Source organism: Pelodiscus sinensis, chromosome 5 (assembly GCF_052426305.1).
Source record: "Pelodiscus sinensis isolate ZL-2025 chromosome 5, ASM5242630v1, whole genome shotgun sequence".
Lineage (NCBI taxonomy): Eukaryota > Metazoa > Chordata > Testudines > Trionychidae > Pelodiscus > Pelodiscus sinensis.
Genome location: NC_143056.1, coordinates 65,472,976 through 65,709,597, shown reverse-complemented (window position 1 = coordinate 65,709,597; position 236,622 = coordinate 65,472,976). Strand labels below are relative to the sequence as shown.

Here is a 236,622-nt window from a genome sequence, read left to right as displayed (position 1 = left end):
AAGTGGGGACATCACGTATTCCCCCATCACGACCCCCTGAAGCCAATCATCTGACAGGCTTAGCTTGATTTGCTCTATCAAGCTACAGTGACTTGTGTCAACTAAGTTTTTACAGTAAAATAGCAAACTTGATATAAAAACATACTTTTTTTTTTAAACAGTGAATGCACAGCCATTGGCTTCAATAGGATTATTTACAGTATGTAGAGTTAAGCATGTATTGCTCATTCCTAGCTGTTTGCTATAGCTCCCGGTGTTTAAATAGTAAACACGTACCTCTGTGGGTGGATATGCCCTATACCATTAAGATTTTCTTTAACCAAGAAGTCTTAAATTATATTACAGCATATTCAGGGCCAGTGACATTAGGGGTTGGGCTGTAGCCCATTTATAGGTCTTCAATTCATGTGTATAAAACTTGTTTGCCAAAACTGTGTTTTTTCAGGTCTGGTTCTTAGTTCACTTGAACTAATGGCATCAAGTCATGTGGATGCAAATAATCTTTGAAGCTCAAGGAACAACTCTTGTAAGTGCATTCAGGATTCACATCATATAAGTAAGGAATAACTTCTTAAGTATAATCCCCAAGGTACTAATGTTGTACAGACACAATTCCTCCCCCATCTTGCCTCAAAGAAGTATGTAAATAAGATACTTACACAAAATAGAAAGGGGAATCTGAAAACATCAGCTGCAAAAGCAGCTGTCACAAGATAGGCTGTCCATCTGTAGCATTGATAATTTCCTCCTTACATTTGGCCATGAGTCTTGTAGGTTTTACAGGAGATCCTGGCAAGAGATGTCTCTCTCGATAGGATATTATTAGGAATGATTCAAAATAGCCAGATTGCAGCTTTTATTGCTTTGAAACCCTGACTTTTGCAAGGGCATGTCTGTCTTCAGCTTTTGTTTTCCTCCAATAGAAACATTCACTTAACTATCATAAGAACAGAACAGTATCATTGCACATAGGCTATGTCTAGACTACATCCCTCTGTCAGTAGAGGGATGTAAATGAAGCACTTCGAAAGTGCAAATGAAGCCGGGATTTAAATATCCCATGCTTTATTTGCATAATCACGTAATGACTCTCTTTCGAAAAAGTGCTATTTCGAAATTGAAACCACAGTCTAGACACGGTTCTTTTGAAAACAGGGTGCTTTTTTGAAAGATCCTGTAAACCACAAATGATCTTTCTGGAACCAATTAAAGTTTTGGATACCGACTTCTATGTTTGCTAATGGAATTACTCAGAAAGGATTCTGGTATTTGAAATGATGGACAGGGAGAAGTTCACACACAAGTATGAATTAGCATCAAACTAAAAGTTCATTGTTTGGCAGGGGAGGCACAAATGCTACCTCCTTTTAAAAAAGGAATCTAGAAAGTTGGTATGAAATTTGAATTAATCCCAAATCAGTCTTCAGTTGCTAACAGCATGAGTCAGTGTAAACATGTTCATTATTGCTATTTGTAAATTTAGCAAATTAATTATTTGCTAGGTGCTCAGATATTAGTGAGAGGCACAGCCTACCTATCAGTAGATAGCCATAGCCTCCACCTTATACTAAAATGGTAGGCTGTGTCTAGACTACATGCCTCTGTCGTCAGAGGCATGTAGATTAGACACATAGACAAAGTCAAATGAAGCTGCGATTTAAATGATCGCGGCTTCATTTAAATTTACATGGCTGCCGCGCTGAGCCGACAAACAGCTGATCAGCTGTTTGTCCGCTCAGCACGCTAGTGTGGACGCTACCCTGCCGACATCAAAGCCCTTTGTTGGTAGCCCCGTTATTCCTCGTGGGATGAGGTTTACCGGGGCTGGGGACAAAGGGCTTTGATGTCGGCAGGGGAGCGTCCACACTAGCGCGCTGAGCGGACAAACAGCTGATCAGCTGTTTGTCGGCTCAGCGCGGCAGCCATGTAAATTTAAATGAAGCCGCGATCATTTAAATCGCGGCTTCATTTGACTTTGCCAAAACAACAAATCTACATGGCTCCGTCGACGGAGCCATGTAGTTTAGACGTACCCGTACTTATTTGTGGATATCCGTGGTGGGAAGAAGGATGGAGGAAATAAAGCATATGACTCATTTCACAATGAAAACAATCTTTGTTAATTTATTATGTCTTCACACTTCATAAGACTGAGATAAAATGTCTGTACCATTCTAATGGAATGTTAAATAGACACCAGCAATAGCAGTCAAGTCACATTCAGAAGCAGAAAGTAATAATGAACTCTGTGAAGAAATAGGTTTTGTATGTAAAATTCACAGACTGATAATAAGCAAGGGCCTGATTATCCTCTCCCTTATGCTGAGTAAATCAGGAGTGACACCACTGAACTCAGTGGAGTTATACCACATAAAATCAATGAGTGGTCCTGTGGCACCTTAAAGACTAATCAAAATATATAGAATAATGAGCTTTTGTGGGCAAAACCCACTTCATCAGATGAATTGGAGTGGAAATAATAGAAGCTAAGATATACATATATAACAGCAGAAGTACCTGTCAACTGTAGGACCCGTGTTAATGAGGCTAATTAAGTGGGCTGGATGTGTCCCATACATAGCTTTTGGTGTGGAAATACAGATGGTAATGGCAGAAGAAATTGGCTTTGTAATGTGCCAATCAGTTTGTGTCAAATCTGTAGATGAACTGCAGTTCTGTAGACTCCCTCTGTAATTGGCTAGTGAAATTCCAGAGTTAGAGCAGAATCAGGCCCCTTGCCTCCTCAAAGAGGCGGACCAGTTCTTTGTAACCTAAGTTTTGAGGTAGGAAGATAATTGACCAAATTTTGCCCTCTCTGGCATAATGAAGGCCAGAATTGGGCTCTGTGTTTGTCATTTATGTCCCTTGGAAAGTACAGATCAGTGAAATCCTCATGTTTTCAAAATAGTACTATTTCAGGCTCAAGACTTCAGAGGATTCATCTCAAGTCACCCACCATGGATTTGCCCAACTGTGATTTAAATAGAAATCTTCAAGTCCCCAACGTTTAGCGTTGGGATAAAAGTTTTGCTGATCATATCTGCTTAAAGTGGGCATATAATTTTAAAGGGCAGGAGATTCTCAGGATTCCATGTGGAATGGGCTTGCTTGAATCGGTTGCAGTCAGTTGTTTAGAACATAACGGTAACAGTTTGCTGCTGCTGTATTGAAACTTGGCACTTCCAGAAATCCCTACAGAGAATAAATTGCAGCAGGTGGAACTGCCCAACTAAGCACAGAGTAGGCTTAGTGGGAAATGCTGGCACAAGTATAAGCTTGTTGGTATTTGCTGGTCAATGTGCAGTTAGAGATCTTCTCTCTATTCCCCACCACCCACACTCCTAAGCATACTACAAGAGAATAGCTGAAAAGACAAGCAAACTATTTACTATTATCTTCATTTTGCTAAAAGAAGGGAGTGAATTCTGCTCTCATATCCATATAACACACTGACTTAATTCACAGATTTGCATCAGAGCTGACTCTGGCTTGTTTTATATATAACATAGGACAAAGCAAAATGGATATCAAGTAGGGGTAGGCAGACATTTTAAACTAACTCCTAAGCAGTGACAGTAGGCTGAGAGTAGCACAGACTGGCTGTACTGGGGGCACGGTGGCATGGAGCTATGTAACCTGGTCTTGGAAGAGAGAACTCTGAAAGGAGGAGCAATGGGTACAGAGCAATGGGTGCAGAGGAGGTGGGAGTACAAGATTATAAGCTCAAGGTAAAAGCAGAGTCTTTTAAACATGTTAAAACTTTAAAATGGTGTAAAATTTGATGAGATAAAAATGAAAACTCTAAGCATTTTAAAGTTTTCAGTGTGGAACAGTATCCTCCATTCCCATCCTCCAGCCTCATCTCACTAAGGGTATGTCTACACTGCAAGGCTATTTTGGGATACCACAAATAGCTACCCTGCATCCAAGGAATGCGCTTGTTATTTTGAAATATTTTTGGAATAATGAATGCGCTATTTCACCATCCCTGTAAACCTCGTTGCAGGAGGAATAATGGATAGCTCGAAATAGTGCTTTATTTCAAAATTTGGTGCCAATTTTCAAAATAGCCCATTTTGAAATAAAATCAAAATAAGATACGCAATTTACGTAGCGCAAATTGCATATCTTATTTTGATTTTAGAATGCAGTGTAGACTTACCCTAAGGGCATGCTCTTGCATTCATGAATGCATGCATGTATTCCCTGCGTGCATTCATGAATATGGGAGCATACCCTCACTCCCCAAGGACTCATTAAAGTCTGAAGGAAGAAAGCCCTGCTTTCACAGGTCCTATAAGATCAATTATAACAGAGCTTCTCTTGTGCAGGCTTTCTATACCCACCCACCTGACTTAAACAATTGGTACTTATTCAAATAGAAACCTGGGCAACTCCCCCCCCAAACAAAACACACTGGGGGAGGAGGATGGGGTGGGAAAAAAAAACAGTTAATTCACTTTTTCATGCCCGTTGCTCTTTGACATGTGTTGCTCATATCCATTCCAGTTAGGTGTGTCTGTGTCTGCTGCATGCACTATCATTGGAAAGCTTTCGCTTTAGCAGCACCATCGGGTCAGCTGTGGAACCCCCTGGCATGACATGCTCAATATATGACCCTACCGATCCGGCACCTCCTTGGTTCCTTCTTGCCACTTACTCTGACAGAGGGAAGGTGGGTGGGTTTGGAATGGATAGGAGCAACACATCTCGAAGAACAACAGATGTGAAATGGTGAGTAACCATTTTTCTTCTTAGAGTGATTGCTCATATTGATTCCAATGAGGTGACTCAAGACATAGCTAGGTGGTGGGTTGTAGTTATGCCAAGTAGGACCTCCCTCACTGATTCGGAGCATAGAAGTGCCATGGGGTTTAACCATGAAACTCCCAAACTGTGAGAAGGAGGGACTGGCACTTTGGCTCTAAAGTGAAACTAAAGAAACATGGAGAACTTGCTAGACAAGTCACCACAGTTCCAATGACTGTCACTGGTGGCAAGAAGGAACTGAGGAGGCTCCCGGTTGGCAGAGTCATATACTTAGTGCCATGGAGGTGCCATTCCATGAGGCTCAACAGACGACCCAATGTTGGTGCTAAAGGAAAACTTTCCAATGATCCTGCATGTGGCACGTGCACACCTAACTGGAATCAATGTGACCAATCACTGGAAGAAGAAAAAGTGTTATGACAGAAAGTGTTTATGGGAACCCAGCGAATATCCAAACCCAATATTATCCTATATAAAAATTGGGCACCTTTAAAAAAATCTAAATGTTATAAAGTCTAGAAATAAATATTTAATATGATATTCCCACCCACTTATTATCATTCATTCACTCACATCACCTGGCCCATGCTGCCTTCCCCAGACCTTGACTTCGAGCTGAGTTCAGATTCAACTGCTGAACTGTTCATCCAGCTCTGCTATTTACTTCCCTGTAAACAGACTGTGTAGTAGTTCCTCGTCTTGTGGACTAGGTGCTATAGGGGCAGAAGGGGAATGCTTGGAACAGAAGTAAACACATTAATTCCTGGTTCTGTCCAAGGTAGTTTGCCACAGAGTCCTAGACATAAATTTTAGTCCTTTGCATCTTGCATAGATTCACCAATGTTATTTGATTGAGCTGATGCAGGGCTCTTCCTTTCCTCTTTCTGCAAAATGCCCTACTCAAACAGCCAGATAGCAGTAATTTGCAGATGCTTAGAAAATTGTCTTAAAATTAAAAACTAAAAGTCCTTGGGCTTACGATCTTGAAAGCCAGTCCCAATCATGGATACAAGTGAGGGCAGAATTCAGTCCACTGCCTGCAGAATCCTGTCCACCAAAATGAAGCCAACCTTCGCAGGATAGCAATGAGCCTTTTCTAGTGATATGACCTCATTTGCGCTACTTTTGCTAGCTAGTGATCTGGGAAGAGTGTGTAAAATCTAAATCAAATAAATCTTTTATAAAAGATAACGTTAAGAAAGATCAGCCTGTGGCTGCAATAGCTCTGCTTACATTTTACAAACTAGTCATATTCAAGAGAACAAGTTAAGTCCTTCAAAACCATTTCCTTTCAACTTTTCATCAACTTCTCTGAAGATGCAGTTTATCTTCTCACATGATGTGAATTTCCCAGTCATCACCAATATTCAATAATAGCTTTTCCAGGGTCAACATGGAGGTCGTGATATCATACGTGAAAACCACTTCTTTGTCTTTCCCATCTGTATTGCAATGGGATGAGAGAGTTTATGATTCACTTTAAGAAAACCCCTTCTGAACGAAGTTATACTGTACATGGTTGCCTTATTTCTCTTACTCTCTGTTAGGCATGGAGATGGTCAAAGAAGAGTTCTTGCTGGCCAAATCTGGCCTCTATGCTTTAAGAGTGTATCAGAGTCTAAGGTATCATATCTTCCTTTACTTCAACTCTGCAGACAGGTCCTTAGGGCTCCGTGGATTTTTTTGGGGGAAGCTGCCTTCTGAATCTTTATCCCCAGGCACATCCAGCAACATGCCAGCAAAAGCAAATGCTTGTTTCTGCATTAACTGTTGCTTTTTGTGCCTTAGCAGGGGTAGACCAATGACAGTATGATTTTTGTGCCTTAGCAGGCAGGACCAATGACAGTATGATTCCCAAACGGGAAAGGGAGGACCCTGGAGGGACAGGTCATCTGTGCAAATTCCACTTGCTTTCTCTTATATAGTGCAGTGGGTTCTGTGACACCTCCTTCCCCCCTCCCCCACTCCCATGTGAGCGACAAAATAGAAACACTTTTGTTTTGGCCTGCACATTTTCTTTTTTGGACCAGTTTGACCCACTCTATTTGAGAGTCTCAGAGTTATTATTAAACCCTTTCTCCAGCTATGAGGTTATCTACATTTGTTAACTCTCAAGCAGGGCTCTACTAACACAACTGTCTCTGTAGCCAAAGTGTTTCTTGGCTTGGGAGTTATTATACTGGTGGGCCCTTCAGTGGAAGCAGCCAACAACTTTGTCCCTGGTCTCGAAAAGCAGACAGCAAACATCTTCCTATGGAGTCACTGACACCTCAGTTTCAGTGCAGTTCCCTAGTGGTCAAATGTAATGAAAAATAATCACTAGCATGTCCTCAGAGCACAAGTTAACCCCAGCCTCTGTTTCACTTGTCTTTGCACAGGTGCTCAGTGGAAGGACTGCTGGAGAGGCAGAAGGGGGAGAACTTTTGGGGCAAGGCAGGGCTCCCTCTCTCAGCTTCTGAGAGTTAGGTTGATTCCCAGACCGGGGCTGTTTTTACTTTTACCTGGTTTTACTTTTGTGTTTATTGAGACTTTCTCCTAATAACTGAACCTTACAGACATTTGCTGTGGTTTCTGCCCAAACATGCCACCAGTTTACACACTAGTGGCATAAAGTGGTACTTCAGTCAACACCATCAGTGAGGGGCCAAGGATTAATTCATCCTACAAACTGAACTACCCTACCACTACAGTGATGGTTCCTAAAGAACAGGGGTGGGATGTACTGGCAATTAACAGCTTATATACTATTGCTTCCCATGCTCATAGTTGTCTTTATAGTGTTGTCACCTGCCACCTTTAATTAGTGCTACCATTATTTAAAAAAAACTGTCGTGATTTATAAAATATTCCTTCTCTTACCCTGGAGATTGGCATTCACAGATGTGGGCTGCTTCTGAACTCCTAGAATTAGTATCCGTTCAACTACACATTTTGTGTGGTATTGCCCAATTTCATCAGCACAGCTGAAAAAGAAAACAAAACAGTTTCAGACCCAGTAGTTTCTGCCTGTAGTTGGAAAGTCAGCCAAGGTATAAAACTTGGAAGGACAAACCACAACCACAGTCTCTTATTTCAGGATCCCAATACAGTTTATTTTTCCTAACCTACTTTTTCTTGAAACAGGTATGATTCCCCTCCTCCCCCCCATCACCAAATCCCTAACCAGTATATAAGAAGGTTTCACAAGCCCCTGGTTACCTGGATGGCATCTGAAAATGATTTAAATAGATACAAATAGTGAAGGACCCATCTACGTGAGTCAGTCTTCCCTGTATTCAAGGGACTAGTCTGTGTTTAGTCATGTTACCCAAGCCATTCTATGATCTTGCTGAATGATAAGTTTCATAAAATAGATGATCTCTAATTCATTCTTGAGGTTTGAAGAAGTGAGAAAAAAACCTGTAGCTTAATGATGGTGCTACAAATCCATTTGGACAACAAATTTTGGTATTGGTTGTACCTCCTTAATCTGGCTCCCCTGGGACCTGATGGGTCTCGGAATTGTTTTCCACACCAGGGAAGGTCGGGGGGGCACTAGCCTCACCGCTGGATTCCTCTCCTCAGCTACCTGCCACTGCTACCCTGACCCCCTTTGGCAGCGGCCCTGCGGGTGCTTGCAGCCCTGCTAGCTGTGAGCTCTGGAGCCCCGCCCTGCTTCTTGGCCCAGTTAGCTGCAGGCTCGGCGCCCTCCTCTCTCCCCGGCCCTGCAGACTCCAGCAACCACACCAGCTCTGCACTCTGCCCCGCCTCATGTACTCTGGCACCCCCACTGGCTTCCTAGTCTGGCCAACTGCAGGCTCTGGAGTCCCATGGGCCTCACTGGTCCCACCAGACGGCTCTGCTCCCAGCCACCGGCAACCTCTGTGCTGGGGCACTCTAACACCACAGATGTTGCCAAACCAGAAAGTCTCAGACCACAGAGGTTCAACCTCTGTAGCCTACAGTACAGTTAGTGGAAGTCTGGGAGTGACATATTTGAGACATTTGCCTCCTTACAAGCAGCTGTGGATATTTTTGGTATTTAGCATGCTTGACTACCCTTTTTATTTTTCTAGGCTACTCTTCTATTGACATACACTTTCTGACTATGTTTCAGCATTTCCTTCCTTGGCTTCATTGCTAGTAAGTATTGCTCTTTTGTCTTACCTTTACGTGTAATCTCAGAACATAGCCTTTATTGATGTGATTACCCTGAAACTATTCATACAATGAGTGTATCCGTCTAAATCTGTCCTCTCTTTGAAAAGCTCTCAGTTTAGTAATCCTTGTTGCTGCCCTTAATTAGATCTAATTTAGTAAATCTGTATCATTCCTAAACAGAGTGAACCAGACCTGCACTCAGCATTCCGGATACAGGCACAATGGGACCATGAAGAGCAACACTCACTTCTCCAGCTTGGCAAACGAACCTCTCTATCACTGGAGGGTTCTTGAGCAATGGAAGAGAGTAACTCTTGCACATTTGTTGCTAAGTAAAACGAATTATAAAACAGATTTCCTTTTATGGGGGTTTTACCTGCAAGAACTGCTATTACCTGGAAGAGAAAACTTTCTTGTGGAATGTGAATTTCCTGTGCAGGAATTGCTTCTTCTGGAGATAGTGAAATGAATGCCCATCATCTAGATAGAGCTCACCTACTGCAAAGTCCTATGGAACACATCAGATATTGAACAAAGTTAACAGAAGCCTAAGCACTGGACAGTGAAACTGAAAATAAGCATCATTATATGCTGAGGTCAACAGTTAGAAATCTTATCTTCTCTGGGAGGCTAAAACATCTCCTTGAAGAACAATCTAGCATTATTTAAAGTGCATTCTGGATGTTATAGTTTCATTTTGGGGGGGGCCTGTGCAGTATTTTCCACTGTTGACTTGTGTTTAATAGGACTGTTGCTGATTTCATTTTCTCTGAAACTGAGAGGAAGTTTGTGGCCTGAAGCAATCCACCACTCTTCTCCTTTCTCCATACTGCTGGGGAGTGGCTGAGAAGGAGAGGAAGGGCAAAGGGAAGGTGAGGAAATGCTCTATTTGGGCAGAAATCCTACAGTCTCGCAGAATGAACAGTTTGGGTGCTCTGGCATGAACCCCAGCATAAGGAGTGGAACCTAGGCAAGTGAGAAGAGGGCCAAGTCACTCCATAGCAATCTGATGGAGACTGGCTCTTCTTCTAGCTGATGTATAGACAAGGACCACACTGTGTTGGTTGAACAAGCAGAAGGATACCTTTTGTGCCTTATAAAGCAGGCCCTGATGCTAGAGGAAGAGGCTGCAGAAAGCAAAGAGGAGTGGGACAGGAGTCCAAAAGTGAAAAGAAGAAGAGATAAAAAGATAGGTGTAAACTAAATGTAATCCTGGAATACCTTGGAGTCCAGAGCAACACGGAGTTCGTAAGAAATATCTGTCATCCATTCAGTGGATCTTCCCACTTTGGTCTTAAGAGGCACCACACTCCCCCCTCGCTGGAACACTGGAATCTGTCAATAGCAAAAACAGGTAGAACAGTTCAAGTGTGGAGATCTTACTGCTAATCTCTAGTAATTTTATTTTAGTTTATTTAAAAAAAATGCAGTTGTTTCTTATCACCCACAGGGAATTCCAGCACACAGCATGTTGATAAATTAACTCTATTCTGCTTACAAGTCATCTTACCCTATGCTTTTCCTGTCTCAAAATCATCTCAGCAGCAGTTGTTGAAAGTGCCTACCCATGTGGTGGCTGTCTTCTAAAAGAACAGCATATATTGGGGCCATAGTGTAACAGAGCTCATCTGAATGAAGGACATGTACTGACAAAGACAGCCCCTTCTCTCCTGTAGTACAAGAATTGCTATACCTTATGTTGATAATGGGCACTTGCAGTCCAGTGCTGCCATTCATGTACAGGCAGTCCCCGGGTTACTGGATCCAACTTACATCGGATCCCTACTTACAAACAGGGTGAGGCAACCCCGCACAAGCTGCTTCCCCCCAGCAGACCAGGGAGATGCGAAGCTAGCGCCCCCCCCCCCGCACAGCAGACCAGGGAGACGTGGAGCGGCTTTTCTCAGCAGACACCTCAGCTTTAGAATAAAGGACTGAGGAAAGTGAGGTGTGGGAGAATAAAACTGAGCTCTGGAGAAATGTTTGGCTAGAGTTTCCCCTACAATATGTACCAGTTCCGACTTACGTACAAATTCAACTTAAGAACAAACCTACAGTCCCTATCTTGTACGTAACCCGGGGACTGCCTGTAGTAGTAAACAGTCAGAAGTCCCACCTAGACATGTGAGGCTGTTCCAATGAACCCCTCCTTCACTACAAACACTGTTGAGATACTCTCTGCACTTTCAGCATTTCTACTAACTGCTCCTTCTAAATAGTAGGTAACTTGGAGCTGGAAGGGGGTTCACTGTGGAGTTCTCTTCTGCCATAGTTAGACCCTTCAATGCCTACATGAGCCTGCGGGGCTCATATGACACTTTGCTGTTTCTTAGTTTGAACCTCAAGTTGAGACAGTATTCTTTTCTCTCTTCATAGAAACTACTTTAATTCTCCTTGCTGGGCTATAGCATAATACCACTATACTGATTTATGAGTGTTTGAGAGAAAATCTATTTTAATCTGTCAACCTAATGAAAGCTGTATTACAAGACAGAAGCGTACACTCTCTAGTGTTACTGGTATCTTCAGAGTGCCTGGACAGTCCTGTCGTCTAAATCTTCTGAAGTCATACCAAACCTACATCAAGGAAAAGGCAGAAGAAACAAACATAAGATATATATCATGGAAGGATATAATACCTCTGCGGGAACATTTGCTTTGTGATTTTATTTCTGGATATCACTGTCTTTTACTTTATTCTTGTGATGCAAGCAATCACATTTAGCGTGCTGAATCAAATAACCTTTGTGAGAGACTTAACAAATGTGCACCGCACAGATACACAAAATAGAGAATGATCATTTCTAGAACTTGCATTTGCTCTAATAGATTTCAAAGCTGTTGGAGGTGCTAAGCAACGGTGTCGTTTACAAAATGAAACTTTTAAAAAAATACTTTCTGAGAAACAAATTCAGTGCAAGCACATTTTTACCTGAACATAATCTAAATTTTCTGCAGGCCTCCAGCTTGTGTTCTAAGGTCTGTGCTATGGGTCAAATATCTTTGGCTTTAGGGCCTTTAGAATGAGTATAAGAGACAACAGGAACATACAGTCTATTTCTTATGAATTTGTTCACAACCAAAATTCTTTTTATGATAAATGACAGGGCTTTTCAGACCAGCGTTTAGTACATGTGAAGAGTTACAGTTAGGCGGGTCTGACAACTGAAACCTTCTAGTGTACCAAAAGCCAAATGCATTTTCAGGCCCCCACAACAGCATGTGATTCTCACATTCTCCTTGAGTGATCATGCTCCCAGGGTAAGGGCATTCAGTTTCTGATGTTATCTGTCGAGTAAATACTGTAAACAGGTCAGTGTGGACTTTTCTCTATTATCTGGGAATTAAAACAAGGCAAACAAAAAACCTGCAACTTAGATGTCTACACCTGACTGAATTTATAGGGATGTTCCAAACTATGCTGCTAAAAGTTAGTCATTGAAAATTACCATACAAAGTCCCATGTACCTCTGCACCATAGTCTCCGACAGGATTAGCAGTTACAGCCATGGTAGGCAGTGAATTCCTATACAAATCTTAACTAAAAAATAGTGTTCATTAAAACTTCCTGAATGAGACCCTAAGCAATCTTGTCCATATTTCTATACTCTGCCTTATCTTAAGCCCAGTGATTCCAGAAGTCCACAGGCTTTTATTTCACCTTTCATACTCAAGGCTATTCTTGCCTCTCCTTTTCTCCTTGTATTTTTTTTTCATCTGCTTCCAAAATTAGATCTCAAGCTTCTACTCAGTGCAATGAGTTGCATTCATCAGAGCTGATTCAAAGAGCATCTGGCAAATCTAATGACTTGAGATGCCGAGAAAAATGTGGTCAGTACTCAGCCATGGAATCTGAAGAAATCTCTTCCCAAAGTACCACCTCAGCAACTTCTAATTCTGAAATCAAGTCTTCTATGTAGAAGCACATTGCAATGCCTTAATGTGGAAGAACAACTTTTTTTTCCAGAGAGGTACTGACCTTTTATAAGTGTATCAGAAAGTTTGCTGTGCTTATCGATGACATCTAGTCATGGAACAGCCTGCACTGCAGTACTTGAACTATTATTTTAGCTGAGGTAGTGGCCAAAATGTGTTAGTTGCTGAAATGACAATACCTGCTGTGAAGAGCATGCAGTCGGGAAAATTGGTGGGTGAAAAGAATAAAACTCACAAGCAAAGTGATCGCAGTGTGAGGCACACAGCAAAGTTATAAGAAAAAAAATATTTCAGTACCTCTCCTTGTATCATTCCTCTACCATCCATCCCCCATGTCTTCCCCCCCCCCCGGATTTAACTCAAATGTTCTATCCTCTGTTCCAACATTTGACCTCTTCCTGTCACATAAATGAGAAATTAACCCTAAGAAAAGGAAATTAAATTACTAAGCAGACAACTTAAGTCAGCTAGTGAGTTGCAGAGGTGTAGGAGAAGTATAAAATTAAAGAATTACATTTAGCTTATATTTGGCTAAGGAAATATATATGTTGTAAAGCAGTGGTTCTCAAACTTTTTGGCCCATGGCCCACTTGGCTCAATGTAAACCTTTCTGTGGACCACCAATTGCTAATGGAAACTCGTCGTTAATTATAGAATTATGCCCGAGCCATTTTGCTAATGCTGCTGCTAGGGAAAATAGTTTAATTTAAGCAGCAAGGAAGGAAATATTAAATTCTTATATAGATTAAGCATTCTGACGTTTCCATGTAAGATTACCAAACTTCATTTTAAATCAAGTACATTATTAAGTCCAACACAAATGGTTTCAACATTGCCTTTATTTATGATAGGAGTGGGGAACCTTTTTTTTGATCGGGGGGACCACTGACTCACAGAAAAATCAGTTGGGGACTACACAAGTGAGAATAAAAAAAACCCTCCAACAACCCCCAAACCTCACTGATGTGGCCCCTGACTGACACCTCACTCCTCTGGCACTCCAGCTCCACGGGGTGAGGGGAAGGGAGAAGGAGGACTGAGGTTCAGGGCTTCCCATAGGCTGTTAAGTGATAAGCAACCACTTATTGGTTAAACGGCTAGCCAACTAGCTGCTAACGTCCCTAGTTCCTGCTAATAGCACTGTCACTTACTGGTTATGCTGGGATAGAAGACGACTTCTGAGAATGGAACTAATTCACTTTCTTTGATTCAAACATCAGAGTTAGTTCTTAATTACTCTTACCTCATCAGACCCTGGCAGTAAAATGTTCATGGTAGTGATCTCTTGTTCAGCGACTGGATGCACCAGTAAAGCATTTCCTGGAATAAGAAATACAAAAAGAAATGAGAACATGGTGCATTGCCTGTGGATAGTGCATTGACTCTGTTCCTGGCTCGGCTATTGTCCTGCTAGGTGACCTTAGACAAGTCTCTTCACCTTTCTGGGGCTCATCTGTAAAAAGGGGGTAATGATACTAACTGCCATTGTAAAGAAAGAATTTTGAGATCTACTAATTAAAAATGCAGTAGATGATACTAATACATAGCTCTTGTGTAACTGTTTTGCCATTATCTAAAGATTCCATTGTGGGGCTATAATATTTAAGGTTGAAGATTGCAGACTCCCTGGATGAGATTTTCAAAAGCATCTAATGGAATGAGATGCTCAAATCTCTTTTAAAGGCAGTGGGAGTTAGGGTACATCTACACTAGCCCCCTACATCAATCTAGGCAGGCTAATGAGGGCGACCGGAATTGCAAATCAAGCCTGGGATTTAAATATCTCGTGCTTGATTTGCATGTTCCCAGCCGGTCGCCATTTTAGAAATTGACTAGCCCGAAGTAACTGCCCACATCTACACACGGCAGTGAAACGGGATTCCGATTTAAAGCCCTAACTCGAATTAGCTGGTATTCCTCCTGTAATGAGGTTTACCAGCTAATTTGAATTAGGGGCTTTAAATCGGAATCCCGTTTCACTGCCATGTGTAGACGCGGGCAGTTACTTCGGGCTAGTCACTTTCTAAATGGCGACCGGCTGGGAACATGCAAATCAAGCGCAGGATATTTAAATCCCGGGCTTGATTTGCAATTCCGGTCGCCCTCATTAGCCTCCCTAGATCGATCTAGAGGGCTAGTGTAGACATACCCTTAGGTAGTTAGGTAAGGGGGGGTGTCTTATTTGTTTTAGGTGCTTTTGAAAATAGCACTCATTTTAAGAGTTGTGACTAAGCAATGCTAAATACCAGAACAATTCAAAACTGCGTTACCAATATTTTAATACTGTAATCTCACAAAAATGTTCCTCCCTTCACAAGGGATAAAATCTAGGGTCGTACAGGTTAAGGTGCTTGCACACATAAGTGGGAGAGGCAGAGAAATCTATTAATATTTTTTTGATATTTAAACAAAAAAAACAGAATTAAGGAAAAAGGCAATTCCATTTGGCAAAGAAATTCCTTTTAAATGCACGTCTTGGGAAATGTTTACACTTTGCTCTGAAAAGTATATTGAATAGGTTGATTGGAGAGTGCAGTGTTCAACATGTATAACTGACAAAGTCATGTGAGAGAAAAGTTTCTAAACTTTTAACACTTGGAATATTCAAAAGGCTAAAAATTTGCTGTTTAAGATGTACTTTCTATCCCCAGAAGTAACTCAGCTCTGTCAGAGATGATTTATTAATATTCACAGAGAAGGTGAATTCCATCAGAAATCACTGCCACCCCTCCATCAATTCTGGATAATTAGTTATTTGAAATAGAAGTCCTGATGAAGGTTGGGGTTTTATATGCTGGAACTAAGCATGTTCAAGAGCAATTAATAGTGATGAGTGCCTCAATTTTTTCACCTCAATATGACACACCTTTCAAGTAGGGGTGTCAAGCGATTAAAAAAATATGTATCACTATTAAGTCACATTATTAAAAATTAATCATGATTAATCATGTGATTAACCATACTGTTAAACAATAATGGAATACTATTTATTTAAATCTTTCTGGAAGCATGTCCTCTGGAATGTTGGTCAAAACATGAAGGGGCATATGAATATGTTTAGCACATCTAACATGTAAATACCTTGCAATACAAGCTGCAAAAGTGCCACACAAATACTTATTCTCATTTTCTAGTAACATTGTAAATAAGAAGCGGACACCATTATCTCCCATAAATATAAACAAATTTGTTTGTCTTAGTGACTGGTTGAACAATAAGTAGGACTGATTGGACTCGTAGGCTCTACCAGCAGGGGTGGGCAATAATTTTTGATGGAGAGCCACTCCAAGATTTTGGAAAGTGGTCAAGGGCTGCACTTTTCTGTGGAGGAGGTGTGGGGTCTCAGATGGACGTCAGGTGCAGAAGGGCGCATAGGATAAGGGACCGGGGTGCTGGAGATGATGTGAGGTCTGAGAGGGAGTTTGGGTGAAGGAGAGGATTGTGACCTGGGTCAGGAGATTGGGGTGTAGGGAAGGGAAGGGAGTATGGGTGCAGGAGAGGATTCTGGCCTGGGGGAGGGACTCTAGGAGGAGGTGCAAAGTCTGGGAGGGAATTATGACCTAGGAGAAGGGTCAGACTGCAGAGGGTTTGGGTAGTGACCTGGAGCAGAGGAATGGGGTGCAGGGTCTGGAGGGTGTTTGGGTGCAGGAGAGGATTCTGGCTTGGGGGAGGAGTATAGGAGGGTGTACAAAGTCTGGGAGGGAGTTGTGACCTGGGGGAGGGAGCTGGGGTGGGGAAAGGGCAGGGGTGCCAGAGGAAGGCTTTGGCTGGGAGGCAATTACCTAAGTGTTTCCCAGCCAGCAGCTGTGTAGCACCCCCAAGGCAGGCTAGGCTCCCTGCCTGCTGCAGTCCCAGATCACTTAATACTGCAGGCTGCTCCCTCCATGTGACGCAGCTCTGGGATGGGGAAGAGGCTTGCACTGCCCCCGTCCCCAAGGCCAATCTCTCAGCTCCTAATCGACTGTTTGTTTTAGTCCAATAGGAGCTAAGAGATTGGCTGGGGGTAGGGAGATCACATGAACCCTCCCTCCCCTTCTAGAGCAAAGAGGCACACGGAGCAGCCTTGTGCTTAAAACAGTGGCTGCTGTTTGACTCAGGGTCCCAGCAGGGTGGTCCATGGGCCAGATCTGGTGGCTTAGTGGTCCAGATTCCACCTGCGAGAGGAATCTTGCCCACCCCTGCTCTAGAGTTTTACATTGTTTTGTTTTGTGCAGTTATATCACACACAAAATATCTACATTTGTAAAGCTGCATTTTCATGATAAAGAGATTGCACCACAATACTTGGATGAGGTGACTTGAAAAATATTAATTTTGTTTATCATTGTTACAATGCAAATATTTGCAATCAATTGGTATTCTATTGTTTAACAGTGCAATTGAAACTGCAATTAATTTTTGAGTTAACTGCATGTGCTAACAGCTAGTAATCAACAGCTCTACTTTTTAAAAAGTCTGATTTTCAAAAATGTTGATCATTCACCCTCTGGAAATCAGGATTCTTAAAATGTCTCAAGCTGGGCAGGGGACCCAAAATCATTCACTTTTAAACATCTTGTCAGGGGTTTTCATACTTTTTGCTACTATAATAGCAGACACCAGCTGATGTTTGGATTTGGGAAATTGTCTACTTACCTAGCATGTATTCGTCTTCCACACCAAAAGTTTCTTGTTCCTTGGGGAACTCAACCCAGAGAGGCCTGTGGAAAACAGGGGAGTCTTGTCAGTGTCATCTTTCTCATTGGCCTGCTCTCTGTCTTAGCTGGAGTCTCTGGGCCCTCTGCCAGCTTCAACATTCCCACTCTTCTACAAGGCCTATTTTGTAACTACTGCCATTCCACCAAGGAAGATTGGACAGATTTCTTATCTGTGTCTTTAAATGCCTCTTCTTATACAATCATTACAATTCCACGATGAACAAGAGTTAAAGCCCTTCCCAGTGCTACTTGCGAGCAGAAAGCTGACCTAATCCAGTCTCCTCCACAAGATCTTGCAAGGCAGATCACAGTCCTTAGGCTACCAAATGTGTATGCTCTGTCTAAGGCTACGTTTATATTGTAGCCTTCTTGCGGAAAAGCTTATGCAAATTAAGCTTGGCGTGGAATATCGCTGCGCTTCATTTGCATAATTAACGAGCAGCCATTTTTGCGCAAAAAAGAACAGTGTAGACAGCTCCTTTTTGCACATGAACCCCCTCTTGCGCCAGAGCTGTTCTTCCTCATTTTTGAGCTGGGGGACATCATTTTGCCTCATTTTTTGAGGAAGAACGGTTCTTGCACTAGAGGGTTTTTTGTGCAAAAAAATAGCCATCTACATGGCTCTTTTTTGTGCAAAAACGTCTGATCATTAATTATGCAAATGAAGTGCAGCAATAGTCCACGCCAAGCTTCATTTTCATAAGCTTTTCTGCAAGCAGGCTAGCGTAGATGTAGCCTAACTGTGGTATAGTGATTTTTTTTCTCTGTTTTAGGCATGTGCATCTGTTTTGACCTTTGCAACCCGGGGAATCCCCCCTTTCCTCATGAACTCACATAGTATCAATCTTTCTTCTAGCAGAGAGATGGACAGGACTTTCCTTCAGAGTCCATCAATATTGCTTCTTTACTGGCTAGTTTCTGGGAGATAATCTCTCTTCTTTTCAGTAGCTGACTATACTGGTTCTACAGCAACCCTGGGTCCTGTTTATCAGGGACTGAGAAACCTGATTAAGTTGTATTGAATAGTAATGTGGTACGCTAATCACTGGTCACGCCCAGACCCTCCCTTGCTTATTTATAATACCAAGTGTTATGATAACAATAGCTCTTTCTTGTTAGAGACAAGAATGGGAGCAATTCTGTGGGTCCCCACACAAACAATCTCTGCTTGACCTGTTGAATTCTGCAACTCCACTGTTTATTGGCTTGCTAACGAGGCAGATTTTTTACTGTGTTTGTCCCTGTAAAACACGGAAGAAAATTCCATGGCTCTTTTTAGTTTCTGAACATGCCCCAATGACTTGCTATCACCATGGCAGTATTTATTATTATATATAGTCAAAATAGGGGCCTGATTTTTAGAAAGGTAGAAGCCCAGGAATGGACAGGTGCTGCAAGTGTGTACACAAATGGACCATTTGTATACTGCAAAGGGGTAGACAGATGTCCTCACTGGCTCTTGTGGTGCCTGCATGCACAAGTCAGGTTCACAATTGGGTGTATCCAAAAGTTTCTGCCCTATTACAAGTCAAGTTATTATCTTGACATGGGGTTTTCCATTACAACTAGTGAAGATGAATTTGAAAAAAAGGACAGCAATTATAGTGCCATCTGTAAGAGACAAAAATACAAGTGAGATTAGCAATATTTATCTTCCACTGACATGACTGTTACAAACAGCTCCGCTGAGACCTCTCATTATATATTGGAAAGGAGCACAATGGAAGTTACTTTACTAATTTAATGTCTATATTACATTACGAAAGGAAAAATGACTATAGGAAATGTATAATGGCAAACACCTCACTCTTGAATTATCTATATGAAATGAACTCTGGGCAAGGTAGGTAACCAATTGGCCTAATTTCTGAATAAAAAGCATTGACCAGTTAGAAAGAGAAAAGGCAGGCTTTGAAGCTTTCAGGTCTGCTTAGGGATCCACTGGCAGTATTTAGATATAGATGAGAATAATTGGTAACATTCTTCTTGGGGTCTACTGTATTTTTCTATGGCTACATTTAAACTACAAAGATTTTTCAAAAGAGGATATGCAAATCCCACGAAAAATCTTTGTAGTTTAGACATGGCTTAAGACTGTAGTTTAGACATGGCTTAAGACTGTATGTGGGAATGGTTTATTTAAGTGATGTGCTCAATTGTTCTCTTTTTAAAAACAATTCCTATATACATTCATTTTCTAAAATTCAAATTGAAAGTCACAAAAGTAAGGGAAAGGAATTTAACTTTGCCCTCTCATGCATCCTTTGACACAATTACTACCTTTCCTGGCTCATAAGAAGGGCCTTTATATAAAATGCAATACAAGTGGTTTTAATTAATTCCCTTATATTACCTACCTCATGACTGGTTCAGCAGTAGTGTGTGCCCGGTAGAACAGTGAATACAAGTAGGGCAGAAGGGTGTATCGCTCTTTAATGGCCTCCCTGATGAGCCGTGTGTTCTCATCCCCAAATAGCCATGGTTCACGCCGTTTGCTGTCGATATTGGCGTGGCCTCTGAAGAAAGGCTGGTATGCACCAGCCTGATACCAGCGAACAAGTAGCTCTGGGTCTGGATCCCCAATAAACCCGCCCACATCAGCTAAAATGTAAAGAGACATGCTAATTTGTTTTGGAAAGTGTTCTGAAAAACATGAATTTCTCATATAAACATTCCAAATCTATAAATACATTAATGTAACATGGCTCATCCTATCCTGCTGAAAGGCAGCTGTTTGGCCATACAAAGTGAAAAGAAATATCAGACTCATCTATTGATGAAATGGGTTGAGAACTTTTAAAGACACAGAGAGTGGTTTTCCTTGTCACAGTGGGAAATTATATGGATGCTAGTGGAAGATGATTCCAAGCTGTCAGTGCAAAGGACTCTCATGCTACCAAAGATGACTATGCCAAAGGAAGGAGAGAATGCTACTGGGATCTTTAACTGGACTACAGAGAGGAAACTGTTTTGAAACACACTAGAATGTGGGAAAGAAGTGGGTTGTTCTGGTGGCTGTTTGTTTAAATCTATTTTAAGAAATAAACTCAGCAAGTCTGATGGCCTACATTTAGGGAACAATTCCAGTTGAACTCCTTACCTCCACAGAATGAAATTCCTGCAATGCTGATTGTAAGCAACATTGGAATGGAGATTTTTAAGTAACTCCACTTTGCTACATTGTCTCCTGTCCATACAGCACCTAGAAACACCAACAGCATGTTTTCAAGTTTATACACTGAATTCAGGCTCCCAGGTCAATTTATATTTGCAATTAAAGATAAAGGGAAAAGAAAGAGCCAAGCTAATAGATTCACTTAAAGTAATCTGCCTGATTTGTGTATGGCCTTGGACAGTTTTTAAACTCACTCACATTACTGAACAAATATACATCTAGTCTGCCATCATAGTGTAGACAGAGTATTTCTGTGTTTATTAGTGCTGAGGTACCAAGGAGGTTAGTCAATAAATCACAATTAACATGAGTAATTAATGCACAACAAATTAACAAGATTAAAAAAACAGTTGTGATTAATCACAGTTTTAACCACACTATTAAACAATAACAGAATACCAATTTAAATGTATTATGACTATTTTGGATTTTCTTCTACATTTTCAAATATATTGATTTCAATTACAACACAGAATACAAAATGTACAGTGCTCAATTAAGTCTTTTTATTACAAATATGAAGAAATAATATGTTTCAATTAATTTCCTACAAATGCCATAATGCAGTATCATTATAGTGTAAGTGCTACTAACATGTAGAATATTTTACATACCTGCATGCAAAACAATACAGGCAGTCCCCGACTTACGCGGATCCGACTTACGTCGGATCCGCACTTACGAACGGAGCTTTCTCGCCCCGGAAGTCGGGGCGAGAAAGCCCCGTTCGTAAGCTGCTCCGGTGCCCCTGGTCTGCTGGAGACCGTCTCCAGCAGACCAGGGGCACCGGGCGGGTTCCCGCGCTTCTGAGGCTTTGCCAGAGCAAAGCCTCAGAAGCGCGGGAACCGCTGCTGCTGCCCCTTGAGACCCGGTGCCTGTGGTCTGCTGGGGACGGTCCCCAGCAGACCACAGGCCCCCGGACTGAAGCCGCAGCCGCGGGGGGGTCCCGCGCCTCTGAGGCTTTGCCAGAGCAAAGCTTCAGAGGCGCGGGGACCCCCGCTGCTGCCGCTTTGACTGAAGCGGCAGCAGCGGCGGTTCCCCGCACCTCTGAGGCTTTGCTCTGGCAAAGCCTCAGAGGCGCGGGACCCCCCCGCGGCTGCCGCTTCAGTCCGGGTGCCTGTGGTCTGCTGGGGACCCCCCGCGGCTGCGGCTTCAGTCCGGGTGCCTGTGGTCTGCTGGGGACCGTCCCCAGCAGACCACAGGCACCCAGACTGAAGCCGCAGCCATGGCGGGGTCCCTCGCCTCTGAGGCTTTGCCAGAGCAAAGCCTCAGAGGCGCGGCACCCTGTTGCCGCTGCGGCTCTGCTCCCCGTGTCCCTGGTCTGCTGGGGGGGGGGGGCGCAGCTAGTGTGCTCCCCCCCCCAGCAGACCAGGCTTTTGTTTTGGACTCTGGGGCAGAGCAGCTGGGGCGCTGCCGATTGGTCCTGCAGCGCCCGTGGGCACTACTGGACCAACCCGGCAGCACCCCAGCTGCTCTGCCCCAGGTCCTGATTCAGCCGCTGCTGGTCAGTTTCAGCAGCGGCTGAATCAGGACGTCTGGGGCAGAGCTGATGGGGTGCTGCTGGGTTGGTCCAGTAGCACCCCAGCTGCTCTGCCCCAGGCGTCCCCAAGTCAGCTTCTGCTGAAACTGACCAGCGCTGACAACAGGAAGCCCCAGGCAGAGTTGCTCTGCCCCGGGCTTCCTGGAATCAGCTGCTGATCAGTTTCAGCAGCAGCTGACTTGGGGACGCCTGGGGTTCTTAAGTTGATTCTGTATGTAAGTCAGAATTGGCGGTCAGTTTCAGCAGTGTCTGAATCTGGACGCCAGTTCCGACTTACATACAGATTCAACTTAAGAACAAACCTACAGTCCCTATCTTGTACGTAACCCGGGGACTGCCTGTATAGGACTTTTTTATAACCTACAAGTCCACTCAGTCCTATATCTTGTTCAACTACTCACTAAGACAAACAAGTTTGTTTAGCTTTACAGGAGATAATGCTACCTTTGTCTTATTTACAGTATCACGTGAAAGTGAGACTAGGTGTTCATATGGCACTGTTGCAGACACAGTTGCAAGGTATTTATGCATCAAGTATGCCAAGTATTCATATATCCCCTTCATTCTTCAGCCACTCTATAGAAGACATGCTTCTATGTTGAATTTAAATTGGTATTCTTTTATTGTTTAACTGTGGGATTGAAATTAGATTAATTGCAATTATTTTTTAATCTTATGATTGTAATTATGTTTAATCATTTGACAGCCCTAGTACCAGGTCTAGTGTAAATAATTAAATTCAAAAGCATTACAGAAAATCATCACTGTTTTATGATTTCATGAAGCTTGTTCATGCTTACCATATTTCTGTGATCCAGCAAAGAAAGAGCGCGTGAGGACAAATGGCCTCTTCTGTCCCTCAGAGCGTTTGATGAGTCCTTCTGCAGTTGCCATTTGCTAAAAGCAAGAGGATAACAAGGAGATAACCTAACTAGTGACTATATATTACACTCCCTTTTTGGCCAATTAAAGGCAGGAACCATGAGAAGTATGTCTAGAAAGAATAGTAATTATTAGTAGTAAAGTATCCACAGTTTGTTGGAAGACACTAGAACAAAGGGTAAAAAAAGAAATACTAACATTACATATGTAATGGATTGATGTCATTACACTGTTGCAGTAGAAAGACAGGCATGAGTGGTATCCCTGTCCTAGGTCTGATTTATCAGAAAGAAGCTGATTCCAACATACTGGCACCTAGAATAACTGGGCCTCAACGGGGTAACCACAATACAAATAACCATAATCATGAAGGACAGAATATTTATGGCAGTTGATTTTTCTCTTCAGGTATCCTACCTGGTAAAAACCATAGAGATTGTGAACCTCCCGGTGCTCCCAGTTGCCATGGTGAACAGCATCTCTCTGCATGGTTAGTTCTGCCCCTTTGAAGACTGAAGGCTCATTCATATCATTCCATACAAACAAGATGTCAGTAGAACCCTATGAAACAAAATAGCATTTAGGATACATTTAGGTCACTATGTTAATGCTGTAGTACCCAAACTGTAGTGAAGGGGGGTGCTAGTGTAGGAAATGCACAGGAAGAGAAGCAACAGAACAGTGGCACTGCAAATATGCTCCCAGGGCTACATGTAAAGCTAAGGGTGACTTCTTGAATGCTGCCTGACTTCCCACTCTTCTCTCCTGACAGCCCCTAACTCATCCGGTCACGGGAGCGGCTTAGGTGTGTACAGGGTTGCAGTCCACAAGCTTATTTAACCTTTTCAGCTCTCACAGCATTCCGCTGAAATCGCTCTGTGAGCCAAGTCTACATGTGCAACCAATAGATGCCCAAGTCTCACAGCAAGCAGAATAGTGCCTTCTCATGAGCGGCGGTGAGGAGGCGGCAAGGAAGCATAAAAATTCATATGAGAATTTAAAAATATTATAAAGCTCAGAGGAAAACTGCATACAAGGACAGGAAAAAGAGAATGGGGAGAAAAAGTTGTCTTAGGGCATGAAGTGAGGGGCCATAAGAGCGTGAATTACCAGCAAATCTGGGTTCCAAGACAAAAAAAAAAATCATCAGAAGCTGGGGGCAGTGGTTCTGTGATACACACCTTCAATACTGAATACAGCCTAGAAGGGGCTGGGAGTGATGTGACTATAGGTTATGAACAGCTGGTAGTTTCATACTATTCTCCTTCACTTAAAAGGACTCATTGTGATGGAAGATGATGTGAGAGCAACTGTGAGTTCCTCTAAGGCAGTACTCTCACATTGTTTCTTCTGTGGACTCCTAATGAGGCAGCTGCAATAAATAACAGGGTGGTAAAATACCTTCTCTCTGTCCACACCAATGTCTCCACTATTACTATCACTGGGGGAATTACATCAATGGTGAAATAGGCTCCCATTTTTCTTAGTGTCAAAAAGACCCCAGTGAGGCTCGTTCTGAAGTCTATATGGTTGTCACTATATTCAGGAGATTTGCCTCTATGGCTAATGACCATCTACAAATACAAAGTCCCACCAGATTACTTATCTAGTAGTTTATCTCCTCTGACTATCTCTTCCCCAATTCCAGGTTTTTGATGTACTTGGTAGGATCCAAAGAGAAGAAACACAAACCTTATATGACCTGAAGGCAAACTGATCTGCGTACCATTCTCGGACTTCAGGACTGGTAAAATCCAGGTAAGAAGAAGAACCTGCAGGTTTGGACCATCACATTCATTATGATAACTTTTACAGCATTGATTGCCTGGGCATCCAAGCATTGGGACATGTCGATACAATGATCTCCACAATGGGTAGCACTGAGACTTCTGCCATTGTAGTAACCTTAATATATAACCCAAAATGCCCCAAACAACAACCTAAGCAAAGTGCAACCAAGTGCTAAACTCAGCAAGTACATCTTACACTGTGTTTTGAAGACCACTCTGCTTGGGTTTTGTGGGCTAAGATCCACACCATTTAAACATGGTGACCAGCATTTTGAATGGCATCCAGAAGCCAACTGGAAGCCAGTGAAAGAACTGAAGCCTTGTGATGCTACAGGCTAGTGTCACTCAGGAGGTGGGTAGCTGTGTTCTGAAGTACACAGGTGGTCTGCAATGGTCATACTGAGTTCATTATATAAAACAAGTATAGAACCACCATGATTAAACATTGCACACGGACAGCTGATTTGCTGTCAGTTTATTCCCTGCTGGAAACCCAAAGATCCTTTCATATTTCCTTGCTTACAGAGTGTGTTAGTAGTGTAGTATTTACCAATGGCATTGTAGTAGCTTTGGAAGTGCAGCACTCCCAAGTATAGTCAGGAATGAAACAAAATGCATTTATATACAGGTTGGACCTTTCTAACCCTGACCAGTCCCAAACAAGGGAATTTGCCAGACTAGGGGAGATCCCCTGCCATTGGCCCTCGTCGCCTGCTGCTGGCTCCGCTTCCAGCTGGCCCCACTGTCTTCCAGCAAGCCACATCACCACCCCACTCGCTGACATGGGGTTCCTGGCTGCACTGTAGGACCCCCTGCAGCGGGGCCCTCTGATTCAGGATCATCCATGGGCTGGCAGAGCCCCAGTTTAGGGAGGTTCAACCTGCACCTATTTCAAAGCTTCACCCATGTCATGATCCCTGGTTTATTTTTTGCTAGGTTCTCCAGCTTGAAACTAGAATTTTAAGACTGGTAACTCTTTTGAAAGGCATGTTTTCTGGAATTAGATAGATATTTTAAAATATAAAATTGGGGCCTGCTGATCTTAATGATATCCAAATCCTATTAACTCTTACCTTCCCTTTTCCCTCCCAAATTTGCCCTTCTCCATTAGATCTAATCCTTTTCCAATTTGCTGTTCCCACCTTCCCTTAAAAGGATCTACCTGGTGCTGTTTCATTTTGACAGCACCATGGTCACTGGCTTTCTCTTCCTGAATGGCCCTATACATTTCAAGCGGAAAGGATTCCTCTATCTACACAGTACACTAGGGCTGGGCAAAATATGGCCCGGGGACCGGATCCAGCCTGCCAAGCCACCAGATCTGGCTCACAGACCTCCCCACCCTCAGGCACACAGACGCTGCTATTAAAGCACAGTCCGTGTGGCTATCTGCTCCGCAGGGAGCGGGGAGGCTTCATGTGATTTCCCCACCCCCAACCCAATCCTTAGCTCCTATTGGCTGGAAACAACTGGCCACTAGGAACTGACCACAGCCAATTTCTCAGCTCCTATTGGTTGGAAACAACCAGCCAATAGGAGCTGAGAAATTGGCCTGGAGGATGGGGGCAACGCAAGCCTCTTCCCCATTCTGGAGCTCAGAGCCATGTGGAGGGAGCAGCCTGCAGTTTCAAGCAGCCTGGGGCTACAGCAAGCATGGAGCCCAGCCTGCCTTGGGGGTGCTGCAGGACTGCTGGCCTCCCAGCCAGAGCCTGCCTCTGGCACTCCAGCCCCTCCTGCACCCCAACTCCCTCCCCCAGGTGACTATCCAAACCCTCCCAGACCTTATACCCCATTCCCCTGCCCCAGGTCACCATCCAAACCCTCTGCAGTCTGCACCCTTTTTCCCCAGTTCCCTCCCAGACTTTGCACCTCCTCCTAGAGCCCCTCCCCCAGGCCAGGATCCTCTCCTGCACCCATACTCCCTTCCCTTCCCTACACCCCAGTCTCCTGACCGAGGTCACAATCCTCTCCTTCACCCAAACTCCCTCACAGACCTCACAGTGTCTCCTGCACCCCAGTCCCTTACCCCGTGCACCCTTCTGTACCCTATCTCCTCCACAGAAAAATGTAGCCCTTGACCACTTTCCAAAATCTTGGAGTGCTCCCCCCCACCAAAAATTATAACCCTGGCCTACACAAATAAGAATTCAAGCGCTGGTCCATGAAGTCTGAAGTGTTTTCAAAAGGGTGTTACATGTCCCAGTAGGGGGAAAGTGTTAGTGAAACCCTTGTTCAATGTTAAATTCAACAGTATAGTGAGGCTTTAGGTCTAGTTAGTACTTGTTTACTCCCACTGCAATAATGACCATTACAAATGTAAGAAAGAACGGCAATTTTATCTGATTAAAATTAACACATTTCAGTGACTTCAACTATGAATGATTCCTGCTATTCTACTATCTTTCAGCTTGTTGTTATACCAACCAGTGACTTTAGCAGGAACACTGAAGACCTCTTGTTACAGTTCTCTTTTTAGAATCCAGTTGTACCAGTTTGACTCAACTTTGCTTATGTTTATAAACAATCTTATGTAACAGCCCGAATAGAATTTATGTTATATTGGACAATTAGAGTACTGCTCTTTGCACATGTTCAGTAACTTTATGGTGCGATGCACCTAGATTGGGGTGGGCAATAAACCAGAGGTAGTTCGCCAGGTTAGCTCCTGGCAGGCCACTGGCACTTTGTTTACTGTTTCTGGCCAATGAGAGTGGTGGGAAGGAGCACGGACCAGGACACCACTTCCCCCAGCTGCCGTTGGCCAGGAACAGCGCTCTCGGCCCATGGGAGTTGCAAGCAGCTGTGCTTGTGAACGTGCAGGTAAATAAAGTGCAGGTGGCCTGCCAGGGGCTAACCCTGGTGAACCATGCCTGACCCGAGGGCTGCTTATTGTTCACCACTCATCTAGATTATATATATTTCTAAGATGGTGGGGTGATGTTTGACCCCCCCACTCTGCCCCAGACCCTGCCCCCACTCCATCCATTTCCCCCCTGGTCTCCAGTCAGCCTTTTATGCACTTACCCTGGTTCATTCCACATCTTCTCCTAACCATTTTCCACCCTAGCTAATCCTGCTACCCCCAGAACCTGCACCACTTTTTGCTGAACAGCTGATCCACAGTGGGCAGGAGGTGATGGGAGGGAGAGGAAGGAGCTGATTGGAGGATAGCCAGTGACAGTTGAGCACCTAATATTTTTGGCACAGCCACAGAATCGGTATCTACTTATGCAGAACGAATGGTGGTTTAATTAGAGCAAGGAAGTTTAGAAGATTAAGGACCTGGACTCATGAATATCCAATAATTTCACAAAAATGTTTTTCCTTTTGAGATGTTAGTTCTGTCTACAGGACTATCCACTTTTGACTCACTTATGTTAGTTTACTGTACATTACAAAAAAAAAACCCAAATACAACAAATTGAAATGTAAAGACTATAAATAGTGTGTTTTCTTACCTGGCCAACAGATGCCCTCAAAGTCATGGCCTTTTCGGTCCTTCACAAAATACCCCTTTTTTTTGGCCTCAGAATATATGGCATACGTGGGATCAACCTTAATATGAGGATCTATAATGACGACAAGCTGCCAGCATAAGAGATGAAAAGACACCATTAGCATCAACTATTCAGTGTGCTATGGAAAGAGCTCAGTCCTAGTTCAGGTTGAGGTACCTGCAGTCATATTTTCTAAGAAGCAGTTACTGGCCCTTGTGCTTGTAACATATACATATGTAAATGAGCTGATTTCACAAGACAATTAGCACTGCATGCTTGCCTACTTGAAATAATGGTTAGCTAAGGGCCAGTTCTATCCCATATGCATCAGAAGAAAGTAACCACCGACGCCCTAAAACCATATAATACCCCATTACACAATTGACAAGATGCATCTGGGAGAATACATTTCTCCCTGACCATTGTGGTGACTAGTTTCTTCTCTAAACCATAAACTGTAATTACTGTGACAAAGTCAGGCTGGATGCTATAATTGGAGTGATCATATTGGGCTCTGAAAAGTGGCAGGCGCAAGTGATGGATGGCAGAGATGTTAGCCCTAGAATGATAAAGGCCCTTTTTGCTACATGCTGAAAAGAGGTTCTCTAAGGTCAGAGGAGGAGGAGAGTTAAGCTGCTGCGGGATTAGTGGAAGCAGGGCAGAAAGGCTTCTCTAGGGTGAGAGGTTGCTCTTTTTCCTCTGGGGGAAACCACCCAACTGACTGCCTGTTTAGAAGGATGGACGCTCTGTGGGCCAATAACAAGGAAACACTACCTCCTTCAGAGGGGTAGGAAAAGGTATTCTCCCTATATATTCTATGTTGTGAATCTCTCTCTTGTTTGGTGGAGGGGCACTTCTTGGTCCTGGGTAAGCAGTAAGTCCCCTCCCTGCATCTCCTCTCTGCATGTTCAGCAACTCTCCTTAGCAGCTAGGGTGTGTCTAAACTACATGGCTCCATCGATGGAGCCATGTAGATTAGGCTGATCGGCAAAGGGAAATGAAGCCCCGATTTAAATAATCGCAGCTTCATTTAAATTTACATGGCTGCCGCGCTGAGCCAACAGCTGATCAGCTGTTTGTCAGTTCAGCGCGCTAGTCTGGACTCTCCCGCGCCGACCTGAAAGCCCTTTATTGACCTCCCCTTTATGCCTCGCAGGATGAGGTTTACCGGGGAGGTCGATAAAAGGCTTTCATTGTTTTTGGGGGGGGGGGGGGGAGAGATAGCTCAGTGGTTTGAGCATTGGCCTGCTAAACTAAGGGTTGTGAGTTCAATCCTTGCAGAGGCCATTTAGGGATCTGGGGTAAAAGTTTGTCAGGGGTGGTACTTGGTCCTGCTGTGAAGGCAGGGGATTGGACTCAATGACCTTTCAAGGTCCCTTCCAGTTCTAGGAAATAGGCAATCTCCATTATAATGTCAACAGGGGAGCATTCAGACTAGCATGCTGAGCCAACAAACAGCTAATCAGCTGTTTGTCAGCTCAGCACGGCAGCCATGTAAATTTAAATAAAGCCGCAATTATTTAAATCGCAGCTTCATTTCCCTTTGCCGAACAAACAAATCTACATGGCTCCGTCAACAGAGCCATGTAGTTTAGACGTACCCATGGTGAGGGAGCGAGATGGAGCTGCTTCTGCCTGAGACGCAACAGTGGCCCACTCTCTGTCTGGGCTCAGCTCCTGGGGATAAATGCAGAGCATGCTGGGAAATGAGGGGGGGTCACCTCGGTCCCTGTCCCTGGCAGCAAGGCCCAAGCAGGGGTCAGCCTGCTGCAACCCAGCTGCCAGGAACAGGGGCCGAGCTACCTGGAACCCCCTTACTCCATACCCTGGCATGTTTCCTTGGTAGCTGAGCCCAGCAAGATGACTTCCGGCCAGGCTTTCTAAGGCTTCTTAGTAATCTGTGTGATATTGAAGATGTTTTATTATTAGCTTGGTGAGTCTAATTCTAGAATAAACTACCAATCTGAGAAATTGCTTGCTCTATTCCTTGCAATCTGCCCTGACATTCTCAGGCTATGTCTAGACTGCAGGCTTCTTTCAGAAGAAGCTTTTCTGGAAGAGGTCTGGCCAAGCAGATAGAAAAAGCGATGTGCTTTTTTGAAAGATAGCGTTCAGACTCACTGGATGCTGTCTCACATAAAATGCCACCTGGACCCACTTCAGGCAGGACTTTAGGTCACCAGTTGCTTCCAAGTGCTGGTGCTGGAGCCTAGCAGAGACACACGCTTAAAGGGACCCCCCCGGACAGCCATTTCTCTGCTGCTGCTGCACGCTTCCCTACCTCTTCGAGGGACAGCTAAGCTCTTGCAGTGCCTGTTGTGGTTGCTCAGCTTTTTCCTTTGTGCCGTGGAGCTGGAGCTGCGATGGCCCCACACGGCCACCTTTTTGGAGCTGTGTACCTGTCTTGCCCCTGCCCTCCGATGACACAACACCCACCTGCAACCCGCCAGTCCCCTGAAGAAGCGGGTTGCCATTGCCATCTGGAAGCTCACCACCTCTGACAACTACCGGTCAGTGGGCAACCAGTTCGGCATGGGGAAGTCTACCGTCAGGGCCCTCCTTATGGAGGTAAGGCACTCTTGGGCTGCAGTCCCTGCATGGGCGGGAGGGGAGAGTCCTGGAAAAGGGTGACCCTTGGGAAAGGGGATATGGGGGGTGAAGTGGGGGGAAATCCCCATCCCTGGGGGGGTTGTGCCATCCCAGCCTCACACAGCCCTGCTGCTGGGGGGGGTGGCCTCATAGAGGATGGCTCTTGGGGTGTTTAAGGTGGGGGGAGAAGAGGGGAGCGGGCATCTCCCAAGGGCTCAGGCACTCCCTCTCTCATTCTCTGTTTTGTGTGTTTGTTTGTCTCCTTCTGCAGCTTGTGAGGGCCATCAATTCCATCCTGCTGCGCAGGCTCATCTGCCTGGGAGACCTGGACCTGATCGTGGCTGGATTTCCTGCCCTGGGGTTCCCAAACTGCAGTGGAGCGATTGATGAGACCCACATCCCACCCTCAACATAGAACGGCCCAGTAGATAAACTGCAGTGGCTACTTTTTTATGGTGCTGCAGGCCCTGATCGATCACTGTGGACAGTTCACGGACATTTTCGCTGGGTAGTTGGGCAGGACACACAATGCCTGGATTTTTTGGAACTCCAGCCTCTACGGGAAGTTGGAGGCGGGCATATTCTTCTCCTGCTGAGACTTTGAGGTTGGGGTTAGTGCCGATGCCGCTGTGTGGGGGATGCGGCCTACCTCTTGATGTCGTGGCTTATGAAGCCTTATACCAGCCACCTGGACCCCAGCAGGGACCAATTTAGTGCCCACCTCAACTGGGCCAGGATCCAAGCACAGTGTACCTTCGGCTGCCTCAAGGCACGTTTCAGGTGCCTCCTGACCCACCTGGACATGGGGAAGCACAACATCCCTGAGCTGGTGTCGGCACATTGTGTCCTCCACAACATTGTGGAATGGAAGGGGGAGGCCTTCCTCCCTGGGTGGGGGTAGATGCTGGCCGCAAGGGGAGACCCTTTGAGCAGCTGCAGACAGCTGCCATCTACCAGGCCCATCAGGCCAGGGTGCACATCTGGGAGGCCCTGAGGGAGAGTTTCTCTCCAGCACCCCAGTAACTCTCCCCAGGGCCTCTCCCCTAGAGGCCTGTGGCTTGCTGCACAATCCCTTTCCCACCACAACCCCTCCCTTCGCCCCTTCCCTGACTTCTCAATAAAGACACCTGTTTTAGTTTTGAACAAAATGCCTTTGGCAGGGAGAGCTGTGCGGTCAAGCTGCTGCTCTCAGGCTGGCTTCCTGCCACAAGGCTAGTCCATGGTGCCTGCAGTTTTAAGAGGGGGCAGGAGACAGGAATTATAGAGTTGTGATTACTTCGGATGTAGGACACCTGTGTTATTTCCTAGAGGCCTCTTTTTTCAAAAGAAAATCCTCTTCCCTGTCCACACACGAGTTTTTCTGAAAGAGGCTTCTTCCTCGTAGAAAGAGGATTACTAATGCTGGAAAACCCCGTTTTTTCTATTTTCTTTCGAAAGAATGCGATTGCAGTGTGGATGTAATTGAAGTTTTTTCAGAAAAACTAATGTTTTTCTTAAAAAAAAACTCTGTAGTGTAGACATTCCCTCAGTGAAGGTTACAGCCCTTGTAGGCACTCAGTCAAATATAAAAAGCAAAGACAAAGGCCTTGGCCCACCTTTCTTTTCTCCCATCTTCACTGTAACAAGACTGCTTGAAGCACATGAAACAGGAAGATCTTTCCCAGTCTGGGACCAAACACCAGCTTGTGTACTAAGAACTCAAGTGCCAGCAACATCCAAAGGGGCGAGAAAAACTGTATGTTTCAAATTAAGCTTTGGTAAAATTTAGGAAACTGCTTGTATTTTTAACCTTTATTTCTTTTTGTATCTAATTCTGACCACCTATGCCTACATCACTAGTAATCACTTGAAGTCTATCTTTCTATAGTTAAATAATTTTATTTTAATGTTTTATCTAAACCAATGTGTTTGTAACTGCTGCTGGGGACATGGAATTAAATATGTTTGCTAAAATATTTAGGGCCTAGATCATGCTGTACTATTACATTTGCCTTCCTCCCTCTGTATAATGTACCTTGCGTTTTTTCCTCTTGAGCAGTTCCTGCATCCTTTTGGGGTTGTGGAATTTTTTCTTGTCCCAGGTGAAGTATCTCTTGCCCTCTGTGTGCTCTATGTCCAGCCATATAACATCATACGGGATGTCATGTTCATCAAAGCCAGCGTCTACTGCTTCTACATCCTGCTCATCCTCATAGTTCCAGCGGCACTGGTGGTAGCCCAAGGAGAAGAATGGAGGCAAGGCTTGAGTGCCTAGGAACAGATATGAAATTAGAAGCTAAAACACTAAGCATAATATTGGTATTGCCTCTCCAGGTTACCTGGAGTCTCTGGTAAAGTCAGTGGGAGTGACATAGCTGAAATCATATGCAAATGTTTGAAACTGAAGAATGTTAACCCAAGGTTCAGTCTGAAGCACAATTTGAGTTACTAATACCAGAAACTAAGATCATCATAAATTTTATGACAGGCTTAACTGTTGCAGAAGCTGCTGTAAGGATTGTATCATAGGGCTGAGAAAACATGTTATTATGGACTGATATAATAATGCATTATATCATTATTCTAGTGACCATTATTCACCATGCTAAAATTTTTGGTTGAAGTTTTAAAAATATTGTGGGTGAATGTAAGGCTCATTGACATGCATGACTAACTACATGAGGCTTAGAGCAGAAGATCATCATCTTCTTCCTGCTGGTACACTTCATAAATGATTTTAATTGCCCTTACTCTAGCACTTCCAACTTGAGCAGAAACTACTATGTGTTAGTAGTAGAAAATAAAACCAGTTCCTTAAGTGCAATAATAGTAAGAGACCAAAGGGTCAGAAGTGGATGGATTTTTTTTTAATTTTCCAAAAATCTTCTGTGTGGGTGTATCATACACCAATAGGACCAGCAGTCTGAAATGTTTCATACTGTGGGCCTCAGCTTTGGGAGACAGTCATGTGAACTATTTACTCTCCCATTTATGACCAAATAGTCACTTCTCCTCCTATTCATGATCAAATAATATCCTTGCGGCGATTGCTTAAATGGAAAAGTAACATTTGGAAAGCGTGTGTGTACTCTTAACTCTCTTAAATATAGTAAGACCAGGTGGATGAGGTGATACCCTTTATTGGACCAACTTCTGTTGTCTTTCACCAAGCTTTAGACCTTACCTCACAGAGCTCTTCTTCCACCAATAAAAGTTGGTCGAATAAAACATATTACCTCATTCTCCTTGTCTCCCTACTGTCCAGAGACCAACATGGCTACAACAACACTGCCTATTGTAATTTTTCCTTTATAAAAAAAATGTAGTCACACTACACTTTTACTCTTCTGTCTTCCCTTGCCCATGACCCTTTGGCATCTGGCCTCTTTCTTCTCCTATCACTCTGCATTTGCTTTCCTGACACTTCAGTATCCCTTCTCTCATGGAAACACTGGACAGCTTCTGTCTGACCCCCTTGCTCCTTAGACATACTCTCCTGTTGCTTCATTCTTTTCTCTCACTGCTGCCTGGTAGCTCCAGTCCCTAGGATTTTCTCCTGTTTCCTCTTTTCCCTTCATGGAAAAGCAGCCTTCAGTAGCAACAATTAGAGTGGCTTTATATTTTCAGCTACTTTTAGAGGCCAAGCCTGGACACCAGTAGATGCTGCTGAAAACAAGAATGGAAGCCATCACTCCACAGAACACCAATAAGTGCTCTGTGACCCACATATTGGGAATGTCTATCCTACTTCATTCAACGAGATAAGTAAACATTAGTCCATTTTTTGATACATGTCCTGCAGTTCCCACATTATTTAGGTAATGACAGGGACCCTTATTGATGAACGTACGCTGCTGTTTCTTCACTGATACAAGACAATACCTGTTAATTGTGCATATTGCTTGAAGAGATCAAAAGGGGAGGGCCCCATTAGCAAGAAAACATCAATTATTCCACTTTCTGACATCCAACGCACATCTGTTTGAGGCACAACTCTCTGCTTAGTCACGTCTGGAGGGGATCTGCATGGTACATGCTTTGAAAGGAACAAAAAGTAGAATCTGAAGCCCTCTCTGTACCAAAGATTAATTTTTACAATCTCTCCATTGATTATCCAGACCTCAATATTTCTCACTGATTTTTATATAATTAAATATAAATAGTGCATTTTTGACCATGATAATGCAATATCTTTTTTACGGTTCCATTTTAATAAAACTAATATTGAATGTCAATAGATGTGAAATCATAGCTATACTCTTATTCCATGAATACTAGCAATATAGTAACATGAAGAATCGGGAGGGCAGAAAATACAAAGAATTTCTAAATTCCATGTTTTCATAAAATGTTAGTTTAAAATGCACAATATGTTTTCTGCTCTTGATTGTGTTGACTATTTATTTTTGTAGATTTCTCTTCCAGGATTTGAAGTACTTCAAAATGTTCTTTTCTTATATGAAATGTATTATGCAATTCCTGCATCTTGTATTCTGAAAAATGCATCCTTATGATCACATCTAAAGTTCACTCAAATAAATGGGGAGGTAGAGAAAAGAGAGTTACCATTCCTGATTCACTGAGGCAAAAGGTGAACATGAAGTTAAGCTGTCACACTGTCCTGCGTGGGAGTATTTTAGTTTCTTATTGAATTCTTAGGGACGATACAATGCATCTCTCACCTCCATTACAGCTTTTGTATTAATTTCCACTAGAGTTTCTGAAGAATTCAGCCAGAAGATCCCAGAAGTTCTGTTAAGTTTATGTGCTAACAGAAAAGGTACTGAACCATAAATGCCCATTTTGTCATGGATCTTGTGCCCGTAGACATCCAAGTTAAAAAGTCGGTAGGCATCATTGTCACTGGAATGAACAAACAGACATGTAACTTGTAATCATTATTCACTGGGCCAACTTAAACTCTGCTGTACCTCTATTGAACTCAAAGGTGTAACCGCAGGGATTAATATGGTGTATTCTCTAGTAGAGATGTAAAATTCCTTGTAATTGGTTAACCAGTTAAACGTGATGCTTACTTCATGTTTAACCGGTTAACCAATTAAGAGGAGCTACTCCAGCCCAGGATGCCTAGAGTAGTCCTTGTCTGTTAACCATGGATAGAGGCTGCTCCGGGCCTGCCATAGACCAAACCATGTCTGCAGCGGGCTAGGAGCTGCTCCAGCCCCCCGTGATTAACTGGAATTGGTAAATATCACCCAACACAATTGGTGGCATGGATTACCATTTATTTCACTTTGGTCAAAGCTAGCTGTATCAGTTTATGTCTCTTGTGGTCAATGACACTGCTATTGATGGGGTCTTATCCTTACACTATTAACATTCAGCTGCCCCATTTTCCTACTTAAATCCCTTGGGCTGTGTCTAGACTGCAAGCCTCTTTCGAAAGAGAGCGTCTAGACTGCACGGTGAACTTTCGAAAAAGCGGCTTGCTTTTTCGAAAGAAAGCATCCAGTGAGTCTGGATGCTCTCTTTTGAAGAAGCCCTATTTACATTGAAGAACGCCTTCTTTCGAAAGAGGAACTTTCGAAAGAAGGCGTTCTTCCTCGTGAAATGAGGTTTACCACCATCGAAAGAAAAGCCGCGTTCTTTCGATTTAATTTCGAAAGAACGCGGCTTGAGTCTGGACGCAGGGGAAGTTTTTTTGGAAAAAGGCTACTTTTCCCGAAAAAACCCGAGTCTGGACACAGCCATGGAGAGCTGTTCATTTAAACATTTCAGTAAAGTATATGCTGGTTAAACCTGAGAATTCTCATGCAGAATTGGTTGCACAGAAACTTAATAAAGAACTGGAGGCATTGGTGGTAGCACTGTGGAGCTGGAAGCAGAGCAGCCTACTCCTTGAGCACAGGTACCATGATTTTATGTGTTGCTACCATTAAAACAAAATGTCTCATATACTGTACTTGTATACGGCATAGGCATCTTAAGCCTTGTTTGAATTAAATCACCTGGAAAACGTTGTGGCTTCTCCATTACAGGATTTATAAAGTTTTCTTTAGTTATTCACCAATCCACCTACCAACTAAGCTGCCATAACCATTCTAATTTGGTAAAAAAGGATCCCACTCCTTGGGCTCATTCAGTCTTGGATTTTCTCACATCGCTTGATGATGTCTGTCATGACGTGCAAGGGCCATCTGAACAACAATCCAGTGTGCTCAGTTACATTCTTATGCAAATCTAAATGTTCAAAGGGGACATTAGTACAAAGATCACCTGAAGTTGTTCCCATTGGATTGTCAAGTTTTAGATGTGCTACTCCTCTTAATTATCCCCAAAGTCAGAATTACAGCTCTCTTGAAGAAGCAGATCCACTACTCTTACCTGGTGTTTTTGAGGAGAAGTGTCTCTGCATGCTCTGGTATTCCATAGACATGTTCAAATCCATGCAAAGAAAAATCCAAGCCTATGGAACTGGGACCTACAAAAACAGTATTAAAATACAACAGCCCAGAGGTCTGCTCTCATCTGGGCCTCACTTAAAGAAATATGAGAACAATATAAGAAATCAGAATAAACTAATTATAAAAATGGCCTGTTTACTAATTGCTTTAAACTTGATTTGAGATTCACTTCTATTAGTATATGCTTACTATATGGGAAAGTTTTCTAGGGGTACCTATTTGTCAGGGTTTTTTATAAATTTTAAACTATCATGAAAGGGGAAAATAATGAATTTATAATAATATGCCCAAAGTTTCGGGTTATTTTATAGTTCTCAAACTATTTATTATTCTGCAATAAAAACCGTTTAAAATTCTGTCCCAATTCCTGCAAGCTCTGCCCTGCTGCAGAAGCAATGTAACAAGGGGACATAAGAAAGCCAGTGCTGCATCTTTTCCAGCACTCATTTTCCATCTCAGCCTCTGCAAGGCTAAAGCACTGCACAGATAAGTCTTAAAACAAGTCATATCAATTCTGTCAGCCAAATCATTCTCTTTCATGGGGGTAAATGCAGAGCAATCTCAATGATAAATTAATGGAGATTGTCTATCTTCTAGAACTGGAAGGGACCTTGAAAGGTCATCAAGTCCAGTCCCCTGCCTTCACAGCAGGACCAAGTACCCTCCCTGACAAATTTTTGCCCCAAATGGCCTCCACAAAGATTGAACTCACAACCGTGGGTTTAGCAGGCCAATGCTCAAACCACTGAGCTATCCCTCCCCACAGAGGTGGCTGATCCCTATTCTGGCTCCCCCCACAGGAGCAGGGAGCTTGAAGCAGAAGTTAGCCAGAGCGGGGTAAGTACCCTATCCGCTATACAGGAGCCACTCTTCCTCCTCCTTTTTTTTACCCTCCCTGCCAGCTGAACTCAGCTGAGAAAGCCAATGTTGCAGCCTCTGAACATGACTACTGGATCTAAGCTCCCATACGGGACGTAGGCAGCTGAATGTCTCTACTTCCCAATGCTTTGGGGCTTACACGGGAAGCAGATCTCTGGACATAATCTCATGGCAGCAGTGTGCATGCTCAGGTAGGAGTTGGGCACCTGGAGTAAGGCTACAGTATGCATGCTCAGAGGCAAAAACTTAGGTGTCTCTAAGATTAAGGGGCAGCTGAGTGGGAGTTTTGTGGGCCATAGTGATGCCTAAAAATACTAACTACCTTTTGGTTTGCACTTACGCCCAATTGATCCTTGGCCTCTCTATTGGATCTGCTCGCGTAGTGCGTGATAAAGGCCTATGGGGAATAGGAAATGGATTGAGTTAGCCAGTTGGTTTCATGTAAAACATAAGTTTTTATGAATTTGTTATTAATTAAGGCTGGAATTGAACTAGGGACCTAGAGAGATTTATAGTTCATTAATATTATTAATTTATCCCTTGAGCCTTCTAGTAGGAGAAAAGGAATTAACTGGATAGCCATTAAGTAGCTAAACACAAAGGCAGATAGATATCTAGATGAGCATGTATTTATGCAAACTGGTAAAGGTGTTTTCAATTCTACACTAGATGCAATCTTACCATTAGCTTTGATGTCTAAAAAGCTGCCAAATTTCTCTTCCCAGAGACCCAGATCCTCTTGATTTTCCTGTATGTACAAAAAAATAAGCAAATCTGACTTCGCTAACTGCATTTATTTATAGAACATGTTATTTATAAGTGAGATGCATGTGTTCTCGAGGTGCATTGTTTACTTGGTACGTTGTTGAATACAGGTGGAATGTGGGCCAAAAACACTCTTCAGGTGCTAGCCAGGCATGTGACCCATGAAGAACTGATGCTCTGATGGAATACAACTGTGCTCTGCAGCAGCACAAAAGAAGAACACAGATAACAAGGGCAGAAGGGACAGTTTCAATAGTGTTGTCTGATTCCTGATATAACACAGGCCACACAACTTCCCTGAAATAATGCCTAAAAATACACCTTTAATTTAAAAATTGTCAGTGATGGAGCATCCACTACAACATTTGTGGTGTAAATTATTCCAATTATTAATTTATCTCACTGTTAATAATTTCCACCTTATTTCTTGTCTGAATTTGTCTGGCTTCAGTTTCCAGCCATTGGATCAGATTACATCTTTCTCTGCTAGATTGAAAAGCCTATTAAATATCTGTTCCCCATCTAGATTCCTGAAGGCTAGTCAAGTTTTAACTCCTTAAGCTTTTCTCTGTTAAGACAGAGAGACTTAAAGAGGCTAATCTATCATTAAGGCATGCCTTTTAATCCTTCAATCATTCTTGTGGCTTTGAATCCTATTTGTCAATACCCTTCTTGAATTATTGGCACCAGAACTGAACCCAGTATTCCAGTACTAGTCACACCAGTGCCAAATAACTTCGTATCCTACTTAAGATCCCTTTTTATGCATCACCTGGATTGTATTAGCATCTGGAGCAACATCATCCTTCTGGGAACTCATGTTCAGCTGATTATCCACCAATCCTGCTCCCCTAGTCCTTTTCAGTGTCACTGCTTTCCCCCCCATCCTCCAAATATGCTTGCACCCAGTTTGCCAAGTGATCCAGATTGCTCTGATTCAGTTACCTGTCCTCTATTATCTACCACTTTCCCAAGTTGTGTGTCATCTGCAAACTTTATTGGTGATGACACATGGTTTTCTTCCAGGTCATTGAAAGCCAGTTCATTAAATAGTGTAGAGCCAAGAACCTCACCTTGCAGGATCCCACTGGAAACACAGCCACTTGATCACAATTCCCCATTTGCAATTACATTCTGAGACCTATCACTTACCCAGCATTTAATTTATTATAATTTTATGTTCTATTTTTTGTAATAAAAATGTGCAGTATCAAATCAAATGCCTTACAGAAGGCCAATTTTTGGCTTGCTACTGCACAAAAGATCTCAAAAAGTCACGCAGCAATATAGATACTATTTCAACCTATTTGACCCTGAGTTCCCAGGACATGCCAGGCACTGGACAAGCCTCCTAGAGTCTCCAACCCTTTCAGGAATTATGGCCTCCCTCGAGTCTTGAACCCTGTGTCCTACTATCCAATCTCTTTGGATTTAAACTTTTTGCAATATTCTTTCTGGTCATCTTTTCACATTGACTTCTGCACAAAATGAGCTGTGACAGTCTGTATCCCTCTGTTCACCACTTTTACAAAACTCTGATAAATTGTGCAAAGCATACTTTGAAAGTATTTGAATACTCATCCTTTACAGATTATTGTCTTAGTAAATATGCATGGCAACACTGTATATATAATTGTAAGAATTTAAGGTGTGATATTAAGACAGGTTCCAACATGTTCTGGAGAGCAGTCACAAACCAGTTCCCTAGAAACAAAAGGCTAGCCAATGCCTCAGTGAGATGTCAATTAGATGAAGTGGACCAACAACTGATTAAGTGGCAGGAAAGAGGATGTGGACAAAGAAACCCCCGCTCCTGCACCTCCCTCTCCGCTCTTCTTTCTTGCTCTTGCTCTGCCCCATCTATTTCCCCAGTCTCTCCCAACTGATGCCACTCAGGGGCTAGTAAGGGTGAGGCACTAGCAGCAGGGATCATCCCCACCACTCACCAGCAGTGTTGGGGGACGGGGAAAGGGAGCAACATTAATCCCTGAGCAACGTGACCAGCAGCTGAGGGAGCTGAGGTTGCTCCATTTCGTCCCACTGCTGCCAGTGAGTGTGGGGGGGCCAACCTCTCTGCCCATGGTGTTGGGAGGGTCACGTGCCTCCTGCCCCCCCTCATATGTCGCCCCAGCTAGTGTAAACAATGTTTTGTCAGCACACAGTTGTTCATCAGTCTAGCTTGTATTCTGGGTAATGTCACATCCTCCTACACCAATTCTGACATCCTAGGACATACTCAAAACACTCTTAGGGTATGTCTACACTCCCACCCTAGTTCGAACTAGGGTGGTTAATGTAGGCAACCAAAGTTGCAAATGAAGCCCGGGATTTAAATATCCCGGGCTTCATTTGCATCTTGCCGGGCGCCGCCATTTTTAAAGCCCCGGTAGTTCGGACTCCGTGCACGCGGCTACACGCGGCACGGAGTAGGTAGTTCGAATTAGGCTAATTAGAACTACCGTTACACCTCTTTCCACGAGGAATAATGGTAGTTCGAATTAGAAAGCCTAAAGCCTCAGGTTGGCTCTTTGGAAGCCCATGCCATAACACTAGCCCATGTCATACAAATACATAGTTTGTCATAATGACAACTGATCCATCTTTCTCACAGGATACAGATGCCAGAATCACAAACCAAGCTGAGGTTACCTGAGAGGAGTCAGTTGGTGTGTCCTCTTTGTTCTGTGCTGTGCTTTTGCTAATGAAAACAAATGAGCAGAAATAACCAGTTAATTGAGAGGATTTCAGATGGAAAACTTTAAAACTGCAACATCTCCTACAATATCTGGTACTTTTAGCATTCAACTTTTTTGAATAGTCATGTGTTGAGATCTGTGGTTGCCAAGTGATTTTAGTATTTCTTTCAATGCCTTCCATTTCAAACCAGAGCTAGTTTGGGTTATTCTGTTCAACTAGTCCCTGGGACTTCTACAGTTACTTCTAATAATGTCAACATTTTCCTCTCTTTATCACCACAGAAAAGATTTTCAGACTAGATATTTTGTGTGTTCTGTTATGCAGAGCGTTTGTGTCAATTACAAGCATACATTATTATATTATATTATTATTATTTTTAAATTAGTTATTTCCTCTAAGATAGCACTGTGGTAGATAACTCTCTCAGCTCTGTAGAATGCCACACCATTTCCATTTCCCTTGAATTGTGGCCCCTCATTCGTTCAGTGTTTTGCAACACAGCTGGATTGCTAACTATTGCAGCTAAATCATGAACAGACTTTTCACAAGGAGCAGGTTAGGCTATAATGAGGTTGGGTGGAGAAAAAAAAAAAATGTATGGACCTGATCAAAAGGAGATACTGGGCACGCTGAACTCCCCAATAAAATCAAGGGTAATTAAGGGTGCTCAGTATCTTACATAATTGGCCCATAAATAGGATAAAGAGGCAGAATGAGTGGGTTCAAGCAGCCTTAAGTTAAATTGGTTCAAAATCCTTTCAAAGGTTTAAGACGAGAGCCCCTTTTACAAATTCTCTAGTTCAGTGGCTCTCAACCTTTCCAAACTACTGTTCCCCTTTTAGGAGTCTGATTTGTCTTGTCTTGCTTACTAATAAAAAGACAAGAGTGTCACAGAACACTATTACTGAAAAATCACTTACTTTCTCATTTTTACCATGTAAGTATAAACTACATCAATTGGAACATAAATATTGTACTTATATTTCAATGTATGATATATACAGTAGTATAAACTAGTCATTGTCCGTATGAAATTTTAGTTTGTACTGCCTTTGCTAGTACTTTTCAAATGAGGGCAGCTGATGTACCCTCAGAAGACCTCAGTGGTACATGTACCCCTGTTGAGAACCACTGCTCTACAGAAATCAGCAAAGGGAGACCTCCAAACTTCAATGTTTGGGGTGCCCTCAATCAGAGATAGGATGGACGTGCTGTCTGTCACAAGATCAAATTCTGTCCTGACTTCAGTGGGGTCATGCGGGGAGTAAGTCAAAACAAAGCCTGTCCTTATTTGTTGTGCTAGAACTTTTCTGTGAATATCAGCACCAAGAGCACTACCTGTAGACAAAATAGCATTACAAATTTTGGCAGTGCAGTATTTTTGCTGATCTGAATTCTTGCTGGCTTATTTTCAGCAGTATGACAAACACGGCATACTGTGGGACATGGAGATATCACACCTGTTTTGGGTTGGTGGTTGTAGATGCTCAAAGTACAACAGGCCATTGCCGTTCACACTCAGTACAGTCTCACCCTTGGACTCTAATACTATCTGGAATGGATTTGCTGTGATGTGAAGCTTGTGGTCCTCATGATCACATGTCAGTACCAGAATGCCTGCCTCCTTCTGGGCTATAGAGAGCCTGGCAAATTAAAAAAAAAAAAAGGATAGGTAATAGATTTCTATGGATTTTAGATAACTATAGAGAAACAACAACAAATTAGACAAAAGATAATGTAAGAATTATTGTACAACATAAGGCCAAATCCCGAAACGATTATTAAAGCACAACTCCGTTCTCTTAAATAACTGTGGATTCCGAACAAACTACCAGGAGTCTGGTGGCACCTTAAAGACTATCACATTTAATAGGGCAGTGATCTCCAACCTTTTTAAGCATGAGATCACTTTTTGAATTTAAGTGCAATCCAGGATCTACCTCAAACCCAAACACCCTTGCCCCATCTCCTTCCCACCCCTTCAAGGCCCTGCCCCTGCTCATCCCATCCTCCTTCACTGTTATCAGGCAAGGGGTAGGGGCTTGGGGTGCAGGAGGAATTCAGGACTGGGGTAGGGTTTGGATGCAGGATCCAGTTGGGCACCATTTACCACAAATGGTTTCTGGATGGTGGTGCAGTGAGGCTAATACAGGCTCTCCCCTGCTCTGGCCTTGCACCACTCCCAAAAGCAGCCAGCAAACTCTCTCCATTCCTTCCCCCTCTGCTCTGTGGAGATGTGGCACAGGGTGGAAAAAGGGGCGTTCCTCTTCCTCTTCTTCCCATGCCTTGCACAGCAAGCAGGAGACTCCCAGGAGTGAGTGGCACCTCCAAGGCAGAAGGCAGGAGCAGCACGGCAATGCTCAGTGTAGCAGATGAAGTGCTGGCACTTGACAGCCTCCTGGCCAAACCTGTCAGGATCACCTGTCAAAGACTCCAAGATCTACCAGTAGATTCCGATCTACTGGTTGGTGACCACTGTATTAAGGCATAATAAGCTTTCATGGGATACAGCCCACTTCCTCGGATGCTTGAAGTGAAAGAAAGGGATCAAGAGATAGGAGTGTGTAACATCAGGGTGGATGTGGCTCACCTCCAACAGTGATGAGAAGGTGAAAGTACTTAAAGGGGAAATTACCTAGTGTAATGAAAGAGCCACTAAGGACTTCTGGATCTGACCCATGACTGAACAATTCAATAGCTGGCTACAAAATGTCCTTCAATATTCTCAATGCATGTTATTTTTTCAATACAAGCAGACACACAATGATGCATACTAACACCTAATACAGTGACTCATATACTTACAGGTTTAACATAGGAGGCTATTTCATCTTCCTCAATGTGCAACATTTATCCTCAGAAACAAATTCACATTCATAAGCCAATTGCTTTTTTCCCCCTCCCGCTAAGATCCTGGTATTCATGAGGGTAAGTACAATTGTACCCAAAAGAGAGGGATGGAGGGATGAGACCACACTGTTGAGGGAGAAGAGGAATAAGAAATTAAGATATTATATCACCTTTCAGAACTTACCTCTGAGTGGTAGGTTCTTTTATGAGAACATCATGGACTTCATATCTTGATTTGAGAGGCGATACCTCATTAATTTTAAGCCTGAAAACGTTGCCTTCTATTGCATAAATTTCCACTAGGAGAGAAACCTGGGAACAAATGGATATAGCTAGTGCTACACGGTGATAAAGGTGTTGATTATATTTTAATTCAGAAATTCTAGATCTCATATCCCCGGACATTTATTTTCTGAAAAAACAAAACAAAACTCTGTCTTCCTTCTGATCCAGCATAGTTTGCACACTATGCATTTGAATTTGCACCAAAAAGATCAATTTCACTGTTTTTAAGAAACAAATATTCTTAGTTTGTAAGTGCAACTGGACAGATTTATTTACGAAAAGCCAAGTCAGAGTCTTTGTTTAGCATTTTTCAAGAAATTGCCACCACCGTATTGGTGCAATTCCACCAATATTAACAGCAGGAGCACTAGTGTAGACAATGCTTGAGGCTCAGGCAGTTTTATTGCTGTGTCATTGAGAACTGCTGTGTGAGCAGGATTAGGTGGCATTGTATTAAATATGTGAATGCCCTAATTACTGTACTACTCCCAATGGTGCTTACACTGGTGGAGCTGCACAGTGGGAAATTAAAACAACAAAAAAACTAGTATTTACCTACCTGGTAGGTCTCTCTACTTGGTCTTTGTAATTCACAAGCATGTAAAGTGGAGTATAAGTCACATAACTATCTCACCCCAAATAACTCCTTTTCCCTCCACTGTGTAGTGTCTGCTGCATGCAGAAATCTTTACAATGTCGTGTCCCCCCCTTGCTTGACACCTGGAATGTTGGCCATCAGTCTCTTGTAGGTGAGGAAAAAAGTCATTGTCATTCCTTCTATCAGGTTGTAGGGACCCTTATAAGGGTCTTCCTTGCCCTAAGAGCTTAATATGCTAACTTCATAGACTAAACCAGTGGTTTTCAAACTTTTTTTCTCATGACCCAGTTACAGAAAATTGTTGATGCCCGTGACCCAACATAATTTGACTATAGTGTGGGCTCTGGAGTGGGTTGAGAGCTTTGGGGTGTGGGAGGAGGATCTGGCTGCAGAGGGTGGTCAGCGCTGGGGCAGGAGAGGCTTACCTTGAGCAGCTCCTGGACAGTGGTGCTAAGGGGATGCTAAGGCAGGGATCCTGCCTCTCCTGGCACCACAAACCATGCTGCCCCTAGAAGCAGCCAGCAGCAGGTTCCCAGCCAATGGGAGTGCTGAGCTAGTGATCAGGGCAGGGGAAGTGTACAGAGCCCTGTGTGCGCCCCATCTCCACCACCTAGGAGCCAGGCCTACTGCCGGCCGCTTCTAGGGCATAGCACAGTCTGCAGTGCCAGGACAGGCAGGCAGTCTGCCTTAGCACCCCACTGCTCACCTGATTCCCCTGCAGCAACGAGGCCCTGTGCCTGACATTTGCGACCCATAGTTTGAAAACCACTAGACTAGACTTATGCCCCTATTGGTATGAGAGGCTGGATTTGGCTGATCCTGGATCTTCTGTATAGAAAGTAACTAGGAACAGGATATATTAAACATCTTTGCTCATTTAACTTCCTTATCTGTGACATTTTAAAAAGAAAAACTATCCAGACAAAAATTTATAGGATGCAAAACCTTTATCTGAAAACTACAGTAGCTGATTTTTTTCAGTTGACATGCACTACAACGCACACAAAGAAAACAATGTTGTCCTCACTCCGTTAGGGCAGACTTGAATTTATTATTTTGGAAAGCGGGAGAAAGCTTTAAACCTAAATACCTTTTTCAGTTAAAAAGACATTGATTTAGGTTTTTTGTATTGCTATAGAAATAAACATATTTCTTAATATTAAAAAATATGTTATTTCTTTAAAGGAGACTCTCTTTATATTAATATACATCATCTGTAAAATCAAGGACATCTTTGGGATGAAAATATTTTATGTTATCACAGAACTACCTGCATCCAAGACTCTCAAGTGACTTTACAAATGTTACAATATTATCAGTCTTGTTTTAAAGAGAGTCAGTAGAGAAAGGTCCTACTTTCCCAATTCACTTTACCACTGCCTCCCTTAATGTGCAAGATCTCACCTTCTCATTAATTATTTGGAGTGTGACACTGTCGTTGCATAATGTAACTGAATCCAACAATGCTTTATACAAGGACTTCCCAGGATGCAGAAGTTTCTGACGTCTGCAAAGACAGAATATTGTTGTTGGCCTCTCTATATGCCATGATTTGCATGATATTAGGGAATACTATATTAAATAGGAATTGTTTGCTAAGTAGGATAACTCTCTTGCATTTTTCATGTGTTGTGAAGCAGCTCTCTGAGATGAAGAAACTCAAAGAATACCATTCTTTTTAATTGTATCTTTCTTTAACGGACTCTTAGGGAGCATCCTTCAGAAACCCAATCATGTTCACTACCTTCTATTTTTTTCATTATATTACAGGTATTATTAACTATTTATAACACCTAGAGGCAGGGGCAGATGACCGTTTTGCGGGGCCCCGGGCAGCATAATTCTGCGGGGCTCCCCCCTTTGCCGTGGCGCATGCCACTGAAGCGCGGGGCCCGGGGCAGCTGCCCCATTCGCCCTGCCCTATATCCGCCCCTGCCTAGAGGCCTTGACCAGGACAAGGTTCCTGCTGTGTTAGTCAGTGACAGAGAAAGATAAAGACATGATTCCTATACATTTATAAGTTTATAAATAGATCATGTGTATGAGTTACACAAGAGCTTTTTGAGTTCATAATCACTAAAAATATCAGTACAGTTTTTTTGCAATAATAGGGTTAACGCAAGTGCCCTGGCTAGATTTCAAATTGGGCAATAATATTCCACCTCCTTAGCTTCCCCCTGCAGTTTCAGAGGGATGAAATTTACTTCACTTCCTGTCATATTTCTGGCTTGATCTGCCCTGCATTTCACTGATGGGTAAAGCAAATCTCTTCTGTATGTATGATTTATATGTATTTTGTATAGATTAGAATATTGCAGACAAATATAGGCTCATTTAAAAATGCTATCTTTAAAAGCATGACCAAGATGAGAACTGTGGCACCTTATAGACTAACTGAAGTGTAGGAGCATAAGCTTTCGTGGGCAAAGACCCACTTCGTCACATGCATCTGACGAAGTGGGTCTTTGCCCACAGAAGCTTATGCTCCTACACTTCAGTTAGTCTATAAGGTGCCACAGGACTCCTCGTCGCTTTTTCAGATTCAGACTAACACGGCTACCCCTCTGATACAAGATGAGAACTAACATATAAAAACATCTTGCTGTGCATAACTGAGCCTTTAGGATGGAATTCGCTACACAGGAGAAATAAACATGTAAGATGTTAGATGTGTAATTTGCTAATTAGTACAACTAGGGAGCAGTTACTTATTTTTTCCACATAAGCTCAGATAATAGTTGGAAAATGGATTCCAGGTAAATGCGGGAGAAGGGAATATTTACATTTGGAGTAATTTCATGAGAATAATAGGGCATAGGGTTCAGGTTTGATAATGTAGGTTTAGCACCACTGAAATCCCCCGAGTCTTATAAAATTTTGGCCCTACAGGGCAGGAATCTCAGGAGAACAAGTGATCTTCTGAGATTTTGGGCCATATAAGAATAAAATCCAGAAAACAAGACCCCCTCCAATCTTATCCAAATGTAAATAGTACATGGGCGTCGGGTATGTAAGGCGGAGGAAGGTTCTGCCTTTCCAAACTGTCAGGTATAGCCCTGCCCACACTCCTGCCATAGGCGTTCTGGGGGAGGAGTGTTGCTACCTCCAGTGCCCGCCCTCCCGCTATTGGAGAGGCTGTGCAGTGCAGCACGCCCTCTTCCCTCCTCCAGTGCTCTGGGGCTGGAGATGCAGGGGCTACACGGCATGGTGCAGCACGTCCTGCCTCCTTCCTCCCCTGAGGCTATGCTGAGCTCAGCCGGGCAGCGCAACGCACCTTCCTCTCAGGCTGAGGAGGCTGCAGTGGGCGCATGCCAGCTCCCGTCCTGGTAGTTGGAATGGGGGTGCATGTGCGCACCGCTCCCACCTTTCTGGGGGAGGGACAGGGGCGTGGCCTAGCAGAAAGGGCAGGGCTGGAGGTGGGGCTGGCGGCTTGCCTCCCCCAGCCCTGCCTTCATCCACTATCCATGAAATAGTATAGGCGTTTGTTAAGATAAAGAGATTCAAATTCAGACTTTTCTGGAATTTTGGGGGTGAACGAGGTGATCCTGCATTTGAGATTCTAATTTGACCCCGTCTCTGTTTAGAAGTTACGAATTATTTCCAAACATCGTATTGCTATTGAATGGAAAGCTCTCCTTGCAAGTGGTATTCATTCTCAAACTCTGGCCAACTTTGTGCATTCTTTGGTTGCTTTAAACAGGGGGAGGAGGAAGGACCTTTTTTGGAATGGAGGCCACTGACCCACAGGAAAAAAAAAAAAAAAATCAATCAGGGGCTGCACATGAGAAGCAAAAAACCAAAAACAACCCCTCCTCCCCAAAACCCTCACGGATGTGGCCCCCAACTGAGAAGAAGAAAGACACTCTTCACATTCCTCTTGCGCACCAGAGCCTAAGGAGACCCAACCTAGTAGATTTTCTATGCTCCAGCCCCATAGTGGGGCGGCCGGAGAGGAGGAGAAGGACTGGAGCACCAGTGCTGGCTTTCCAATGCTGGGGGGAGGGGCTGAGCCTTGGAGGTCGCATCCGGCCCCTAGGCCTTAGGTTCTCAACTCCGGCTTTAAACTAAGATATGATTAGGAAGTGTATTTTTTTTTGTTTTAATGTATGTATTATTGGCTCTTAAAAATTACTCTCATTTAAAATCTGTGTTATAGATATCCATATAATATAATGAAATAAATCAATCATGCCATGTTCTTGAGAAATATACTTGGGTTGGAGCCCACATCCTTACCTGTAGAAAGCAATGTGGTTGCAGTTCTTAAAGTTGCTTTTGTCCACAGCCTCATCTTGGACACTAAAGAAACAGAATGTTTAAGAAGTCTGTTTTCTAAACACCTCAGAGGTTTCAACACTCTAAGGAAAGCTGTCTGCAACTGAGCTGCCAGACTCCACTCTTGTGCCTCCTGTGTTGCCTCTGCACTTCCTGCAATGAAGGTGGGTTGGGATTAGCTGGGCCCACAAGGGAGAGTATAAGGGTTCCTCTTTCTCAAGACTAGTGGGAGGCCTGTCTCCCTTACTACACAGCTGCATATAACAAAATTAGTTTGTACCTTTTTCCTTATAAAACAACCAAGAAATTAAATAAAAAATAACAATGTTAAAAGAATGTTATTTTGGTTGTAAAGTGAAGCATGCAAAAGTTTGGATTAGAGATGTGATCGTGTACCTGTGTACACAGTTAACGAATGAGCCTGGCTCATTGGTTAATGTGTACGGTTACATGCAGCCCCTCCCCCTGCTACCTCTGATAACAGCAGCTGGGGGGCAAAGGGCAGGAGGTGGGAGCAGCTGTGCGTGGGAAGCTGGATAAAAGTTAGTTCCCTGTGAGCACCGGCTCCCACTTGCCTCCTCCCCGCATGTAAACATATACTTAAATAAATGCATTTTAACATCTCTAGTTTGGATAATAACCCAACTTTTAAAATGAATCACCTAGCAATGCACATGCCTAAACTGGGTAATTGCACAATCTTGTCTTGTCACCCTCGACCTTCTTCACTCCATCCATCTCCCATTCTTTGAGACCCCATTTTCACACATTATATATAAAATTGGATTGTAAGCTGTATCATTCCATGAAACTGGACCAATTTGGTTACCAAACATACATGTTCAATATATTTAGACATCAACATGGAAAAAGGTAGGCGTTTACAAATCTGAGTGTCAAGATCTTTCTCTTTTTTGCTAATATCAATGTTTGCCTATCATTTTCAGTGCCTTTTACTGCAAATATGACTCATAACTTTTGTCACTGTATGTTAAAGAAACAAAGTTCAAATGATGACAACTGTTAAGTTTGTAAAGTAAAATTAAAAATGAAGAAACTGTGCTAAACGTGCCTTTCTCTCCCCTCTCTCCCAGCCAAGCAATATCCTGTCAGCTCAGATCTGTAGGTAGCCATTGCACAATTCTTATTTTTTTACCTGATTCCTTCTTCCTTAGCTGGTTCCATTAAACTCAAAAGAGTTTTTTGAAGTACAGTTCTCTGACCTGATCTGTGTCTGTCCGTAAATGTCTCTTCACTTTCCCTACTGATAGTGCAGTACCAATCACAGAAGGAAGTCTTCAGCAGATGACAGCCTGTGACTCCACTTTCTCTGAAAGGATGCTGGGAAATGGAGTTCTTCTTTAGTCTGCAGTTGTCCGAATGATAATTTATTTATAAAGGTTAACAGCAAATGACAATGTGATTTGACATGTTAATTGCCCAGAGAATTACTGCCAGAGCAGGGATGGAGAAGATATTTTGAAAACAAGCAGCTGGCAAACATCTACAAGCCTGCATTTTTTATTTAAGCATTGGCAGCAGCATCAGAATAACAGCTGACTACTCTACAAACCCACTATGTATTTATAGAGCAATTACACTACAGACAAGCTTTTCCTGAATGCCCTAGAGGTCCCTCCCTTACAGTTAGATGGGAATTCAGTTCACATGATCAGCCGGCTGTTAATATCTCTATGATTTCCAATGAATTCCATATTTGGTCGTTCTTATGAGGTGGTCACTTGTCCACCAGACAATGGATTATGTCCCCACCAACTCATTTCATGTACACCCTCTTTCAGAACGTATTGCTGACCTGGGTTGTACTCAGTTCTCTGTATCAGGTTTATACTTTAAAAAAACAAAACTGTGGTGATTGGCAAATTTCTCCCACCAGACAATGGCTACAACTAGTGGGTTGTGCCCTCAAAAGCTCATGATACCATCTACATGTTTTGTTAGTCTTTAAGGTGCTACTAGATTATTTGTTGTTTTTTACGTTTTTCCTGTTACAGACTAACTAGGCTACCCTTCTGTACCTTTTGATAGTTTGACTGACTTCTGTGACAGTTTCTGATGTAGTCAAAAGCCTCATCATGCAATCTAAAGTTAGACTTCACCTCTTTACTTGAAAGACAAGCAAAACTGCAATCCTTACTCTTCTGGGGACCATTTTCTGTAAATAGAGCTGAAAATAGTGATTTCATATTTTAACTTCTTGTTTAAAAGATTTGTGGTTTTTTTTGTAAAATAGGGAACCACTTTTTAATAAAATGTAATAAAAGTAAATACATATATATGCCTCAAAATGGTATGTCAATGCCCTGCTCCAATGCAATCTGAAAAAAGGCTTCAAACACCTGAAAGCATGATGAGAAAAATCTGCTTATCTCAGAGCATTGCACTCACCTACTCAGGGCAGAGAGTGTGGGGAGAACTCTGGGCTGGCTGGGGCAGCGAGGAGTGTGCTGTCTGGCCACTGGATCCTTGGGGTTGGAGCCCCGGTGCACTATGGCCTCACTCCCCAGGGACTATGGCTGCTGGCCTAAGCCCACTGGTGCATCCAGACTCCTGCCCACACCTGGCCACTTTCCTTCCAGTGCGCTGTCACCTCTGATGAGATTCTAACTCCTGGAGGAATTCTATATGTTTCTTTGTCACCAAATTCTGTATGTTTCTTTGTCACCATAATGCTACAGAATGACGCCTGTTTCAATTATTTTGGTAATTGATTTCACAGTCCCTGCCAGCAACTGTAACACTAGAGATGCACAAGGTGACGCAATAACGATCCCGGAGGGACGGGATCAATGCAAACCGATGACGTTTTGGTGCAAAGCTGGGCCGGCCTCATGTCCCAATACCGCGAGGGGAGGCTATATGGGGCCGGGAGCAGGACGAGGGGAGGTGGCTCGAGCCGCACAGCCCCTCGAGGGGACGCCACCAGACGAGAGCGCCTCCCTCCGCAGCACATAAACGCCCCCTGCAGAGGTAAGGTCCCCAGGGCGGGAGCCGGGTTGACGCACAAACTCCATCTGCTGCAGAAGCGCCTCCCCTAGTTCTCAGCCCGGCGCTGGCAGCCGCCACGCAGCCCAGCAGCCCCGCCCAGGCCCGGAAGGGGCGAGGCCAGCTAGGCGCTCGCTGCTGCTGCACCATGGCTGCTCCGCGGCGCTGGTGGCGGCGACTCCGCTTGCTGCCGGTGGCTGCCCTGCTGCTGCTGCTGCTGCTCCCGGGCCCCGCCGGCGCTGGCGCGCTCTCCAAGTGGCGGCTGCCGGTGCCCATGGTGAGCGCTGGCCGGGGGGCCTGCTCCCCGCTTCCTCCCGGATCCTGGGGGTGGGGCGCGGGCGGCGGCAGATCCGGGACGCGGGCGGTGTCGGTGCCGGTGCCAGTCCCAGCGCTGCGGTGCGTAGGGGCCGCCGACCGGCCGGGGGCAGCGCCTGTGCGGGGCTGTCTGCAGGAGACGCCTCGCTCGCCGGGCGGTGCGCGGCGCCCTCCCCTCTCCCGGTAGCACTGCTGAGGCCTGGTGCCCTCGCCTTCCCCTGCTGCGGCTTCCCTGCCCGGCGGGGCAGGGGCAGTGATAGGCTGGTAGAGGACGGCTGGAGCGGCCGCGGCTGGGGGGCAGTAGGGCTTGCAGCCTGAATGCAGCGTGTCTCGCCAGCGCTGCAGTGCGGGGTTTTTATCCTGGGGCTGTCTTCGCTGATTACCATGGCCTTTGAGTTTCGGGTGACGTGCAAAAGGGAACCAAGTTGGGCGTGGGCCCCGTTTTCTTTTGATTTGCGTAGAAGAGCCGAAGAAAACTTTTTTTTTTTTGCTCAAATTTTGCATTTGTATAGGCCAGAAGATGCTCTGGGTGGCTTTGGTCTAACTGCACTTGAGAGCAGGAAGGCTTTCTCATCCGACTGCTAAACTGTGCTTTTATATTTGTTTAACCTTGGTGATTAAAACCTCTTGGTAAAATGATATTGCTATTAAAGAATCAGCCTTCTTCCATGTGTCAGCCAGGTTGTGAACATCAGCAGTTTACTTCCCCTGGAACAGCCTTGCAAAATTAGAGCATCTCACACCTCTTGTTAATTTTATGGGTAAAAATCTTTTACAAAAAAATAAAATCTAGACCCTTTTTATGCATCACAAAAGAAGGACATTCTGATTTAAATAAAACACCTTTGCAAAATTTCCTTTGTAGGTTTGGCTGGATATGTTGGAATTGGGGCCTGAAGAGTTATAAATAGTAAATGTCAGGCTAGTTCCAGCCTAGGAATTTGGGATCATTCTCTTGACTTTCATATTTGAAATTCTGGGTGACAGAACAGAGCAGTGCGTGTTCATGTAAATGATCAATTGCTGGCCAATGTCTTCCTCATCTCTTTCCTTTATGTCTTTGCAGGGAAAGACGTTTTTTCATTTTGGAAAGGTTCTGTTCAGCAACACCACAATTTTCCTGAAGTGTAAGTGCTTTTGAAGTATGGGTCCCTACTTAACTTGGTAGTTGTTACAATGTTGTAATACTTAGATGACAGTGCTCATAAAACTGTGACATATCCAAAGATATTAAACTGGTTACATTGGTAGATGACCTGCTGTCTGTTGATCTAGCCATGCTATTGAAAGTCTAGACCAGTATTAGAAGGAGAATGAGGCAGTCGTGGAAGCTAGCTAGCTGGCTGACATTCAGTTTAGATACAACTGGTGAGTTGGAGAAGCAATTGGACAAACATGGTGAAGATGATCTCTCTCTCTCTCTCCTTTTGACTGAGGGTGTGTTTCCCACCATTTGTTTACCCTACTTCATTGGTGATTGTATGGGGTTTTGAGCTGCTGTTAGACAATTGTATAACAGCGGTGTCCCGGAAGGCTGTGCATGGCCAGGAGCGTCTGTTTGGTTTTTTTTCCTCCCCCAAATGCAGACTGTCTTGCAGTGATCTTTGTCACTTCAAAACTGGATTTTGCAATTGAGTTGACTCTGTATGGGGATGTAGTTCAGGTCAATCGGGAAGAGTAAGACTGTTCAGAGTACAGCATCTTGTTTGTTAAATTGTGGTATTAGGTGACAGTACTTGTTGTTAGTGCTCCATGATGTGCATTGTCGACCTACTGGTTTCCAGATGGAAGATGCTGGTTTTGATATATTGGGACTTGATATTCCACTACTTGAGGAGATCACCTCTCCTTGTGTCATATTGCTGCATTTTCAGTCAATGGAGGCATTTGATTTCAAGTCCAAAAGGATTTGATTATCTAGTCAACATGCGGCCTGTGGCCCCTTTGCATGCAGCCTGTGGCACCTTGATCCAGTTCCCGGGCCATCTGCCTGCCTCATCGCTGGGGCTCCAGTGGTAGCATCGAGCTGCGATCCAAGCGGCTTTCAGACAAGCCACCTTTGCAGGAGCTGCTGTGTGCGTGCATGTGCAGCAAGAGGTGGCAGTAGAGCACACCTGCAGCGTCTGCCACAGCTGGAGCCCAGCGATGAGGCAGGCACATGTGCGGTGGCAAAAGGTGGTGGCAGGGCACACCTGCTGCATCTGCCACAACAGCAGCTCCTTCCCAAGCCAGGCCACATCGGCACTTGCGCAGGAGCTGCTGGGGGAGGCAAGAGGCGGTGGGGGATATGGGCAGCAAGGCAGTGGCAGAGCTGGGCAGCGAGAGATATGGCCAGGCGGTGGCAGAGTGAGGCCGAGGTGTGAGAGGTCTGCGCTGGGGCTTGGATAGGGTTACCATTTGTCCAGTTTTTCCTGGACATGTTAAATTGCCATCCGGACAGGTTTTTTAAAAGGCAAAAAATGTCTGAAAAGGGCATTGGGGAGCAGGGGCACGTGCCTTAAATGGAATCTTTGGAGCCACGTACCCGGACCATTCATGGTTGCTGTGCGCATGGGCCCCAGCACCTGGGAGGAACAGTGCGTGGCTCCAGTGAGACCCAGGGCGTTACCCTCCGTCCCACTAAATTTATGTCCCCAGCTCTTTGGGAGGGAAAGGGCATTGGGTTAGAGCAGGGAAGGCTGGGGGTGCCTGACTCTGCAGGAGAGGAGGGGTATTAGGTTGGAATAAGAGGGCTGGAGGGTGTCCTGGTTCTGGGAGAGGGCAGGGGCACTGGAGGAAACTGGGCGTTAAAACTTCTGGCTTCTTTCCTGTAGGTGGGCAGTGGGTCTGTTGGTTAGATTTGGGGGTTCCAGTCTCTGCTCTGTTTGGACTGTGGGTGCTGGTGCCTGGTGGGGTGGGCAGGGGAAAGGAAGGGATTCTGGGAAGTAGGATTCCTGTGATTCTTTTCTAGCCACGCACTTCTCCGCTCGGTGCCTTTACCTTCACATTGATTGTACTTATAGTTCAGTAAATATTTTATTGGCGGTTTTTGTTTGATTTGTTAAAGCTGGGAAGTCAAAACAAAAAAGTAGTCAATATAATGGTCTTCTGTTGATACGCGTTTTAGTAGTTAAATTGCTGAACTGTCATTGCTCATTAAAAATGCTGTCATGTGGGTGGAAATCGGGTAAATATTGCATTTTATTAATATCAGCAGAATGGACTTAAATGGGGCCTGTGTGTTGTGTAGTCTTGCCTTAATCTTTGTATTTGTGCCTGTCAGTATGAAAGAAGCTATTCGCATATATTTGCATAAATATTTGCGCATATATATATAAAATAAATAAATAATGCACACACAACTACACTTAAATTGAGGCCCTGGGTATGTGCTGTGTGTATCATTGTGGCCCTGGGGCTTCCAAAGTTGAGTAGCCCTGGTCTAGTTTGACCTCTTGATTATATAATACGGGTCATAGAACTTCCCCAAAATAATTACTAGAGCACATCTTTTATAAAAACAGCCAATCTTGATTTTAAAAATGATCCTTGATGGGGAATCTACTATGACCTTTGGTACATTTTCTAGTAGTTAATTATTCTCACTATTAAAAATGTATGCCTTGATTTGACTGCATCTTGATTTACATAAGGTGGCTGATGACTGTGTTCTATGTGAGGGGCAATCAGCTCAGGAATGGGCTTTCCCCACTAGTCCAAAATAGCTGAAACGTATTGAACTTTATAGCACCCTGCAAGATGGCCATTTATGCAGGCTGCTTTGAAGGCAAGCGTTGAAAAGTCACAAAATGTAGGTGAGAGGGATTGTTTGTTTTAAAAATGTATGCCATGCACATCTAGAGCCTGAGTACTTGTCCTTCATTTTTATATAAATCTTATTACTGTTGTTACTGTCTTCATTACAGTAGGGTGTAGAGATCTGGGCTGTAAGTAAAGGGTTGTAAGACAGACTGAAAAATTTGGAATTGAAATGAATGAGCAGACAAAGGGCTTGAGGGAAACCAGAGGAAATGATGGTCCATGGTCATGCAGCGGGTCAGTAGCCATTGTCAATAGAATCCAAGACAAATCTCCTGACTTCAAGTCCAGCACCCTGTTCAGTGGATCATGCTGTATCTTTTCAAACTCTTAATTCCCCAGTGAGGACTCTTATCTTACAGGTGGGCAAACTGAGGGAGAGAGCGTAAATGATTTGCATAAGCTTAGGTAGTGAATAACAGACAGAACACAATGCAAGAGACTTAAATTCCTCTAATACAGGAGTCATTTCCCTCAAGGTTGTGGATACTCCTGCCATCCCCCCTTTCCCTCCCACTCGGAGTGACATTAGTTACATCAACATAAGTACCAGTGTGGACATTGGTATGTCAGAAGGAGAGCTTCTCTCACCAGTTTTTCTTCTGCCTCTTATAAAGGTAGTTTTATGATGCTTGCATGAGAATTCTTTTCCCTCGGCATAAGAACGTGTTCAACAGATCTGCTGCAGTGTTGTATGTGGAGACTATTTCTAACCACTAGAGATTTTTTAAAAATGTTTAAATAGTTAAGCTGTTAAATGTTATGCTTAACTGGGATCCTGCAGGGACGTCCGGCTGGGCCACCTAACTGCTTAAATACATAGTTTAACCGGTTAACATTTTAAATAGGAATGTAAAAATCCCAACTCCAACTGAGGCCCAATTAACTTCAAGTAGAGTGCAAGTATTACTACTTCTGTCTTGCTTACAGTGCTCCTGCTAATCATCACAGAAAAATGTGGTGGTTTTTTTTTTTTGGGAGGGGGGGGCAAGTGTTACGCTATTGACTTATATTTAGCCTGTGATCCACTATGATCCCCAGATCCCTTTCTACAGACCTGCTTTGGCAGTCATTTCCTATTTTGTATGTATGCAGCTAATTATTCCTTCCTAAGTGGAGTATTCTACATTTGTGCTTACTGAATTTCACCCTGTTTACTTCAGACCATTTCTTCAGTTTGTCCAGATAATTTTGAATTATAATCCTATTCTACAAAGTGCTTCCAATCTTTCTGGTTTAGTATCTTCTGCAGATTTTGAGTATATTCTTGATGACATTATCTAAAATCATTGATGAAGATATTGAACAGAACTGTGAACAGTGATGATTATTCTCTTGGAATGATTTTCCAACCACTTATGCATCCACTTTATAGTAGCTCCATCTGAGTTGTATTTCTTTGGTTTGTTTATGAGGTCATGTGAGACAGTATCACACATCTTACTAACATCAAAATATGCTACCTCTACTGCTTCATCCCTATCCACAAAACTTGTTACTCTACCAAAGAAAGCTATTGGTTTGATTTGACCTGACTTTGTTATTAACAAATCCATGCTATTACTTATCACCTTATGTTCTAGGTGTTTTCAATTTGATTGCTAAATTATTTGCTCCACTGTCTCTCTGGATACAGAAGTTAATATAACTGATCTGTAATTCCCTGAATATGAAACAGAACTGCTTGTGATAGGTTTATTACATGGAAGAATGTTAGTTTTCACTTTTCAGTCCTACCGTGCAGTAATAAATTAATGCTAAAAGCTGTATTGAACTGTTGACTTGGCCCAACAAAATGAGCTGAGAAAACAAAAGTGATTTTGGTTCAGAAACTTGGCTCAAAAAGTGTTTATGGGTTCACTGATCCTGCAAACTGTTAGTGCATTGTCTTTTTCAGGAAAAAAACCTGACACATGTCAGCCTAGTTGGATGGAATTGGCACTATATTACATTGTTTCAGGAATTAACTTTTTTTTTTCCCTCTGTCTGTTTACTCTGAGATACCCTGTCCATATGTATGGGTTGCATTTTTATGTATATTTTGAGTTGATAATCTTTGGAAGTGGTTAGTGGTGCTTGCTACTTCATAAGAATTGTTCATTTGTTTAACACCCTCCTGTGCTTTGTTAACAAATAATTTTCAACAATCTTCAGGCATCCAAATGGAATCCTGTAACATTAGAATGAATTGAATTCTTGTCTCCATATGGATTTCTTGTGTTCTTTTGAACAATAGTGACTGTTGCAGAAAGTGTTTTTTCAACTCTTCTGCTGCTGGTCTGTTGTTTTGAATAAGCATATTATCCTTCATTGTTTATTGTGGTTGAGCAGGGGAGTAGTAACATTACCACCGGATTTATAGTTTGGGAAAAACATGGCATATGAGGACTTGTTACATTTTCTTTTCTGTCTTGTTTTCCTTGTAGTTGAAGGAGATGAGAAGGCTTGTGAATCCTCTCAGGGTTACAATATTACCTGGTACTTCAGACGTTCTGATTGCTACAATGAAGTCTCCAACTTTGGGGTAAGAATCATGTGGTGCTTCATGAGATGTTAATTTTTTTAATCATGGTGGCATAGTGTATTTGAGCTTGGATACTTCATTTATATATCATTTTTGTCAGTCTTTTGTTCTGAAGAATGGGTCTCTATTCTGGTGGTAACAGACTTCCTGGGTAAATGGGAATTGCAGAGGGCATGATCCAAAGCTTATTGAAGACAATAGGAGTCTTTCTATGGACTTCAGAGCTTTTGGCCTGATCCAAAATCCACTGGAGTGTTTAATATTCTTCACCTAGTTGAAGAGCATAAAAAGCAACTAGAAAAGCCCAAGCAACCAAACCCATCAACTCTGATTAAAATCTCTTAATATTCAGTACAAAAAAAATTAGAGAATTTAACACTCAGAGGTCAGAAAATACATAAACGGTGGTTGGATTAAAACTCTATCCCCTATTGCGTATACTAGTTAAATATCTACATTACATAAACATACACTGTTTCTCAAATACATTAGATTGTACCTTTTTTTCCCCCCCTACTACTTTACATACTTCTGTGTAGCACTTTGTGATAGTTCTCTTTATTTCATTCTCAGGTTCATAAAAATGCACTGAATATAATTTGTTAAGCTCGCTCTTCTGTGTAAGGTATTTTTATTATTTAGGCTTCATGGTTACAGATTTATGCTTCTCCCTCTAAATTTAAGCATATGAGTAATTCTGTCCATTTCTTCTTGATTACTCATGTACTTAAAATAAACTGCAGGTGTAAATGTTTGCAGGATTGAGTCCCTAACAGCCATGTTGACTTTTACCAGTAATACAACCTTATCTCAGGTGCAGTTAACTACTAAGCAAGATACCATAAAAATGAACTTAAGTTCAAGGCTAACAAAATGTTTGCTATTACTATTGTATAATATATACTGTATTTATAGTTTACACTGCAACTTTCATATAAAGAGCTTTATGGACAGACTAGCATTCAATTCTGCACATACATCATTGTTTAAAAAAATGGAACAATTAGGGATGTTAATGGTTACCAATTATGGCTAATCAGTAGGTGTTGGAGCAGCTCCCCTGCCTGCTGCTGGCATGGGGAGGTTCTAGCTCTGCATTACTGTTGTGGACAGGGGTGCTCCAGCTGATGAAGTAGTCATCCTCCATGGCAGGCTCATCCCAGGGTGTGTCAGATGGGTGCTTCTGCCTAGCCATGACATGGGAGCGGGTTGTGTGTGCTCCAGCTGGTCTGTGATGGGTGAGGAGGCTGCCCCCCTCTATTATGTTTAACCAGTTAACCGATTAAACGTCTAACCGGTTAACCAGTTAAACAGGATTTTACATCACTAGGAAGAACTGGCTGCCACTCTCTAGTTAGAGCATGGAGAGTTCAATTATAAGATGTGTTTTGATTCCCATTCTAAATTTACACGGAAGGAGTTTTTACTGTGATTATCTCTGTGATTAATCTGAGTAGATGGATTTTATATGACAGGATGGGATGGGAAATACTTTTTGTTTTTAAATGTCCTGTTGTCTTCATGGATGTTTGTGTGCAAAGAGTCGTGGTGTTGCTTTCCAGTTTTTCTAGCTGCTGAGAAAAATCATTTGATAGACCAAATGCCAAAAATAAATCCTATTGTGTGTCTACCAGGATGAGCAAGCAGCGTCTTATTTTGGAGCCACTATTGAAGCACATACGGGTTGGTCAGGGTCCTACGCCATGGCTTCACTCTTCTTCCCCAACTGTTCGGAGCTCTTCAAACCACAGGTATGAGATTGATGTTGGTAAAGAGGAGGGCATTGGGATGATTCCTATTGGAATAGTTGGACTTGATGCAACAACAGGTGCTGCCTTAACTGATAAGTACAAATCTCCCACCTTAAAGAAGAAAAGATGTATCTTTATGTACACGTAACCGATAAGTCACTCAAATTATAACCGTGTTTTCTTTGTTTTGGTGTATTTAATGCTTACTGTTCGAAGTCTGGTCCCAAAAAGCAGACTTAAACAGTGGCGTTTTCCATATTACAACACTGCCTGCCTTGTCATTAGCTCATTTCATGTTAGGGCAGGGATAGGTAAATGCCAGCCTGTAGGCCAGATCCGGTCTGTCAGGGTTAGCGCCTGGTGGGCCCCCACACCTCCATGTTTACCTGCACCTCCGTAGGGACAGGGATCACGGCTCCTGTGGTCCACAGACCACCATTCCTGACTAATGGGAGCTGTGATTCCCCCATACCTGCAGAGGTGTAGGTAAATATAGTGGCAGTGGCCCACCAGGGGCTAACACTGGTGAACCGCCACAGATTTGTTGCCCACCCCTGTATTAGAGAATGGATATAGCTCACAGCTGGAAAGGTTGTAGGTGTGTGCCATGCGCAGTCAGAGTTGGTGGATAAGTGCACACACAGCAAATTGGCCCTTACATTCCTTGCTGAATAATGCCCTTAGCTTTTTTGCCAGGCGAGTTTTCTAGATTAACATTTAAATGCACCTAAATTAAAGACCAATTGGATAGGTAGATTTTATAACACTATCTCAATACAGTAAAACTCCAATAGTCTGGCATCCAATAGTCTGGCATTCCTGATAGTCCAGCATAAAAATGGCAAGAGCCTAGTGAGTGAGCTTCAGCAAAAAATGAGTCACAAGGTAACCGCGGCAGCAGCTGAACTGAGCAAAAAGGGTAAAAAAGGCTTAAAAAAACTAAAACCTTACAGTATACTGTATACAGTATGTACAATAAAAAGGGTTAAGAACACTTTATATACAGTATATAATGTATACAGTGTGTATAAAACCATCTTATAGTACCTCCTGATAGTCCGACATATCTGATAATCCGGCACCACCTAGGTCCCATAGGTTCCAGATTATCAGAAGTCTACTGTAAATTAAAAACTGCAAGTAACTTAAGTCCACATAGTCAAAGGGCAAAAGAGCACCTGAAGCATAAGACCGAACAAGAGGAGTAGGAGGAAGGGATGCCAGGGGATGAGTGAAATGTGGAGGTATGAGCTTGGTGGGGAAAAAATCAAGGGGAGTGTACAAATAAACACCTGTTGCATCTTGCTGTGAGAATCTGCACAACCGTATTAATCCCAAATGTCAGTAAACATACTGTTTGCTTAACAGTTTGTACATAGAGAATTCAAGGAGAAATGTGCAGCATGTGTATTAGACTGTTCCCAGTAGAAACAAAGGACATTGGGCAATGAGCACCAGGAAAATTAACTATTGAATCCTCAGTAACAAATAATGAATGAGGCATAGATAAAGGAGATTTGGAAAGGATTTTAAAAAAATGGTTTGTGCTCCTTTTTAACTATTTTGATGTATAAAGATGGCTCGAAACACATTTTAAAACTTATGCTGCCTATTTTTACGTTTAGAAATTACAGAATTATCCACTTTTCTCTCCTTTTATTGGAGCTCTCCTGTGTCTCAGCTGTTTATTACCAGCTATATATTAATAGAAGGACCAAGGTAGTAAAGTTGAGACTTCCAGAAGACCTTAAGGGTGTTTCTGCACTGCAATAAAACCCTTTATCACTGGCCCACGTTAGCTGACTCAAGCTACAGGGGCTGTCAACTTGCAGGTTAGGGATGTTAGATGGCCTGTAGCTGTGTAACCACATCAAATGTTTGCAGTTACATGACTATTTGATAGTTCCCCAGAAGTCGGGCCAGCAGCCAGCATGCTCCCGGCCCCACTCCCAAGGAGTCTCCTACTACCCTGTGCTGCTGCGCCCCCTTTCCGTCCCCCCCCCCTGCAGACCAGCTCCCACATGCCGCCCCCCTGCTGCTGCCTCTGTCCGTGTGTGTGGGGAGGCAGGCAGGAGCTGTTATGTGAGGAGCTGGTTTTTAAACCAGTCCAAGCTTGATGTGGACAAAGGCTGCTCCATGGGATGCTGGATACTGAAGCAGCAAGGGGAGGGAAGGGAAATGCATGTAGTTGACAAGATTAACTGATAAGCCCAGGTTTATCGGTTAATTGTGTAGTTGTCTACACATTGCCATCCCTACTTCAGACTTAGCCTAGAAACTGAGCTTGAACGTCTCCATTGAAATTTTATAGTCCTGTAGCCTGCGCATCCCAAACACTAGTCAACTGACACGACCAGCCATAGGTGTATTGCTGCAGTCTACACACACATCCTGTGTGACTTTTCCTTGGTTGCCTTTGAAATCCCAACCAAAGTCTTTAACAAAGACTTCCTTTCTCCCAATGTGTTTCAGCTAATAAGTGATTGTAAACAGTCTAGCAAAGACTCCTTTCCTCTTGGTTACTTAATTTTCAGGGTCTTATGAAGTAATAGTTTCATTAGTTCTCCAGTTACTGTATTGTCTTTCCAGGTGGTCAACATCTGAATTTCTCATGTTAAAAACAAGCAGGAAAAAAAATCTGCAAAAAACTGAACTAAACCCACCCTTTCAGGATTTTCTTATGCATAAAGAAATAAAAAGTGCTCAGGTTCAAGTTTTTTCTTTATGGGTTACCTTTAACAGAGGTAGAATTCTCTAAGTGGTGCAGACTTTATTATGGAAATTAGCTTCTTTACTCCCAAATTAAATCTGTAGAACTAAAAATAAAACCTTTTGTATTAATATTTCTGTCTTTGAAAAGAGCTAACATAAGCAAGTACTCTAGCTCAGCTGTGGAGAGAGTTTAGGTTAGGGAAATGAGGGGTTTTCCTTGCACCTTAACCCTGTTACTAAGTTTCAGAATGTGCTTCCTTGTATCCTAATTTAAGAGCAGATGTACTGCTGATATAATTTGCCTGTAAACACTGTCTTAGCGGCTTTTTTTTTTTTTTAAATTCCAAAGATTTTCTATAAAGAATATATTCCCCTTGAACGTCTTTCGGATGAAAAACAAGAGGTAATTACTTTCCTTTGGTATACGTGATTTTTAAATGGGGGTGATGGGGACATGGGGGGGAGGCTTTTGACATCTTGATTAATTTGCTGCTTTTTATGTCTTTAAGAGCTTAAAAGAAAAAGAGAATACAACAAACAACACAGTGGCAGCAGAGAAAACTGTAAGTACCTGAAGATTTTAGGCATAAGGGTGGTCTGCAGTATAACACCTTTAAATACAAATGATTTTATATGTGTACTAATTCTTTTTAGTATGTGTTAATGGTAGTACTGATGATTTTTGAAACACTGAATTATATGGAAGCTAGATATGTTAATGATGCAGGAAATAAGTAATTTGGGAATAAATGTCGAACCTCTGTAGTCCGGCACCCTTGGGACCTGGCCGGTACCGAACCATAGAATTTGCTGAAACACAGAAGGTCAATATTGTCTTACAGTAATATTAACACTTCCACTGCTTCTGGGCTCTTAGAAGACATTTAGGGGTAAATTAGAGCTAAACTGCATAGAAAAACTGAGAATTAGGATTGGTGGCTGTAAATAAACTTTATGGGCTGGTTGGAAACTTGGCCACACTCATGGTAAGTGGACGTCAGGCTAACTAAAATCAGGCCTGGCCATGGATGTTTCCGGACTAGGGCAGTTCGGCCTGTAGTTCTAGGTGTTCTGCTTCTTCGTATGAAATATTTAGTTCTTTAAAATCCATGTTTTCTCTGGATTCCATTTAAGGTCAGACTGGTGTTATAAGAAATCAAATTAAATACAAATAGGTTTAAACTTTTAACACGCTAATGTTGGTATTTAATCTCTATCAGCATTTACTGATTTTTTTTTTTTTTTTTTTAAGTGATGATTTTGTCTTATTTGGTGTCGGACTTATTGGCCGATCTGAGTTGTTAGTAAGAGGGATTTCCAACCCAAGAAACTGTCTCTTTCCTGACATCGCTGTGTCTTTTGTGGTTGTCTGCCTAATCACTTCTAGGGCATTCCAGTTAAACCACAATAATTTTTAGGAGCCTGGTCCTACTGTATTATAACTGAAATCCGGTCACAGATTAAGTGACAAGTATTAATATATATCCACCAGGTGGACATCCTCCATATTGTCCATATATTCCTCCGCATAGGGGAGAGAACGTTGTAGGGGTAACATCACCTGTAAACGTTGCGCCTGCTTAAAATCTTTTCAAGAGTCTTATCAGAAGATGTTACTTTTGGGGCACTGATGTGATTGGCTTTGTGGTGGTTTGTACATACATCTGGAAGCTTGTTTTTCAGGCAAGGAATGCTGTGATCCGAACCCAAGAAGATGGACCATATATCTTTATTGTGCACATTGGGCTTTCACCCTTGAAGGAGTCTAGTGTCAGTATGAAAAGGAGGGAGATAATAGCACCCTCTTCTGATCCAGAAAAGAGTCGCTTTACAAGTAAGTCATGTACAGCAATCTTTCATTCTTTCATTTATTTTTTGACTTACTGAAATACCTTATCAGACATTCTTTAGGTGCTTTTATTTAATATGTTCTATGCAGTCTTGTGTCAGTTTAAATGCTCACAATTACATTCCCCACAACACTTACCCTCAGCCAGAGGCAATACATGCGCCATGTGTGGTGGTATGCTGACGACAACTTTGGGCTTTGTCAAACCAATGGTGGAAACTATCTAGTCATCAGTAATTCAGTTCTGAGTATTGCCACTACACATTAGGGATGTTAGCAGATAGTCGCTCAAATGATTAACCTATAAGCCTGATCTTATTGGTTAATCCAAATAACTACACGCACATATACCCCCTTTTTGCTTCTGTATCAGAGGCAGCAAGTGCGGAGGGAGGGGGGCGGAGGCCCAAAGTGAACCGACGTTTAAGGCAGCTCCCTGTGTGCGCTGATTCACGCTGCGCCGCCTCCCCACCCTCTGCTGCCTCCCACAGAGGCAGCAGTGCTGAGGGCAGGTGGGAGCTGCCTGTCCCCAATCCCCCACGCTGCTGCTTTTGATAGAGAGGCATCAGCGTGGAGGGTAAGGAAGGGCAGATGGGAGCTGATACATGCGGGAAGCTGGCTTTCAAGCCTGCTCCCTGCATGTCGGCTCCCTAGAGCTGGGAGTGCACTGGCTGCTGGCCCCACTCCCAGGTGGGGAGAGCATTTTAGTAGTCGTCTTAACTGCTAAAAATTGTTCCAGCTACGCAATTACTAAGTAACTAAGATCTAACATCCCTACTACATACAAGGATGGTGGAGGATCATCCAACTAATATAGATATTTATAGTCAGATTCTTAAGTAGCCAGGCTTCTCCTGATGTAGAGCTGTGGTGTCCAACCAGTTCTGCTGTAGCAAAGTAGCCACATTCAACTTACCAAACAGCTACATTGTTCAAGCCAACTAACCACACTCAACTGGCCAATAATCACACGTGGCTAGTGTGTTGGATACCACGGCACTGCAAGATCAAAAATAACTCCTTGCAGTTGCCGCTAGCAGTGACTTGGAACCTTGCATAAATTCAATAGCATATCTTTAAAATGTTTTTGGCATGGCAGTAGTTTAAAAATGGCTACAGTGGATAGGCAATTAGGAGAAATAAGGAAGTTCAAAATTAAGACTTAAATGTAGTCTTGATCTTGCCTTAGTCTGCACAGGCTCTTAATACAATTAAATTGTATTTACTTTTCACTAATGAAGACTACTACATATAATGGGACATGATATTTCAAATACAACCATGTAATTGATTGTTTTATATAAAACTTGGATCTTTTTCTGTGCTTGAAGTACAAATTAGATTTAAGAGATGCTGTACTAAGTAAAGATTTGGAATATCTCTGTTGTGCTGGATGTTAGAATTAGATGGTTATTCTAGTTCCATACTTTGGTTCTTGCTCCAACAAGTTGGATTGTGTTTTGACAGTGACTGTGGAACTGAAAGGTCCATATGAGTACCTCTCTCTTGCAGACTATCCTCTCATGATTGTAAGTAAAACTGGTTTTCTTTAGTTTGCCTGCAGAGCAGTATAGTTAGCCACAGTGATTCAGTGGCTCAGCATGAATAAAACCCCTCCACTATTTTTCATGTATTTTCCCTACTGTACAAAATTAAAGAAGTAGCATGTTACAGTATTAATAATTGTTTTCTTGTCTGAGTCATATAAGACAGCTGCTGTAGACTAGAAATGCCAGAGGGCAATGGTATCATTAGTATAGTTATTTAGTCATGAATTGCAACTCACTGTTTTACCTAATATTATCTTTGTGTGTCATTGCTTTTTCTGTTCTTCGTTAGCCAATCCCTACAGTTCTTCACTGTCACCGGACAGGGACAATAACTGAGCTTCCAGCTGACTCATTTCTCAGTCGTTTTTTTCCAGGAGGCGAAGCACTTTCCTGCTGTTGTAGACAGAAAGGGGCTTATACAAAATGTTAATTTCATTTACAGAGATCTTAGGAAAAAAGCCATGTCTTTCAACTGATTGCAGTGATCTCGGTTACCGGGGGATAAGCGGTAGTCTTTTACTTGGGGTTGAGATGCTGCATGCTTCACTTCCTGCAGAAGTAGAAAGCATCTAGCAGAATTTGCTAAAACTCAGTTAACTCGTCTGAGGCTATGTCTACCCTGCACAGTTATTTTGGAATAATCTATTCTGGAATAGTTATTCTGAATTTAATTTATTTCAAAATAGCACATTTACACTGCAGGGAAGCCGCAAAATTAGTCCAAGGCAGGCTTCCCTAATGTAGACTTGCTATCTCGATTTAGAGCTCCAGGAGGAGTAACTTAGAATGGCCCTGATGAGTAACTTCAAAATAGCAAAAGTGGAGCATCTACACACACCTTACTTCAAAATAGCTGGGCAGGAATGACTAAACAGATCTGTAACGAAAAACAAGTCTTTCCTAACTGGGCAGGAGGAAGTTCTAGTAATCACAGAAAGGTATGAGAAGTATGTCTGCCTCTTGCACGACATCTTTCCAGATAGATTCAAGAAAGTTTCTGAAGTGTCTCTTAAGGGTGACAGAAAAGTTTGGAACTACAAGAACAAAGATGCAAAGAGGGTAACATGTCTTGGTGTTTAGCGGATGACAAGTGTGATTCTAATTGGAGTTTTTTGAGGATAGTTATTTACTTTACTCCTTTGGATGAATCGGCTGAGAATCTGTTGGGAAGCTCCTTGTTTATATAAGAGTGAATTCACTCAAAACTCAATTATATTGATTCCATCTGCTGGCAGTAGAGGCATGGTACAAATTCTTCACTGTTCTTTCCTGGGGTCTGTAAATGTGAAATTACTTTTTTTTTTTTTTTTTACGCTTTCCACAGTAGTTGGATATAGATATTTCTTTACCAAGAAAATATATTTGTATTAAATCCATGTATGGTTCTTCCTTGGAAATGGTGTTGAGTCTAACCATTATATTAATCCCTTCCTTGCTTCCCTCCTGATGTAATAGTTTTTCATGGTGATGTGTATCGTCTATGTATTCTTCGGAGTTCTGTGGCTTGCATGGTCAGCCTGTTATTGGCGGGACCTCCTGAGGATCCAGTTCTGGATTGGTGCGGTTATCTTCCTGGGAATGCTGGAGAAAGCAGTCTTCTATGCAGAATTCCAGAACATCCGCTACACAGGGGAATCTGGTATGTAGTAAGGACAACTTAGAATAATGGGAGTATCTGCAGCACATGTCAACATCCTGAAGTAGCTTTGATTTTTAGCCAGTTGAATAATCCTAGCAGAAAAGCTTTGGCTTAGGGTCTGTACAAGCCCTTCTGGGATACTATGTGTATATTTGATCAACTAGTGCGTGTTGCTGTGGCCTCGCTGTCGCTGTTTGAGCTCTCTAGATGAGAGCTAGCTTACACATTCTGTAGCCACCCCTCTGACTGCAGGGTAGTCATGCCCATTGTCATTGGCAAGGTAAGGTGGCTATGTCTTATTTTAATAGATAACTAATTAGGTAACATGAATGCAGTAGCTGTTTGATTATTTGGGCACTGCAGAACAAGGAATAAGCAGTCAACATTCTCGAGTTCTTTTCTAGTTGTGTCACAGGTTCTCTGGATGATCTCTGCAAAGTTAATAAACTGAAGTCTTGCATCTTCATTTCCCCATCTGTGTAAAGAGTATAACACAGTACTTATTTCATGAGGAGAACTGAATCCTTTTTCTAAAGTGCTTTGATGCTCTCTGAGATTGAAATTCGATGTAGTATATGTGTTATGTCTGTATAGGAAAAACCTTTCTAGCAGGTTGCTTAGGGGGTATGTAAGATCCTTGTCATTGGAGGTTTTTAAGAACACGTTAAACATACACCTGTCTTGGATGGTTGAGGTATACTTCTTCCAGCTCCAGCATGGCAGGAAGGCCTAGACTACTTGTTAGGGATTTGAGTGGGTAACTGGTTAACTGTTAGTCAGGAGCATTTCCTCATCCGTGGCCAGCCATGAGCAGAGAGCTGCTCCAGCCTTGCCTGGTGCCTGCACGGGGCTGGAATCCGGCAGCCCCAACCACCAGACCTCACTCCCGCACAACAAGAAGGGGCTGGAGCCGCTCTCACCTCTCCCTTCTGCCCTTTAATTGGTTAATCTGTTAAACCAGGGTGGGCAGTAAAATGGCAGCGGTTCACCAGGGTTAGCCTCTGGCAGGCCACTGCCATTAAATTTATCTGCACCTCAGCAGGTATTGGCAATCGAAGCTCCCGTTGGCAGTGAACGGCAATCCATAACCAAAGGGAGCTGTGATCCACCCTACCTGTGAAGGCACAGATAAATACAGCAGTGTGCAGGCCCGCCAGGGTCTTACACTGGCAGACCATATCCAGGGTGTGTGCTGGTATTTGCTTACCCCTGAGTTAAACACTGTTTTTAACTGGTTAACCAATTAAATGGGAGTTTACATCCCTGGCACTTGAGCTGTTTTGCTCACCCTCCTATCCTTATGTAGTAGAGAAGGCTGGGCATAGTACATCAGGAAGCCTTAAAATGCAGGGGTCATAAATGACCAATGCCAGATCTACATGCAACAAATTGAGTTACTGACAGAAGCTGATAAGCATGTAGTGGGCTCTAGGTCAGATGCACTAGCACAGAGCTTCCCACCAAGATTTTAAAGAAGGCTCTGGGTGAGTGAAACTGCGACATGGTCTTACATTATTTTTACACGCAGATGTGCTGATCCACAACATAGAGGATCTTGTTGTTTGGCTGCTATTAATGACCCCAAGGTGTTTAAGGGCTATATTCAACATTTTTGCAAGAAGGAATGGGGAAGGGCATTACCATGTTTTCCTAATGAGTGAAGACCATTAGCTATTCAGTCAGATTTAATGACTTGTGTACTTTGTGGTAAAATATGGGACTGAAATAACATCCTTCAGTTAATCTCTGCTAATCTGTTTTATGCAGACAGACATTTTCGGGGGAGGAGGGGAAAGAGGAGAGTTTTTCATTAACTTCTTTGGTGCCAAATGATGTAGTCAGCCTTTCCTGGAAACTTGCTCTAACAATAGATAACGAAAAGATTAAAATCACTGATGCATTTTAATATGCCTGCATTTCTTGGAATAGTCTTGACCACCCTACTGTGGCTATTACTTGCAGCATTTACTCACAACCCAAATTACATGTTAAGTAACCAGATTTCTTGTACTTTATTCTTGGCAGTCCAAGGTGCTCTGATCCTGGCAGAGCTGCTTTCTGCAGTGAAACGTTCACTGGCTCGAACTCTGGTCATCATCGTCAGCCTGGGATATGGGATAGTCAAGTGAGTAGCAGCCTCCTCTTGTGTTACAGGCCAAGCACATTTCTTTAAAGTGGCTAAATGACATTTGAGTGTTATTAGCAAACTTGGAAAATGCATGCTGCAGTGAGACAAAATGAATAGAGCCCTGCAAATCTGTGGATCTCCACTTTATATCTGCAGGTGTCCACATCTGTGGTTGCTGATATCTGCAGCTCATTTTTGCCGATGGGGGACACAAATTTTGTGTCTAGAACCCCGAAAATGTGTGGCTTTCCATTCTATATTCGTAGTTATCCACATTCGTGGCTTTGGATACCGTATCTATGGACCATTTTTGCAGATGCAGACACCAATTTTGTATCTCTGCAGGGTTCTAAAAATGAAAGTAAAATGTTAAATAAAAAAACTTTAAACTTTTTAAGTTTAAAAAAAAAAAAAAAATTGGAAGGAACCAAGAATGGAAAAAGAACTCTCTGTAAAGAGAAAACAAATACAAGTTGAATCACCCAGATCCAGCACCCTCAGGACCTGACCAGTTCCGGATGAGGGATTTTGTTGGACTAGGGAAGTCATATCTGGCCCCCCTGCTGCTGGGCTACCAAGTCTTGCACCGGTCCCACGGCGGTCTGGCCTTCCCTTCACCCTTGCCTGCTATGCTGGGTAGCCCAACTCCCAGCATGCTAGACTCCAGCCCTGCTGAGCAGCCCCGCTGCTAGTAGCCCACTTCCCTGCTGGCCTACAGGACTCCCAGCTGCTAGCCCTTCACTGGGGCTCTCTGGTCCTGGAACATCCATTTAAAATAGGCAAATTAGAGATCCTGTCAGTGAGAGAGCTGACCTAGCTACCTAAAGATGACATTTTGAAAGGCATATGAGCTTAATTACACTAAAAGTTCTTTTATCCGGCATGTTGGGAGAATAGGGGCATGCCAGTAAATTAAAAATTCCGGTTAACTAAGAGGAAGGGGTTTGAGGTAAGAGTGTAGAGGACTGCGGGACACAGAGTCTGGGAGAGGGCTTGGATCCGGCCGGGGGGTTGCAGTGTGGGAGGGGCTCAGGGTGCCAGATGGCAGGGGGACACTCTACCTCTGGTGGCTACCTGTCCCTGCTGCGCTTGGTGGAGGTGCAGCCAGATGGTTTTGCTGCAAGCAGACACGCTTCCTCAGTCTGCATGTGCCATGCTACTTAGTTCCCATTGGTCATGGGCTGGGAGCCATGGTGTCAGTGCTCTGGTAGAGAAGTTAGAGACAGTGTACCTGCAGAGCCACCTGGCCATGACTCCACCAGTAATGGCAAGGATGGAGTGGTTTCTTTTGCTTCTCACTTGTGTGGTCCCCAGCTGATTTTTCTGTGGGTCAGTGGCTCCGCACCCAAAAAAGGTTCCCCACCCCTGCCATAAATAGAGAAAACATTGAAACCTTTTGTGTAGGACATAAATTAATATTTTACTTTACTTTAAAATGAAGTTTGATAAACTGTGAGTTAAAATGCTTATTCTGTTTAATAATTTAAATTAAACCATTCTCCCTAGCTGCAGCACTAGCAAAATGGCTTGGGCATAATTATGTAATTAATGGTGAAACCTTCATTGTACTGTACTCTGAAAATCACACCGGTAAATCCAAGCCTGGACAAGCCCTAATGTGAAACCCTATGAGCTTAGATCACCATGACAAAATAACATCCTAGATCTATACATTGTGATGAGAGATCTTGAATCATGTCTTTTGCCTGAGCCAAGCCTGGAGAGGTATATTTTTACCTTGAACTTTTTATATTTCCCTGCAGGCCTCGTCTTGGAGTCACTCTTCACAAAGTAGTTACAGCCGGAGTGCTCTATTTATTATTTTCTGGCATGGAAGGTGTCCTTAGAGTCACAGGGGTCAGTAGACACTTACCCGTATTTTCATGTGTGCCTCAGATATAGGAGTGGTTAGTCTTATGTGTGATTACATATTCTGTTATGAAATGAAAAATCATTCGGCTATGCTATAAGGAAACGTGGAGAATGAAATTCCCAGTGACTTGTGGGGTTGGGGGCCAAAGAGGACAGTTGTGGAGTGTTGTTGAGAAGGCTTTATTTTTCCAGCTATTTTACCAATTTCTTGCCGTCTCTCCTTCTTAATTTTATTCTCTGCAATGGAAAATAATTTTGGTGCTTTGAAATAGGAATACTTCAAAGTAGGATTTTTTTGCTCCTGATTTGACAAAGTTTTCAATGTGTGCCTAGTAGTCAGGGGGTTCACTGGATCTTGTGTAGAGAAAAAACATGCTAGCAAATAGAAATGGGTGCTCCATGCACGTTTTTGAAGGTATGTATTTTTATAGCCTGATGAAGACTATTTAGTTCTTAAAGTTTTTTCCGGAATGCATTTTTGAAGTTAATGGAGTTTAACTTCACAAGGACAATATCAGTGCTGCAGTGACACTACTGCTTGTATTACTCGGAAACTGACCTATCAGAAGAGTTTTTTGGTTTTGTTCTTCACGTAAATTCTTGGGCAGCTTATTTTGACTGTCAATGTCTCATTTGGTACTCTTTCAGTTTTTCTATGGCAATATGGCTCTGATAACAAATGTGGGTCTATCTGTGATTGATGCCTGTATTATTTTGTCGATATCCTTTCAGAAGTTACATAGTACAACTAGTTTCTCTAGGAAATGTTTAGCTCCTGGTGCATATACCAATACAGATACCAAGATGTTACTTTGTTCTGTGCATGAGGACTGTTAATCACTTTGTGCATGTTGTCTCCTAGGGGGTCCCATCAGTTTGTAGTAGTCTGTTTTTAAATTAGCACTCAGCAGTGGAACATTGTAGTCTTTGGCACCAACACAAAAGGCCACTTCTGTAAGAAGTGTTGTTGCAGAGTAATACCATCAAGGCTGGCTGCTTATTAGAGGTCCCTTTGCAATGAGTTACTTACCTGACTCTCAAAACTTGCTTCTTGTCATATCAGTCACTTGTGGGGATCAGAACTATGCGTGGTGGTGTCTGCTTTTAACTTGACTGCCAAATAATCTGTCCTTTGTGGTGAATTCTAATTCAAACCCTTAGCTTTAATATCAAAAAGTGGGGGCTTCATACTTTTCAGTTCTGTATTTATGTTCTCTGATGGTAAAATGATAACTTGGGACTGAATGCTTGATGATTTTGGTGTGTTCTTTGCTTTCTCATTCATCTTGTTCTCACTGGGTCTTTCTCTTTATCTCTAGGCACAGAATGATCTTGCCTCCTTGGCTTTTATTCCCCTGGCTTTCCTAGATACTGCCCTCTGCTGGTGGATATCCTTCAGTGTTTTTCTTTGGAGTTTGGTCTTCTGGGAGTCATTCCACTGCAAACATTTTTTTCACACATTGAATGACTTGCTATCTTTTTGTTGAACAACTACCATAGGCCCTTGTGGCCTAAAGGTTCAGGTAAGCTCTGTTTCTATAACTCATTTAACAAAATTTAAATTGCCAACAGAATTTTATGAATTGGTTTTAGAATAGGTCTTACCCCTTTACCATAGTGAACATGCAGTTTGTATGTCGTGTTCTCTGATTATTGATGTGAATTTACTCTAACTTATATTGAAGCAGCAGTCCGAACAGCAGCTTTTGGACTATGGTCTGTCCTGACCGTGCAGTGGGTTTTTTGTGTTTGTTTTTTTAGGATGGTAGTTTTAGCTTGTTTCTGTTTTAAACTGTTAGAAAACTTATTTTGGCAAAACTAGTGCTGAAACTTTTGCTCCGAAGTTACAGGTCTCATAAAGTAGCTTGGGGACGAGAGAGCAAAGTTAACTTTAAAAGCAGATTTCTGAATAATATGTCTAAATCTCTTCCCAGCCTCTTAGTCCAAATTTGCTATTTATGTCTTTAGCTGTGCTGAGACCTCTTTGAGTTTAGGACTTGGATAGGTTTTAGTATAACATCTCAAAACTACCAAACCTGAAAAATTGGGATATGCTAAAAAGTTCCTGTTTCTTCCTAGGCCAGAGCAACCTGGTTATTCCTCTTATAGCTTTATCAGTCTTTTGTGTAAACACACATACGATTCAAATTGCAGGTAAAGGCAAACATGGATGTGCTATCCACTTATATTATAACCTGGCTATTAGTTTATTCCTATTTTCCTTTTAACAAAAGCCTTGTCAAGTTTTCCTGCAAGTATGAGCTAGAGTGCAGTTTTGAAATTTTGCATCCGGACTGCTTACTGATGTGGGGAAATAGAGGTCTAGATGGAGCTGGGTAATGCAAAAGAATGGGTAAGGGGAATCTGTTGTTGTAAACCATGGTTCAAGAGCACTGTGAATGACTTTCTATTAGGAATGTAAAAATGCATAAAAATAAATGTGTAACTGATCAAAAGTTGATTACATGGTTAAATGTGTTATCTGGGGATGTAGGAGTAGTGAGAAAAAGGTGCTAGAGGGCTCCCATGCCTCATGGGTGGGCTCCTGGGTGCTTGCCTTATGGGCTGCCAGCCTTGCTGGCTGCAGCCAAGTGCTCCTTAACAGAGTTGCAGAGTTTAACCATTAACAGGAACTGATAAGCTGTTAACTCATTAAATTCCTACATCCCTACTTTCTACTGATGTGCAGGAGGGCTGGGTCACCAGTCTGCGCTGCTGTTAGCACCCCTATAATCCTTCCTATGTCTGCATGGAATGAGATAGTGTTGCTTGAGATGTGTATGGAAGGCGTGTCATATTTGTTATCAAGAACTTGATGTTTAAGCTTGATTTCCTTGACTTGCCATACATATTCATCAGCCTGACTCAAACGATGAAGCTGCTAAAACTTCGGAGGAACGTTGTGAAACTCTCTCTTTACCGGCACTTCACCAACACTCTTATCTTGGCAGTGGCAGGTGAGCTGTGGATTCCATTCTTTATTAAATAGTAAACTTTTCAGCTATTATAGGGCTGGTTTAGTTCACTAAGGCTCTTCTTTGAGTCATTTTATTGACTTTCTGTAAATGCAACTAGGAGAGGTTGGCATTTCAGTGTTTGCTCTTGAACACTCAGCCAGGGAGAGTGGTGGGTCTCTGCCAAATTTTTCTGACTACTCCAAAACAGTAGCTTCAAACTAGCTTTTATCTGAATAAAATTAATAGTTTTATGTAGTTTCTTTCATTATGGTCCCCTTTCCTCCCACCTCCACTCCTCAAACAGTCTCATGCTTTGTTAGCAGCTGCATCCCATACTAAAATCTGCTGCTGAGATGGGTAGTAACTTCCTCCCTTCCTCCAAAACTACAGTAGCACTTTGTACTGGTTAATAGGGGATTATGGCTCCCCCATACTGACAGCTTAATCTTTGACACTTCTAATACTGTTCTTCTCCTCATCTGGACTAAGATGTGAGAGCAGAGTGGTTTCCTGACAACAAATGTTATCTGCTTATTTTAGAAAGGAGAGGGCAGGCTATTTTGGGATGGAAAATTAATATTTAACGTTTATATCCATATGCATCAAATAAAAATGAACTAACATAAAGGACATACCTAATAATGCTACCAGACTGCCAGTTTTTCCTCGCCCACCCAGAAATCCTACCCAAGCAGATTGCTTTTAACTCAACTCCCTTAAGGGACTGAGGTGTTGGAATCCTGTTTTACAAAATGTGCCCATTATATAGATGAATTTACTTGACATTCTTGGCAGCATCTGAAACTAAGCCACTCCAAGATACAGCAAGTAAAAAAGAAAAATTACTCATCTCTTCAAACCCACTACAGATAGGGCTTAGTGTCTGCATTAAAATGTTGCTTTCGGGGAGGGCAGTTAATTCCAGGAATGGTGGTAGGACAGTTGGTTACTTGTAATCTGATCATAAAGAGGCCTGATGTCTTTGAATGCCAGTATCCTACTCTGTCTAGATAAAGGAGAGTAACATGAGAATGGGAAGTGGAGGGTTCAGGTTTAGCTTAGGCCTTTTTACTTGAGATAGTATTTTAAGTCTCTGATCTGATGTCCTCTTGATTTCTTGTCATAAGGTCAGTTTCTAAGTGGGTTAACTTTTAATTTTTTTTCAAAGGCTGAAAAATTGAGTTACATGCAGTTCACTCTGAAGGTCTTTGGCATTAAACTTTTTAAAAATAAGGTTCTGCCGATACTGTACAATCATAAGCATATAGGCATTTTTCATAAGATTGAGAGGTTCAAGTCGCCAATCTGTCATACAATGTATTGTGTGCCAGTTGATTGGAAATATGGCTGCTTGCTGTGGACGTAGCTTGTAAAGAGCTTTAGAGTTCATAAATGATAAACTGGTACATTGTCTAGAACATTGCTAGAAGGAAGTTTACATAATTCTTCAAAATATAGTCCTCTGGGGGAGAAGGAAGTAGGGGATCATTACCTGCTATGGTTTTTTTGGGGACAAGTGGTGAAAGCATGCCTTGGGGGAAATAAAAACTCTTTGAATTCAGCTCTTAATTTCAGTGGCTGAATTAATTGATGTGAAATGACAGCTACAGAATCACATGGTCCCTTTGTGAATAGAAGAAAAGGATGGAACAGGAAAAGTTACAGTAAATTGGTGGTGGTTTAAAAAGGCTCTTGCCTTTGAAGTTCCATGAGACTGATTTCTTAGATCGAGGTGGGCTAAAGGGCCTCTGTGGGCAGGATGCGGCTACCAGGCTGATGGATCTGGCCTGCAGAGGCCCTGCCGTACCCCCACCCTCAGGCCAATTATGGCCTGGGAGTGGGGGAGTGTGCAAAGCCCCCTCCTGTCCTGCCAGGAGAATGTGGCACTTTTAAGCGCTGCACGCTGCTTACAGGGTTGGGTGCAGAGTGGAGGAGGCTTCGCGTGCTCCCCTGGCCACAGTTGGTCTAGGGGCAGGGGAGCATGGGAAGTCTCCTCCCACGCCAGGGGCATAGGAGAGAGGGGGCAAAGGGAACTCCCTCACCCCCAGACCAATCATTGCCACTTCAGAGATTTCCAGAATGGCCCCCTGTAAAAAATTATTACTGTTGTGATAGGAAAAACTAAAAGGTAACAGGCTTTGTGCGTTCACCTATGACCTACTGTTTTTATCAAGTGTTCTTTTTTTGCTTTCAGCATCTATTGTATTTATCATCTGGACAACCATGAAATTCAGGCTGGTGGATTGTCAATTGGTGAGTTTGCATTTTGTACCCAAGTGATTTCCAGGATTACTACTTTGTTCCCTAAAATCTGGATTTGGAGGTAGAAGCAGTGAGGTTAAGGAAGCTGGAAAATGTTTTTCCTGTGGAGTCCCCTTCATGCGGAACAGCATACAGTGAAGACTTAATAGATTAAAATGTATACCATAGGGGAAGCCATTTAGTACAAAACCACAACTTATCTCCTAGTCGCAGGTGTTTTTAGTTTACCAGTTTTAAAAAAAAGAGGGGGCATGTATTCTCTCTGCTTCTGGCATGTTTTCTTTATCATATCTTTCTTGACAGGACTGGCAGGAGCTGTGGGTGGACGATGCTATTTGGCGGCTGTTGTTCTCAATGATCCTTTTTGTCATCATGGTGTTGTGGAGGCCATCTGCTAACAACCAAAGGTTCAGTGCATCTTACCTTTCTTAAAGTAATCTGGACTACTTAGTTGAGTTTATCCAAAGGGAGCATTTCTAGCAGTCCTTGTGTATAACCTTTCTGTGGCTGTGTGTGTGTGGATTGAGAAGGAAGTATAGTTCATGTTGCAGCTCTCCTGATCTCAGAAAGTGGAAGTCACATTTGTAGATGTATAGGCTTTCCTTTGTAACATTTATTTAAAAATAGGATGAGGTATTTAAATCTCCGTTTGTGGTTGATCAAGAATTTTAACTTACAGTTGGTGTGAGCTATCCAGAATAGTCAAATGATAAAAATTGCAAGATAATAAATCTCTTCAAAGACATTTATGTACAATATTTTTCACTTTGCGCATCTGTCTCATGGTGCTTTCATTCTTTTTGTCTTCTCCATAGGTTTGCTTTCTCACCATTGTCTGAGGAAGATGAAGATGAACAGAAAGAGCCCATGTTAAAGGAAAGCTTTGGTAATGTTGTAGTAATTAATGTGGGAGACCGCCAGACACTAATTTAACTTAAATTCCTCTAAGTCCAAAGGCCAAATGGTGTTCTATAAAATTGCTCTATCGCACCTGATACAATAACGAAGTATTCAGAGGCATGTGATCAGTATATTTACAAATAGGCCAGACAAAGGAAACTGTCTTATCCTGATGTGCTCTAGCATGATCAGGTAGGGATCTGACAAAGAAGCTTCAAATGTATGGCTTTCTTTATACCTGTCTTCCAAGTTGCTAGCTTTAGCAAAAGTCCAATTTGAAGCAGCTTCTGCTTGCTGCTTTCCTTTCTCTGAGGCCTCCCTTTATGCCCTTACCTTTCTTCTTCCCCTCCCCCCACAGCAGAACAGTGGGAAGGTTTGTGTTTGTTTCTCTTGAGAGAGTTTTTCCTTTTTCATGTTACTGCAGCTCTGTGTTTTATTAATTATGCTTTGAACCATACATGACTTCCACACTACAAGTAATGCCATTTGTTATTCTCAGAACCTTTTACTTGCTGACCGGGGCTCCTACCTCACTGGCCACAAACCAGAAAGCAAATACAGGCAGTCCCCGGGTTACGTACAAGATAGGGACTGTAGGTTTGTTCTTAAGTTGAATCTGTATGTAAGTCGGAACTGGCATCCAGATTCAGCCGCTGCTGAAACTGACCAGCAGCGGCTGAATCAGGACCTGGGGCAGAGCAGCTGGGGTGCTGCCGGGTTGGTCCAGTAGTGCCCAGAGCGGGCGCTGCAGGACCAATCCGCAGCGCCCTAGCTGCTCTGCTCCAGGGTCCAAAACAAAAGCCTGGTCTGCTGGGGGGGGGGCACACTAGTCCGCCCCCCCCCCCCAGCAGACCAGGGACACGGGGAGCAGAGCCGCAGCGGCAAAGTCTCAGAGGCGCGGGACCCCCCCGCGGCTGAGGCTTGAGTCCCGGTGCCTGTGGTCTGCTGGGGCAAAGCCTCAGAAGCGCGGGAACCCGCCCGGTGCCTCTGGTCTGCTGGAGACGGTCTCCAGCAGACCAGGGGCACCGGAGCAGCTTACGAACGGGGCTTTCTCGCCCCGGAGCTTGCAGGTAGCAATCCGCTACCTCGACCTCCGGGGTGAGAGAGCCCCGTTCGTAAATGCGGATCCGACATAAGTCGGATCCGCGTAAGTCGGGGACTGCCTGTATACTATTTTCTCAATCAAACTTAGGGGTTAACTTTAATTTAATTTCACAACTATCTGTACAAGGAGGAATAGAATCATTCTGATTTTCATTACTTGGTTGTGGGGAGGAGGAATCTTAGTGCTGACTTAACAGAATTAACAGCTCTGGAAATTGAAGTTTTCTGTTCACTGTAAAATTGAGAACCGGTACAGCAGCACTGTCCCCAGCAGTGTAAATGTCTCCATGATGCCACTAGACTTAACCCAAGTTTTTAGAGGAAGTCCTCCACTAGGTTCAGTCTCTACATGGCCTGTTTTATCTTTGACTTCTCAGATGAAACAGCCAATAGGGGCACTCATGTAATCTTAGACCATCAACTTTATTTCATGTAGGTAACTAGTCTTCAGCTGGTGGAGACTTCTCACGTACTACTGTTGGACTGCAAATTAAGATGGATTTGAAATGATGATTCAAGCTCTGAACCCTCTAGTCCTAATAATTCTGCATTTCAGAAGCTCAGAGAAAAGCTGGGGGAGCTGGTTCTACAGGAACAGTGAAATGAACTATGCATAGACTGAAGAAAGATCAGTTTCCTCTTAGAGTTAATAGTGTGCATTACTATTACCGGGTTGGTAACAGTAATGCACACTTATGGGGGAATGATTTCTGAAGTGTGTTAATGTGGTTTGCACTAAACATTTCCTGGAGCACTTTAACATAGTGCTGTTTCCACACCCATATGAGGTGCATTGTTTCAGCATGCAGACCAACCCTTAGTATTTGTTAAAAGCATATGTGATTTTTTTTTTTTTTTTTCTGGGAAGTGACCAGTAATTTTTGGTACCAGGAAAGGAGACTCCTTTTAAAAGGGTAGCATGCCATTTCTCCTAAATAATGATCTTTGGCTTCAGTGGAGTGTTGATAGATATGCCGTTTACAGTTTACATACTGAGGAAGATTAATCATTCTGCCTTTATCTTTTATATCTCCTTTGCAGAGGGAATGAAAATGAGAAGTACAAAACAAGAACCAAATGGAAATGTGAAAGCAAACAAAGCAGTGAGTATGCCCTTCCCATCATAACCCTATCACTAAGTAAAGGTAATGGCCAATGAATCAGTTGGCTGTCACTCAAATAGGAGCTCTGTCACAAACAAATCAAGTATCTGTTAGTATACTCCATACAAATTTCTTATACTTCTTGGAAAGTTCAAGTGATTTAGGTCTAAACATCTTGATTGTGATGCTTGTAAGACAAAATCTGTTCACAGAATTCTGATTTACCAGAAAACTATGTGGTTTGAGAACTCGCACATAATCTGTTAGTGACAAAGTGTTTAATACTATGCCCAGATCTCTGGAACTGGCTATATAGCCTTTGTGTAACTAGTCTCTCAGGTTTTGAGATTTCAGCTTTCATGTATTTTCCTGTTTTGAAGCACTGGACAAAAAGGGAATTTGTACTACTTACCCTGTGTGTCTAAATCCTGTATGCTTTTCAGTCAGATGCATGACCACCAGGTGCATGCATATCTTTTGTGAGTGCATTTAAGTCATTGACATTTTACAGTTATGACCCTGTGGCTCTGTAAAACTCAGGATTTATTTGCAGTGGGTAGGTAGAAAATGCATTCCAAAGTTATTTCTCAAAGGCCTTTATGTAGTGGAGTTCATTTTTGTTTAAAATATGCATAAACTGTTGAATCTCTGCCCTCAGAAATCTCTGTTCTGCTTTGTCAAGAGGAAAGAGTTCCTTAAACTCTTGAGTCAGCAGGGAGGACATTGTTTCATCAAATAAAGATGACTTCTAATTCACAGATCCTTAATATAAAGATTAAGCTGCCTATTTTCTGTTCCATAGAAAAGCAAAATTAGAATATGTTCAGTGCCCATACATCCTAAGTAGTAAGATGTATCATAAATCAAAATGTCAGTTCATGCAAATCAACTGCAAATGCTATTAAAATGCAGAGTCACAACAAAAATTAGGAAGATAACATTAATATGGGGTATACTCTTTTAATCTTTTAAATACATCATTAGGAATCTTAGTTTATAAAACACTGTATTAAAACGAAAATATTGTAACATTTTAAGTTAATTCTTGGCTGAGTAGGCACTGGCTTATAATTGCTGAAAAAACTTTTAAAAATCTACTGTGATTTCCCTTCTCTTCTGAACTTGGTTCCTTAATCCAAAAATAACGATTTGGATTTCTTGTGTGAGCATCTACTGTAGTTAATATGAGCTTTTCCAATAGTCTAGAAAAAATATATTAATGTGAAAATCCCTTCATAGAATCTTGTCATTTTGTCTGTTTCTGTGCTGCTTGCAGGAAGATGATCTGAAGTGGGTAGAAGAGAATGTTCCTTCTTCTGTTACTGATGTGTAAGTATCTGTCCTGTGACACACGATACTAGCAGCATTGGAGTCAGAGGCATTGGAAGTATAGTTATACTGCCAGCAGTTATGATGTTGGCTCAGTCTAGGAAGGTATTAAATCCAGTCTGGAGCTCGCCTCTGACATTAGAGATACAGAATACTCAGCATAATTTTTAGTCGTGTGTAGTACTGTCCCTTTTAATAGATTTTATAATATTAAAAACAAAATCCAAAACTGCACCTCCTTTGAATCTTTGTGTTTGTCATTTTTGCTGCTGAGGTGAAATTACCCTTAAATGTAATACATCTGTTGAAATGAAGACTGGGAATGTCTTGAACGGTTCTCTGTAGTTGGTAGTGGTATGTTCTAATCCTTATGAGGAAGGATTTGAGACCTCAGGTTGAAAATCAACAGTACTACAAGTGAGGCTACATCGAATAGGTAAGTCCTCTGGTTCAATATTTGGTGATGTGTTTTGGTTTTTAAGCATTCAGTGTTTGTGGGGTTAGATTTTTATCTCTCAGGTAAATTTTTAGTCCTTTTTCTTAAAGGACCAATATAGTAAAAGATACAGGATAGAGCTAACACGTTCTCATGCTCTGCAGATGGAAAAATCAGTGATACACGTTTCACTGCTGATTGTCAGTATGATACAAACTTGTTCCTGTTGTAGCTTCTGTACACCACCTCATGACTATTATTAATGAGCTAAAGTCAGTGTGTGTTGTCTGTGATTTGAACCCCATATCTAATGACTGACCTGCTTTTCTGTGAAGTTAAAATTAAGTGGATCAGCTTCCTTCAGTAGTGTACTTTGGAAGTACATAAAGCGTTTTTCCTGAAATAACACATGTAGTACATAATTTTTATTAAATTTGAGAGTTAATACCGAATTGTCTGAGCCCTGTTTATTGGCTGTTTCAGTGACATTGTGACAGTTTCTGCCTTAATGCTGGTTTTTATAGTTTAAAAACTTTTTATATTCTATACCTAAATTTCTCATTGTTAAAGCTTATGTAACCCATGAGGGAATACTGGCTTACAATTCTCATACTGGCATTCCAGCTAGAGGCCCAGATCCTGGATTTAAATATACAACTCTTTTTAATAAAAATATAATTCTGTTTATACATGATAGAATATGAAGCAGGCCCACCAACCGGGGAAGGGTGTGATTGCAAAGGGGGCCCTGGGACCCCCTTTGAAAGAGGCCCAAGGCTCCTGGCCATCACTTCTGCTACTGTTGTGACAGGACTATTGTAGCAGCAGCCAAAGCCTTGGGCCCTTTAAATCACTGGTGGGGCAGCACCAGGGTTCTGGCAGCACTGAAGGCTGACTGCCCTGGCCCTGCTCGTTCTGTCAAGGTCTCGCCACTTTCAGGTTTGTGGAGCTGGCCCACCCCCACCTTGCCTGGGGGCCCACGGAAGCTGTCAGCTCCCCTGATACTACGTACGGTTTTTCAGAATATTATACTGTGGAAAAGAGATGTCTCTTGTGAAAATTTGTCATTTGACTTTTGTCTTTATAGAATGAGTAAGGATTTTCTGTCAAAAAACACACAAACTAAAGGGTACTGAAAACTAATACAAGGCAAGATGCTGCTCCCTACAAAGTAAATAAGGCAAGATGCTGCTCCCCACAAAGTAAATAAGGAGCTGCAAAAGACACTTGCATTTTACTTGAGCATTTTTATATCTCCTGGCTGATTTCAAGTGATGGTAGGAATTTGAGAGCTGGACAATGACAGAAGAACTTAGAAACTGATTTTGGTATTTGTTAGTGCTACTTAGGTCTCATCTCACTCTTTTAATTTCTTTGTCTTTTGCTGAAATCAGAGAACCAGAGAAAGGTTGGTGGTCTTCTCCATCATAACCCAAACCCTGTCAAAAAGCAGGAAGTGTTAAAACTGGCATTGATGTTTTAAGCCATTTTTATTGCACAGGGGTTTTGTAACAATCTTTGTTTTATTGCAGTGCTCTCCCAGCCCTTCTGGATTCAGATGAGGTCAGTAAACAAGCCTTTAGCACAAATGGAAGTCTTGTGACATGCCAAGGGAGTCATGAGTTTTTTTTTCATTAAAGGGGTTGACTTGGCCTGTTATAACTGAGCTCTGTGTTGCTATAAAGGCAGCAGGAAAGCGGAGCTGAGGCAGTACTGATGTTATAATTTAATCTTGTTAGTCTTTAAAGTGCTACATAGTCCTGTATTTTGTTTCAGCTACACCAGACTAACACGGCTACATCTCTATCACTATTCTTAATGAAATATAGTAATTTCCCTTAAACAGAACTAGTGTAAACTAGTGTTCAGACAAAAGACTTTCAAGAACTGTAGAGTTTGTGCAGCAGATTGCAATTGATCATGAAACAATTGTTTTAAATAGCAGATGATTTAGTGTACAGGACGCTTCTTCCACGTTTGTGTGTGAATTCCAGTAATGTATGTTGTAGCAAAACGACTCAGTTTCTGGCTCTGCAGATGCCATTACATAAATTAGCCACTGTTTGTAGAACATTAGTCCTCAGATTGAGAGGAATGTTTTGGGGTGTGTGCACTGGGGCCTCAGCCATTCCCACAGGGAGGGAGCATGATGCTTCCAGCACCAGTCCACCCCAATTTTGCTTTTTTGCCAAGCCCGTTCAGCCTCCAATCCTGCTCTGCCTCCAGGCCCAGGCCAGCCCCTATAGGGGACAGAGAGGGAGTGCCTGTCCACTCTGCTGTGATTCCCTCTTTGCTCTCAGTCCATCTCTGCCCTAGTTCCTCCACTATCCACAGTTCAGCTGTGAGCTCCACCTTTACCCCAGGCTCTTGTGCTGAGAGGGCCTTAGCTCGGCAGTAATGGATGGTGGGGTCAGACAGATTCCATTAAAGTCATAATCTGATTTAAACAGAGATTGAGGAGTAGTAGTATACTCTGAAAGGTAACACTTTTCCATAGATATGCAGTTAGATCTATGACTAGACAAATTTATATCTTGTCAAAATTTGAGCAGACTTTATGCATCTCTTATTCTGTGTATAATCGTTCTGTAAGGTATGTGTGTACCTATAAATATGTGAAGAGAGTGATGTAAGCACACACAACAAGAAAAATTCAAATGTCAATGACCTCGTTTGAATCTTGCAGGAAAGAATGATTACACACTTCGAAAGATCCAAAATGGAGTGAAGAAGCAACGTCTTGAAACTTCTGTTTCCCGTAGGCTGCCTGGTGGATCAGGTGCATTCTGCTGATCTCTTTCTTGGTCTTCACCTTTGGAACTGGATACTGTATTTGAATGGTGGCCTCTTCCACAGTTTATTGTGAAAGAGGCTCACAAGGACATTGATAAATCTTTGGAAAATGTTTGAATTTACAATGTTGCTGCAAGTTTGGATTTTTAAGTGATTTAAATGTGTGTTCCAGCACCTTCTGTAACTTTTTTCAGATATTTAACCTGTCAAACTAAAGGTCCTAACTCCTGACTGAGGGACTGTGAATTTAATGTTACAATTAACTTCTACAGGACAGCTGCCTGTTTTTTTGTTTTGTTTTTTTGTTTTTTTTTAAGTGGAAAGTAGAAGATGGCAGTGAAGAAGTATTTTAGAAACAACCTTGCCATTTTCTTGGAAATAATGACTCGTAGATGGAGACTGCACAGCTAGCTTAGAAGGAGAGGAGGATTTTGAGTAAGAAGCCCCAGTAATTGAAGGAAATCAAGATACCAAAAAGGAAATATTTGAAAAAGTTACAATGATATTGATGGTTTTTAACAAAACCAAGTGCAATTTTATCAACACTGTGTAGAAAAGATTTTCTATTTTACATGTCATTGACCTAGGAGCACCAGTTGCATAACTTTAGCATTTTTTGTTGTGGCACATCTCATTGCCGGCAATGTGGTGGATGCCTGAAAAATTACTTGCCCATACCTTCAAAGTGTTGTGTGGTCTAATAAAAATTTCCTGCAACACTTTGCTAGTGTGTGTCTGACTATGAAGTTAAGCAAATATTAACTAGATATTTCAGCAGGGCTCTACTCTGTGCGAGATACCTCTCTGCCAAGAGGCCTATACTCTTCCAGGAGAAAATGGCACAATGTCCCAGAGGAAGCAAGTTCTGGTTTTGCCTGCAGGCAAAAATGTTGCTGGTTTTGATGTTAATATGTTGTGCTGGGATAGTTCCATTCCTGGGGTCTGGATGGGATGTGTATGTAAAAGTTACCTGTTAACGTATATGATTTGGTGATTGGCTTTCTTGTCGTCAATCCCTCTGACCAACATGTGCTCTTTGTTCATTTGTTCAGTGTCTGAGTTGCAGATTTCTGTTCTGTACAGAGTGTTTCTGACTTCTTAGAGGGGAAAATAGTCTTTGCTTTTGGGTTTTTCATAATGTCTTATACTTTCTAGCCCTGAACGTTTCACTTGGCAATAACTTACATGTGCATGCCCATTGTAGGCCATGGGTTTGCATGTGTAAAATTGCACATGTGAGTGAAGTGATAATTGGTCTGCAGAGTTCTTTACTACTGATAATGGCACAGGAGGCAACAAGAGCCTGACTTTTAAATCCAATGTGGAGTTTGCTGTACTGCTAATTAAACAGCTTCTTACTTTGTAAATTGAGTCCATTTGATTCAGAAATTGACGAGAGAACTTGTAATCCTCAAATTGCCCTTTACAGAGCAGCTTTTGTGGAGGAGAAATGCATTAAAAGCTCATTCATAGATTTTATGGTCAGAAGGGACCATTGTACTCTAGTCTGACCTGCACACTGTAGGCCACAGCACTTCACCAACTCTCTTGTAAAAGACCCATAACCTGTGGCTGAGTTACTAAAGTCCTCCAATAATGATTTAAAGACTTCAAGCTGCAGGGAATCCACCATTTACTCTTTTATTTAATTTTTAATCATCAAGTAAACTGTGCCTAATGCTGCAGAGGAAGTCAAAACCACACGAGGATCTCTGTCAATTGGATCCAGGGGAAAATTCCTTCCCAGTCCCAAATATGACCATTATACCCAAGCATATAAACAAGACTAACTAGCCAGACACCTGGGAAAGAATTCTCTGTAGTAACTCAGAGCCCTCCCAATTAATGTTCCATCTCTGGACCATGGGGATTTTTGCTACAAGTAGTTGCAAATGGGCCACATGTATTGTTGCCAGTCACATCCTACTAATCCCTACATACATCTATCAAGCTCAGTTTTGAAGCCAGTTAGGTTTTTTTGTCTACATTGCTTTCCTTGGAAGGCTATTTTAGAATTTCACTTCTCTGAGACTTAAACCATGAAGCCTAAACTTATGATGGTCAGTTTATACCTATTTGTTTTTGTGTCCACATTGGCATTTAATAACTCCTCTGGTATTTATCCCTCTAGTATATTTATGGAGAGCAATCCTATCTACCTTCAGCCTTTGTTTGATTTGGCTAAACAAGCCAAGCTCTTCGATTCTTTTCTGATGAGAGATTTTCCCTTCCTCTGATCATCTTGGTAGTGCCCTGTATCTGTTTTGAATCCATCTTAAACATGGGAGACAAGAATTGCATACAGTAGTGTTCCAGATGAGATTTCACAAGTTCCTTGTATAATGGCAGTAAAACGTCCTGTCTCTATTGGAAATGTCTCATCCTAGGATTGCATTAGCTTTTTTCCTGGTTACATTGCAGGTGGTGACTCATTATCTTGGGATCAACTCATATAACTAGATCTTTCTTGTCTTTCACATCCGACTGATAAGTCCTCAGCATATGGCAAAAGTTCTTGTTAGTCCCTAAGTACATGCCCATCCCATTTCTGTAACCTCAGTTTTCAGAGCTGCTTCTATGTTACTCTGGTCCTTCTCCCAACTTTGCAGATGACAAACTTTATTAAAGCACTTCCACTTTCTGTGCCAAGATCATGAATGAAAATGTTAACTTAAATGGATCCTCAAGATCTCCACAAGTAACCTCCTCCCAGCCTGACAACTTCCCTTTTAGCATGACCTATTGTAGTCTCCCCTTTAACCATTTCATCACTGTCTACCTTTTAATGCTCATTAATCCCTGTGTTCTCCAATTTAACTTATAATTTTTCATGTGGAACTATATCAGATGCCTTACTGAAGTCCAGGCATATTTTATTTACTGCATTTCCTTTGCCTAGAAAATAGATTATCTTAAATGAAGTTTTTGGGCTCTTTGGGTGCCAGCTCTGAAATAATATAACCCCCCCGTAACTTCCATGTGTAGTCATCTTCACTGTTTATTCCATTTCTTGTATCACAACCACTACTGCCTCTATCATAGCTTTCCCACCTAAGCTTCTGTCAAGGGAAAGCTCAGAACACCACATATTCCCTCTCCCAAATTCCTGTTTTCTGCTCTCGTTATCTGATGCTGCAACTACTGGCTGGTTACTTGCCTGCCTTTTTAGGCTCCCTCATCAAGGCTCCACTGTGATTAAAAGTTCTGCTTGTCTCACAGCACAAGGCCTCCTACTAGCCTCTGAAAACTGGAAAACAAACCAGCAAGCAAACTGCTGCTTCAGAACTTGCTGTCTGCCCTAGCTAGTATGGCTAGGTTGCCATACGTATCCAACAGGCCTTCACTCAAACACTTGTGTTTTCTGGCTCTTCTGCTGCTGTTTACTGGCTTTTGTGCTAGTCTTCATATTTTCCTTTAACTCTTGTTTAATATTAGAAGTGAATGGAACAAAGAATCATCACTTGTCATGGAAGTGCAATATGGAGAGGGTTGTGTTTGTGTGTGCATGAGTTTTTAACAAAAATCTAGTCCAGGACACAAAGATGTAACTCCTTTTGTTCAGCAGCTTTGCATTGTGATGGGAAATGGACAATTTTCTTCAAAAGAGTTACAGGGAACTTGGCTTCTTTAAAAAAAGTAAACCAGAGCTTGATTTTTTTTTTTTAATTTCCCTTTTTAACCCTCTGATGCCTGTTACCTTATTAGCCTCTTTTCTGATCCCTTTCTAATAGCCCTATTCAATGTCATAAATGAAGCACGGCAATAATACCGATGTCACTTGCTAACTGAAAAGCACTTGAAGTTTTTGGCAAGGACATAGCTTTGATTCAAAATTCAATAGCTAAGAGCAATTTCAAACAGATTTCTAAATTGGCAAAACTGGCTAGGTGTGCAAGAGATTTAAGAGTAGAATAAATATGAAGAGATTACTGCCAGTCAAAAGCTATGCTGGTCTCTTGACCTGGGCTGTTACTTGACTCTTAAGCAGTAGATGAGTTCAATATTTAGAGTTCTCTCTCCATCCTGTGGATGGATGCTTCATCTAAGCAACAACGTGCACAATGTGCTTCGGTATGTGTTCTGCACAATTTCTTGCTCTCAGCTACTTTCCCTTGTTTTTGTTTTTACAAGTATTTCTTAGATCTTTCAAGGGTAAAAATCCATTTCCTATTATGAAATAAGGTGATGTTGCTGACTCAGCTGTACCATCACTGTGGATAACTCTTATGTGAGAATAGTCTGAGTAGTAGAGCACTTTATACTGCAATCTAAACTGACTTCACAAAAGGGGAAGCTAAAATCCTGTAAAATTGTTAATTAACTTACATTTTCTGACTGTAAAAAGCAGAAGTGATTAAAAACCAAATGTATATGCACTCTTACAAAAAAAATGGTTAATGTGTGGCCTTGTGCTTCAAAACGGTTTAATTTTAAAAACTTAAAGGCAGCAATGGGGCCGAGGGACGATTGATTTTTTTTTTTCTTTCAATTCTGGCTGAGGACAGAGTAGTCCAGAGGCTAGAACAAAGTATAGAAAACCCAAATAGTCCTGGAGCACCTTAGAGACCATCAAAAAATGTAGCTATCATGAGCTTTTGTGGGCACAATCAGCTTTTTCAGATAAATCACAAAAGTTCATGATACCCTCTTCATTTTCCATTGGTCTCTAAGGTGCTCCAGGACCATCTGGGGTTTTCTTTATTTTTTTTTCAGTTACAAACTAACATGTTTATCCCTCTGAAACTTTTGACTTAACAAGAATGCTTTCACTTTACCAGAAATTGATAGATAGAATCATGTGTTAATAAATTGAAGCAGCAGTTTCCAAACTGTGGTGCATGCATAGTAAGTGTTGGGGCCACCAAACCTCCCCCCACCAACTCTACTCCCCAGGGCAAATCTATTTTGCTCTCATACCAGCTCCAGTCCCAGCTCCTCCCCTATCCTGAGGGCAGACCCCAGCTCCATCTCTGTCCCAAATTCTACTGAGCCAACTGGGGGGGAGGGAGGTGAAAGGAAAGGTTTGGGCTCCACTGAGTTAGGGTAACAAAACTAACACCTTATAATTGACAATGCGGAAGGTAGGCACTGATGCGGGTAGTAGAAGCAGGGTAGACTTAGACAATCTGTGGAGGGTCATGTGATGAAGAGGGGAACGGAGACAGAGCTGAGTTTTACTTTCATCAAGAAGTAAAGTTTACAGTTGTAACATACTGTAGATGCACAGAGAGATGGTAATACATCATTACGGATTGTGTAGAAGTTGAAGGGGGGGTAGTATGTTTTTCAGTACAGTAACCCCACTACAGTTCTTACTTTAACGGCTGCAGGTAGTAAAAAGTCTGGTGCCAAATAGCTGCAAAGGCATGCCATGATTATATTATCAAAATATAAGCTTTCTTATTATATTAAACCTGATAGTCTAAGGATTTTCATTTTCTACTGTAAACTGTCAGAGGGAAAGAAGAGCCTAGGCTAGACAACCAACTGGTTTTAGCAAGTGTAACTAGTACTTTCATAAGCTGTGCTTCTGGCATAGATGCAAGTTGCCCCTTGATGTTTTACCCCAAGGTAACTGAGGAAGCTGGGGTCATGAGTTCGTGACGGCACCCAATTAGTATGGGAAAGGAAGTGAGCTTTTTATTGCAATTTAGTCCTAATCACTGTGAGATGGGTTTTGGTTACCAAGGTGACATTCTCATAGTTACTGTGCCAAACTGATCGGCACTTGTCCTGTCCCTCTTCCGCGGGGGAGGCTCATGGTACCTTAAATAGAAGGGATGCAGTCAGACACGAACTGGCAGATAGCACCTGTTTTCTCAGCTGCAAGCATAGTAGCTGGGTGTCTGTGCCAAGTGGCGCAGTAGGGGGCAGCCTGCCCCGTTGCTGTTTGCGGAGCCCTGGATGTTTCTGCATCACCTACCCCTGACGCGGGGATGACTCGGTGTGTGGGGTTCAGGCCGCTCGGCTCCAGCTGCAGCAAGCACCGCGCGGCCTGGCCGCACCCCTAGACAGGACGGGGCCCCAGCGGCGGGTCTGCGCCGCGGCAGCGGGCCCGCGTGCATGGGAAGGAGCCGAGCCAGGCCGGGAGGCGGCTCTAAGGGACGCAGGCGGGCGCGGGCGGGGCTTATGGGCGGGGCTCCCGCGGGGAAGCGGAACGGGCCGGGCGCCGGGGCTGCTGGGAAGGGCCGGGATCAGCTGGGCCTGCTGTTCCCAGGGGCCCGGGCGCGGCGGGCTGCTGAGGGGGCGCCGCCGCCGCCGCCATGCACGACGCCTTCGAGCCGGTGCCGATCCTGGAGAAGCTGCCGCTGCAGATCGACTGCCTGGCGGCGTGGGGTGAGCAGCCGCCCGGGCACTGGCCCTGCCGCCGCCTCTGGGCTCCCCGCGGCGGGTGGGGAGTTGCGGCCGCTGCCAGCCCAGCCCCGCCTGCTGCGGGGGAACGGCCCTGCCTCCGGGACCTGCTCCGAGCCGCGGCCCCCTTGTGACTCCCGCAGCTGAGCCTGCCCGAGCGTCCGCGGCCAGCAGCGCTCCCCTGTCCCCGCTCCGGGGCAGGCCCCACCGTGTTCCCCCTCGGTGCCCCGGCGTCTCCCAACACCCCAGTGGCGCATCGCCCCAGGTAGCCCCTCGCCGGGCTCGTTGGGGCTGGTCCCGACCGTGCGGCTCCCCACGCCAAGGGCTCGACGCTCTTTTTGAGAAACCGACGCTCCAGACTTGTGGTGAATTCTCCATAAACCGTTTGTGACCTACCTTGAGCTTGGCCCAAGCTACGGCTTGAGGGGATCGACCCCCGTCACAGGGAGCCGAGAGAGAGAGGGGACTGGAATTGCCCCGAAGTGGGATTTAAAGCATCCACTCATGGCAAAAGATACAGTTGAAGCATAGTAGAAGTGACACACTTAGGTCTAGGTGTGTGTGTGATTTTAAACGTTTGGGAGACCTGACTGACCTGGTTGCACTCAGTATGTATTGGTACATCTGGTCATGGATAATTTGCTTCTTGTGGGATGGAATTTTTTTGTTTGTTTCTCCTCCTCCATGCGTGGTGGGTGGTTTTTTTTGGCTGTGTGTGAGAGAGGGAGAAAATGTGTTGTGCTGTAACACAAGGAGTATCACTTTGTCTTGCTCTACCAGATCTGTTTTATTTGTGAATGAAAACATATATTTTCATTTCACCCACCACCAGTTAAGATTGTTTTGTAGTTAAGAACTGTTATTTAAGGCCATGTATATACTGTGGCACTACAAGCATAACAGCCCTTAACACCATAGTGTAGATGCAGCCTGTGCTGGCAGCAGGAGTTTTCCATCAGCGTAGGTAAGCAGCCCTCCACCCACCCCAGTGAGGTTAGGTAGGTCAATTGAAACATTTTTCAATTAACTGGCTGCGTTTATGCTAGGAGTTAGCTATGTCACTCAGCTATGCTAGCCTATATATAGAACCCTGTGCGGATACAAAATTTGTATATGTATCCATTTTCGCAAAAATGAGCCACAGATATAAAGCGGATATCTGTACGTTTTCAGGATTCTAAATGCAAAACGTTTTATCTGCGTCTGTATCTGCAAAACTGAACCATGGTTATCTGCATCCAAATATAAAGTTGATCTCCGTGGATTTGCAGGGCTATACCAATGTAGATTCAAATTTTAAGCATTCATCAGGTCTAAATGGCAGTTCAGGTAACTATTACTGCAGATAGTGCAGTGTTTACTTAAAGTAGTATATAAAGCTGTAATATTAAAAATCAAGGTTAGCAAGTACACAATTCATAGCAACCTTGTACTTGTGATATCTGTGATGTTTTATTTATCATGCACCTGCAGCTACCTCATTTACACACTGTGTCCACTAATCAGTTTTCCATGGGACTTCCTCTAATAATGAACTATTGAAGTAGTTTCAAAGAAATGTTATGGAAAAAAACTTTAACGTAAAAATAACTTTGTCAACTTGTTAAATAAAACCCTAATGAGGCTATGTCTATATAGCTTCTCTCTTGAGGAAGAGGAAATGCAAATGGAGCACTCATTAGCATATGTTGTGCTCTCATTTGCATATCTTCTTCTGATCCTGTTTGCGGAAGAAGTTTTTGCGCAGAAAATTACAGTGTAGATGGAGCCATTTTGCGCAAAAAAACCCATTTTGCGCAAGAACCTTTATCCCTCAAAAAATGAGGTTGACAGGGTTCTTGCACAAAAGGCTTTTTTGCATAAAATGGTCCTGTCTACATTGTGGTTTTTTGTGCAAAAACCTCTTCCACAGAAAGGATTGGAAGAGGCTGTGCAAATGAGTACGACATATGCTAATGAGCGCGCCATTTGCATTTCTTCTTCTGCAAGAGGGAAGCAGTGTAGACATAGCCTAACTTAAATTCTGTAGCCAAATCGACTGTGTTCCTTATAATGGCACTATACGGTGGGAAAAACTGGAAAATTGAGAAACTTCACTGAAAAACAAATTTTTGATCTATTGATGACACAATCGTGTGAGGTTTTTTGAGCAGCGCAGTCTCCTGGATTATAAATGTACCTCATCTCCTGATTAAAAAGGAGAGGAAACTTTGTTGGGAACAAGATCTTTTTAAATACAAGAAGCTTTGAGAAAATATGGTGTAAAAAGGGGAAAGGTAGATTTTTATATGTTTACTAAAAGTTTCCCTTATAGGACAACATTAATTGAAAAATTTAATGAACAAAGACTCTTGTGGACAAGTTGCATAGCAATACTTAAATTCAGAGCCTTCTGATACGCAGTGTGCCAAAGTGTGAATGTGGAAAAATGGTGAATTTCTCAAGTGTTCTACTTTGTCCAGTTTTTCAACATGTAGAGCAATAAGTTGAGAGGAACACCAGGCGTCTGTATGTAGCTATGCCAATGCTTGAAAAGTGGTTTATCTTTCTGTGAATGTATGTTTATGAAGAATGCAGAGCTCTCACCTTTTACTTGAAGAGCAAGTAGGCTCTTGTATTGGGGCTATGTTTTCATTACTTTGGGATTCCTGGAAAGGTTTATTTCCAAAAACAAAGGCCACTCCATATGTAAGCACTTCCCGTAGGGAAAACTGAAAGAACCACACACAGTTCCCCAGCTGTGAAATTTGCTATAGTATGTTTTGGACCAGTCAACAATGAGCTTCAGTTTAAGAAGATAATGAATTTTCAAATTAATTTTAGCTGAGAGGATATTCTTGGTACTGATGATCATTCTCTTACCTTACAGAGGAATGGCTGCTTGTTGGCACCAAACAAGGGCATCTCCTCCTTTACAGGATCAGGAAGGATATAGGTGAGCTTGTACAAACAATATTAAGCTTTTGTGACATGTTATGCCTGTATTTCATTCTCAATTCTTTAGTGAACCTGACAATACGGGTACATGTTGTAGTATGTAAACCACAGACTGTCACCTCCAGCTTACGAAAACATTTATACAGGGCCATTGCAGTACGTGCAGATCTTAACTTCCCTTTACTTCTTCACTGTTAACTGTCTTATAGATTTTGCTATCTGCTTTAAAATAACCCTTTCCTTCAAGATTCTACCAAAACTAATAGTAATATCTGAACTACAGTGATTTCCAAATTTGAATTTATAGTACAAAATTAATGTAATGTACATGAATACTATACTCACCATGCCTAAACTCTTAACAGTATCTAGTAAATAGATTGGCAATATAATAAAAGGGGCAACTTAATTAAAAGAAGAGACCCACCATCTTCATCAATGTACATAATCAAATTAAACTTGGTTCAGAATCTTGACATTTAATCTGGACCAAAAGGTATTCCCTTTTCTTGTCTTTTGAGAAAGTGGCCACAAGTGCCTTTTATCTGTTTTGGTGATGCCACAAAAAGTGTTCATTTTATTTAGTAGCGGATATGCTATAATGTGCTGAAAGCCATACTATTAAATATATTTTAATAGCTCATTTGATTGCGAAGGAAAAAGTAAAAGGGTGTGGCCTTTCTGCTCCCGATTATACATGCTCACAGATGGGTGATATTTCTAGGGAGCCACTTGCATTTCTAAACCTGAATTTCAGCTCATTTACCCCAGCCTCCATAGGCAGGCAGTCTCAAGATCATCAAACTTGAGTTGCTAGTGTCTTTTTGTCTCACTTGGTAAATTTCTCCTCCTTTCTGCATCAATACCAGGAGAGGTTACGTCATCAGAAAGTGGCTGTAAGTTTGTATCCATAAAACTCCTTTTAAATTGTTGTAGTGAAGTGTTTTATCCTTTGCTCATCTTACCGTGATGTGCTTCCTAGAGATTTGAGTTGCTAAAATTTGGCTGGGATAAAAGCTGCTTTAGGGCTGTCTTCGTAGTTTGGGGTTTTAAAACATTAGTTATGTTCTGTTTTGATCTGAGATTCCAAGTCAAAGATTTAGATAATGATGGGACCCTCAGATTTTCTGACTTCATGAGGTTAAACCACACTTTTGCTTAGTTCCCCTAAACTGGCTTAAGTAAAAGGAAGCACGCACTTCTTACAAGACATGCAATTTTCTGCCTTTAATTTGATTTCTGCTAGAATTTTATGGGATTCAGAGTAAGAGTTTATGCAATAATAAGTCTAAAGGCAACTGTCATTTTATGCCAATCCTTAATGTCTGCTTGGTAGGTTGCAACAGATTTGAAGTGACACTAGAGAAATCCAACAAGAACTTCTCAAAAAAGATTCAGCAGGTAAGAAATGGCAGTTGTTGATGTTGGGTACAATTGCCAGTGTTTCTAAGAGAGTGCAATGTGAAATACATTCTAGGGAAGTTAAGGACTAGTCAACTATCCGATGAGCAAATGTCTTGCTGGGGACTCTTGTACTTTTCAAAGCTGGCATGCCTGCCTGTAGTCGGGAGTCAGCATGGCTTTCTGCTGGCCCTGAGCTGCACAGGGAATTCCACATTCCTAGTTTGAAATGTACAAGAGCCCTGGCCGCCTTGTACATTTCAAACAAGGAATGCAGAAGTGCCTTTAGACTAGTTGAGTAGTCAATAGACATTCCATCGACTATTTGACTAGTAAATTAACCGGTATTTAATTACAGAGATATATTCAATCCCTCCGCAGTAGGAGGGAACTTGTTTTGGTGGTTAGAGCAGATGACTTGGAGTTAGGACTCTTGGGTTTTCTTACTGGATCACTGAATCATTATGACTTCCAGCAATCTTATATATTTGTGCGGTGAAGATCATACATTGCTATCTGACATGGCAAGAGCGAATTAATGAACTAATGCATTTGATATTCCTAGATCAGTATTTCCCAAATAGTGCTCCACAGAATCCCAGGGTTCCGCGAGAACCCAATAATCTTTTCCTCTCCTACTCTCCCCGCCCCCCCCCGAACCAGTCCTAGGGGTGGGCGCACCGGGTGGTTACCTGGGGTGGGCGTGCCGGGTGGTTGCAGGGGACCGCCGGCTGCCGCGATGTTAGGGGCGGGCCAGCGTGTTTTGTGTTGTTTTTCCTTGACAGTTTTTCCACCTTTGTTAGTTTGTTTATGGTCGACCAGTTTCTTCCAATAAAATTGGGAGACAATATTTTAGATGATACGTGCTGTTAAATGCAAATATTGTTTTGGCTAGTAGAGGCTGGTATCTAGAGTAGCTGCATATTGACTTGTAGTCAGTTTTATTGCCATTTTAATTTGGATAGATGTTAGCACATTGAATATATCTCTGCGGTTGTGCACCTTGTCTTTTCATTGGATTCATTGGAGAAGAGTAGATTTTTAACTACTGACTTAGATGATGAGAATCCTTTTATTGAAAGGCACCAGTTGATGATGGAATCTTGTTAAATTAGGGTTGTTGACATGTTGCAGTTAAGTCATGTGAGTAACAACAAAAAATAATCGTGATTAATTAACAAACATATTATCTGGAGTGGTGGCTGAAGTATGAAGGAACATATGAATTTTTAATGCGTCTGGCATGTAAATATCTTGTGATGTCGACTAAAACAGTGCCATATGAAAACCTGTTCTCACTTTGAGGACACTGAACAGGAAGTGGTCAGCATTTACTCCTGCAAATGTAAACAAATTTGAGTAATTGACTGAACAAGAAATAGAACTAAGTGGACTTGTAGGCACTAAAGCAGTGGTGAGCAACCTCTGGCAACGTATGGTTTATTGGGGTTGTATGTGTGGCCCACAAGACATTTTGTTTTTGTTTGTTTGCCCACAGAGTTGCCAGAGTCTGCTGGTTTCATCATGTAGTTTTTTCTTGTTGCTGGTATTATAGAAGCAACATGCATGTAAAGCAAGAGTGCCCAAGTGTGCCGCTTATACACAACATTGACTGTGAGAGCTGGGCACTCAACAAAATTGCCCTTTCCCAGGAGGCCATGTTGGTTATGACAATCTTGCAGACCACTGAGCTGGAGGACCACTTAGGCAGCCCACTCACTAGCTTAGGTTGCCAGTGGCTGCTCTAAAGTTTTACATTTTTATTTTTGAATGCAACTTTTTGTACATACGTCTACATTTGTAACTTCAACTTTCATGATAAAGAGGTTGCACTACAGTACCTTTATTAGATGAATTTTAAAATGCTTTTCTTTAACAGTATGAATATTTATAATAAAAAATATAAATCGATCACTGTATGCTTTTTATGTTTTGTACTTTAAATCAGCATATTTGAAAATGTAGAAAACATCCAAAATATTAAATGGCATTCTATTTAATAGCACAATTAAAACTGCAATTAATCATGATAAATTTTTAATTGCTTGATAGTTCTAATATAAACAATATAAGCTAGCTTAATCACTCACTCATAAGTATAGGTACAGGATTGTACAGTATCTAGAGAAATACTGTGAAGAAAGTAAGGGTACGTCTAGACTACCGCGTTTTGTCGACGGAAGTTTTGTCGACAGATACTGTCGACAAAACTTGCGTCGACAAAGAGTGTCCAGACACATTGAGTTCTGTCGACAAAGCAAGCTGCTTTGTCGACAGAACTCCGTAGTCTGGACGCAGTGTTACAGGCAATAACACCTTCTATGCCTCGTAAAATGAGGTTTACCAGCGTCGACAAAACTGCTGTGTTCTGTCGACATAACGTCGACAGAACTCAGCGGTAGTGTAGATGCTGGTATAGTTTTGTCGACAAAAGTCCACTTTTGTCGACAAAACTAGGTAGTCTAGACACACCCTAACAGTAGTCCCATCTTCATTGCCTTCTGTGGGTAAATAAAACTGTATATAGACTGACTAAATCAGTCCATAGGGGTGGGAAGTGTAAGAGGAGTTTTTTACTTAATACAGTTCTCTTTTCAGATTCATGTTGTTTCCCAATTCAAAATTCTGGTCAGTTTATTAGGTAAGTAAAAAATGTTTTAATATTCAGTTAATTCTTTATTTTTGGGTGGATTTATGTGGCTGAGCATGACTGTCTCTCCCTTCCACATGCTGACTATAAGTTCATATCAAGAAAATGAATAATTCACACTTGTACCTACTCTAAAGCTTATTCTTAAAACTGTTTGCTACCTTCTTGGTTTGGGCAGTCCCTCTGCATACTTGCATGATGGTCTAGTGTTGAAAAATCACATCTGGACTTCAGACCTCTAACTTGCAGCAAAGCCTTATACAGTATAGACATTTGGGGAACAGACCACTAACATTCAAATAACTTATGCAAGAATTTTGAATATTTTGAGTGCTGTATGTTGGGTGGACTTACTGCTGAATTATGATCTTGCTTGTCTCTTTTTACTTTTGGTACAACTCCCTCCTTTTTGACCTCCAAGTCCCAGCTCTCCCGACTTCAGCATGTGTAGAATGCTGCCGCCTGCGTTCTCGTGCGTACAAAACCTTGATCACACCAGCTTCAACTTTATTCACCACCTACTAATTTCAGGAGCTAGTTCAAAATGGTCTCTCTTCTAAAGAGCTTCCATCATGAACTTGCTGTAGTCTGCTCTCTCTTCTGTCTTGCTTCCACTTCCTTTTTTAGCACCTATTCTTGGTTCTTCATGCAGTTTTGCCACAGTTGGTGCAAATGTCTTTAGCAACCTAGAAACCACTTTGTCTCTGCCTCACTGATGGTTTTCAAATTGCCTGGAGGGAAAAGGTCCCCTTCCTGTCCTACAATTCTTAATATCTCTTTGAAGTTTGGATCTGCCTTGTAAACATATTTAAATTTGGAAAATGTCTATCTACTTGGTTAATTAAAAATGTGTCATGTTTTAAATTATTGAACAGTAATTAGGAATTTTGTCAAACAGAAAATAACATTTATGTCCACGACCTGCTGACATTTCAACAAATCACCACAGTCTCTAAGGCAAAAGGTGCATCTCTTTTCACCTGTGACTTACAGGTAAGTGGAGGCAGGTTAATGTTGAAAATGTTTGTTGTCAGTCAGGAGGGGTCCTCCTGATGAGGTCTCTCGCTCTGTTGATGATGATAACCAGAAAGGTGCTTGTGTGTGTGTGTGCAGTGGTGTGTGCTGTGTTGATTTATTCAGCAGACCCTGAGAGCGCCCCCCAAAGACCACAATTGGATAAGGATTGTAAGTGCATGGCCAGGTTTATTGTTAAGCGAAGTACAGTAATAATCAGGGCTCATCGAGCCGCGGCGAGCCCTGCTCGCTAGCCGCGCTGTCTGGCAATCTGTGCATGCGCAGATCGCCCGAACCTGGCTCTTCTGGGTTGTAATCTACTCGCCACAGGCGAGTAGATTACATAGATTGTCGAGCCCTGGTAATAATTATCGGTAGACTCGACTGAATCACTATGCGCATGTACTCACAACAATGGCCTCAGCACAACCAGTGGAAAACTCTCACTGACCTCCTGCTAGACGAAGACTGTTCCCCCAAGACACCACTTTATATACAGGTGCAAACAAGTTACACATCACTCCTGATGTTGTCAGATTACCACCCTCTGACTCTTCTTAGATCCACCCATCATCTTGTACCTCGTGGTTTGATTAGATCATCTCTATCCATCATGCTGTCATTGTAGACCCTACCCTGAACCTGGGTCTGTATCTGTGCGGACTGTGTACCAAGGTCTTTTTTTAATGAGCTGGTGATACCATGTGCTTTCAACTTATGACCAGTACCAATTTCTGTTCTACACCTGGGCATATTACCAATTAGTGTTTTGCACACTCAGCCCTGTTGGTGCCACGTTCTGTGAGCAGGGTCCTATCTCTTGCTCACAGCTTTGCTTTATGTTTTGTCCATTGTTAGCTAGGCCTCAGACCAGGCCTGTGCTACATGGGCTTATGTTTTAGGCCTTCATCTTACTACAGTATTCTGAGAGAGCCGAATAACAAGGACTGTCTTTCAAAATGCTTAGAAGGTTTGGAATGGGAATGCAAAATTATTTTCATTTTATATTTGTGAGAAATTACTTAATTGGGAGACATTGGGGGTTCAGCACTTCTGAAATAATCAGCCTGATTTTCACTGTTTAACAATGGACTTCACTTTGAGCACCATTTTGTAAGAGTATGCTTGGTTTTAATTTTGGGCTTTCATCCATGGATTCAAAACTCAACGGAATTTTCATTCTAAGTGATGAGTCCTTTTTCCATTTAGAAACCAGCCCCATCCTGGGACTTGGAAATGGGGTTTACAAAGGAAATGGAGCCACCATTTGGGTGATTCTTTGATTTTTTTTTTTTTTTTTTTTTAACTTCACCATCTTTCTCTGAAAATTGTTTCTGGTAATAGTTACTTTAGCCTGGAGCATCTGGAAGAGTTAGACACTAATGACTGATTTAATTTATATAATGCTCCATAAGGATAAGGTGATCTTTCATCCCAGTCCTAAGATCTTACAAAATGGTCTCTTATTTATATGTATATCAGTTCATTAATTTACTGGCACTTTGGTCCCCATGCCTTGTTCATAGCTAGAGCAGACTTAAGTTGATATACCTCTAGTGCTTTGATTTACTCTTCAAAGGGAGATCGGTCTTTGTAATTGGGCAAGCCCAAACTTATGCCCAGTGATAAACTGTTAGTTCTTTAGATCGTATTCATTCATTAACATAGTTATGTCCCCTTTACTTTGAATCCCTTGTTTGCCATCCCTTCATCACATAAGTTCTAAACTTCTTATCTTTACGTGCAAGGTCCTGCCTAATGCCAGTTCCCTCTGCTTATTTACCCTTATATTTTTTCATGTTGCCACAATCCTTTCTATTTCACCAATAATATGTGGAACCCCTTTAGCAGCTGATATATAAGGCAAGGCCCTCTCCATCTTTATATTCCTATCGTGATCCTGTCAATCAACTAGTTAACTAATGATGAGGTGGAAGGGCAGCTGGTTACAGCAGTCGTACCACTAGCCACTTAGAAGAATCAGAGAGAAAGGTACAAACAACTTCTGTCTTGTTGACTAAAGGATCTTTGGGGAAGATGGTGCTTTTTTTTAACAGCACCTAGCTCATTATGGAGACAACAAGAAAAATATGGGGGAGAGGTGGCTGAATAGTGAGCAATGAGAACTGGTAGCTTTTTCTTCTTCAGAACTAGCTCAGGGTAGTAGTAGACTGAGCCATTACCATCTTGAAGGTTGGCTGATGAACAACATGAAAGGGGTTGGTGAATCTTGTCTACTAGGAAATAGAGCAGATGTCCTCATTGTGTGAATCACCATCACAATGGGTGATCCCTGCAGAAAGGTCAGTATACACCTGTTCATCTTCGGCCTATTGTTTTCTGTTTAGTGGCAGTCTCACCAAAATGAGACTGAGGTACAATGCAAGTATGGGGAAGCTTATACTCCTGCTACCCAATTCCTGTAGACCTAGAACATCAGTCTCCAGTGGTAACTTTTGTTTACACCAGTGTTCTTAAACCTTGGCCACAATAGAACTTTTATGATCTTGCATTAATTATTTCAGATACACCTTAAAGAATTGTCCTTCTGCTCACGTGCATATCTGAGCTCAACTTCAGTTGACATTCATTTTAGTTTTGGCCCAAGTTGAAAATAGTCCATGGTGATCCCATGTGAACACACAAGTTTACTCAGCTTGCAACTTAGCTCTTCCATTAATCTGTTTTGCTATAGGTTTAGGATTATTTACTGCCTTATGTTATCTTCCTTATATACCTTTTGCTGCTGATGCCTGAGACACTATGTTTTTGCAGCACTCAGATACAGGAGAGGAGGTGCTGAGGATGTGTGTGGCAGTGCGGAAGAAACTACAACTTTATTTCTGGAAGGACAGGGAATTCTATGAGCTACAGGTGAGACTTGTGTGAGAATAGCTGGATTGTACAAAAGCCCTTGCCAGATATAAAATTATTTTAATTCCCCAATTTAATCTGCAGTATAATTCAGAGTTAGCGATAGGTTCAGCTTTCAGGGTGCATTTGACAGTGCTGATGCTGTGTAGTTTAGCAAGGAAGCAGCAATTGAAATAATGGATTGGGAGCATGAAAGCATGAAAAACACCAGGAACCAAAAAGCTGACTCCTTTCTTGAAGACACTGGGTAGTGACAGAAAGGTGCAACTTGTATGCAATCCTAACTGTCCTTCGTATTCTAAGCTCTGGTCCGCTTTGAGGGCCAATTAAATAACAGTTCAGAAAGGTCTCGCTGTCGAGTTACAGAATGTCCTGCTGCATTGCAGAAAACTGAAGTTCGGACATTCTTGTTGAATGGCACCATTCCCTGGCCAGGAAGGGTTGAGAGTGATGCTAAGTAGACTCCACTTCTTAAACAGATATAGCCCTGCCCTTTCCTTCAGAAAATATTATGTTAGTGAGAATTATGTAATGAGCATGTCAATGTTTTGCAGTAAAATCTAATGCTGGAGGACCTTACTAACTACAGAACTGTGGTCTTAAAAGAAACTTTTCATAAGAACAGCCATACAGGGTCAGGCCAAAGTTCCATTTAGCCCAGTATCCTGTCTGCCAATAGTAGCCAATGGCAGATGCCCCAGAGGGAGTGAACAGAGCAGGTAATCATCAAGTGATCACTCCCCTGTCATCCATTTGCAGCCTCTGACTGAGGCTAGGGACACCATTGCAGCCTATTCTGGCTAATAGCCACTGATCTACTATGTAAGGGTATGTCTACACTACCACCCTAGTTCGAACTAGGGTGGCTAATGTAGGCAACCGAAGTTGCAAATGAAGCCCGGGATTTAAATATCCCGGGCTTCATTTGCATCTTGCCGGGTGCCGCCATTTTTAAAGCCCCGGTAGTTCGGACTCCGTGCCCGCGGCTACACGTGGAACGAGGTGTAATGGTAGTTCTAATTAGCCTAATTCGAACTACCTACTCAGTGCCGCGTGTAGCCGCGGGCACGGAGTCCGAACTACCGGGGCTTTAAAAATGGCGGCGCCCGGCAAGATGCAAATGAAGCACGGTATATTTAAATCCCGGGCTTCATTTGCAACTTCGGTTGCCTACATTAACCACCCTAGTTCGAACTAGGGTGGTAGTGTAAACATACCCTCAGAGTGGAGAAAAGATTATGTGCTCAGTATTAATTGTGGGGGAGACAGTGCAGGAAATATTAAACTTTCTAGACCAAAGGTTAACAGAAGTCCAAGGAAAGGCATAGTTGGCTCCTGAAGCAGCCATTATGACTTATTTTCCTTTTATCCTTCAGGGCGACTTCAGTGTACCGGATGTGCCCAAGTCTATGGCATGGTGTGAAAATTCTATATGTGTAGGTTTCAAGAGAGACTATTATCTGATAAGGGTAAGAGCAGGACTTTAAACTGAGAATGTAAGGGGATGTTAATAATTTTAGGGAGATTACATAGATGGCTCCCAGGGAGGGAGGATTCAGGGTGTGACACACACATGGTTTATCATAAAAATTTGCTGCTGTTTGATATGTTCCTTTAGATATTTTTTTCCAGAAAGACAGGCAATTAACTTGCAAAAACACAATAAAGCCTAAGATCAGTATAACTGAATTAAATTCAGGAAACACATTTTAAATTGGACAAATTAAAAGAAAAACGCTAATTTATTTTTAAATTGGCATGCTAACAAGTAATATTTTGGTACATACGAAAGATGGCCTACAAATAGCCTTCAAAACTGTCTTCATGTGTTAGTGGCTATTTTGAAATTGGCCACGCTTTACAAAAATTGTGCCATAAAGTCTGTCTTCATCAAATCATCTTTTATAGTTTTGAGAGAACTCCACAGTGAATGCTGAATGACTTCTCTTCTCCTCTCCCCTCCCCTTTCTCACACAGGTGGATGGAAAAGGGTCCATCAAAGAACTGTTCCCCACAGGGAAGCAGCTTGAACCATTGGTGGCTCCCTTAGCCGATGGGAAAGTTGCAGTTGGTCAAGATGATCTAACAGTAGTACTTAACGAAGAAGGGATCTGTACTCAGAAAGGTGCCTTGAATTGGACAGACATTCCTATAGTTATGGGTGAGAACTAGAACTTGTTTTTTCCTTGCTGTAACCCAACCAGATTCATCAGTTTTCCTTACGAATGGAACAGATTAAGTTCACTAGCTTAATGTATAAGGCTTTGATTGTGTGCCACTGCTTTTAATTTGATCAACTGATTGCTAGATAGCATGGACAAATGATTTAGAGTGGGGAGGCCTGCGTTATATTTGTCTACTTCCTTGCTCTTAACTTCTGTGCCTTACATTCTTTATTAGTACAGTAGGGATAGCTCTGTGTCTGTATAGTGATTTGAGATCTACAGATAAAACACTTTATAAATGTCACTTGTTTTTGTAATTTAAACCCTGATTTTAGCTTTTGTGAGCAGTACTGCAGAATTTGCGTGTGGTGAGAGAAGTGGTAGTAATCAATTGCTGTTAATATCTAGCATTAAGCTTCTTTATGCGTTTGGGGGTGGGTGAGAAGGATGAGTTACTGAACATTTCTGGAGAGAAGTTATGTGGTTAGTTCATGGCCCTTTCCAGGGTATACTGGAGAAATCTGTGATGCATGTTTGTTCCGTTTCTCAAACAGAACATCAGCCGCCATACATCATTGCAGTGCTACCAAGGTATGTGGAGATACGCACTTTCGAACCACGGCTGCTGGTGCAGAGTATTGAGCTGCAAAGACCACGCTTCATCACCTCTGGAGGGTACAAGAACACTTATTTTTTCATCTCTTTTTTTTGAGAGCTTCTGTGTATTTTACCCTTCCATGCCACCTCACATATAACTGTAGTAAACAAAGACCAGAAGTCCCACCATCATGTTGTCTCTCCACTGACCTGTGGAGTCAGAAGCTGTCAACAGCTTATAGTCAGAACCCTAATATACTGCTTCTACACCATGTTGTGTTGATCTTAGGGTTACTCGATAAGGGACACTGTTCCCTTCTGTGCTGCTGCTTTCTTGGAACTAAATTCATCTGTACCTCTCACTGCTCTCTTTATTCTGCTGTAGCTGGTGTAACAGAATACTTGCATCCTCATAGCTTAGTTATGTAACTTGAACTTGCTTTGACTTAATGTAACCTAGTGATTTGGAATGGAACTGCCTTTTTTGATAGAAGGCTGCTAGAACCACTGATAAGTTTGCACAAACTTTCTCTGGGAATTTTTTTTTAAAAAGGCTTTAAGATAAACTAATTGTGTTGGTGATTTGTAGGGTGGGGGCTAGGGAGGCTCATATTCTGAAGACCAAGAAAAACCTTAATTCTGGCTCCCTCTGACCTTGACTAAGCCACTTAAATGCTCTTTCTCAGTTTCCCCATATGTAAAGAAAAATGTAATACTTATCTGCTTCACATGTATATTGAGGGTTAATTGGATGTGTAAAAGCCTTTGAAAATGAACAGTAGTTATTATTTAAGGCAGCATCACTTGAACTTGATGACAGTAAATGTGTGTAAACTGATCTCTCATTGCTTTCCAGTATTTCCCTTGGTATTTCCCTTGCTCACTAGTAGGGCCTTTGATTTCTGTTTTAGGCTTGATTATTGGGGTGGCAGTGTAGTAGTGCCCTGATGTCCAGCTTCTAGGAGAAATAGAATCCTGTGACCTTTTGTGAGGGTACCCAGGATTGTGATGCATCTCACCACCATCTGCCATTAGCATACAGTAGTCTTGTCTGTGTGTATTCTATGATCAGTTCCCTGAAACCACGACCAGCCTCTGAGAGCATAAGACCTGCCTTCTAGGAAACAGGCACACAGCAACCCTCAAATACTCAGGGCGTTTGCTGCAGGACTCAGCCTCTTATCCTCTGAAAACTCACTCATCAAACCTACCAGTCCCAAACACCAGCTTTTAAGATTCAATTCCAGATGAGCACATTGCTTCATACCCCTACACTTAAACTTATTCTTGTTTTCATTACACACACACACACACACACACACACACACACACACACACACACACACACACACACACACACACACACACACACACATCAAGGACTATAGATTTATGGAATAACTAGAAGATTTACCTGGCACTACCTGAGCCCTTCAGGGCAGGGAGCTTATGGCAGGATGGGAGTGTAGCAGTCAGGGGAAGGCCTTAGGGAGGCAGTGCAGGAGGCTGGGGGTGGGAAGGTGCGAGAGTGAGGTTTGAGGAGATGATGGCGGAAGGGGGGGGGAAGGTCCCATCTAGCACAGGCCTTTTCTCTTCCCGTGCCCCAGCACTGCAGCCAAAGGCCTGGGGTGGTGGTAGTGGGGAAAGGGTTTGGGGCAAGGAGGATGCTTCCCTGATTTGCTGTCTGGCAAGAAGACAGAGGCCTAGCCCTGCTGGCCACTATGTTGGTGCTACAGCTGCCCCCAGTAGACACACGACAAGATAGCTTTCCCCTGCAGGCTCCCTACCCCCAGTGGCCTCTCTCACATCTCTCCAAACAGCCTAGTCCCTCCCTTTCCATATTATGGAATACAGTCCCTTTCCCAGCACTTCCAGTTGTCCTGAAATAGCCAAACCCTGACCTTGATTTTATGTGAGGGGGAGAGGAAACTGCATACCAAACTTGGTGGTGCTAGTTCTTATGATTTAGGAGGTGTTCTTGAACAAATGGACTTGCAGACAGACTCCTACATCTCTAAAGTGTATATATAAAGTAAAAATACAGGAAATGGTTTTATATATAAAACAAAATTGTAGTATGCTTTCTAGAGACTAATATTAACTAACAAATTACTGTCTTGTTCAAAGAAATTTCTCATTTACCTTAGGAGTTTCAGCGAAGCCTGGTTGAGACTCCTGTTGTATGCAAATACACTGTCCTTTCAGTGAATATCCCTTTGTACCCCAAATATACCCAAGCAAACTTTTGATATGCAGCGCAGAATAAGGTTCTCTTTCCTTGCACTTCTCTTCCTTTCAATGTATTTCTGAAGTTTTCTAATTGAAGTGTACACATACCCTGAGTGTCCTTAGGAATTCATAGTGTATGTTTAATTTCTTTCTGGTTTGCTTTGAACACTGTATTGAGCAGGGAAAAGAGAACTTTAGTAACCTCAATGCTTTAGTATATCTGGTTAAGCCATATATATGTTAACCAGGATTGACTATTCTTGCAGAATATGGTATAGATTTCCTGCCTCATTAGTATATCTTTGTAACTGGCGTTTTCTCATCCAATTGTAGTACGAATATTGTGTATGTGGCCAGCAATCATTTTGTTTGGCGTCTCCTTCCAGTCTCCATAGCAACCCAGATCCAGCAGCTTCTCCAAGACAAGCAGTTTGAATTGGCTCTGCAGTTGGCGGTAAGTTGTCATCTTTAGTGGTCTACATGGAATGTACTGCTTGTAGTGCTAGGTATAGAATCATGGGCCAGTCCCTGTAGTCTAACTGCTGCCACTAAGCACTGTGGCACGCCATGAAGTCCTAACCTCCTTGATGTTCGTTTCACCCAAACTCGCTAGTTCGTCTTGTCTAACGCTTCAGCCATTTAACAGCTTCCTTTCTCTGGGCTCTGCTATCTAGTGTTGCCTATCCTTGACAAGCTGTCTGGTTTTAGAAGTTTAGGGGCATTTGGTCACCTGTTGAATGCTGGTTTTTCCCATTCTTTTCAGTGAATTTCAAGCACAACACTGTCAATGTTTTTCTTCTCCTTTCTCCTTGTATTTAAGCACAAGAATTCGATCTATTATTTCTGGGTTTGTATTTGTGTAGGAAATGAAAGATGATTCAGATAGTGAAAAGCGACAACAGATTCATCACATTAAGAACCTCTATGCCTTCAACCTCTTCTGCCAGAAGCGCTTTGATGAATCCATGCAGGTTTTTGCCAAACTTGGTACAGGTAACTTGGTGTAGCCTGAGGTTGAATGTTGTCATGTGGCTCAATTTATTGTGGATCTGAGGGAAACCAGAACTCCCCAGAGAGACTTAATCACTTTATTTATTGTAAGCTTTAAGCAGTTAATATAGTTATTTAAGTTTTCAAAGCCATAAAAACAATAACTATACAATTTAAACCTCTAAATACTATAAATTCTAAAGCAATTGGTACAGCACAAGACAATGCAAAAACAATAAAAGATTATAATACAGTAATTAAGCCTCGTTCACTTACACTTCACCCGTATGCCACCTACAGTACCAGGCAGGATGTTGTGGTCCCTTTGATTCCTACCTATCGGGAAGCCGTGCACTACTGCAGCCGGTGTAAAGGGTCTGTTTACAATGAGTAGGACCTGTGGGTCAATCCTGCTCAATCCCTCCCATCGATTCTTCTTACTAAGCCGATTTTATAGCGCAATGAGACTTGGTCATTTTACCAATTAATTATGTGTTGTGTAAGATACCTAAAATGCCCAATGCCCTTATTTGGGCTGCATCCTGCTACAGTAAAACTTCATTGGTCCGGCACTCCTAATGGTCCGGCACTCCTGATGGTCCGGCATCATCAGGAACCCGGAAGTGCTCCGAGCAGCCGGACCATTGGAGCTGCTCTGCCCCTGGCTTGGTCAGTTTCAGCCATTGCTGAAACTGACCAGCGGCTGAATCGGGGAAGCCAGGGGCAGAGCAGCTGGAGTGCAGCCGGTAGGTCCCGTAGTGCTGCCACTCGGCGCCGTGGGACCAACCCGGCAGCACCCCAGTTGTCCTCGATTCAGCCGCTGCTGAAACTGACCAGCGGCTGACTCTGGGAAGCCCGGGGCAGAGCAGCTCTGCCTTGGGCTTCCCGGAGTCAGCCGCTGGTCAGTTTCAGCAGCGGCTGACTTGGAGACACCTGGGGCAGAGCAGCTGGGGTGCTGCCGGGTTGGTCCAGTAGCGCCGCCCCTTGGTGCTGTCGGACCAACCTGGCAGCACCCCAGCTGCTCTGCCTCAGGCATCCCCAAGAGCAACTGAGGTGCTGCTGGGTTGATCTCACAGCACCAAGGGGCGGCGCTACCGGACCAACCCGGCAGCACCCCAGCTGCTCTGCCGCAGGCATCCAGATTCAGCTGCTGCTGAAACGGACTAGCAGCGGCTCAATTGGGGACACCTGGGGCAGAGCCGGACTATCAGAAGGGGGGCTATGAGGGCTCTGGAGTGGCATCCGCTCCCCCCACACCACCGTAGACCCCTCATAGCCCCCCCTTCTGATAGTCCGGCATATCTGATAATCCGGCACCCCTTGGGTCCTAAAGGTGCCGGATCATCAGAAGTTTACTGTACTCAGGATGTTGCAAAAACTATGTGCATAGTTAACAATTTTATGGCTGTATCTGAAATTTTTGCTTATCAGAAGTAGAAGTACTAGTACAAGGTTCCTCCTGATGTCCTTGGCATAATCTCACAGTACCATGTTGTATCTGTATGATTGTGCAAAACATTCCTGCCTCCCAAAGCTTCTCCCCTGAGCCTTGTCTGCAATGCTTACATGCACCAGACTTGAGACAGGCCTGGATTTTGCTTGTTAGAGATCTGCAATGTGGTCAAGGCAGACACTATTATTTCAGTCAAGGCAGGGCCGTCCAGGCTCCCCTACCAATGTGGGCAAGGAAAGATTACAGTGAATTTCACTAGAAATTGATGATCCAGGATTTGATTTAGTCTGAGAACAAGTAATAGCATCTTGTGCAGCCCTAAGCTTAGTTTGTTGGTTAGACACTGAAACCTACTACTACTCCTCAAATAGTGTTGCAGCTTGGAGTAGGTGTGTTAAGGGGCACCAGCAGGCTTGCCAGTTCCTTCACTCTGACTTATGAGTACCAGCCACTGCTAAAAATCAGTGAGCTCCTGTGTGTTTTTGTTCGATGGACACTTCATGGAACAGAATAAGAAGAAAGTGAATGAATGTCCAAAGTGCCCAGAAGGGTTAATTTTCAGCTTAAGACATGACTTGAAGTCTTAGTCCCTTTTGGGAAGTGGGAACTTTTTGAAAAGTTTACTCCTGGGACCAGATAACAGTTCAGGAACCAAGAGGGTCCTAAATTCTAATTTAAGTAATGAATTTGGGAGTTCATCAACTGCATGAAACTGATATGCTAGTATTGGGACTTTCTGGTCAGGTCTGTCCTTGTAACCTGTTTGGAAGCTCATTGCATTTATTACAACAGTTTCTTCTTCTAAGAAGCCCTTTGGAGCCAGCAGTATTAATTCATAGTTCTCTTGTTAAAACTTCCTTATTAATGTTGGGACTCTGCTCTAGCTCTGTCAACAGAATGAATATTGCAGGTTGGAGAAGGCATGAATTTCTACCCCCAGCTCTGTCTGTCTCCCTCTTGCCTTAACTTCTGCTTCCATTTAATCATGTATTAAAATGGGGATACTTGATTAGCAATCTAATAGCATAGAGACAGTTATTTGTAAAGCACCATGAAGATGTAATTACTAAGTGGTGTGGGCTTGCTTATGATCAACTTCACAAATCATCAGAAAGCTTTATTAAAATGGTATTTTTGACAACCAAAATGCTATGAAACTTACAATTACTGGTTGTTTTTTGCATAGATCCCACTCATGTCATGGGTCTGTATCCTGACCTGCTACCCACTGATTATAGGAAACAGTTGCAGTATCCCAACCCTCTGCCGGTACTCTCTGGGGCTGAATTGGAGAAAGCACACTTAGCACTCATAGATTACTTAACTCAGGTAAGTGCTGCTAATATTTATCTCTAGGGCAGCGGTTCTCAAACTTTTTGGGCTCCGGAGCCCTTTACATGCGTAAAATTTTATGCGGAGCCCTAGCAGTCCAGTGATTGTATGTGTTGTACCTATTGATGTTTCCAGTTTGTTAACCTCGCGGAGCCCCTGGACATGGGCTCGGTGGAGCACAGTTTGAGAAACAGTGCTCTAGAGAATTTGGCTTCTGATGCCCAAATATGACCTGGTGGATTGGGAGGGGAGGCACTGTATAGCAGGCAGATGGGTCAGAAGAATAGAATACTGGATTTGGAGCTAATAGCCCACTGTGGCTATTAGCTATGCTTTACCTCTTCCTGGCTCCCATAGACTACTGTACTGTTCTCTCATCACCCTTGTTGTCTTCTGCATAATAGAATGGATAGCTCACATGTCTACTTTTATTTTTTCTGAAAGACAATTAAACTTCTATGTTGATTTTTAAGAAATTGGAAACTGTTTAATGACTCTGATTTCTTTAAAAAGTCTCCATTCTTGCCTACCTATTTGGAGGGGTTCCTTTACATTTTTCATAACCTTTAAACATCCAAATATGGAAGAGTCTTCTGCTTCTCTGAGGTCTGTAACAACTTCCCTATCTCGGGAGCATTTGCCGCCTCTGGCAGCTGAGCCCTGACTGAGCTCCTAGGCTTGCCTTTTGTACTTCCTGTCCTGTTCACTGACTTGCAGTGGGATGGTGGGAAGATTAGGAAAAAATGGGTTTTAGTGTAGAAAAGAAAAGACCAAGGTGGGGGAAATAAGTTTTCTTGTACATAAAAGGTTGTTACAAAGAGGAGGGAGGAAAAAATGTTAACCTCTTAAGATAGGAAAAGAAGTAATGGGCTTAAATTGCAGGGAAGAGTGGTTTAGGCTTGACATAAGAAAAACATAACTGTCAAGGTAGTATCTGTCAGGAATGGTCTAGATTGGGGTGAGCAGTGAAACAAACAGTTTGCTAGAGTTCGCCTTGAGTGGCTAAAGCCGCTGTATTTACCTGCACAGCTGCAGGTATAAGTGCTTGCTGCTTCTGTTGGCTGCAGGTTGCCGTTTCCAGCCAGTGGAAGCTGCAGGATGGTTCATGGTGTGGTTTTCTGCCCTCGGAATTCATCTGACCATGTCCTGAATAAGAGCTAATTTGGAGTACTTGGTGTACCCTCAATCGTCAGGTATTGCACTTTGCAGCCAGAGGTGCTCTCAACAAGCAATATCAGCATTTCATCCTTCCATCCAGGGAAGATCATTCTTCTCCAGTGCCATAGTAGCAAGATTCTTATAAAGACTTAATCTCTGTCCTGCAATCTAAGAGCCTGTTCCGCTTAACATAGTCAAAGTGGCTTTAACGGGACCTCCATTTGAACCTCTGGCATCTTTCCCCTTTCTGTTTTTGTCAGAAAGCTGGTTTCTGGTAGCAAGAAGTGTCTGAGTTTCAGGCTTTGGTGGCAGAACCGTCTTATACATGGTTCTTGATGGAGAAAATGACTTTATGCCCACACACAAAAACTTCAGTGGTTTAGTTTAATTTGAACTGGGCAGTATATGTACCTCTCTTCTTTCCTAAGTGCAGTCATCTCCAGAGCAGCAGTGTCTTGACACATTAGATGTCTGGTGAAGTCTGGCCTTTTGTCTGAACAGGGCTAAGCCATTTTGTGCTTCCCTTTACCAATTTGTCATATGGAGTTTATGTGGAGGGGCAAGTGATTTTTTTATTCTGTACCAAGGCTTCATATTAAGTAGCTTCAGCTGTACCTCTCAGCAGATGTGAGCTCTTTCTGTGAGAGCACACGAATGATAGCACTCCTAAGCGACATCCCCATAGTGGACATGTGCAGGATTGTTGCATGGTTTTCCATACGTTAGGAGCATTATGCCATTACTACATGTTCCAGAGTGGATGCACGTTTTGGTAGGGAGATTCTTTAGGTAGACTCCAACCTCACCTCTTGGGGTGGATACTGCCTGAGAGGCACCAAAGTGGAATAAATTGCTGTCTTTTTTTTTAAGAAGAAACACAGTCACTGTGGTTCTTCAAGATGTGATGAAAACGTGCATTCCATGACCCACCTGCTAGCCCCTCTGCATGAGACTTAAGTCTGTGGGTGTTTGGTACACAGGAACGGAGATGAAATAGGGCACTGCTGCCTCTTACAGCGTGGGGATGGTGTGTGTGTGGTTGATACCTATTGCTATGAAATATGAGTTCTGCCCTTCTAAGGGTACTATTAGGTAACATTTTCAGGTGTGCGTGCACACCCTTTGCACCAGAACTGAAATGGAATACATGTATGTATCGCATCTTGACGAACCACAGTTGCAGTAAGTAGCTGTTCCTTATAATTTTACACATGGTCAGTAGTACGTTTTAATGTAACTGAAAATTGTGCATTAAAATTGGAAGAGGACCCAGGTCACACAATTAGCATTCTTAGTACATAATGTATAATTTAAAGCTCAGGGAAGGAGAACATTGATCTGGAGCAGAGGGAAACCATCCCATAGTTGTGACCCTCCTTCCAGATGATGATGATGATATGGTATCCTCTCACACTGAAGATACCTCTCTAGGGGAGGGAACTCCAGTCATTAGGAAAAGATAGGTGTTAGTAATGGGGGAATTCAGTCATTAGAAATATAGACAGCTGGGTTTTTTGATGACCGGGAGAACTGTATGGTGACGTGCCTGCCTAGTGTGAAAGTTGTGGATCTCTTGAGATATAAGACAGTGGTCGTGGTACATGTAGGTACCAATGACATAGGGAAAGGCAGGAGAGAGGTTCTGCAAGCCAAATTTAGGCGGCTGGGAAAGAGCTTGAAATTCATGACTTCTGTGGTAGCATTCTATGAAACGCTTCCAGTTCCACGTGCAGGGCCAGGTAGGCAGGCAGAACTAGAGAGTCTCAATGTGTGGATGAGATGGTGGTGTAGAGAGGAGTTTAGATTTATTAGGAATTGGGGAAAGTTTTGGAAAAGGGGGGGGCCTATACAGGAAGGATGGGCTCCACCTAAACCAAAATGGAACCAGATTGCTGGCACCTAATATTAAAAAGGGTCATAGGTCAGTTATTAAACTAAGGACTTGGGGAAAGCCGATGGGTGCAGATGAGCACATGGATTGGACAGGGGCATCACTTAAGGAAGCATCTATTAATAGAGATTCTCTTTGTTCTAGTAAAAGAGGAGAGGATGGGGGATGATAAAGTTAAGAGTAAGATCAGATGAGAAACAATCAAATGAAAGAGACTAACACGTCAGGAAATGGCAGACAGATAAATAGTGATAATTTTAATGTGCTTATACACACATGCTAGAAATCTAAATAAGATTGGTGAACTGGAGTGCCTCGTATTAAAGAAGGATATTGATATAATAGGCATCACAGAAACTTGGTGGAATGAGGACAATCAATGGGACACAGTCATACAAGGGTACAAAATATATCGGAAGGACAGAACAAGTCATGCTGGTGGGGGAATGGCACTGTATGTGAAAGAAAATGTAGAATCAAATGAAGTAAAAATCATATATGAACCGAAATGTTCCATAGAATCTCTATGGGTAGTAATTCCATGCTCTAATAATAATAATAATATAGTAGTAGGGATATATTATCGACCACTTGACCAGGATAGTGATAATGAAATACAAAGGGTGTTTAGGGAGGCTATCAAAATAAAAAATTCAATAATAATAATAATGGGGGATTTCAACTATCCCCATATTGACTGGGTACACATCACCTCCAGACAGGATGCAGAGATAAAATTTCTTGATACCTTAAATCATAGAATCATAGGACTGGAAGGGACCTCGAGAGGTCATCCAGCCCCCCGCCCTCAAGGCAGGACCAAGCTCCGTCTACACCATCCCTGACAGATGTCTATCTAACCTGTTCTTAAATATCTCCAGAGAGGGAGAGTCCACCACCTCCCTTGGCAATTTATTCCAATATTTGACCACCCTGACAGTTAGGAATTTTTTCCTAATGTCCAATCTAAACCTCCCCTGCTGCACTTTAAGCCCATTACTCCTTGTCCTGTCCTCAGTAACCAAGAGGAACAAATTTTCTCCTTCCTCCTTGTGACACCCTTTTAGATATTTGAAAACCGCTATCATGTCCCCCCTTAATCTTCTTTTTTCCAAACTAAACAAGCCCAGTTCATGAAGCCTGGCTTCATAGGTCATGTTCTCTAGACCTTTAATCATTCTCGTCGCACTTCTCTGTACCCTTTTCCAATTTCTCCACATCTTTCTTGAAATGTGGCGCCCAGAACTGGACACAGTACTCCAGCTGAGGCCTAACTAGTGCAGAGTAGAGCGGCAGAATGACTTCACGAGTTTTGCTTACAACACACCTGTTGATACAACCTAGAACCATATTTGCTTTTTTTGCAGCAGCGTCACACTGACTCATATTCAACTTGTGGTCCACTATGACCCCTAGATCCCTTTCCGCCATGCTCCTTCCTAGACAGTCGCTTCCCATCTTGTATGTATGGAACTGATTGTTCCTTCCTAAGTGGAGCACTTTGCATTTCTCTTCATTAAACTTCATCCTGTTTACCTCTGACCATTTCTCTAACTTGCTAAGGTCATTTTGAATTATGTCCCTATCCTCCAAAGAAGTTGCAACCCCACCCAGTTTGGTATCATCTGCAAACTTAATAAGTGTACTCTCTATCCCAATATCTACATCATTGATGAAGATATTGAACAGTACGGGTCCCAAAACAGACCCTTGCGGAACTCCACTTGTTATCCCTTTCCAGCAGGATTTAGCACCGTTAACAACAACTCTCTGACTACGGTTATCCAGCCAATTATGCACCCACCTTATCGTGGCCCTATCTAAGTTATATTTGCCTAGTTTATCAATAAGAATATCATGCGAGACTGTATCAAATGCCTTACTAAAGTCTAGGTATATGACATCCACCGCTTCTCCCTTATCGACAAGGCTCGTTATCCTATCAAAGAAAGCTATCAGATTAGTTTGGCATGACTTGTTCTTCACAAACCCATGCTGGCTATTCCCTATCACTTTATTACCTTCCAAGTGTTTGCATATGATTTCCTTAATTACCTGCTCCGTTATCTTCCCTGGGACAGACGTTAAACTGACCGGTCTGTAGTTTCCTGGGTTGTTCTTCTTCCCCTTTTTATAGATGGGCACAATATTTGCCCTTTTCCAGTCTTCTGGTATCTCCCCTGTCTGCCATGATTTTTCAAAGATCATAGCTAAAGGCTCAGATACCTCCTCTATCAGCTCCTTGAGTATCCTGGGATGCATTTCATCAGAACCTGGTGACTTGCTGACATCTAACTTTCCTAAGTGATTTTTAACTTGTCCTTTGTGTATCCTATCTTCTAAACTTACCCTCTCTGTGCTTGTATTCACTACGTTAGGCACACCTCCAGACTTCTCGGTGAAGACCGATACAAAGAAGTCATTGAGCATCTCCGCCATTTCCAAGTTTCCTGTTACTGCTTCTCCCTCCTCACTGACTACTTCTGGTTCTGGAACCCACAAGAGTAGAGGCAATTCTTGGTCTAGTCCTAAGTGGAGCACAGGCCTGGTCCAAGGGATAATTATAACTAGACCACTTAGAAATATTACATTATGGTTACTAAAATTTAACATCCCTGTGGTGGGAAAAACACCTCAGCAGCCCAGCACTGTGGCATTTAATTTCAGAAAAGGGAACTACACAAAAATGAGGTTAAACAGAAATTAAAAGGTTCAATGACCAAAGTAAAATCCCTGTAAGCTGCATAGAAACTTAAACATAAACTCTGTCAAATTAAGTGTAAAAATATTATAAAAGCCAAAAAGGAGATTGAACAGCTAGCCAGAAACTCAGAAAACAATAGCAAACTGTTCAAGTACATCAGAATCAGGAAGTTTGCTAAAGAACCAGTGGGGTCCCTGAACAAAGATGCCAAAGGAGCACTCAAAGACAATAAGGTCATTGTAGAAATAAGGTTATTGTAGAAAAACTAAATGAATTCTTTGCTTTGGACTTCACGGCTGAGGCTATTAGGGAAATTCCCAAACCTGAACCATCCTTTTTAGGTGACACATCTGAGGAATTATCCCAGACTGAGGTGTCATCAGAGGTGGTTTTGGAACAAATTGATAAACTTAATAGTAATGAGTCACTGGGACCAGATGGCATTCACCCAAGAGTTCTGAAGGAACTCAAATGTGAAATTGCAGAACTATTAACTATGGTTTGTAACCTATCCTTTAAATCAGCTTCCGTACCTTATGACTGGAAGATAGCTAACGTGATGCCAATATTTAAAAAGGGCCCTAGAGATGATCCTGGCAATTACAGACTGGTAAGTCTAATGTCAATACCGGAGAATTTAGTTGAAACTATAGTAAAGAATAAAATTGTCATACACATAATTTGTTGGGGAAAAGTCCATATGGATTCTGTAAAGGGAAATCATGCCTTACTAATCTGCTAGAGTTCTTTGAGGGGGTCAAGAAACATGTGGACAAGGGGGATCCAGTAGATATAGTATACTTAGATTTCCAGAAAGCCTTTGACAAGGTCCCTCACCAAAGGCTCTTAAGTAAAGTAAGTTGTCATGGCATAAGAGGGAAGGTCCTTTCGTGGATTGGTAACTGGTTGAAAGACAGGAAACACAGGGTAAGAATAAATGGTCAGTTTTCAGAGTGGAGAGAAGTAACTAGTGGTGTCCCCCAAAGATCTATACTGGGACCAATTTTGTTCAGCCTATTTATAAATGATCTGGCGAAAGGGGTAAACAGAGAGGTGTCAACATTTGCAAATAATACCAAACTGCTCAAAATAGTTAAAACCAAAGCAGACTGTGAAGAGTTTCAAAAAGATCTCACCAAACTAAGTGATTGGGCAACAAAATGGCAAATGAAATTTCATGTTGATAAATGTAAAGTAATGCACATTGGAAAAAAATCCCAACTATACATACAATATGATGGGGACTAATTTAGCTCTAACCACTCAAGAGAGAGATCTTGGAGTCATTGTGGATAGTTCTCTGAAAACATGTACTCTGTGTGCAACAACAGTCAAAAAAGCAAATAGAAATTTAGGAATCTTTTAAAAAGGGATAGAGAATAAAACAGAGAACATCTTATTGCCTCTAAAACCATGGTACGCCCACATCTTGAATACTGCATACAGATGTATTTGCCGCCTCCTCGAAAAAAGATATATTGGCGTTGGGAAAGGTTCAGAAATGGGCAACAAAAATGATTAGGGGTTTGAAATGGGTCCCATATGAAGAGAGATTAAAAAGACTTTTTTCATTTTAGAAAAGAGACTGGGGGGAAGATGATAGAGGTGTTTATAAAATCATGACTGGTGTGGAAAAAGTGAATAAGGAAAAGTTATTTATTTGTTCCCATAACATAAGAACTAGGCATCACCAAATTAATAGGGAGCAGGTTTAAAATAAACAAAAGAGTTTTTCTTCACACAGTGAATGGTTGGCCTGTGGAACTCCTTGCCAGAGGAAGTTGTAAAGTCCAGGACTTTAACAGGGTTCAAGAAAGAACTAGATAAATTCACGAAGGTTAGGTCCATCAATGGCTATTACCCAAGATGAGTCGGAATGGTGTCCTTAGCCTCTATCAGATGCTGGGAATGGGTAATGGTTTGCTATTAGATTCCCTGTTCTATTCACTCCCTCTGGGGCATCTGGGATTGGCTGCTTTTGGAAGACAGGATACTGAACTAGGTGGACCTTTGGTCTGACCTACTGTGGCTGATCTTATGTCCAAGCAATTTTGCTAAAAATAACAGAGCAGAATTTCAGCTGGTTCTGCACCAGCTGAATATTTAGCTGGTTTGGATAAGGTATTTACAACGTTGACAAGATTAGATGCAGTTTACTTTCCTGGACTTAAATGTTTGAAAGTAGCAACTAAACACTTTTTTCTATTTATAGAATTATTCTTGCTAGTTTGTGACAGGCTGGCCTATTAATGAAAAACACCACCAAAAGGTGTTGACATTTGTTAAAGAAAAACTGACATGTTCAAATCCTGTCTTCCAATTAAAAACTTGGTAAATACAGATAAACAATAGGTTTGTCAGGTTAATTGGTGATTGTAAAATTAATATTTACTGGGGACTACTCCTGTCATGGTGTGATACCGTGGCAAATGAAATTAGATGAGGCTCTTGAGCTAATAAATCCCTGGCATAAATTGAGAAGGACTGAGGTGAGCTGTTGGTAGGAAGTGATCACCATTTCTGTAAAATTTTGTCTTTTTGGCATCCAGAGAATAAATCTCTTGAGCAATAGATTACACTGTGGATGGCAGTTATTTGCCCCAGCTTTTCCTGGACAAGAGGTTTGGCAGAGCAAATAGAAATGGGCAGTGGAAGAACACTGTGGGGACATTTAGGACTGGACACTAGTCCCAATTTTATGGATTTTAGTAATTTTTTAAATGCATCCAGAGTTATGGATGGGCACATCTTAAATCTAAATTGAGATACTTGTAGAGGGATAGTTAATGGGGAGGGAGGGGTGTCTAATATATAATTAAGAGGATTTATATTGGCCTATGCTTTCCTTGGGAATCGTATTGGTGGGGCAGTGGGGTAAAATCCCTAACTTTAAATCTCATGCTGTGTTCTGCAGAAAAGAAGTCATCTGGTAAAGAAGTTAAATGACTCAGATCACCAGTCCAGCACCTCACCCCTCATGGAAGGAACACCCACCATCAAATCCAAAAAGAAGCTCCTCCAAATCATTGACACCACCTTGCTCAAGTGTTACCTCCATGTGAGTTCCCTATCTAACCCAGTGAGCCTATTAAATCTAGAGAGAATAAACTACATCTGGAATTTGAGGTGGGGAAAATTGGAAGACAGGAGATGGAATATTTTCATCTGAGACTTTGTCAACATCTGTCCTTCATGGACTGAACCACCAGCAGACCGCATCACAGAACTTGGCAAGTTTATCCATTTGCAAAGCTTCCTTTCCTTAAAAAGTAGAACATTCTGTTTTGATGTGCAGAGAAATACCTATTTGTAAGCATGTTTGTCTGTCATTGGTGTGCTTAACTAGATGGAGAGAATTGTCCTTATTCCTGAAGTTGATGATGTTTAACAGCCATTCTCTAACCATGGTAAAGGAAGAAGTGCCAGTGTATGAGCCCCTGACTACCTGCTTGTTCACTGAACACCAAAGTTAAACTGCATGTAAAATAGACAGGATAGAGGACTCTTTCTTACAAATGTTAAAATCTCACTTCTCATGCCATGAATGATACATATTTTTTGGATCACCTTTCTTTCCTCTTTTCTTGATTATACTGTTGGACACTATGAGCCTAAATGCACAGTTCATGAATCTGAAACTTCTGAATGCTCTTCCTTTGCTTGCAGACAAATGTAGCTCTGGTAGCACCTTTGCTACGTCTGGAGAACAATCACTGCCACATTGAAGAGAGTGAGCATGTACTGAAGAAGGCACACAAGTATAGTGAGCTGATAATACTGTATGAGAAGAAAGGACTGCATGAAAAAGGTGAGTGAGGAGGGAAGAGAGGTGACTGGAGTGCACTCTTCTGCTGTACATCTTAGCCCATCTGTTGCTGACAATCTGTTCATACATTCTTAAACTATTTCAGAATGGCCTACCCGATTGTAGCAGTCTCATGATTAAATCATTCTTTGACTTAAATATTTATCCTTGTTTGCTTAGGATTGATCCTTACCAAGAGCTTCTTGTGTAGCAAAAAGTTGACATGTAAAAATGTTTCTGTTCTGCCTCAGTGGTTAGGCAAATGGAGAGCATGCTTTGTTGTCCAGCTTTCTCGGAAACATGAGTTCTCAGTGAATTCAGGAAGCTGTTTTCTAAATGTAAGGATAATGCCCATGGAATTGACCTTTCTTTTACTAAAAGCTCTGCAGGTGTTAGTGGATCAATCAAAGAAGGCCAATTCACCTTTGAAGGGCCATGAAAGGACAGTGCAGTATCTACAACATTTGGGTGAGTGCAAAGCAGGGGTAAGTGGGAACTTCTTTTAAAGTGATCTCTCTAGCGCTCAATACTTAAACTTTGTATGCCACTTTCCTCTTTTTTTTGTGTGTGTGAACTTTCTTTAATTGCAGAGATGTCAAATATCTGTAATTTTCTGTTATCTTTCCATTTTATACATGAAATTACAAAATTATTAACTCTGGTTTAAATCTCTGAATTTTGCAAGCACACATTTTTGTGTGTATAACATGTATGCATCAGACACTTGTCACCAAACACAGCAAATAGTGCCATGGCTATAGAGACACACATTATAGGTAGGTGTTCTAGGAGCTAGTCATCCTATTCTATATGGTGAAACTGAGTGTGCACAAGGTCAACTAGCAAGGGGAGACATGTTCTCTTTTTTCCTATTATAGTAAAACTAGGTGGTGTAAGTAAAGTGAAAATTTTGGAAAGTAATTAAGCTGGCTGTCTCTAAGTTGTGATTGTTTAATTCTAATGGTACCCTAGTATCTGCCTGACTTGATTTTCAAGCAGGAGCTAGGTTTGCTGAATAGCAATCTGGGCCCTTAGCACAAAATTTGCTCCAATTTTAGTTCCTTTTAGGGAAATAAGTTCTAGCACCTATGGTTATGAAAATACTTCTCTATGCAAGTCATTGCCTTTGCAGGAATTGGTATTTCAGATAGTGGCAAGTGTTACTTTGGTTGTTGTTTCAGGCACAGAAAACTTGCACTTGGTGTTCCTCTATTCTACCTGGGTGCTCAGAGACTTTCCCGATGACGGATTGAAGGTAAAAATTGCTACATTAGCTGGTTCTTAAATGTGACTTTCGATGCCATTAGTGTAGCAGCAATTACTTGTCCTTGTCTTCAGGAGCTTGGGTAGAAGTTGAAGTCCAGTTGTTACCATTGAACTCCAGTGCAATGTCTAGTTTTTCCACTTACATTCAGTGCACAAGTTGGGCCTGCTTATGTTTCCTTTTATAGCTTTTTATTTGAAATGAGCATATGGGAATAATTTCAGTACAACTAAAATTTCTCATCCGTGCAGTTTGCTCTGCACAATCTTTAGATGTAAACTGCAATAAGGGTCCAATGTAATGTTACTATTGATGTATTTTGTAGCTACGCATTTTCATATGGTATATTTAAATACCAAATATAACTTGTTTTTCATTCGTTCGTTGTTGCAGCTCTGGTAGTAGAACATAAGTTTAGATATGAGGCAGTGTTAAGTATGTGAATCTGCTGCTTTCATTCTGCAGAGAGCTCCCACATGATTTGAGGGCTTGTGTATTGCAATTCCTCTGACTCAGAAAAATGAGACTGCGTTACACATGTAAAAATCAGTTCCCAAATAGAAATTTTGTTTGGCAGATATTTACAGAAGACCTTCCTGAAGTAGAATCCCTGCCTCGAGACAAAGTACTCAACTTCTTGATAGAAAATTTTAAAAGCTTGGCTATCCCTTACCTGGTAAGAACTTAAATTAGCAGCTGTGGTTTCAATATAACACATGTATTTATCAGGCCTGTCAAGAGTGTTAGGCTCCAAAGGTTTTGTAAAGAATACTGACTTCAGCGTGAGGTAGAATAAACAAACTATACAGCTGATAGGAGGTGTAAGTGAATAGGATTCAGGAGCCTTTTTTGGCATTCTTAAGTGGTGGTTGTGGAGGAATGTGTGGAACTGCTGACAGAATGTACTGACGTACTAGGAAGCATTTTTGGTGACCCTTAAATTGTATATTTGGGTTCACAGGAACACATCATCCATGTTTGGGAGGAGACGGGCTCAGAATTCCACAACTGTCTGATCCAGCTGTACTGTGAGAAAGTACAGGGATTAATGAAGGAATATCTCATCTCCTTCCCTGCAGGTACGTGAACCATGCTCTACCTTGCCTTGTAACAGGCAATAATATAGGAAGGAGAGGTTGCAGAGCACACCGGCAAAATGATGTCATAGAAATCTTTTGGAAATGTAGGGGTGAAATGGATGCGAACTGGTCATCTGTTCCATCCCCCATGCTGAGGCCAGATTGAGTAATCTAAACCATCTCTGACTAGTGTTCTTAAACTAGACTGTTGTTTAAATTTCCAAAGATGTGGATTCTGCAGCCTCTTTTTTGGAACCCTGTTTCAGTGCTTAACTATTCCTATAGCTAAAAGTTTTTCCTAATATCTAGCCTAAATCTCCCTTGTTGCAGATTAAAACCATTACTACTTGTCCTGCCTTTGGTGGACATAGAGAACAAATTATACTTATCTTTATTATAGACCTTAGCATACTTGAAGATTAGCAGTTTCTCCCTTACTTGTCTTTTCTCATGACTATACATGTCCAGTTTTTTAACCTTTCGTCAAATTAGATTTTCTAAACCTTTTATCGTTTTTGTTGCTCTCCCCTGGACACACTCTCATTTATCCATATCATCCTTGAAGTGTGGGACCAATTCTATAATTTATCCAGGATCTTCTGAATTCCAGTCCTGTCCTCCAAAATGCTTGCAACCCCTCTCATCTTTGTATCCACAGACTTTATACGCTAGTGCACTTTATCGGGGAAAGAGCACAGTATGCTTCTTGTGTGAAATGAAGGAAGTGCAATATTAGTGAAGTTGTATGGAGCTTATAATTTCATGTTAAAGGAAATTCTAGGGTAGGTGCAACAAGAAACTCATGCCCCAAAACTCAGAAAAGTAGATATTCAGTTTTATTACTGGCTTTATCTGCTTCATTATCAAATGATCCAGAAAAGGAGGCCAGAGTCTTGTAACTCCTTAAGAATTATTCATGCACACATGCTCTCCGGTGCATGAGGTTTTGTAAACAACATTTGACTTCTTGCAAAATAATTTGGTGAAAATGTCTTGTTCCCTTATGTTACTGTGGGAAGACCCATATGCTACTGATGGTTTTTTCTCTTCCCTCCTACTACAGATAAAATTCCAGTGCCTGCTGGAGAGGAGGAAGGGGAGCTAGGGGAGTATCGGGGAAAGCTGCTCTGCTTTCTTGAGATTTCTAGCTGCTATGAACCAAGTCGGCTCATCAGCGATTTCCCTTTTGATGGTGAGTGCTAGTCATGCTGTAGCTTCTTTCTGCTTGAGACCAATTTAGTTTCATATTGCACAGCAATGTCTTTCTGTGCTCTCCTTCCTTTATTATAGTAAGCATCCTAAGCATGTTCAATTAAAAAAAGATGGTGGTAGGGCACTGGCAGAAATAGTTCAGTAGCTAGTAAAGTGATACGGTTTGACATGGCTACGCACCACTGAAATGTCCTCTAGTTAATAGTCTCTGATCTGTTCATGCCACGGTTTATATTTTTCTCCTGCTTTTTCAATACTGTCACCATCTCATCCAGTTCCTTGATCTGTTGTGCAATGGAACTTGAATATTCCCATTTTTGTAGCAGACACTGACTATTCCTTTATCATGTTCCTCTATAGGCCTTCTAGAAGAACGTGCCCTGCTGTTAGGTCGAATGGGGAAGCATGAACAAGCCCTCATTATTTATGTCCACATACTGAAGGATACCAAAATGGCCGAATTGTAAGCCTCTCCTTAGTATCCATTTTTGCAAGTTGTGTGTGTGTGGTTTTTTCTTTGTTTTGTTTAAGAAATAGCTTTCCTTCTTCTATTGCTTGTTGTCTCTGTGAGTGAAGTGGGGTTGTTAAATGTTCCAGGTGCATGTAGGAACATGCTACTGTAACCCTTTTGATCTATCATACCCAATATACTGATTGGTTAGGATTCCCTCTGTGTGCTTTCTGATCACGGCTTACATTCCCGCATTTCTTGGGGTTTGGCCTTCCTGCGCTGTTCCATTTGTCAGTTCCCCAAGACTGGTTCCTATTTCTTTACTTGGGCTCCCTTCAGTATTAAATAGCAGTCACTGACAGGCTCTTTTTTTTTGTTTTCACTCATATAAACCTGGCCTGTTGTCAGTCTCTTAGCTTATATCTTATTATTACTTGTTGCTTTCTTTGTTTAGCTATGAATGGCCCTCTTTTAGGTGTAGACATGTTAACCTTTTCATGTAGTATTCTTCCTCAAGTAGAAGGAATTATGTTAGCGAGAAGATACTTTTCCACTTGCAGTTGTTAGTTAAACAGGTTTGTGGTGATGGGGCCTAAGAACCAGTTGAGGGTGAGACTTCATTGTGCAGCACTTCACAAACATGAATAGTCCCCGCTCTGAAGAGTTTACGGTCTAAATACACAAAACAGGTAGTGGCTGGGGGATAGGGTACAACATAAGCAGAGGGGGGTGGGTGTGTGTGTGTGTGTGTGTGTGTGTGTGTGGGGCTGGCAGGCAAGGTTACATCTGAGGAGTGGACAAGCTGCATAGAAACAAAAAGGGAAGGTGGTGAGGGGAATATGGCAGAAGAGGAGAGTGTAATAGGGATAGGTATGGAGTAAAACTGAAGTTAAGACAGTGTATGGGAGAACTGTCGCAGGCACACAACCCTGACACAAAATAAGATCTGAGCTTGCCTCAGAAACACATGGGACCTTGTTCCTCTGAGACAGGCACAGAAGGTGGGGAGCAGACAGGATCCAAGTTGTAGGGACTCTGTGTGTGGGGATCCAGGTGTGAGGTAAAAGGATTCTGTGTGGGACAATCTGGGTGGAGGCAGCTCAGTGGGGCCGGTCTGAGTGTGGGGTGGGGATGTGGATGCGCAGGGTGCAGGTTCCAAGTGCAAGGCTAATGGGACTCTGCAGGGTCTTCTGGGTGAAGGCGGTTGAGGCTCAGCAGAGGGGGCTGGGAGTGGGTGTCTCAGCAAGGGGGGGTCTGGATGCTTGGGGTTTGGTAGGTTTGGGGTCTGGATGCAGGGAATTGGGCGGTGGGGACTCCTCAGGGTGGGAGTTTGCATTCAGGGAGTTCAGTGGGTGTGGTTTGGCTGATATGGGTTTCCAGAGGCTAAAGCTCAGTGGAGTGGGGTTGGACTATGGAGGGCTAGGAGGGTTCTGGATGCACCAACTGAGGTTTTGCAGGGGTGTCTGGATGCACAGAGGCTGGATGGATGAAGGAGCGGTTTCCGAAACAATGACTCCTCCACCCACCACTGAGCAGTGATGGGAGCAGACGGCAGGGGAGGATACTGTGCTTCCTGCAGCTGAGGGATGGTCTGACACAACCCCAGCCTTAGCCACTGCTTGTAGAGAAAGAGGAGTTCCTGCCTGCCCCTCCCTCCAGTCCAGCCAAGACTAGCAGCTGATTCCAGCTCAACATAGGAGTCTCTTGCTGGGATGTCCCCAGCTCCATGGTGATTTACCACACTGCTGGCTGCTCTTGTTGCCTGAAATGATGAACCTACACTGCTAGGGGATGGTGCCTGTTACTGCTCTTTCAGCTTCCCATTGCTTCCCTGTCAGTCATTTTTTCTGCAGAGAAGAAAAGAAATCTGTAGAGGGTTCATTAATTCTACATGTGCACAGTGGCATAGAATTCTCCCAGGAGTGGATTCTGAGCTGCTCCTACTAGGGGGCATCTATAGCTGGTTCCCCTTTGTATTTTTGAAAAGATTCAAAGCATTTGGGTGAAAATGCAACACACATACACACACTCACTCACTCTCTGTCTCTCTGTCTCTGTCATGCTCCAATGGGTTTCTTTGTTGCTAGACATGGAGGCTTTTTAAACCTAAGCTTTTGCATACCTCTTCAGGTAATTCCTGTTGGGAGGCATTCACCTTGCTTGTGCTGATCAGGCACTTTTCTTGTGTATTAAATTCTGTTACCATTCATTGACTTACCACCTCAGGATTTATCCATTTATTCTCTTGGCTGCTTTGCTGGTCAAACTAAGGCAAGTTTCTTAGGTAGTTTTTTTTGGTTTTGTTTTTTTTTTACATCTGAGAACTCAATTTGATATCTGTCCAAATTGCTAATAGTAAACTTTTCTGGATTTATCAAATTACAAGACAGACCCATGTTTCATTTCACTTCTGTTTTAGGTACTGCCATAAACACTATGACAGAAGCAAAGATGGCAACAAAGATGTGAGTACCTTTTTGTCCATATTCTTGCTTTTGATGTGAATGATGCATGCATTATAACTATTGTCTCCCTGTTTGGCCAGTTTAAAGAACACGTATGTTGTGCAGATTTGTTCAGAACTTCCAAAGAGGGCAGGGTCCTCTCTGCCATCTTCTATTAAGGAACTTGTAATACTTTTTTACACAACTTCTCTCCTGCTTAGAATGTTGTTGGGTTGCAGGAAATGGCTGATCTTTATCATTGGCTAACAGTTCTGTTTTGCAAGTAGCAATAGGATCTGGCTGTGGCGATGCTGCTAATAGCAGTAAAAAGTAGTAAAACTTTCTATGGACTAAAGACATGGGAGTCTGAATACATGCAGCTGAGCTGTAGAGAAAGGAGGTGCAAATTTTAATATCTGTTTCTAAAACTTGTTCTATGCTGAAGGCTTAGAAATGAATTCATGTGTACACTTGTTGAGGAGATGATCCATTGAAGGATAACAGATTTTAAGTCCTTATCAAAAATGCATATTTGCTAGTGCCAGCGTGTATTGCCAGATAGCCCCATAGTAGATAGTTCAGTGGTGTCTGTCTGATATGCTTCAGTCTTGGTGTTTGTGTGAAACAGGTTTATCTGTCTCTGCTCCGGATGTATCTATCCCCACCTAGTGTTCATTGCCTTGGGCCAATCAAGATGGAACTGTTGGAGCCTGAAGCCAATCTCCAGGCTGCCCTGCAGGTTTTAGAATTGCACCACAGCAAATTAGATACTACCAAGGTAAGGATTCCTTCTTTTGTAGGTCATGGTATGGATGGGTGCTATGCCTTGAATGCCAATGAAACTCACAGGAGTTGAGGGTAGGCTCTGGGAGCAGATCCTAAAAATGTGAATAAAAATGAATGTTTGAATACCATTTCTACCCTACTCTTTGTCTTGTTCTTGTCCCTTCTAGGCTATAAACCTTCTCCCAGCAAATACTCAAATTAGTGAGATTCGAATCTTCCTGGAAAAAGTCCTCGAAGAAAATGCTCAGAAGAAGCGATTCAACCAAGTACTCAAAAATCTTCTCCATGCAGAATTCCTAAGGGTACGTGACATGCTTTCATCCTCCTTTGTCAGGATGGATTTTCAAAAGTTCTGTTCAATGGAATGCTGTAAAAATTTGAGCTCTTCCTTACCGGTACAAGGAACTTGTCCTGTAGATGGTGGTGTAGCATAGTCAGGAATGCTAAGTGCGTGCTAATCAGCAGTTCACAACTTGTGTATTTCCGAAGACAGAGTATTGAAATATGGGAGTTGAAGGGAGTTGAAATATGTTAGCCTTCTGTCTGAGGCTAGAAAGGTGGCTGAGGTGTAACATTGCACTGCTTACCAGAGGTGCTGATCCCATGAGGGCTCCACAGCGCCCATGGAAAAAAATTAGCAGGTGCTCAGCATCCGCTGGCAGTCAAATTCCACTCTCACTCGCTGGCAGCTCTGCTGACAACCCCTGCCCCACCCTCTCTGTGCCTCTCATCTGCTGCTTTACTCTGCATCTCCCACCTGCTGCGTAAAGCTTCTATGTGGCATGCAGGTGGGCTCTGAGAAGGAAGGGGGAGGGCTGGGCTTAGGGCAGAAGGCAGGGAAGAGGTGGGGTAAGGCAAGACCTAAAGCAGAGCAGGAGGGTCAAGCACCCCACAACTAGCATGGAAGTTGGTGCCTCTGTGGCTTATCACATTTTATATCCTCTGTCAGGTTCAGGAGGAGAGGATTTTGCATCAGCAAGTGAAGTGTATCATCACAGAGGAAAAAGTGTGTACGGTGTGTAAAAAGAAGATAGGAAATAGGTGAGTAATACAGAGCATTGCTCCCAAAGAGGCTGGTGATACAGAAACAAACTAGTCTAGCTCACTCTTGCAGAGAAGTCAGGATGTGTAAATTCAGAAGCAAACCACTAAGGAGAAACTATCAGAAGTGTACAATGAATTGGAAACTAATCTTAGAGTGTCTGGGTGGGGGGAAAAGCCTCACCTCTTGATGCTTATGACAGAGATGAACTGCAAAAATACTCCCCATGGATTTTCACACCTCCAGCACAGATGAAATAAAGCAGTTTTGTGAAACTTTTCCAAGATTGAGGGAGCAAGTAGTTGATATGCTGGCATCACCTGAGATGTTGGAGTGCAGAGCTTAGACCTCTGTACAGAGTGGATGATAAGCACTACAAATGAAAAGTTGTTTTCCATCCTGCAGTCTGAAAGCTCTTTGTAAACATGGTACATTTGTCTCTGTGTGCAGTGGCCCTCTTTGGGGTTGCGCATGGATTCTTTATATAAATTGTTAGAGGTGATCTCTGAGCTTTGAAAATTTAAGTATGTGTTTCAGATTTACAAAACCTTCTTATTACAAAATATCACGATGGCTGCTTTGTGCCTCCAGAATCAACCTGCAGTGACAGCAGCAGCAAAGGTTTTATTGGTGTCAGAGCTTCCAATGTTTTCTCCTCCTGCCATTTCTATCCCTGGAATTTTCAAGGAAGAAATCCTTGTCTGATGTGGCGCAGAGACTTAGATGTTTCCTTCCCTAATCCCATTCAGTACTTCAGCTCCAAACTAAATCTTAAATCACCTAACCATTAGCTGCTATTACTGGTGGTTGAAATAAACCCCTCTAAGGTATGAATAATAGTCAGCATCTGGAGGAGAGTAGCACTTTGATTGCATGCCTGCTTTAATGAACACAGCTCTCTGGGAACACTGAATTACTATATGCGTTGACCTAGTTTTTCTTAAGTATGATTTTGAAGTAGGAGGTAAAGGTAGAGCCGAGTCTGTACTGTGTGCCTCATTTTGGTTAAGTTGGATCATGCTAGACTTAAGTGATCATAGACTTTAAAAAGTGATCATGTTAAAATGGCTCTGTGTGGTGCCATATTAATATAACCATTCCAAATCAAACTTGCTCTCCTAAATAATGTTTGAGGCATGCTGCTGCAAAGTCCAGCTGAGTTCTTTGCTTGGGATCTCTATTAAAACATGCTATAATTGAAACAAAAGTGAAGCTTGTATAGTGAACAGAGAAAACTAGGGACTGATTATATTGACTTTTGATCTTGTGCTATTCTGTATCCTCACAGTGCATTTGCCCGATATCCTAATGCAGTAGTTGTGCACTACTTCTGCTCCAAAGAAGTCAATACGGCAGACACCTGAAATAGGTGGCCATCAGTTACATGGACTGCACTAGCCCTAACATTCACATGAAATTCAGAAGTGAAGACTCGTTTAGGAAAAGTTCATGCTCTGGAATTTTGAGGCATGTTGCTGAGAACATATTACCAATAGCTTGTGCCCAGCAGATCTCTGGACTGACTATTTTCTACAACCTGGCACTACTGACTTGTTAGAAAATTGACGTTTTTAACTATTAAACTGCTGGGAACTATTATACCTCTTAATGCGCCAAGATGAGGAGGAATGGACATTGACCAGCAATATGCTTGTATCGTGCTCCAAAACTGGCAGGCTAGTTTTCAAACACTTCTGTGATGTTTACTAGTGAGGGTATGTTTTAAAGTAAACACTTTCTATTAAGGTAAAAACTTCTTGATCTGACCTTGTTCCTGGCTTACTCAAGGGTTTTCTCTTTTGAGGAGTATTAGAAAGTCACTGCAACAGTATTTACACTGTATTGGAAACTACTTTTCAATCCACCAAGTAGTGGTGGAGGTTGGGAGGAGAAGAGGCTCTTTTACCTGGAAGTTGAACAACTGTATCTGACTTCACTTTTCTCCTGGTATTGGGAATAACTGGATGTTGAACAAAAGAACTTTTTAATCTTTTGAGGCCTAAAGTGCTTATCAACTCATCTTCTGATAGAAGTTTCACAGGAGTTAGTCACACACAAATGATTACCGTTGAAGCCTGTTATTTTTCCCTTTTTGACTTCAGCTTGTTGTTAGAGGTATGTAAATATGAATTAATTCGCGGTTTGCACTGTGTACAGTCACTCCCAGCATGAGTGGAAGCTTTTAAGTGGTGGCTTTCTGAGGAGAGGAATCTCTCACTTGCACTGGTACCATAAAGAGTACCCCCTAAAAGTAACACTTTTAAGAGGGACTGAAGTGTATCTCTTGCTTGAGCTTCTAGAGCACATTTAAGAGACCTGTGTATATAAATAGCTCTTCAGTCTTCAGTTCACTTTCCAGCATCAAAATGAAACGCAGGCTGCATTTTGATGTCTTTGAGGGTTTAGAACAACTCCCTTCTGCCCAGGCTGGTGGTGGTTTTTTTTTTTTTTTTTAATTTTTGCTTTGCCAAGAGGATTCTAAACACACAACGGATACAGTGTTTTTCTTTATAGTCCTGTAATATTTTTGTCTAATTTTCCCATAAACTTTAATCTGTAGCAAAGTTGAGAGAGTACTTGCATGTTCACTTATTATACAAAGCATCGGAGCAGTGGTGAGCAAAGGCAGCAGTAGCACATGGTTCAGCGTAACTTAATGTGGGTAATATCCCAGTTTAGCCATACTTCTGTAATTAAATATTAAATGACATGGAGCATGGCTCACATTTTCCTTTAAAATCTATCATACTCCTCAGGTAAGGAGTTGAGGAAAATAAATTTCAGAACCAAAAACCCATCTGCCCACAATGTAATTGCATTTAATTGACTTTGCATGTTTATGTTAAGTCTTTTATTTTAACAGTTCTAGCAACAGGTCATTTGTAGGATATAATTGACCCTACTTTACTTTTGCTACCTGTGTCAAACGCTGCAAGTACCATACCCAGGGTTATATAGCCTATTCCTTTTCCATCTATGTTTTGCTTTCAAGATCATGGCTGCCACTAGCCTTAAATGTCTTGGATAGTACTGCTGGTGGTGCCTTTCTGTTGCGGTTAGGGGAGTTTCTGCACTGAGAGGGAGTTACTTTTTCAATCTTCTGTTTGAACAGGAGAACCTAAAACATGCTTGTATCAATTTGCACATATTCTGTATAGTGTGTTTATACGAGTTCAGGTACAAGAGATTTTGGGAGTTGTGTTTACAGATCATTGACAGTGAAAGAAGGGTATCTACAGTTTATGCATATAGATGTCAAGATTTTTCTGATATTGGTACGGAGGGCAGGTAATTCAGACTGTCTGCTGCCAGTAAATCTGCATGCTCTTACAGTTGGGGGGGTCTGTAGTATATTCTTCTTTCACAGTGATGCTTATGTGCCTCTGTTCGGCTTTTTTGCATACCTTTGCAGAGATGTAGTTTGTGCTGCAATTCTGCGATCTTTTCTCATACCATGTTTTGAATTTGCTAGCCATATGACATTTTTGTTTAAAGCAATATATTGTAATAAATATTGTGAACTATTCTGTTTTTCATTTATTGTGTGGATGTTAACAACTGATTTGGGGGTTCTCTTGATTCACGGAGTATATTTTCTTTGGCTCGTAGTCATCGGTATAGATTTATATTTCAAATTCAGCTAGTTTTGTGTATATTTAGATAGAAACAACCTATGAACAGTTATTTATTTACACACTTCTGTAAAATTAAATGATATAATCATGATGACTACAATGCAAACGATTTGGCCATTAATGTGTTAAAACAGGCTGCAGGCCTTCTGAAATGTTCTGATGGGCCATGGACAGTCTATGTTGGGCACCCCTGTTACAAGACCTTTGCTTTGTGCCAAAAGCAGACACACAATAGCTCTTTATAAAGCCTCATTGCAACTATTCCCTGTAATTGGAGAAGCATTTCAATAGGGTTGCCATGGACATTATTCCATTCCCCAAGTCACCCAAAAATGGGGAAAATATACATTGGGGGTAGTAACTGCTACCAGATACCTAAGGCAGCAGCTTGGCTAATATAGAAACAGAAATGGTGGCAACAGTGCTCTTTTCCATATTTACTAGGGTGGACTTTCCATGAGATTGTGGGTCAAATTTCATGTCTCTCACACATTCTCAATTGTGGAAAAGGTGGTGGTGTGTAAATATATCCAGAAACAAATGCATTAGTTGAACCACACTTAGTCCATGCTAATCTATGTAAACAGGAAGGCAAGGAACTGGGATCTGCTACTGCTTTACCTATTGTTTGCTTACAAAGAGGTACCCTAAGGAATGATAGGATTTGACATTTTCGATAGAAGGAAGGTGAGTGGCCCTCTAGATCTGGTCAAATTCATGGGAAGGGAAGCTAGTGCCTGAATATATATCCAAGTTCAGGGCAGAGCTATGGAAAACATTACTTTGAAGATTGTCAAGCTGTACAAAAAGCATACAGAAAGAACATTTGATGTAGATCATGGGGTTCTGTTATGAACCTGCCTGTTTTATGGTTTTTTTTTTTTTTTTTTTTTTTTTTAAAGGCAGAACTCATGGAAGTGTGCCTTTTGAGGTGATGGACTCAAAAGGGTTTCTGTACTTGGTAAAGTGACTCCATGGTCATGACTTACCTCAAATGGTACATATTAAGAGACTAAAAGTGGGCCTGATGTAAAAATGATATGCTGTGCAGGGCAGGACTACAAAATGTGGCCTCTGTTAGATTGAGTATCTGCGAATAAAGGGCCCATCCCTTTCAAGAATATTAATTTAAGTGAAGAGTTAACCCACCAGAAAAACGATCAAGACTGTTATAAAGCCGTTTTCTAATAAATGTTGTCAAACTCAGGCACCACATCTTCCTTAGGACAACTCTACTTCCTCATGTGATACCTCCCATTACCATCCCTCACCCAGAGTAATCACATGGCCAATCCCCTGCTTGTGTTCCTCCCAGTAGTTGCTGTTAGCCAGCCTAGTCACACCTTGGCTTTCGCCACCCAGTTAGCTTTTGAAGAACGACCCCAATAGCATCCCAGAACTGCCTGCCTCTGTGGTGTCCAACCCTCTCCTGGAGCACTCTCAGAAGTGCAGTTTGTTGCTCCTTTTAAAGCATCAGTACACTGCAACTTATTAATTTAACAGGTGTTTGACAGACACTCTTGTTTTAATAACATCATGAAACTGTATTTATAGTAAAAGTAAAACAAGTTTACTAAACAAAAAGCTTTTAAGCTCAAGTGATACTTGTAAAGAATAAAGATAGAAACTTCAAAGACTTAAACTTAATTTTAGTAAATTGCAATCTGCCTGAGCAGGTTTCTGACCTAAGCTTAGTTCCCAGAGAAGTCTGTCCCCTTGATTGAAGGACCCAATATTCTGTGATTTCAAGAGCCCTGATCCCATGACTCCCTCAAATGACAGACCATTCATGTTCTTTTGCCTCCTCTTATGTCACCCCAAAGTTCATTGTCTCTGTTTTAAAAGCTGGAAGGCTTTCTTCCCTTCCCATAGACTTTCCATCCCTTGCTGATACATATCAATGGAGTTTTCATTCCACACCATTTAATTTACCTCAGAGATGGGGAAATAGCAAAAGTCACTCTTGTCCAGGAAGAGACCCTGTTTCCCCCTATATTGGACACATTTTAAAGCATAATATCAGTGAGTACCCATAATTCCTCACAATGTTAATACTTGTATTTTACAACTATATTAATCAAAGTTCACACCCACTGTCTTTAGATCAGTAAACCTTTGAAATGTATTCTCAAATGGTTCCTTTTTCTCCTGCTTGGAAGGGATGCCACGCTGTCTGGTGACCGCTTCATTTGGGAGCTTCCCCTTGTTAGCATGATGTATTTATTTACCTTTTCATATAAATTCATTTCCAATGTCTGACTTACGTTAAGCAAGTGTAACCACATTCTTTTGCCTAGCATAGGGTACCCTTCATCCTGCCTGCCCCACATTTTAAAGAACATAATTTCAGTGTGTTTGTAAGTTTGCACATGTGACCTGTACAAACACCATGCAATGATATTAAGGATCAGGGAGTTAGTTTTCCGGTGATTTGTATTACATGCCACCAGTTGAGTATATGTCATGACAGCACATTGTTAGTAGCAGTGTGTGTGGCAGGCCTGATGAGTTGCTGACACAGGGTAATGATTCATGCCAATGGGCCTCTGTGACACAGTGCTAGTCTTTGGATTAATTAATACAGGTACTGCATTCCAGAGGCTGGTTACATGGGTTCCAGAGATTTCAGGTACATAGATGATATTGCTATATTTAGTGACCCCCTGGAAGAAACAAAGCACATGTAAGGAAGATTTGTAAACCATGAGGGGGAGAAGGGGAGGCCTTGTGCTGATGATCCCCAGAGTCTAAGTCACTTGACAGCCTCATAGGACTCCTATTCTGGGACTAAAACTAGCCATTGTAGATGTTGCTATTTGGGCTAGAGGCCATGCTCTGACATTCATGCTTCTCAATGAGTTTCAGAGCCTTGGCCCCAGCCTAAGTCTGCATTATTTTTAGCCCCAAAGTGCACTGAGATTTGCTGCTGCTTGCATGCTTTGTTTGCAGAGTAGACATGCTCAATCAACGTTAGTGAAGGTGTGGGCAACAAAGATCCATAGGCGTTACCTGAGGCTTCTGGTTTGCTTTTGTGCATTTCAAACTGTGATGGTCCTTGCTGTGCACTCCAGTATCTGCTGTGAGAAATCCTGGATCCCAGACTTCTCTCCTAAGCCGTGTTCAGTGTGCTTAGGACACCATGTCTCTCAGCAGAGCTACTTATGGACTTATTTTCAGAGCAAAAAGACTCTGATGTGGACAACAATGTGAATGATGTGGACAGCAGCAACTTCAGAAGTATCCACAGGGTCCTTGGCTATGGATTTGGGTTCCCTACCCAGGATAGCATCCAGTTCTTTATAAAAATGGCACGTCTTGTGTGTCGCCTTCCCCTTCTGGTACGACTGCCAGAGTTCCTTTAACTTAGCTCTGCATTGTAGGGTGTCTCTGTCATAACCCTTCTCACACAGGGCTCAAGAAACCTGTCTGTACGTGTCCCAGTTCCTACGGGTTACTCACAGTTGTGATTGCGCCAGTGCTTCATATCCCCCCTCCCCCAATGCTGATGAGATCCAAAAGCTCTGGGATGCTCCAAGCAGGAAGAGGTCTTAAGCGATAGCGGCTCCTGTTTGCCTGAGAAGATGCCAGGAGGAGCACTTCATGCTGAGCCAGCCAGCAGGAAATGGATTTGAGTTCCGGGGGTTAGTAGGGTAGAGGGGCACATGTCTGTTTACGTGGCTGCAGAGCAGAAGAGTTCCAAGTGCTGGCGAGAATGGCTAATCAGGTATTGTGGAAAACATCCTAGAGTGGAATAAACTCAAACAAAAAGCCACGTGTATGATACACTGCTTGATTGCCACAGGAAAGGGGGAGAGAGACACAAAAGTGCCCTGTGGAGGTGAAAGTTTTTTGTTGACAAAACTGGGCACTTTTTTGCAACTTTTGTCAGGTTGCAGTGTGAATGCTTTTCTGGGTTTTGTTGCCTTAAAGGGGGTATCGGTGACAAAACTTGCAGGTGTAGACCAGCTTTAAGAGAGTAGTTCTTAATTAGGGTGCATGTACACCTGAGAGTACGTAGATGTCTTCCAGCAGATAGATTAATTAATCTAGATATCAGCCTAGTTTTACAAGGGCTGCATAAAAAGCACTAGCAAAGTCTCTACAACCTAAAATTGCATACAGTATCTTGTTTAAACCGCTCTCTATACAGTGAACTAAGTCAAACATGTATATTCCAATTGATTTTATAATATAAAAATGAAATGAGTAGTCCTGTGGCACGTTGGAGACCAACAAAAATAAACAACCAACTATAATTAGTATCGTGATCTTTTGTGGGCAAAACCACTTTTCAGAGAAGCTTGAGCTCAAACTCCTTTGAAGGAAGTGGGTTTTGCCCACGAAAGCTCATGATACTATATATATTTGTGTTGGTCTCTAAGGGTGTGTCTAGACTACCGAGTTTTGTCGACAAAAGTGGACTCTTGTCGACAAAACTATACCAGCGTCTATACTACCACTGAGTTCTGTCGACATAACGTTGACAGAACTCAGCAGTTTTGTCGACGCTGGTATACCTCATTTTACGAGGCATAACGTCTTTGTCGACAGAGTTCTGTCGACAAAAAGGGTAGACTGGACGCAGGGGTTCCTTTTGTCGACAGAAGGAGACGCCCCCTGCTGGAGAGTCCTTTAGGAAAAACCTCTTCTGGGTCCTGTCTGTAGCCGTGTTTTAAAGGCACAGACATCCCTGGCAGGCATTGTGGCAGGAAGCTGGCCACAGAGAGATTCTGTCAGCCCAGAGCTCTCCCAGCGTAACCTGCACATGGCCATGTGTGCAGCTCCAGCGCCACGAGGCCCCCAGGGACCTTCGAGGGAGCCATCTCGGGTGCCCTCTGCTGAAAAAAAGAGAGCCCCTGCGTGGTCAGGGACAGAGGTCCTGACATTGTTAGAACTGTGGGGGGAGGAGGAAGCAGTTCAGGCCCTGCACACCCGGCGCAGGAATGCAAGTATCTATGGCCGCATGGCTCAGGGGCTGGCCGATAAAGGGCACCGTCCCAGGACACTCCAGCAAGTCCGGGCAAAAGTCAAAGAACTGCGCCAGGGGTACATGAAGGCCCAAGAGCAGAGCTCGGCTGCCGGTGCAGCCCCAGTGCATTGCACCTACTACCAAGAACTGGACCGCATCCTGGGAGGCCAGGAACCAATGTCTGCATCAGTGCTTGTGCAGACAGGCTTGCACACACCGGTGCAGCATAGCCAGCAGGAGGTCCCCATGGAAGATGTTGAGGAGGAGGAGGAGGAGGCACAGGAGCAGACGAAGGACACCCTGACCTCCTAAAGCGTCATGTGGAGGCCATGGAGAAAATGGAAAGGATCATGGCCAACATGCACGAGACCATGGCAGAAAGAGCGAGGGAGGAGGCTCGTTGCCTGCTGCAGGACTTCCTCCCAGAGTGGAGGAGTATGTGTGCCACCGTCCGGGAGTCCCTGGCTGTGCCAGGTCCTCTCCCCCTGGGGACTCCTTCTGCCCATCCAGCTCCAGCCCCCTCTGACCCCCCGTCCTCCCCCCCCCAGCCGCCTCTGACCCCCCTTCCTCTCCCTCCGCCCCTGCCACCCCTTCCTCTCCCTCAGCCCCTGCCACCCCTCCAGCCTTGCCCCTCCCCCCCACTGCTAGGGAAGAGTCATTATCAGCCCCCACTTGAGCCCGAGGATGGCTGGGTTTTTCACTGTTGTTGAATTACAGATATAATTTCTTACGTTACTCCTTTATAAACATATTTTTGAAGTTTAACATGGTGTGTGCGCCTTAACTTTTCAGAGGCTGATGCAGGGATGGATTGTGGGAGGGAAGGTTTTGTGATGGGGGGGAAGGCCCACAGACCCCATTGGGGATATCTTGGGGAGTCATAGGGCTCCAGCTGAGAAGTGCTCACGCAGAGCCTCCCGGATGCGAACCCCCGCCTGATGGGCTTGGCGAATGGCAGCTGTCCGAGGTTGCGCAAACCGCCTGCCCTCCACTTCAGCCATTGGCCCCCAACCTGGGAGGAAGGCCTCCCCTTTGCTCTCCACCAGGTTGTGGAGGATGCAACATGCTGCCACCACCTCTGGGATATTGTGTTCCCCCATGTCAAGGCGAGTTAGCAGACACCTAAACCTTCCCTTCAACTGGCCAAATGCGCATTCTACCTGTAAACGGGCGCGTGTCAGGTGCGCATTAAACACTTCCTTGCTCGGGGTCAGATGCCCTGTGTATGGCTTCATAAGCCAGGGCATGAGGGGGTACGCCGCATCGGCCACAATGCAGACCGGCATCTCTATGTCCCCAATAGCAGAGGTTCGCTGGGGGAAGAAGGTTCCTGTCTGCAGCCTTTCATACAGGTGTGAATTGCGGAAGATCCGAGCATCATGTGCCCGGCCCGACCACCCCACACACAGGTCCGTAAATAGTCCATGGTGGTCAACCAGGGCCTGCAGCACAATGGAAAAGTACCCTTTCCTGTTGATAAACCGGGCGGCTCGATGGGGTGGTGCACGGATGGGAATGTGCGTTCCATCGAGCGCTCCTCCGCAGTTTGGGAATCCCAGCCCTGCAAAACCAGCCATGATTGTGTCTAGGTCTCCGAGGTGGACAATCCGATTCAGCAGCTCTGAGTTGATGGCCCTCACCACCTGCAAAAATAGACACATACAAACACACACAGATTATGAAGTAAGAGGGGTTGCCTAAGTCCTTTGGCGACCCCCCCATCCCCCAGTGATTGCTCCTAGTAGTATGATGGTGTAAGACACAGGAGCCCTCCACCACCTCCCCTCCATTGCCCCCCACCCACGCTTTTTTGGTTACAGTCCCCTTACGGACTGCCCTCCCCCCATCCCCAAGGGACTTACCTCCATCAACACAGCACCAACAGTTGATCTCCCCACACCAAACTGGTGTCCCACATGACCGGTAGCTATCAGGAGTGGCCAGCTTCCAGAGGGCAATAGCTACCCTCTTCTCCCGTGGGATGGCAGGGCGCAGGTGGGTGTCCTCTCATTGCAGCGTGGGGGCAAGCCAGTTGCAAAGTTCCAGGAAGGTGGACTTCCGCATCCTAAAGTTTTGGAGCCAAGCCTGATCATCCCACTGCTCCATTACGAGCTGGTCCCACCAGTCCGTACTTGTTTCCCTCCTCCAACATCACCTGTCCAGGAAAAAGTTCGGAGGCAGGAACAGTGCTGCTGCATCCTGAAGGAGGGGCTCCAGTCTGGGCTCAGGTTCTGGACCAGGCATTAACAGCATGATAATCTCATGCAGTTGCAGCAGCATTTGAAGCACCGTGGAGTGGGGCCAGCGCCTGGCCAGGGGAAGCTCTCGCTCCATGGTAAACAAAGGTTAGGAAAAACCTTCCAAAAAAAGACCCCACACTGCTGTGCTGTGCCAGGAAGTAGGGCACTCCACACAGGCACTGCAGAACCTTTTCTATCCCTCTAGGCAGCTGCAGCAGCAGAGCAATGGCTAGTCGAGTGGGTGGCCCTTTTAGCATGTGTCTCTGCAAAGTGCAGGCAGCAGCACTAGGAAGTACATGCTGCCCCTGTGACCTGGCAAAGCAGTTCCGGGTACTTTCTTCTGTCGACAGAGCGTCCTGCAGTCTGGACGCTCTCTGTCGACAAAGCAAAAAGTTTTGTCTATACTTTTGTCTATTGCTTCCGTAGTCTGGACGCGCTTTGTCGACAGAAGTTTTGTCGACAGTATCTAAGGTTCTACTTGTTGGTTTTTAAAGTTGCAGACTAACACAACTACCCCCTGAGACTTTCTAACACACAAAATCGAGAGAGCAATTTTTCAGTAATGGTGCACTGCAACACTTGTATTTTTGTGTCTGATTTTGTAAGCATGTAGTTTTTAAAGTGAGGTGAAAGTTGAGTACACAAGACAAATCAGGCTCTTGAAAAGGGTACCGGTTGCCTGGAAAGATTGAGAGTCACTGGACTAAGAAAGGAGGGAGTGTTCCACACTTTGAATAGCTATAGTGTCTTAAGCCCTCCACCCAACAAATGCTTTTACGTGGACAAAGTTTTGAATGAAAGAGCACCCAGAAGCTAAGGACTAGGCTACACTAGGAAACGAGGCTGTCCCAGCTACATCTCTTGAGGATGTGAAAAATCTGTGTGCTTGAGCAACTTGGCTAAACAAAAGAATACAGGTAGACTGTGCTAAATTGATTGAAGAATTCTTCCTTCAACCCATCTGTCTCCTCACCTGGAGGTGGATAATCTGTGCTGATAGGAGAATCCCTTCCTGTCAGTGTAGGCAATGTCTACACTGAAGTCCTGTTAAGCGCAAACAAGCGAACAAGCCCTGAGGGACAGTATCTAGGCAGAAAGCTCTGTGGTGCATACCCCCCCTCTGCAGCTAGCTGGTATGCTGGGAAATTGGTTCAAGACTATTGACTAACATGAGATTTGCGATTTCATCTCATATGGTAGTGTAAGGCCTGAGATTGCATCTGTGTATATTTCGGTGAAACTTTTCTGTTGGCTTTTCTGTAATATTTAATCTTTGAGTCTGTTTTCTCTATTAAATAAACTTTTTGTTTATTTTTACCCCATGCAGGTCTCTGGTGTGCAAACTGTCTGGCATGTGTGAGCCAAAGTAAACTGATTACTGGGTGAGGAACCAGAGGGGGAAAGTCAGTGTCTGACAAGAATCCAGCAAGGATAAATTTGGGAGACTTAGGGTTGGAAGGACTGTTAGTATTACCTTTGTGGGGAGGCTACTGGCATCAGGGATCTGAGCCATAGAAGCAAAGCACTAAGTTCCTGGGATAGGCCGTGATCACTCTGGGTATTCCCCGGGTGTGTCAGTCCCTCAGTGATCCCTCTGCACAAATTTAATTTTCTAGAGCCTGCTGGGATCTCTGAGTTAAAGGGCCTATGAAAATGTAAGATCACTTTAACCTGTAGAGGGAACAGGATGGAGGGATCACAGAATTTCAGGGGGGAAAAAGCAAACTTTGTCATTTAACAAAATTAGATGCTTTCACAACAACGTACCAGTTGTAAGTGCAGTTGGTAGTAACCAGTTGGGAAAGAGCGCTTCTTCCCTGCCTCTTTTTTGGCTCAGTGCCTGAAAGACACTCAGTTTTCCACATCAAGCTAAATCAGTGTAACCACCATTTCAAGTGGTTTGTGTGTGTCTGTACTGGTGTTTAGTTAGATTGATTTTAGTTTTCTAGTTAGCAGGTATTCTGTCATAGACAGGGCCTAAAATGACTATACTTTATTCATTGCCAGGGCAGTGATATTTAAGGCTATAGAAATCAGGATAGTGAATTTTCAGCCCAATGTGGGGATTTTAGAGTAACTAGTATAGCGCTAGCCTAAATTCACAATAGAATATTTAAAATCTTACAGTAAAATGTGATCATTACCAAATATTGATTAGTTATAAAAAAACTGCTTAAGCTAATAGAAGAATTGCAATCAATATCCACAACTTCTGTGCAATACATATCCTTAGACTACAATAAAAGGGCAGAATACATTTTTACCGTAAATATATCTCATCTAAAATAAGATAGGAGCAAAAGATAATTCATCACTTTTGTAATGTATTCACTTCTTCAGGAAAATTTAGCAGGAGTCAGGCTTACAGGATAGGGTCCTTAAACAAATAATCTGGTAGCACTTTAAAGACTAACAAAACATGTAGACAGTATCATGAGCTTTCATGTGCACAGGCCACTTCTTCCTATGACCAGAGTATTGGATGTCCAGAACTAAAATAAATAGGGAAGGGCGGGGGACAAGAAGAAGCAGGGGGTATAAAAATGTCAAGGGGAAGCTGGAATTTAACAGGAAAAACAAATAGTCTATAAGCATCTAAAGCAGCTATGGCCAACCTGCAGCTCATGAGCCGCATGCCGTTTCCCCCCCGCCCCCCGGTGCGGCTTGGGAAGCCTCCCCTCCTCCCCCTGTGGCTTGTAAAGGTGCCCCCATGCTCCTGAAAACGGCCCTCTCCTGGCTCCCTGTGCTCAGCAGGGCAGGGGAGCCATCTGGCGTGGCCATTAAAGATGGCGTCGGATGGCAGGAGCCTGATGTGACCAATAAGCCTCTTAACACATTTTCTTAAAGAAGCAGTCCTTTTTTCCCACTCTTCTCCCCCCCCCCCCAAAAAAAAACCCCCAAACATCTTTGTCCTGGTTCTTCTGGTTGGATCCACTGTTATCTTGACTCTTTGCTCAGAATGGGTTGGCCACCCCTGATCTAAAGACTGGATAGTCAAGAGGCAGATAAGAACCATTAGTAGGCAATTAGAGAGGAAGAGTACTAACACTAGATACTATACAGGCAAAGAACCATTGGCACCTTCATTGTTTGGTAGGTTGATAATGTCCCAGCTATCCAGTATCTTTATTTAAACCACTAGCCCGAATATCAAACTTGTGAATTAATTGTAGTTCAAGTCCTTCCCTGTGTAGCAATGACATTTCTAAGAGTCAAAATGTTATAAGTTGTGACAAAGTAGGAAATTCCAGTATCTAGGGAAGTTGCATAAATTTCAAACCCCACTGACAGATACAACGGCTTTGCTGGCTGTTGCAGGAGGTGTATGTATTGTTGAAAGTGAGTATCGGGTATAGCATTCTGTAGGGCAGAGATAGCCAAAGGGTGGACAAATCAGGACTGTCAAATGGTTTTGAATGGACCATAAAAACTTTGTATTGACTTCTTATACTTATTTGCTCTGGTGCATGGACTTTTATTATACCTTGATCAAGAAATTTGGGGACACACACACACCCACCCACCCCACCAACTACCCCATAATTACTCTTCTTACATTCTTTATTTATTTGTTTTCCGTATTAGGTCTGATCATGTGTAATCTCTGTTCACGGTGATTGTGCAGGACTGGGGTTTTCCTAGGAATCACAATTCTTGGAGTTACTCGTGGCTGTTGCATAGTAAAATATTGGGCAGAGCCAGGTGTGGATTTACTATTAAATACACTGTGCGGTGGCACAGGGCCCCTAATGACATGGTGCTCCCAAAGAAAAGGACATGAACATTCAAAAGCGCACAGGGCAAGGGCTGGCAGGCTGCCTGCATGCTCAAAACTGCAGCCAATGGGAGCTGTGGGGGCAGTGTCTGCGGGCAGCAGCAGCGGAGACCCCCGATATCCCCCACCTGCAAGCTGCTGCCAGAGGGGTGTGCCAGTTATTTTGGGAGCCTTACTGTCTGAGGTAAGCATTGCCCTCCTACCCCAGCCCAGAGCCTGCACCCCACACCCGAACTTCCTCCCAGAGCTCCACCCCAAACCCCAATCTCCTGCCCCAATCAAGGTACCTCACTTTATTTTCCTTTCTTCCTATTACTTATAGGAGGATGAAGGGGGGGGGGGGGATGAAAAATGGGGGTGATGGGAGATGAGAGAGTTCTTTTTCTTGACTGGGCCCTGTGGGAAGATCCTTCAAAAATGAACCTGTGCACAGGGCCCCACTAACTCTGTCTGCCACTGGCCGGAGCCCTTTAATGTTTTTTTGGGGGGAGGAGGGTGTTTGGGCCTGCCAATGATGGGTGGGGACAAAGAGGGCAATTGCCCTGGGGCCCTATGATTCAAAAGGGCCCAGAGCGCCCAGCCTCTGCTGCCGCTATTGTGGCAGCAGCTGGAGTCCCAGGCCTTTTAAACTGCTGCCCCTGTACTGCATGGTGGCATGTGCCGGGCAGCTGTGAGGGCTGGCAGGGAGGAGTATGCTGTGGTCTGAGTGGTATTGAGGGCTGGCTGCCTCTGCCCCACCCCCACCTCTTTTCTCTAAGGCGCACAGAACAGGGGCAAGGCTGTCGAGCCCTGCTGAGCATCTCTCTAGCAAAATATTTTTCACACCAGTTTCTCTCACTCAACTACATCTCCTCCACTAAATATCTTACCTGTTTCCGCCCATCCAAGGGTTCCAACATTCCAGGCATGCCAGCATTTCTTGACATACAATCCCTCCAGTGATAACTTGGTGCAATCCTACTTGTCTATTACAACGACTGCAAATCCTTTCATATGCTAAATGTGTATGTGATTAAAATAAATCACGATTTGGCTGCATTTGTTCCTTTGAAAGCCAATTGCTCAGGCTTCTGTTTTCTTTTAGGCACTTCCAGATATGTCTTCAATTTGTCCTATTTTTTACAAAGGAATTACGTTAGATTCAGGGCAAATAGGCAGATAGGTGGAAGCTTGGCATTACATTTGCTTTTCTCAGTTGTACAAGGCTTCCCCAGTTGTCTCTACCTTTTCAAAATTCATTGCCCATAGTTAAATAAATTCATAAACAAATATCCTTAAAGCTCTGGATAAAAACTGAAAGTATCGATTATTTATATTTTTTCCAAAGTATTCTAGTACCTATTTTAAATAATTTGTACGGGGTCTAATAATCCAGTGTTTATTGAAGTCAATGGGTGTTGGATTGTACCCAGAAAATGGGATCAAATTGTGCTTGCCTTGCTCACCAAGGTAATCTGATAAAGTCAATGAGACTTACATGAGCAAAGTGAGAAGGATTTGTCCCAGGATCTCAATCCCTTTCAAATTGTTCAAACCTCTCTCCTGACTTTTATTTGCAGTAAATTGGTTTAGTTTTAAATCCCAAACGTCAGCATCTCAGCTTTTTACAAATGTTATTTTTAACTAATAATTTCCTATGCCTCCTCCCTCGTTATCTCCTTTAAAATTAGATGCAAATATCTTTCTTACCCCCATTAGTTCTTTGGATTCTTAACTTTGATTGTGTTTTGTTAATCTTTGTTGCCTTCCATCAGAGGATCTCAAAGCACTTTGCAGACACTAATGAACTATGACAAAGGGATTTCAACAGAACTGGAAATTGAAGTCCAGAGAAGTTGTGACTTGCCCAAAGTCACAGAACAAGTTTCTGGCAGCATCTGGAAGACAAATCAGTAGCTGACGAGTCCTGCTCTCTAATCACGGCATAGTGCTTCTTGTCAGGCCCTCTTTTCTCTTGAGCTACTTCATTTGCTGGCATTGCCCTGAGGTTTTACTGCTAATGTTTGAAAAACTTACCAGGGAAGTTGTAAGCTTGATTGTTTGGCAACTCCAAGCCACACCTCCCTTCCCTCCCACACACGTTTGTTTCTCCCTGTTCGGAACAGAGCTTGGGGGTGAAACTCAATCCAGCTATTGCAGTAACTGTCAGAGGTGAGAGGAGAGGCAGCTGGTGAAATTCCAGTGACTTGCTGTTTTAACTCATTTGTGTTCTTCAGGTATTGGGAAGCTCTCCCATGTTCCGTGCTGTGCTGCTTAGCCGGGTGTCGCCCCCAATGCTCCCACTTCTGGCTGCTGTGCTATTCCAGAGGAAGGAGAGGAAGGATACCGGGCTCTACCACTGGCGGGTAATGTAACTTTTGCCCTTCCTTTGGGCTGTCATCACCCACATAATAAAGAAGCAGCTAAAAGTTATGACACGTGCATACAAGCAGCCCTGCACTTGTAGAACTGGGTGAGCAAAGTCTTTGTTATGCACAAGAGAAGCATAAGTTTAGATAGTGGAGGTGATGACAGCGACTGGACTTAGCTGCTCATTCCTAGTCTCTAACCCTAGCATTTTAGGTCAGGGTCTGTTTGAGAATGTACGGTGGAATCTGAAAAATTCAGCTTCCATTGTAGTCAATGATGGTGAAACGCTCATTTACTTCAGTGAGAGCAAAGTTCAGGAAATGCTTTTGAAAATCTTATCCATAATCTATTTTGTCTATGAAGAAGCAGAGAAATTCCATGCACTTTCATTTTTTTCTTCTGGGAGTTTACAATCTGAATCGGACAGAGGAAAGATTAGCCCAGACGAAGCACGTGTCTAAACTAGGGATGTTAAATATTGGTTAATTAAATATTCAATTAACCTCATTAATTCTTATTGGTTACTTGACTATTCTGTAGTCCCCGGGGGTGAGGCTGACAGGCAGTGTGCTCCGGCCCACTCCCGAGGAACCCCCTGCCATTCCACATTGCTACGTCTGTATCAGAGGCAGCAGCGCAAGATGCCAGGTGGGAGCTGGTCTGTGAGGGGAGCCAGTTTAAAAACCAGCTCCCCTTGTGGACTGGCTGCCTGTTGCCCTATATTGCTGTCTTCAATGCACATTCATGATTTTGTTTATTTTTAAGTATTTTGTCGTTTGTTATGTTTAAAGTCAGGCAAGATGGCTGAATGGTCACAGCATCTGTGCTTCACAGGTTCATCAGAAGTGTGAAGCTCCCATTTTTGGAGACTTGCTAGTTTGAAATATTAGCCAATACTTACCACATTAACTATTTACAAGTGAAATGTTGCTGTTGAGAATTAGGCGTGCATAGATGCTATCAATTTGGTTTGTTTAGATTCAAACCTACTGAATTTCACTTAGAGGTTTCAGGCTCATCCAAACTCAAATAGCAAACTTTCTGTGCTTGTTGCTTAGCAAGTCACTCAGCCCTGAAGATCTGTCATAGGTCTGCCCATTGTGTTTTGTTATGAAACTCATTCCCTCCTAAAATGTGCTTATCCAGAGGAGAATGAAAAGATGCAAGATTTGCAGAACCTGGAATGGCTTCAGAAAACTGATTATTTAATTTTTACATTTGAAGAAGCAGATCTGAGATTTGTGTGTGATTTGAAAATTGAGTTTTTGTTCAGCACTAGCAAGAATAATTTTGGGGTGAAAATTGTTCAAGGGCCTACAAAAGGCCACTTTACTTTGTGTTGTTTCTGCATTTGAACCCAGATAAAATGGGAAAGGTGATGTCGCATTTAATTTCCGGTTTTACTGGGTACACTTACCTTATAATATGTTTTGACAACACTTTGACTCTTATGAAATAAAACTGCATTAGACTCAGAGAGGTGCCCATTGATTTAAAGGCCCAGCACTTGGAACAGACCTAATTCTCATAGCCAGCAGAGATTTTTGTTACACTCCTTACTTTTTATTTTACATTGTGGAAGTTCCTCTCTTGGTAGAATATTGATTCAGCTGTTCATAAAAATCTTTTCTCAGAGGCTCTTGGAGAGGATCTTTATGTAATCCTTCTACCAGATGAAGCCAGCATCAGCCAGGGCCAAGATCAGTATCTAGGGCTTCCAATCTATCCATCCAACACAGAACTTGCTTGAGCAGCCACCCTGTAACCTGAAAAATACACACACCACCCCTGGGTGCTTCTGAGAGGCAATGCTTCCCCACTCGCAATCACGGAGTGTGAGTGTAGTATAGAGACTTTTAATAAAAGGGAGGGAAGGAATGTGGCATTCATTTGGGAAAACACCACAAATAGAGTTCATAAACAAGAACCACGAATAAAAGTTCCATCAGGTAGGTTGGGCAGTGTCCTTTTCTCCTCAGGTTTTTAAAACCAGCAATCTAAATGTCCCCTTCACATGCTCAGCCCTTCTCTGCACCCCACGCACAGTCCCTGCTGTTGATCAAAGCAGACGCAGAGTTCATCTCCCATCCTGAGTGCGGGAGATAAAGAAGCATCTTACTCACTCTGCTGGTCACTCATCCTCTGCCTGCTCACTGCTCTCGGCCACTGCCCTGCTGGCCGCTCATCACATGTCTCTGCCACCACCCTGCTGGCTCTTAGTCACCATCCGCTGCCATCCACTTCTTGGCTGTAACTTCTGCCCATCAACTGCAAATGATTTCAGCTCTTAGCAGGCATGGTAGAAGAAACACAACTCCAACACTATTAACGTAAGAAAAGAGGCACCTAATGGTGCATATTCAGCTCTGTTTTTTGAACAGTGGAGGGGAAACAGATCAAACCCATCCGAGCAGGGGAAGCAATATAGCCTGCTAACCAGATTAACCTTTCTTCACCCCTACCCTTTTGTAGAGCTCTGAAAGCGGAGTCCGTGCATTTGCAAGATTCTATCTGCGTACTGTAGGGTGACCATCCATCCCGTTTTTACCAGGACAGTCCCTTATTTAAGGCGGCCTTCCACCCTCCTGACTTTTAAAAAAAAAAAACGGGCACATTGCCCTGTATTTCTCCTGGAGGCAGGGGAGGAGCTGCCAGCACTCAGGGCTTCAGCTGCTGACACCCCGAGCACTAGGTGCTCCTCTCGCCTCCCCTCTCCGCACACTGCAAGGGTGAACTTCATCCCTGAAGTGGGGCAGGATGGGTGGGGAGCCACCGGCACTCAGAGCTTCAGCTGCTGGAGCCCCAAATGCTGGTGGCTCCTTCCCCGCCCCCTGCAGGGCTGAAGCCCTGAGAGCCAGTGGCTTGTTCCCCCCCGCCTCCTTGTGGGGCTAAAGCCCCAAGCGCTGGCAGACCCACCTCCTTGGTGTCCCACATTCCGCATAGGGAAATATGATCACCCTAGCTTGCTGGGAACCATTTTGTTTGAAACAATTTAGCACAGTCCTACTTTGCTGTATTCCCACAACATTAAAAACATTGGTAACTATATTTTAGCTAACCCTGCATTTGATACAAACATAGCTGGTGTTGGGTCACAAATTAAGTTAATTACAGTGAGCAAAATACCACCCCATCTGCTGAATATCCAACATTTAGCAAAGCAGGAGCAAACTGTTTACATCGATGCACCCAGGGTCTCTCGCCCATTCCAGCTAGCTGTAATGGAAGCATTCCTTCAGATCCTGCAGATGCTTATCATTGGGATTGCACCACATGGTGTACACTGTCACTGTGGCACCCTTCTTAGTGAAGGCATGAGGTTTGTGCTGGTTCTGTGAGAACTCTTGGATGTCCATATTATGGAACCTTGTGTGTCTCAAGCAGAGGTGGCTGGTGTGCAAAAATTTTGGTTGTGCCCAGAGCCCACACCTCACCCCACCCAAACTGCTTCCCTTCTCTCCTGCCTAAGGTTCTGGGCTCTGGGATGGAGTTAGGGTGCTGGGTACAGATTCTGGAGGGAGTTTGGGGGCTGGAAGAAGCTGGGGTGAGGAAGGGGTGCAGGCTCTGGGAGGGAATGGAGTGCACAGGGAGGGCAAGGAGAGGATAAGGGGTGTGTGGTTCTCACATGGGGCACCCAGGTAAGGGGGCAAGTGAGTCTCCACAGGTACCACTGCTGCAGCTTCCCATTGGCTGTAGGGATGCTTGGGGTGGGGTGGGGGGTAGCACGTGGAGAGACCCCTGCTCCCTGGAACATGCATGTAGCAGTGTAGACATTTAAGCTCGGGCTGGAGCCCAGGTTTTGAGATCCCAGCCCTTTGCTAGGTTTTAGAGATTGGGCTCCAGCCCGAGCCAAACATCTGCTCTGCTATTTTTTGCCTCTTAACACAAGCCCAAGTCAGTTGGTCCAGGCTTTGAAACTTGCTACCACAAGTCTCTTTCTGCAGTGCAGACATGCCAAGGGGCATAGAGAGAGTAATGTCAAAAGGGTCAACTCATTTTGGATGCCAAGTCTGGGACATACAGGGCATTGATTTTTGAACTTGCAATTGGGTAGTGCTTGGCAAGTTCATAGCACAATTCCAATGGACTTCAGTTGGGTGCTCAGCACTTCCGTAAATCACATGGCAGGCTCTGAAGTCAGGAACCCAGCAAATGAGGCGCACACAATTAGTGACCACCTGGGAAATACTCAGTTTAAGTAACTTGCCCCCCCATCACCTGAAGATTCAGTGGCAGAGGCAGGGATAGACTCCTTTCCCTTCCCACAGGTTTTCTGCCTCGTTCATCTCACACCTTCCAGCTTTTGCAACAAAAGAGGTAGTGGTCCCATGGCAACAGCCTCCTTTGCTACACAAGTCCAGTTCATCCCCAAAGCAAGCTCATCCTGTGCTTTGGATGAAGTAGGGATCCTCTTGGGGGGGGGGAATAGTATGTGATCTTCATGTGATCTCAGACTCCCATGCCCCTAATGGCTCCCATTTGTGTATCTGGTCCAGCTCTCAGTTTTCTTGTCCAACTAGTCTGTTGCCACTTCACACCCCTTTTCTCTCTTCCCTACACTTTTCATCCCAATCTGCCCCCCCCCCCCCACTCTGGCTTTTGTTCCCTCTGCATTCCAAGTTGTAACCTCCTAGCTGCTGCCTGAGTAGGAGGAACATTGAGAGAACAGGAGTGACAGTCTCTTGATCATGTAGCCCAGCAGCAGAGTGGCCTGCTGCAGTTGTGAGAAGCCCTACTCACCCCTCCCCCTGGGTTGGAGCATGCCTAGTGCAAATGGAATCTTCAGAAAACTTAGCTGGCATACTCAAATTAGTCTTTAATGAACATGTGATTTTTTTTGTTTTTTCAAAGACTTAGAAATTGGCAAAATCTGGGAAGTATTTAAAATACAACAACAAAAGGCACATTTCTGACACCAGAGTCACCCCCATCCCCAGCATACACACACTCCTATGACACTACTATAAGTATCCATCTAAGATGAATATGAATTTATGGGCTAACCTTCTCTCTAGCTCAAACTACTGAAAGTAGGTGGTTGTCAGCTGATGGTCAGGGCTGTGTGTGTGTGTTATACCCGAGTCTTTAACTACTGGGACACAAGGCCCCGAGAAGTTTAACGTCCGTGTCTTTACCGCTAGGACCGGGGTCCTGTTGCGGAGGGCAGCCAACAGGCTAACAGATGCCCCAGAGTTTATAGGAAGAGCTTATTACATCTCAGATTTCAACGGCTAGGATACAGGATCCCTTCACAGCGGGCAGTCTAGGGAAGACCGAGAGATGCCCCAATGGATCTGTCCTCTTGAAGTGATACGATCCAAAACGCCCAAGCTCTCCCTATACCTGTCCCTTATGACCGGCTGAAGTTCTTTTAAATTGTGTTTGGTTCTGTTACAGCAACTGAAGGAGTCAGGTTAAAGTTTAAACAGTTACAGTTTTATTAAAAAGGCTTATAAATCATATGGTTACAATGGCTATTGCTCTATTTCTTAACTGCTAGCAAACAAAGATCTTAAAAATGGTTACAAAGAAAATAAAGATAAATAATGGTACCAACTGACAGCTTAATCTTTAAAGAGCTCTAAGTCTATGTGTACACTTAAGACAAAGGACCACATCCAGGTACAATTTTTACCCCCTTCTGTGCCTCTCGACTCCAGCGGGTCAAGCCAGGGCCGGTCCCTCAATTCCTAGGAAAGACGAATATGAGGTGAGCGCCCCCATAGAACCTCGGGAGGCCAATCACCTAACCCGACCAGCAGATAGATGGTAGATTGACACTCAGAGTAAGTGTGCTGCTGGACCCATCTTTATACCCATAGGGGCCCGTATCCTCTTTCTTATCTAAGATGCCAAATTGTACTGGTCTGTCTTTGTGGTGCCAGTTCTTACAAGAAAGTTTCAACTTAATTTACACTTGCAAGAGCGAGAACTAAATTGTGAGTACTGGACATTTTTTTTTTTTTTTTTACTGGGCAGGAGATTCCTCCCCTCGCGGACAGCTGTGTGTTCGTATCAATATGGGTTTCAGTCAAGGGCACTCCTTGGCAGCCTCTTGGTCAGCAATTGGCGTATCTCTGTTTACAGCCATTCAGGGTCACTGAGCCTGCATATCTGGACCTTCTGTTCAAGGCTTTTACTGCTCTTTGTGCCCTGTATGCTTCAGGCAAGCAAAAAATGGATGTTACGGGGGGGTTCCTGTCTGGCTACAGTGGTTCTACCAGAAAGCAAGGAATGGCCTAAGTGGGCTTTTGATGCTTTCTACTGTAAGCATTGGATGGTTTTTAGATATTCAGATCACTCTGTTAATATTTGTGGCCCCTTTGCTGCTGTCAGAACATGTATGTACTTTTGGCAGCATGTGTTCTGTACAAATGAATGGGACACACAAAGCTGGGAGGAAGGTTTTAAAATAATTTAATATCTAATCAATAGCTCAGCTGTAATAGAGTGAATTGAGCTATCTGGGTGAATTGAGCTAGAATGAATTGAGCTAGCTGTTACATCTCTGAGCCCTAAAGAGTTCTTGGTATGACAGTCAGTTTGCCCCAAAGATCACTTTTACCTGTGGTGAGTCGAGAATTCATTTAATTCTCAGCCTCCCTTCACTGCAGTGCACTGCCTTGGTCCTTCACCCAGCTTATTCAGAGATCCACCTTATAACTTCTCTTTTTCCATTTTAAACGGTTCTTATATTTCAGAAATGCGATTTACCTTTAGTGGGGTTGTTCCACTTCATTCCTTCATCATGGTATTAGCATGTTTTTGGGAGTTATATTAAGGCTGAGTTTAACACACAACCTGTTTGCCTTTACAGCTCGAGAAGCATTCTTACTATAACCTTGCAGTTAAAGTCCTGAGAGCCAGAAACGTCAAGGGCACAGATCTGCGTAAGTACTTGAAAAGTGTTGGGTACGCTCATATTTTACACCATTCACAACTGTAACATAGCCGGCATTTCCTCTGGCTGACGTAACACTGTAATGCCACAGCTTGTATGTGTTTCTAAAATATATGCTCTAGCAATTGCTTGGGGAAACCTTCTGCATCACACAGGCCATAGGTCAGGCTGTATGATGACAATGGTTGCTTCTGACCTGGGAATCTGTTTCTGTCATTTTCAGTATATATTGACATCAACTTTTTCCAGCTAAAATGTATTTCTATATTTTCAAGGACCAAAATGAGCCGGGTTTCAAATTAGCCTTGTGGCTTATAAAAGAACAAGATGAACCATCCCTTGATACTAAGTCTATGTCTGCTCCCTGCATACCTCCAGCTGTGGTCCTCACTGTGGTGTTTCATTGTGTCTCACCACTGTGGCTGTGAGCGCCTTCTACCATGCAGCTTTTGCCTTTCTGCATTTGTCCACATCAAATTTCCATCTTAGATTTATCATCTACACATTTGTCTTCTCCTGGACTACAGGCCCCATTTTCTTTCCCTTTTTGCTGTTATGCTTATTCTTGAACTTTGTAAAGTCTTCAGAGACAGTGTGCATGAATGATGCTGTAAGTAAAGCTATTCTGTGCCTTTGATTCATTTTTGTTTGAAATATTTTGAGTGATTTTTTTCCTTCTCTTTTTAATATTTGCTTTTACAGCTCCATGACTTTTAAAATTCCATTGGCTATTTTGGGTTTATTGAGATTTCTTAATGAGTTTGGATTTTGAGATTGAGGAAGTCTGTTTTTTATTTCTCTGTAACATCCAATACTGAAGTAACTTAAATACTGAGTATCTAGACAGCTAAAGCTACAAGAACACTGAAGTGCTGAATCCTAGAATAATGCCATATAGACAATTTTTTATTGATTGTTGAAGGGGATTGACTAGCCATGCAAAATTATTTGACTTCCTAGGCTAGGAGAAAGGGGAAGAGCTGCCTGGAGGATATTCTGGGTGGAGGACCAGATCTTTTGGGAACAGGGAAAGGGCAGTTATCATATCTCTAACCAGTCTCCATGGGAACATGAAGCATCTAAGAATGCCGTGCTGAGGAGGGTAAACCACAGGAGGAAGGCAAATGGCAGTTGTGTAGAGTTGGTGAGGCACGGTGGTGGCAAAGGAATTAATGCCCCAGATCTTCACTTTAATACGGTTTGTATTTCATTGAAGCATCTTTGTTTGACACTGTCCCTTGGATAGCTGCACAATCCTGAAAGTGAAGCTATTACATTGAAAAAAGGACATGAACAAAAAGCATTTCAGATGAAAGTCATGTTTCCTGGGCAAGCAGTGGGGTTTAAAAAACAACAAATGGTCTGGTAGCACAAGAAATGACTTAGCTAGAATACCTAGCTGAATTTTACTCCATGCTGGAGTATGTGTCACTTCTAAGAAAATGTATTGCCTGAACAGGTTTCTTTCTACACTGAATTCTATTTTCAGGGATACCTGCAAAAATATATATTGGTCCTTATGGCTTCATGTGTGTTAAGACATTTAAGACAATTATGAGGATATATCTAAATCTAGATTTTTGACTGATTGGTGTTCAGTCACATGAGCTTTCCAGATCTTACACGTGTGTGTGGTTGCCAGGATGTGTGGTTGCCAGGATACACAAATCTATGAACTCCTGATTGTGAATTCTGGACAAGACCACATGTTTGGATTGATTATCAGAATTTCCTGTTACGTAGGTGCACTCGTAATGATCTGTGTTAGAACAGAAAACAGAGGCTTGTTACCCAGTATGAGCTGCACCTTACCTTAATACTTAGACTAATTCTAGTGTCCATAATGTGAGGCTCCTGGTTAGATTGTTAGGCTTCTAGGACATGGATCCCACAGTGTTCTGATCGTGATATAAAGTAATATAACTTTAAAAATTCCTCTATTATCCAAATAGCAGTGACATAATTTCAGAAGGAGAAATTATCTTTGGAGCAGTAGTCCTTTTTGCAGCAATATCCCTTTGAAGAAGGGGTTTAGCACTGGGACAAACCTGAAAAATGAACTATGGCTCTGACAAGCAATTACATTTGCTGATGTTGACAATATTTGTCTCTTAATGAGGGTACTCTTCCAGACAGTCAAGCTGTTTGTTTCTGCTTAATTCTGCATAATCCTGTGACATGACAGAATACAGAAAGTAATAAAACATATCTGATTAGAATTGGTCTGATACCATTCTTCGGTTCTTTTCTTTCCAGTTTCAGAGGCAGACTGCTATGTGCAGTTACAACTACCAACTGCATCTCCAATCACTTATCGAACTCGGGTTGTTGACAACTCCACTAATCCAGAGTGGAATGAAACCTTTCAATTCCGAATTCACAGAGCTACCAAGGTGAGGGGGGGCTTTGGATATGGAGCAGATAGATTATCTGGTGCTTCAGGAGTGGCGGGATCTTGAATTTAAAAACTATAAAAGGATATTTATTAAAGTAATAGGTTTCATGTCAGATGTCTCACTTAGGAGCCCTTTACTAGCAACACCCAAACATGTTCCCTACATCCCCGCATAGCCAAAAAAGCTGATGCACAGTGACGCTCACTGTTGAAAATCACAGCTGAGGAGAGAGAAGGATTTTTTTTCTCGAGTACCATCTGGTGCATTTAGGGGGAAGAGCATTATGGTGATTGTACTACAGTAGTGTTTAGGAGCCACAGTGAGGAGCAGGATCCCATTGTGGTAGGCATTGTACAATCTCAGAACACAGAGTTCCTGCCCCAAAGAGCTAACAATCAGAGCATAAAGCAAGAGACAATAGATGGATACAGACAGATCTGGTAGTATATGAAAACCATGAGATGATATTGGTCACCATCATAGACAATAATCAAATAATCTGATATTGGCCCCATACAGTTTTAGGAAATTACTTTATAATGTAAATAAATTATCCTAGGCTATTCTTTCTCCCACATGGTGTCTATTATCTTCTCATGGCTGTATTTACTTTAGGATCCTAGTCCTTAGGGTAATATCACTGGGTGGGCAAGAATGCTGGGATTAACTAAATTCAAATAAGGTTGTGATATGCAAGTTGACTGAGTTTGTTTTACTGGCTGCAATAATTCCAATATTGCAGAAATATAGATTTAAGTCATGAGAGGAGATAGAGTAAATTTGTCACATATTGACAAAGCTGGACAGTAGTACAACATGAATGACCGAATCTGAAAAGTTTTCATCAGTGTCAGTGCTCTGCCTTGACAGTAGTGATAGATAAATAAGGATATCATTTTTCAAAAGATGGTAGCATCTCTTAACCCCCCCCCAAAAAAAACCATACAGACCTCTCTGCAAAATTTTGTTGACAGATACTGATCCCCAGTTGAACTAGGCCTCTGTCATGGTTGTTTGGGGCAGTTGGGGCATGAGTTGGGTTGATAAATGTCTCCAACAAGTTGTCAGAAAATTACAAACAGGTAGGGATTAGATTATCAAAGCAAAAGCAATAAAATAGAAGAGAACTTTATATTTCCCCTAAATCATGAAGATACTTGAATTCTGGCTGCTACCACTGGACTAAGGTGGAGTGTTTCTGTAGTTTAGCTACTGCACAGGCCATTTATAGGCAAATGTATTTTTTGTCTCCTGATTGTTCAATAGTGAGCCTTTCAGTTAATCTCAATGAGGCTTGTCTCTGCTCAGGGGTTAAAAAGTTATTGGTCACTTCTGATTCCCCTGAAAAGGGAAGAAACTCCTGTCCTTTCCTCAGGCAAGCCAACGCTGAATTATGAGGAAATTCCAAATAAGTTAGGTTTGGTGTGTTCCTTTTAATTGGAAAACATTAGGAAATCTCCTCCAGAAAAGTCATCTAATGTGCAGGCTAACAAGTCCACACCCTTCATTGTGTCATAAACTCTTAGGAATAGGGCAGATTCTGTAAATGTAGAAAGACGAAATTGTTGCAGAAGGACTCTTAATTTTTCAGGCCTCTAAAAGGGTGTCTCATAAACAATAGAGAGTGAAACAAATAGCAGTACTAAGTCATTTACATGGTCCTTTGTTTATCAGCCATGCTCACACGGGAGGGCGGGGGAGGGAGAGAGAGAGAGACTATATATTTTCACCTTCCAACTCATCCCTTGAATACTGTTTTGTTCTGTTTTGTTTTAGAACATTCTGGCATTCACCCTCTTTGATGAAGATGTTTTCATAAATGATGAACTTACTTCTATTATCTTTGATGTGGGAGGTATAAAACCAGGCCAGACAATAAAGCACACTTTCAACTTAAACCCAAAGGTTGGTACCATTCACTCTGGTCAAGTATCTTTTCATATCCATTAAATACAGCCACACAGAGGTTCACACTGAGAGAAACCTCCCTGCTTTTCAGAAATTGTAGAGTGCTTTTGATAATGCCCATAGAGTTACAGCAGATATGGGCAAAAATTTTAATGGGGAGGCCACTTCATATATTTTGGTATGTGGTTGCAGGCCAGCTCTGATACCTCCCTCCCCCAAAGAAAGGGCAGGGCCTTGGGTGGAAGGAGTTGGGCTGGGGCTACAAAGGGAAAGAATGTGTGTGTGAAAGAGACACTTTGTGTGTGAGACTGACTTTGTGACACAGATGGAGTATGTGTGGCACAGTGACAGAGTGTATGTGGCAGTGTGTCTCTGACACAGATTGTGTGTGTGTGTGGCACACAGTGTGATACAGTCTGTGGATGTGACAGTAACACACAGAGTGTGTGCGCTAGCTGCTGATGGTTAAGTTTCTGAGAGAAGCCACACACTGTCTCTTTAAGGGAAATCTGTCTTGCTCTGTTGTCTGGTCCACAGCTGTTATGCACTCCTGAATGACATACTTCAGATTGGAGCAGCTCTGCTAACTGTGTGTCTCTGTGTATGACCCCTGCTCTGCAGATACGGGGAACAGGGGCAGGGGAACACTCTGGCTTCAGAACTCCCCTTGCCCCTCTACCCGCCCCCAGCATAGCTAGCAGGAGAATCCTGGATGCAGCTCGACTGCAGGATGGAGCAATGTCGGGGGAGGAGCAGCTGAATGCAGGCTGTGTCTGCCTGGCTGTAAATATTTACCTCTGCTAATCAGCTAGGCAGGCTGGATCCAGCCCCCAGGTCTGAGTTTGCCCACCTTTGGGCTCCAGGGTTTCTCTTAGCAGCCATTTTGGTGATAACTGACATTATTTGGAACACTGATATTCGCTGCATTCCTGTGCATGTTTAACAAAGGGCCCACTTCTCTTTTGCACGCTTTTTCTTTCTGGCAAGTATCTTACATGTTACCACTTCATTCTTCAGGTTTTACATCATTTGTGGTCCAGCAGCTGTAGAGAGTAAGACAGTTGCGTGTTTGAGCAGGTCTGCTGTTTTCATAGAATCATGGAACTGGAAGCAAAATTGAGAGGTCATCAAGTCCAGCCCCCTGCCCTCATGGGCACCATCTAGATCATGCCTGACAGATGTTTAGCTAGCTTACTCTTAAAAATCTCCAGTGATGGAGATTCCACAGCCTCCCAAGACAATTTATTCCAGGGCTTAACCACCCTGAATTAAGAAGTTTTCCTAAGGTCCAACCTAAACCTTCCTTGCTGCAGTTTAAGCTCATTGCTTCTTTTCCTAAGAAGTTAACAAGAATAATTTTTCTTCTTCCTCTTTTTAGCCACATTTTAGGCATTTGAAAACTGTTATGTCCCCTCAGTCTTCTTTTTTCCAGACCAAACAAGCCCAGTTCTTTCAGTCTTCCCTCATAGGTCACATATTCTAGACCTTTAATAATTTTTGTTGCTCTTCTCTGGAGTTTTTCTAATTTGTCCACATTCACGGGCGGTGGGTAGAAGAAGCTGGGGAAGGCAATACCTGCCCTGCCTTGCCCTGGTCACACTCCATCACCAGCCCTTGCCTCCATTTCAGTTGGGTGCTGCCCATACTCCAAGGCCAGGTGGGCTGCCCACTACATGCTCTCCAGGGAGCAATGCACTCTTGGGGGCTGGGGAAAGCTGGGGCTGCCCACACTCCCCACTCCTGTAACTTGGCTGGGTAAGGCTGGAGCCACATGCCACCTGCCCTCACTCACCTCATCTGTGCTTTCCCTGGGGAAGGCTCAGATCGTGTGCTACCCCTCCCCTCCCCTCCCCAGACTCCCACCAGAGCCAGGAAAGGCTGGGGCCACGCACAGCCCACTGTGGGTGAGGTGGCCTGCCCCTACAATGTGTGGGGGTACTTGGCTCCCACAGGGCCCTGAGGGGCAGGGCAGGGCTTCAAGCAGAAGGAATAGGGCTGGAGACTTGCCTCCCTGCCCCAGGGTTCATGTCCATCCCTTTCCTGAAATGTGGCAGTCTAGTTGAGACCTAATCAGCACAAAGTAGAGTGGAAGAATTAAGTGGGCTGGATGTCTGTCATAGCTTTTGATGTGGAAATATGAGTGTCAAAGGCAGGGGAAATTGGCTTTATAATGCATTAACCAGTTAATATCTTTATGCAAGCCCAAATTGACAGTGTCAGATTTATAAATGAATTCCAGTTCAGCAGTCTCTCTCTGTAATTGAGTTGTAAAATTCCTTTGTAGAAGAATAGTTACTTTTAAACCCATGATTGAGTGTCCAAGTAGGTTAAAATGTTCCCCTACAGGTTTGTGTGTTACCATTTCTGATGTTTGATTTGTGTCCATTTATTCTTTGTTATGAAGATGGTCCAATTTGGCCAACATACGTGACAGAGGGACATTGCTGGCATTTGACGGCACATAACACATTAGAGGATGTACAGTTGTATGAGCCCCTGATGTTGTGGCTTATGTGGTTAGGTCCTGTGACAGCATTGCTTGTATATATGTGTGGACACAGTTAGCAGTGGGGTTTGCTGCAGGGGTAGATTCCTGAGGGAATGGATCATAGCTGTTGTATATAGCTGCTGGTATTTGCTTCAGGTTGCGGGGGTTGTCTGTAAGTGAGGATTGGCCTGTCTCCTAAGGTCTGTGACAGGGTTCATTTTCCAGGATAGTTTGCAGATTGTCAATGATGCGCTGAGGAGTTTAAGCTGGGGACTGTAGGTGACGACTACTGGTGTTATGTTGTTTTCCTTGTTGGATCTGTCTTGAAGTAGGTGACTTCTGAGTACTTGTCTGGCTCTGTCAATCTATTTCCTCATTTCCCCAAGTTTTAAGAATGCTTGATAAAGATCTTGTAGGTGTTTGTCTTTGTGGGATTGGAGCAAATCCGGTTGTATCTTAGGGGCTTGGCTGTAGATAACTGATTGTGTGATGTGTCCTGGATGGAAACTAGAGCCATGTAGGTAATAAGTCAGTAGGTTTCCAGTATAGGATGGTGTTCATGTGACCATCATTTATTTATACTGTAGTATAAAGGAAGTGGATATTTTGTGTGGTCTGGTCCAGGCTGAAGTTGAAATTGTTGAAATCCCTGTGGAATTCTTCCAGGGTCTCCTTCCTGTGGGTGCATGTGATGATGTCATCACTGTAGTGCAAATAGAGAAAGAGTGCTAGGGGATGGGAACTGAGGAAACGCTGTTCTAGGTCAGCCATAAAAATGTTGGCATATTGTGGGTTAAATTACAAATGGATTTTTAAATGCTGCTATTGGTAGGGAGGGTGTACTTGCTGTAGCCTATAGACCTGCTGTGGTCAAAGATCAGTATATTGAAAATTAAACCTTTGGAGTTGGAAACACTTAAGCAGTTATAGAGCTTTAGCTGCATGAATTTACTTCAATGGGACTAGTTATGTGCTTTGGGGATAGAGGTGATGGGCAAATTTGCTTCAGAACTCAATCTTTCCAGCTTCTAAGTAATCTGTTCGAATAATATTAAAGCGCACTTTACTTCTTTGGTTATAGAAATAGCACAGCATCTCAATTTCAATCCAACATTGCTGTAGGAAGTTATTTTCAGATACCTACCCTCCTGTCTCTAATGAAGAGAAATGGAGGTTTTTTTTTTTTTTTTTTAAAGAAATCTCGGTAACAACATTGCATTAATATGGCTTTTTGAATGCCAATTTTTTTGGTTATGGTTGGAAAAGTAACTCTAATGACAGAGAAGCTCTATATTTTCTTTGAACTATTTCCAGATTTACGAAACAAAAGCTATCTTGTCTAATTGCCATCACTGCAAATTGCATTTATAATCTAAAAATCACAATGAATTTTCTGCTCTTACATCATCACTTGTAATACACAAAGCTGGTCACATGTTACACGGTTATAAAAATGCGGTTTGTTTGCAAAAGTAAGAATTAAGAATTTTGGAGCATCTGAACCTCAGTCTTTGGCTCTGAGGTTTGGTCTGAACAATGTGTTGAGAGAGTAAAAATTTGTGCATTTAATCTTGCCCAGTAATTCTGTTGATCCACCATAGAATAATGCATGCCTTTGTAATAACTGTCATCTTGACTGATGCACAGAGGATTAAACTGGGAACCTCCAAAGCTAAAAAAGCATATTCTCCTACAACTTGACCTAAATCTCTCTAATTGGGTGTCTAACAGCTTCTCATCCTTTCCAGATCCAGTACAGAGCAGGAACTGTAACATGCACACTCATCAGTCAGTTACACTCTTTCATAGCTATGTTAGCGGAAAAGGTTATAAGGTAAAACAAAAATGGCTTGCTGGAGAAGTAAGAAGACATGCCTCTGCTCAAAGGGTGTGGATTAGTTGAGTCATATGCCATTTTTTTCATGGCATTTTTGAAGTTTTGTTATACCAGGATAGCAGAGAGAAGATGTGAGAGGTAATATTTTGTATTCAACCAACTTCCATTGGTGGGTTATGTAGCTCGAAAGCACGCCACTTTCACCTGCAGAACACACTCTTTTTTTTTTCTTGGTTACACTTGTGAATATAAATTCACTTAAAAAAAAAAAAGCAACACATCTTTAGACTGTACATCCTCATGTGAAAACAGTCTTCTTGGCAAAGTTGCTGGCTGAACCTAGACTTGCCTTGTATTCTTTGTAATAATCAGAGATAATCTCATTCTGTCTGATTTTTTTTTTTTAAAGACTCAGGAGGAACTGGATGTAGAGTTCTACTTAGAAAAATGGTGAGTCTATCTAACTACATTGCTCAGTATAAACATGCATTGTTAGTACTTTTTTTTTTTTTTTAGAATAGAGTGATTAGTCTTCCACCTCTTAAAATTGTTTGCATTTTACTTTTGTGCTTAGATGTAAATGTCTTCAAGGTTATGAAAAACTTCAAAAACAACAAATAGTCTAGTAGCACTTGAAAGACTAACACAACATGTAGACCAGAGTGTCATCTGAAGTAGTTGGGTGTGCCCACGAAAGCTCATGATACCATCTACATGTTTTGTTAGTCTTTAAAGTGCTACCAGACTATTTGCTGTTTAAGTTTTCCTGTTACAGAGTATCTCCACTACTCCTCCGAAACTTTCAAAGTTATGGCTGCCTCAGCCTTAGGGCACTGGACCAGTGCTCTGGAATATCACTTTTGCTGGAATCTTGTTGCCATGGTAACATAAGGAAAATCATAGTATTGGCATTCATCTGCCATGTTGGGAAGACTTAGCTTTCAGTGGAAGGTTACTGCAATAATCCCTTGAATACAATGTAGAGATGTTAAAGAGTAGTCGAGTTGACTACTTGCATTTCCCCACCTCCAGCAAGGGAGGGTGGCAATAGGAGCCAGTGCTGGGGGGGGAGGAGGGTACCAGCATAAAAGATGGTCCCCCCCCTCCACCATCTCTTCATTGTGGGGCAAGGGACAACGAAGAGGCAGAGGCACAGCAGTCTGGGATATTTAAAAGGCAGAGCCATGGTGGTCCTGGAGCCGGTGTGAGCCAGGGTTAGCTCAGTCTTGGCTCGTGCTGGCTCCGTGAGCTAACCCTGCACTCTGCAGAGTGTCTCCCCTTATCAAGAAGTTATATCAACAACACAATTAGCCAAATACTTGCTTCTTAATACAATGAACAGTTCACCTGCTTATCCAGAATACTTGTTTTATGTCTAGTCTCCTTCCTTTTAAGACCAGGCTCCTTTCTGGAGACTGAGATAAGAATGAGAGAGTGTGTATGTATTTGACAACTGCACAAAGCCAGGAAGCAGTTGCTCTTTGAACAGTAAAAATGTTTTCATTGCCCTGTGAAGGACACATTCACTGGGCTGCCATTCTGAACCTCTGAATACAGAATGTGAGCTCAAGAGGGTGCCTCTAGGATCTAGGCACCCAGTTTGGAAAGGGTGGTAACAGGCATCAAAATGAGGGACCGATGGCAAATTAAAAACAACACTCATTCATGTTTACCTTGTCCCTTCACAGCCCAGATCCCCCTACTGAGGTTCTCACCAATGGTGTCCTTGTGGTGAGTAAGTAGAGTTAATTGGTTATGCATTGCAGAATTGTTACTTAATGCAGCTTTTTGTGGTTAAACAGGGGGTGAGCATTTTGAAATTAGAGGTTCCCTAAAATCCATGCATCCAATTTCCTCTCTTCCACACATGTCCCTTCTCACATTTGCTTTCATAAAAAATATTGAACCTGAATTTCTGGAAGGTGTGTGGTACCATCCTCTGATGGGGGTTATTCTTTCCAGTAGGCAAATGGGCTTCCAAGCCAAGAAAGGATTCACTTTTAAAACAATGTCCATGAAATATCAGTGGGTATTTTGTGGACTCCTTTATCCTCTAGCCCCTGAAACTTACCTTCCCCCCTTTTCCGATCACCTTTGTACTTTTGTAATATGCAAGTTCAACATATATTTTTCCAGTAATTTCTTCTTAGTAATAATAAATGGGTTAAATCACTGTAGGATTGACTGCTGAATCTGAAATTTGAGGCCAGAGGGTCTGATCTCATGCAGTCTCTGTGGGCATGTCTACACAGCAGGGCTAAAGCTGAAATAAGCTACGCTCTTGAGCTACATCAATTGCATAGCGTAAGTCGATATAGTTTATTTCAGCTTTTGGCACTGTCTACTTGGCAAGAAGTCCGAGAAAGAGCAGTTGTCCTCTGACTTCCTTTACTCCTCATACAATGAGGGTTCCAGGAGTTGGAGTAAGCAGTCCTCCAGCTCGGCATTATGTCAAAATTACCTGCTTGTTGTATGGACGCAGACTATGTTATTTCAGAAGAACATCAGTTATTCTGAAATAACGCTGCTGTGTAGACATAGCCTGTAAGCATTCAGACCAAAATGAGAGTATGAAAATGGAAGAATCCCTGTCACAAATGGGGGATGGGAAGAAAGGGCTAGTTAACTAAGGAAATTAATATGATAGAAGAATATGGAGTAGAGCTGATTCAAAAAGTTAGACTGAAGCATTTTCTGTTGGCAAATGAAGTGTCATTGGAACGGAATGCTTTGTGAAATCATGGTGATTACACTGAAATTTCTTCTTGAAGGAAAAATGAAGTGTCAGGATGTGGGGGGAAGGAAAGTTTTGCTGAATCAGAAATGAAATATTTTTAAGAACTTTCTTTCATGGAGAATTGTGAAATGTTTGGGTTTTGTTCTGAGTTAGAATGAAGTCAAATTCAGAAATCTCTATCCTTCCCAAAATTGAAATTTCCATCATTTGCACTACTTAATATGTGGTTAAAATGGAGCAGTTTGCTATTAGATCACTGACTCTAATTCAGCCTAGGTAAATCATGTTTGAAAATAACCATTGAGGCTGCTTAATCATCTGTATGTGAAATTGTTGGGGTGGGAGAGTCAATTAATTTCCTAGTGCAGTCCTTCTGAAATCTTTTCATTTTATGGGTTGCTTCATAAAATGGACCTCCACCTCCCATCTTGTCAGTCTTCCACTGAAGCAACTGCTTAGTGCAGTATCTTACAGTACTTCTACATGTGAGCTGGGAAGTATGATTTCCAGTTCACATAAATGTACTTGCACTCACTGTGCTCAAGATAGCATGTCAAAAATAGCAGTGTAGCCCAGATAACAGGAGTGGTTGCTTGGGCTAGCCAGCTGAATCTGTCCCAAAGTGGTCTGGGCAACCGGTGCTATCCTGCCTATGTTGCTATTTCTAGCATACAAATTCAAGTAGAGGTAGAGTGGAAAACACCCCTCCAGTTTGAAGATAGCCATTTGCCCTCTCTGTAGGGACCAGTAAAGTTGGGAAGGGAGGAATATTCATGTTTTAATAAAATCAGTGAGCACAGTTAACATTAGTTAAGTCCCTTGTCCACAGTCTCATCAGAGAAGCCAAGGACTGAATTGAGCAGGAAACACTCCTTTCTCTTCACGTGATGACTTGACAGCTGGGTTTTGAGATTGCAATGTGATAGGTATTTGCATAGGCAGAAATGGTGGAGTTGCTATGAGTTGTGGGATGCATGGCAAGCTATTTTACCCTTTTGCTGTATCCAAAGCTGGGTTCTTGCTCAGCTTGTATTTGAGTTCCATTCTGCTTTGGATCTAAATACAAATGATACCAAACATAGAAAAAAGTCTGTGTATCCGGACAGACTATGGCTGCGTAGGATAGGTTGTGAAGAAGCTACGATGTAGGGAAGTGTTTATAAACAACAACACCCTTAAACCTAAACCCTCTCCATTTGCAGGAACAAATCTGTCCCCCAAGCCTTGTTTTTGCTACAGAATCAATGTTCATAACCACTTCCTATTGTCACTGGATTATGGAGAAATGAAGCAAGCTTATAACCAGAGGTGTGATTTGTTTTTCAAATAGGCTCATCCTTGCCTGTCTCTTCAAGGTGTAATCAACAAAGATGAAAAGTCAAAGCAGAGTGAAAAGGGTAGGACTACTTGTGAATTTCAAAGAACTACTGCTTTTATTGCTGGCTCTTTGGCACATCCATCTTCTTTGGAGGTAGTTTGGATCCTCACCTGAATTTTGTCTCTTGCCATCCAATTCTAAGGAGTTTTGCTTCATTGGCTCTGTATCTCATTGTGGTCTACTAGTTTCTTTCAAGAAGTTGCTTTATCATTGTTCTGTTATTAAATTTAAAAAATGGCATGTTATTGTGTCTTTCCATAAAGTGCTATCAGAACCAAAACTATGGGGGCTTTAGTTTTTGTGTCTGTTGCCTGTTGTTTCTAATAACATTCTCTAGTTTTGAATGTGTATTTCAGTGACTGTTGTGACCTAAAATCTCTTATTTCTATTCTCAGGGAACTGTCAGGTGAAGCTATCAATGCCAGGGGCCTATGAGAAACAGTTGTGCATCCCCCTGCAGATGGACAGTGATCAAGATTTTGGGACCCCTTTTGTCTTTCATATAGACAAAGAAATGTGTCCAGACCTGGAGGTGGAGCTGGAGAAAACAATAACTGTCTTACAGGTGAGCATCTATGTTGACATCTGCATAGACTACTTTTGGAACAAATCCATCCTGAAGCAAGGCATCACATACTCCATGACTGAGGAAGAATTTGCGCTGACTTATGCTTATGTTCATCATGCCAGGGATTTCTTCAGTGATTAGAGGAAACCAATTCCTGGTTTGCCGTTGTTTAATGGTTGAATATATACTGATATTGTAATTCATTTTCTTATGGAGTACTGGAAACTACAGATGGGGCTGGTAGAGCTGCCTATTATGAAGTTTCATGGACTGTTCCCATTATAACCGTGGTGTCCAACCAGTTCTGAAGCAGTAGCCATTATAGTGACTAGTGTACTAGCCACACTCAATCAGCCGCATGGTTCAAGCTAACTAGCCACACTCAACTAGCTAGTAGCCACACGTTGCTAGTGGATCGTGTGTTGGACTCCAGGGCATTATAATATCCTGTTTTTGGTTGCCTATAACTTTGTCAGACTTTAACTATTCAGTCTGAAATTTTCCATGCTGGGTATCAGCCTTAGGCTAAATAGAACATTTCAGAGAAAGCATTTTCAGCTGTTTCTGAGAACAAGGTAAGGGAAAAATATGTTCTTTTGATAATGTTGAAAAAATTCTGCGGACATGTTCTTTGACCATCTCTATTGCTCTCCCCCCCCCCCCCCGACATTATATTAGACGGTGGGTTGTCTTTGTGTCAGGATGTGCCTTTTGCCATCCCTGTGAAACTCCGCCTAAATTTGGCCACGTTATAGGCTTTTGAATAATCACAGTTTGCACATACTCCAAGACTTTTTTTTATATTAAACAACTAAAATCTCCAGAGATAGCATCCTCACTGAGCATTCTTGAGCCTTTCACAGCTGCTAGTGCTGATGAGAGTGCATATGCATCATCTGCATAGTGTGATTAAGCATTCTCCCTCCAGCACAGGACTTCAGGGGCAGAAATGGATGTGGGTAATGGCTGCTTTCAGTGAGTCTGGGTGCTGAAATTGAGAGCAAGGGAGTCTTTCTCCCTTATCCTTTCAGTGACTCCTTCTCTGCTGGCACTCAGCACTGTGGGGGAGGAAGTGATCTGATTAGAATGGAGAGGGAACAAAAGTTGGAGTAGGGGGAGTTGGAAGAGCAGTAGATTGGAACAAGGAATCTGACGAAACTGGACCTGGAATGGGTCAAGAAAAGAGCAGGGCTTAATAAGAGAGAGGTAGAATGGGGAAAAAATAGCATGTGATTTAGGGATGTAAAATCCTGTTGAATCAGTTAGCTGGTCAAATATGATGCTTAGCTGGTTAACTGATTAAAAGAAAGGGTGGGCAGTCTGAAGTGGCCCCTCCACTGCAGCCAGGCTGGAGGTCCACCCTCCCACTCTCCAGCTGCAGGCAAGGATTGCTCCAGCCCTGCTGGTGCAGCCTTCCCCCCATGCCCGCCTTGGACTGGAGTGCTATGGGTGGCCAGAGCAGCCCCCTGCCTGTGATGTGCCCAGGCCTGCCAAGGACAGGGACTGCTCCAGGAGGCTTGCGCAGCCACTTGCCTGCAGCAGGTGGGGAGGTGCTCCAGCTCCCACCAGTTAACCAGAAATGGTAAGCATCATCCATTATGGTGGTGCTTATTGATTAACTGGTTAACTTTTCACATCCCTAATGTGATTGTGTAATTATTAAAGACTGTGTCCCATGCAGGAGGGGGCTGAATTGAAGTTGCATTGGCCACTTCAGTCCTGGCATTTCTTAACTTAAGTACTTGAATGTCTAAACTTAATGAAGTTCTTGTTATTGTATGGGTGCAGGTGCACTCCCATCCCCCATATACTGGTGTAGTATAGAAGAAAGGTGTTATCAACATGAATTTAGTTATGCACCTAAATGCAGAACAAATCTGTACACTTTGTGGTCATGTGGTATGTGTGTGTGTGTGAGATACGTGCTACAGGAAAACTATTTTACAGTTTTTAAAGACAAATATTTTTCTATTGGGATTGGGTTTTTTTTTGTCTCTCCCTTGCAAAACAAGGTGTCTCAGTTCTCATGAATCAAACCCTGTATGGATTCAAGGATCTTTGTTTTACTGGTTGATGTGAAAATGAGCCTTCTAAAAAGAACTAAAATAGCTTTTCTAGACACAATGCTATAGTTCTAGAGCCTGATATCAATTGACTTTCATAGAATCATAGAATACTAGGACTGGAAGGAACCGCGAGAGGTCATCGAGTCCAGTCCCCTGCCCTCACGGCAGCACCCAATACCATCTAAAACAGTGTTTCTCAACCAGTGGTAAGAGTACCTTAGAGTTACTTGAGAGAAGTCTGGGGGGTACATCAACACAACTGAAACTTGGAGAAAACTGAATTTTTGTTTTAAGTTTTACAGCATTTTATTATTTTTGTATTTTTTGCACCCAAAAATTTCATCGCCCTCCCAGCTACGATTAAGTTGCTTAAACAAATGTGTTGCAATGGTAGAAAAAAATTGTGTGTCTGAAAACTTTAGGTACTGGGGGTCCTTTATATTTATATTTATATTTAAATATAAATATAAATATATATTTATATATAAAAAAAAATAAAAGGTTGAGAAACACTGGTCTAGACCATCCCTGATAGATATTTATCTAACCTGCTCTTAAATATCGCCAAAGATGGAGATTCTAAAACCTCCCCAAGCAACTTATTCCAGTGTTTAACCACCCTGACAGGAAGTTTTTCTTTATGTCCAACCTAAACCTCCCTTGTTGCAATTTAAGCCCGTTGCTTCTTATCCTATCCTCAGAAGCCAAAGAAAACAATTTTTCTCCCTTCTCCTTGTGACGCCCTTTTAGATACCGGAAAACCGCTATAATGTCCCCTCTGTGTTCTCCTTTCTAAACTAAACAAGCCCAATTCTTTCAGTCTTCCTTCACAGATCATGTTCTCTAGACCTTTAATCATTCTTGTTGCTCTTCTCTGGACCTTCTCCAATTTCTCCACATCTTTCTTGAAATATGATGCCCGGAACTTGGCACAGTACTCCAATTGAGGCCTAATCAGCACAGAGTAGAGCGGAAGAATGACTTTTCGTGTCTTGCTCACGGCACCCCTGGTAATGCATCCCAGAATCATGTTTTCTTTTTTTGTAACAGCGTCACACTGTTGACTCATATTTAGCTTGTGGTCCACTATGACCCCTAGATCCCTTTCTGTGGTACTCTTTCCTAGACAGTCACTTCCCATTCTGTGTGTGACACACAGATTGTTCCTTCCTAAGTGGAGCACTTTGCATTTGTCATTATTGAACTTCATCCTATTTACCTTGGACCATTTCTCCAGTTTGTCCAGATATTTTTGAATTATGACCCTATCCTCCAAAGCAGTTGCAATCCCTCCCAGCTTTGTATTATCTGCAGACTTAATAAGCATATTCTCTACACCAATATCTAAATCGTTGAAGAAGATATTGAACAGAACTGGTCCCAAAACAGACCCCTGAGGAACCCCACTTGTTATACCCTTCCAGCACGATTGTGAACTGTTAATAACGACTCTTTAAAGGGCTAGAATAATATGGATTTAAAACCTAGTAGGAATGCAGCACTTTATATTACCCATTACTGGCCACAGGTCAGGGCAACTCTTTTGGAGGGAAAAATCCCCATTTGAATGCATGTATGTGTGTGAGAGAGAAGGATTTTGTGGCAGGTTGATTCGGAAAAGAGCACAGTTAAATTTTTGAAGTTACTTAGAGGTTTGGAATTATGGGAATAGTCCCAAGAAAGAAGTCTTGGTGGACAGAGAGCAGATAAGATGGTCAAAAGTACATGATGTCATAAGACTTTCTTCTGAAGAATTTTAGTTGAGTTGCAGCATGTGAATAACTCCACTTTGTGAGAGTTCTGGTTCTTTATTTTCACAGGTGAAATTATGATTTTAATGAAAACCACTTTTCTGTAATGCTTGGATTATTCCTTTTTGTTACTAGGATGAAATAAACTCTGACATGGAAAAACACAGCATACTTCTGGGACGGGGGACTGTACCAGTTAAATCACTGCCTGGTGGACAGAAAGTAGACATGACTGTTCCTCTAGGAGAGGTAACTCACTAATTTTTGGCATGTATTTTAATACTTGGAACAAAGGTTTCAGCATTTAGAAGTAAGCATTTTTAAAATTTGAGACTAAAAGCCAGTGTTGCTGTAACTTAATTCAGCTCTTGAGAATTACCATGTTTTACAATAATTATTAAATGTAACACTCGAAATTATTTATTAAAATGATGTCATAGAGTACTAGAGGCTGTTTAACAGTCACTCTGAAGTACTATTTTTAGGGCTGATTTCTGCAAAATAAGCATCATTTTCCATCAATTTGCAGAAGCAAAGGAAAAATTATATAGCCTGTGAAAGAGAGGTGCTAATGGAGGAAAAACCAAAAGCTTACAAAAAGAATAATATCTGTACTCTTTTCTGTCCTCCAACTTTATATTACTCCAATGTAACAGCTCTTAAGAATAATTGATTTGCACTAAAAGAGGCACTGGAAAAAATAAGGTGTGTGTTTGCTTTTGCTGGTGAAAGTTCTTATCTTGCATAGTATTTGATGACAGTGTTTTCCATGCCCTGATAGTAGGTGCACCTGTGAAACGACTTTGGTTCAGCGGTTTATTGTATTTTTCTAGGGACAAAGTTTGGATCTGAGTGTGAAGGCTGAAGAGAGGTGAGTCAGAGTCTTGTATGTCCTTTCTGTGATGAGGAAGTACTTTTAGCAAGTGATCTGAGTGACTTTAGTAACTGCTCCTGAAGCACATTCATTTTACTAAAGATTTTCTTTAGTTTGAATGAAAAAAAAAAATTTTTGTTGGATATTTTTCTTCAGCTAACCAAATTCTTTTTTGATTTTTATTGTGAAAGTTATTTTTTTCTTGCACTGGTATCAGGAAAGGAACTGAAATCTGCACAATTTTTTCATAAATTCCTCGGGATTCGGCCTCAGAAATGCATAACTAAATGTGCAAACATAGAGTAGCTGTTCTGTATAATTACAAAGGGGCCAAAATGTGCAAGAAACTGTACAGACAAAAAGGAAGATGCAGCCCTTGGCACAAAAGCTTTACAATCTAACATAAAGTAGTAAATGAAAAAAGTTGAGGAAGGAATTGGTGCATAGAAGCAAAACAGATCAGGGGAAGAGGTTCTGTTCAATATCTTCATCAATGATTTAGACGATGGCATAGAAAGTACTCTTATTAAGTTTGCAGATACCACCAAGCTGGGAGGGATTGCAATTGCTTTGGAGGACAGGGTCATAAATCAAAATGATATGGACAAGTTGGAGAAATGGTCTGAGGTAAATAGGATGAAGTTCAATAAGGACAAATGCAAAGTGCTCCACTTAGGAAGGAACAATCTGTGTCTCACAGAATGGGATGTGATTGTCTAGGAAGGAGCACTGCAGAAAGGGATTTAGGGATCATATTGGACAACAAGTTAAACAAGTCAACAGTGTGTCACTGTTCAAAAAAAGCGATCATGATTTTGGGATGCATTAACAGTGGGGTTGAGGAAGACACGAGAAATCCTTCCGCTCTACTCTGTGCTGATTAAGCCTCAGTTGGAGTATTGCATCCGGTTCTAGGCATCACATTTCAAGAAAGATGTGGAGAAATTGGAGAAGGTCCAGAGAAGAGCAACAAAAGTAGTTAAAGGTCTAGAGAACATGACCTATGAGGAAAGACTGAAAGAATTGGGCTTGTTAAGTTTAGAAAATGGAGCAAGGGAGGTTTATGTTGGACATGAAGAAAAACTTCCTAACTGTCAGGGTGGTTAAACATTGGAATAAATTGTCTATGGGGGTTGTAGATGATCTAGACCAGTGGTCCCCAACCTTCAGAGGCTCCCGGGCGCCCGGGAGGTGGGGCCACTCACGCGCCGGGCGCCCGGGAGGTGGGGGCCACTCACGCGCTGGGCACCCGGGGGCGGGGCTGCTCGTCCGGGGGCACGCCAGGGGTCTGGGATGCCCTTGCACCCGGCGCCGGCATGTGCCCTAGGGCCGGGGTTGGGGCCGCCCGAGCGCCTTGTGCCGTGGGCCCGGGGCCGGCGCTGCCGCCCGAGCCACGCGCCTGGGGCCGGCACCGGCGCCGCTCGAGCACCGCGCGCCCAAGCGCCTGCATGTGCCCCGGGGTTGGGGCCGCCCGAGCGCCACGCACCCAGTGCCAGTGCGTGTCGCGCACCTGGGGCCGGCGCCTCCCGTGCGCCGGGGGCGGGGCTGGCCCAGGTTGTCGGCGGGCGCCCACGAATGCCCCGGCGGGTGCCATGGTGCCCGCGGGCACCGCGTTGGGGACCACGGATCTAGACAGTGCTTGGTCCTGCCATGAGGACAGGGGACTGGATTTAATGATGTCTCGAGGATTCTGATACATTCATGTTTTTTTAAATAATAAGCTATCCCTAATTGCTTTTTTAAATAGCCATTATTGGTTTCTGATCCAACCCTTGTCTACCAACCCATAGTAAGATGTTTTCTTCTCTCAAACTAACTAAAATCCTTTGTAAGATATTCTCTTAACCTGTATACCTCTCTTCACTGTACTTCTCAGTGAGCCAAGCCTTTCAAACTGCATCTTCCTCCTACCTCCCTCTACAGATCATCCAGCCCCTTTCCAGTTTATCTGTTTCTTTAAATCAATCATAATTTGAATTTTATTGGTATGAAACTCCTTAAATCCTTGTATTTGGATACTGCAGGATTGAATTTACTACGAACTAAAACAGCGAGCATAAAAGAAGTTTACTTTTAACCAAAAAAAATTCTCTTCTGTTTTTTAACTGAATAATGCTTGTCATGTTTTGTGTTTGATAGAGTGATTGGACTGTGAGCCTAGAATGTTTGTTTAGAGCAGATTACCAAGCACCCTTTTTCAAGGGGATTCAAACCCTTTAGATTTATGAAAACTCCTAATTTCTTTTTAACCCCTGTTTTTGTCATCAGCACTTGGGATCTTGATGTGCGCCTTAGTTTTGACCTCTGTGAAGAAGAGAGAAAATTTTTGGACAAGAGAAAGAAAATAGTTTCTCAGGCATTAATGAAGACACTTGGGTTAAGAGAAGCCCCGGGGAAAGATGAGGTATGAAATATAATGTTTAGAGATGGCTGTAGAACCATTATGATTGACTGGTGACCATTTAAATATGTAGCGCTCTTTACAAGTAAATTGGATTTTCCACAATTCGCAGAATATTCACAGCATATCCTGTGGTGAGTTTCTCTTTAGAGACATCTAGAATTTTGAGTTCTAGTCTTTTGGTACGTCTACACTACACCACTTTTAGCAACAAGGCTATGTTGATACATCTGTCAGGCAGTATACACACAGTTTGTCTGCACTTTTTCTACTCCTCAGAAAAAACTTAAAAAACAATGAATGGTCCGGCAGCACCTTAGAGACTAACAAAAATGTAGGCGGTATCATGAGATTTCGTGGCCACAAGAAGTCTCAGGATACTATCTACATTTTGGATTAGTCTCTAAGGTGCTGCAGGACTATTCGTTAAGTTTTTTCAAGTTACAGATTAACACATCTTACTCCTCTGAGACTTTTACCCTCTGAGTGGTGTAAAGCACTGTTTACACTAGTATTTGTCACTGAAAAGCTTTTGCCATGAGGGGTTGGGTGGGAGGGGAACTAAGCACCTGTGAACTACAAAAGCTTTGTCCACTCAATTGCCAGTGTAGACAAATCCATATATGTATATAATACTACTGCTACAGAAATTATTAATGTATTTTTTCCTTATAACAGTGTAGGTTTCATGTACTATTGCAGGGGTTCCCAAACTTTTTGACACAGGGACCAGTAAATCCATTCACGAGCTTTTGGAGGACCAGTAACAGTCATTTGCGTATTTGCATATTCATCAAGCAAATGATGAATATTCAAATAAGATTTTTCTGGTCCTCCCAAAGCCCCCAGTGCCAGCTTTTGATACGGTCACCCACAATATTCTTGCCAGCAAGTTAAGGGAATATGGATTGGATAAATGGGACGGTAAGATGGATAGAAAGCTGGCTAGATCAGTGCTTCCCAAAATTTTATTGTAGTTGGATCCCATTTTTTTCAGTACTGTTTTTTGCAGCCCAAAAATATAAACGCATATTTAAAAAAAAATTAAAAATGAATCAATTTTCAGTCTTTCACCCAGCCGCATCCTCCGCCCAGCCTGGGCCAGGGCTTGGGGGACCTGGCGCCGCATGGGCGCTCCAGGAGGCAGGAGCAGGAGCAGATTGGGGACAGGGTAGCTGGGTAGGAGGGAGGGTGCAAGGAGGGGTAGGGTTGCCAGGTGTCCGGTTTTGTACTAGACAGTCCGGTATTTGAAGGTTCTGTCCTGGAAATGAATTGCGAAAATATTGGACATATAAAATGTCCGGTATTTTCTAATTAGGTAAGTTTTATTAGTATTAGGTGTATCAGTCCATAGCTTCGAACTACCTGGCTGGTAGATATGCTCATGCTGCATGAGTGTGTTTACCGGCCAGGCAGTTTGCAACTACTCGAGGGAGGGTTTTGGAGGGGGGGGGGGATAGAATCCCTGGGGCCGGACTCACTCGTGTGCCCGGGTCTGCATGTGCCCGGGTCAGTCCTGCTTCCCGCTGGCCAATTCGCTGCTACTCCCCGCACACACTTCTCCCAATCTCCCCTGGCCAGCCCCGCTGCCCCCATTCAGCCCTGCTTCCGGAGGCTGGTTCTCCCGTTGTCCTCCTCACTATCTACCCCGTCCAGCCCCCACGCCTCTCGTCCAGCCCTGCTTCTGCCTGCCACCTGCTCTCTCTGATCTCCGCCAGACAGCCCTGCTGCCCCCAACCTTGTTTCTGCCGGCTGACCACCTCCGATTTCCACCAGACAGCCCCGCTGCCCCCAACCCTGCTTCCGCCGGCCGGTTTCCCACACACACACACACACACACACACACACACACACACACACCTCCTCCCAGCCCGCCCCACCCTGCTCCCCTTCCGGCAGCCACGCTGAGGCCCAGTATTTTTTTCCCATAGTTTGGGAAACTCTGTACTATTGCAAAGTGTTGTGACTAAATGAGGGAGTATAACTGGTTTCTCATTTTTCTGCAGGTCCCAGTGGTAGCAGTTTTGGGATCTGGTGGTGGGGTTAGAGCACTAACATCATTCTATGGCAGCCTGTCAGGGCTTCAGCAACTCAGTCTTCTGGACAGCACAACGTATCTCTGTGGAATTTCAGGTTCTACTTGGTGAGTAATATGCAATGGTGGTCCCTGAAACTTCTAGTTGGATAGTTTTGTGTAGCTCCAAGGGAGATGCTAGATTGAATGCACATAATCTTTAAAAAATAGTAGGTCTTGTATGTTGCTATTGTCTATCAGATGTTGACAGTCATAATATTTTCGGTGGTTAAAAAGAATTTCGTTGCTGTATTTAAAACCTACCGCAGTATGTCTAGTAGAAGCTATGTAAATGCATTACAGAAAGAAAGCACTTGGGGGAAGATTTTCAAAAGTACAGACAAGAAATAGATGATTGGCTCCCATTGAGGGTTTATGAGAGTTGAATGTTTAACTGCCATTTGTGCTTTCAAAGTTCACCCCTTTTATGGAAAGGTTATGGAAAATAATTTAATATGTGTACTTGTTCTAGCTTGTAGAGTTGCATAGGAAGGCTTGTGAGTCAGATTCACTGCTGGGAAGAAGAGGAAGCCAGTTACCTTGGCTCTGTTTGGAGCCTCATACCTGGCTCTCAGGACTGGTGTGAGGATGAGTTAATGTTTGTAAACTAAATCATATTAGCTAATCTGCACTCAGAACAACCCTGATTGGCATGTTAGCAGACAGCATGACGACATGAGGTTGGTCTCAGGTTCCCTAGCATATTTTAGAATTTAAAATTACATCTCGTAACATTTGTTATCTTTGGTACTTAATCTTCTAAATTGTCAAGAGTTCTATAGTTCTCACACAGTTCTCAGTTCAATAGTAACAATACTTAGCTGGAATTTTATGTTTAATATCGTTCACTGATAATCTTGATGTAAATGTTTTTCAGGTGTTTGTCTGCATTGTATAAAGACACAAATTGGTCTCATAAGGACCTTCAAGGTGCAATCAGCAATGCCCGGGATTATGTATCTAGTAGGAAAGCAGGAGCATTTTCCTCAGAACAATTGAAATATTACTTCCAGGAGCTGAACTCAATGGAGAATGACGGACGGAAAGTCTCTTTCACAGACTTGTGGGGCCTTATAATAGAGTATATTCTATACCAGAAGGTAAAGAATTCCAGACTCTGAAGTGTATTGCTGTTTGCCTAGAAATTAGGAGCTTAACATAGCCACCTTTTTTGTGTCTCTGGAAAATGATTTCTCTTTGAGTATGTGTAGATTGTCTAGAATTCTTCTGGAGATTAGAGGAATCTTGGGACAAACATGGGTTTTTTTTTTGCCTCCATTTTCCTACCTATAAAATGAAGATAAAGACATGTAATGTATAAAGTACTTTGAGCTTTATAGATTAAAAAGTGCTAGGTAGGAGCTTGATATGTATTTGAATTTACTTTGCAAACCATTTATTTGACCACCATTTGGAATGTTAAGGGTCAGAAAATATGGTGACAAATATCTAGCAATGTGGTTTTCCAACAACAATTCAATGTAATACCGTTAGGTGAAATTACAAATTGGAATCTGATGAAAACAGCAATTACTTTGAATTTTACAGGCATTCTTCACTAATTATATAGGCCATATAAATATTGTAGTAAAATATAATGAGCCCTACTCTTGGGGGGGAAGCATTTAAGAGCCTGTGATATGGCTAAAGCCAAGACTGAGAAGTGAGAGAGCTCCAGAATATATATATATATATATATGAGGGAGAGGGGGAGGGGAAGGGGGAGGGAGGAATTAGTTGGCTTTAGCATAATACCAAAAATATTGTGCTTTCTTCTTTCCCTATTATAACCAGGAAGACCCGTCAAAGCTATCTGACCAACAAGAAGCAGTGAAGAGGGCACAGAACCCCTTACCCATCTATGCAGCAGTCAATGTGCGGTCTGATATTAGCAGTAATGACTTTGCTGGTATAAATAAGACAGATTTATTTTTCTATTTTAAAAATCTCTAAATAATCCCCTTTGCATCTCCATCTTTCCCCGTTCACTAAAGCTCGGATAATGATCATAAGACATGAGGTTCTGATTAGCCAGTATGTGGAGGCCCAATAGCTAATGTGTCAAACTGGACACTACTTGGCAAAGTTCAACTTCCCCTTCAACTGTGTTTTCCTCAGAGCTATATCACCAAAGATCAGAGCCTTGCATTAGACTGGTTCTTTCAAATATTTTGGTAGGGAGGATCTAAAATTTTGAATAGCTGTGAGTGACAGTGTACTGTACTTACAAAAGTATTTAGGTCTTCATCTTAGTTTATAAGTGAGTCTACAGATAATAAATTAAAATATTTGATCATTGGCCGACATGCGTCAAACAGATCTTCTCAATTACCATATTTTTCTGTACCGTCTGTTTGATTTGGGTAGAACAGAGGCCTTGTCTACACTTATCAAGAGATTGGCGCTGCTGGCATCAATCCCCCAGGAATTGATCCCTGCAGCACCGATCTCCTGGTAAGCTGTTCACGCTCTCATTAACCAGTTACCTTGGGCTTGAATAAAGACATTACAAGTGTCAAATTATCTACAGATTTGATACTGTTACCCTGGGTTTGAATAAAGACATTAACTGGTTAACATACTACAAAGCCAGTTTTACCTGCCTTTGACATCAACATTTTCACATCAAAAGCTATGCAAGAGATCTATCCAGCCCACTTAATTAGTTTCATTAACACAGGTCCTGCAATTTAAAGTGACAGCTTTTGCTGTTATATATCTCTTGGATTCTGTTACTTCTACTCCAACTCATCTGATGAAGTGGGTCTTACCCACAAAAACTCATGATCCTATATATTTTGTTAGTCTCTTAGGTGCCACAGGACTAATTAGCATTATTGTTTATTATTTCTATTGCATTAGTGTCCAGGAGCCCCAGTCCTTGTCCAGAACCTACTGGGTTGGGCTCCATACAAACACAGAACAAAAAGATGGTCCCTGCTGCTAACGATTTTACAATCTAAGTATAAGACAGAGTGTGAGTACAGGCAGAAAGACAGAGCACAAGGAACCAATAGGCTAATACTGGTCAGCAAAATAGATAGTGGTCTCAGTGGAGCAGCAGCCTAACAAATTGTCCAGTTGTTTGCAGGCGTTAGAGCAAAGTAGAATTTAAAGGAGGGATTTGTAAGCCAATGAGGTAGTTTTTGGGGTATTTATGGGGAGCTTATCCCAACCATGAGGAGCAGTATGGGGGAGAACACCAAATGCCTGGCAGAAAATTTAACAAGTGAGCAATGGAAGCTGATATTGGCTGATTGATTTTGATGCTGTATAAGAGATGACAGGTAGCAGGGAGATATCTTAAGAAGGGCCGTGACTATAAGTGAAGATGAGTCATTTATGAAGACTGGGTTGGGAGATGCAAAAAGAGAGGAGTGAGCTGGTCTTTGCAGCAGCATTATGAATTACTGCTCAGAAAAAATGTGGAATTGCTAGTGGGCTTCAGCTAATGTTTTCATCATTGAACAGAGTGGGAGTAGGCAAGGGCTGGCTTACCGCAAGTTGGGAGAGAATTGATTAGGGTTGGGTGATTAACCAGTTAACAAGGGGATTCAATTTGTTAGCTGGGAACTGTTAAACGGGGACAGGTGGGATTGGGAAAGGCTGAAAGACTGGTCAAAAAAACCTCAAGATCTCAGAGAGGTGAGAACTCTTCCCTTGCCTTCCTATGTCACAGGAGTGCTTTGACGCTGTCCCATATGGTGATGAGACATGAAGCTGCATAAGGCATTGTAAATTATACAGTGGTGTGTGTTTGGGAGCTGCTCTAAAAGATAAATCCAGACTGAGGGGGCCCATTCTGTGACAAACATCTAGACATTCAAGTTGCTGTCATTGCCAGAATTGTAGTATGTGGTGAGACATCCTAAGGCATGGTACACTTGAACCTCTTTATTCTGGCTACCCTGGAAAAACGGTATGCTGGATGTAAAGAATTTGCTGAACCAAGGAGGGTGCTGCAGGGTCAAGGCATGAGGGAGATGGGGGTGGGGCACTTATTTTGCACCCTGCCCCTGGGGGGCATGTGTGGCTCCATGCTCTCCACAGTTTCCGTCACTATGAGAATGGAAGGGAAAAGCCACATGGGAAGCTCGTTGCTGTGCTGCCATTCCCCCAGGTGGGGGAAGGGAGAGTGGCAGCATGCAGAGCCACTTTCTCCTCCATACCAGGGATGTTCCCCTGGGTTAGGGACACCTGAAGCACAGAGGTTCAAGTGTATAGCTAAGGAGCTGTCATCTGAGAGGGTCCACTCCCTCCCCATTCTATGTATTAAATTCTTTTTCTCATTCTCTCCGTACCTAAATGTGTGTTAATCCCAAATAACTGAGCTTGATGCAGGGGCTATTCATGGGGACTAAGCTAAGGAATTCACCAACCCAGGCCAGAGAGCAGCAGTGGAGGTGGTCTCTTGTGGCTGCTGCAGTCCAGAGATAGCAATAGTTCCTGCTGCTTTTGTGCCCTACTCTGCAAGGGACAATGGCTGGTGGATACGTAGACCAGAGGTTTAAGTAATCCCCAAACAACGCTGTACATAGAGTTCCTACAGAGCCTTTCTGGAAGATCCAACTAAATCTTCCCCCAAAATAGTCACATCAGATCTACTAGGTATGGGGTTTTGGGGGAAGGAATTGCTGGTGGGTTATGCTGAAAGAAGCAGAACATCATCTTTAGCCCTCTTATAAGAATAGGATAATTCGCTTCAGAGTTTTTCTGAGATAACTATTGATCTGCTCTCTTACTCTCAGAATGGTGTGAGTTCACTCCCTATGAGGTTGGATTCCGTAAGTATGGAGCTTTCATCCAAACAGAAGATTTTGACAGTGAATTCTTCATGGGGCGGCTGATCCGGAAACGTCCAGAGCCTAGGATCTGCTATCTGCTGGGTAGGCTCTAATGCTGCTGGCTTGGAAAGGAGAGGGCTAGTTCTGTTCTGGGCTTTCAGGAACCACAGGCCCTGTAAATGTTATCCCATCTGTTTCTGGAGAATCTTTCTAAAAAGACTAAAAATCCATCAGTGTGTTACCAGATATAGTCTTGTTCTCCTGAGCCTTCTTTTTTTTCTCAGCCCTAATCCTAGGCTACCATTACCTGAAGCCTAGTCACCTGATCCAACCACTAGTTGAAGCCCAAACCCATCACTTGGGAAAGGGATAACGGGCATAGGGTTAAACTCTTCTAAGACGACCAGCTCATCAAAGATAGACAGTGCTGAATGGCAGCACCTCTGTTGACTTGCACTAGGCTTGAGAAAGCTACTAAGGTGTTAAATCCTTCTTCATTTCTATCTTTACTATCTATTCCTCTGCATCTAGGAATTTGGGGCAGTGCCTTTGCTGCAAGTCTGGATGATGTCTGCCTGAAGATGGTTGGTTCAGGACTGGGCTTTCTAGATTCTCTGAAAGAAGTAATCAAAGTCATAGGTAAGGGAATTCTGATTGTACCCTGTAAAACAGTTTTTGTTAAATTGGGTTTTCTAGAGGTCTCTTTTTAGCTTGATCACACAACACAGTAACATAAATCCAAAATGTAAGAAGTCCTGTGGAATTTCCAAGAGGAGAGAAGGCCCCACTGGGCTGGATAGTTAACAGTTTCTCTAAAGCTGTATCCTGCTCTCTTCTGTCATGGAGTTTCTCTCAACACTATCACCTCTCTTTACACAATGGATTAAATAATGGTCATTAACTTCTCTTCCTCTCACTCCCTCCCCCACCCCAGTCTAATCTGGTTCTCCTGACGGCAATATTTTGAGACCCTTCTAGATGGCAGGAGAATGTCGTTTTGTTTTCAGATAAGGAACTGTGGCACAGCCGAGCAGACAGGCTAAATGACTGGTCCAAGATTGTATAGGAAGTTGATTGAAGATCTGGGAATTGAGCTCAAGTCCCTTGAGTCTCAGTCATGTATCTAAACCACAAAGAGAAGAAGGAAGAGCCAATATGTTAGTTGGGTTCTTGAGACCTGGGTTCAATTCCATTCTTGGCCTAGACTTTAGGAAGTCACTCTGGGCCTCGGTTCTACATTTGTGCAATGGGATAATAGTATTTCCCTACCTCAGAGGGGTGGTGGGAGGATACATACATTACAGATTGTGAGGTGTGCAGGTATTACGGTAACAGTGGGAGATATAGGAGTACCTTCAATAGGCAGGTAGAAAAACCGTCCTTCATCTAGCTCTGCATTTGATTTCACTACACTGTGCCTTATTTGTAATCATAAGAAATACTGCAGTGAATGTTCAATATTTATAATATATATTATATATTTATGGTGTCCCTAGCCTCTGTTTGTCAAGGCTGGGAATGGACAGGAGATGGATCACTTGATCATTGTCCTGTCCATTCCCTCTGGGGCACCTGGCATTGGCCACAGTCAGAAGACAGGGTACTGGGATAGATGGACCTTTGCCCTGACACAGTATGTCCATTCTGATGTTCTTATGCCATGGTCACCAACCAGTAGATCGCGATCTATCAGTAGATCTCGGAGGCTCTAAGAGTAGCTCTTGAGCCCTCTCTGAACTGCGCGCCTGCGCAGTACATTTACATTAGATTTCCTCATTTCAGGAGCAGCTACTCACTGAGCAACAGCACAGATGAGTAGCTGCGAGAAATGGTGGAAATTTTTTTTTAAAGTAGCAGTATAAGGATTGGGGATAGCAAGTGTCGGAGAGGAGGAGAATAGAGAGAGCGGGGCTTCAAGGAAGGGGTGGGGCGGTAGATATTGGCTTGGTCTGTCATTTAAAAAGTGATCTTGGGTGTAAAAAGGTTGGAGACCACTGTTCTTATGAGTGTTGTTCCTATATGAGAGCATATCCTTGATGTCATATGGTGGTAGTTTTCATTAGCATCAGTTTGGAATGGCTACATGACTCATGAGTGAGATTTGAAAGACTTCCTAAATGATGACACTTCAGTATAGACTCAGTTAATTTGCAACAGGTCAAACCTCTATAGTCCTGTGCCTGGTGACCTGACTAGTTCCTAACTGGAGAATTTGCTGGATCATGGGAGGTCAATATTGTCTAGCAACATTACCAAAACTTCCACTGCTTAGAGAGCTCTTAGAAGATATTGAGAAGTAAATTAGGGCTAAACAACAGCACAGAACAACAGGACTAGTGGCTATAAACAACTTTATGGGACTGAGAGAAAGTTGACCATGCCCATGGTAAGTGCACATCCAGCTAATTAAACTCATTTTGGACCACAGATGCTGCCAGGCCAGAGTGTGCTGGACTAGAGAGGTTCAGTCTGTACCTCAGTCTAATCCATTTTTACAATGCCCACATATGTAGGAGAAAAAATAGTCAGGACAATAGACTGAGCTTTCATATGTGAAAAAAAAATAGTACCTGGAAATATTGGGCATGAATTAACATGCTTTTAAATACTTTCTGATCTTTATCATGGCTTGTGTTACAGATGATTGCCGAAGATTCCGTTACCAGGATCGCACTCGATTAAAGACTCGTTTGGTTATACCAGGGGGACCTTTCTTACAAATTTGCCAGGATTTCTTCAAGTCCCGTGTCACCTCTGGGGAAACTTTCAACTTCATGCAAGGCTTGTACCTTCACAAAGAGTATGTCAACAACAGGAATTTTGTGACCTGGAAAGGTAGCTATTTGAAAGAAATAAGGCTGTTGGGAAATTCCATTAATATTTTAAAATCATGCATAACTTTAGCATTTAGGGCCAAATTCATTGCTAGTGTAGATTTGGAGCCACTCGATTGAAGTCAGTGGAGGGCTGCTGATTCACACCAGTGACAGAGAATTTGATTCAATTGACAAACTTATTGGCTATGAAATAATATCACCAGCTGGTGATACAAATCTGAGTTCTCCTTTGTTTCCTGAATATCCTCAGTGCAGGTCTGATTTTGGTATGAGAGTATAGAACATGTATTATAGGCTTCTCCTTAAGGTCTCAAGGGCTACATCTAGACTGCATCCCTCTGTTGACAGAGGGATGCAAATCAAGCACATTGAAATTGCTAATGAAGCAGGGATTTAAATATCCTGTGCTTCATTAGCATAAACATGGCTGCCGCTTTTTCCCAAAACGGAGCTGTTTCGAAAAAATGAGGTTTATAGGATCTGTTGAAAAAGGGTTTATTTTCAACAGATCCATGTCTAGACTGCCGCTTTTTTCGAAAAAGCTCCATTTCAGAAAAAAGCGGTGGCCGTGTTTATACTAATGAAGCATGGGATTTTTAAATCCCTGCTTCATTAGCAATTTCAATGCGCCTAATCTACATCTCTCTGTCGACAGAGAGGTGTAGTTTAGACCCACCCAAGGTGTTGTTTCATTCTCTGTTTCCAAAGTTTTCCCCATCTTTTTGATAACTAATTTGATTTTTTTGTGTGTGGGGGAATGTCATGTGTGTCTGTTTAGGTACACACCTGGATGCTTTTCCCAACCAGCTGACTCCTACGGAAGATAGCCTGTACCTGGTGGATGGTGGTTTTTCTATCAACTCTCCCTTTCCCTTGGTGCTTCAACCAGAAAGAGATGTAGATGTCATTCTATCATTTAACTACTCTTGGAACGCTCCATTTGAGGTGAGACGCAATTGAGCAGGATCAGACCGGGAAAGAAGCATGGAAATACACATTTTTCATACTGTGGATCATTCCAAGATATTTGAATACAGAGCCTCATGTGGTAGGACATATTGTACTAAATCCAAAACCATTCACGTTGTCACATCATGCAGTTCACTGTGAACTTCACATCACAACACGAACTTCATACGTGGAACTTGACACAAACATTAGTAGCTGAATGCCAGTCTTTCTGCTCAAGAAGAGCGGAAGGTGGTGATGGTTTTTTTGAGCTAACAGAATGCTATTTGTGCTGTAATCAAAAGTGTGTTCACAAAACATTATGCACAGATGGTCAAAATTGATACATAATTTTGAAAAGATTCAGTTTTAATTTGTGTATTTTGAGGGACAACATTTATTTCCAAATCTTCTTCTTATTGATTTTACTATGTCCCCTAGCAACATAACGTCTAGTTTCTGTTAAAAATACATCTACAGAAACTGAGCTCCATCAGATTCAGTTATAAAATCCTAATATTAGACAAACTTTGTCATTCCGTAGTCAATGCCTCCTTATTTTATTGCCAAAAAAGGTGATAGCAATGCTGTGTATTACTTGTCTATGACCCCTCATAAGATATACTGTTAACTTTTGTTCGTTTTAATTTTTGAGTTTTAATTATGGAAGCATTTTATTTATTTATTTTAGCAAAGTGAGAAATCTGAATCCAGTTCTTCAAAGCTTAACCAGAGGTTTGGTCATGTAAAATGATAGTGACTAACTTTTGAAATATATTAGAAAAATTTTAACAAAACTTGTTAAATAACACTTAGGATGTCTACACTTTAAAAAAAAATGTACTGATTTTTCACAGTACCCCTGAGGGGCAGTGTTCCCTCACATTATTTCACACATGGATGGAAAAAATTAATGTGCACTGAGGCAGGTGTGAATGTGTACCACCAGTAGAAACTCATGCTGCTGGCTGTGGGGGCACTCTGCTAATCAGCTGGGTGGCATTTGAATCTCTACTGGCCACTCAAGTGCTTAGCTTACAGGGAACACTGTGTGAGGTAATATTTACCCCATTTTACAGATGAGGAAAATGGAAAGAGGGAGGTCAAATGACTTGGGTCTGTATCTGAAGGAATTTCTATTTTTGGAAAAAATACATGAAAAGTATACATATGTAGTCTCAATTACTGTATTCTTCGAAAATGAAGGCTAGAGTGAGAGTTTGGAGGAGAGGAGCAGGGGGTAGGTGTCTTAGGGGCAGAGGACTGGTGAGGGTGATGCTGCTCTGATGCAGACTCCTCCCAGGGGACCAGGGCAGCGCTCCCCTGACAGCAGCCACCTCCCCAAGTTGCCCTCCCTCACGACCTGCAGGCTGTCTGGATGGACCAGTCTATGGAGGCTGCCCCCTCCTGCAGCAACCTTCCCGCGGCCTGCAGGCTGTCTGGGGTTGGGGTACCTCAAGGCTCTAGGGGCTGCTCCCACCTGTAGCCGCCTCTCCCCCCTTGCAGCCTCTAGGCTACTTTGGAAGGTGAGACTCCAGGGATGGCTTCTCATGGAGCCTGCAGGTTGTCGGAGTGGGGTGAGGCTTGGGGTGCTGCCTTCAGCACCCTCCCTTACCTGTGGCCTGCAGGCTGTTTGGGGAGAGGCCAGGCTCTGTTTCCTCCCCTCCAGCAGCCCCTGCAGGCTCTCCAGGGGGACAGGGCGCATGCTCCTTACTGTGGTGCTGGCAAGCTGTCAGAACCCCAGCCCTTCTGGTTGCTCTATTCGTGCTGCAACTGCCCCCAGTGGCCACTCTCAGTATGGCATCACTCCCATTTCTGTGCCCCTCCCTTTCACGTTCTTCCTTTCTGTGCCCTCTTCCATTCCACATTATGGGAAATAGTCCCATTCCTGGCATTTCCCATTTTCCAAGCACAACCAAACCCTGACCTTGATTTAAGTCAAGGTAAGAGGAAGCTGCATTCCAAATTTGGTGGTCCTAGGTCTTATCATTTGGGAGGAGTTCTTGAACAAATGGACAAACAGATGCACAGACAGACACACTCTAAAATATGTATGTTTATGAAAGAGAGAGAGAGAGATTTGCCACATAACAGAAGTTCTATATGAATGTTGAATAGTTGATAGTTGTGCCATAATTATTAGAAGGAAGATATTCTCTATTTTTCTGTTTCCTCTGGGTAAAACAAGACCTGACTTTTGTTCTATAATTGAAGGTTTTACAGTTGACTCAGAAATATTGTGAAGAACGGGACATCCCTTTTCCAAAAATCATCTTGAATGAGGAAGATGAGAAGAATCCAAAAGAGTGTTACATGTTTATGGATGATGAGAACCCAAATGCTCCTATAATTCTTCATTTCCCATTGGTGAATGACACATTCCAGAAATACAAGGCACCAGGTAAAGGAGTGTGCATCAAGACCCTGTGATTAAGGTATTCAGGTATGATTAGCCAGACAGAATGAGGGACTGGCTGAACTTTCCTAACGATGAAATTTTTTCAGTTGTACCGTATTTTCCGGCGTATTAGGCGACTGGGCGAATAAGACGACCCCCTAATTTTCTAGTTAAAACATAGGTTTTCGCCTATACTCGCCGTATAAGACTACCCCCCCTTAAGAGGCCAATCGGCAGCACCCCAGCTGCTCTGCCCCAGGGTCCACAACAAAAGCCTGGTCTGCTGGGGGGGGAGGCGCACTAGCTGTGCGCCCCCCCCCCGCCAGCAGACCAGGGACACGGGGAGCAAAGCCGCAGCGGGGTGCGGCACCTCTGAGGCTTTGCCAGAGCAAAGCCTCAGAGGCGCGGGACCCCGCTGCTGCTGCGGCTTTGCTCCCGGTGCCCCTGGTCTGCTGGGGACCGTCTCCAGCAGACCAGGGACACCGGGAGCAAAGCTGCAGCCGCGGCAGGGTCCCACGCCTCTGAGGCTTTGCCAGAGCAAAGCCTCAGAGGTGCAGGACCCCTCCGCCTCCCCGGCTTTGCTCCCGGTGTCCCTGGTCTGCTGGAGACGGTCCCCAGCAGACCAGGGGCACCGGGAGCAAAGCCGAAGCGGCGGCAGCGAGAAAAGCCCCGTTCGTACCTGCAAGTCGGGGACTGCCTGTATGTTTATACCCGGCGTATAAGACGACCCCCGATTTTTGGGGGATGTTTTTTAGTATAAAAAGTCGTCTTATACGCCGGAAAATACGGTAGTTGTGTTGGCTCCATGGTATGAGACACAAGGTGGGTGAGGTAATATATTTTATTGGAACAACTTCTGTTGGTGAGAGACGAGCTTTTGAGCTTATATAGAGCTCTTTCTTGATCAGGAGACCAGTATGAAGACTAAAAGATAAAAAATATTACCAATAAGGGAGATTATCTCTCTCACCTTATCTCCCTAACCATAAAGTAACACAGTTTTCTCAGACCTAGTTCCTGTAAGCTATTGGCTCTGTTACTTTTTTACAGAAAGAGCCTCAGAAGTGTTTACTTTTGGTGAAGGGAGGAATGGGGCTGTCCCAAAAGCTATTTTAAAGTATGGGGGAATTCGAGTAGACAATTATTTGCTCCTTTATGAACTAACCCTTTCCTTACCAAGTAGTTTGACGTATATAATGGCAGATATAGATGTGAACTAATATTTCTGGAGTTTAACCTTTCTCTGGTGACTTGGGGGTTACTGTTATTGGTATTATAAAGAGGTCTGTACAGTCGTTTTGCTTTGCCTCAAGTCTTATAATGTAAGCATTCCCAGCTGTTTTTTGACATGAGATCCTGAAATGCCTTTTAACTCATAAGACCCCATTGCTCATTTTAAAATCAAGTTTAATTACAACAGAAGGTGCAGGGGCCTTTTTCTGTATATAGGGTTCGCTGTGAGCAGCTAACATATGTTGAAGCTCAAGTGTCCCTATCTACATTAGGATGTTAAAACCAGGTTTTAAAAACACACTTTTTCTCTAAATGTGGGCAGCCACTTCCTGGACGGATTAACATTGTTACCTTGGAGTCAGGTTTGTATTTCTTATCCCCAAATTAATATTGTAGCGTCATGCTGTGATCTGTTCCCACAAAACAATATTTTCTCTCTTTGACCTGTATTTTTGGAAGACAGTGGAAGTATGAAGTGGAGATGATACTTTGGCTCAAAGCTTGAAAACTAAAGAATTGTGATTTGAGTGTGCTGAAATCACTTCTTGAGTAATTCCTGAACAGGAGAGTGACCAAACGTTTGCTTAGTCTGTGACCTTCATTGGTGATTCAATGAAAGGGTTCTTGTAAGACTTTCACAGTTTATTTTTCTCTGATTGCAGGAGTAGAACGCAAATCAGAAGATGAGAAATCTTTTGGTGACTTTGTCATTAAGGGAAAAGACTCGCCTTACCGCACGCTGAACTTCACCTTTAAACCCTATGACTTTGACAGGCTGGTGGAAGTGACCCGTTACAATGTTCTGAACAACAAGGCCATTCTCCAAAAAGCCCTAAATTTGGCTCTGAGCAGGAGGAGGAGGAAGAAGAAGAGCTATAGGCTCTGAGAACCTTCCTGGCAAAGGACATGGATGGACTGCAGTGCACCAAAGGCATATGGGTCAAGTAAGAATGCTGAAGGCCGAAGTAGTTGAAAGCCACCTTCATTTGAATGGGAGAAGCATAGTTTAATTCCCTACATGTCACACTAAAAACTGACCAGATATGGTAGAAATCTCTCCCTCTCCCCCCACTCCTGTTGTACTTTGCTACAGTTTGTAAAGCCCATGAAGATAATAGTTGTTTTTCATTGCTAACTGTCTGGTATTAAGAAACCAAACTAGGTACATTGTGAGGTAACAGGAGTTCCTCTCTTGTTACTCAGCACAGTCACAGATTCATCTAAGTTCTGGCTGTGCAGGGTGGTAGGGATGCTGATATGAGGTATAACAATCCTCCTCGTTCCTGAGCCAGTGATGCATGTTTTTAGTTATGGATCTCTGTGGAGGAGAGGGTGTTTAAGTGTAGGTTATGCAGACAAATGTATCTTGGGGACTGGATTGGTTAAGGCCACACTACTCCATTTTTGTGCTGTGACACATCTAGAATTTGAAGCCAGGTAACCAGTGGTGAAAGTCCATTCAGGAGCTGTGCCAAGTCATGGAGAAAATCCTGGTTTGTTGGCAGAGATTCCTCTGTTCAAGGCATGGATAAAGTGGGCTAATTCCTCTACACAGTTTAATTTAGCCAATGCCAAAAGGAACTCTTTTAAAAATCTGCTGATGTAATAATGTTATTTTTGTTCTATAAAACCCTAGATATCTTGGTCCTAGCAGCTTTAGAGGCTGACTCTCTCTCCTTATGTGATACCAGAGCTATTGTCCTAATTTCTGTCTAACATAATTGGGGAGGCATTGGGAGTTCCCAGGAAAGGATCCTTGGTGATGGAAATTGCTTCCTCTTGCTGCTGCAACCTGACTCACCAGAGCCTGGAATCGTTGCCCTTCAGATGCTGCAAAAACTCATCTGTTTGTTTTCTCGGATATTTCCTGGGGAGGAGGAAGACAGGCTATTTTTCCATAATGGGTAGGTTTTAGGGAGGTCTGTTTTTTTATAAGATATTTGGGACAGTGCCTTGTTTAGGATTTTATTTTGTTAGTGTGCATTTTAGAGGACTACTTTGATGCAGCAACTGCTTGAGATAGGTGTAACTACTAAATATGAATAAATAAAATGAATGCAAGATGCTGCTGCTGCATTGTGGGGTAGAATTACTGCACTGCAGAAAGAACTTTTAAGCAGAAGAAAATAATCCTCAAGGAATGTCTAAAATGTATTGGGGAATAACCACTATCCATGTGTATGGTGTCTAATTTGAACTGAATGTGCTGACTGTGTGTTTTAACTTTTATGACAGAAGTTTGATGTCCCATTCAAAGCAGACCATAATGTAGTTGTAACTTTTCAAGAACACTGTGCAACTTCATTTCTATAAAGGAAAGAGTATTTTCTACATTTCCTTTTAATAAAACAAAAATAATTTTGCTCTGGGCTGCTTTTCAGGCCACAAAGCTCAAGTGGAGGGTTGTTCTTCTTTACTTATTGGTGCTTGTTCAGCTTCATGATAGTTCTACCTCCTCCAGTTTTAAGTACCTTCTAATTAAAGGTAAATAATAACAACAAATACTATACCTACCTCTCAACATATTGTCTTTTCATCGGTTGTTCTCAAAGCACTTTACATAAGAACATAAGAATGGCCGTACTAGGTCAGACCAAAGGTCCATCTAGCCCAGTAGCCTGTCTGCCGACAGTGGCCAACACCAGGTGCCCCAGAGCGGGTGGACCGAAGACAATGATCAAGTGATTTGTCTCCTGCCATCCTTCTCCAGCCTCTGACAAACAGAGGCCAGGAACACCATTTCTATCCCCTGGCTAATAGCCTTTTATGGACCTAACCTCCATGAAATTATCTAACTTCTCTTTAAACTCTGTTTTAAAGAAAGATGAGTATCATTATCCTTATTTTACAGGTAGGGAACCTGACCACAGTGACTTGCCAGGGACATCCCAGAAGGCCAGGAACAGAGCCAGAAGTAGAACCCAAGTCTCCTGAGTCTGACCAGTGCTCTATCCATTAGGGAATAGTGCTAAAATATACTCCAATCCTAAAAATATAGTCTATCTACATTCTAGGGGCCTTGCTTTTCAGTGTACTGAATAACTGCAGTTTTGAGCGGTTAAACTGCCTTGCCACCAGGCTGCGAACACCACTTTTATGTCCTTTTCTCCTGTTGAGGCATGACGAGAATCCACAATTCAGTGCTATCCGTTTTCATTATTTTCAGTACAGATCAACCTCTTTTCTTTGTAGGACTGAGAACGCTATCGTCTTTTCTTTTTACCAATAAATTAATGAGAGTAATTGCATTGTTCGTTTATAAATATTCCTGACTGGGCTCTGCTAAAGCCTTGCATCCACGTTGGGCTTGGGATGCTTAGTGCGGTATGGTGGGTGGGGTATAGAAGAGAGATTGGGGTAGAGGACTGGGGTAGAGTTTGGGATAGAGGAAGGGAGTGTGGGGTCTGAGAGGGAGTTTGGGTGAAGAAGGGAGTTGTGATCTGGGACAGGCTGGAGTGAAGGGTCCAGGAAAGGTTATGGGTACAGGAAAGGATTCTGGCTTAGGGAAGAGGTGTAGGAGGGGGTGCAGGGTCTGGGAGGGAGTTGTGACTTGGGGGGAAGGGTGCAGAGGGTTTGGGTGGTGACATGGGGCAGGGAAATTGAGTGCAGGGTCAGAGAGGGGTATGTGTGCAGGAAAGGATTTGGCCTGGGGGATGAGTGCAGGAGGGGATGCAAGGTCTGGGAGGGAATTGTGACTTGGAGGAGGTAGGGAGAGGGGATACTGAGGGGTGGCCTGGAGCAGGTAGTTGGGGGGAGAAGGGGGATAGGGTGCCAGAGAGGCAGTCTCTGGCTGGGAGGTGCTTATCTAGGTGGCTCCCAGCTAGCAGCTCTGCAGACTCCAGCCTGTGCGCTGGGTGGCTGCTCCATATGTGTCTGCTCCAGCATGGGCAGGTGGTTGTGAGGAGGCCTCATTCACTGCCCCTGCCTTCAGCAAACTATCTCAACTCCAATAGAAGCTGGAGGATTTTGTTGGGGCAAAGACTGTGCACAAAACTTTCTCCTCCCTGCCCAAACAACAGAGCAATTATCAACCTGCAATTTAAACCTGCTGTGGCTGCTCTGTAGCAAAGGTGCTGGTAAGGCACCCATGGGCTGGATCTGGTGGCTTGGCTGGCTGGATCCGGCCTGCTAGCTGCCTCTTGCTCACCTCTGGTTTAGATGGTGATACCGTCACTAGAATGGGACGTGGCTTTCTGTCTGCTCTTCATTTTTATCACCAGCCAGTTGGCTGAGACTCCACAAACCTGTCAGAAAATGGGTTGACTTTGTAATTTTGTGTACAGTATAAACCAAATAAATCTTTAAGAACACTACACCAGGCAGATCTTGATCGTATCAGCTGTTTTACTTTGATTCTGGATTCAGCCCTGAAACTTGCAGAAATTAGGGTGTGTGTACAAATAAAACAAAACTGACAACAAGTTTTCCATGATGCCCTGTGCAGCAAAGTTTTGCATTATTCCCAACAAGTCAACTATTTTGCAAGCATTTTGATACAGGTTGCACCTCCCAAATCCGGGACTCTCTGGTCCAGTAACATCCATGGTCCAGTAGGACCACAGATGTTCCTGAACTAGAAAGCCCCAGATTGGGAGCATAGTCACAGGAGGACCAGTGGTAGCAGGGCCGGGGCTAGCTTCCGACAGCCTCGCTGGGACAAGAGTCGGGGAGCAGCAGCGGGGCATCTGGAAATCTGGCAGGAGCCAGGCAGCGGGGCTGGGGCCAGATCTGGCCAGCAACCACACAATGGGGCTAGAGCCATCCTGCAGGGCAGGCAGTAGGTGGGCTGGCAAGGGCCGAAGATAGAGGGACCAGCCAGGGCCCAAGTGGAGCTGGCAGGGAAGAGGAGAAGTGGGCTGGGGACCCTCCCCTGGTTCAGCAAATTCCCTAGTTCGGGACCAGTCAGGGCCTGAAGGTGCCGGACCAGAGAAGTCCAACCTATATCACAATTTCTGGCTGCAAGAGATCTAAAATGCTTGTCTGTGCTTAAATGAGCCCCATTGACAGAACTTAACTTGTGCTGCTGCAGTTGGTAAAGGTGAGTCTTAGTCACAAAATTCAGCTCTGAAAGTATGTCTAAAATTTGGGGAGTTCTGTCTGGTGGTTTGATTTTGGTCCCATTTTTTCCCTTTGAATTTGTAAATCTGCATCTACGAATTTTTCCAAGCATTGTTCTACTTCCTTTTCCTAGATTTGCATGGGAAAATCTCTTCTTGTAACCCATCAAGGCAGCATTGTTTGTGCTAACAGGTACACCAGGCTTTAAATGACAGCAAATTACAGTTTGTTGAAAGGGTGTTGCTTTTGAACATGATCCTTCTGAATTTGGGAGGTGGTATATGTTATGATGGAAGAAACGTGCTCCTCTTCACATCTAACTTGCAACATTTACTAGTGCAGAGGGAAGTAGAGTGACAGTAACATTTGATGTGCTGAATTGTGATGGTTTTATCCTACTACAAATGCACACTACATAGGAACCAATCAAATCTTTTACTTAAGATCATCAGGCATAAAATGTGCATGGTGAGTGTATCAACCCACAGTGCCATGCAGTGTTGTCCCTTAGGATTTTGCCCTGCTTGCAGAATTTATTATTAGATGGGTTTAGTTCTAGTGTAAAGATCAGTTCTTAAAAGATCAAAAGTTGTACGCAAAGCCTGCTTATAGCAGTAGGAAACAATGGACAACAAAACCAATACCCTGCCTCTTCTCTAGAGTTTTCATTACAATGATCTCAAAGTCCTTTACAATCATGAATAAACTTTTCCTGTAAACATCCCTAAGAAGTAAATAGGTATTACTGTTCTCATTTTACTGATGGCTTACCTGTGATTGCAGCTTATTGTACCACACATATGACATGAGCTGCCTTCCCGCAACATGTTTCTGGCTTGCTTGGCCCCTGCCCCAGCAGCTGAGGCAGAAGTGGTCTGCCCTTCACTACTGAGGACAAGGGCTGAGTGAGCTGAAGTCCCCTCTTCCCCCAGCATGCTCAGCTTCTGTCCCTGGCAACCAAGCCCAGGCAGAGAGCTAGCCACTGCTGCCTCCTAGGTAGGTGCTCTCAGGCAGAAGCAGCTGCATCCTATTCCCCACCTGGCTACCAGGGAGAACAGTCAACATGTCAATAGGGAGATGTAGGGAAAGGAGTATAGAGCCTCTCTCACTCCCCACCCTCAACAGGCCAATCTGTGGTGGGGGAGAGGGAGATAGATGTGACCCTACATAACTCCCTCTGCATTTCCTTTATTGTACCAGAAGCAATAAGGCCCATTTCTCATACTTTTGTTTTCCTTTTTAAGATGCAATCCAAAAACCACAAGGCTAACTGAGTTTGGAGGAAAAATCCTGAACCTCCATTTGCTGTGCTTGTAATCTTTTAATGAGTCAGTGTGGGCAATTGTGTCTAACTTCTGACTTTGGGAATTCAATATGAACAATGATATTGAAACTCTTCCAGAACTCCTGTCCCAGGGGTTGATGAATGTGCTGAATGTCATTCATACCTCAGGTTTTCCTACATGTAACTTGTGATGTCACGTGACATCAGATCATTAGAATCTAATGTCCAGTGGAAATTCCAGAAGGCACCGTTAGAATCCATCAACCAGTCTGTGTTGGCTTCAGTTAGAGGAACAGGAATCCCAGGTACCAGTAGCCCAAAAAATCTAGTGTCGCTTTTCAGAATCTAATTGACCACTTACAGCCATTGTGACAATGTTAGGTGCCATCACAATGCAAATAATGAAGCCCCATTCAGGGACTGCGGCCCCATTGTCTTTGGCATTGTATCAAAAAGAGTTCTGTGCTCCAGAGAGATTAGGCTTGAAGTATATGACAAATTGTCAATAGGTGGATGCTACTGACGGGAGCACGAGTAATAATGAGATTATTATGATTAGGGTAAACCAGCAGTCATCGATCGATTGCATAGTAAAAATCAACTGAAGATTTTCAAGTGACCCTAGAAGCGAAAGTTGTACCTTAAATAAATACAAAGATACTATTTCATGGATTTCCAATGGGACTTTGTATTTGTTCTGTGACTTTGATTTGAAGGTCTTTTGGAGAGATTTTTTTATTCAGAACAGGTGCTTCCGTTACTTCCATGTGCATTTTCAAAATGAGTGTGATGTTATATGTATTTATATTTTTGAAGCTTTTATGGCCTGCAGTGTAAACAATGAGCCTTTAAATACTGTCTCTCTAGAATGACTGTATTTGTACACCAAGATAGCTCTGCTTGCATTTGGGAGAAGGGAATGGCTTTTTAGGTTCTTTTCAGTGTCTCAGGTAAAATACATTTTTTCAATGTCCATGAACTGATTTATTTTTAAAGCATGAGAAGAGAATGAGGCAACTAATGTAAAACACATATCAATAACATTGTGATGACAATAACTCTCATATCAGTTTGATCTCATATCGGTTTTTGATCTGAGGAAGTGGGTCTGGCCCACGAAAGCTCATCATCTAATAAACCATCTTGTTAGTCTTTAAAGTGCTACATTGTCCTGCATTTTGTCTCATATCAGGAAATTCATAGCTCATGCCCCTCCCACTCTTACTATTATTTATTATTCCTGTAGAAAAATGTGTAGGTGCTTTATAGACAAACAAGATATGGTTGGTCCTTCTCCCCTGGGATGAACTTGGAAACAAATTATGGGGAAAGGATAGAGGAAAGATGAGTGATCCAATCATTAAAAAAATCATGAGATGAGCATGTACTCACTTCTTGTGTGTTCCTTTACATTTCTTAACTTTGTATATCTTATATATTGCCTTCAGATCTGAGCATTTCCATATCTTTAATGTATTCCTCCTCACAAGACCCTCATGAGGAAAAAAATATTAGTATCCACATTTTACAGATGGAGAGTTGACTTGCCCAATCCCCAGTTTGCATGAAGTCTGTGGTGGAACTAGAACAAGAGTCCAGGTCTCCCATCTTCTAAACTAGTGTCCTAGTCACTGGACCATCATTTCTCTGACACATATAGCTATTACGAAGTCTGTGTAAATATATATGTTTCAAGAAGTAAATTCAGTTGAAAGAGCAAGAGTGGTGGAATGGAAGTAATAAACTAAAAACTAAGGAAAAAAAGTCTCAAGGAATTTAAAGGAACAGTATGAAGTTGAATGGCACAATATTTTAAGGATTAGTCTTCTGATGTAATAACAGAGGGAAACCCAGGAGTGCTGGAAGAGACTATTAGTTGGCCCGTCATATGCTATTGGTCAGGGTTCCATGGCAGGCATCAATATCCTGGCTTCTGTTGCGTCTGGCTGGATGTCTGAGTTTCCTTAATGCAATACTTGCTTCCCTGGACTAGGGAATTTTGTGGACATTTGATGTAACTATTTCTTCAATGCTAAGGGAAAGAAACATTCAGCAAAGCATTCAGTGAGATGCACAAGGGTAGTTTTTGAAGCAGACTCCAGCCATTTAGGAATATACAAATGAAGTTCCTGTGTGCTGATGTCTTCATAATGTCTCTAGTCACTGCCTCGGACAGTAAAATTTTTAAAGGCAGTTTTGAAGCACCATTAAAATAATTTGGCTGGAGAGAGCAACACTACAGGAGTGCTTTCAAGGAAATGTTCTCAGAGTAACAGCTGTATTGAGGAGAGAACAGAACCAGTTTAGTGAATTCAGAGCAGCTCAGTGGTTTTAAACACCTCTTCTGTTACATTTACCTCAGGCTTGGGAGGTGCCTGGACCCAGTCTCTCATGTTCCGGGCTGTGTTGCTTAACCGCATGTCAACCCAAATGCTACCACTTCTGGCTGCTGTAGTATTTAAGAAGAAAGATACTGAATTTTCTGACAGGCAGGTAATGTAAACTGTAGATATTCTTCTGTTCTATGATTTTTCATGAAGAAACTGCAAACTATTGTAGTAGACATGTAAAACTACAGGCCTGAGCATAGTGCTTATTGGTTTGAGTGGTACTGCTGACTTCAGTAGAAGGTTTAGCAGTAGTAAGTCCTTCATTTTCCAGTGTGTTTTCAGGGTCAGTTCCTAAATCTGACCCTTTCAGTATATAGAGTGAGGCCTGGTTTAAATTGGTAACTTAGAATGACTTTGCTATGTTGCTCAGTGGTGTGAAAAATTTACACCCTGGAGAGTCACGATGACCTAAACTCTGATATAGGCATCAATAGGTTGATGGAGGAATTCTGCCATCTGCTTAGCTACAACCTCTTGAGGGGATGGATTTACTACAGCATTGGAAAACCCCTGCTTTTGCCAGCTTCTGCACTACAGAGGCACAATTGCAATGTATTTGCATAGACATATCCTGAGTGGAATATTTATAATCTTTGGGAGAAAAAGGGAAAAGATTTATTTAAATGTTTGCATTACAGAGTAAGGAATACACTATTATTAACAAACTATAGCTGGACTTTGCTGCCCATTCTTGTTCCCAAACCTCTTGTTCCAAGGATGGGGGAAGAATAATTAGCTTTGAGGAGACTGTGTAACACTCACTTGCCTTTTTTCCTTATTGCTTTACCGTTCAAATATAGAGCAGACCTACTTAACAATTAGGTTTATATACCTGTAAATAGTGATGCAAAATTAAGACTACTGAGCCAGATTACTGTGTTTAGTCACCTGCTGGCTAGAGGTTCCTCACAAGTGGTTAATCATGAATGAACAAAATTATCTCTGCCAAAATAATTCTCCATTTACATCAGTAACATTCAAGCTAATAATCTAGCCAATAATACAGGCACTTTGGCTTTAGTCAAGGATTTTGTTCAAGTTCTCAAATTTTTAGGTTTGACCACAGGAGGAAAAAATGTATGTTCATACCCTGCGTGTTCGCTAACATATGCTAACAAACATGGGGTAAAATTTTAGTGAAATCAAGGCAGTTTGCTGTTTTCACAAGTGCTAGTGGACTGCTAGCATTTATTTTTACCCACTAACATGTGTTAATGCTGCAACTAGCTTGCCTTCACAAGAATTTAACCTTATGTTAGCTATGACATGTTAGTGAACACGAGGTTAGAACACATTTTTTCCCTCTAGAAAGATAATGCCTCTCCACATTTTAAATCAATAAAGTCAAACAACACTTGTAAAAGTTAGAATAAAAAAGTGTGGGACTTCATCTCTTGTTTTAGATCTTTGAGATAAGCCTTTAATTTGTGTTATTTATTAGCAAATAAATGTTTTTCAGCTTTTTTTCTAAAAGAATGCATGGCAGCTCAGTACTCATAAAAAACATTTTCAAATAAATGTAAAGAATATATTAATATACATTTCTATGAGACATCATAAAGTCTTCAATCTTAGGTTATATAGAAGTATTCTGACCACCGTAACTACTCCCTGTCCCTTTGCGAGGACTTTTTCGTGGTTCATAGTCCTCAGTTTAATGCAGACAACTGACTCTGAAGATGAGTAGGCAAATCTGAGATATAAAGACAGATTGTTGAAGTAGGTAAGGAAAAGTAGACCAGTTCTACTTGGCTTAGCCTGATTAGCTTCCGCTTCCTCAGTTTGAAGTGGTTCTTAGTTTTCATAGGCAAAGCAACTCGTGCTGGCTGGTTCCCCTGTTTTTGTTTCATTTTAGCAGTTTTCTTTAGGTGAACTGTGGCAGAGTTTGACATTTGCGTTGATTGTCTTTTCAGCATGACAAGCATCCATACTATAACCTCACGGTGAAAGTCCTCAGAGCTAGAAACATTCGTGCCACTGACCTGTGTAAGTCTTTGACCAAAATTATACCAACTAATTTTCTGTGAACAAACTACTTCGGTTCCATAGCGCCTTCTGGCCTCTGTCATAAACACTAAATTAACATTCACAGGTTTTTAGTCTTAATTTTTTAACTGAGGCCAACAAGGAGAGCCAATAGAATGAGAGTGTCTTGTTAATTACATCAAGGTACATTAGTAACATGGAGGAACTGTGTAATGACAATGACAAAATTGATAGGACAAAAAATGTTGCTCTTGATTTTTTTTTTTCTCTGGTGAAAATGAAGTAAAACTCAGTGATGTAAACAGTTTCACTAATGTAAAAACTAGGGGGAGTGCAAAGTGAATTTTTATTTTTAAACATTCAATTTTGTATAAATCCTTCCCTGGGTGTGTTAAAAAATAAATTAAACACAATTAGGTGACAATGTTCAGTTCCTTTAGTGAACTCCCTTTGAAAATTCTGCATTTATTTTCAAATTAAAGTTATTCTTAACTGGAGTTTGTTGTTAGCCTGATTTTTAAATATGGTGGCATTTATAAAAAAGAGCACATTTTCTACACGTGAAAAAACATTGTGCATATAAACAGCCATTTGTCTATGCAAATTAGGTAACTGGGTACCTAACTATCTCTTAGCATGTTTACTGAATCTCTATACATAAATATCTGTTTGTGTGTGCACATCCATACACAGGTTTCTACAGACAGATATGGGGAATTTTTTTTCTGGGATCCCCTGTAGGAATTGCAGGCTGTGTGTGGGAAAAGGTATAGGGAGAACACAGCCTTTCTTCTAGTTCATCTAACTGCACCTGTATCTTAGTGCACTATGCTTAGAGGTTGGGATTATATAATTAACTATGATAAACTGACCCTACAACATAAAGAACCTGGGAGAAGTTCTCAGAATTCAGTTTTCCTGTATTATGATGGTTGGCTCATAGTAGGTTGCTCCAGCCAAGAGACCAGATTGGTGGCTTTGCTCTTGCTCCATCTTCTAGGAGTGATGGTTGTCTCTGAAAATAAACAGAAGTCCAGATTAACACCCACACTTGCAATACACTTTACCAATGGGACACTGGCCTCCATTTCAACAAAAGCTATCTTCCCCACAGAAAGATTTCTGATACAATAGATTACTTATTGATCAAAGACAATGGTCAAGCTGTGCTGTGCTTTTCTTTTCTAGGTCACATGGCCTCATGCATTTATGTGACACCATTTGCCAGACTTCATCTATGCTGCCTACAGGCTTGAATCTGGTCAGGCTATGCACCAGACAAGGAGCTCATGAGAGTGACTATTCTCTTTCTTCTTTGGTGGTCAAATCTGGACGCAATGAGAGCTGTCATCCTTTCATCACTCCTGCCCCTAGTATCACCATTCTAATAGGTGCATCCCTTACGGGTTGGGGTGCTCACCTGAATAGCCACACCGTGCAAGGTATTTGGACCCCATGGGAGGCCAGCCTACACATTAGCCTACTGGAACTGAAGGCAGAGTGTGTGGCAAGTAGGCAGGCATCTCTTCTACTTTTATTTTCTCCATGTCCAAGTAATATTGTGCAACATCACCATGGGTCTTTTACATAAATGACCAGGACAGAGCAAAATCTCTTCTCCTTTGCCTAGAAACAGTCAGACTTCGCAACAGTCAGACGTTGGAACAGGTGTGCACCAGAAACTGCATCATTATCCTAGCTGCGTACTTTCCAATACTCTTTAGCAGACAAGCTCAACAGACGCTTCTCTGCAGACTGTGAGTGGGAGATACATAGCTCCATCCTGAATGAGAGATTTATTCAGTGGGCAATACCTTCATCAGATCTTATTCTCTTTTTGTCCCAAACAAAGAGGAAGCTTCCCTTGTAGTGCTCAGTGGATCATGGCTTTCAGGGCAATGCTCTCCTGTTGTCATGGATGGACAAATCCAAACATTTGTTTCCTCTTGTTCTCCCACTGCCATAGGTCTTGAGAAATATCCATCATGAAAGACATTCTCCTCATACTCAGTGGCCCAGAGAGTTTTGGATCCTCCTCTCAGGATCTGCTCCTTCCTGGATCTCCATACTCAGGAAGGGGGCAGAATCAGACACCCTCATCCAAACCTACTCCCCCTCATGGACTGCTGTTTGGATGGGCATCAGAACTAGAGCATGTTTGCTTGGCACTCATCCAAGATATTTCTTATTCAAAATAGGAAAGAGTCAGCAAGGACCTGCTATCTAGTTAAATGAAGATGCTTGGGCTCGAAGACCTGGGCTCAAAATAAACTACCTTCCCCAAGTTCTGAGATACCCTAGTCATTTTAATTTACCTCCTATTTTTAACTCACTGCAGGTCTATTTTGCAGAGATCAGTGCTTGTCCTCCAATAAAGAGATGTTACATCTTAACTCATCCTACAATATTGAAATTGATGAAAGGCATAGTTAGAACTTTTCTGCCAGTTGTCAAATTGCATCTCAAGAGGACCTTCATCTTGTCCTATTAGTACTCACCAGGCTGCTATTTGAACATGTTCCATATCCCACCTTATTCATGAAAGTTGAATTTTTAGTTGCTATTACCTCAGCCAGAAGGGTGAGCGAGAAGAGAGCCCACATGGCACACTCACCACATACTATTTTTCACACAAAAAGGTCTCCCTTCTGCTGCATCCTAAATTCCTTCCCAAAGTTGTTTCTGAATTCCGTGTCAACCAAATTATCCATTTACCTGTTTTCTTCCTGGGAACTCATGCCTCTGTGGTGGAGAGGAAATTTCATTCCCTTGATGTCAGTTGTGCCTGGGAATTCTTCCTGCAGAGGGCCACGTCTACCCGAAAATTGCCTCGTCTATTTCTTTCCATAGCAGATAGGTCACAAGGACAAGCTACATCTTGTTAGAGAATCTCTAAATGGATTTCTGGAAACATCATCACATGCTATCAGCTAGCACTTGTCCCTCTGCCTGATGGGTTAAGGGCTCACACCACAAAAGTACTAACTGTTCCTACAGCCTCCCTGCAGGAAGTACTGATAGCGGGTATATGCAGAGCAGCTACCGGGAGCTCCACACATGCTAGTTGAGGTCTCTGCTGCAGATGCAGTAGTAAGAGTTGCAGTACTTGCAGCATCTTTGCCACTGGCATCTTTTCAGTCTCCTCCAGAAATACACACAGGCAGTAGTTCCCAATGTTTTTTATACCACGAACCGGAAAACTCATTCACAAATTTTTGGCGGACTGGTAACATTTTATTTGCATTATATAACGAATATGCAAATATGCGAATAAAATGCTACCAGTCCGCCAAAATATGTATCCCAGCCCTGGCCCCCGGAGCCACTGCAAACAGTTGGCTTTAACCCCATGTGGCGGGCGGCTGCCAGAGCTGAAGCTGGCTCCTGTGCAGCAGCTCAGGGGGCCAAGGTGTATCCCAGCTCTGGCCCCCAGAGCCACCACAGACAGCTGGTTTCCACTCCGGCACTGCCGTGGCCTGGAAGCCAGAGGTTTGTGGCCCAGCACTGGTCTGCAGACCGGCACTAGAAACTGCTGCATGTAGGGACGACAAGTGCTTGAAGAAGAAATTAGTTTAATTACTTGGTACGCTCTCAGATGTGTGGTTGGTGTCTGTATTCCATTACCTGTCCTCCTTCACTTCGGCTCTGGGTCTTGCTGTCTTCATGGTATTAGAGAAGCCCACACCACCTCTTACGTCCTCAGGCTGGAGTGAGCTCCTGCACATGTAAAGGCCAGTGGACGCTGCAGGTTAGCATTTCTGGCACCATGTGGAATACAGATAGGGCTACACATCTTCAAGAGCTTCCAGTCAGAACAGTGGTTTTCAAATTTTTTGGTCTGCGGCCCACCCTGCTCAAAACAAACCTTTCTGTGGACCACCGGCCAACTACCCTTGGTAACAAATTGCCTTCTCTTAATCTCTGAATGCTCCTGGAGCATAAAAACATAAATATGCAAGCTGAAACATAAAGCTGTATATAACTGGTAAGAAAGGAAATACTATAAATCAAAAACTATTAAACAGATTAAATGCTTTAACTTTATCATGTTAGTTTACCAAACTTCATTTTAAATAAAGTAATATATTAATGTATGTCCAAAACAAAAGGTTTCAACATTCTCTGTTTATGGCAGGGGTCTGGAACCTTTTTCAGGTTGGAGGCTACTGACCTACAGAAAAATCAGTTGGAGGCCGCACAAAAGTTAGAAGCTAGCTATATAAATAAATAAAAAAATCAACATGCACCTCAACTGATGTGGTCCCTGACCTCACTCCCATCATGATCCAGCCCCATGGGGGAGGGATGAAGAGGGAAGGGAGGACAGAGATTCAGGGCTTCCCACCAGCCAGATGAACTCTTCTGGGGTCCCAGAGCTAATAGATTTTGTGGGCCCCTCTAAGCTCTGGGGTGGGGCCAAAATGAGGGGTTCAGTGTGTGGGAGGGTGCTGTCAGGGAGCAAAACAGAGAGATCTGTCTGGAAGTTTGGGAGCTGGAGCAGGCTGTGATTCTGGCCAATGGGAGTAGTGGGGAAAGCCTCCAGGTGAGCAGTTTCCTGTGCTGCTGTTCCCCAGCCATCGGGAGGGGGGAGCAACAATGCGCAGAACTGCTTCCTCTCCCTGTGAGGCTTGGGGCTCTTTTCCCCCTCCCCGGGAAGCCGGTGCTGGTGCTCCAACCACTCAGGGGCTGGAGTGCTGCCAGCACAGGTTCCCTACTGTGGGAGGAGCCGAGCCAAGCCCTGAGCCTGTGGCCTGTCTGCAAGAAGGTTGCAGACCACACTTTGAGAACCACTGAGATAGTCTCAGAGGTGTAGCTGTGTTAGTCTCTAACTTAAAAAATGAGTAGTTCTGTGGCACCTTAAACACTAACAAATATATATATAGTGTCATGAGTTAGAGGTAACTAACCTCAATTTTTGTTGCTTTGGATGCTTTTTTCATCTTCATTGCAATTGGCTCCATAGGAACATGTTTGTTATGACAGCCATTTTGAATGTTACATTGTTGATATTCAATAGCTTGAATTAAAGACTGAAAAGAAAGTGAATAATGAGAAATGATGGGTTGTGAAGAAAGCTGTGTTGATAAGGTTTTCCTGATGCCAGTCTTCTGTCCTGCCTTCCAGTATCCAAGGCAGACTGCTATGTGGCATTGGATCTTCCAACCGCATCTCCAGTCACATCTCGAACACAGGTTGTTTATAATTCCAATGATCCAGAGTGGAATGAAACCTTTAAATACAGGATCCACAGTATTGTGAAGGTGAGGTGCATTTCTTTGACATGGAGCTGGCTAGAATACTCTATGGTCTTGCATTTGAAGGATCTTAGTATTCAAAACAAAACAAATGATCTTTATTTACAAGAGACAGAAATACAGAAATAAAATTCAAAGATCCAACATCTGCCTCTATCTAGGTCTTCATTTCACTGGGAAGGTGTATTTCGGCCAACACAAATGTAGGAGGTAAATTAGAGTCCCGTCGTCTTGTTTATTAAAACAAGATTTTGGAAAAATAGTAGTGCAGGGAAAAGTAGACACTGGGCTTTTTAAGGATTCTTGAGAAGGTGTGACAATAGATGAAGAAATTTTCCTTTTGCTGTTTCTCAAAGGAAAGTGTTTGTAAGTTGAATAATATGCTTATATAGAACTGTACATCTTGAAGTGCCATACAGACTAATCCTCACAAGATTTCAGTATGGTCAGGTAAGAAACCTGTTGCAAACATATGAAAACTGAGGCACAAATGTGTTGTAGGTCACCTCACACTACACTGCAAATCTGTGACAAAGCCAGGATTAGACGTCAGATTTCCAGTCCAAAATTCAAATCATTACATCACTGCCTCCTTAACTAGGAACCATAACTGGAGATGGGGAATCTAATTCAGCATCCCCTTACAGGAGTTTCATGGAAAGGGGTAAGGTGGAAATGCTGTTCCTCAACAGGATGTGATGCAGGACTGGCTAATTGAGCTCTAACCTGGTTTGCCCTTTGAAAATGCTTTGGCTCCTGGCCTGGTTTGTAGACCAGGTGTCCTAGAGATGTATATTAAATCAGTCTTTGCTAAAAGAAATCAACAGAAATCAATTTCCTATTGATAGCCAAGCAGTGTCAGCACAGTAACACCATTTATGGGGGGTTAGGGAGGCAATAGTTTCCCCCCAAGTTTGGACCCTTGGATTTCATACTTGAGGTCTGCTTAAAGCCCATACTCTGGTTCCAGAGGCAGTTCTTAAATGAGCAGCTTGCAGCTTTGCCTTTAGGGCAGGGAGTTTATTATAAAAAGGGAGAGGCAGGGTGATTAAGAATAACAAAAGCCTGGACATTCAAATAATTGAAGGATCTTTAGAGCATCATGAAAACATTGCTGGGTATTCCACTTAAAAGATGGGGGGAGTGGGAGGGGAGAAGAATAGGAATGAGTGTTGTGCTGTTGGGATTTGTATTTGGACCACTGATGTTAAACTTATAAAATGTTTTTGAAATAGGGGTAAATAGTGATGAATCCAAAGCTGACTGCACAGAGTTACAAAGGGATCTCACGAAAATGGGTGATTGTGCAACACAAGGGCAGATAGAATTCAGTGTTGAAAAGTGCAAAGTAACACACATGGAAAAATATAATCCTAACTATAGATACAAAAATGATGGTGTCTAAAATAGCTGTTACCACTCAACGTGGAGAGTTCCCTGAAAACATCTGTTCAGCGTGCAGTGGCAATTTAAAAGCTAAAAGGCTAACCAAATATAGGGAATCATTAGGAAAAGAATATATAATGAGACAAAATACCATATTGCCTCTATATAAAGTCAATGTATGCCCATATCTTGAATATTGTACGCAGATCTGGTCACTCCATTTTAAAAAGATACATTGTATTTGGAAAAGGTACAGAAAGGGCAACAGAAATGATTGGGGGTAAAGGAACAGCTTTCCATGTGAGGAGAGAGTAACAAAACGGGGACTTTTCAGCTTGGAAAAGAAATGACTAAAAAGTTTGGGGATATGTTAAGTGTCTAGAAAATCATGAATGGTGTGGAAAAATAGAATAAGGAAATGTTATTCATTCTTTCACTAACATAACACAAGACAGGGGATGGATCATGATGCTTTTCTCTTTTGTTTATTCCTTCTGAAGCACTGGACATTGGCCACTGTTGGAAGACAGGATACAGGGTTAGAAGGACCATTGGTCTGACCCAGTATGGCCATTCTGATGTTCTTATATAGAGCTGAAATGAATCTGCTCCCTTGTTGTAACTCACTAGACCCCACTCTCCTTCTAGAGTTGAGATAAAGCCCAGGAGTCCTGATGGGGTGGGCGTGTCTCTTCACAAAGTTCTGCCTCTTCGTCTTGCTCTGTTCGTTTGCTCCTTTCAGACCCCAGGTCTGTTACTGGCGAGAATACTTTGTATATTTGGCAGCTCCAGTCACTACTGCCACTCTATTTAAGTCGCATAGATGCCTGCCATGCCTATTGATTATTCCACCTCTTCAGGAGTCCTATGTTCAGTGAGGTGGTCATGCAATAATGGCCATGAGTGCGTTGGCTGTCCCTCATTCTTCAGTCCAAGGGACATGCCAGCAGAAGGAGAATCCATGAGGAGATTTTTCATTTAACAGGGACATGACAAAACAAACTCAGTAGGGGAAATGTTTTAGTTATTTGAAAGGACAAAAGACAGAATAACAAATAAATTCAAGAATGTACCTTTATTCCACTTTAGGCTATGATCAATTTTATTATTTCTCTGTAGATAAGATTTCTCTCTTCTCCCACTGCAGAATATCCTGGAGTTCACCTTCTATGACAAAGACATTGTGCTGAGGAGTCGCATTGCTGCAATTGATTTTGATGTGGGAAATATTAACCCAGGGCAGACTTTGAATCACACATTTGTGCTAAATCCAAAGGTGAGACTTTTCTACTCAGCTTCCCAGTGGGGAAAAGACTAGTGCAGGTAGGAATGTGCAATTGACAAGTGATAAAGAAGCTGGTAGTTGTAGCAGGATTACTTTCCACATTAGTTATGTGGTGATTGTTGATTTATTAAATATTTGTTTCCAAAGCCGAGGCTAATGAGGCTGACACATTTCAACCTGTGCAGTTGTCCTGGGTCACATTGTAGTGATCATGCTGAATAATCACATTCGACATTTTATCTCCTTTGGAGCTTCCACTGTAGCCCTGTGCTCAAACTCACTTTTGTTTGGCTTCCAGGACTCACAAAATGAGACAAACTCTCAGAACTATTGATGATATTTGATATTGAGTCACTGGTGAAAATATTAAAGATTCTGATTTAAACTCCTTATTGTCTTCACATTCCTCACCACACCTTTGATGAAACTGGGTATAATTTTATTTTTTGAAAAGGTCTCCACTGCAGGCTGCTGCATTTGTCCTGGAAACCAGATGATATAAACAAGTTTGCATTTTGTTTGCTCTTCATAGCTTCAATCACGTTACAACTGAGCTTCTCTGCTGTATGGCGAGAACAGTCACAAACAGCCCCACCTCATCTGAGTGCTGTCATGGCACTGCTGTAACTAAAGACTTTCTGGGAACTTATCATAAATCAGTTGGTTTTTTAGTAACAAAGTAATTGTTTCTTACTGTCACCTCTAGTTTACTCCCATTTAAGATTTGTAACCACAGTGTTTTCTTATATAGTTTGCCCTGTGTGTGTGTGCCACAGTTTTCTCCCTGTAAATCTGGAGGGACTCCATCCAACTGAAACAGTCCATCTTTTTTATTTCTTCGCATATGGAAGCTGTTCCCCACATACTCCTAATTGTTGTTGTTGGCCACCTCTGTACCTTTTCCAATTCTTATATATCTTTTTTGAATTGGGATAATCAGAACTTCATGTAGTATTCAAGGTGTGGGCAAACAGTGGATTTATGTTGTGGAATTATGCTGTTTTGTCTTACTGTTTATCCTTTTATTAATGTTTCCTGACATTGTTACCTTTTTTTGACTGCTGCTGCGTATTGTGGATAGTTCTCTGAATATGCTCAATCTTTTCCTTGAGCAGTAACAGCTATTAGACCCCACCATTTTGCATGCATAGTTTAGATTATGCTTTTCAGTGTGTGTTATTTTACTTTTATCAGCATTGAACTTTGCCATCTCAGTGTTTATTCATTTCCCCAGATCATGGATGAATATGTTGAACAGCACTAGTCCTTGTACAGATCCTTGGGGGATACCTCTTTCCACAATGAAAATGGATCATGTAATTCTTACCCTTTGTTTCCTGTCTTTTAACCAGTTACTGATCCATGGGAGGACCGCTTACTCTGCTTAAAAGCCTTTGGTGAAACCTTGTCAAAGGTTTTCTCAAAGTCCAAGTACATTGTGTGCATGGTGTAGTAGTCAATTGCGGAAAAACTTTGTATGTGATAGTTTAGGGGTGGTGAGGCCTGCATTCTCCCCCCCCTCCCCTTTTTCACTTTTCCCTATATCTGATGAGCCAGAAGCAAGTCTTTGGGAACATACGCCATTTAAGATAAGCATTGTTGCCAGTATAGCAAGAACAAGTATAAGATAACGGTAAAGCACAAGAACGCATAAAAAATTCTGTTTACCCTAACGTGATGTAAGCAGGGGCTGAACTGCTGCTTGCTGTCAGCCAGCTGAAAGGAGGGGTGGGTGTGCCCACTACAGTTGTTTAGCTCTACAAGGTAATTAACTGTTAACTGTTGACATGTAAATACTGCTCAGAAGAGAATCCAAGGTGTGGCTATGTAAATCCCATTCAGCCAGGGCTGATGGAGGGTCAGTGTTGGAATGGAATGTGGAGAATTGTATATAATTTGGGACTGTTGTGGGGGTCACTAATCATGCTACCCCTAAATGTGGGAACTGTAAAACATGCCACCAGTGCTTGCAGGAGAGACATCACCATTATGGTAAGAGGTCTCGGAAGAACAAGCCTCCCCCCTTCCAGAGTTGAGTGAACAGAGCTGGGGGAAAGGGTTAAAGGACTTGAGTCAGCCTGCTTCACACCTACCAGGTGTGAGCTATAAGACTGGCCCAGCCTGCACCTTTCCCCCTTTGTTTTAAGGACAGACCTAAAGCAGACTCCCTGAGGAGTCTTTTTGTTTGCTAGTCCAGTGAAAGCTGGATTCATTTGAGAGCTGAAATCACTGGTTTGGCTGAGAGCCAGACCTACTGCAGCCAGTAGAGTGGCAGCAGGCGAGGAGCGGCGACTAGCGGTGTGGCGTGGCGCGGCGGCAGGCAAAGAGCAGCCATCAGCGGTGTGGTGTGGTGTGACGGTGGATGAGGAGCGGCCATTAGCGGCGTGGCGTGGCGCGGCGGCAGGTGAAGAGCAGCCATCAGCGGCGTGGCGTGGAGCGGCGGCGGGCGAGGAGTGGCCATTAGCGGCGTGGCGTGGAGCGGTGGCAGGCAAGGAGCGGCAACCAGTGGCGTGGCGTGGAGCAGCAGCAGGCGAGAAGTGGCGACAGGTGCCCAGCGGAGCGTCCAGAGGTGTGGAATGAGACAGCTGGTGAAGCGTAGCGGAGTTTTGTATAAGGTGCCCCCTATCTATCTCCCCACCCCCATTTCTACCCAGGTTGGGAGGTGAAACCCTGCGGGTAAACTTTGGGACTCTGGGTGGCACAGAGACTTGTGGGGACAGAAACTTTTGGGGAGTCGGTGGACTTCGGGCGAATCTTGGCCAGGGTGGGGGCTCATGTTTGGGTTATAAACTCTGTTTGTGGTGTTTTCCCCAAGCTAATGCCGTATAAATTCTTCCTCTGTTTCATTAAATGTTCTTTTCCTACACTCAAACTCAGTGCTTGCGAGTGGGGAAGCATTGCCTCTCAGAGGCGCCCAGGGGTACGTGAATTTCCCAGATCACTGGGTGGGGGCTCGAGCCGGTTCTTTGTGAGATTGACCCCAAGATATTGAACCCAGCCCTGGTTCCTGCCAGGCCTACCCGGCAGAAGGGTTACAGTACTGATCACATAAACAGGGCCAAAGGACAAGAAGATCCAGATCAGAACCAGATCGATAACTAACAGCTAAGCTCTACATCAGCACTAATGAGTAAGCCCTGGAAATTTCCAAACTGCCAAACAAGGCCACTTGGTCCACAGCCTACCCAGGGTCCCAGGCTTGCAGGAAGTGATGTAAGATAAGCCGTTTCTTTGTTATGTTGTTCTTCCATTTATGGGGCACAGCTGTTAGCTGTCAAGAAATAAACTACTTGTGTTTGACAGATACCTATGTGGTGTCCTTTGTACTTTGGGAACCCAGTGTCGGACCTGAGACTTACTCTTGCCAACTACATTAATGTAATGTAGGCTGCGGACAAAGTGGGAGGTTGTCTCAGCTTCCGAGGCACCGGTACCCAAAGCCCATCGCGGAGGTCTGATTTGCTAGGCTCTAAGGCAGCCTTAAATACAGTTTTCCTGCCTTGTTTGGCAGTTTGGAAATTTCCAGGGCTTACTCATTAGTGCTGATGTAGAGCTTAGCTGTTAGTTATGATCTGGTTCTGATCTGGATCTTCTTGTCCTTTGGCCCTGTTTACGTGATCAGTACATTAGGGTAAACAGAATTGTTTATGCGTTCTTGTGCTTTACCGTTATCTTATACTTGTTCTTGCTATACTGGCAACAATGCTTATCTTAAATGGCATGTGTTTCAAAGACTTGCTTCTGGCTCATCAGATATAGGGAAAAAGGGGAGGGGGAAGAATTCAGGCCTCACCACCCCTAAACTATCACGTACAAAATTCTTCCGCAATTGACTACTACACATGGTGTCACTTAAGTCCCTATGTTTAAATGAATTCTGATAGATTGGTGAGGCATGATTTCCCTTTACAAAAGCTTTGTTGATTCTTTCCCAACATAGGCTACGTCTAGACTGCAAGCCTCTTTCAAAAAAAAGCATCTAGACTGCAAGCGGTACTTTCGAAAAAGCAAGCCGCTTTTTCGAAAGAGCACCCAGGCAGTTTGGATGCTCTCTTTTGAAAAACCCCTGTTTGCATTCAAGAACGCCTTTTTTTGAAAGAGCACTTTCGAAAAAAGGTGTTCTTCCTCGTAAAATGAGGTTTTCTGCCGTCAAAAGAAAAGCCACGTTCTTTCAATTTAATTTCGAAAGAACGCGGCTGCAGTCTAGACGCAGGTGAAGTTTTTTCGAAAAAAGGCTACTTTTTTTTGGAAAAAACCCTGAGTCTGGACACAGCCATATTGTGTTGATAATTCTATTATTTATTATAGTTTCAACCAATTGGCCTGAATGTAGGCTAACTGCCCTGGTGTTACATTAGCCATTAGAGGCTGATTTAAGCAATAGGTTACATACCGCTGTTAGTAGTGCCGCAGTTTCATGGTTGAATTCCTTCAGAACTTTTGGGTGAATACAATCTGGTCCTGGTGACTTATTACTGTTTATCAATATATTTCAAAATCTTCTCTGTTGATGCCTCTATCTGGGAGAATACCTCAGAAACAATGTCTCAGGGTGGGACTTACCATCATGTCCTAAGAAGAGAAGACTGACACACACAATTCATTTTTGCAACAGTCTTGTCTGACTTGACTGCTCCTTTAGCACCTCAGTCCTCCAAAGGCCCCACTGGTTTGGTTTTTTTGGTAGGCTTCCTGCTTCTGAAATGTTTGCATATTTTTTCTGTTAAGTTGTGTGTCATACTAGTTGCTCCTCAGATTCTTTTTTGACCTGCCTAGTTATATTTTTACACTTGAGTAGTTAGAGTTTATGCTCTCTTCTATTTTCTTCAGTGGGATTTGACTTCTAATTTTTGAAGGACATCTTTTCTGTTTTTTAACAATTTCCTTTTCTCTATTGGTTAGCCCTGATAGCATTTTTTTTTGATCCTCTGACTTTTCTTTTTATTTGGGGGACTGCATTTTGTATGAAGTTCTATGATGTTATTTTTAAAAAGTGGTCATGAAGCTTTCAGGCATTTCACTCTTATGACTGTTCCTTTTCATTTAAATGCTTCCTCATTTTTGTGCAGTTCCTCTTTTTGAAATGCAGTGCTAATGAAGAGGGTTTCTTTGGTATTTTTCCTCCAGCACCATCTTGGTCAGGTGATCAGTGGTATATTCCTACTGCTAAGCACTTATTATTCAAGTACAGAGATTCTATGGATAGAAGTTATCATGGAAGGGGAAAAATGGATCTGTGAGGGTCTGGAGCTATGAAATGTGCTCTCCAATATTTATATGATCCTTTGTGTATATGGTCTCTTTCAAGGAAAAAGAAGGGAAAGAAGAGTTGGACGTGGAATTTTCCTTAGAGGAAAGGTGAGGTTCCCTCCAAGTACTGCTAACTGTACATCCAGCTTGAATGAACCCTTTTATAATCTACTGTCACGCTTCTGAGCACACTCACTATATAAGGGGGTGCCATTCTGTGTGTCCACAGGGCTGCTGCTTCCTCAGCTTGAAGGGCTTGTTGAAGCACTGTGCTAAGGAAGTCACAATTTTAGGTGTATCTAGGGCAGATTAATGCATCTGGATATTTCACAGTACATAGTCCAGTGTTTTATTGCAGTATGTCTGGGAGGACTGGTCTCCTGTTCAAATCTTTCTGCCCTGGCTTCTGGCTATCCCATGACAAGGTGGGAGAATCCAAAGCAGCTGTATCAAAAACCAAGATGCTATTTCTCCTCTGATAGTGGAAAACTTCTGTCGCACATGAAGGAAGCATTTGTTTCAGTGTTAGATTATAGATTATAAAAAGCCAATCACTGGTTAGGCCCCAAGTGCAGTGAGTTGGGAGAGGGAGGTAAGGGGGGGACTGTAGCTAAGAAACCCAAAACTCATTCATGTTTCCCTTCATTTCCACAGCACAGTTCCCCCCACTGAGGCCATCACCAATGGCGTTCTAGTGGTGAGCAGAAGTTATATTGTTTTGCTTACATGCTGGAGGACTGTTATTTGGTGTGGGTTGTGGTGTCGGTGGTGCATTGGTTTCCACACTTCCCTTTCAGTCTCTTCCCTTCTTTTTTTTAATGGGGGAAAAATAAAGAAACACTCTCTTTGGCTGCTAATGTAGTGATGGGTCTTGCTTCCCTACATGGTGTCAGGTGGGGACCTACCCAGCACTGTATGTACCAAAGAAGAAACCTCAACCTCATGAGCTAAAAAATAACTCCATTAGCTGGTTGCAGAAGTAGGCTGTTATACTCCAGTGGACCTACCACTAAAGGTGACATGACCCACTTTCTCCATTTGTTACACTGTCACATGTAAGCATTTTTTGACATTGCCATATGTGGCAAAAAGGGTTAATCATTTTGGGTATGTCTAGACTACGTGCCTCTGGCGTCAGAGGCTTGTAGATTAGGCTACCCGGCATAGGAAAATGAAGTGACGATTTAGATAATCACTGCTTCATTTAAATTTAAATGGCTGCCGTGCTGAGCCGATCAGCTGTTGGTTGGCTCAGCGCGCTAGTCTGGAAGCTCCGCGATCGACATCAAAGGCATTTGTCGACCTCACCAGGAAACCTCATCCCATGAGGCATACCGGGGAGGTTGACAAATGCCTTTGATGTTGACCGCAGAGTGTCCAGACTACCGCGCTGAGCCAACAAACAGTTGATCGGCTCAGCACGGAAGCCATTTAAATTTAAATGAAGCGGTGATTATTTAAATCGTTGCTTCATTTTCCTATGCCGAGTAGCCTAATCTACATGCCTCTGTCGCCAGAGGCATGTAGTCTAGACATACCCTTTCATTGCAGTGTGTTTGCAATGAGACAGATTTTGTGTTTCTGGAGAATGTGTGTGTGATGAAGGGAGTATTTTGGACTTCTCCCAGTGCTGAAGTACATGTTGACTTCCATAGAAGACAGGAGTGGTACATTTGCCTCTTCACATCCCTGCTCTCCCTTTCCTGTGCCCTTTAGTAACAAACAAGCTTAGGAGCCAATCTCTCAAGGCCAATTTTACTTGGCATTGGTTTAGCTCTGAAACAGCCAGGACTAAGAAGTTGGAGGAAAGTGCTCAAGCCGTAGAGTCATTCTAAGAATGACAAGGAGAGTCTTGCTTAGGGAAAATGCTCTTCTGGGATGTAGGAACAAATCTGTCCTGAATGGAACTTAGTTTTATCCTGAGATGATTCATCTAGCAACTTTTCACTAGACACTAACAGTAGCACCAATGAGGACATGAACACATCTTCCTAGTCAGAGTTAAGTTCTCACAGCCCATTCTTTTCACACAGGCTCACCCCTGCCTGCGTGTCCAAGGCTCCATCAATAAAAGTGAGAAGACCAAATGGATAATACAGGGTAAGTCTTGTGACAGGCATGGCAATTTCCTGCAATATCCTTGAAAAATCTTATTCAATTAAGTCCATTGCATTATATGCAAAAGTTGTGTAATATTGTGGGCTTTTTTCTGCTGACCATCTTTTCCATGTGGTCAGGATCAAAGGCCCAAGCTGTGTGAAGGAAAGACTGAACTATTATCGCTGTTACAAACTTGTGATCAGAGGGAAAAAACCCTTTGAGGGTTTTGAAGGGCTGACAAGTAATAGAGCTCTTGCTGGAGTTGAGGGGTGATCTCTGGTAACCTTATAGGCATACATGTAGGTTCCTTTCTTGTTTAGTATGTTTTCTCTGTAATGCTCTCACCTTAAGAACAAATGTGCAGGCTTAGGAAGGGTTGTGTGGTAACTTATAGGTGGTGGCAACTATAGCTACTCATACTCTTTCTAGTAGAAAGTGACGTGCAGATGCTGGCCAGTTTATGGAGTCTTGTTTGCTGTGGATATCATGGTGTAGGCAGGGACCTGTGCAGCCTGGAAAAACTCTATCAGAAGGGAGAGAAATGTGGTCTCTGCCCAAGAGAGGACAGTTGAGGAACTGGGAGCCTACTATGGGTGCATGCGGGGGACTGTGAAGGTGAAATACAGGTGCAGTTGCCCTGAACTGTGATAGATATGTCCTTCCTTTGACATATCCATCCAGTTCAGGGTGTGAGTGGCTGAGCGTAGGGTGGGGAACTGCATCTTGTTATGGCGTTCTATGAAAAAAACATTGATATGGACTTAATAGGACCTCAGGGACGTCCACCTGGTTCAGTTCTAGCAGTCCTTTTGTTCACCTGGCTGGCAAAGGGCAGATTGCATTCCTACAGAAAGGGGGAATGTGAGGATTACTGGGGCAAACAAGGATAATTCTGGGGGTATTCTGTAAGGGTATGTCTACATAGCTGTTATTTTGAAATAACTTTTCTAGCGTCTACACAAGCTAATTGCTATTTCAAAATTAATTCAAAATAGTAGAGGGCTTGTTTCGAAATTGGTAAACCTCATTCCACGAGGAATAGTGCCAAGTTTGAAATTGCTATTTTGAAATAAGTGCTGTGTAGATGCTTATTTCAACATAGGGGGCCTCCAGCCCTTCCCAGGGTGCCCTGCTGGCCTCCCTGGCCACAAGGTAACTTCTGACCTGATGCCCAGCTGGAACCAGTTTCGGCTGGCCTTAAATGCGATTCATCGTCCAATCAGTGTGGACGTGCTATTTTGAAATAACAAAAAGCTATTTTGAAGTACATTTTGTGTGTAGATGCATTATTTCAAAATAAGATATTTTGAAATAACACTGTAGTGTAGATATATACCCTAATATAACACTAGTCCCTCCTTGCCAGAACCCACCCAAATTAAATTTCCACCTTACACTTAATGTAGCTCCTTAATGCTGTCTGCAGTGCTGGGGCACAGCTAACACACCTATGCTTGGAATGTATCTGTATTGGGTAGGGTGACCAGGACCTACAACTGGAAACCAGGAAATGCATTTTAATGTTACGAAGGATGAGTATGTAGGTATTACAGCTGGAGATGATCAATGGCAAAGCATTGCAAGCAGAACATTGGGGAATCAATGTGGATCTTGTTCTGGACGATATGAGAAATTCTGGTATCTGGGAGGGGATTCTTGCTGAGGCATTAGTCACCTGAGGAGAGGTGACTGCAATCTAGAGAAGTATATTAGGGATTTCCTTTTCTCTGTATGTTCTTAACTGTGTGGGCTGAATCTCTCATTTCCTTATTCAGAGAACTGTCAGGTCAAGTTGTCTGTGCCAGGTGCCTTTGAGAATCGGTCATCCACTTTCTGCAGTGCTGATTCAGAAGAGAGAAGGAAGATCCCATTTCTCTTCCATGTCGACAGAGAAATCCTCCCAGAACTGCACTTGGAGCTGTTGCAAACAACAACTGTCCTAGAGGTGAGAGACAGCATTGTTCAGAGGCTTTAATCCATTCTGAAGCCAGGTCTTTGGCTCCTGAAAAATGACACTTAGGACTTGAGTTCTATACTATTCATAATAATTTCATATGCTACCCTGGATGGAGAAGTAGTAATAGAGGCAAAGTTGACACAGTTCTTGCACCTGTTGATGAAAATCAGTCCATCATGTTAAAACAGGAACTATTTATATTAAAGGTTGGATGTGAGAATGCTCAACAAATAATTAGAGGATGGGGCTGGTAGTGCTGACTATTGTTATGAAAATCTGTCCTAAATTGGCCAGATTAGGAGCCCTTGAAAAATTGTCATTTGTATGTGGTCAGCAGAGAAATGTTAGAACTTTGTAGCTGAATTACCTGATGATTCCATCAACACAGGGCATGCTCCACCTTGGAGCAAAGCAGAACGTCTCTGCAAAATTGCAATTCTGCTCTGCTGTGGAATGTTCTGAGTCCAAGCATGGGAAGTGGGAGCAAGGGGGAGCCCTTCTCTCCTGTGCTCAGAATGGCCCTCCCGCTGACACCTAAGGACGGTGAAGGAGAGCAATGCTTTACTCAAATGTAGAAAGGACAAGAGCTGATGTTAGGAAGGGGTAGGCATGGTAGTGGCCTGGAACAAGGAGCTTAGGGAATGAGCAGGGCCTGGAGGCTGGCAGGGAAGGAAAATGTGAATGGGATGAAGTGAGACCAACTGGGCAAGTAGACTGGGAGGTAGGGAGGGAAATGGAAGGGAGTAAGAGCCAGTGAATGGGGTGGAAAACCTGATTGTTTGAGGAGTTGGGAGGGAGAGATTGGGACTGCTTGAGGAAGATGACTGGGACTAGAAACCCCTGTAGTGGGGAGAGTGGAGACAGACCAGATCTGATGAGGAGCAAAGTGTAGGGGATAAATGAGACTGGGCTAAGAAACTGGTGCATGGATGCTGGGTGGGGGGGTCACTGAGATTGGACAAGGAACCTGGGGAGGAAGGTTGGGACTAGAGGTTTGCAGGTGTGGAGACAGATTGGAAGAGGAGGGGGAGACTGGGACTGCTAGGGCCAGTAGACTAGAGACAAGGGGCTGGGGCATGCTGGGCAAGAAAACTTAGACTCTGAGTTGGGGAGGTGACTGGGATGGAAAATCTGGATGGTTGAGACTAGTAGTTGTTGAACCAGGAGACTGCTATGAAATGAGCAACCTGAGGTACTGTGACAGGGAAGGGTAAAAAGCCTGTTAAAAGGCCAGGTGAGTTGAATTAGGCTGCCACAGGGCCTTTTAAAAAGCCTTCCCTAGGGTAGGAGGAGGAGGAGAGAGTGTGAAGAGGAGCAAACCACCCAGCGGTAAGGCGAGTCAGAGAAGCGGAACAGGAGGAACCTCCAGCCCTGCTAAAGGCTGCAGGGTGATGTGAGGGTCTCGAACAGGGAGAATTGAATGGCTCCCTATCCCCGCGGGCCTAGAAAAGGGCTTGCTACTCAGCTATGACTAGCCCAGGGCTAAAAACTTAGCAAGTGAAGGCCCTGCTGCAGCCCTCAAAGGGAGAGAGAGTAGACGGCACAGGGGTCAGGGTCCCGGGGTGGGACTGACCTGGTCACAGTATAGAGACTGGGCCTAGCTAGGTGAGGAGCATAGACTGTGGTGAGGAGCCAGGGGTGGAGAAGAAACAAGACCTGAACAGGGCCAGGTTAGAAGATACAGGGTGGAAAGGGTCAATGTTGGTGGGAAAGGGCAGAAAAGTCTGTGTCCATTAGAGCAAACACCCCTTCAGAAGCTAGGATGGAACCCAATACCTCCTGGCTCTCATTACTCCTGTGCTGTCAGCAAATCTCTGTGAAACCCACTGGCAAAATGTTTTATCCCCTCTAGTTCTGTGCCATAGAGAGGGTTGTATCCTACTACAGCAATCAGTTACTCAAGTGGCAGAAGTCTGTGCTGCAGGTCTAAAGGTTCTAATCTGCTGATGAGCCACGTGGTTTTATTAAAGGTTAGAAAGGGCAAAGTCAGGTTCCCATTAAAATCAAAAGAAAGGGGACCATTGACTTCAATGGATCTTCACATACTACCATGTATCCCAGTTCAGAGGACAAGTTTGTTTAGTTGCTGGTCTTTGGGAATGTGTCTATATAATGGTCCACGTGTGTGGATTGGGTAGGTCAGAATTCTTTATGTAACTTTAGCTTGTGATTTTTAACTTTTCAAAGTTAGTGAGGTTTTTAAGGAGCTATTATTGGTACATCTTTTCCTGAGTTGCATGTCTCAACCTGACCTGTAACAATAAAAGCTTTTATTGTTGTATAATTAAACCACCAACCATTGTTATTCATTTGAGCAGTGTACATATGGTTTTCTGTTAGCTGAGTGGTATGTTTTTATAGCAAGTATAGTGCACCCTGAGTGATGGAAGGATGCTTCTATAAATGTATATAAATAATTACTTTTCCCTGTATTCAACCAAATGTTTTAATTCCCAGGAGGGATGGAGTGAGGATCTGAAAATGCACACTGCACGCTTAGGGGTGGGATCAGTCCCTCTTACAACACTTCCTCTTGGACAGGAACTTGAAATTAGCGTTCCACTAGGAAAGGTACAAGTCTTTTTTTCAATGTACATATATTTGGGGGCATGGAAATGGTGGACTAAGATAAGCTTTGTGCTTTTAAGCTATGTTGCCTTTTTGTTACTGTCCTTGTTGGTATTTTTTAAGTCAGAAGAATTTGAGGGCATAGACTGTTTTTGACAATGTGTTTATACAGCCTCCTACCTAGTACAGTGATTTTTGGATCTGAGTGGAGCTGCTACATGCTACAATAAAGGGGAAGGGAAAGAGGTGCATGAGTCAGAGATAAGGAATGGAGGGAGGGCAGTGTTGAGGGAGGAAAGGCTTTAGTTTGAGAATAAAGGGAGGCAAGGAGAAGGTTGTTTGGTAGAGCAAATAAGGACTATTAAGGGGTTAATCAGAGAGGGGCAATGTTCTAATGGAAGTGAAGGGTACGAGTGAATGAGGGATAAGCCTACCACTATTTTTCTCTTTATGCCTTTAATTTTTCCTTTAATAATTACCCCTGTCCTCTAACACTTACTTGACCTTCAGGTTTGGAATTGAATTTGGCTAAGAAATACTTTGGCCTGCCTGACAGATTGCTAGAAAGCAGACATGTGATGTGGTAAATGTTCTGGATTCAACTGTGGAAAACCATGGTAGCTAGTCCCTTAAACACTATGGCTACGTCTACACTGGCATGATTTTGCGCAAATACTTTTAACGGAAAAGTTTTTCCGTTAAAAGTATTTGTGCAAGAGAGCATCTATTCTGGCATGTGCCTTTGTGCAAAAGATTTTAGCCATCGGGCTTTCTTGCGCAATAAATTAACGTTGCTGTCTACACTGGCCCTCTTGCGCAAGAATTCTTGCACAAGAGGGCTTATCCCTGAGCTTTATATTCCTCTTGCCATGTAGCATATACTTCCTGTGTCCCAAACACAAGCTTCATGCGTATAGGGATAAAAAAGCTTTAGAGTTCTCTGGCCATAGGCAGCATGTCCCCCCGTACAAGTCCTCCTATTGCATAAGGTGTATTCCATTGCTCTTTTTAATGGGTTCATTGTACCACTGAGAACTCTTCATGGGCCGTCAACAGGTGCTGATGCCAGTCTGTCTGGCGGCATCACCCAGAAAAAAAGCACAAGTTTGGAATACAAAAATGCCCTGTGTATCTATAATTAATAATTCAAAGATGATACAAACTTATAAACAAGATTAGCGTACTTGGCAAATTGAAACATTTTTGTACATACCTCACATGGCATAGCTGGTCAGATTCCTTGCTATTTTATAATAGTAGTATCAACAATATTATAATGAGCCACATATTCCATACAGTCCCTCAGTATATTGCTGTGTTGCTATATGATGAATTTATTGCTAGCTTTTTTTTGTTTTCTTAATCTACAATAATGGTCACTCCAACTAACACACATTTGTTTTTTGTGTATGGTAAAAACATAATATAGTCCATCCTTAAGTTGGCTTTACTTCTGAATAGATTGTGTGTAGATTTTTTTTTTTATGATAAGCAGTGGGAATTTTTATGCTTACTGGGTGAGACCATCTGTACAACTATCCTTCGGTTCAGTATTGTTCTTTCTTTTCCAGGGGCAAGGTGTGGATCTGACAGTGAAGGTTGAAGAGAGGTGAGTCAGGTACCCAGAAATTCTGAAAAGAACAAGCAAATACTGTTCTCATTTATGAACTATCTTGGTAACTGTTTTACCTGTATCCTAGTATAGAGGATTTTTTGTTTGGTTTTATCAGTTCACTATAAAGTTACCAGTTCTGAGTGCTCAGAAAAAAGAACTGGAATTGCAACAAACTTGAGACCAAGAGCTGAAGAGTTGCATACCAAACGAAAATCTGAAAACGTTGCTTCAAATGGTAGTATATGGGCTTGTCCCCAAACTAATGCATTTATGAGTTTGGGCAATAGAGCCAGCACTCCACTCCAAACAGTACGATATGTCTCAAGATTGGTAGATTATATTTTTTTCAAACCAAAGCATACTCCTGAGATGGCTTTAGTCTGAAGGTGGTATAAGTCACGTCATGTCATTAATACACATTTAAAATATTTTCAGCCTGCTGAATGTTTATGAATGTCCTCTAACCAGATTTTACATTTACATTTTTCAGGGAAGTTGTTGCAGTTCTTTTAGGGTGTATTTACACAGCACCCTAAACTCGAAATAAAATACTCAAGTTGCTCTATGCAAATTGCATACCTTATTTCAAATCTATTTTGAAATAGCTTATTTTGAAATTTGGCACATGTCCACAGCGCCAAATTTCAAAATAACGTGCTATTTCGAGCCATCCCTTACTCCTCGTGCAATGAGGTTTACCGGGATGGTGAAATAGCACACCCGTTTTTTCAAAAAATATTTTGAAACAATAGGCAGCTTGTGTAGATGTGGGGTAGTGCCTTGCAGTGTCTATGTACCCTCAGATATAATAATGCTTCTGTCACTCTATCGAGATGTATATTTGCTGAATGCCCAGGCAAGGACTCAAAGCCCTGCTCAAAGAGCTTATGGTGTAAAAAGGTAAAAGCAAGGTTGGGGACAGGATACAGTTTAACAGTGAAATGACTGCATAATCTTGTATGTGGAAGAACATTACAGCTAACTTTAGTTTTGCTGATGCTTTGCTTCTATCTGTTCTCTGATTTGTAATACATTTAAGGAGTGTGCATTCTGCTTTTTTGACTGTATACAAATTTTTCTCACCATGTGTCATCCGAGAAATTGTGTAGGTGATTGAACAGACTTGTCAGGTACAATTTTTTAAAATATTTAATTTTATTTTCTAATGTTTAATTATCTGATGGAAGACAGCAGCATTGGAATCTTCATTTTTGTGAGGTGATCCTGAGATGTGAGGTTGATATGAGGGTCTTGAAGGAAGTGCGGTATTAACTGCTGAGGCAGGATACAAAATCAGAGAGGTGGTCTCAAGTGGTAAGAGCTCTTTGAAAAATCATCTGTTTCTTTTGCCATTCCTGTTCTCCCTCATTGGGAGTAGCCCTCAGGAACTTGATGTACGCATCAGTTTTGACCTCTGTAAAGGAGAGAGAGAATTTTTGGACATGAGGAAGAAAATAGTTTCTCAAGCCGTAAAGAAGACACTTGGTTTGCCAGAGGAACCCAAGAAAGATGAGGTATTTGGTCCGTTTTTAGAGATCTCTGTCTTTTGTGACTAGCTTTAAGGGGAAATAACTGTATAGTCAAAGAACCTTAGTGAATGAGAAAATAGACTGTAAGCTAATAGGTTTTTTGAAAAGGCAGTTCAGTATATAAGACACAGTCACAGCTTAAAATTAATACAGGCAGTCCCCGGGTTACACGGATCCGACTTATATCGGATCCGTACTTACGAACGGGGCTTTTCTCGCCCCGGAGGACGCAGGCGGCGGGACCGCCCAGATGCGCCGCAGTCCCGCCGCCCGTGTCCTCTGGGGCGAGAAAAACTGCTCTGCATCTCCCTGGTCCAGCAGTTAGTGCGCCCCCCCCCCCCAGCAGACCAGGCTTTTCTCGTGGACGCCTGTGGTAGAGCAGCTGGGGCACTGCTGGTTGGTCCCGCAGCGCCGCTCCTTGGCGCTACTGGACCAACCCGGCAGCACCCCAGCTGCTCTGCCCCAGGCGTCCAGATTCAGCCGCTGTTGAAACTGATCAGCGGCTGATTCCAAGAAGCCCGGGGCAGAGAAACTCTGCCTCGGGCTTCCTGTAGTCAGCCGCTGGTCAGTTTCAGCAGCGGCTGAATCTGGACGCCAGTTCCGACTTAAGTACAAATTCAACTTAAGAACAAACCTACAGTCCCTATCTTGTACGTAACCCGGGGACTGCCTGTAGTAGCAGAACTGGGACAAATGATTCAGGGGAAAAAAAGGAGGAACCTATTTGAGCGGCTAAAAGTCTCTTTTTTTTTCCTGTCTCAAAGGGGTGAAACTCCATACTCCTGCATAAGATCTCACAGGATAAATCAGCCCATGATTTGGACATAGTGTGCTCAGATTTTTAATATCAACAGAGCCCTTTCTTAGGAATACTTGTCTAGCTCACTACCTCCAGCATTTTGTGTGTGTAGCTAGTGAGAAAATCCATTAAATGAATACTAAAGCCCAAATGACCTTGTGTTATGTGTATAATTTAATATATGCATGTGTAATGCCGTATATTTAACTGCATATGTTTTTCATATTCTTTCATTTTTCTATTCCTTTAGATCCCCATAGTGGCAGTAGTGGGATCAGGTGGTGGGATGAGAGCCATGACTGCTTTCTATGGCAATCTGTCAGGATTACAGCAGCTTGACCTCCTGGATATCCTAATGTATATGGGTGGACTCTCAGGATCTACCTGGTATACAGTATAACTGAAACTCCTCCTCTCCAGTCTTTTGACCTGAAAACCCAAGTCAGCATTGCCTTGCAAATGATACTCTATTGACACATTTTATTGGTGACAACATGGATGATTCAGTGATAAGCTCATATGCTTCCATAGTCTGTTACTCATGTTATTTAATTATCCTTCACCTATGCATGCCCATTCAAGCTCTGGGTACCTCTCCCATAAATAAAAAAAAGTGCAGGATAAATATAGCCAAATAACTGCCCAAAAATGAATTCATGTTGGTCCACTCTCTCAACTGCCTTAACTAAGGGAGAGGAGAAGATGATCCCTGCAGCATGCTCAGAAGATTAAGAAATCTGGCCTTTGGCAGACCAAGTGAGGAGAAGTGACTTCCAGACTCAAAGGTCCCTCACGGGGGATGCCTTAGCAGCAGCAGCTCCCCATTGTTTATATTGAGGGAGCTCCAGCTTAAGCATCCCTTCTTGATCTCCAGTGTAGCAGCACATCACAGGGAGAGAGGGCCCTGAGTTGCATCTCTCCCTTCCTTATTCCCTCTCCTGAATCAGTGATTCAAAGGAGAAGCAGGGTTTAGAGTACAGTACACGTTTTTCTTTAACCCATACAAATTTTCATCAACAGAATCCTTATCCAAAGATTTCACACTTTTCACACACACATTTCCAGTTTTAGTGAGCGAGATCCATCTCTTTGAGGCCTTAGTTCTTATGCCACTGCAAGTTTTCTTTCTAAAAAATGGGGTTTTAGTAGTACCAAGTTTGTAGCAGAAAAATAAAGGTATAAGGCCATGTAGTATTAAAATAAATGAGTGTGTAGGAAGATGTGTAAAGTATGTCTAGGTATTACAGGCCCACCAAAGTGGGGGGGGGGCACAGGAGGGGGCAAAAAGGGCCTAGATGATTCAAAGGGGCCCAGGGCCTCCAGGCAGCACAGGAGGGGGTAGGCATCATGGTTCAGGTGATGCTGAGGGCTGCTTGCTCTCAACTACATTCCTTCTAGGGGCATGGAGCCAAGACACCCCCCTCTCTTGCTTAGGGCCCAGTGTGGCTGTTGGCTCCCATGAAGTACTAAGCAAAATAATGTGAATTAAGTTAGAGGGAAAGCGCTGAAAAGGGGATGTATGCTTAAAGTAGTCTGAGATATGGAAGTAAAGAAAATAGGGCATAGAAGAAGCCCCAGACATTAGATGAGTATGGTAATTGATGCTTCAGGAAAGTTTCTTCATACTAATAATTAAAGAGGTTTTTACTGAAAGTCTGAGGATGTGCACCAAGGTATGATATTAAACCTTAAGAGAACGCAGCTTTGGGGCCCAAACTGTGACCAGTTATAAAAAATTGTTTAATAGGAAAGTCAATTCATTTTAGATTCCAAGGGGCTATAGATTGTCCATTAAAGATGTTGTTAAATGAAAACAGCAATGCTACTTTCAGTTCTGTTCAAATCACAGTGGGGGAGGGCAGCCATTTTTCTCAAGACATTTGGTATCTTCTGTAATTATTTGTTGTTTACTGAAAAACTTGGTGGACATTTTACTAGGTGCTTGTCTAAACTCTACAAAGACCCTCACTGGTCCCACAAAGACCTCCAGGATGCAATTAGCGTTGTTCGGAATCTTGTGACCAGCAGCAAAGTGGGGGCGTTTTCTGCTGAACGACTGGTGTATTATTTCCAGCAGCTGCTTTTGATGGAGAAAGAGGGATGGAAGGTCACACTCACGGATTTGTGGGGCCTTATCATAGAATATTTCTTATGCCAGCAGGTAATGAGCGTGATGGATTGGGAATGGGTTGTCTTCAGAATAGGCAAGGCTGTCTCTTGGGATGTGTGGGGCAAGGGCAAATCATCTGTAAAGGGCCCCCCTTAACATTTTTTTTATACAGGCAAAGGATGCTGGTCTGCCTCCATCAACCTTCAGACTTTCCCATCCTCCATAATTAGGAGCCAACAGTGATCTTGTTTCACAGTGCAATTAATTCCTGCTCCCCTAACACAGGGAACTTCCCCAGTGCCCCATCTCAGACCTCTAGAGCAGGGACCTATAGACTTCAGTACACAGTATATTCCCCCTTCCAGTGTGTGTGTCTCTGTCCTTCTCCCCCATGTTGCTCCCTGCCCAGCATTCACATGCCTTATTCACCCCTTCCCCACAAAGACATTCTCATCAAAATCAAACTGCCACCATCCATGACTCACAAATTATGGCACCCTCCAGCAGACATCTGTTCCAAAACTCTCTTTATCTAATGGGGTTGTGATGTGATTGATTTCCCCTTAGTTATGAATTCACACCACCAGACTCAATGAAGACTATGAGGTCTGTCCTGTGATTCATCCTGACACTTAGTGCCTGGCTCTCTGTAGTACAGAGAAGGAAGCAGGTTTTGGGAGGAGGGGCATCCTGTAAGTTGGGGGTGGGTAGGTCCCTCTTGGTCAAATGAGCCCAAATTTGGATCTCTACCTGCATCCCCAGGAGGCAGATCTCCAAGCAATCAGAGGATGAGATGATGAATTTGACAAATTACTCCTTGAGGTTTTTAAAAAGCCCATGGAAAGCTGAAGAGAACTTGTTTTAGAATTTTCTCTGAATTGTTCATTATTCATGCTGTGTGACCTGGTCACATCAGCCACATGGTGTTGTGAGGGCAAGAGGAACCTTCTATTTCAAGGCAAAACTGAACACCAAAATGATACGACTTTTTCCTGCCATATACAGCAGGACCCATCGAAGCTGTCTGACCAGCAGTCAGCGGTTAGGTGGGGACAGAACCCCTTCCCCATCTATGCAGCTGTCAGTGTGAAGCCCAATGTCGGTAGCCATGACTTTACAGGTATAAAGTAAAGTGAGTTTTTTTTCCCCTTTAAAATCTGTAAATGGCGTTTCCCCCATCAGTTTTAATTAGTTTTGTCCTTGTTTGCACTCTCAAATCTTGTTGCAGCATAGTCATGAGGGCAGGCCTGCTGGCCAGGGAGTGACAAAGGGGACGACTGCTCGGTGATTCAAGGAGTCCTGGGGCTGCTGGCCACTGCTATAGTGGCAGCTGCAGTGGCTGGAGACCCAGGCCCTTTAAATCACTGCCCAAGCCCTGAACAGCATGCTCCAGAATCCAGGGTGGTATGGAGCCGCCCCCCTCACTTTGCCCTGGGGCCGGGTGACACTGTTGGCTCCCCTGGATTAGTGTGGGTAGCAACATGAATTTTCCTTCATTCCCTCACTACACTGAATTTACTGAGTGAAATCCTGCCCCTATTAAACTTTCTATGGGAGGTTTGCCATTGACTCCAATGGTTTATTTTTGGTGGTATCCTTCCATGGGCATGAGCACATCTTTATTTGATGTTTATTTGGTTTTTGTCTCCAACATACTTTTGAATACTAGTAAGATGGATTTAAATTTTATTTGGCTGATTTGAAAATCCCATTTCTCAATTATCCCTGTTGGTGGATAATTCTTTAAATTCTTGATCTTTTTCTGCCACCATTACAAAAATCAGCATCTGATACTGGTGAAAAATCTTAATAGTCAATTCCCATGAAACTGTGTTAAATAAACCTTCTGTCAATCATGCCATAAATAAGATGTTTGTGGGAGAATCTCACTTTATGGTACTCATACATTAAGGTACTGTTTTCTGGAAGGTTAACCTTTGCCAACATAGGTTCCCTTGGTATGAGTTTAAGAAAGTGAGTAATTCTCTCTAAACCAGTTTCATGGGAATGGGATGAAAATGTTTGTTCAACTGTATTTGTGAGCTAATTATTTTGGTTAACCCTTTCTCAGAATGGTGTGAATTTACACCCTATGAGTTTGGTATCTACAAGTACGGAGCCTTTATCCGCATAGAAGACTTTGGCAGTGAATTCTTCAATGGGATGTTACTTGGGAAACGTCTGGAGCCCAGAATTAGCTTTCTGCAGGGTAAGCTCTGATGCTGCTATAAACATTTTATTATACTTTAAAGTAACTGTAACTTGATGCACGTCGAGGAGAGGGTTAGGAATAAACAGTAATTTATTTTTAGTGACTTCTATCAACAACTGTCTAGCTACATACGATGATGGCCTGAGAGACTGTTAGGCATCTAACCATAATCTGTGTTCTTATCCAAACAAGACTTTCATTATAGATTAAATAAGCCCTATTCCAATTCTGTCCTGCATATGATGCATCTCAAAGGTTCCCAAACTTTTCTCATTGCATTTTCCTTCTAGATCTAGCTTGCCCCTACCCTGTATCACGCATACTTTGTTCATCTTAACACTACCTGTGTTTAGCTATCTGTCCATATTTCGCTGTTAGGTACAGATATAGTTAGAGCACAATGCATAGAACTGAAATAAACCCTATGATTAAGTTCTTAACTCAGTTATACTGGAATGTTATTGACCAGTTGAACCTAGGCTGTACTATGATTGGAGGTGAGGGCTCTGTACATCAGCATCTCTGTGTACCTGTTCTCTCATTGGTACATCCTGAAGTCATTTAACTCTCTTATTTTATAGAATGAATTCTCAGAGTTTTAAAGTTATGTCTGAGTAGCCTATTATGAACATACAATCAATAAAATAATTAATGAATAAAAGCCATCATTCTACAATTCCCCCTAGGGATGTCTTCCATTTCCCCATGGGCATGTGTATCACAGTTTGGGAACCTCTTATGTATCTGATGTGCTGATATTGAGTTTGGTCATGTTCAGTTCCTGAGAAGTCTGGGGAATCTAAACCAATAATTTCTTTGTCCCTTTTCAGGAATATGGGCCAGTGCATTTGCTGCCAATCTAGATGAAATCTGGGAAGAGGTTATTTCTTCAAAAGTTGGCTTTCTAGAATCTCTCAAAGATGCCATCAAAGCCATAGGTAAAGAATAGACAGAGATTGGGATTTCCTAAATCATGTAATAGGGTCTCTAAAATACCTCCTCCATTCAAGGATGTGTAACCCCTTTTCACAACATAAAAAAAGATAATTTAGGAGTGCCTTCACAACACTGCCTATTTAGTTTAGTTAACGGGAACATTTATGTGTGAAGCTGACAGAGGAGATAAAAAATACAATTCAGCTTGCAAAATAAGAGAGAACACACATTGTCCTTACCGACATAATGAAGAAGAGCAGCAACACAACTTGTTGAAACTTCACAGCAGTTTCAGATTCTGGACTTATTTAGATGACAATTTATAATGGAGTCAGAGGATCTGGCGACATCACAGTTGTCCCCTGAACATCTTGCAAAATGACTGAAATTTGTAATTTAAATAGTACTTATCTATGTTCCCTTTGCCAGATGAAAACCATGCACTGTCCAAAGTGAGGACATGGGTAGGCCTCACCTATGCTAGACATTTTAACTCTAATATAACAAGATTGGTGACAACTACATCTTAAATTGTTTTTTCAACATTCTATGGTAGGTGGGGGCTTAATAATAGCCTTAATTTTAAAAATATTGCTTGAGGTGTAAGCTACATGGCTCCTGCTAAAGACTGATGCAGTTGTGTTTAAAATCCCACCAGTTATGGGGGAAATGTCAGTATAAAATAGTTGGCTTCTTGACCTCAGGGTAAAATGGTCAGGGAATAATGAAATTGGAGACTGGAGGAAGAGATCTGAATTCTGTTTGTTTGTTTGTTTTTGTAGATGAGGCACGTGGTCGCCAGCCTCTGGACCCCTTACAGTTAGAAAGGCGAATGGTCATGCCAGGTGGAGCCTTCTCACATTTATTTCAAGATTTATTTAAGTCTCGCTTCTCTGCTGAGGAAAGTACTAACTTCATGCGTGGACTGTATCTTCACAAGGATTATGCCAGTGCCAAGGAGTTTGTGGCTTGGAAAGGTGGGTAAGGAGGTGGCATGAGAGAGAAACTAGGCTGCATGTCAGAGGAATTGGGACAGTTAGGAAGAGAGATGACCAGTCAGTGACAATACAATATGTGACAATGTGTGTTATCCAAGCACATACTATTGTAAACCTTATAAAATGGACAAGATGCTGCTGTGTGAGCAGACCATTCAATTGGCAGTATAGAAGGCTCCACAAAATGCAGTTGTTATTTAAAACAAGTTTGAAATCATATTGCACCTGGGGTTTGTGAAAAGCAAATAAATGAAATTACGAATAAAGTTCCCAACTCTGCCTGTGGAAATGCTGTTGGCCAAATGCAGTCTTCATTTACAGACAAGCAACCACTGTAACAGGGTTGTATGCGTGTGTATGACAGCAGACTTGGACCTATATATTTCAGAGCAAAACCACGTTAAATCCTTTCTGACTGCACAGGAAATTGCCATATATGTAAGTTATCTGTCCCAGAAGGAAGGATAGTCTTGTGCTTTGGGCACTGGATCGGAAATAGAGAGCTGGGTTCTGTTTTGAGCTCTGCCACTCACTCTGGGCAAGTCACTTAATCTGGACAAGTCCTGTGATGGTGTTTGCTTTTCTGTGATGCTCAGATGTACATCTTTTTTGGTTTGTCTCGTTTTTCTGAGTTTCTAGGGTGGAGGTTACTTAGTTTTATTTGGTGGTGGGGTAGGGGTGTGGGAGCACAGTTCAAGTGATTGCAAAGTATTTAAACATTTCTTGTTACATTTTCTCAGATGATTTTCACCTTTTCTATGACGTTAGATTGAAGTGTTTTGTGTACTTCTGTGACCAGTATGATTTTGGGGTCTTTCAGGCACACACCAGGATGCCTTTCCCAACAAACTAACTCCAATGGAACGCAAGCTGTACCTGGTAGATGGCGTTTTTTCTATAAATTCTCCCTTTCCTCTGGTGCTTCATCCAGAAAGAGATGTAGATGTCATCTTGTCATTCAACTATTCTTGGGAAGCTCCATTTGAGGTGAGAGATAAAAAGGAGCAGTATTAGGCAAAGAGGTGTACGTGTTGCCTAGGACATTGTGGATCAAATCAGAATGGTGAAATGCCCTATTGAGAAATATATCAATGACTGACAGACTCATTAGAGCAGTGCGCGTAGGCGGCCCCTGCTCCGGGCGCGGTGCTGGCCCTGGGCTCAGGGCACATGGGCAACCCCTGCCCCAGGCGCATGGCACATGCGTGATGCCGGCCCTGGGCTCAAGGCGCGTTAGCAGCCCTGCCCCCGGACGCCCGGCATGTGAGTGTCCCTGCCCCTGGGCTCCCGGCAGCCACAAAAGGTTGGGGACCACTGCATTAGAGGGTATTATGCATTATACAACCTTGTATTAAGCGTGAGAGTTTGCTGCAGAAATTTCTGGATGAAATTTTGTGGGCTGTTAAGCAGGAGATCCAGTGAGATGATCATATTTGTCCATTCTATGAACCTGTAGATGATTGGTTTGAATCCAAGACCATGTAATAAATTTCCAACTTATGACTGTTTGGTGATTTACCTGAAATTAATTGATGATCTCAGTCCAGTTCCTCATGGACAAATAGCTGTCTAAAAACAACCATTTCCACATGAGACCAACAGTTTTTTCTTTGTTTAAAATGCCATCTTAAATTAACAGTACGTACATGTAGAAATTCTACACAACATTGCACATTCAGGGCTCTGAGGGTCCTCGCCTTAGATTTATAAACACACAAAAGAGTGTATTCAAAGCAAATTTCTCATCCCTCAAACTGCCAGTGAAAGTGTGTGACACCAACAGTCAAAATGTGTGTCAAATGATCAAAATGTGGGACACCAAAATATACAGATTTAAAAAAATATATAAATCATGTTTGAGGGATGTTTTCTCACTGTACTACAAGGTTGAACTTCTATAATCTAGACTTGCCTCATTCAGCCATATCTGTGGTCTGGAATCCATGGGTGCTCTGTGGCTGGAGCATTCATGAAGAAAAGCTGGAGGCTCTGCACTCAGCAACTCCTCTCCCAGAGCTTCTGGAGCACTGCAAATAGGTGGTTTGTGGTGTTTAAGCTCAGGAAAGGAGAGGGAGGAGAAGGGATGGGAGGGGGGATTGTTGGGGAAAGAGGCAGGGCAGTTGTGGAGCCCCGCAGTCGGGGGGCCAGGAGAGGAGCCCTGGGTGGTTGGGAGCATAGCCACATGGCCAGGAGCCCATCGCTGGTGGCCGCACCATCTCTTCCCTCTAGTGCCCTCCAGATCCCACTCTGTCAATGCCAGCCCCTCTGCTGCTACTGCAGTGGAGCCTCACAACTATGGCATTGACTTCCCCTGGTCCGGCAAATTCCATGGTTCAGGACCAGTCAGGTCCCAAGGGCAATTAAAAAAAAAAAAAAAAAAAAAAAAAAAAAGGAAAGAAAAGAAAAGAAAACCCGAAACAAATCTTTGTATCACTTGCATTCAAAAAATCTTCTGCCATATGGATCATCAGCAGAGTTTGAACTTTGGATTTTCACATCCAACACAAACCCTCACTTGAACTACAGGAATAGTTGGCTAGACAGCAGTAGAATATTGGAGATTGGAATTCTGGGTTGTGCCCTTAGTTCCCTCTATGGTGCATGTCTGCACGACTGAGCACAAAAAATTCTAGGCTTGCCCACCTCCTTTGCAGAGCCGTGCAGCAGTGCTCACCACTCATGTTCCTGCTGGAACGTGAGTGGCGGGTTCCTGCTTGGAGGGCACCATGTGGCATGGCTAGCAGGGCTTGGGAGCTGGGATATTCTGAGGCTTTGGTGGGTGTTTGGGGCAACCTTGATAAAGCCCCAGTTCCAGCTCCAGCATCAGCCATGCGGCCTGGCTGTGCTTTGGCTGGAGCTGGGGCTGCAGTGAGGCTGTTCCTGCTGGGGCTACATGTGCCAGGACTGGAGCCGGGGCTGTGATTGCTTGTAAATAGGTAAGGATCTCCTCTCTGTTTTGCCATGCTCAGGGTGGGGTTTTCTACCCTATTACAAATGTCTGGCATTAAAAAAATGTATCCAGTTATGTGCAAAGTTAGCATGAATCTAAAATATTCAAAGGGTTCACTTAAACTTCCTGTTTATTTTCCTAGATCATTAAATCACACTTATATCAGTAGATAAATTAATTTAATTATTCTGTGACTTTACCAATGGGGTTAAGTGCAGAATTGTGAATCTGATCCTTTTTTCCTTATTTTGCTCTTTTTTACAATTGTACTTGTTACACAAAGCATGGGGCTGTTTAAACTGAATGAGTGCACCTTTGGATTCAGTAATAGAAAATATGAAAGCATTCCTTTGATAAGTACACATTTTATCTATATAAGAATTTAAATGTTGAAATTAAGACCCTGATTCAGAGATGCACTATATTGTACACTTAAATTCCTTTGAAGTCAATGCAATTTAATCATGTGTTTAATGTTAATTCTGTACTTGGGTATTGGGCTGTGTAGGGTTGGAAACATCAGCTTTAATTTTAAGTATATCATTAAATATTTTTTCTGAAATCAAATTTAAACAATAAAGTGTACATCTGAGTTCTAACAATAGCTTGTCCTAAAAAGAAAGTATTGTAATCTTGAAAAATCTCCCTCTTAAAAGTTAAACTTCCAAAAGGATTCACAGAAGAGATCCATAATCTGTAATATACTAAATCTGAAACAGAAATAGTGTTTCTATCATAACCATTTTAACAGCACCCACATGCCATGCCATAATAGTGTGGTGTGAACTTCCTCTGAAGTGTGTAGTTAGTTAGAGAGGAGATCAGAATGTGTGAGAGGTCTTGTGTAAATTGGTTTAATGCTTTGGTTAGTGGCCAGACCTGGGAATTAAGGCCCAGATTCTCTGCTGATAGAAGTTGAAATCAGTGAAACTAATGTGATTCACACCTGCTGAGGATCTACCTGTCTGGAGATGCAGAGAGACAAAACAAGTCTGATGCAGAGGAGCTGAGACATGGACTGTGTGGTGGCTGTCCAGCTGCTCCTGGGGGTTAAGTGGATTAACATTACTACTACTACTACTACTACTGTAAACTGTATATGGATTGTATTTTTAATTTTGGGATGCTGGCAAAGAGAGAAGAGAAACTTGCATGTCTTACTGGAACTATTTTTGATTCTACCTGTGATTCACTGGATAGTGCCTTTCTGGGCTACAGCAGAGTATTAATTTTCTTTTTATTTGATGGCATATTAAATAAACGTTTAAAGGCATGCACCTTGTTAATTATCCCTTGTTTTAGTATTGTCTTCTATAACATTTTTAAAATATGTAGATCTAAGATATTTGTTAGTAACTGGTGGGTGCCACGGTGGCACACATCTGGAAAAGCGCACATGACTTCAATATTGGTGCACGAGACAAAGCTCACTGCGCTCATGGATAGAAAATCTTAGGGTATGTCTACACTACCCTCCTAGTTCGAACTAGGAGGGTAATGTATGCATACCGCACTTGCTAATGAAGCCCGGGATTTGAATTTCCCGGGCTTCATTAGCATAAGCGGGGAGCCGCCATTTTTAAATCCCCGCTGCTTCGAACCCCGTGTAGCGCGGCTACACGGGGCTCGAACTAGGTAGTTCGGACTAGGGTGCCTATTCCGAACTACCGGTACACCTCGTTTCACGAGGAGTACCGGTAGTTCGGAATAGGACCCTAGTCCGAACTACCTAGTTCGAGCCCCGTGTAGCCGCGCTACACGGGGTTCGAAGCAGCGGGGATTTAAAAATGGCGGCTCCCCGCTTATGCTAATGAAGCCCGGGAAATTCAAATCCCGGGCTTCATTAGCAAGTGCGGTATGCATACATTACCCCGCTAGTTCGAACTAGCGGGGTAGTGTAGACATACCCTTAGAGGGAACATGCAGTTCTGTCCCTTACTTTGAGATGGTGATATTGTGTAGTGGTGATAGATAGGGAATAACTAAAGCAGACACATACATTGATGATAACATTTATATTACAGTAGTGCCTAGAGGCTGAGGTTGAAGCCCAACTGTGTTAAGCACTATGTAGACATACACTTTTTTGAGCTCTTCAGTAAATCTGGCCATAAGGTCAGAATGGGGACTTTGGAATGCTGTGCACTTGAAATTTCTCATCTTTATTTAGTTGCCTAAATGGGAGCTGAGCTTTCATCCTGTGTTCATATATATATATATATATATATATATATATATATATATATATATAAAAAAAAGTAACTTGACTTTTGTCTTCTGAGTTCAGGTGCTGCATCAGGCCCAGAAGTATTGTGAAGAACGGGAAATCCCCTTTCCACACATTGTTGTGAGTGAAACAGATAAGCAGCAGCCCAAGGAATGTTACATGTTCGTGGATGTTCTGAATCCAAAGGCTCCTATAGTCCTTCACTTTCCATTGGTGAACAACACATTCCAGAAATACAAGGCACCAAGTAAGGAAGTCTCTTGAGGAGATGCAATTACACTTTCCGGTCCTGTAGTTTGGGGTCATATAGCACTTAATTTAGTGTCTTATCCACCCCTCTGGTACAGTTATACCAACCTTAACCCCTGCGTAGGGCGGGAGAGTTTCTCTCTCCAATATAGCTTAGAGAGGTGGGAGAGATCTGTCTTATCAGCTTGCAACATCTTCACCACACTTGGTACAGAAATGCAGCTGAAGATTCGTAGTACAGAGTAGTGTAAAGAAGACCTATCCTACAAGAAGAATCATTGGGAGCTGTAACTATGTGATTTGACATTGGCCACCAGAATATCCATCTTCAATATCTCAGGAAAATGTGATTCATGTTCTATTTAAAGTGATTAAATATTTGTATTTGTATTATCAAATATACAAATACGAAGGTTGTGTTTCCTACTCTACCTGCTAGTCAGTGATGAAACAGACAGTCTGTTTAAAACTATTTTAATGTAGTCAAATATTCCAAGGTAGTTTTGTGAGTACATTTTTTAGGTGTACTGTTAGTCCAATTTTCAGAAGCCAGCTTTACTCCATTAATAGAAATACTGGAGTTCTCAGGGTTGGAACTTCTGCCATCACTTTGGCCTCATTTTTACAAAGCTGTAGCCTGAATTAAAGCTGAAATTTTGTATTAGGATATAGACTATGGACCCTGAGTTGTCTGGTTTTATGAACAGTAATATCACTGACATGTGGAATTACATTGTCGAAATGTTTGAATGCAAAGCTGAAGAGTACTGGGGAGAAAAGACACTGGGTTTCCGTCTATTGCTGAAAAAGTTAAGAATTAAAATTATATACACTGCCTATGAGATAAGAACCAAGTACAGGATTTGAAAATCTCAAGGTGTTATAATGCTCCAAATATATACACGTATTTTGGCTTGTTAGGAACCTTACCTGCACCCAGTGGCAGGATAAAGGAGTCATCTGCAGAGTTGATGGTGCCAATGAACGTGTTGTCTATCTGCCATTAGCTTATGGACAGGTTTATGAAAAACCATGATACAGATATGGGGTAGTCCCTCCTCCTACACAAATTTGGGAGTATCTTGTCAAAGGGATCTGTGAAAACAGTTAGCATCTGATTTTCTGTCTGCAGGAGTAGAGCGTGAGACGGAAGATGAGAAAGCTTTTGGCAACTTCTCTGTTGAAGAGGAAAACTCTCCTTACCATTCTATGAACTTCACTTATCAACCCAATGAATTTGATAGACTGCTAGAATTAAGCCGCTACAATATTATGAACAACAAGGACGCTATTCTAAAAGCCTTAACTTTGGGAATGAAAAGAAGGGTGCTCAAGATGGCTAAAAAGACATAAGCAGCAGCTCTCTATTTAGGATGTTGACTGATTGTAAGGCACTGAATACACGAAAGCTTCAGACAAGAACACCAAAGGGCTAAGGTATCTGCAAATGACCAATGCAGCTGCTGACTATGTTTTGTAGCTTCTCCAAGTACAGTGTGTGTCAGCTAGACTTCACTTCTGGGTGAAGTATGTGAATGGGGCTTTAATACTGGCATTAAAATATTTTATATGAGCATATCCGTATGTTTTTACTGAGTTCTTGTGTTCCTGTCAATTTGTGAACCAATGGGATTAAGCCAACGATGTTTTTCCATTGACAAATATATGGATTAGATTATTTTCTATTGAGCACATTAACATATAATTATAGGGTAAATATTAAGGAGTTCTTATTATAGCCAGCACTGTAAGAGATGAAACATTATGTACGTATTATTGGACTGAATGACATTTATTCTTGTCTGTTTTATCACATACACCTAATATAATCTACCTCACTAGAATCTGATGCGAGTCCTATTTCAATCTAGGCAAATACTGTATGACTATTTATTTAATTCAATATGCAGAATGTATGCTGAATTATTTGCTTCCTTAGTTTTAGTAAATTATTTGAATGGAAAGGAAAAAGATTAATAAGATACCCCATCAACTTGAAAAATCATATATCTGCCTCAAAATAGTACACCTACAGTGATTATCAGTAACAATTAGTGGTTGAGGGGACCACTGTGACGGCTCCCCCATAGGACAGCAGTACTACATCAATAACATCTCACACGTTTGTCTCATGGCTGTCAAAGGCAACATAGTCTGTGAAGACAACTTCTTGCATAAAATGAGGATTGCTTGTGCTAAAATGCCAAACTTGATTGTTTCTGCTTTAATTTTATTTCAATTGTCAAATTATAAATAGAGATGTTCATGAATTTTAATATTTGTTTCAAGTAAAAGTTTGTTTGG

At 42.7% G+C, this 236,622-nt stretch overlaps 5 protein-coding genes across 12 annotated transcripts; 4 read left to right on the top strand and 1 right to left on the bottom strand.

Annotated features, from left to right (window-relative positions):
* Nucleotides 1-2,096: 2,096 nt before the first annotated feature.
* On the bottom strand, nucleotides 2,097-52,409 carry GANC (glucosidase alpha, neutral C). Of its 4 annotated transcripts, XM_089778518.1 has the most exons (25): nucleotides 52,179-52,409; nucleotides 50,926-51,135; nucleotides 49,731-49,793; nucleotides 46,899-47,001; nucleotides 44,796-44,923; nucleotides 43,222-43,404; nucleotides 41,714-41,762; nucleotides 38,981-39,047; nucleotides 37,341-37,437; nucleotides 35,678-35,858; nucleotides 34,878-35,031; nucleotides 33,031-33,266; nucleotides 28,389-28,515; nucleotides 24,833-24,912; nucleotides 23,558-23,701; nucleotides 23,059-23,155; nucleotides 20,644-20,745; nucleotides 19,901-20,144; nucleotides 17,482-17,546; nucleotides 14,090-14,166; nucleotides 11,413-11,487; nucleotides 10,132-10,245; nucleotides 9,306-9,418; nucleotides 7,630-7,733; nucleotides 2,097-6,212 (listed from the first exon to the last, which is right to left on the bottom strand). In XM_089778518.1, exons 2-25 carry the CDS (start codon nucleotides 50,952-50,954, stop codon nucleotides 6,103-6,105), a joined length of 2,742 nt encoding a protein of 913 aa, XP_089634644.1. In that variant the 5' UTR covers nucleotides 50,955-51,135; nucleotides 52,179-52,409; the 3' UTR covers nucleotides 2,097-6,102. The 4 variants fall into 4 exon arrangements, with proteins under 4 accessions (XP_089634644.1, XP_006130414.3, XP_089634645.1 ...); XM_006130352.5 differs by lacking the exon at nucleotides 52,179-52,409 and having other exon boundaries at nucleotides 50,926-51,984; XM_089778519.1 differs by lacking the exons at nucleotides 44,796-44,923; nucleotides 46,899-47,001; nucleotides 49,731-49,793; nucleotides 50,926-51,135; nucleotides 52,179-52,409 and adding an exon at nucleotides 44,567-44,709.
* Nucleotides 52,410-52,797: 388 nt separating this feature from the next.
* Nucleotides 52,798-87,271, top strand: TMEM87A (transmembrane protein 87A). Of its 2 annotated transcripts, none has more exons than XM_075927228.2 (20): nucleotides 52,798-53,052; nucleotides 54,157-54,217; nucleotides 59,315-59,412; nucleotides 61,047-61,163; nucleotides 64,225-64,278; nucleotides 64,385-64,438; nucleotides 65,559-65,709; nucleotides 67,192-67,253; nucleotides 68,730-68,913; nucleotides 70,939-71,038; nucleotides 72,805-72,898; nucleotides 74,233-74,305; nucleotides 75,766-75,870; nucleotides 78,065-78,123; nucleotides 78,436-78,539; nucleotides 78,948-79,018; nucleotides 81,178-81,239; nucleotides 82,516-82,568; nucleotides 84,537-84,567; nucleotides 85,691-87,271. In XM_075927228.2, exons 1-20 carry the CDS (start codon nucleotides 52,924-52,926, stop codon nucleotides 85,730-85,732), a joined length of 1,704 nt encoding a protein of 567 aa, XP_075783343.2. In that variant the 5' UTR covers nucleotides 52,798-52,923; the 3' UTR covers nucleotides 85,733-87,271. The 2 variants fall into 2 exon arrangements, with proteins under 2 accessions (XP_075783343.2, XP_089634643.1); XM_089778517.1 differs by lacking the exon at nucleotides 74,233-74,305 and adding an exon at nucleotides 73,562-73,633 and having other exon boundaries at nucleotides 75,762-75,870.
* Nucleotides 87,272-91,928: 4,657 nt separating this feature from the next.
* VPS39 (VPS39 subunit of HOPS complex) lies at nucleotides 91,929-134,128 on the top strand. 3 transcript variants are annotated; one of them, XM_075927220.2, is made up of 26 exons: nucleotides 91,929-92,133; nucleotides 95,018-95,083; nucleotides 96,422-96,486; nucleotides 99,085-99,127; nucleotides 99,558-99,608; nucleotides 100,035-100,129; nucleotides 102,926-103,024; nucleotides 104,401-104,493; nucleotides 105,002-105,185; nucleotides 105,744-105,864; nucleotides 108,349-108,469; nucleotides 108,879-109,008; nucleotides 111,645-111,787; nucleotides 120,458-120,601; nucleotides 121,210-121,351; nucleotides 121,730-121,816; nucleotides 122,530-122,603; nucleotides 123,190-123,288; nucleotides 123,574-123,691; nucleotides 124,755-124,883; nucleotides 125,264-125,366; nucleotides 127,774-127,819; nucleotides 128,427-128,576; nucleotides 128,752-128,886; nucleotides 129,534-129,625; nucleotides 130,915-134,128. In XM_075927220.2, the coding sequence occupies exons 1-26, from the start codon at nucleotides 92,061-92,063 to the stop codon at nucleotides 130,988-130,990; spliced, it is 2,679 nt and encodes an 892-aa protein (XP_075783335.2). In that variant the 5' UTR covers nucleotides 91,929-92,060; the 3' UTR covers nucleotides 130,991-134,128. The 3 variants fall into 3 exon arrangements, with proteins under 3 accessions (XP_075783335.2, XP_075783336.2, XP_075783337.2); XM_075927221.2 differs by lacking the exon at nucleotides 99,558-99,608 and having other exon boundaries at nucleotides 91,930-92,133; XM_075927222.2 differs by lacking the exons at nucleotides 91,929-92,133; nucleotides 95,018-95,083; nucleotides 99,558-99,608; nucleotides 100,035-100,129.
* Nucleotides 134,129-146,143: 12,015 nt separating this feature from the next.
* Nucleotides 146,144-191,492, top strand: LOC102449310 (cytosolic phospholipase A2 zeta). Of its 2 annotated transcripts, XM_075927225.2 has the most exons (21): nucleotides 146,144-146,396; nucleotides 146,462-146,590; nucleotides 153,412-153,484; nucleotides 155,752-155,888; nucleotides 157,668-157,796; nucleotides 162,534-162,574; nucleotides 163,813-163,855; nucleotides 166,192-166,258; nucleotides 166,635-166,804; nucleotides 170,760-170,873; nucleotides 171,458-171,495; nucleotides 173,767-173,902; nucleotides 175,906-176,042; nucleotides 176,851-177,073; nucleotides 177,768-177,882; nucleotides 180,722-180,859; nucleotides 181,289-181,396; nucleotides 183,398-183,592; nucleotides 184,373-184,539; nucleotides 186,757-186,943; nucleotides 188,836-191,491. In XM_075927225.2, the coding sequence occupies exons 2-21, from the start codon at nucleotides 146,480-146,482 to the stop codon at nucleotides 189,057-189,059; spliced, it is 2,553 nt and encodes an 850-aa protein (XP_075783340.2). In that variant the 5' UTR covers nucleotides 146,144-146,396; nucleotides 146,462-146,479; the 3' UTR covers nucleotides 189,060-191,491. The 2 variants fall into 2 exon arrangements, with proteins under 2 accessions (XP_075783340.2, XP_075783341.2); XM_075927226.2 differs by lacking the exon at nucleotides 157,668-157,796 and having other exon boundaries at nucleotides 146,144-146,590; nucleotides 188,836-191,492.
* Nucleotides 191,493-194,438: 2,946 nt separating this feature from the next.
* LOC102449068 (cytosolic phospholipase A2 zeta-like) lies at nucleotides 194,439-235,896 on the top strand. Its single transcript, XM_025188328.3, has 21 exons — nucleotides 194,439-194,821; nucleotides 196,879-197,009; nucleotides 198,820-198,892; nucleotides 204,017-204,153; nucleotides 206,681-206,809; nucleotides 212,127-212,176; nucleotides 212,723-212,765; nucleotides 214,102-214,168; nucleotides 215,944-216,113; nucleotides 218,583-218,696; nucleotides 220,265-220,302; nucleotides 221,687-221,822; nucleotides 222,887-223,023; nucleotides 224,575-224,797; nucleotides 225,752-225,866; nucleotides 226,818-226,955; nucleotides 227,789-227,896; nucleotides 228,677-228,871; nucleotides 229,713-229,879; nucleotides 234,130-234,316; nucleotides 235,451-235,896. The coding sequence occupies exons 1-21, from the start codon at nucleotides 194,707-194,709 to the stop codon at nucleotides 235,669-235,671; spliced, it is 2,694 nt and encodes an 897-aa protein (XP_025044113.3). The 5' UTR covers nucleotides 194,439-194,706; the 3' UTR covers nucleotides 235,672-235,896.
* Nucleotides 235,897-236,622: the final 726 nt, after the last annotated feature.

Excerpts from the sequence above, each read along its gene's own strand:
- GANC (XM_089778518.1), bottom strand. The coding sequence starts at position 50,954 with ATGGAACCAGCTAAGGAAGAAGGAATCAG. Across the intron at positions 24,913-28,388 it reads TGAGGGCATCTGTTGGCCAG|GTTCTTCTTCTTACCTGGAT; the intron begins GTAAGAAAACAC and ends CCAAACCTGCAG. Across the intron at positions 23,156-23,557 it reads ATCTCTATGGTTTTTACCAG|CAAATGGCAACTGCAGAAGG; the intron begins GTAGGATACCTG and ends TCTTGCTTTTAG.
- TMEM87A (XM_089778517.1), top strand. The coding sequence starts at position 52,924 with ATGGCTGCTCCGCGGCGCTGGTGGCGGCGACTCCGCTTGCTGCCGGTG. Across the intron at positions 64,279-64,384 it reads TTTCGGATGAAAAACAAGAG|AGCTTAAAAGAAAAAGAGAA; the intron begins GTAATTACTTTC and ends TATGTCTTTAAG. Across the intron at positions 78,124-78,435 it reads GGCTGGTGGATTGTCAATTG|GACTGGCAGGAGCTGTGGGT; the intron begins GTGAGTTTGCAT and ends CTTTCTTGACAG.
- VPS39 (XM_075927220.2), top strand. The coding sequence starts at position 92,061 with ATGCACGACGCCTTCGAGCCGGTGCCGATCCTGGAGAAGCTGCCGCTG. Across the intron at positions 99,609-100,034 it reads ATGCTGCCGCCTGCGTTCTC|AAAATAACATTTATGTCCAC; the intron begins GTGCGTACAAAA and ends TTTGTCAAACAG. Across the intron at positions 128,577-128,751 it reads GCAAATTAGATACTACCAAG|GCTATAAACCTTCTCCCAGC; the intron begins GTAAGGATTCCT and ends TGTCCCTTCTAG.
- LOC102449310 (XM_075927225.2), top strand. The coding sequence starts at position 146,480 with ATGTTCCGTGCTGTGCTGCTTAGCCGGGTGTCGCCCCCAATGCTCCCA. Across the intron at positions 170,874-171,457 it reads TGACTGTTCCTCTAGGAGAG|GGACAAAGTTTGGATCTGAG; the intron begins GTAACTCACTAA and ends GTATTTTTCTAG. Across the intron at positions 177,883-180,721 it reads TAGCAGTAATGACTTTGCTG|AATGGTGTGAGTTCACTCCC; the intron begins GTATAAATAAGA and ends TCTTACTCTCAG.
- LOC102449068 (XM_025188328.3), top strand. The coding sequence starts at position 194,707 with ATGTCACGTGACATCAGATCATTAGAATCTAATGTCCAGTGGAAATTC. Across the intron at positions 225,867-226,817 it reads CGGTAGCCATGACTTTACAG|AATGGTGTGAATTTACACCC; the intron begins GTATAAAGTAAA and ends ACCCTTTCTCAG. Across the intron at positions 228,872-229,712 it reads GGAGTTTGTGGCTTGGAAAG|GCACACACCAGGATGCCTTT; the intron begins GTGGGTAAGGAG and ends GGGGTCTTTCAG.